Genomic DNA, 217,500 nt, shown 5'->3' with positions numbered 1-217,500 from the left:
CGTGTTCACTCGGAGCAAGGCGACTTATTTCACATCCCGCATTCTCTTAACTCAATGTTATTATCACTGATTACATTACCATTCACAAGACGATTTAACGTCTCATAACTATTATACAAATTAGAGGTCACTCCATTAAGATCTGAGGCCGATGAGCGAGGATTAACACACGGGTATGTCCCCTGGACACACACCCTGGCCGTGCACCTGCCACCCGGTCGAACATTATTCACTAATTTTACCACCCCTTTACAGTGGTCCCGTAAATCACGTTCCCTCACTCTTCACTAGGGACAGTCACGACACTTCCTATTATGAATTGAGGCCTATATTGATCCTTAGGCCCCCGTGAACACCAGTTTCCTCATTCCCGGTTTCCTCAGCCTCCTCACCACCTTCAAAACAATCCGCCTCTCCCTATGGCCCGCGTCCACCTCTCTCCCCGCACATCCGCGCATGCGCAAAGGGAACTCTTGGTTCTACTCTATTTTCAAATACATTTTTGACCCATATAGACACATTAAACACCTATTAGGCACTATAGTTTCGGAAAATCAAAAATTTTCCACACTGCGGCCGGGCGGAGGTCGTTGCTAGACGACTTGCATAATGTGGAGTAGAATTTTCCCATCTTCACTGGCCACCTGGCTTGGGAACTCCAACATTGATATTTACATAATCACCCATTAATTCTTTCCACCTGTTAACTCCTCAGGTAGGGCTCCATCCAAAGCACACTCAAGCCTCCATGCTTCTGGTATTAACAATTTCCCTCTTATTGTAAGGTACGACACTAAGTCTATGCTCTTGGGGCTAATTTGTTGGACATACTGGAATTATGAGACTTTACAATAACAAGTCTCTCTCAGTATCCCAAGTCAGCCCCAGCACATTACTGCATATAGACACCAACTCCATGGCCATCCATATTTATTGAACCCTCAAAATGGACTAATTAGTGTTCCATTCTCTCAGGGGCATAAGCCTATGCTCCCTGGATTAATTTATTGGGCATACTGGAATTATGAGACTTTAACAATAACAAGTCTCTCTCAGTATCCCAAGTCAGCCCCAGTACATTACTGCATATAGGCACTTCAACTCCATGGCCATCCATATTTATTGATCCCTCAAAATGGACTAATTACTGTTCCATTCTCTCAGGGGCATAAGCCTATGCTCCCTGGATTAAGTTATTGGGCATACTGGAATTTTGAGACTTTAACAATAACGAGTCTCTCTCAGTATCCCAAGTCAGTCCCAGCACCTTACTGCATTATTTCATTAACCCCTTCACATATCCTCATTAGTTCCTCTTCAGTTGACGTCACACCCGGAAATTGTCCACATAAGATTATTTACCCAATTACTTCGCTCAGTGGACCACCTGTGCACTTAAGGTGTGCATTTATCGTCGCCTGAAGTAAGAACAATTCATTATTTAACTGTTTATTAATTATATCATTATAAGCAGTCAACAATTTTGGTGTCTTGCTCAGTTCACAGAGCTGGGCCCTTTAACTGTCCATACGCCATCCTATAATTAGTAGGTATTTCTGGACGGTCGAGCTTCCACGGAAGTCGCACCCAGTAATGTCCAGATTCACATTTAACATCTTTCAGGTATTGTTCCTGAGTAAAGGAATCATTTGGACTTTCCTCATTTATATTAATCACTATGCTGTCCAGCTCCCACAAATTAGACTGGTTCAACATCATTCTCGATAGAAGAATACTTGTACTGGGTTGACCTTTTATGAGTAAGACACCATGACTGTATTCACTACATCCTCTAGTCATTATTACTAGGCGGTAGTTTGCCATATATTACATGGCCCTTACCAGTGTTGAGGAGAGTGACGCCGCATGGTTTTGGATTTATGCCCTTTATCCTGAATTATTACATCCAGTACCGGCAAGGCTACCTCAGCTAGGCCATCATTATTGCCATTAGCTGCAACCTTTACATCAGTCACTGTAGTGTCAGGGTTATTAACATTATCATTATTGTCACCATTATTATAAGAATCACATACAACCCTGCACATAACTGTATGGTGCCTTCCCTTGTTGCATTGATAGCAACTGTTCAATTTGGTATGACAATCCTTTACATTATGATTGTCTAGACATCTGATAAATCTGTCAAGTTCTTTCATTCTTTCCACTTTAATATCCCATGAATTATAGGCATTACAATTTTTAGTGAAATGAGTACCCTGGCAGAAGAGGCAGTCTCTCTTTTCCTTGCCTGACCTCTTATTAACTGGGTTACACTTACTGAGGTACTTATTCCTCTTACCTTGATGTGAGGAACCACTATTACTGATTCCTGACTTGATATGTGCCTATTTAACTCTTAACTATGATTATTACCACTGGGATTATTTTTCCGTTTTGCGACTTGACAGATACTTCAGAGTCATTATGTGTTATATCCTTAGAACTGTTTGGCTGACTGGTCTGCAATTGAACAATTAATTCCTGCCGACCTAGTCTGATTTCCTCCAGACCGTACTATGGAGGTTTTGGCAAACCCACCCTTTGCATTAATAGGTTGACCAACTGCCTGGCTTACACCCTTTAATTTATTCAAAACCTCACTTTTACAAGGCAGTTTTTCTTCCAATTCGTAATGTTGATTAATTAAAACATTCATTTCCATTCCATCTGCACAATTCTCTAGCAGATCTCTTTCACAGTCTTTAAACCACAATTTGTACCAATCAAATCTACTCTCTAAAGCATCTAAATATAACTTTAATTCATTAGGGTTCACGGTTCTTTGATTCACTAAATCAAATGCCTTCGTCACATGGCTTTTAATAGCCTGTAATGATGCTTTCATTACTCTAAAATTCACGGACTTGTCAGCCACATTAACTCCATTAGATCCAGTCATGGTTAGAGAATTATTAATCACTGATTATACAACTTAAGTAGGCGCCTTACAAGAGTAATTCTTGCACTTTACTCTTGTATAAATCCTAGCCACACATGTGCTAGCAATTAATTGGGCTAATTATCATCCATCACACGATCGATTAAACTTGTGCACCCTACACCCACTTCCTTCAATCAGTCACTTAATTATTAAGTAATTAATTCAATTAATTTTTTCACTGATTGCATCCGGTTCGAAGGACCAGCGGGCAGATATGGAAAATTTTCTAGGGTGCTTATCTGTATGTACTTCAACATTATATACATACAAGTAATCTCATTGGGAGACAACCATATTGTTTACCGTAGTCACCCCATGTAGACATGTGAGAAAACTTAACCACCTCTGGTCACTACAGGTGGTCCCTTCGACCTCACAATCTTATCCATATCTATCCGAGACCAGTATGGATTGGATAGCACCCACAAGTACGGTGCTACTAATTAATTGTGGACTGTATATATTATATTAGTTTAGCTGAATGAAGGGGGGGTAGGATACACATGGATACATCCATCAAGGAAAACATTTGTACATAATCCCACCACTTACCAGATGTTCTTTGGTGGTCACTTGATGTAGCTGGATCACTCATAACCTATCCAATTACAACATAACATAACTGGCCAGCATAAGTTTGTTATAACTAGAAGGGTTACTTAACTGTGGGTGATTGATACTCCTTATTTCCTCCATTCACCATCTCATCTCGATGTCCTGCTACACCGACACGGTTCTCATTCCGGCAGGACGAGGTTTCCGTCGATTTGTCCCGGTTTAGAAGTCGTGACTCAATGAGCTTCACTTTCCTCGTCTCGGGAACAACAAGGTCTAACGTGTTCACTCGGAGCAAGGCGACTTATTTCACATCCCGCATTCTCTTAACTCAATGTTATTATCACTGATTACATTACCATTCACAAGACGATTTAACGTCTCATAACTATTATACAAATTAGAGGTCACTCCATTAAGATCTGAGGCCGATGAGCGAGGATTAACACACGGGTATGTCCCCTGGACACACACCCTGGCCGTGCACCTGCCACCCGGTCGAACATTATTCACTAATTTTACCACCCCTTTACAGTGGTCCCGTAAATCATGTTCCCTCACTCTTCACTAGGGACAGTCACGACACTTCCTATTATGAATTGAGGCCTATATTGATCCTTAGGCCCCCGTGAACGCCAGTTTCCTCATTCCCGGTTTCCTCAGCCTCCTCACCACCTTCAAAACAATCCGCCTCTCCCTATGGCCCGCGTCCACCTGTCTCCCCGCACATCCGCGCATGCGCAAAGGGAACTCTTGGTTCTACTCTATTTTCAAATACATTTTTGACCCATATAGACACATTAAACACCTATTAGGCACTATAGTTTCGGAAAATCAAAAATTTTCCACATATATATATGTATGTAAATATTTATATATACATATATATACATATACATACATATATATATATATATATATATATATATATATATATATATATATATATATATATATATATATATATATATATATATATATATATATATATATATATATGTCGTGCCGAATATGTAAAACTGGTCAATTAGCAAGAACTCATTTAAAATTAAGTCCTTTCTAAAATTTTATCTTATGTGCACTCTGAAGGAGGGGTGTTAATGTTGCAGTTTAAAAACTGTAGTGTAAAGCACCCTTCTGGCAAGACAGTGATGGAGTGAATGATGGTGAAAGTTTTTCTTTTTCGGGCCACCCTGCCTTGGTGGGAATCGGCCGGTGTGATAATAAAAAAAAAAATAATAATAATGTTTAAAGATATATTTTTTTCATTAATGTTGATGTAAAAATTTATAATTTTGCTCCAAAAGGAACTTAGAAAACTTACCTAACCTTATTATAAGAAGAACAATTTATTTTAGCCTAACCCAACTAAATATATTTTAGATTTGTTTACAATAATTTAATGCTAAACAAACACAGTTAAATATAATTTTTTCGTTAGGTTCAAAATGATTTTGGCGAAACTATTTCATACACAAATTTTCACTTGTCCTATATGGCAAGATGAGCGTTGCTATTTAAGGCAAGATCGCAAGTTCTGCCTATTCGGCACGACATATACATATATGTATATATATATATATATATATGTATATATATATATACATATATATATATGTATATATATGTATATATATATATATATATATACATGTATATATATGTATATATATATATATGTATGTATATATATATATATACATATATATATATATGTATATATATGTATATATATATATACATGTATATATATATATATATATACATATATATATATATATATATATATATATATATTTGGGTATGCCCAAATGAGGAAAATCTGTGGACTAAAATCACAAGGGTATTAAAAGAGGACAACATCAAAGCTGCTTTCATAGAAAACCTGGAAGCTTTCTACAACAGATGGGAACATAAAAAGTCTGGGCTGAATGGTACTGCCCTTGATACTGGCCATGTAGTCACAAACTGTAAGGCTGGAGGTGATGTCCTGGGAGACAGTAATAGTAAAGCTGGAGGTGCTGTCCTGGGAGACAGTAATGGTGAAGCTGGAGGTGCTGTCCTGGGAGACAGAAATGGTGAAGCTGGAGATACTGTCCTGGGAGACAGTAATGGTGAAGCTGGAGATTTTGTCCAGGTAGTCGGGAATTATACGCAGGAAGGAATACATATAAATGACCTCATAGGGGACAGGAGCCATAGTAGGGAAACAAGTGTAGTCAAAGATAAGATAAAACCAATATTGCAAACTAGAAATACCGCAGGAAATAGCAAACAAGAGGACTCCAATAGCAATAGTGAGGATAAATTACCAAAAACAACTGGTGGGAGCTCCATTGTTGGTGCTATGGAGGATAGAAGTAAGACAGGGAAACATGCACCAACAGGGAATACAGTCACAGAAACCCAAGGCAAGCGGAAACCAAGCCTGTGCACATACTATGCACTTGGTATCTGCTGGCATGGGAAATCTGGAAAAACAGATGGGACATGCAACTATGACCACCCTAGAAAATGCCATGCCCATATGACAACAGGAAAATGCAAACTCCCTTCCTGTAAGCTTTTTCACCCTGAAATGTGTACCTCTTCAGTACAGGAAAGACTGTGCTATAACTTAAATTGCCAGGCATACCATCTAAAGGGGACAAAAAGATACAAAACATCCAGGCCATGGGAAAACCTGGGTAGCCACAGCCACTCAAGAGGGAGAGGTTTTTTAGTGCCAGGAAGGAAAAAAAACTGGCAGGAAATGGCAGAAATCGTACACCAAATCCAGTCATTCCTGGAGTGGAACCACAGTCGATGGCCTCCACACCAAACCAACAGATACAGATACTAATGCCGGAAAAAAAATCCCCCCCCAGTACCAACAATACCACCAGTCCGATAACATTCTTCTTTGCAAATATACAGGGTCTAAAGCCAGCAACAAACAACAAAATACCTTTCATCCGTGGACTGCTTTCAGAGGCAAAGGCAATGTTCGCGGCTTTCACTGAGACCCACATAAAGGATCACTTGGACAACGAAATATGGATCCCAGGTTACAACCTATACAGATGTGACAGAGTGAACAGGCAAAAGGGGGGGGTTGGCCTGTACATTGCAGAGTCACTTGTTTGCACAGAACTGCTTAATGCCTCAAATGACGTAGTGGAAGTTTTAGCAGTAAAGGTCGAGAACCAAAACCTAGTCATTGTGGTAGTCTACAAGCCTCCGGATGCAACATCCCAGCAATTCCAGGAACAGCTGTTAAAAATTGACCACTGTCTGGAAAATCTTCCAGCTCCTGCACCCAACATCTTGCTCCTGGGGGATTTCAACTTAAGGCACCTAAAATGGAGGAATATAGCAAATAATATTGTTGCAGTAATAACACCAGGAGGCAGCTCTGATGAAAACTCACACTCACACGAGCTTTTAAATCTCTGCACAAAATTCAATTTAAACCAGCAAATAATAGAGCCTACTAGACTGGAGAATACACTAGACCTCATCTTCACTAACAATGATGATCTGATAAGAAATGTCATCATATCAAAAACAATATACTCAGATCACAACATAATTGAGGTTCAGACATGTATGCGTGGAGCCCCAGACCGACAAAATGAGACTAGTCACGAGGGAGCATTCACCAAATTCAACTTCAATAACAAAAACATAAAGTGGGACCAAGTAAACCAAGTCCTAACCGATATAAGCTGGGAAGATATACTAAGCAACACAGACCCAAACTTATGCCTAGAACAGATTAACTCGGTGGCACTCGATGTATGCACAAGGCTTATTCCTCTAAGAAAAAGGAGGAGTAGATGTAAAATAGAAAGAGACAGGCACTCCCTTTATAGGCGACGGAAAAGAATAACAGAGCGGCTAAAAGAGGTCAATATATCTGAAATGCGCAGGGAGACACTGGTCAGAGAAATAGCAAGCATCGAACTTAAGCTAAAAGAATCCTTTAGGAGTCAGGAATCGCGGGAAGAACTAAAAGCTATAAATGAAATCGAAAGAAACCCAAAGTATTTCTTCTCCTATGCCAAATCAAAATCAAGAACAACGTCCAGTATTGGGCCTCTACTTAAACAAGATGGGTCCTACACAGATGACAGCAAGGAAATGAGTGAGCTACTCAAGTCCCAATATGACTCAGTTTTTAGCAAGCCGCTAACCAGACTGAGAGTCGAAGATCAAAATGAATTTTTTATGAGAGAGCCACAAAATTTGATTAACACAAGCCTATCCGATGTTATCCTGACGCCAAATGACTTCGAACAGGCGATAAATGACATGCCCATGCACTCTGCCCCAGGGCCAGACTCATGGAACTCTGTGTTCATCAAGAACTGCAAGAAGCCCCTATCACGAGCCTTTTCCATCCTATGGAGAGGGAGCATGGACACGGGGGTCGTCCCTCAGTTACTAAAAACAACAGACATAGCCCCACTCCACAAAGGGGGCAGTAAAGCAACAGCAAAGAACTACAGACCAATAGCACTAACATCCCATATCATAAAAATCTTTGAAAGGGTCCTAAGAAGCAAGATCACCACCCATCTAGAAACCCATCAGTTACACAACCCAGGGCAACATGGGTTTAGAACAGGTCGCTCCTGTCTGTCTCAACTACTGGATCACTACGACAAGGTCCTAAATGCACTAGAAGACAAAAAGAATGCAGATGTAATATATACAGACTTTGCAAAAGCCTTCGACAAGTGTGACCATGGCGTAATAGCGCACAAAATGCGCGCTAAAGGAATAACAGGAAAAGTCGGTCGATGGATCTATAATTTCCTCACTAACAGAACACAGAGAGTAGTCGTCAACAGAGTAAAGTCCGAGGCAGCTACGGTGAAAAGCTCTGTTCCACAAGGCACAGTACTAGCTCCCATCTTGTTCCTCATCCTCATATCCGACATAGACAAGGATGTCAGCCACAGCACCGTGTCTTCCTTTGCGGATGACACCCGAATCTGCATGACAGTGTCTTCCATTGCAGACACTGCAAGGCTCCAGGCGGACATCAACCAAATCTTTCAGTGGGCTGCAGAAAACAATATGAAGTTCAACGATGAGAAATTTCAATTACTCAGATATGGTAAACATGAGGAAATTAAATCTTCATCAGAGTACAAAACAAATTCTGGCCACAAAATAGAGCGAAACACCAACGTCAAAGACCTGGGAGTGATTATGTCGGAGGATCTCACCTTCAAGGACCATAACATTGTATCAATCGCATCTGCTAGAAAAATGACAGGATGGATAATGAGAACCTTCAAAACTAGGGAGGCCAAGCCCATGATGACACTCTTCAGGTCACTTGTTCTATCTAGGCTGGAATATTGCTGCACTCTAACAGCACCTTTCAAGGCAGGTGAAATTGCCGACCTAGAAAATGCACAGAGAACTTTCACGGCACGCATAACGGAGATAAAACACCTCAATTACTGGGAGTGCTTGAGGTTTCTAAACCTGTATTCCCTGGAACGCAGGAGGGAGAGATACATGATTATATACACCTGGAAAATCCTAGAGGGACTAGTACCGAACTTGCACACGAAAATCACTCACTACGAAAGCAAAAGACTTGGCAGACGATGCACCATCCCCCCAATGAAAAGCAGGGGTGTCACTAGCACGTTAAGAGACCATACAATAAGTGTCAGGGGCCCGAGACTGTTCAACTGCCTCCCAGCACACATAAGGGGGATTACCAACAGACCCCTGGCAGTCTTCAAGCTGGCACTGGACAAGCACCTAAAGTCAGTTCCTGATCAGCCGGGCTGTGGCTCGTACGTTGGTTTGCGTGCAGCCAGCAGCAACAGCCTGGTTGATCAGGCGCTGATCCACCAGGAGGCATGGTCACAGACCGGGCCGCGGGGGCGTTGACCCCCGAAACTCTCTCCAGGTAAACTCCAGGTATATATATAAATATATAATATATATATATATATACATGTATATATACGCAAGATGAGCGTTGCTATTTAAGCCAAGATCGCAATTTCTGACTATTCGGCATGACATATAAATATATTTATATACGTATATATATATATATATATATATATATATATATATATATATATATATATATATATATATATATATATATATATATATATATATATATATATATATATATATATATATAAATATATAATGTATATATATATATATATATATATATATATATATATATATATATATATATATATATATATATATATATATATATTCTTCTTTCAACGTACCAGCCGTATTCCACTGAGGCGGGGTGGCCCAAAAGAAAAAACTGAAGTTTCTCCTTTTAAATTTAGTAATATATACAGGAGAAGCGGTTACTAGCCCCTTGCTCCCAGCATTTTAGTCGCCTCTTACGACACGCATGGCTTACAAGATAAGATAAGATAAGATTTCGTTCGGATTTTTAACCCCGGAGGGTTAGCCACCCAGGATAACCCAAGAAAGTCAGTGCGTCATCGAGGACTGTCTAACTTATTTCCATTGGGGTCCTTAATCTTGTCCCCCAGGATGCGACCCACACCAGTCGACTAACACCCAGGTACCTATTTGCTGCTAGGTGAACAGGACAACAGGTGTAAGGAAACGTGTCGAAATGTTTCCACCCGCCGGGAATCGAACCCGGGCCCTCCGTGTGTGAAGCGGGAGCTTTAGCCACCAGGCCACCGGGCCACCTGTTCCACTTCCCCATGGAGATAAGAGGAAATAAACAAGAACAAGAATTAGAAAGAAAATAGAAGAAAAGCCAGAGGGGTGTGTGTATATATATGCTTGTACATGTATGTGTAGTGTGACCTAAGTATAAGTAGAAGTAGCAAGACTTACCTGTAATCTTGCATATTTATGAGACAGACAAAAGACACCAGCAATCCTACCATCATGTAAAACAATTACAGGCTTTCGTTTTACACTCACTTGGCAGGACGGTAGTGCCTCCCTGGGCGGTTGCTGTCTACCAACCTACTACCTACATATATATATGTATATATATAATATATATATATATATATGTATATATATATATATATATATATATATATATATATTTATTTATTTTTATATATATATATATATATATATATATATATATATATATATATATATATATATATATATATATATATATATATATATATATACATATATATATACATACATATATATATATATATATATATATATATATATATATATATATATATATATATATATATATATATATATATATATATTGTATATACATCTATATATATGTATATATATATAGGGAAGTACCACCTCTATAGCTGGAATGGGGACCCTCATCCTCAGAGAAGACAATAAACGTACCTCAGAGAAAACTCAAGGTTCTCCCCGGAGCTGTTTGAATATTTTCTTCTCCTACCACCCCCTATATATTTTTTATTGTATGTGAACATTTATTATATTATATTATATATATATATATGTTATATATATTATATACATATATATTATATATTATATGTATATACATATATATTATATATATATATTATCAAGAATATGACTGTAAGTAGGTGCTTCTTGTATGGTAATGTCTTTTCCAAACCACCCAAGAGGTAGACATCAAGGCTCGTTTTTTTTATGTTATAATAACTAGTGGTTCTCCCCTGGTCAGGCCTAGTCCACTTTCTCCGCTCCTCTTCTTGATGTTATAATAATCAAGTACCAATGAAGGTATAAGGCATAAGGTATAAGTGGTTGGGCCACTTACCTTTTATATCCTACCTCACTCCCCCCTCCCACTCTTTTATATCCTACCTCACACCCCCCTCCCATCCTTTTGTATCCTATATCACTTCCCCCTCCCACCCTTTTCCAATATTTCCATCCTTCCCCATCCTTCTTCCTTACCCATCTTTCCAAGAACTCTGGTCATAAGAATCAAATCGACTGGACATCTGGTCCAGCAACTGGCTTCTCGAATTTAACCCTGCCAAATGCAAAGTCATGAAGATTGGGGAAGGGCACAGAAGACCACAAACAGAGTATAGGCTAGGTGGCCAAAGACTGCAAACCTCACTCAAGGAGAATGATCTTGGGGTGAGTATAACACCGAGCATGTTTCCGGAAGCACACATAAACCAGATAACTGCTGCAGCATATGGGCCCCTGGCAAACCTGAGAATAGTGTTCCGATACCTTAGTAAGGAATCGTTCAAGACACTGTACACCGTGTACATCAGGCCCATATTGGAGTATGCAGCACCTGTTTGGAACCCGCACTTGATCAAGCACGTCAAGAAATTAGAGAAAGTGCAAAGGTTTGTGACAAGGTTAGTTCCAGAGCTAAGGAGAATGTCATATGATGAAAGGTTAAGGGAAATCGGCCTGACGACACTGGAGGACAGGAGGGTCCGGGGAGAAATGATAAAGACATACAAAATACTGCGCAGAATAGACAAGGTGGACAAAGACAGGATGTTCCAGAGATGGGGCACAAAAACAAGAGGTCACAATTGGAAGTTGAAGACTCAGATGAGTCAAAGGGATGTTAGGAAGTATTTCTTCAGTCACAGAGTTGTCAGGCAGTGGAATAGCCTAGAAAGTGACGTAGTGGAGGTGGGAACCCCCTTTATTTATTTATTTATTTAGTAATTTGTAACATACATACAGAGGTACAAAAAATACAGGTAAGAGCAGCATGCCAAAGCCACTTATATGCATAGCATTACGGGCAGGCTTAAAATTAACTTAAGATTAAACTAAGCAATGATGTAATCAGTGATAAAACATTATTGTAAACAGATAACAATAAAGTACAAATGAGTATTACAAAGACAGGTCATATGGTTGTATGCATTGCTGTACATTCAGTAGAATGGAGTATTCTGTTAGTTTGTGTATTTAAAAAATAACAAAGTTAGATTGGGTCTTAGGTTTAACATTTATGTGATATAATTGTGAGAAACATTTAAGATATACAATTTATATGGTTTAGTTATCCAGTATTTGTTTGGTTTTGGGTGAGTAAGTGATCTTTGAGAAGAGACTTGAATTTATAGACAGGTAGTGTTTCTTTTATATTTACAGGTAATGAGTTCCAGATTTTAGGGTCTTTTATGTTTACCTGGAGTTTACCTGGAGAGAGTTCCGGGGGTCAACGCCCCCGCGGCCCGGTCTGTGACCAGGCCTCCTGGTGCATTGAGTTTTTGCATAGCGTGAGATGGACACGAGGAACATCAAAGAGTGATCTGTGTCTTGTGTTATGGTTACGTGTTCTGTTGAGGTTGGCAAGGAGATGTTTGAGGGGAGGGTTAATATCAGAGTTAAGTGTTCTATGTATGTAATAAGTGCAGTGATAAGTATGGATGTTTTGGATGGTGAGTAGATTAAGTGTTTTGAATGTTGGTGGAGTGTGCTGCCTGTAGTGGGAATTTGTTATCATTCTGAATGCAGCCTTTTGTTGGGTAATTAGTGGTCTGAGATGGTTAATTGTTGTTGAGCCCCATGCACAAATTCCATAGGTGAGATAGTGGTAAATAAGAGAGTGACATAGGGCCAGGAGTGCTGACTGTGGAACATACCTGGAGTTTACCTGGAGAGAGTTCCGGGGGTCAACGCCCCCGCGGCCCGGTCTGAGACCAGGCCTCCTGGTGGATCAGAGCCTGATCAACCAGGCTGTTGCTGCTGGCTGCACGCAAACCAACATACGAGCCACAGCCCGGCTGATCCGGAACTGACTTTAGGTGCTTGTCCAGTGCCAGCTTGAAGACTGCCAGGGGTCTGTTGGTAATCCCCCTTATGTGTGCTGGGAGGCAGTTGAACAGTCTCGGGCCCCTGACACTTATTGTATGGTCTCTTAACGTGCTAGTGACACCCCTGCTTTTCATTGGGGGGATGGTGCATCGTCTGCCAAGTCTTTTGCTTTCGTAGTGGGTGATTTTCGTGTGCAAGTTCGGTACTAGTCCCTCTAGGATTTTCCAGGTGTATATAATCATGTATCTCTCCCTCCTGCGTTCCAGGGAATACAGGTTTAGGAACCTCAAGCGCTCCCAATAATTGAGGTGTTTTATCTCCGTTATGCGCGCCGTGAAAGTTCTCTGTACATTTTCTAGGTCGGCAATTTCACCTGCCTTGAAAGGTGCTGTTAGTGTGCAGCAATATTCCAGCCTAGATAGAACAAGTGACCTGAAGAGTGTCATCATGGGCTTGGCCTCCCTAGTTTTGAAGGTTCTCATTATCCATCCTGTCATTTTTCTAGCAGATGCGATTGATACAATGTTATGGTCCTTGAAGGTGAGATCCTCCGACATGATCACTCCCAGGTCTTTGACGTTGGTGTTTCGCTCTATTTTGTGGCCAGAATTTGTTTTGTACTCTGATGAAGATTTAATTTCCTCATGTTTACCATATCTGAGTAATTGAAATTTCTCATCGTTGAACTTCATATTGTTTTCTGCAGCCCACTGAAAGATTTGGTTGATGTCTGCCTGGAGCTTTGCAGTGTCTGCAATGGAAGACACTGTCATGCAGATTCGGGTGTCATCTGCAAAGGAAGACACGGTGCTGTGGCTGACATCCTTGTCTATGTCGGATATAAGGATGAGGAACAAGATGGGAGCGAGTACTGTGCCTTGTGGAACAGAGCTTTTCACCGTAGCTGCCTCGGACTTTACTCTGTTGACGACTACTCTCTGTGTTCTGTTAGTGAGGAAATTATAGATCCATCGACCGACTTTTCCTGTTATTCCTTTAGCACGCATTTTGTGCGCTATTACGCCATGGTCACACTTGTCGAAGGCTTTTGCAAAGTCTGTATATATTACATCTGCATTCTTTTTGTCTTCTAGTGCATTTAGGACCTTGTCGTAGTGGTCCAATAGTTGAGACAGACAGGAGCGACCTGTTCTAAACCCATGTTGCCCTGGGTTGTGTAACTGATGGGTTTCTAGATGGGTGGTGATCTTGCTTCTTAGGACCCTTTCAAAGATTTTTATGATATGGGATGTTAGTGCTATTGGTCTGTAGTTCTTTGCTGTTGCTTTACTGCCCCCTTTGTGGAGTGGGGCTATGTCTGTTGTTTTTAGTAACTGTGGGACGACCCCCGTGTCCATGCTCCCTCTCCATAGGATGGAAAAGGCTCGTGATAGGGGCTTCTTGCAGTTCTTGATGAACACAGAGTTCCATGAGTCTGGCCCTGGGGCAGAGTGCATGGGCATGTCATTTATCGCCTGTTCGAAGTCATTTGGCGTCAGGATAACATCGGATAGGCTTGTGTTAATCAAATTTTGTGGCTCTCTCATAAAAAATTCATTTTGATCTTCGACTCTCAGTCTGGTTAGCGGCTTGCTAAAAACTGAGTCATATTGGGACTTGAGTAGCTCACTCATTTCCTTGTTGTCATCTGTGTAGGACCCATCTTGTTTAAGCAGGGGCCCAATACTGGACGTTGTTCTCGATTTTGATTTGGCATAGGAGAAGAAATACTTTGGGTTTCTTTCGATTTCATTTATGGCTTTTAGTTCTTCCCGCGATTCCTGACTCCTAAAGGATTCTTTTAGCTTAAGTTCGATGCTTGCTATTTCTCTGACCAGTGTCTCCCTACGCATTTCAGATATATTGACCTCTTTTAGCCGCTCTGTTATTCTTTTCCGTCGCCTGTAAAGGGAGCGCCTGTCTCTTTCTGTTTTACATCTACTCCTCCTTTTTCTTAGAGGAATAAGCCTTGTGCATACATCGAGTGCTACCGAGTTAATCTGTTCTAGGCATAAGTTGGGGTCTGTGTTGCTTAGTATATCTTCCCAGCTTATATCGGTTAGGACTTGGTTTACTTGGTCCCACTTTATGTTTTTGTTATTGAAGTTGAATTTGGTGAATGCTCCCTCGTGACTAATCTCATTATGTCGGTCTGGGGCTCCGCGCATACATGACTGAACCTCAATTATGTTGTGATCTGAGTATATTGTTTTTGATATGGTGATATTTCTTATCAGATCATCATTGTTAGTGAAGATGAGGTCTAGTGTATTCTCCAGTCTAGTAGGCTCTATTATTTGCTGGTTTAAATTGAATTTTGTGCAGAGATTTAAAAGCTCGCGTGAGTGTGAGTTTTCATCAGAGCTGCCTCCTGGTGTTATTACTGCAACAATATTATTTGCTATATTCCTCCATTTTAGGTGCCTTAAGTTGAAATCCCCCAGGAGCAAGATGTTGGGTGCAGGAGCTGGAAGGTTTTCCAGACAGTGGTCAATTTTTAACAGCTGTTCCTGGAATTGCTGGGATGTTGCATCCGGAGGCTTGTAGACTATCACAATGACTAGGTTTTGGTTCTCGACCTTTACTGCTAAAACTTCCACTACATCATTTGAGGCATTTAGCAGTTCTGTGCAAACAAGTGACTCTGCAATGTACAGGCCAACCCCCCCCTTTTGCCTGTTCACTCTGTCACATCTGTATAGGTTGTAACCTGGGATCCATATTTCGTTGTCCAAGTGATCCTTTATGTGGGTCTCAGTGAAAGCCGCGAACATTGCCTTTGCCTCTGCAAGCAGTCCACGGATGAAAGGTATTTTGTTGTTTGTTGCTGGCTTTAGACCCTGTATATTTGCAAAGAAGAATGTTATCGGACTGGTGGTATTGTTGGTACTGGGGGGGGATTTTTTTTCCGGCATTAGTATCTGTATCTGTTGGTTTGGAGTGGAGGCCATCGACTGTGGTTCCACTCCAGGAATGACTGGATTTGGTGTACGATTTCTGCCATTTCCTGCCAGTTTTTTTTCCTTCCTGGCACTAAAAAACCTCTCCCTCTTGAGTGGCTGTGGCTACCCAGGTTTTCCCATGGCCTGGATGTTTTGTATCTTTTTGTCCCCTTTAGATGGTATGCCTGGCAATTTAAGTTATAGCACAGTCTTTCCTGTACTGAAGAGGTACACAGTTCAGGGTGAAAAAGCTTACAGGAAGGGAGTTTGCATTTTCCTGTTGTCATATGGGCATGGCATTTCCTAGGGTGGTCATAGTTGCACGTCCCATCTGTTTTTCCAGATTTCCCATGCCAGCAGATACCGAGTGCATAGTATGTGCACAGGCTTGGTTTCCGTTTGCCTTGGGTTTCTGTGACTGTATTCCCTGTTGGTGCATGTTTCCCTGTCTTACTTCTATCCTCCCTAGCACCAACAATGGAGCTCCCACCATTTGTTTTTGGTAATATATCCTCACTATTGCTAGTGGAGTCCTCTTGTTTGCTATTTCCTGCGGTATTTCTAGTTTGCAATATTGGTTTTATCTTATCTTTGACTACACTTGTTTCCCTACTATGGCTCCTGTCCCCTATGCGGTCATTCATATGTATTCCTTCCTGCGTATAATTCCCGACTACCTGGACAAAATCTCCAGCTTCACCATTACTGTCTCCCAGGACAGCATCTCCAGCTTCCCCATTACTGTCTCCCAGGACAGCATCTCCAGCTTCACCATTACTGTCTCCCAGGACAGCACCTCCAGCTTCACCATTACTGTCTCCCAGGACAGCACCTCCAGCTTCCCCATTACTGTCTCCCAGGACAGCACTATCAGCCCCCCATTTACTGACTACCAGGACATCATCTCCAGCCTTACAGTTTCTGACTACATGGCCAGTATCAAGGGAAGTACCATTCAGCCCGGACTTTTTATGTTCCCATCTGTTGTAGAAAGCTTCCAGGTTTTCTATGAAAGCAGCTTTGATGTTGACCTCTTTTAATACCCTTGTGATTTTAGTCCACAGATTTATCTCATTTGGGCATACCCAAAAACACTTCCCTGTTTTAATACTGCTTGTAGCTAGTTCTTGGATATCTGCACAAGGGGCGTGACACCAATTTCCACAGAAATGACAATTTATGCATGTGGAAGCCCGTTTGTTTGACTGACCACAGACTACACACAGCTTCATAATGATTTGAATGGTTTATTTACTGCAATTCTACTAGCAACCTCTTGAATATTCTATTAATAACCTGCTAGGTGGTGCTCAACGAAACCGTTTGAAACCAGTCCAGGGTTCGGACCAGTCAAGGGTTCGGACCAGTCAAGGGTTCGGACCAGTCAAGGGTTCGGACCAGTCAAGGGTTCGGACCAGTCTATCTGATCTGATCAGTGGGTCACTTATTTAAACCATACTGGTCGGTGATTTGAGCTAACACATGAAGGATCTACTGGAAATTATCTACCCGAGTAATATGTGATTTGATTGATACAAAAGTATAACTTGCGTGTTGAAGAGCCGGTGACTGCTGGCAGCTCCTACAATGACGAACGGTCGAGCCTCCACCTTTGTTTATCAATCGCTGTATCTAGCTTCTCTATTTTTTTTTTTTCCGTCTCCACCACAATAAATGCTATATTATCACTATAGTTGACTGGTGCAAATTTTGGAGGAAGGGCGCTTTTTCTGTAGTAATAATTGCTTCTCGTTGTGTATATTGCGACCGCTGGTAACTACAGGTTATATGAAATTCACAGTAACGTCTGGTATTTCAAGAAAAAGAAACTAATGAAAGTCACTCCACTTCACTAAGTACCATTATAATACTGGTTAGTTGCTACTACAACACTGTATTCTGCTATTCACTGGTATCACTAGATTATATGCGAGTACACTAGCAGGCCAGGAAGATTATTAAAAACAGCTGACCTGTGGTAAGTTTCTGGCGACTTCTGGCACCTTCCTCTATAGGCTTATCACTTCATTTACAAATTCACCTGTTTTCAAATGACACTTTAGCCTTTATCATCAATATACTAGGGAGCCACTGTAGTATACACTATACACTATGTATACTCAATGCTTTCAGGGAGACTTTCTTTCCTCTGACACAAAGTTCAATATTATTATTTTTCCACACGGGACAGGCCTATGATTCCCCTCTGGCAGTAAACTCTGCTAGGAAGTGCACACTAATTCTCCTTTTTTTACTCAGTATATAATGTTTTCCGCCCAAGATAGTAACGTATCTTCGACAGTATGCCTACGGTCTTGGAAATTTTCTTAGAAATTTGTTGTATATGTGTATGAAATTTGAGTCTATTATCAAGGTGGATTCCTAAGAATTTTCCCTCTGTTAGCTTTGTGATAGGTGATCCGTTTATTATTATGTTAAGAGGGACATCTGTAGCTCTGTTACCAAACTGAATGAAGTAGGTTTTGTCAATGTTTAGTGTAAGTTTGTTAGTCCTCATCCAGGCTGATATTTTCTGTAATTCGGTATTTACAGTATTGGCTAGCATGACTGGGCTCGGGTGAGAGAAGACGTATGTAGTGTCATCTGCAAGTAGTGTGGGTTTGAGTAATTGCGAAGCATTTGGTAGGTCATTTATGTATAGGAGAAAGAGAAGAGGGCCAAGGACGCTTCCCTGTGGGACACCAACTGTAATTGGTTGTGTGGAAGTTTGCCCAGTTTGTGTACACATATTGGCTTCTGTTGCTGAGGTATGACTTGAGGTAGTTGAGGGAGTGCCCTCTTATACCATAGTGTGACAATTTTATGTGGAGCAAGTCATGGTCAACTGTATCAGAAGCTTTTCGTAAGTCAATGAAGATCCCCAGTGGGACTTCTTTTTTCTCTATTGCAGTGTATATATGTTCTAGCATGTGTATAATAGCATCATTTGTATTTTTATTAGGCCTGAAACCAAATTGGCAGGGGTTGAGTATGTTTTGAGAGATGAGATAGGAGTAGATTCGTTTATGAATTAATTTTTCGAAGATTTTTGAGAGAGGGTGTAAGTTGGATATTGGCCTATAGTTATTCAATTCGGTTTGGTCTCCTCCTTTATGGATCGGGGTGACCCTTGCTATTTTGAGAACTGTAGGGAAGGTAGAGGATTCAATGGATTTGTTAAAGAGTGTTGAAATGATTGGTGATAGCACTTTTGACACTTTTTTGTATATAAAGGGTGGTAAGGTATTTAAATATTCTGTCTTGTTTTTTAGTGTGTTGATAATAAGGGAGACTTCATATGGGTTAGTCGGAGCTAGGAACAGTGTGTTCGGGTAGTTGCCAGTGAGGTAGTCATTTGGTGGGGTATCTGTGCTTGGGATTTTATTGGCAAGGTTTTTTCCTATAGTGGAGAAGAAATCATTGAGTCTGTTTGCTGTTTCTGTTGGTGGGAGTTGGGGTTCATCTGCTTTTGCTAATTTAATTTCGCTATTTCGTGATATCTTTTTTGTTCCTAGAATTTATGATAGGGTTTTCCAGGTCTTTTTTATGTCACCTCGTAAGCTGGATAATCTGTTGTCATAATACAATTTTTTTGCCTTTCTTATCAGGCTTGTTAGGATTGACGAGTAACGTCTTGTTTGGTCTCTGGTTATGTGACCCATTCTGTACTGTTTTTCATATAGGTGTTTTGTATTTATGGATTTGAGAATGCTGGGTGTTAGCCAGGGACTGTTCAGTCTCTTAGCTGTCATCTGTTTAGTTTTTTTTAGGGCAGTGCTTGTTATACAGGTATTGGGTCTTTTTTAGAAAATTATTAATACATTCGTCAATGTCTGTATAGGTTTCTAGCTCAGTGTCCCAGTCAATGTTTGTAACTGCTGTTGTGAAGTTATTAATGGCTGCCTCATTGTGAAGTCTGAAGGTGACTTTTGTAGTGTCTTGGGGTTGTTATGAGGAAAGTAGGGTAGTGGTCTGTGGTATTATCTGTAATTATGCCTGATTTTAAAGGGGATATGGTGTTGGTCCAGATGTGGTCAAGTAGGGAAACACTAGTCTCTGTAACTCTTGTAGGTTTTGTTACTGTTGGTAGCAACATGCAGTTACTCATTGTGTTTGTGAATTCAGTAACGTGTGGGTCCTGGTCTTGCAGGAGATTTATATTGAAGTCACCTGAGAGTAGTAAGTGATCTTTGTTCATGCGTGCATCAGTTATCATACTTCCTAGGTTTTGACTAAATTGGTTAATGTTTGACTGTGGTACTCTGTAGATGTTTATCAATGTGAGAGATTTTTGTAGGTACTTGGATTTGAATTTAGCTATTATATATTCCCCATGTTCATCCCTTGTGCAAGTAGTAGTGATACATTCTAGTTGGTCTGAGTAGTATATAGCTGTGCCACCCCCTTGTTGGTCTGGCCTACAGTTGTGTATGGCTGTGTAACCAGGAATGACATAGACATCAGTAGTATCAGGCTTTAGCCAGGTTTCAGTTAGTGTAATGATGGACATATTGGCATGCAAGGAATTTAATAATGCTATGAGGTCATCGTAATGCTTGCTTAAGGATCTGATATTGTAGTTAAAGAGAGTTATGTTGTTGTTGGCTCTGAGGAGTGCCTTTGATTGTTCTGCTGTGTAGTAATTACAGTAACTGTTTGATTCATTTAAGTCATTAAATAAGAGGTTGGTATCAGGATCAATGCTTGTAATCATAAGATTTGTAGTGTATCTATGGTTAGATTTAAGTAAGTAAGTAAGTAAGTAAGTTTATTCAGGTATACACAAATACAGTTACATAGAATTATCATACATAGCAGCATATGTGTAGAGAACCTAGGATAACCCAAAAAAAGTCAGAGTGACTTATTTCCATTGGGGTCCTTTTACCTTATTATTATTATTATATAAAGGTTATAATATTTTCTTATTATTCTACAATGAAGATAACATCTTATTATCATACTAAAAAGACTATCTACTACACGAGGGTCATTAAGACTATCTACAATACGAGGGTCATTACTAGGAATAAGGTAAAATTTACACGTATGTTAGCTAAAAAATAGAAAATCATTCCCCTCCCTTTCTGTAGCTACATTCATCAGACACCTTTTGGCACTCTTCTTGAACTGGTTCATGCTATGACTGGCTTTGACATGTGCGGGTAGTCTGTTCCATTTCTTTATTGCTGTACAATAAAAGGTGTTTGACTCCTGGCCAATGACTGTGGGTACTACAAAGTTGTGCTCTCTCCCCCTAGTACTACGATTGCTTTGGTTCCCAACCTTGACAAAATTGACAGCAAGATATTCTGGACACTGTTTGTGAGCAATTTTATGAACATGATTTAGCTTCAGTTGTTTTACTCTGTCTTCAACATTCAGCATATCCAACTGCTGTAATTCATCCTGGCCTACATGTTCTCTTGGTCCCAGCCCCAGGATGAATCTTACGATTTTGTTCTGGGTGATTTGCAGTCTATCTTTCAGTTTTTTTTTTGTCAAGGCAGAGTACCATGAAGAGCAAGCGTAATCCATATGGCATTATATAAGGGCTAGACATAGGGTCCTGCGAGCCTCAGTAGGTAGACACTGTGCTTGTCTATACAGGAACTTCAGTCTGGCATTCGCTTTCTTTACTACACTGTTCCCTATCAATTCTCCTGACATGCATGGGTCAAAGGGGATTCCCAGATATTTTACTGATGAAACCAAAGTGATGGGCTCCCCATTACACTGAACATTAAAATTATTTACCCTTCTCAGTTTATGTTTCGTGCCAAAGAGAATGGCTTCAGTTTTCCCTAGGTGTAATGATAGTTTGTTGTCTACTAACCATTTGCTGCAGGACTCCAGTTCCAGTGTTAAAACATTAGCAATATCTTGTGGGTCTTTACCTGTCACTAACAGAGCACTGTCATCTGCATACAGTAGGAGTTTGCACTTGACACTGATAGGTATGTCATTGACATAACATAAGAATAATAAGGGACCCAGAATACTACCTTGGGGAACTCCACATGTTATCGGCAGGGGTTCTGATTCCGTTTTGTTGATTTTGACTATTTGTCTCCTGTTGCTAAGGTAGGACTTAAACCAGTCTACAGAACCTATACCGATAGCTTGAAGTTTCTTACATAATATATTGTGGTTGACAGTATCGAAGGCCTTTTGCAGGTCTAAGGTTACCATACCTATGAGGTTCCCCTTTGATATTTCAGTTCTCAGGTAATCCATCAGATTAATAAGGGAGGTGTCGGTTGAGTAGGATCTTCTACCCCCCTAATGCCTGCCATTTTCACTCTTCGCTCTTTTACTCATATAAAATAATATTTATTTCTCTTTTCCAGTCCCTAGTACACTTAGTATCTGCTTTAACAATGACCACTGAATTACTAGTAAAATTTCCTCTTCAAAACCCTCTTCACTGCTCACTTTTCCCTTAACTTCACAAACCCCTTATAGTTCACCCCTTATTACACACTCCCCTTCCCACCTCACTTCACAGTCTGGCTTCACCAATTAACTTCTAACTCCTTTCCATTCAGGTAGACCAGAAAGGTTTGGTTTTATCCTTCCAAATCCCCCTCAATTCCATTTATCGGGGGTTGTGTCGTGTTGTTGACTCCTGACCTGTTCTGCTGACTCAGCCATTTTTAAAACACTGAGGGGAATAACGCCACCTACAACCTGACTTTCCTTGAGTTTATAGATATATTTGGCTTTTTCTGCTATGATTCTCTCACTGTACACTAGTCAGCTGAATATAGGTCAGCTACTAAAACATTAACCTTGACTATTTAACTATTCACTTCTTTCCCACGACTGGCACTGAGGGATAACCGTCCTATACCTTGGAGTTTTGTACTGTTGATTTGACGATGTTTCCTGTGTTTCCCTCTCGTTAGCACTGGTACAGGTGATATGATGGTGGTACAGATATGATGCTACTGTCAACAGATGAACGTGAGTAAAGATGAGAATTTCACTTCGCTAGTTGTACGTCTGGCAGTAGCTGCTGTTTGGATGCCGGTCAGCCATGTTTAAAGGCTCAATTCTTTCCCTCGTTTGGCACTGAAGAAAAAAATCCTACAGACCTGTCATTTCCTTGGAGATTTAGTTGATCAGGTTTTCTGCCATGTTGTCTTCCCGTTGAACACTGGTGCAGTTGATATGGAGGTCAGTTATTTCATTGTAGTGGAAAACGTCTCATGTCTGGTTCACGTCTGACGGCAGGTCTGGTACTTGAATGCCGGTCCCTCTTTTGTCATATTTAGTCCATTTCGTTGTCGTCACCGTCAGTTTTTATGTCACTATAGGTTCCCTGCATGTTGTTGCAGCAGTACTTGCAAATTTGTCCATCACTGGAGTTCGGATAGGCCCAGGGGACGGCAAGATATAGGAGCAGCCTTGTACTTACTTACTTACCAGGTGCTAAAAGATAGCACCTGAGTTATTTAACAAATGTAATAAAAAATGAACTAAGGTAGTTTATTAAAGCTAAAATAAAGGAAACAATATAAAAGGGATTAAAATAATTTGTGGTGAACAAATAAAATGATGATCAAATAACGGAGCTTGGGAATATGATAGTAGGTAGTACTTTTAAGGTAATTCTTTTAAGTTAGAGCTAGGGAAAACAATATAATGAGTTTTGGAATATAATGGCAAAATAGGGAACTTATTACAATTTAGCACCTGATAATAGCACCTTGATAATTTTAACAATTGTGAATATATGAGCTAGGACTAAATTAAGGGACTAAAATTAAGTAATGGTAAACAAAGTTAAATGGACAGATTGTCACTATGAAATAATATTGGTTTTGGAGTAAGATCTGATTTGTAATATTAAATAAGTTGAGTAGTTTATTGCACAATAAAAAGTAAAAAAAAAATATGAGGTAGTTGTTACTAGCTAGCTGAAGATAGTTTTTGGGACTTTCAAAAAAGTAATTGGAATATACACTAATTGCATACACAATAAAAGGTGACTAAAACAAGTAGTGGTAAACAAAATAAATGGACAGGTAAGAACGATGAATAATGTTAATTTGGAGTAAGATTTGACTTGTAACACAAAATTATGAGCAATTAATAGCAATAAGAAAGAAGTATATTGGAGGTAGTTGGCATTAGCTAGTGATGAAAAATAAAATAATTATAATTCATGATATAATAGTAACATACACTATATGCACCACACGTATATATGTATTAAGGGCACCTATCTAATCTGTTATAGAAATGTCAGCTTTTCTAAGGAAGGTAGAGAAATCATGTTCGTTTGAGATGTTATATTGTTGTCCTGTTGATGTTTTCATCTCGCGTGAAACACTGATGTATTTTGTTTTCCTGTTTAAGTTTTCTCAGCCTGAACAGGAGGTTTTGACGTTTTCTTGTTAGACACTCATTTATGTACACTCCATTTTTCATTATGATTGTAATTAGTATTTTATTACATGTAAACCACACAGTAACCAAAATCTGTAAACCCCGCATTCTAATCCTTATAGAGAATAAACTTGATTGATTGATTGAGTGACGAGGTTTGATAAAGCTCATGGAGCAGGGAGAGAGAGGACCCAGTAGCAACCAGTGAAGAGGCGGGGCCAGGAGCTAAGAATCGACCCCTGCAACCACAAATAGGTGAGTACACACACACACACACACACACACACACACACACACACACACACACACACACACACACACACACACACACACACACACACACTGTGCTGTTCTTGGTATACGTGAACGACATAACGGAAGGGATAGACTCAGAAGTGTCCTTGTTTGCAGACGATGTGAAGTTAATGAGAAGAATCGAATCGGACGAGGATCAGGCAGGACTACAAAGAGATCTGGACAGGCTACAAGCCTGGTCCAGCAACTGGCTCCTAGAATTTAACCCTGCCAAATGCAAAGTCATGAAGATTGGGGAAGGGCAAAGAAGACCGCAGACACAATATAGTTTAGATGGCCAAAGACTGCAAACCTCACTAAAGGAAAAAGATCTGGGGGTGAGTATAACACCGAGCATATCTCCTGAGGCGCACATCAATCAGATAACTGCTGCAGCATACGGGCGCCTGGCAAACCTACGGATAGCGTTCCGATACCTCAGTAAGGATTCGTTTAAGACTCTGTACACCATCTACGTCAGGCCCATACTGGAGTATGCAGCACCAGTTTGGAATCCACACCTAGTCAAGCACGTCAAGAAATTAGAGAAAGTGCAAAGGTTTGCAACAAGACTAGTCCCAGAGCTACGGGGATTGTCCTATGAAGAAAGGTTGAGGGAAATCGGCCTGACGACACTGGAGGCCAGGAGGGTCAGGGGAGACATGATAACGACATATAAAATACTGCGCGGAATAGACGAGGTGGACAAAGACGGGATGTTCCAGAGATGGGACACAGACACAAGAGGTCACAATTGGAAGTTGAAGACTCAGATGAATCAAAGGGATGTTAGGAAGTATTTCTTCAGTCATAGAGTAGTCAGGCCATGGAATAGCCTAGAAAGTGATGTGGTGGAGGCAGGAACCATACATAGTTTTAAGGCGAGGTATGATAGAGCTCATGGGGCAGGGAGAGAGAGGACCTAGTAGCAATCAGCGAAGAGGCGGGGCCAGGAGCTGTGACTCGACCCCTGCAACCACAAATAGGTGAGTACAAATAGGTGAGTACACACACACACACACACACCCTGTATCAACTGTAAACTTTTCTTTTTAGAAATAATAATAATATTATTAATAATAATAATAATAATAATAATAATAATATATTATTATTATTATTATTATTATTATTATTATTATTATTATTATTATTATTATTATTATTATTATTTAATAAAAGTAATAATAATAATAATAATAATAATAATAATAATAATAATAATAATAATAATAATAATAATAATAATAATAATAATAATAATAATAATAATGATAATAATAATAATAATAATAATAATAATAATAATAATAATAATAATAATATTAGTAATAAAAATTGGCGATATCTTAGGGACGTAGCCCCCAGTAGATGTAGTCTCGTATCCCGCCACATAAACAAAAGGTTTCGTCTGCTCTACGTGTGAGTGTGTTGTTCTCTGTTATTATTGTGTTTCTGTCAGGTGTGAGACACAGGCAGGCGAGAACAACACGTGAAGGATGTGCTGAACCCTCCAGGGATATCCAAGATACCATTATCACTCGTGAAAGAAGCGAGAGGAGGAAGCTGCCGCCGCTGCTGCTAGAAATATATCTGAGAGGAAGCATCACTAAACCAGAGTGACGAAACTTTAACTCGTGCAGTCAGTGGGAGGAGAAAAAATTTCCAGGTAAACCGCACGTATCCTGAAGAAGAGTGACAACACCATAATTTATGTACTCAGTGGAAGGGGAAGAAATTTCTCAGTAATCTGCACGCATCCTGAAGACGACGACGAATATCTCTTCTAGACGGACAAAAGTTTTCCCATGTTAAAAAGGCATCTAGAGGCCGATTATTAACCCAAGGTTTGTCTCTTGTCAATAAATGGATGTTATGAGAGTGTAAGGGGAGTCAGGGGCGTCACTTTTTATTTGGAGTTTTCGAGCGAGTTGTTATTTAGGCTTCTTGTATAATTTTGTAGAACGTAACCTAGGATAACCCATTAGATTCAACCAGTGTGACATATTTCTATTCCATAATTCAGTTTTGACCCCTAAAACCTTCTCCAGCTATACTCTAGATATAATGTTAGGGTCACACCTCTTAAGATAATTGTTCAGTTCCTGGGCTGGGTAAGACATGAGCTGGTCGCTTCATGGGCTGGTCATTTCAAGGAAAAAACAAATAGTTTTAAAAGGCTATTGATCCAATAAATTGGAGCTGTCCTCCTCCTCTTGGTTAAAATCCAAAATCCAAATGGAGACCTTAGTAGTATCATCTACATGAGGTTTATCGAGTATTTGTTAAAGCCTCTTTTTATTTTAACCACCATTCTCCAACTAGCCTCTTCCTTGGAACAAACCTCATTATCTCCTACTCCCCAGATGCTGTATGACCCTTATGGGATTAATACTGCCTTATGAATATAATAATAATACTGATATTGCAATTGCTTTATTATTATTATTATTATTATTGTGGGTAGACTTCAGGCTGTGTGTATTTATAGAGGGGACACAGATATATCAGATTGGTTTTAGTTGTAGCTACAGTGAGAGTAAAAGGTAGATTGGATACAAGGAGAACAGAATCAGCAAGTAAGAGAGGTGAAAGTTTATAAACTAAAGGAGGAGGCAGTTAGGGTATGATACAAACAGCTTTTGGAGGAAAGATGGGCAAGTGAGAGTATAGGCATTGAGGTTGAAGAGGGAGGAAAACAGAGTGATTGGTGGAATGATGAGTTAGAGAGTAGTATGAGAGAAAAGTTAGCATATGAGTGGATTTTGCAAACTAGAAGTGATGCAAGGAGGGAGGAGTATAAGGAGAGAAAAAGAGAGGTTAAGAAAGTGGTGAAGAAATGTGAAACGAGAGAAAAGGAGAAAGTGGGTGAGATGTTATTAACAGATTTTATTGAAAATAAGAAAAAGTTTTGGAGTGAGATTAATAAGTTGAGGAAGCCTAGGGAATGAATGGATTTGATAGTTAAAAATATGAGAGGAGAGTTATTAAATGGAGAGTTAGAGGTATTGGAAAGATGGAGGGAATGTTTTGAGGAATTGTTAAATGTTGATGAACATAGGGAAACTGTGATTTTGTGTATAGGGCAAGGAGGAATAACATTTTGTAGGAGTGAGGAAGAGCCAGTTGTGAGTGTGGGGGAAGTGCATGGGGCAGTGGGTAGAATGAAAGGGGGTAAGACAGCAGGGATTGATGGGATAGATAGAAATGTTAAAGCGGGTGGAGATATAATTTTGGAGTGGTTGGTGTTTTTATTCAATAAATGTATGGAAGAGGGTGAGGTACCTAGGTATTGGCAGAGGGCATGTATAGTTCCTTTGTATAAAGGCAAAGGGGACAAAAGAGAGTGCAAAAATTATAGGGGAATAAGTCTGTTGAGTATGCCTGGTAAAGTGTATGGTAGAGTTATTATTGAAAGAATTAATAATAATAATTTTTATTTTGACATGATACATGGTTGCACAAAGGAATATAATAGTTGAGTGTTCATGCCAAAAGCCCCTTTATATGTAGAGCATTTCAGGCAAAATTAAAATTAACTTAAGATTAATTAGGCAATATCAGTTTGTCAGGTCATTAGATGGGTTACAATGAGTACAAAAGAGTTGAGTATTCTGTTAGGTAATGCTGTATGGCTTTAACCCTTTGACTGTTTCGGTCGTATATATGCGTCTTACACACCACTGTTTCTGACTATTTATATGTGTAAATTCTAGCGGCTTCAAATCAAGCGGGAGAAAGCTGGTAGGCCCACATGTGAGAGAATGGGTCTGTGTGGTCAGTGTGCACCACATAAAAAAATCCTGCAGCACGCAGTGCATAATGAGAAAAAAAACTGAACGTTTTTTTTGGATTAAAACTCCAAATTTGAGGTGTGTTTTCATTTAGTATTTATCATTGTATTCTCATTTTCATGGTCTCAGGTGATAAAATGGAAGACATATTACAGAAATAGAGATGATTTTGATTACTTTCGCGATGAAAATGACCTTGAAATTGAGCTCAAAGTAGCGGAAATGTTCGATTTTTACCAATGTTCACGAGTAAGCAAATCACACCACACGTGTAATACACGTCAACTGGGGAGTCTAATATTCTTTCACTAGTGCACTGATATTATTTATACCATTTTTACAATAATGCAGTAGTCTGCATAACAGTAAAATTTGTATTTTTTTGTATGAAAAAATCAAAATAGAAAGCAATAGTAATATAAGAGGGGCCTAGAGACGTGACTAATGAACAGAGGATATGTTATTTTAGTGCCAAGAATGTCTACATAGTTTATTCTGGACCCTATTTTGAAATTGGCATCTTTTTTAATTTGCATGAAATTGGCCAAATTGCCAATTTCTGACCACTTTATTGGGTAGTTCAAATCGGTAAATGGGCGTTTTTTTTGTACTCAACTGATAGAAAAAAATGGAGTTCTAAAGAAATAGCTATGAGTTTGGTCAACTGGAACAACTGAATTGGCCAAAAACAGGGCTCAAAGTCTGCAAAATCGCCAATGCGAATACATTGCCGAGACCGCTAACTTCACAGGAGCGTAATTCCGTGAGTTTTTGACCAAATTTTGTACTTTTGGTGTCATTACCATCGGGAAAATATTCCCCATCATTTCATAAGATTTTTTTTTCAAAAAATTTATCGACATAGAATGACAGTTTCAGAAAGGGGCTTGCAACAGTCAAAGGGTTAATAAGCTTAGTAGAGCAGTTAAGGTTTTGATAGAGTTTATGAAAAGTACAGTATTACAATTTAGAACAAGTTAAAACAATTTACAATATTACAGTATTACAATTTAGTACATTTTAAAAGAATGAGATTGAAACACTTACAAGTCCAGGTAAACTCCAGGTAAGTTGGAAGAATTAGTAAATGGTTGAGCAGTCATTAGCAATATACAGTAATGAAACTGAAGCAATTTTAAATTCGAAGTAAATTATCAAATAGTTGAGCAGTCTTAAATTATTTAGAAGTTTTTTGAGTAGCTTAAGAGTAAGATGAAGAGTAGGATAGCAGATGTACATGGAGGCTTTAGGAAAGGTGTGTAGACCAAGTGTTTACAGTGAAACATATAAGTGAACAGTATTTAGATAAGGGTAAAGAGGTTTTTGTGGCATTTATGGATTTGGAAAAGGCATGTGACAGGGTGGATAGGGGAGCAACGTAGTAGATGATGATAAATTAGACACATGTGCAACACTTGGGTATCTTTAACGAGGAAATGTTTCGCTACACAGTGGCTTCATCAGTCCACACAAAGGAGAACTGTGAAAAACAGGAATAGTTTGAGGTAGTCATTCCCTCAGCCTTGAGTCGATGTGGTCAGTCCATCAATCTTGAAAAGAATACAGCATATACGTGCTGTATTCTTTTCAAGAATACAGCACGTATATGCTGTATTCTTGAAGTAGCTTATATACTGTAGGCAGGAGAGGTGCAGCAGTCTTGTCGGTTCTCTGAACCATTCATCTACATTCCTGTCTGACACAGCAATATCTTGGGATCTTAATGCAGGGAATTCTTTACTTGCCCAACCCTTGGGCATGACCTGCTTCCACATTGGACAAATGTGATACCACTTATGACTGCTGCACTTCTCCTGCCTAAAGTATATAAGCTACTTCTTCGCACATATGCTGTATTCTTTTCAAGATTGATGGACTGGCCACAGCGACTCAAGGCTGAGGGACTGATTACCTCAAATTCCTCCTGTTCTTCACCGTTCTCCTTTGTATGGACTGATGAAGCCACTGAGTGGCAAAACGTTTCCTCATTAAAAATACCTAAGTGTTGCACATGTGTCTAATTTATCAACTTGTTGCTTCTCTGAACCATTCATCTACATTCATGGTAGATGTTGCAAATGTATGGAATAGGAGGTAGGTTATTGAAAGCAGTGAAGACCTTTTATGAGGATAGTGAGGCTCAAGTTAGAGGATGTAGGAGAGAGAGATTACAGTGGACCCCTCGACTAACGATATTATTTCATTTCAGACGTCTGTTCGGGTGCCGTTACCGACCGAATTTGTTCCCATAAGGAATATTGTGAAATAGATTAGTCCGTGTCAGACCCCCAAAAATTCACGTACAAAAGCACTTACAAAAATGCACTTACATAACTGGTCGAGTTAGGAGCTGCTCGTTAGTTGAGGGTCCACTGTATTTCCAGTAAAAGTAGGCCTCAGACAAGGGTATGTGATGTCACCATGGTTGTTCAATATATTTATAGATGGGGTTATAAGAGAAATGAATGCTCGACTGTTTGCAAGAGGTGTGGGGTTAAAAGATAAAGAATCAAACACAAAGTGGGAGTTGTCGGATAATAAAAAAATTTACGTAACGAAAGATTGGATATCAATTTGGAGGGAAGTAGTATGGAGGAAGTGAATATATTCAGATATTTGGGAGTAGACTTGTTGGCAGATGGGTCTATGAAATGTGAGGTAAATCATAGAGGAGTATGTGTAGACAAAGAGGGGAATGTATGAGAGTACAGTGGTACCCCGAGTTTCGAACTTATTTCATTCCAGAATGCTGTTCGAGTGCCAATACTCAACGAATTTGTTCCCAAAAATACACTTACGAACGTACTTACACAAATACACTTACATAATTGTTCGAGCTGGGAGCAGTTCAAAACTTGGGGTACCACTGTATAGTTATCCCAATGCTGTTATAAGAGTGTGAAGCATGGGTGGTGAATGTTGCAACATGAATGCTGGAGGCAGTGGAGATGTTGTGTCTTAGGGCAATATGCTGTGTGAATATATTGCAGAGAATCTGTAGTGTGGAGATTAGGAGGAGGTATGGGGTTACTAAAAGTATTATTCAGAGGGCTGAGGAAGAGTTGTTGAGGTAGTTTGGACACTTAGAGAGGAATGGAATGAAATAGAATGATTTGGAGAGCATATAAATCTGTAGCGGAAGGAAGGTGGGGTATGGTTGGAGAGAGGGGATGAGGAGGCTTTGTGTGCAAGGGGCTTGAACTGGCAGCAAGCGTGAGTGAGAATGTTAGATAGGAAAGAGTGGAGACTAATGGTTTTTATGACTTGATGTACTGTTGGAGTGTGAGTAAAGTAACATTTTTGAAGGGGTTCAGCAAAACCAGTTAGCTGGACTGAGTCCTTGAGGTGGGAAGTACAGTGTCTGTGTTCTGAAGGAGGAAAGTTGATATGTGCAGTTTTTTTTTTTTTTTTTTTTTGCTGTAGTGTAGGCATGCCTCTGGCAAGACAGTGATGGAGCAAATGATTGGTGAAAATATTTCTCCTTTTTTCAGGTCACCCTGCCTTGGTGGGATATGGCCAATGTGTTAATAAAAAATATTATTAATTATTATTATTATTATTATTATTATTACAGTGAACTCTTTAATTAATAGGGGGAGGGGGTGTTCGTTATTGCTGATTGTTGATTGTTTCCAAATTATGAGATTTATTTTTCATGATGGTAGGTGGGTGTGAAAGGGTGAGTGTGAAGGTGGATGTAGAGGGGTGACTGTGGGTGGGTGGGTGAGTGTGAAAGAAGGTGAAAGTTCAGCAGGAAAAGTGTGAGTGTGGGCAGTTACAGGAGATTGTGTGTGAAAGCATGAATGAGTGTCTTCATAGTGGGTATAAGAGGGTAGGTGGATAGGATGGGATGAGAGAGAGTGGATACATGCTATTCATTTATAATTAACCCCTTCACTGTCAGAAGCCTGAAATTAAAAGTGCTGACAGTGTAAGGACTTGAAAAAAAAAATATAAATTTAATGGGAAACTTATGGAATTATGCAGGGTCACAGTTTATACATCGGTGATTTTGCCCAATATGAGCCCTATTTTAAGTCAATTTCATTGCTCATTTCAATAAATTTTTAGCTATTTTGCAAGTATGCCTTCCATTCTATCATCTGAGTGCAAGAAGTCACTCATTCAACTATCAGAACTACCCTGTAAAGTGCACAGAAGTTAATAATTTGGCCAATTTTACACAAATTTAAAAAAAGTAAAATTTAACAGAATCCATAAACACTGTAAACATTCCATCCACCAAAGCAACATTTCCTCTGTTCATTAACCCTTTCAGGGTCCAGAGGCCAAATTTCAAAGTGCACACCAGTGTCCAAGAATTTTCAAAAGATAATTTTGTTATTTTTTCTTATGAAATGGTAGAGAATCTTTTCCTGAAGGTAATAAAACAAAAAGTACGAAATTTGATGGAAAATTGATGAAATTATGCTCTCGCGAATTTTGATTTGTCAGCGATATTTACACATCAGCGATGTTGCCGAATTTGACTCCCATTTTAGGCCAATTACCTTACTCCAGTCGACCAAATTCTTAGCTATTTCACTAGTATTACTTCTATTCTATCGACTGAGCACAAGAAATCGCCAACTCAACTGCTTCAACTACAAAATAAAGTGATTGGTAATTTGGCCAATTTAGTGCAAAGTTCAAAATATTCCAATTTCAAAACAGGGTCCAGAATAAACAATGCAGGCATTCCTAGCACTAAACTAGCATTTCCTCTGTTCATTAGTTATGTTTTCAGGCTTTACAAATTAATTCCATTTTGATTTTTAATTCACATAATGATTTTTATTCAATTAAAAAAATAGAAGATTTACTGTAATGAAATATTGTAATAATTGTATAAATAATGTCAGCACATTTGTGAACGTATAATAGACCCACCAGCTGGTGTGTATTAGACGTGTGAGGTCATTTGTTTACTCTTGAACATCGGTAAAAATTTAACATTTCCACTACTTTGAGCTCAGTTTCAAGCCATTTTCAGTACTAAAACCAATCAAACTCATCTCTAATTCTGTAATATATCTTCCATTCTATCAAATGAGACCAAGAAATTGCAAATAGTACAACTATAAATACATACAAAAAAACACTGCAAAGTTGCTGTTTTATTCGAAAATTACGGTCTCAGTTTTTTTTTCTCTCATTATGCACTGTGTGCTGCAGGATTTGTTTTATGTGGTGCACACATACCACATAGATGTATTCTCTCATATCTAGGCCCAAATTTACCACTCACAGCTTATCAGAGTGAGCTTAGCTCATGGCGTAGATCTACGGTTTGGACCCTCAACGTAAAGCCATAGATCTATGGCACGGACCCTGAAAGGGTTAATCATGTTCCCAGGTATCTCCAGTATTACATTTGCCATCTGTTTTCAGTTCATCACAGAAAAAAACAAAGTTTTACCTTATTTCTCAGATTAATAAAATATAACCAGGAATGGAGGAGGGCGGGACTAGCAGGACCTTATACAGGAAGGCCCCACTTATACGGCTGGTTAGGTTCCAGGCTACCGCCGTAAAGTGGAACACCCTTTTTTTCCACTTACAAATGCATACAAACATTAGATAACAAGTTTACACTAACATATATTAAGTTAGCAATAGAACCAGGCATCAAAAAACAATAAAAAGTACAATACACACATAGTGCACTCATTACTTACCTTAAAATATTTATAGTCTTAATCTAGGGTGAGACAAGTAGTATTTTTTGTAAGAAATCAAGTGTGGTATGTATGGTAGTCAGCCAGGCTACCATACCAGGCCACCCCACCCACACATACAATTCTATGATATTTAAGCATCCCAGAGCGATAAAATGTATATACAGTTCACTCATTACTTACCTTAAAATATAGGGTGAGATGAGTAGTATTTATTGTAAAAAATCAAGTGTGGTATGTATGGTAGTCAGCCGGGCCACCATACCAGGCCAACCCACCCACACATATATTCCATGATATTTAAGCATCCCAGAGCGATAAAATGTATATACAGTTCACTCATTACTTACCTTAAAATATTTGTAGTCTTAATGTAGGGTCAGGAGTAAGTAAATGAGATAAAACGAATAAATGAGAGAGAAAGAATGAGTGCATGAGAGAGGACAGGCGCAGAGTTATGTAAACAAACCAGGCGAAGGTAAGTTTTGTAAACGAAGTGTACACGTCTGGTTTGTGTACAAGTTACATTGTGTACAGGTTGTCTCTACATTGATACGGTAGAATAAATAAAGAAGAACACTCCCATTCTCATGTAACATCATTTTAAGAAGAAATGATGCTCTGAGTGAAGGCAATGGAAATAAGTCACTCTGTCTGACTTTTTTGGGTTATCCTAGGTTCTCTACACATATGTTGTTATGTATAATAATCTATGTAACTGTATTTGTGTATACCTGAATAAACTTACTTACATACATACGAAAGGAATAATTTTCTACAGTTACCCCCAGTAACACATTTTCTCTTATGTTAGATTAGAGAAAATGTTATTCTTGGCATCACTTGTACAAGTTATCTGGCTACGACATCTCATATTTATGTTTATTTATTCTATTGTAGGGTGTATTTATCATCTTTTTATGTTATGTATCGTGTTTATTATATAATTTTGAAAAAATATCATGGATGGATTAATGAAAATGTGTATATTAACGTAATATACAACATTTAATAAGACTCGGTGATTATTATTATTATTATTAGCATTTCTAATATGGCGTCACTTGTGCAAGTCGTCTGCTACCACATCTCATATTTATGTTTATTTATTCTATTGTGGGGTGTATTTATCATCTTTTTATGTTATGTATCGTGTTTATTATATAATTTTGAAAAAATATCATAGATGGATTAATGAAAATGTGTATTTAACGTAATATACGACATTTAAATGAGACGATGATTATTATTATCATTACTAATATGACGTCTGGAGACATAAGACACTCTTACTGATTTTAATGTGTACCTGCATGCCAGCACAGTATGTAAGTTTATTTAAGTACAGGTATACATAAGTATAATTATCAGAGTATATATAAAATATGAAATAACTTTTAAAAACATTTGAAATTTTGGAGTTTCCAGACAAAATGGAGAGACTTAGTGCTTACTGAGCTCACGAAGAATGTAAACAAACAAGGTGGGGCACGGTGACCGTATTAGAAAGTCAGGTGGGGGGAGCCGTATAGCGAGTTTTGGTCATAATTTGAAATGACCGTATTAGCGGAACGCCGTAAAGTGAAACGCCGTAAAGCAGGGCCTTCCTGTACATCCTGAGGAAAATTGTCAAAAATAGGAAATGTTTGCTACCTTGAGCCCAATTTCAGGCTACGGGCAGGCCCCACTGATGCAGCAGGTTTCAAATGATTTTGAAAGCCTGATATGTTTATGCTATCATATATTAAGTGAGCAATATAGCTAGGCCTTATTGGTGAAACATTGTAAAGTGGGGCCCTCATGTACTTCCAGTCCTGAAACCAATCAAAATAAAATCTTTAAAACCATCCTAAAAAATACCTCAAAATCACTATTTTAATGTTCAACCTGTCAGACACTGCAACACAAGGGTATCTTGGTACAGACCTACAATCAACTTTTACAACCCCTACTAGTGAGAACGGCTGGATTTGAGAGGGACCTGACCTCCCAACATCTGAGTTCTTACCTCTCCTAGTGACCTACGTCTCACCTGTTGGCGCTATAAATAGGCTCCATCCTGTCACTTCATCTCCATATTGTTTCATTCTATGGAACAATGCTCTCCAGACTGAGGGACTGACCACCTCAAAACTTTAAGGGTGATGGACTGATTACATCGTCTTCAAGTATCTTCTGCTATCAACTTTTCTGTACTCGACTGAAGAAGCCTACTGTGTAGGCGAAACGTTTCAAAATAAAGATACCTAACTGTTGCATATGTGTCTTACCTAACATCACTATTTTATACCAGACGCAGAGTCAGAGGTTTACTTTTCCCATCATGCACTGCACAAATCCATTCTCTCATGTCTTGGCCAGAATTTACTATTCACAGCATATTTAAGAGAGCTGTGCTTAAAACATGGATCTACATGAATGACACTAATATCAGTAATGTAGATCTACATAAGAGACAGTGAAGGGGTTAATATATCACTGAGTTCGCTAATCAGATGTACAGTGGTACCTCGGGATATGAACTTAATTTGTTCCAGAAGGCTGTTCGAGTGCCGATACTGAACTAATTTGTTCAAATTCAAATTTATTTATTTATTTGCAAGTAGTACTTTGAGATTATGTATTTACAATAATGGGTTGCAATGCAAAGAGAGCCTCTGTTATGCCTAGGGATTATGGGCCAACTTAATTTATTGACTTACTGACTACTTAACACTAAAGAAATTTATCATAGTTGTACAGTAGTTCTATTAATTGTAAGTGGATCTAATTTATATAACTCAAAGGATATATTCATATACATGTATTCAAAAAAGCTTTTGGTGAAACATGATTCAATTATATTCCTGTCGACAATGGACAATAGGTTCAAAAGTAAATATTGAAATTATATTATGGGAATATTGAGTATTGAGCATTTAGTCTAGGGTGATTAAGTGGTTTTTGAGAAGAGTCTTAAATTGATTTTCAGACCGGGTTACTTTAGTATTTTCTTGTAATGAATTCCAAATTTTGGGGCCCTTTATGTGCATAGAGTTTTTACACAGTGTGACATGAACACGGGGTACATCAAAAAGAGATCTGTGCCTTGTGTTATGGTCGTGTGTCCTGTTAGGGTTGGTGAGGAGAAGTTTGAGTGGAGGGTTTATGTTTGAGGCTACTATCAAGGTGGAGTCCTAGGAATTTTCCCTCTGTGAGTCTTGTGATGGGTGATCTGTTTAGCATTATGTTAAGTGGAACATTTGCGTCTTTGTTTCCAAACTGAATTAAATAGGTTTTAGCAGTATTCAGGGTAAGTTTATCAGTCATCATCCAGGCAGATATTTTCTGCAATTCAGCATTGGCAGTGTTTGGGTTTGGGTGGGAGAAGATGTATGTAGTGTCATCTGCAAATAATATGGGTTTGAGTAGCTGTGATGCATTCAGTAGGCCATTGATGTAGATGAGAAAGAGGAGTGATCAAAGGACACTTCCCTGTGGAATTCCTACTGTGATTGGTTGGGTGGAAGAGTTTGCACCATTTGTGTACACATATTGACTTCTGTTACTAAGGTATGACTTTAGGTAGTTGAGGGAGTGGCCTCTTATACCATAGTGTGTTAATTTAGTGTACAGCAGTTCATGGTCGACTGTATCAAAAGCTTTACGTAAATCAATGAAAATTCCCAGTGGGACTTCTTTCTTTTTGAGAGCGGTATATATTAGTTCTAGCATGTATATGATAGCATCATTTGTGCTTTTATTATTCCTGAATCCAAACTTACAGGGGTTTAGTATGTTGTGTGAGATGAGGTAGGAATAGATCCATCTATGAATTAATTTTTCAAAGATTTTAGAGAGCAGTGGTAAGTTAGATATTGGTCTATAGTTATTCAAGTCAGCTTGGTCACCTCCTTTGTGGATTGGAGTGACCCTCGCTATTTTGAGGATTGTGGGGAAGGTAGATGAGTCGGTGGAATTGTTAAAGAGTGTTGCAGTAATTGGTGACAATACTTGAGAAGCTTTTTTGCACATAAAAATTAGGTAGTAGGTTGGTAGACAGCAACCACCCAGGGAAGTACTACCGTCCTGCCAGATGACTGTGAAACAAAAACCTGTAACTGTTTTGCATGATGGTAGGATTGCTGGTTTCTTTTTCTGTCTCATAAACACGCTAAGATAACAGGGATATCTTGCTACTCCTACTTACACTTTGGTCACACTTCACAGACACGCACATGCATATATATATATACATACATCTAGGTTTTTCTCCTTTTTCTAAATAGCTCTTGTTCTTTTTTATTTCTTCTATTGTCCATGGGGAAGTGGAAAAGAATCTTTCCTCCGTAAGCCATGCGTGTCGTATGAGGCGACTAAAATGCCGGGAGCAATGGGCTAGTAACCCCTTCTCCTGTATACAATTACTAAAAAAGAGAAGAAGAAAAACTTTATAAAACTGGGTTGCTTAAATGTGCGTGGATGTAGTGCGGATGACAAGAAACAGATGATTGCTGATGTTATGAATGAAAAGAAGTTGGATGTCCTGGCCCTAAGCGAAACAAAGCTGAAGGGGGTAGGAGAGTTTCAGTGGGGGGAAATAAATGGGATTAAATCTGGAGTATCTGAGAGAGTTAGAGCAAAGGAAGGGGTAGCAGTAATGTTAAATGATCAGTTATGGAAGGAGAAAAGAGAATATGAATGTGTAAATTCAAGAATTATGTGGATTAAAGTAAAGGTTGGATGCGAGAAGTGGGTCATAATAAGCGTGTATGCACCTGGAGAAGAGAGGAATGCAGAGGAGAGAGAGAGATTTTGGGAGATGTTAAGTGAATGTATAGGAGCCTTTGAACCAAGTGAGAGAGTAATTGTGGTAGGGGACTTGAATGCTAAAGTAGGAGAAACTTTTAGAGAGGGTGTGGTAGGTAAGTTTGGGGTGCCAGGTGTAAATGATAATGGGAGCCCTTTGATTGAACTTTGTATAGAAAGGGGTTTAGTTATAGGTAATACATATTTTAAAAAAAAGAGGATAAATAAGTATACACGATATGATGTAGGGCGAAATGACAGTAGTTTGTTGGATTATGTATTGGTAGATAAAAGACTGTTGAGTAGACTTCAGGATGTACATGTTTATAGAGGGGCCACAGATATATCAGATCACTTTCTAGTTGTAGCTACACTGAGAGTAAAAGGTAGATGGGATACAAGGAGAATAGAAGCATCAGGGAAGAGAGAGGTGAAGGTTTATAAACTAAAAGAGGAGGCAGTTAGGGTAAGATATAAACAGCTATTGGAGGATAGATGGGCTAATGAGAGCATAGGCAATGGGGTCGAAGAGGTATGGGGTAGGTTTAAAAATGTAGTGTTAGAGTGTTCAGCAGAAGTTTGTGGTTACAGGAAAGTGGGTGCAGGAGGGAAGAGGAGCGATTGGTGGAATGATGATGTAAAGAGAGTAGTAAGGGAGAAAAAGTTAGCATATGAGAAGTTTTTACAAAGTAGAAGTGATGCAAGGAGGGAAGAGTATATGGAGAAAAAGAGAGAAGTTAAGAGAGTGGTGAAGCAATGTAAAAAGAGAGCAAATGAGAGAGTGGGTGAGATGTTATCAACAAATTTTGTTGAAAATAAGAAAAAGTTTTGGAGTGAGATTAACAAGTTAAGAAAGCCTAGAGAACAAATGGATTTGTCAGTTAAAAATAGGAGAGGAGAGTTATTAAATGGAGAGTTAGAGGTATTGGGAAGATGGAGGGAATATTTTGAGGAATTGTTAAATGTTGATGAAGATAGGGAAGCTGTGATTTCGTGTATAGGGCAAGGAGGAATAACATCTTGTAGGAGTGAGGAAGAGCCAGTTGTGAGTGTGGGGGAAGTTCGTGAGGCAGTAGGTAAAATGAAAGGGGGTAAGGCAGCCGGGATTGATGGGATAAAGATAGAAATGTTAAAAGCAGGTGGGGATATAGTTTTGGAGTGGTTGGTGCAATTATTTAATAAATGTATGGAAGAGGGTAAGGTACCTAGGGATTGGCAGAGAGCATGCATAGTTCCTTTGTATAAAGGCAAAGGGGATAAAAGAGAGTGCAAAAATTATAGGGGGATAAGTCTGTTGAGTGTACCTGGTAAAGTGTATGGTAGAGTTATAATTGAAAGAATTAAGAGTAAGACGGAGAATAGGATAGCAGATGAACAAGGAGGCTTTAGGAAAGGTAGGGGGTGTGTGGACCAGGTGTTTACAGTGAAACATATAAGTGAACAGTATTTAGATAAGGCTAAAGAGGTCTTTGTGGCATTTATGGATTTGGAAAAGGCGTATGACAGGGTGGATAGGGGGGCAATGTGGCAGATGTTGCAAGTGTATGGTGTAGGAGGTAGGTTACTGAAAGCAGTGAAGAGTTTTTACGAGGATAGTGAGGCTCAAGTTAGAGTATGTAGGAAAGAGGGAAATTTTTTCCCAGTAAAAGTAGGCCTTAGACAAGGATGTGTGATGTCACCGTGGTTGTTTAATGTATTTATAGATGGGGTTGTAAGAGAAGTAAATGCGAGGGTCTTGGCAAGAGGCGTGGAGTTAAAAGATAAAGAATCACACACAAAGTGGGAGTTGTCACAGCTGCTCTTTGCTGATGACACTGTGCTCTTGGGAGATTCTGAAGAGAAGTTGCAGAGATTGGTGGATGAATTTGGTAGGGTGTGCAAAAGAAGAAAATTAAAGGTGAATACAGGAAAGAGTAAGGTTATGAGGATAACAAAAAGATTAGGTGATGAAAGATTGAATATCAGATTGGAGGGAGAGAGTATGGAGGAGGTGAACGTATTCAGATATTTGGGAGTGGACGTGTCAGCGGATGGGTCTATGAAAGATGAGGTGAATCATAGAATTGATGAGGGAAAAAGAGTGAGTGGTGCACTTAGGAGTCTGTGGAGACAACTTTGTCCTTGGAGGCAAAGAGGGGAATGTATGAGAGTATAGTTTTACCAACGCTCTTATATGGGTGTGAAGCGTGGGTGATGAATGTTGCAGCGAGGAGAAGGCTGGAGGCAGTGGAGATGTCATGTCTGAGGGCAATGTGTGGTGTGAATATAATGCAGAGAATTCGTAGTTTGGAAGTTAGGAGGAGGTGCGGGATTACCAAAACTGTTGTCCAGAGGGCTGAGGAAGGGTTGTTGAGGTGGTTCGGACATGTAGAGAGAATGGAGCGAAACAGAATGACTTCAAGAGTGTATCAGTCTGTAGTGGAAGGAAGGCGGGGTAGGGGTCGGCCTAGGAAGGGTTGGAGGGAGGGGGTAAAGGAGGTTTTGTGTGCGAGGGGCTTGGACTTCCAGCAGGCATGCGTGAGCGTGTTTGATAGGAGTGAATGGAGACAAATGGTTTTTAATACTTGACGTGCTGTTGGAGTGTGAGCAAAGTAACATTTATGAAGGGATTCAGGGAAACCGGCAGGCCGGACTTGAGTCCTGGAGATGGGAAGTACAGTGCCTGCACTCTGAAGGAGGGGTGTTAATGTTGCAGTTTAAAAACTGTAGTGTAAAGCACCCTTCTGGCAAGACAGTGATGGAGTGAATGATGGTGAAAGTTTTTCTTTTTCGGGCCACCCTGCCTTGGTGGGAATCGGCCGGTGTGATAATAAAAAAATATAAAAAATTAGCAAGTTGTTTATGTCTCCTGCCTTGTTTTTAAGGGTGTTGATGATGAACAAGACTTCTGTTGGGTTGGTTGGAGCTAGGAATAGTGTATTCGGGTAGGTGCTCATGAGTTAGTCTGATGGATGGGTGTTTGAGTTTGGGATTTTGCTCTCTAGGTTCTTTCCTATGGCAGAGAAGAAAACATTGAGTCTGTTCGCTGTTTCAGTTGGTGGGAGTAGGGGTTCGTCTGATTTTATTAATTTGATTGTTTTGTTTTTGGATAATTTTTTAGTTCCAAGAATTTCAGATAGAGTTTTCCAGGTCTTTTTCATATCACCTTTGATATTATGTAATCTATTTTCATAGTACAATTTTTTAGATCTTCTTATCAGGCTTGTAAGAGCTGATGAGTAATGTTTAGACTGGTCTCTAGTTATTTGACCCATTCTGTACTGCTTTTCATATTGGTGCTTTGTGTTTAGGGGGGATCGGAGCGTCGGCGCGCGGAGCAAAAAAAAAAAAATAAAAAAAGTCCGAAAATTGAGTTATTGTTACCAAAAAATAGCTGAACTTTCTGGCAACACTCTGGTATAATTATTATCTTGTACGATGTTTCTAAAAGGAATTACAGTCATTTATAACAGGCATGGTGACAGCGCCTTGCATCGCATTGCATAAGAAGCGCTGACGCAGCATTGTTTATATTTTTTCCCCCCGTGTTATTTTTATCGTTTTCTTATATCTTTATGTCTAATATAATACAAATTCACCGTCTGAGATCATGGCAGAGTGGGCGGAGATAATATGGTCAAGTAACCAGTCAGGTACCCTGGGTATAGTACCCAAATTGGCCGACACCTCCAGCCAACAAAATATTCCATACCCACGCTAATATCAATTATAAGGCTTATTTATCTATCACAATTGATCTATTATGACATAATGCAATATAATAATAGCATATAAACATAAAAAGCACACCTTAAAAAGTAATATATAGCATAATATGATGCCCGAGAGGAACAAATTTCTATCGATATATTCCCTGAAGGTGAAGGAAGGGTCCGTTCTCTCATAAGTGATGAGAGAAAACGGAGTTACAATGGTTAACTGTAATAAACACTCGTAGGTCACGGAAAAAGTGTAAAATAAAGCAAATTTTTCGGGGAAAAAAAATATTTCCCGCGCACCTGGGGTGCTGCGCGCTTCGGCCTATATGTCAAAAGTAAGTTATTTACCTATTTAGGGGCAATCCATCTTTATTTATGAATGAATTGACTTGATTTTCACAACAAACATAGAAGAATGATTGCTTTACAAGGTAAAGTGTACCTTTCTGAACTATTCCAAATATTTTTAGATTTATGTGGGCAACAAGACCGAACTCTTCCAACATGTCAAAAAAGTTATGAAACTTTATTTTTTTTTAGCATGAATATAAGGTTTATTTTAGAATTGGTACATGTACGTTGATGGAATTAGAGGTGTTCTATCAGCAGCAAGTGTCAAAACCACTTTTCCAAGTACCGCTGAGTACAGCTCCGCTGCCAAATGCAATTTCTCATAAATTTTGCATATTTTATTTCCTTTTTGGCCGATATATGCTTGAAACTTCAGCACAGGATTCTCGATATAAGCTTCTAATAGTACACCAAAAATGAACGCAATCGGTTGAAAATTAAGAAATCGATATGTTTCAACTCACACCTCCCTTATGGCTTTAAGGATACTGGGTGTTAGCCAGGGACTATTAAGTCTCTTAGCTGTGATCTGTTTAGTTTTTTATGGCAGTGTTTGCTATAGAGGTAATGGGCTTTTTTTTTTTTAGAAAATTATTTATACATTCATTCATATCTGTATATGTTTTGAGCTCATACCAGTCAATGTTATTCATAGCTGCTATAAAGTTGTTAACAGCTGTCTCGTTATGTAGTTTGAAGGTAACTTTAGTCATGTCTTGGGGCAATTTACCTAGATTGGTTATGAGAAAGGTTGAATAGTGGTCTGTGGTGTTGTCTGTGATTATGCCTAATTTTAACCCTTTCAGGGTTGGTGCCGTACTAGTACGTATAAATTCTAGCGCCTTCAAATCTAGCAAGAGAAAGCTGGTAGGCCTACATATGAAAGAATGGGTCTATATGGTCAGTGTGCACAGTAGAAAAAAAATCCTGCAGCACACAGTGCATAATGAGAGGAAAAAAAAAAACTCCGACTGTGTTTTTGCTTTAAAACAGCGACTTTGCAGTGTATTTTTGTATGCTATTTATGGTTGTATTCTAGTTTTCCTGGTCTCATTTTATAGAATGGAAGACATGTTACAGAAATTGAGAAGATATTGATTGGTTTTACAATGAAAAATACCTAGAAATTGAGCTCAAAGTAGCAAACATGTTTGATTTTTGCCAAAGTTCAAAAGTAAACAAATCATACCACACGTCCAATACATGTCAACTGGTGAGTCTAATATTCTTTCACAAGTGCGCTGATATTATTTATACCATTTCTACACTAATGCAGTAGTCTGCATAACAGTAAATCTTCTAGTTTTTGTGAGAATAAAAATTCAAAGTGGAAAGCAAAAGAAATGTAAGGGAGGCCTGGGGACGTGACTAATGAACAGAAAAATGTTACTTTAGTGCCAGAAATGTCTGTCTTGTTTATTCTGGACCCTATTTGGAAACTGGCATCTTTTGAAATTTGTGTGAAATTGGAAAAAAATTGCCAATTTCTGACCACTTTATTGGATACTTGAAATCGGTAAATGGGTGATTTCTTGTACTCATTTGATAGAAAAAATGGACTTCTAGCAAAATCGTTATGATTTTTGTCGACTGGTACATTGGAATTGGCCGAAAATAGGGCTCAAAGTGGCCGAAACCACCGATTCGTAAACGTCATTGAGACTGCTAACTTCGCGAGAGCATAATTCCGTAAGTTTTCCATCAAATTTTATACTTTTGGTGTCATTATGATCGGGAAAAGATTCTCTATCATTTCATAAGATTCTTTTTTTTTCCAACCCTGAGAACAAGTTTAGGAGAGGGCCTGTCAACCCTGAAAGGGTTCAAAGGGATATGGTGTTAATCCAGATGTGGTCTATTAGAGATACTAGTCTCAGAGATTCTTGTAGGTTTAGATATTGTTGGTAGCAACAGGCAGTTGCTCATAGTGTTTGTGAATTTGGTTACTGGTGGGTCCTGGTCATGTAGTAGATTTATGTTGAAATCTCCTGTTAACAGCAGGTGGTCTTTGTTCATATGCGCATCAGTTATCATGTTTCCTAATTTTTCACTAAGGTGGTAAATATTTAGCTATGGTACTCTGTAGATGTTTATTTACTAGCACGTTAAGAGACAACACAATAAGTGTCAGGGGCCCAAGACTGTTCAACTGCCTCCAAGCATACATAAGGGGGATTACCAATAGACTCCTGTCTGTCTTCAAGCAGGCACTGGACAAGCACCTAAAGTCTGTACCTGACCAGCCGGGCTGTGGCTCGTGCATTGGATTGCGTGCAGCCAGCAGTAACAGCCTGGTTGATCAGGCCCTGATCCACCATGAGGCCTGGTCACAGACTGGGCCATGGGGGCGTTGACCCCTGGAACTCTTTCCAGGTAAACTCCAGGTAAACTGTGAGGGGTTTTTGCAGGTCTTTTGATTTAAATTTGGCTATGATATATTCACCGTGCTCATCCCTTGTGCAAGATTTTTTGATACAGTCGAGTTAATTTGAGTAGTATATAGCTGTTCCACCCCTTGCTGGTCTGTCCTACAGTTGTGTATGGCCATGTAACCAGGAATGGCATAGACATCTGTGATATCAGGCTTTAGCCAGGTTTCTGTGAGTGTGGTGATTGACAAACTGGAATGAAGGGAATTGAGTAATGCTGTGAGGTCATCATAATGTTTGGTCAAGGATCTGACATTGTAATTAAAGATAGTTATGTTATTGTTTGCTCTGAGTAATGTCTTTGCTTGGTCTGCTGTATAATAATTACAGTTGCTGTTTGATTTGTGTAATTCGTTTAGTAAAAAGTTTACATCAAGATCAATGCCTGTAGCGTTAAAAATGAGAGTGACTCTACAACTAGATTATTGAGTAAAATATTGTAAGATTTATAGTGAATCTATAACTAGACTTAGGAATAAGACTATGTAAATATTCTAAAACTAAAACTAGAATATGTAAATATTCTAGAACTAAAACAGAATAAAAGAGCTAGGGATTATTATAGTAAAACAATGAAATTATACACTTTAGCATCTGAATTAGGCCTTAGTTATTTTAAGAAATGTGAATATATGAACTATATAAAGCTAAAATAAAGGAGCTGGTGAATATAATAATAAATGAAAGAAAGTAAAGTACAGTAGCACCTGAGTTAGCACCTTAATTATTTTAACAAATGTGACTATGAACAAGAGGGAAAAAATAAGGAACGTAAATTAGATTAATCCGTTTCAGACCCCAAAAATGCACTTACAAAAGCACTTACATAAGTGTACTTACATAATTGTTCGAGTTTTGAGCTGTTCGTATCCCGAGGTACCACTGTAGTATTAGCTATGCAACTTTAAAATATTCATTTGTCAGGTTATTATATGACATAAAAATATTTCCAGAATGGTAGTGTTTTTGGTTACTAATACTGTATTTATTTTCTCTGTTAATGTATTTGCCAGTTAATTCCTCATCAGTTTAAGGACACAAGTGAAGCTTTGATGTTGCTCACACCTGTACAGTATTACTATTAGGGCTTAATGCTCTTGGTGCAAATTTTATAAGAGGTGTCTTGCATATAATGGTCACCAATGTGCTCACCAGGTGTGACTTTACTTTCTGGAGAAGACACTTTTCAGTAATAAATTTGAAATGCACTCCGGATGTTGTGTGTGTGTATGTGTATACATTGTCAATGAAACATGGGTCAGTGAGGGGGTGATTACCTATGTGATTATCTTTTTATGGCTACTTAAGCAGAGCTAAGCTTGTATTTAACCCTTAAACTGTCCAAACAGATCTACGTTCACATGCGTCGTGCTCCAAAAGTAGATCTATGTTTTTTAACACATTTTCAAATACATGTATAACAAAAAAAAAAATGTAGATCAAAGTTTTTTACAAGTTTTCAAATGTAAAAAAAGAAAAAGAAGCTCTACGTTTTTTTACATACTTTCAAATGTTGAAAAAACGTAGATCTACGTTTGGACAGTTTAAGGGTTAAAGCAGGAATGTTGACAGTAGTATCAGTAGCTTCCAAAACACTATTGTGGCACGTACTGCTTCTTTAAATTTAGAAGCTTACAAAATTCTTAAATTTTGTGGAGGTAAAACTAATGGAGAAGCATATTTGAAAAAAAAAAAATTATGGATCTGTAGTGTATATTTCACTATTGCACAGTTGTTCCATGCATATGATCTAGCCCCAGATGTAACAAAAATGGTGGAATGATTACTTGCCTGTATGCTTATCAACTACACACTCAGTTATCCTGACTGTAGATTATCTATATTTCATCAAAATCAGTATATAAGAATGATGCAGAAGTCAGTATTCTACACATCATTGATGTGACAAGTGGTGTCCCATGTTTTATGCTGTTCATATATTCTTGGTCAATGGCAGGTGTTCTAAGCTCAATTAGGTACAAAACATTTATTTCCACATAAAAATCTTCAGTATGTTTTACTAACCATACCAAATGCATTTGGTGAATATACTGTATATTGCATATACGAAATTGCTGATAGAACCTGTGAATCTGTATAGAACTATATGCTGTATTGTATAGATTTATTACTCTGAGGTTATTCAAAAAATTTGAATAATGTCCATTTTGTAAACATTACTATTAATTATTATTTGTCAGGGTGGTGGAGTGAGACGGCATGTTTGACCCCATTCTGGTGGTGGTCTGTTGTGCTGGTGTTGGGTTGACGCTCTCATATTTTACACTTGGAAATTCGCGGATGCCTCAACACAATCAAGAAGAGGATGAGTCAGGTTTGGCTGTGATTTTGTTTGTTTCCTTCTTATTTGCTGTACTATATTCTAATAGTTTTTTTTTTTTTTTTTTTTTTTTTTTTTTTTTTTTTTTTTTTTTTTTTTTTTTTTTTTTTTTTTTTAAAGAATTCATAATTTATCAGAATTGCTTTATATCAATGTGTTTCTAATCCTCATAGCAGACATAGATAAAGACACCCATCAGAATTTTGTATCATTTGCAAATTACACTAAAATATGCATGAATGTCAGTTTGGTAGAAGACACTGTTAAATTACAGGAAGCTTTAAGAAGTGTTTTCCAGCGGGCAGTGTGGAGAATAACATGATGTTCAGTGGTGATAAGTTCCAACTGCTTATCTCTTATGGAAAGAATGAAGTATTCATAGGGAATACTGTATACAAAACTCAAGAGGATCGTCAAATAGAATGAAAGGAACACATGAAAGACTTGGGAATAATTATGTCAACTGACCTTTCTTTCAAAGAACACAATAAGACAAATGTCATGGAAGCCAGAAGGATGATGGGGTGGGCAATGAGAACCTTCGAAACAAGGGAAATGATGACATTAGTGACACTTTTTGAATTGCTAGTGCTCCCTCATTTGGAATATTACTCAAGAGTTGATGGCCCTGCTCAAGGCAGGAGAAATATCAGAGCTGGAACAAATACAAATACTTTTTACAGCCTGCATAAAGCCAGTAAAGCATTTAAATTACTGGAAACGCCTTAAAGTCTTAAATATGTACTCACTGGAGCGGAAGAGAGAGAGAGATACATGATAATGTATCCCTGGAAAGTACTCGAAAGCCTGGTCCCAAATCTGCACACTGCCATAACAACATACTGGAGTGAGAGGTATGGGAAGAAGTGCAAAATAAACCAAGTGAAAAGCAGGGGTGTGGTGGGCACAATAACATTGTATCAACATCAGTGGGTCCAGATTATTCAACATCTTACCAAAAGATATCGGAAACACTGCTGGAACAGGTGTAGAAGTCTTCAAGAGGAAATTAGACAAGAATCTTCACCAGGTGCCAGATCAACCAGGCTGTGATGGAAATGTGTGGCAGTGGGCCTCCAGCAGCAACAGCCTGGTCGACCAGGCTGGCATCAGATGAGCCTGGCCCATGGCTGGGCTCTGGTAGTAGAAAGACTCTCGAGCCTTGTCAAAGGTATATAGACTCCAGTACTGTACCAGTATATACCACTTTTTTTTATTTAAAAGTGAATTTCAGTTGAGTTAAATTGTTCAGGATTAAGAAATCTTTTTTACCTATTCTTTCATGCCTTTTTATGACTATTTTTAATTATCAAGTGTCCTCCTTTCCTCCTGTCAGCCAGTGTTTGCATGTCCAGTGGTGTGGCCTTTCCTTATAGCTCATATTTTTTTTAACTCTAGTAGCCATTCTTTAGCTCTTCTTTAGACCTTTTCTAACTTTTTTTTATATAGGTGTAGGCACTATTTCTTCCCTCTTCATTTTCCCCCCTGAAATGACACCACTATACACCTGCTGTATATTACAATTTTAGTCTGACATATGTTGTATACAGGTCTCCCTCAACATTCGCGAGGGTTAGGGGATCAAGACGCTCGTGAATGTTGAAAAATTGCAAATGTTTGGTGCCCCAATATATTGTAGGGAAATATAATAAAATACTGCTTCCTTAACCTATTGAACCTTGAACAATCATAAAACACATGAAAACATCGTAAAATACATACATGTATTGGAGGAAAAGTGTTGTCATGGATTGAGTCAATGGGATTAAATCCGAGTGGGGATCTGTAACAAATGGCATTCCACAGGGATCAGTCTTAGGCCCATTGTTGTTTCTAATATACATGTATATCAATGACTTTGATGAGGGAATTACAGTGGACCCCCGGTATTCGATGGCAATGGTATTCGATAAATCCGGTATTCGATGCATTATATCGCAAAAAATTTTCCTTGGTATTCAATTGAAAACCCGGTATTCGATACGATTTGTGCGAGACGTGTCCACGTATGGCCTGAACTGCCCCGTGTGTGCCAGTGTTTACAAGCCAGCCGGTGTGCGCACATCTAAGGATACATTCGGTACATTCCATATTATCCATATTATCACTGTGTTTGGTGCTTGTTTCTGCAAAATAAGTCACCATGGGCCCCAAGAAAGCTTCTAGTGCCAACCCTTCAAGAAAAAAGTCGCTAATGACTTATGAAATGAAGAAAGAGATAATTGCAAAGTACGAAAGTGGAGTGCGTGTGTCGGAGCTGGTTAGGTTGTATAATAAACCCCAATTAACCATCTCTACTATAGTGACCAGGAAACGGCAATCAAGGAAGCTGTTCTTGCAAAAGGTGCAACTGTGATTACGAAACAGCGACCGCAAGTGTTAGAAAATGTTGAGAGATTGTTATTGGTGCAGATAAATGAAAAACAGATAGCAGGAGATAGCATCTCTCAAGCGATCATTTGTGAAAAGGCTAGGCAGTTGCATGACGATTTGGTAAAGAAATTCCCTGCAACTAGTGGTGATGTGAGTGAATTTAAGGCCAGCAAAGGTTGGTTTGAAAGATTTAAGAATCGTAGTGGCATACATAGTGTGATTAGGCATGGTGAGGCTGCCAGTTCGGACCAAAAAGCAGCTAAAAAATATGTGAAGGAACTCAAGGAGTACATAGACAGTGAAGGACTGAAACCTGAACAAGTGTTTAATTGCGACGAAACAGGCCTGTTTTGGAAGAAAATGCCAAGCAGGACCTACATTACTCAGGAGGAAAAGGCACTCCCAGGACATAAGCCTATGAAAGACAGGCTTACTCTTCTCATGTGTGCCAATGCTAGTGGTGATTGCGAAGTGAAGCCTTTATTGGTGTATCACTCTGAAACTCCCAGAGTGTTCAGGAAAAACAATGTCCTCAAGGCTAATTTGTATGTGCTGTGGAGGGTAAACAGTAAGGCATGGGTCACTAGGGACTTTTTCTATGACTGGTTACACCAAGCATTTGCCCCCAATGTGAAAAATTACCTAACTGAAAAGAAATTAGACCTTAAGTGCCTCCTGGTATTAGACAATGCCCCTGGTCATCCTACAGACTTGGCAGAGCGACTTTCTGGGGACATGAGCTTCATTAAGGTCAAGTTTTTACCTCCTAATACCACTCCTCTCCTGCAGCCCATGGACCAGCAGGTCATTTCCAGCTTCAAGAAACTGTACACAAAAGCTATGTTTCAAAAGTGCTTTATAGTGACCACAGAAACTCAACTGACTCTAAAAGAGTTTTGGAAGGATCACTTTAATATCCTCAATTGTATGAACCTTATAGGTACGGCTTGGGAGGGAGTGACTAAGAGGACCTTGAACTCTGCTTGGAAAAAACTGTGGTCAGAATGTGTAGACAAAAGGGATTTTGAAGGATTTGAGGCTAACCCTGAGAATCCTATGCCAGTTGAGGAAATCCATTGTGGCATTGGGGAAGTCCTTGGGGTTGGAGGTTAGTGGGGAGGATGTGGAAGAGTTGGTGGAGGAGGACAGTGAAGAACTAACCACTGATGAGCTGATAGATCATCTTCAACAGCAAGAGGCCACACTTGAGGAAACTGCTTCGGAGGAGGGGATAGAGAAATTGAAGAAGTTGCCTACTTCAAAGATTAAGGAAATGTGTGCAATGTGGCTTAAAGTGCAAACCTTTTTTGATGATAATCACCCTCACACAGCTATTGCAAGCCGTGCTGGTGACTATTACACTAACAATGTTGTGAAACACTTTAGGAATGTCATAAAGGAATGGGAGGTACAGGCCACTGTGGACAGATATGTTGTGCGACAGAAATCCAGTGACTCTGAAGCTGGTCCTAGTGGCATTAAAAGAAGAAGGGAAGTAACCCTGGAAAAGGACTTGCTACCTCAAGTCCTAATGGAAGGGGATTCCCCTTCTAAACACTAACACCTCTCCCCTCCTCCCATCCCATCAATCATCACCAGATCTTCATTAAAGGCAAGTGTCAATTGTTTTATTGTTATTGTAATTATTCTATTGCATTAAACTTGATATTTCATGTAGTAAAATTTTTTTTTCATACTTTTGGGTGTCTTGCACGGATTAATTTGATTTCCATTATTTCTTATGAGAAAAATTGATTCGGTTTTCGATATTATCGGTATTCGATGAGCTCTCAGGAACGGATTAATATCGAATACCGGGGGTCCACTGTACTAGTGATATGAGCAAATTCGCCGATGACACAAAGTTAGGTAGGATAATTGATTCAAACATAGATGTCACGGAACTCTAGGAGAATTTAGACAAACTCAGTTCATAAGAACATAAGAAAGGAGGAACATTGCAATAGGCCTTTTGGCCCATACTAGGCAGGTCCTTCACAAATCCAACCCACTAACAGAATAAATGCTACCCAAGCAATAAGCTTTGATAATTCTATTTACTCGGATGCAAGTCCTACTCAAATCTATCCCCTCGCACTCGTGTATTTATCCAACCTAAATTTGAAACTACACAAGATTTTAGCTTCGATAACCCCACAAGGCAGACCATTCCACTCATCAACTACCTTACTACCAAACTAGTACTTTCCTATATCCTTTCGAAATCTAAACTTGTCTAATTTGAATCCATTATTGCGGGTTCTCCCTCGGAGGGATATCCTCAAAACCTTATTTATATCCCCTTTGTTAATACCCATCTTCCACTTATACACTTCTATCATGCCTCCCCTCATTCTTCATCTTACAAGTGAATGTAGTTTAAGAGTCTTCAATCTTTCTTCATATGGAAGATTTCTAATGTTATGTATTAATTTAGTCATTTATGCTGAATGTTTTCTAACGAATTTATATCCATTCTGTAATAGGGAGACCAGAATTGAGCTGCATAATCTAGGTGGGGCCTTACTAATGATGTATAAAGCTGTAAAATAACTGCTGGACTTCTGCTGCTTACACTTCTAGATACAAATCCCAGTAATCTCTTTGCTTTATTAAGTACACTTAGGCATTGCTGTCTTGGTTTAAGGTTGCTGCTTATGATAACCCCCAAATCCTTTTCACATTCTGTATGGTGAAGTTCAATGTTATTAATCTGATAGGTGCTAGGGTTATGAACATTTCCAAACTTTAGAACTTTACATTTATCTACATTAAACTGCATCTGCCACTTTTCTGACCACAAATTGAGTTTGTCTAAATCCTCCTGAAGTTCCGAGACATCAACGTTTGAATTGATTATCCTACCTATTTTCGTGTCATCAGCGAATTTGCTTATATTACTACATAAGACTCTCGGCCAACGGCGGCATCGAATAATGCCAAAATAGACTAACGACGCTCTTTGGCGTCAAAAAATTGGCTCTACCAACAGCGAAAAACTCGTCTAAAGGCTTTTCTCTCAAATGTGTCCCTGCAGCCTGAGTGCAGCCTGAGCAGGCCCAGCCACTCCAAGACTCCAAGTACAGCTAGTGTGACATTGTTTACAAGCCGTTTCGGTTGATTCCACGTGTACCTGTGATATATTTTGTATTATTCCAGTGTTTTTAGTGCTTGTAACTGCTAAATAAGCCACCATGGGCCCCAAGAAAGCTTCTAGTGGCAAGCCTGTGGTAAAAAGGGTGAGAATTACAATGGAAATGAAGAAAGAGATCATTGAAAAATATGAAAGTGGAGTGCGTATGTCCGAGTTAGAAAGGGTATACATATAACAAACCCCATTCAACCATCACCACTATCTTGGCGAACAGAAAAGCAATCAAGGAAGCTGTTGTTGCAAAAGGTGCAAGTATGTTTTCAAAACGGAGATCGCAGACAATCGAAGAGGTGGAGAGACTGTTGTTCGTGTGTATAAATGAAAAACAATTATCAAGAGATAGTGTGTCTCAGTCAATAATATGTGAAAAGGCAAGGCAGTTGCATGATGATCTCGTTAAGAAAATGCATGCAAATTGTGATGATATTGATGAATGTAAGGCCAGCAAAGGCTGGTTTGAGAAATTTAAGAATCGTAGTGGCATACACAGTGTGATAAGGCATGGTGAGGCTGCCAGTTCAGACAAAGAAAGTGGCTGAAAAATATGTGCAGGACTTTAACCCCTTGACTGTCGCAACACCAAATCCAGAGGAGTCTCCTGGTGTCGCAAAATTTCCCTCCCCCCATCCCCCCCAAAAAAAGATTTTTTCTTATGAAATGATAGAGAATCTTTTCTCGATTGTAATGATACCAAAAGGACGAAATTTGATGGAAAACTGATGGAATTATGCCCTCGTGAAGTTAACGACCTCGGCAATATTTACGAATCGGCGATTTCGCCTACTTTGAGCAACCCTACTTTCGGCTAATTCCATCGTTCCAGTCGACCAAACTCGTAGCTATTTCTTTAGAATTCCATTTTTTCTATCGATTGAGTACAAGAAACTGCCCATTTACCGATTTCAACTACCCAATAACGTGGTCAGAAATTTGCAATTTGCCCAGTTTCACAAAAATTACAAAAATATGACAGTTTCAAAATAGGGTCCAGAATGAACAATGCAAATATTCCTAGCTCTAAAATAACATTTTCTATGTTTATCAGTCACGTCTCCAGGCCCCTCTGATATTACTCTTGCTCTCTATTCTGAATTTTTATTCAAACAAAAAATAAAAGATTTACTGTTATGCAGACTGCTGCAATATTGTAATAATTGTATAAATAATGTCAACTCATTCATGACTGCATATTAGAATGGCTACTTGGACATTTATTGGAAAATGACATCATTTGTTTACTTTTGAACATCGGCAAAAATCAAACATTTCCCCTACTTTGAGCTCCATTTCAAGGTTCTTTTCATAGTAAAAACCAATCAAAATCACCTCTATTTCTATGTTTTGCTCCATTATTGTTCAAATTTCATTGTACAATCTCTTAGTAATTAAATAATCAACTACCTCATTTTGTGATTTTACTAGTAAGCATAAGTCACCTTATGTAATTTTCTTATTTACTATTGTTTGCTTAAACATTAGCTGAATTGATACTTTCTCTGTCCATATTACTACCTCATATTTTTTTTAAATACTATTAATTGATATTACTTACTAAAATTAATAATTATCATTTTTACTATAATTTCAATTTACTCTTAACATTTTTGACATTTAATAACCATTACTTGTCTAATTACCTTTACCTGTTTTATTACCACATTTACTATCTTAGAGTACTCTTAATTACCTTGTACTGCCATATAACCTCTAGTATAACTACCAGTGCAATATTGAATGAAATAAACATTACTTTTTCACTTTTTTTGTAATCGTTATTACTTACTAAAATTTTATTAAACACCATATTTACTACCAGTCAATTTTACTTTTGTACATTAAACATTATTTTATACTTCCCATAACATTTTGTTGCCAAATTTTCAAGTTTGTATATTCAACTCCAACCTTTATATTATCCTTTGTACCTGTGTACCTGTCTACCATCTTACTATCATATTATAACCAAGACATTACCATTGTTATTTTTTACTATTATTCTTTTGGTACTTTAATTGTGAATTATATTTTGTCAATTTAAATCTAGTTATACTCCTGATCTTGTCAACAACCTATACCAGACTCTAGTGCAATTGCAAGTACCATTTCAATTTGTATTTTTATATTATAAGTTTATATTATAATTCCTACTCTAAGATTGTTTTCATATCTTAGTGACTATATTGTGTGTGCAATTAGTGTATATTTCAATTACAGGAGGGCCCCGCTTTACGGCGTTTCACTTTATGGCATTCCGCTAATACGGTCATTTCAAATTATGACCAAAACTCGCTATACGGCTCCCCCCACCTGACTTTCTAATACGGTCACCGTGCCCCACCCTGTTTGTTTACATTCTCCGTGAGCTCAATAAGCACTAAATCTCTCCATTTTGTCTGGAAACTCCAAAATTTCAAATGTTTTTAAAAGTTATTTCATATTTTATATATACTCTGATAATTATACTTATGTATACCTGTACCTAAATAAACTTACATACTGTGCTGGCATGCAGGTACACATTAAAATCGGTAAGTGTCTTATGTCTCCAGACGTCATATTAGTAATGATAATAATAATCATCGAGTCATTTAAATGTCGTATATTACGTTAATATACACATTTTCATTAATCCATCTATGATATTTTTTTCAAAATTATATAATAAACACGATGCATAACATATAAATAAGATAAATACACCCCACAGTAGAATAAATAAACATAAATGTGAGATGTGGTAGCAGACGACTTGCACAAGTGACGCCATATTAGAAATGATGATAATAATAACAATACTCACCGAGTCTCATTAACCCTTTCAGGGTCCGTCCCGTAGATCTACGGCTTTTCGGTGAGTGTCCAAACCGTAGATCTATGCCAAAATTCTAGCGCCGTCAAATTTAGCGCGAAAGCGCTCATAGGCCTACATGTGAGACAATGGGTCTGCGCCATAAACAAACAATCTAGGCGCCTGCATAGCATTGTGGGAACGCCGGCTCAGTCACCCTTGTTCACCATGCCTCGTCGCAAGTCAGCTCTCACTCCCCGGAAAATTGGGACTCTCCTCTTCCTGTCTGATAGTTCTGACACTGATGGAAGTGCAAATGAAGACGAATTCTACGGCTTTGATAAGTTAGTGACTGAAAATAATGACCAGGATATCGATAATAGTGCAGAAAACCCCGACGATCCTCGACCTTCTACCTCTGGTGTGGGCACTCGTGACTCATGGTCGGGTGTTCCTAAACGTAAGAGAAAACTAATATTTTCGCGTGGCCAGGCCTCTGACTTCAGTAATGACGATGATTCTGACGTGGATTGTGATTTTATTGCGCTCGACGATCATTCGAGTAGTGATAGTGAGGAATCATATTCACCAGTGAAGTGTCGGTATGTTCGCCGCTGCATGCGCTCGGGTAGTGTACCCTATGCTGTGCCCAGGGGACGGAGTACATCCCGGAGTACATCCCGTGGCCCTACACCCGTTTTAGGTAGTGATTGTGAGGATGATGTGGCTACACTTGGCATGGATGGGCCACAGGCATCAGTGGATGGTGTTAGTGGTGCTGGTGGTGGTAGTGGCACCGCCATGCATGACTCACCGTGCCACGCGGGGACCTACGCTGCTGACTCGTCAGTTCAAGGACAAAGCGGAGCGTCAGCCACCAGCCCGCCACAACCACAACCACCCGTACAACCAGCCTATGATGTCCAGTATCCACCACAAAACTGTATGTGGGATTGGCAGCAAAATCCCAATTTTGTTCCCAAGCCTCACCACTTCGATGACTCTCAAAGTGGAATTCTACCTACCTGTCCCCTTGGAACCATGGCCAATGAACTGGAATTCTTTGAATTATTCTTTGACCAGCCATTGATGGAAATTATTGCCAGGGAAAGTAATAAGTATTTTCAGTACACCATGACAAATACGATCTTATCACCACAGTCAAGACTACACAGGTGGAAAGAGACGACTGTTGCAGAAATGTATTTGCTTTTTGCAACAATAATGCTTATGCCTCACGTCTATAAGCATAATATAAAAGCATACTGGTCCACAGATCGGCTAATTTCTACCCCATCCTTCAGTGAAATAATACCAGTGAACAGGTTTATCTTACTGTTACGTATGTTGCACTTCTCTGACAAAACCAGGCCTGACAGAAGTGACAGGTTATACAAGATTAGAAATGTTTTCATGTATCTCAAACAAAAGTTCAGGATATACTTTTATCCATTCAAGAATCTTGTAATTGACGAGTCTTTGATTTTGTTCAAAGGTAGACTGTCATTCAAGCAGTATATACCAAGCAAGAGGAACTGCTTTGGTATAAAATTGTTTGTACTCTGTGATTGTGACAGTGGCCTGGTATTGGATATTGTTGTATACACGGGTAGTAAAACATTGAAAGATACCAAGATGTTATTGGGTATCTCAGGTGACGTAGTGAGAAACATGATGGCACCTTATCTTGGTAAGGGCCATACATTATATACCGATAACTGGTACACAAGCCCATTACTCAGTGATTTCATGCGAGTGAACAAGACAGATGTGTGTGGCATAGTGCGTTCTAATCGTAAACATATGCCCAGGCTCAATGCAGGTGTTCGTGGTGATGACGTGCAGGTGTTTACTACCAATGACATCATGGCATTACGGTGGCATGACAAACGAGATGTCACATTGTTGACAACCATTCACCGTAATGAAATGCAAGACAGTGGCAAAGTTGATCGAGTGACTAATGAACGTATTTGAAAACCAGTGTCAGTGATTGATTATACACAAAACATGCGCTTGGTTGACAAGTGTGACATGCAGATTGGTTTTGTTGACTGTGTTCGTAAGAGTTACAAGTGGTACATGAAACTTTTCTTCCATCTCATGGACATTTCAATGCTGAATGCATATAATATGTACCAAATAAAGACTGGTAACAGACCACCGTATGGTGAATTTTGTTTGTCTGTTGTCAGACAACTCATAATGAAGTACCAGGTAACAACACCTGCAATATAACATGGTCCTCGAATTCATCACGATATACCCAAGCGTTTGAGGAGAGAAGGTGATCATTTCATAATACAGCTTCCTTCAACTCAAAAGAAATTTGCTCAGAAGAGATACTTGTCTGTGCACAAACAAAACGACGGCAAAGACACTCGGTTTATGTGTGAGGAATGTAAGGTGCCTCTGTGCATGGTGCCTTGTTTCAAGGAGTTCCACAAGCTCCAGCAGTTCTAAAACCATGTCCAGTGATTGTAAATATGTAAATATATGATAGAACATTAGTATTATACAATATTTGTGCATGTTTATTGTAATAAACAACAGTGGTAAACAATAATATGATAATAAATTTAGTGCGGTTATTGTGTTCAATACAGTGAGTTTATATATATCAATTATATACAGTATTGGTCTCTCAGGCCCCAAATGTTAGTAGGAATAGAAAAAAATTGGAAAAGAAAAGAAAAAACAACTAAAACAACAAAATAATATAATACGCGTATGTGGAATTCGTCGATGTTGCCACCACCACATCATTTTCTATAAACTTCTTGGCACTGTATCTCGGTAAGTACTGATCAGATTCTAATTTTTTTTGTTTTATTACCTTCACAAAAATATGCTCTTTAATTCTGTAAGAAAAAATAATTTTTTTTTTTTTCAAAATTTCTTGGACACTGGTGCGTGACTTCAGATTTTGGCCTTGGACCCTGAAAGGGTTAAATGTCGTATATTACGTTAATATACACATTTTCATTAATCCATCCATGATATTTTTTTCAAAATTATATAATAAACATGATACATAACATAAAAAGATGATAAATACACCCCACAATAGAATAAACATAAATATAAGATGTGGGAGCCAGATAACTTGTACAAGTGACGGCAAGAATAACATTTTCTCTAATCTAACATAAGAGAAAATGTGTTACTGGGGGTAACTGTAGAAAATTATTCCTTTCGTATGTATGTAAGTAAGTTTATTCAGGTATACACAAATACAGTTACATAGATTATCATACATAACAACATATGTGTAGAGAACCTAGGATAACCCAAAAAAGTCAGTGTGAGTTATTTCCATTGCCTTCACTCAGAGCTTCATTTCTTCTCAAAATGATGTTACATGAGAATGGGAGTGTTCTTCTTTATTAATTCTACTGTATCAATGTAGAGACAACCTGTACACAATGTAACTTGTACACAAACCAGACGTGTACACTTCGTTTGTTTACAAAACTTACGTTCGCCTGGTTTGTTTACATAACTCTGCGCCTGTCCTCTCTCATGTACTCATTCTTTCTCTCTCTCATTTATTCGTTTTATCTCATTTACTTTCTCCTGACCCTACATTAAGACTACAAATATTTTAAGGTAAGTAATGAGTGAACTGTATATACATTTATATTATTGTTCAAGGCCCTTAACTATCTTTTGCTAACTAGTACCAACTACCTCATATATATTTTTTTTTTTTTTTTTTTTTTTTTTTTCTTTTTTTTTTTTGCTACCTTAACTTGTATATTTTATCTTGTCAATTTAAATCTAGTTATACTCTAATTCTTGTAAACAACTTATATATCACCTTAGTGCAATTACAATTGAGAGTCTTGTGCCTTTTTTATATTATTAGATTAAACTCAGTTGTACTATAGTCAGTACCAAATTCATTATATTAGACCATAGTGCAATTACTAGTGAGAGACTGGTGCTATTTTTAATTTGTATTTTTATATTATTAGATTAAATCTAGTTGTACTATAGCTCATTCTAGCTCAAAACATAGACTCCACAAAAGTCATTATATTAGACCTTAGTGCAATTACAAGTGAGAGTCTTGTTCTATTTTAAATTTGTGTTTTTATATTACTAGTTTATACCTAGTTTTACTTTAGTTCATTCCAGCACAACACATAGACAACATCAACTTCATTATGTGTAGTAGTGACTATACTCTATATGACCAAAATACTCTAGCTATATACTTATCCAAGTTTCCCACCACTACAGATATCAGTACTAGAACTCAAACACATAACTCAGGATATAAATAACCATAATTTAAACCTAGAAGATGATTGATCACGTTGACCCTGATCTAAACCTCCATAATCTGACACCCAATCAAAACCTATTGGAAAGTAACTGCCTTTATTACACAGCATCACAAGCCACCACTATCCTAAACAATGCTAAAAGCCTATCAGTACTTAACTACAACATCAGGTCCTTAAGCAAACACTATGATGACCTCCTGGCACTCCTTGAATCACTAAAGACACCCTTCTCCTGCATTATTCTTACTGAGACCTGGCTTAAGCAGGACACAATAGATATCTACCCTCTGCCAAGATACACAGCAATTCACAACTGCAGACCAAACCAAGTTGGGGGTGGTATTGCAATCTATTACTCTAACCAATTATCTTGTATTAGCACCACTTGCTTTAGTGATGAATATGGGGAATACATTTTTGCTGATTTTACTGTAAAAAACCTTAAGACACCTATAACAATCGATACCATTTACCGGATACCTCACACAAACATCCCAAATTTCAGTGAGAAATTAAAGTCACTAATAACAAACAGACAAATGAATAAGCACCACCTTCTCTTAGCTGGAGACTTCAACATCAACCTTGGCTTACTAGATGATCAGCCTGTAACTGATTTCATCAACAATATGAACAACACACTTCTCATACCAACAATAACTAAACCAACCAGGCTCACTGAGACAAGTGCAACCATAATAGACCACATATGGACCAATATACTAGCCCCCCTTAAATCAGGGATAATCACAGATAGCACTACAGACCACTACCCTACCTTCCTCCTGACAAACATTAATAAACCACCACTTGAATACAACAAAGTCTCATTTAGACTCCATGACGAGGCCTCAATAAGGAAGTTCACAACTGACCTAGAGATTGTTGACTGGCCTACAGAATTCTCCAAGGCCAATGGTATTGATGACTGGACAGACATTTTTCTTAACAAATTACTTAGACTATACAACAAACATTGTCCTATAAAAATGAAACAGATCACAAACAAACGGCTTGGTTGCCCATGGCTAACCAGCACCATTCTGAAATCCATTGACAAGAAACACCAATATGAAAAGCAATATAGACAGGGCTTAATACACAAAGATATTCTTAAACACTATTCATCAGTTCTCACCAAAGTAATAAAGAAAGCCAAACAACTATACTACTCCAGTAGATTCACAGACACTGGAGGAGATATAAAAAAGACCTGGAAAACACTCTCTCAGATTCTAGGGACCCACAAACTGAAAAAAACCAAGAATATTGTCCTAACTAAACCTAATGAAACACCACTACATCCCACTGACACAGCTAACAAGATAAACGACTTCTTCTCAACCATAGGATCTAATCTCGCCAATAAAATCCCACATACTAATGCCCATGCCGGGGACTACCTAGATGGGAATTTCCCAAATTCCTTCTATCTTGCATCAACTGAGCCCTCGGAAGTCACCGAGATTATAAAGTCACTTAAAAACAACTCAGGGAATCTGTCTAATGTCCCACCATTACTGTACAAGCGAGCGGCCCATATCCTTTCGCATGCTATTTCATTACTTTTCAACAAGTCACTAGAAACTAGCACCTTCCCGAAACTACTCAAGATGGCAAGGGTTACATCAATACATAAAGGTGGTGACCCTACAGACTTAAACAACTATAGGCCAATATCAAACTTACCATTGCTATCCAAAATCTTTGAGAAACTCGTGCACAGGAGACTATATTCATTTATAAGAGCACAAAACATACTCAACCCCTGCCAATTTGGATTTAGGAAAAATAAAAGCACTAATGATGCAATCATAAAAATGCTAGATCTGCTTTACACAGCATTGGAAAATAAGGAATATCCACTAGGAATTTTTATTGACCTAAGAAAAGCTTTTGACACAGTAGACCACGACATCCTACTCCACAAACTTGACCATTACGGTATAAGAGGCCATGCGCATGCTTATTTCAAATCTTTCCTTACTAATAGGTATCAGTATGTTACCATTAAAGACACAGCATCAACAACACGGCCACTTGATACTGGAGTTCCGCAGGGAAGTGTCCTTGGTCCCCTGCTCTTCCTCATATACATCAATGATCTTCCAAATGTATCCCAACACCTGAAACCCATTCTCTTTGCTGACGACACGACTTATGTCATCTGTCACCCTAGTCTTGCCACCCTCAACACCATTGTTAATGAGGAGCTGATCAAAATATCGACTTGGATGACAGCCAATAAACTTACGCTTAACACTGACAAAACCTACTATATTATGTTTGGTAGCAGAGCAGGAGATGCGCAAATTAACATTAAGATCGACAACACTCTAATTACCAGACATAATGAGGGCAAATTCCTAGGCCTATACCTTGACAACAACCTGAATTTCAGCACCCATATCCAACACATAACCAAAAAAGTATCCAAAACAGTTGGGATCCTCTCCAAGATACGATACTATGTGCCGCAAAATGCCCTTCTCACACTATACCACTCACTTATTTATCCATACCTCACCTATGCTATTTGTGCTTGGGGATTAAGTGCAGCAACACACCTAAAGACAATAATAACCCAACAAAAAGCTGCAGTAAGAATAATCACTAAATCCCATCCCTGGCAACACACCCCCCCACTCTTCATAGATCTAAACTTACTCCCTGTTCAGTACATCCACACTTACTACTGTGCAATCTACATCTACAGGACCTTAAACTCCAATATCAACCTTGACCTAAAACGCTTTCTTGATAGTTGTGACAGAATCCACAGGCATAACACCAGACACAAACATCTCTATGACATTCCCCATGTCTGACTAAACCTTTACAAAAATTCAATGTATGTCAAAGGCCCTAAAATCTGGAACACCCTACCTGAGAACTCTAGAACTGCAGACACATTCATCACCTTCAAAACTACTATTAGAAAACATCTTATCTCCCTGATAAACCCCATCAACTAACTACACGAATACCACCTGGTGGTTCACACTTACACTCACTCACCCATTTGACCTTAAACAGAAATATTAATCTCAATCTTAAAATAATGAATCCTATGATACTCCAATACTGAAACTATGTACTGTGCCAAAACAAAAGCATTCACATTGCTAAACTCACAAACTAGTATTTAGTCACTTAGCCATAATACCAACTTACCTCATAATTTGTAATATTTTAAAATAATGAATTAAATTAAGTCTGCCCGAAATACCTAGCCATGCTAGGCGTTCTAGTGGTACACTCTGTAATCATTATTTAACTACATGTAAACCACACAACGAAATTCTGTAAATTCAACATTGTAATCTTTATAGAGAATAAACTGAATTTGAATTTGAATTTGAAGACTTTGAACTCTGCTTGGAGGACACTGTGGCCACAATGTGTACAAGAGAGGGATTTTGAAGGGTTTGGGGGCTAACCCTGAGGAGCCTATGACAATTGTGGAATCTATTTTGTCATTGGGGAAGTCTAAGGGGTTGGAGGTTTGTAGCGAGGATGTGGAAGAGTTGGTGCAGAACAACGATGAAGAACTAACCACTGCAGAGCTGCAAGAGCTTGAGGTGCAACAGCAACAGATCACAGCTCAGGAATGTGCTTCAGAGCAGGAGGAAGAGAGACGAAGGAAGTTGCCTTCATCAAGGATTAAGGAAATGTGTACAATGTTTACAAAGGTGCAAGCATTTATGGGTGAAATTTATCCTGTCACAGCTGTTGCAAGCCATATTGGCAAGATGTAAAATGACACTTTTGTGTCCCATTTTAGGGAAATCCTAAGGGCACGTGAGAAATAGAGCTCTCTGGACAGATATTTTGTGCAACAGGGGTCCAGTGACTCTCAAGCTGGTCCTAGTGGCATTAAAAAACCAAGAAGGGAGGTAACCCCACCGAAGGACTTGGTACCTGAAGTCTTTATGGAAGGGGATTCCCCTTCCAAACAGTAGAACACCTGAATCTTTCCCTGCTGCTGGCACATCACTCATCAACAACTCCACAATAAAGGTAAGTGGCATTTAACCCTTTCAGGGTTTCCGACGTACTAGTACAGCTTACACACCTGGGTTATTGATGTACGAGAACGCCTAAATTCTAGTGCCTTCAAATGTAGTGAGAGAAAGCTGGTAGACCTACATATGAAAGAATGGGTCTGTGTGGTCAGTGTGTACAGTATAAAAAAAAATCCTGCAGCACACAGTGCATTAGAGAAAAAAACTCCGACCGTGTTTTTGGTTTAAAACAGCGACTTTGCAGTGTATTTTTGTATGGTATTTATGGTTGTATTCTAGTTTTCCTGGTCTCATTTTATAGAATGGAAGACATATTACAGAAATTGAGATGATTTTGATTGGTTTTATAATGAAAAGTACCTTGAAATTGAGCTCACAGTAGCAGAAATGTTCGATTTTTACCAAATTTCAAAAGTAAACAAAACATACCAAGCGTCCAATACACGTCAACTGGTGAGTCTAATATTCTTTCACAAGTGTACTTATATTATTTATACCATTTTTACACCATTTCTACACTAATGCAATAGTCTACATAACAGTAAATCTTCTATTTTTTATGAGAATAAAAATTCAAAGTGGAAAGCAAAAGAGATGTAACAGGGGCCTAGGGACATGACTAATGAACAGAGAAAATGCTATTTTAGTACCAGGAATGTCTGTCTTGTTTATTCTGGACCCTAATTGGAAATTGGCATCTTCTGAAATTGTGTGAAATTGGCAAAATTGCCAATTTCTAACCACTTTATTGGATACCTGAAATCAGTAAATGGGTGGTTTCTTGTACTCATTCGATAGAAAAAAACGGAGTTCTAGCGAAATAGATATGATTTTTGTCGACTAGTACACTGAAATTGGCCGAAAATAGGGCTCAAAGTTGGCAAAATTGCCGACGTGTAAACATCGTTGAGACCACTAACTTTGCGAGAACATAATTCCATAAGTTTTCCATCAAATTTCATTTCATAAGAAAATAATTTTTTTTTCCGAAAAATTTTCGACCATGAGAACGAGTTTAGGAGAGGGCCTCTCAACCCTGAAAGGGTTAATTATTCTTTATTTTGCATGTACCATTCATTTCTGCATAGGGAAATGTATATTTCTTGTAAAAAAAATTTATTTTGTTTAATACTTTTGGGTGTCTGGAACGGATTAATTCTGTTTCCATTATTTCTTATGGGGAAAATTAATTCAACTAACGGCTAATTCAACTAAAGGCCAGCTCTCTGAAATGGATTAAAGCCATTGGTCGAGGGTGGCAGATGTAGATAAACGCAAGGTTCTGAAGCTCAGGAGTATCCATAACCCTAGCACTTATTTATTTATTAATTTGAACATGATACAGAGAAGTACAAGGAATACAATTTTTAAAGTGCAGCATGCCAAAGCCCCTTGTATGCAGAGCATTATGGGCAGGTTATAATATAAATAACGTATAACTTAGCTATACAAGTTGTGAAGAGGACTTGGGGTTATGGTAAGCAGCAATCTTAAACCAAGACAGCAGTGCCTAAGCGTACATAATAAGGTGAACAGATTACTGGGATTTACATCAAGAAGTGTCAGCAACAGAAATCCAGTGGTTATACTACAGCTTAATACATCATTAGTAAGGCCTCGCCTAGATTACGCAGCTCATTTCTGGTCTCCATTTTACAGAATGGATATAAATTTGTTAGAAAACATTCAGTCAAGAATGACAAAGTTAATACATAGCATTAGAAATCTTCGTTATGAAGAAAAATTAAAGACCCTTAAATTGCATTCACTTGTAAGACAAAGAATGAGAGGAAACATGATCGAAGTGTACAAGTTGAAGATGGGTATTAACAAGGGGGATATAAGTAAGGTCTTGAGGATATCTCTCCAAGAGAGAACCCGCAATAATGATATTTCTCCAAGAGAGAACCCGCAATAATGGATTCAAATTAGACAAGTTTATACTTAGAAAGGATATAGGAAAGTATTGGTTTGGAAATAGGTTAGTTGATGAGTGGAACAGTCTGCCTAGTAGGGTTATTGAGGCTAAAACCTTGGGTAGTTTAAAATTTAGGTTGGATAAATACACGGGGAATTGGAACAGAATTCTTCCTCCGTAAGCCATACGTGTCATAAGAGGCGACTAAAATGCCGGGAGCAAGGGGCTAGTAACCCCTTCTCCTGTATATATTACTAAATTTAAAAGGAGAAACTTTCGTTTTTCCTTTTGGGCCACCCCACCTCAGTGGGATACAGTTGGTACATTGAAAGAAAGAAAGAAATACATGGGTGAGAGGGGTTGGATTTGAGTGGGACTTGCACATGAGTAAATAGAATTCTCAAAAGCTTATTTCTTGGGTAGCACTGAAAATTGGGTTGGGCAAATATTTTGTTAGTGGGATGGACTGTGAAGGACCTGCCTAGTACTGGCCATCAGGCCTGCTGCAGTGTTCCTCCTTTCTTATGTTCTTATGTTCTTCCCTATTTTTTTTATTATTAACCCTTTCAGGGTTTCGGACATACTAGTACGGCTTATGCACCAGTGTCCATGACGTACTAGTACGCATAAATTCTAGCGCCTTCAAATCTAGTGAGAGAAAGCTGGTAGGCCTACATATGAAAGAATGGGTCTATGTGGTCAGTGTGCGCAGTATAAAAAAAAGTTCTGCAGCACAGTGTGTAATGAGAAAAAAAAACTTTGTGTTTTTGGATTAAAACAGAGGCTTTGCACTATATTTTCGTATGGTATTTATTGTTGTACTCTAGTTTTCCTGGTCTTATTGTATAGAATGGAAGACATATTACAGAAATTGAGATGATTTTGACTGGTTTTACAATGAAAAGTACCTTGAAATTGAGCTCAAAGTAGCAGAAATGTTCGATTTTTGTCAAAGTTCAAAAGTAAACAAATCATGCTAAGCGTCTAATACACGTCAATTGGTGAGTCTGATATTCTTTCACAAGTGTGCTGATATTATTTATACCATTTCTACACTAATGCAGTAGTCTGCATAACAGTAAATCTTATTTTTTTGTGAGAAAAATTCAAAGTGGAAACCAAAAAAAATGTAAGAGGGGCCTGGGGACGTGACTAATGAACAGAGGAAATGTCATTTTAGTGCCAAGAATGTCTTTCTTGTTTATTCTGGACCCAATTTGGAAATTGGCATCTTTTGAAATTTGTGTGAAATTGGCAAAATTGCTAAATTCTTACCACTGTATTGGATAGTTGAAATCGGTAAATTGGTGATTTCTTGTACTCATTCGATAGAAAAAATGGAGTTCTAGCAAAATAGTTATGATTTTTGTCGACTAGTACAATGGAATTCGCCAAAAATAGGGCTCAAAGTGGGCAAAATCGCTGATGCGTAAACATTGTCGAGACCGCTAACTTCGCGAGAGCATAATTTCCGTAAGTTTTCCATCAAATTTCATATTTTTGGTGTCTTTATGATCGGGAAAAGATTCTCTATCTTTTCATAAGAAAAAAGTATTTTTTTTTTTTTTAAATTTGGGGGACCCTGAGAACAAGTCTCTGAGAGGGCCTGTGGACCCTGAAAGGGTTAACACATCAGCCGATTCCCACCAAGATGGGTGGCCCGAAGAAGACAAACTTTCATAATCATTCACTCCATCACTGTCTTGCCAGAGGGGTGCTTCACACTACAGTTTATAAAACTGCAACATTAACACCCCTCCTTCAGAGTGCAGACACTGTACTTCCCATCTCCAGGACTCAAGTTCGGCCTGCCGGTTTCCCTAAATCCCTTCATAAATGTTACTTTGCTCACACTCCAACAGCACGTCAAGTATTAAAAACCATTTGTCTCCACTCCTATCAAAAACGCTCACGCATGCTTGCTGGAAGTCCAAGCCCCTCGCACACAAAACCTTTACCCCTTCCCTCCAACCTTTCCTAGGCCGACCCCTACCCTGCCTTCCTTCCACTACAGATTTATACACTCTCGAAGATAATCGTTTCGTTCCATTCTCTCTACATGTCCGAACCACCTCAACAGCCCTTCCCTATACTTATTTGAAATGTATTTAACAATTTTCCAGTGTATCATATGCATTTCTCAAAATTTTGATTACATCAAATTCCCATGAAAGTGTTTTACTAATAACGCCTCTTAGGTCCCTCTTTATGTCTGATACTTTAAATAGCTTGTCACAGATTCTGTATTTTTCATGTGTCCTGATTTTGCTTTGTCCCATTTTTATAACTTGGCTATTTTTTTTTTTTTCAATGCACCAGCCATATCTTACCGAGATAGGGTGACCTAAAAAGAAAAGCGAAAGTTTTTCTTTTTAAATTCAGCACAGTGGACCCTCGCCTAACGATATTAATCCATTCCTGAGAGCTCAACGTTAGGCGAAATTATCGTTAGCCGAATTAATTTTCCCCTAAGAAATAATGGAAATCAAGTTAATCCGTTCCTGACACCCCAAAGTATGAAAAAAAAAAATTTTTACCACATGAAATATTAATTTTAATACACACAAACTGAAGAAGACATGCACAGTTACATGACACTTACCTTTATTGAAGATCTGGTGATGATTGATGGGGTGGGAGGAGGGGAGAGTGTTGATGGTGTTAGTGTTTAGAAGGGGAATCCCCTTCCATTAGGACTTGAGGTGGCAAGTCCTTTTCTGGGGTTACTTCCCTTCTTCTTTTAATGCCACTAGGACCAGCTTGAGAGTCACTGGACCTCTGTCGCACAACATATCTGCCCATAGAGGCCTGTACCTCCCATTCCTTTATGACTTTCCTAAAGTGTTTCACAACATTGTCAGTGTAATAGTCACCAGCACGGCTTGCAATAGCTGTGTGAGGGTGATTTTCATCAAAAAAGGTTTGCACTTTAAGCCACATTGCACATATTTCCTTAATCTTTGAAGTAGGCAACTTCCTCAATTTCTCTATCCCCCTCCTCTGGAGCAGTTTCCTCAGGTGTGGCCTCTTGCTGTTGAAGATGATCTAGCAGCTCATCAGTGGTTAGTTTGTCATTGTCCTCCTCCACCAACTCTTCCACATCCTCCCCACTAACCTCCAACCCCAAAGACTTCCCCAATGCCACAATGGATGCCTCAACTGGCATAGGATTCCCAGGGTTAGCCTCAAACCCTTCAAAATCCCTTTTGTCTACACATTTTGGCCACAGTTTCTTCCAAGCAGAGTTCAAGGTCCTCTTAGTCACCTCCTCCCAAGCCTTACCTATAAGGTTTACACAATTGAGGATGCTAAAGTGATCTCTCCAAAACTCTCTTAGAGTCAATTGAATTTCTGAGGTCATTACAAAGCACCTTTCAAACAGAGCTTTTGTGTAGAGTTTTTTGAAGTTTGCAGTGACCTGCTGGTCCATGGACTTCAGGAGAGGAGTGGTATTGCCACGTCTGAAGGATGACCAGGAGCATTGTCTAATACCAGGAGGCACTTAAGGTCCAATTTCTTTTCAATTAGGTAATTTTCACATTGAGGGCAAATGAATGGTGTAACCAGTCATAGAAAATGTCCCTAGTGACCCATGCCTTACTGTTTGCCCTCCACAACACACAAATTAGCCTTGAGGACATTGTTTTTCCTGAACACTCTGGGAGTTTCAGAGTGATACACCAATAAAGGCTTCACTTTGCAATCACCACTAGCATTGGCACACATGAGAAGAGTAAGCCTGTCTTTCATAGGCTTATGTCCTGGGAGTGCCTTTTCCTCCTGAGTAATGTAGGTCCTGCTTGGCATTTTCTTCTAAAACAGGCCTGTTTTGTCACAATTAAACACTTGTTCAGGTTTCAGTCCTTCACTGTCTATGTACTCCTTGAATTTCTGCACATATTTTTCAGCCGCTTTGTGGTCCGAACTGGCAGCCTCGCCATGTCTTATCACACTATGTATGCCACTACGATTCTCAAATCTCTCAAACCAACCTTTGCTGGCCTTAAATTCACTCACATCACCACTAGTTGCAGGCATTTTTCTAATTGTCATGCAACTTCCTAGCCTTTTCACATATGATCGCTTGAGAGATACTATCTCCTGCTATCTGTTTTTCGTTTATCCACACCAATAACACTCTCTCAACATCTTCTATCACATGCGATCTCAGTTTTGAGAACATAGTTGCACCTTTGGCAAGAACAGCTTCATTGATTGCCGTTTTCTTGGCCACAATAGTAGCGATGGTTGATTGGGATTTTGTGTACAACCTGGCCAGCTCGGAGACACGCACTCCACTTTCATACTTGGCAATGATCTCTTTCTTCATATCCATAGTAATTCTCACCCTTTTTCCTGTAGGGTTGGCACTAGAAGCTTTCTTGGGGCCCAATGTGACTTATTTTGCAGGTGCAATCACTAAAAAGGCTGTGATAATATGAAGTGTTCCGATTGTATGCTTGGAAGCGACCGCGGTGGCTGGCTTGTAAACACTGGCACCCACGGAACAAGTGAGGCGGGCTTAGGCCGCGCGTGGACACGTTTTGAACGAATTGCATTGAGCGAGTTTTTTAGCGCTAGCCGTGGCAAAATTTTTGCGTTAAAATGTATCGCTAGGCGGATTTAACGTTATGCGATGCCATCGTTAGGCGAGGGTCCACTGTAATTCATACAGAAGTTACTAGCCCCTTGCTCTTGGCATTTTAGTCACCTCTTACGACATGCGTGGCTTAGAGAAGAATTCATTTCCACTTCCCCAGGGAGGTAAGAGGAAATAGAGAAGAACAAGAACTATTAACCCTTTCATTGTTAATGCCGTATATATACCTCTTATGAGCCAGTGTTGGTGACATGTTAATATGCCAAAATTCTAATGGCTTCAAATCTAGCTGGAGAAAGCTGGTAGGCCTATATATGAGAGAATGGGTCTGTGTCATCAGTGTGTGCAGTATAAAAAAAATCAGAGTACCCACATTGCATTGTGGGAATGCCATTTCAGTAGCCCTTATTTATCATGCCTCACGATAAGAAATATCTCTCTCTCCTGCAAATTGGGATGCTTTCTGTTCCCAAGTGATAGTTCTAACACAGATGGAAGTGTCAGTGAAGATGAATTTCATGGTTTTGAGGAGTTTGTGACCGAAAGCAATGCCCAGGATACCAGAAGGAAGGAAGGAGGAAAGGAAAGGAAAGGAAAGAAAGAAAGAAAGACAGAAAGAAAGGTAGGAAGGGAGGAAGAGATGAGAGGAAGGAAGGAAGAAATAAGGAAGGGAAGGAAGGAAGGAAGGACAACCCAGATGACCATCAACCTAGGATAACCCAAAGAAGTCAGACAGTGTGACTTATTTCCATGTGGGTGGTGGGGAAGACAGCATGGTTGGTGGGGAAGATGATGTGGGTAATGAGTGGTGGTGTCGGTTGTGTAATGCATCATTGTGACACCAGCCACGCTGCTGACTCAGCACATTTATTTATTTATTTATTTAATGTCTTTGCAAACAGTACATTGAGATTGTGTATATACAATAGTGGGTTGCAATGCAAAGAGAGCCTCTATTATGCCTTGGCATTATGGGCCAACTTAACATTATTGGCTTACATTCTACTTAATACTAAGGAGTATTATATCATAGTTGTACAGTAGGAAAGTAATTATTTCATAGTTGTACAGTAGAATATTAATTATAAATGAATCAAAATTTGTATAATACAAAGATATACGTATTTATATTCTAAAATGCTTTTGTGTAAAACATTGATTCAATTATATTCCTGTCAACAATGGATAAACGGTTCAATGTGATTGTTTCAGTTATGATGTGGAAGTACATAGGTGAGTAAATGTATACTGAGTATTTAGCATTTAGTCTAGGGTGATTAAGTGGCTTTTGAGAAGAGTCTTAAATTGATTTTCAGACTGGGTTACTTTAATATCTTCTGGTAATTAATTCCATATTTTGGGGCCCTTTATGTGCATAGAGTTTTTACACAGTGTGATATGGACATGAGGTATATCAAAAAGAGATCTGTGTCTTGTGTTGTGGTCATGTGTCTTGTTTAGGTTGGTGAGGAAAAGTTTGAGTGGGGGGTTTATATTTGCGTGTATTGTTCTGTGTATGTAGTATGAAGAAGTATAGATGTTCTTAATGGTAAGCAGATTCAGACTTTTAAAAATTGGTGGAGTATGCTGGTGGGAGTGGGAATTTGTTATCAATCTTACTGCTGCCTTTTGCTGGGTTATTAGGGGTTTTAGGTGGTTGGATGTTGATCCCCATGCACAAATTCCATATGTAAGATTAGGGTATATGAGCGAATGGTACAGTTCCAGGCGAGCTGATTGTGGAACGTAGTACCTTATCTTTGATAGTATGCCTACAGTCTTGGAGATTTTCTTGGTGATTTGTTGTATGTGTGTCCAGAACTTAAGGATACTGTCAAGGTGGATACCTAGGAATTTTCCCTCTGTGAGTCTTGTGACTGATGATCCATTTAGTGTAATGTTAATTGGATCATTTGCAGCTTTGCTTCCAAACTGAATGAAATAGGTTTTATCAGTGTTCAGTGTAAGTTTGTTAGTCATCATCCAGGCAGATATTTTCTGTAATTCAGCATTGACTGTGTTTGCTAGTATGACTGCGTTTGGGTGGGAAAATACATATGTAGTGTCATCTGCAAATAATATGGGTTTGAGTAGCTGTGATGCATTTGGTAGATCATTGATGTAGATGAGAAAGAGGAGTGGTCCTAGGACGCTTCCTTGTGGGACTCCTACTGTGATTGGTTGGGTGGAGGAGTTTGCATCATTTGCATACACATATTGAGTTCTGTTACTAAGGTATGACAAAGGCCATCCACACACAACAAAAAGCTTCCGCTAGCTGTAGCAGTTCTAGGAGTGTGTCCAGTGACTATATATGTGTATATATATTATAGAACAGTAGTAATAAACAACTTTGTTTTATTGTTGGTTTGTGTAAACAGGTTTTGTCAACAATATAATGATGATAATGTTTGTGGGGTTATTGTGTAGCATACAAATGCAAATACAGTAGGGCCTCACTTATACGGCAGGTTAGGTTCCAGGCTGCTGCCATAAAGCGGAAATTGCCGTAAAGTAGAACACCCTTTTTTTCCCTTATAAATGCATACAAATACTAGATAACAAGTTTATTTATTATTATTATCACACTGGCCGATTCCCACCAAGGCAGGGTGGCCCGAAAAAGAAAAACTTTCACCATCATTCACTCCATCACTGTCTTGCCAGAAGGGTGCTTTACACTACAGTTTTTAAACTGCAACATTAACACCCCTCCTTCAGAGTGCAGGCACTGTACTTCCCATCTCCAGGACTCAAGTCCGGCCTGCCGGTTTCCCTGAACCCCTTCATAAATGTTACTTTGCTCACACTCCAACAGCACGTCAAGTATTAAAAACCATTCGTCTCCATTCACTCCTATCAAACACACTCACGCACGCCTGCTGGAAGTCCAAGCCCCTCGCACACAAAACCTCCTTTACCCCCTCCCTCCAACCTTTCCTAGGCCGACCCCTACCCCGCCTTCCTTCCACTACAGACTGATACACTCTTGAAGTCATTCTGTTTCACTCCATTCTCTCTACATGTCCGAATCACCTCAACAACCCTTCCTCAGCCCTCTGGACAACAGTTTTGGTAATCCCGCACCTCCTCCTAACTTCCAAACTACGAATTCTCTGCATTATATTCACACCACACATTGCCCTCAGACATGACATCTCTACTGCCTCCAGCCTTCTCCTCGCTGCAACATTCATCACCCATGCTTCACACCCATATAAGAGTGTTGGTAAAACTATACTCTCATACATTCCCCTCTTTGCCTCCAAGGACAAAGTTCTTTGTCTCCATAGACTCCTAAGTGCAACACTCACCCTTTTCCCCTCATCAATTCTATGATTCACCTCATCCTTCATAGACCCATCCGCTGACACGTCCACTCCCAAATATCTGAATACATTCACCTCCTCCATACTCTCTCCCTCCAATCTGATATCCAATCTTTCATCACCTAATATTTTTGTTATCCTCATAACCTTACTCTTTCCTGTATTCACTTTTAATTTTCTTCTTTTGCACACCCTTCCAAATTCATCCACCAATCTCTGCAACTTCTCTTCAGAATCTCCCAAGAGCACAGTGTCATCAGCAAAGAGCAACTGTGACAACTCCCACTTTATGTGTGATTCTTATCTTTTAACTCCACGCCTCTTGTCAAGACCCTCGCATTTACTTCTCTTACAACCCCATCTATAAATATATTAAACAACCATGGTGACATCACACATCCTTGTCTAAGGCCTACTTTTACTGGGAAATAATTTCCCTCTTTCCTTCATACTGTAACTTGAGCCTCACTATCCTCGTAAAAACTCTTCACTGCGCTCAGTAACCTACCTCCTACACCATACACCTGCAACATCTGCCACATTGCCCACCTATCCACCCTGTCATACGCCTTTTCCAAATCCATAAATGCCACAAAGACCTCTTTAACCTTATCTAAATACTGTTCACTTATATGTTTCACTGTAAACACCTGGTCCACACACCCCCTACCTTTCCTAAAGCCTCCTTGTTCATCTGCTATCCTATTCTCCGTCTTACTCTTAATTCTTTGAATAATAACTCTACCATGCACTTTACCAGGTATACTCAACAGACTTATCCCCCTATAATTTTTGCACTCTCTTTTGTCCCCTTTGCCTTTATGCAAAGGAACTATGCATGCTCTCTGCCAATTCCTAGGTACCTTACCCTCTTCCATACATTTATTAAATAATTGCACCAACCACTCCAAAACTATCCCCACCTGCTTTTAACATTTCTATCTTTGTCCCATCAATCCCGGCTGCCTTACCCCCTTTCATTTTACCTACTGCCTTACGAACTTCCCCCACACTCACGACTGGCTCTTCCTCACTCCTACAAGATGTTATTCCTCCTTGCCCTATACACGAAATCACAGCTTCCCTATCTTCATCAACATTTAACAATTCCTCAAAATATTCCCTCCATCTTCCCAATACCTCTAACTCTCCATTTAATAACTCTCCTCTCCTATTTTTAACTGACAAATCCATTGTTCTCTAGGCTTCCTTAACTTGTTAATCTCACTCCAAAACTTTTTCTTATTTTCAACAAAATTTGTTGATAACATCTCACCCACTCTCTCATTTGCTCTCTTTTTACATTGCTTCACCACTCTCTTAACCTCTCTCTTTTTCTCCATATACTCTTCCCTCCTTGCATCACTTCTACTTTGTAAAAACTTCTCATATGCTAACTTTTTCTCCCTTACTACTCTCTTTACATCATCATTCCACCAATCGCTCCTCTTCCCTCCTGCACCCACTTTCCTGTAACCACAAACTTCTGCTGAACACTCTAACACTACATTTTTAAACCTACCCCATACCTCTTTGACCCCATTGCGTATGCTCTCATTAGCCCATCTATCCTCCAATAGCTGGAAGTTAGGAGGAGGTGCGGGATTACCAAAACTGTTGTCCAGAGGGCTGAGGAAGGGTTGTTGAGGTGGTTCGGACATGTGGAGAGAATGGAGCGAAACAGAATAACTTCAAGAGTGTATCAGTCTGTAGTGGAAGGAAGGCGGGGTAGGGGTCGGCCTAGGAAAGGTTGGAGGGAGGGGGTAAAGGAGGTTTTGTGTGCGAGGGGCTTGGACTTCCAGCAGGCATGCGTGAGCGTGTTTGATAGGAGTGAATGGAGACAAATGGTTTTTAATACTTGACGTGCTGTTGGAGTGTGAGCAAAGTAACATTTATGAAGGGGTTCAGGGAAACCGGCAGGCCGGACTTGAGTCCTGGAGATGGGAAGTACAGTGTCTGCACTCTGAAGGAGGGGTGTTAATGTTACAGTTTAAAAACTGTAGTGTAAAGCACCCTTCTGGCAAGACAGTGATGGAGTGAATGATGGTGAAAGTTTTTCTTTTTCGGGCCACCCTGCCTTGGTGGGAATCGGCCAGTGTGATAATAAAATAAAAAAATCTTTCCCTAACTGCCTCCTCTTATAGTTTATAAACCTTCACCTCTCTCTTCCCTGATGCTTCTGTTCTCCTTGTATCCCATCTACCTTTTACTCTCAGTGTAGCTACAACTAGAAAGTGATCTGATATATCTGTGGCCCCTCTATAAACATGTACATCCTGAAGTGTACTCAACAGTCTTTTATCTACCAATACATAATCCAACAAACTACTGTCATTTCACCCTACATCATATCTTGTATACTTATTTATCCTCTTTTTCTTAAAATATGTATTACCTATAACTAAACCCCTTTCTATACAAAGTTCAATCAAAGGGCTTCCATTATCATTTACACCTGGCACCCCAAACTTACCTACCACACCCTCTCTAAAAGTTTCTCCTACTTTAGCATTCAGGTCCCCTACCACAATTACTCTCTCACTTGGTTCAAAGGCTCCTATACATTCACTTAACATCTCCCAAAATCTCTCTCTCTCCTCTGCATTCCTCTCTTCTCCAGGTGCATACACACTTATTATGACCCACTTCTCGCATCCAACCTTTACTTTAATCCACATAATTCTTGCATTTACACATTCATATTCTCTTTTCTCCTTCCATAACTGATCATTCAACATTACTGCTACCCCTTCCTTTGCTCTAACTCTCTCAGATACTCCAGATTTAATCCCATTTATTTCCCCCCACTGAAACTCCCCTACCCCCTTCAGCTTTGTTTCGCTTAGGGCCAGGACATCCAACTTCTTTTCATTCATAACATCAGCAATCATCTGTTTCTTGTCATCTGCACTACATCCATGCACATTCAAGCATCCCAGTTTTATAAAGTTTTTCTTCTTCTCTTTTTTAGTAAATGTCTACAGGAGAAGGGGTTACTAGCCCATTGCTCCCGGCATTTTAGTCGCCTCATACTACATGCATGGCTTACGGAGGAAAGATTCTTTTCCACTTCCCCATGGACAATAGAAGAAATAAAGAAGAACAAGAGCTATGTAGAAAAAGGAGAAAAACCTAGATGTATGTATATATATATATATGCATGTGCATGTCTGTGAAGTGTGACCAAAGTGTAAGTTGGAGTAGCAAGATATCCCTGTTATCTAGCGTGTTTATGAGACAGAAAAAGACACCAGCAATCCTACCATCATGCAAAACAGTTACAGGTTTCTGTTTCACAGTCATCTGGCAGGACGGTAGTACTTCCCTGGGTGGTTGCTGTCTACCAACCTACTACCTATAACAAGGCTCAGAGTTATGTAAACAAACCAGGTGAACGTAAGTTTTGTAAACAAAGTGTACACGTCTGGTTTGTGTACAAGTTGTCTCTACATTGATATGGTAGAATAAATAAAGAAGAACACTCCCATTCTCATGTAACACCATTTTTAGAAGAAATGATGCTCTGAGTGAAGGCAATGGAAATAAGTCACTCTGACTTTATGGGTTATCCTAGGTTCTCTGCACATATGCTATTATGTATGATAATCTATGTAACTGTATTTGTGTATACCTGAATAAACTTACATACAGTAATACATTTTCTCTTATGTTAGATTAGAGAAAATGTTATTCTTGCCATCACTTGTACAAGCTATCTGACTACCACATCTCATATTTATGTTTATTTATTCTATTGTGGGGTGTATTTATCATCTTTATATGTTATGTATCGTGTTTATTATATAATTTTGAAAAAAATATCATGGATGGATTAGTGAAAATGTGTATATTAATGTAATATACGACATTTAATGAGACTCGGTGATTACTATTATTATCATTTCTAATATGGCATCACTTGTGCAAGTCGTCTGGCTACCACATCTCATATTTGTTTATTCATTCTACTCTGGGGTGTTTTATCATATTTATATGTTATGCATCGTGTTTATTATATAATTTTGAAAAGATATTATAGGTGGATTAATGAAAATGTGTATATTAACGTAATATACGACATTTAAATGAGACTCGGTGATTATTATTATCATTACTAATATGACATCTCGAGACATAAGACACCGATTTTAATGTGTACCTGTACACCAGCACAGTATGTAAGTTTATTTAGGTACAGGTATACATAAGTATAATTATCAGAGTATATATAAATTCTGAAATAACTTTTAAAAACACTTGAAATTTTGGAGTTTCCAGGCATAATGGAGAGACTTAGTGCTTAAGGATCTCATGGAGAATGTAAACAAAGCGGGTTGGGTGAGGTGACCGTATTAGAAAATCAGGTGGGGGGAGCCATATAGCGAGTTTTGGTCATAAGTTGAAATGACTGTATTAGCAGAACGCCGTAAAGTGAAACGCCATAAAGTGGGGCCCTACTGTATTTATTTCCTTGTAAACCTTACAATGTGTGGTTTACACGTTATAAGATTTTAATTACAAAGATGGCCACTATCGTGCCTAGGCACTTCGGGCAGACTAATACTAATTCTTACGCTATTTTGATATAGGTCATATTTGAGCAGTACATTTGAACATATTATTAGGCACTTAGAAGATGGTGCAACACAACATTATACCAGAAATATCTCCAGGAAGCACCCTGGCTCAGCAGGCACATACCAATGAACTAATGAGGGTTTGTGAAAAGTACTCATTGACCCAACAGATAACTGATTCCACCAGGAGTGAAAATACCCTGGATTTGATATTCACAAACAATGAGGAACTAATCAGAGACATAATAGTTGCAAAGACGATATACTCTGATCACAACATCATAGAAGTTCAAATGAGTATTAACTCAGGGCTAGGGAACTGCACCACTAATGTTAGAGACGGGATGTTCAGTAAGTTTAATCTTAACCATAGAACTGTGTACTAGCTATTCCGCTGCCACCAATGTGAAACAAGACTTGGTTGGTGATGCTGCAAGCGGGGTTCAATGATAAACGTCTTCAGAGGCTTCTTACTTTATTTGCAAAGTCGTGGTGGGTACACAGGCTTGTGTGTTTGTGCCCATGGCCCGGGAGGGCCATGCCTACAAGGGAGAGAGGGGGTAGACTTGTTGTCTGAGTCTGGGCCGCTGAGTGAGTGAGAGCGAGTGGGACCAGCATCCCACTGACCTGGGCAGGCCTAGAGAGGGCAGCACCTGAGTGCTGCGAAATATGAACTAAGCTGGCAGACAGCCTAGGCTGTCTGTGCAGATAGTACAGGCTGTCTACATTTGCTCGGCCACCTACCTCACATTGTCCCGATGCAACAATACTGGTGGTAAAAAAATCTCGGTCTCTCTCTCACAGGAACAGGGTACAAAACCCAGAATAAAAATGTATATATACATATGGATATGGAAAAAAAAAACTTCCTACAGGGAGGGAAGAAAAAAACAGGTAGGGTGTGCTAAACATCGTGGCCATAGGCAGTGAGCGTCGATGGGCATCACTGCACGCCTTCCTGCGTCTGTACAGATACTGCAACACAGGAGACATCGCTGCAGCTGAGCTGTGACGTAACAGCGTACGGTCTCCTCTGGAACGGTGAAGCAGTCATTGTAGGAGTCACTGCAGGTTTCACTCAACCTGGGGCACGGCATGCTGGTGCCCTTGAGTGAGGCGTCATCAAAACTCGGCAACTGGGCAGGACTTCTGGCAAGCGACTCAGGAGGACACTTCTCGACTGGTACTGTCGCTGGGCTGTCACTGCCGGCGAGCGTGGAGTAAGTCGTGGAGCGAGTCGTGGCAGAGACGACTGGGTGAAACATCTGGGAGTCGTAACATCATACACCAAACTGCAGTGAGTGAGCTAGCAGTCAAAGTGACATCATCTTTGTGCAGGAGCTCACTGAAGCTATGACACGAGGCTGACACAATGTCTGCCGACAGGGCTAACTGCGACTTGACGAGTGTTATTCTCTCGGCAGTTGGAGTTATAGCAGAGGTTAGTCTAAACGTCCCCAGACTTGTTTCTCTACATATAACTGCACTCCGAAGGTCTGGAGGTGAAGTGAAACAAATCTCGATGGGAATCGTAGCAGGTACGATTCTGCAGAACATCTATGAGCGACGAGCATAAGAGCTTTCTGTACAAGGGGCTCATACGCTCAGGGCTGACTAATATCAGCTGTCAAACGCGCTGGTCACACCGGGTGACAATAACACAGTGGTGCTACTCAGTGGTCTGGGCTCAAGACCACACTGGACAAACAGAAAACTTTACTCACACCTGCAGTACATGCTGTACAACATGGCTTAACTAACAAATGATGCTTTTCTGTGCACAAAATTGACACTAAGCCATACACTAACATGTGAGAACACTGAGAAGAATTAATTTACACACGACATATATCTTCTCTCAATCTTCTCAACAGTACTGACATAATTACTGAAACACTCGATGTGACATCAAGTGATGTCAGGCGTGACGGCGCAAGGTGACGTCAGCACCACTGTGACAGCAGACGTCTCGAGGCGACATCAGCAGACATCTCGAGGTGACGTCAGGCAGACATCACGACGTCATGAAGTTGGGCAGCAGCAAACCACAGCATGTGGCCTGGGACGTCTGGCTCGGTAACTCACGTGGCTCGTAGATCCATGTGGCTTCGTCCACACCCCACATGGCGTTGGGATCCACGTGGCATCGTGATCTATGTGGCATGCTGATCCACGTAGCTTCAAGTGGCCTCGGGCACTCGGATAAACAGCTCTGGCAATGAATTCATACAGGAAACAGCAGAAAACACAGCAGAGGGAGTGGGTACATGGTGATGGAATGTGGTGGTAGGCGGGTGAGGTGTGAGTGAGGCAGGACCCCGGCCAATTCCTCCTCCTCTTCCACAAACACGGAGACACGCACACTGGACGCAGAAATCACCACAAAACTCACCTCTGGCTTGCTGAAATAGCTGTGCTGAGCTGAACAACAATAGCAGAACATAAAAGTGATGCTGAACACGTGACTTGCGAAACAGCATGGGACGCTGTAGCGTGGGGTCACTTACAATTCTCGAAGAAATTCGGCAAATTTTGGCTAGATCCTACTTGTACCTGTGTCTGGATGCTGAAACATGCAGACACAACATCAGGATAACTCGTTGAGAGACGGATGTTTCTAGTGTAGGGTGATGAAGTGAACACAACTTCATTCTATTTCCTTCCTCTCTCCAGGCAAACACAACTGCTGCAACCACCGCTTACACCATTTATAACCAGTTTATTTGGTGGCTCTTGCAGAGCGGGGTTCAATGATAAAGGCTTTGGAGGCTTCTTACTTTATTTGCAAAGTTGTGGTGAGTACACAGGCTTGTGTGTTTGTGCCCATGGCCTGGGAGGGCCATGCCCACAAGGGAGAGAGGGAGTAGACTTGTTGTCTGACTGGGCCGCTGAGTGAGTGAGAGCGAGTGGGACCAGCGTCACACTGACCTGGGCAGGCCTAGAGAGGGCAGCACCTGAGTGCCGCAAAATATGAACTAAGCTGGCAGACAGCCTAGGCTGTCAGTGCAGACAGTACAGGCTGTCTACAGAACTGACTGGGAAAAAATAAATCAAGAGGTATCAGACATATCCTGGGAAGCAGGGACATACAGGATATTGCAAGAAACCCAAAATATTTCTATTCCTATGCAAAATCCAAGCTAAGAACTACCTGTCGAATTGGACCACTGCTGAGAGGAGACTCATATACTGACAATGAACAGGAAGTGAGTGAAATCATAAAAGAACAGTATGAGTTGGTGTTCAGCAACCCACTAAATGACAGCAAGGTAGAAAATGCAGAAATAGTTTTCAATCTAGAAGAAGGCCGTGCAGACCAACTAACTGACAGTACAAATCCCATAGATTTCAAAAAAGAAATGGACAACATGCCCACTCACTCAGCACCTGGACCAGATTCATGGAATGCTCTATTTATAAAGAAGTGTAAAGTACCATTAGCACGAGCACTCAGCATTCTTTGGAGAAAGAGCATAGATCTTTGCATAAGGGAGGTAGTAGAGCACTAGCTAAAAATTACAGACCAGTATCCCTAACTTCTCACATCATAAAAATCTTTGAAAGAGTGATGAGACAGCAGATTACAAATTACATGGACCATCACAACCAGCATAACCCAAACCAGCATGGTTTTAGAGCAGGATGATCATGTCTGTCACAGGTGCTGAACCATTATGACAGAATTACGGAGGCATTGGAAGTTGACCAAAACGCAGATGTGATTTACACAGATTTTGCAAAGACGTTTGAGAAATGTGATCATGGAGTGATAGCACACAAAATGAGGTCCATGGGCATTATGAGGAAGGTAAGCAGATAGATTTTCGGGTTCCTAACACAGAACACAAAACATAGTGAACAGGGAAAGATCCAGCATCAGCAAGCTCAAAAGCTCAGTGCCTCAAGGCACTGTCCTGGCACCTCTGCTGTTCCTCATCCTCATAGCAGACATAGATAAAAACACCTGGCACACTTTTGTATCATCATTTGCAGATGAGACTAAAATAAGCATGAAAGTCACTACAGTAGAGGACACTGAAAAAGTACAGGAAGACATAGGTAGGGTTTTCCAGTGGGCAGTGGAGAACATGATGTTCAGTGGTGTTAAGTTCCATCTGCTTAGGTATGGAAAGAATGAAGAACTCAAAAGGAACATTATATACAAAACTCAAGAGGGTTACCAAATAGAACGAAAGGAACACATAAAAGACTTGGGAATAATTATGTCAGCTCACCTTTCTTTTAACCCTTTCAGGGTCCAGAGGCCAAATCTCAGAGTGACAGCCAGGATCCAAGAACTTTCAAAAATATTTTTTGTTATTTTTTCTTTTGAAATGGTAGAGAATCTTTTTCTGAAGGTAATAAAACAAAAAATACAAAATACAGTGGACCCCCGCATAGCGACTTTAATCCGTGCAAGAGGGCTGATTGTTATGCGAAATGTTAGGTATGCGAATGAATTTTCCCCATAAGAAATAATGGAAATCAAATTAATCCGTGCAAGACACCCAAAAGTATGAAAAAAAAAATTTTACCACATGAAATATACATTTTCCTACACACAAAGAGAAGGATACATGCACAATAGTAGAGTAGTACATGCACAATATATATTGTGCATGTACTACTCTACTAAATGAAGAATAAATGACACTTACCTTTATTGAAGATGCAGCAATGACTGATGAGACACTGTGTCCTGGGAGTGCCTTTTCCTCCTGAGTACTGTAGGTCCTGTTTGGCATTTTCTTCCAGAACAGGCCTTATCACACTGTGTATGCCACTACGATTCTTAAATCTCTCAAACCAACCTTTGCTGGCTTTAAATTCACCAATATGAGCACTAGTTCCAGGCATTTTTCCCTGTTCACCTGGGTGTTAGTCGATTGGTGTGGGTTGCATCCTGGGAGACAAGATTAAGGACCCCAATGGAAATAAGTTAGACAGTCTTCGATGACACTGACTTTTTTGGGTTATCCTGGGTGGAAAATCCTCTGGGGTTAATTGTTTCTTGGTATTCTCAATAAGCCACACCAACAACGGTGCTACAGCAGCAGCAGCAGCTGACGGTGGTACAGCAGCAACAGACGATGCTACAGCAGCAACAGACGATGCTACAGCAGCAGCAGACGATGCTACAGCAGCAACAGACGATGCTACAGCAGCAGCAGACGATGCTACAGCAGCAGCAGACGATGCTACAGCAGCAGCAGACAATGCTACAGCAGCAGCAGACAATGCTACAGCAGCAGCAGACGATGCTACAGCAGCAGCAGACGATGCTACAGCAGCAGCAGATGATGCTACAGCAGCAGCAGACAGTACTACAGCAGCAGCAGCAGCTGACGGTGGTACAACAGCAGCAGCAGCTGACAGTGCAGCAGCAGCTGACGGTGTGACAGCAGCAGCAGCAGCTGTACCACCAATAGTAGCGATGGTTGATTGGGGTTTATTATACAACCTGGCCAGCTCGGAGACACGCACTCCACTTTCATACTTATCAATGATCTTTTTCTTCATCTCTTTAGTAATTCTCACCCTTATTGCTGTAGGGTTGGCACTAGAAGCTTTCTTGGGGTCCATGGTCACTTATTTTCCAGAAAAAATCACCAAAAACACTGTAATAATACGAAATGTTCCGATTGTATGCTTGGATGTTACCGCGGAGGCTGGCTGGTAAACAATGCCACCGGCGGAACATGTGAGCGTGGCTCAGGCCGCACATTGGACGCGTCTCGGACGAAGAGCAGTGAGCGGGTTTTTGGGCGGTATGCGAGGCAAAATTTTTGCGAAAAAAGCGAGCTGTATGCGGATTGTACGGTATGCGATGCGTACGGTATGCGGGGGTCCACTGTATTATATTATTATCTATTACATAAAGCAAAAGGACACAAGTGCAACTAATGTGACATTTTATTGTGGCAATGTTTCGCTCTCCAGGAGCTTTATCAAGCCATTACAAACAATACATGGACACAGAGGGTATATAAAGGCTTTATATACCCTCTGTGTCCATGTATTGTTTGTAATGGCTTGATAAAGCTCCTAGAGAGCGAAACCTTGCCACAATAAAATGTCACATTAGTTGCACTTGTGTCCTTTTACTTTACATATTGTCGGTAATTCTACCAACTTTATTACAACCATATTATCTATTATATTATCACACTGGCCGATTCCCACCAAGGCAGGGTGGCCCGAAAAAGAAAAACTTTCACCATCATTCACTCCATCACTGTCTTGCCAGAAGGGTGCTTTACACTAGAGTTTTTAAACTGCAACATTAACACCCCTCCTTCAGAGTGCAGGCACTGTACTTCCCATCTCCAGGACTCAAGTCCGGCCTGCCGGTTTCCCTGAATCCCTTCATAAATGTTACTTTGCTCACACTCCAACAGAACGTCAAGTATTAAAAACCATTTGTCTCCATTCACTCCTATCAAACACGCTCACGCATGCCTGCTGGAAGTCCAAGCCCCTCGCACACAAAACCTCCTTTACCCCCTCCCTCCAACCTTTCCTAGGCCGACCCCTACCCTGCCTTCCTTCCACTACAGACTGATACACTCTTGAAGTCATTCTGTTTCGCTCCATTCTCTCTACATGTCCGAACCACCTCAACAACCCTTCCTCAGCCCTCTGGACAAAAGTTTTGGTAATCCCGCACCTCCTCCTAACTTCCAAACTACGAATTCTCTGCATTATATTCACACCACACATTGCCCTCAGACATGACATCTCCACTGCCTCCAGCCTTCTCGCTGTAACATTCATCACCCATGCTTCACACCCATATAAGAGCGTTAGTAAAACTATTCTTTCATACATTCCCCTCTTTGCCTCCAACGACAAAGTTCTTTGTCTCCACAGACTCCTAAGTCCACCGCTCACCCTTTTCCCCTCATCAGTTCTATGATTCACCTCATCCTTTATAGACCCATCCGCTGACACGTCCACTCCCAAATATCTGAATACATTCACCTCCTCCATACTCTCTCCCTCCAATCTGATATCCAATCTTTCATCACCCAATCTTTTTGTTATCCTCATAACCTTACTCTTTCCTGTATTCACTTTTAATTTTCTTCTTTTGCATATCCTACCAAATTCATCCACCAACCTCTGCAACTTCTCTTCAGAATCTCCCAAGAGCACAGTGTCATCAGCAAAGAGCAACTGTGACAACTCCCACTTTATGTGTGATTCTTTATCTTTTAACTCCACGCCTCTTGCCAAGACCCTTGCATTTACTTCTCTTACAACCCCATCTATAAATATATTAACCCTTTGACTGTCGAAGGGCCCAATCCTGAAGTTGCTCCTGGTGTCGCAAAATATTCGAAAAAAAAAAAATTATTTTTTCTTATGAAATGATAGAGAATCTTTTCCCGATTGTAAAGACACCAAAAAAACGAAATTTGATGGAAAACTGACGGAATTACGCTCTCGCGAAGTTAGCGACTTCGGCGATATTTAACCCTTTGACTGTTTCAGGCCCCTCTCTGAAACTGTCATTCTATGTCGCTCAATTTTTGAAAAAAAAAAATTATTTTTTCTTATGAAATGATAGAGAATCTTTTCCCGATGGTAATGACACCAAAAGTTCGAAATTTGGTCGAAAACTCGTGGAATTATGCTCCCGCGAAGTTAGCGGTCTCGACGACATATGCGTATCGGCGATTTCGCCGACTTTGAGCCCAATTTTCAGCCAATTCCATTGTTCCAGTTGACCAAACTCATAGCTATTTCTTTAGAACTCCATTTTATCTATCAGCTGAGTACAAGAAACCTCCCATTTACTAATTTGGACTACCCAATATGGTGGTCAGAAATTGGCAATTTGGCCAATTTCACGCAAAATAAAAAAGATGCCAATTTCAAAATAGGGTCCAGAATAAACAAGGTAGACATTCGTGGCACTAAAATAACATATGCTCTGTTCATTAGTCACATCTCTAGGCCCCTCTTATATTATTATTGCTTTCTATTTTGATTTTTTATTCATACAAAAAAATACAAAATTTACTGTTATGCAGAGGACTGCATTATTGTAAAAATGGTATAAATAATATCAGTGCACTAGTGAAAGAATATTAGACTCCCCAGTTGACGTGTATTGGACGTGTGGTGTGATTTATGTACTCTTGAACATTGGTAAAAATCGAACATTTCCGCTACTTTGAGCTCAGTTTCAAGGTCGTTTTCATCGTAAAAGTAATGAAAATCATCTCTATTTCTGTAATATGTTTTCCATTTTATCACCTAAGACTATGAAAACGCGAATACAACGATAAATACTATACGAAAATACACCTCAAAGTCGGCGTTTTATTCCAAAAAAACGATCGGAGTTTTTTTTTTCTCATTACGCAATGTGTGCTGCAGGATTTTTTTTATGTGGTGCACACTGACCACACAGACCCATTCTCTCACATGTGGGCCTACCAGCTTTCTCCCACTTGATTTGAAGCCGCTAGAATTATTGAGTATATATACGTCAGAAACATTGGCTCGTAAGACGTATTTATACGTCGAAAACAGTCAAAGGGTTAAAAATCGGCAATTTCGCCCACTTTGAGCCCTATTTTCGGCTAATTCCGTTATTCCAGTCAACCAAACTCATAACTATTTCTTCAGAACTCTATTTTTTCTATCGATTGAGCACAAGAAACTGCCCATTTACCGATTTCAACTACCCAATAACATGGTCAGAAATTTGCAATTTGGCCAATTTCACGAAAATTAAAAAATACGACAATTTCAAAATAAGGTCCAGAATGAACAATGCAGACATTCCTGGCTCTAAAATAAGATTTTCTTTGTTCATCAGTCATGTCTCCAGGTCCCTGTGATATTACTCTTGCTTTTTATTTTGAAATTTTATTCAAACAAAAAATAGAAGATTTACTGTTATGCAGACTACTGCAATACTGTAATAATTGTAAAAATTACATCAACCCATTCATGACTGCGTATTAGAATGGCTATTTGGACATTTATTGGACAATGACATCATTTGTTTACTTTTGAACATCGGCAAAAATCAAACATTTCCTGTACTTTGTGCTCCATTTCCAGGTTCTTTTTATAGTAAAATTAATCAAAATCACCTCCATTTCTATAATATAGTTTCCATTCTATCAAATGAGACCATGAAAACGAGAATACAACCACAAATACTATACGAAAATAGACCACAAAGTCGGCATTTTAATTAAAAAAAACGGTCGGAGTTTTTTTTTTCTCATTATGCACTGCGTGCTCCAGGATTTTTTTTATGTGGTGCACACTGACCACACAGACCCATTCTCTCACATGTGGGCCTACTAGCTTTCTCCTGCCTGATTTGAAGCCGCTAGAATTTATGAGTATATATACGTCAAACACGGTACCTCACAAACGTATATATACGGCCGCGACAATCAAAGGGTTAAACAACCACGGTGACATCACACATCCTTGTCTAAGGCCTACTTTTGCTGGGAAATAATTTCCCTCTTTCCTACATACTCTAACTTGAGCCTCACTATCCTCGTAAAAACTCTTCACTGCTTTCAGTAACCTACCTCCTACACCATACACCTGCAACATCTGCCACATTGCCCCCCTATCCACCCTGTCATATGCCTTTTCCAAATCCATAAATGCCACAAAGACCTCTTTAGCCTTATGTAAATACTGTTCACTTTTATGTTTCACTGTAAACACCTGGTCCACTCACCCCCTACCTTTCCTAAAGCCTCCTTGTTCATCTGCTATCCTATTTTCCGTCTTACTCTTAATTCTTTCAATAATAACTCTACCATACACTTTACCAGGTATACTCAACAGACTTATCCCCCTATAATTTTTGCACTCTCTTTTGTCCCCTTTGCCTTTATACAAAGGAACTATGTATGTTCTCTGCCAATCCCTAGGTACCTTACCCTCTTCCATACATTTATTAAATAATTGCACCAACCACTCCAAAACTATATCCCCACCTGCTTTTAACATTTCTATCTTTATCCCATCAATCCCGGCTGCCTTACCCCCTTTCATTTTACCTACTGCCTCACGAACTTCCCCCACACTCACAACTGGCTCTTCCTCACTCCTACAAGATGTTATTCCTCCTCGCCCTATACACGAAATCACAGCTTCTCTATCTTCATCAACATTTAACAATTCCTCAAAATATTCCCTCCATCTTCCCAATACCTCTAACTCTCCATTTAATAACTCTCCTCTCCTATTTTTAACTGACAAATCCATTTGTTCTCTAGGCTTCCTTAACTTGTTAATCTCATTCCAAAACTTTTTCTTATTTTCAACAAAATTTGTTGATAACATCTCACCCACTCTCTCATTTGCTCTCTTTTTACATTGCTTCACCACTCTCTTAACCTCTCTCTTTTTCTCCATATACTCTTCCCTCCTTGCATCACTTCTACTTTGTAAAAACTTCTCATATGCTAACTTTTTCTCCCTTACTACTCTCTTCACATCATCATTCCACCAATCACTCCTCTTCCCTCCTGCACCCACTTTCCTGTAACCACAAACTTCTGCTGAACACTCTAACACTACATTTTTAAACCTACCCTATACCTCTTCGAAGGACCCCATTGCCTATGCTCTTATTAGCCCATCTATCCTCCAAAAGCTGTTTATATCTTACCCTAACTGCCTCCTCTTTTAGTTTATAAACCTTCACCTCTCTCTTCCCTGATGCTTCTATTCTCCTTGTATCCCATCTACCTTTTACTTTCGTGAATTTTGATGCATCCGCAATATTTATGCATCGGCGATTTTTGCCGACCTTGTCTCCCATTTTAGGCCAATTACTTTATTCCAGTCAACGAAATTCTTTGCTATTTCATTAGTATTACTTATATTTTATCGACTGAGCACAAGAAATCGCTCAGTCAACTGTTTCAACTACCCAATAAAGTGATCAGAAATTGGTAATTTAGCCATTTTAACACAAAGTTCAAAATATTCCAATTTCAAAATAGGGTCCAGAATAAACAATGCAGGCATTCCTGGCACTAAGCTAAAATTACCTCTGTTCATTAGTTATGTTTTCAGGCTTTACAAATGATTTCCATTTTGATTTTTTATTCACATAAAGAATTTTTATTTACTCCAAAAAATGGAAGATTTACTATTATGCAATATTGTAATAAGTGTATAAATAATATCACCACATTCCTGAATGTATATTAGACCCACCAGCTGACGCATATTGGACATGTGACATCATTTGTTTACTCTTGAACATCGGCAGAAACTGAACATTTCCGCTACTTCGAGCTCGGTTTCAAGCCATTTTCAGTACTAAAACCAATTAGTACTAAAACCATTTCTGTAATATATCTTCCATTCTATCAAATGAGACCAAGAAATCGCAGACACAACTATAAAAAATATACAAAAACACTGCAAACTTGCTGTTTTAATCCAAAATTATGGTCACAGTTTTTTCTCTCATTATGCACTGCATGCTGCAGGATTTGTTTCATGTGGTGCACACTTACTGCATAGATGTATTCTTTCATATCTAGGCCCAAATTTACTGCTCACAGTTTATCTGAGTGAGCTGAGCTCATGGCGTAGATCTACGGTTTGGACCCTGGCTTCGAAGCCGTAGATCTATGGGATGGACCCTGAAAGGGTTGAAGACCATAACATGACTAAGATCATGACAGCCAGGAAGATGATGGGGTGAGTATGTATTGAGTAATTTCAAAACAAAGGAAATAATGCTAATGGTGACACTCTTCAAATCACTAGTGCTCCCTCACTTAGAATATTGCTCAGTGCTGACGGCCCTGTTCAAAACAGGAGAAATATCGGAGCTGGAACAATTATAGAAATTGTTTATGGCTCACATTGAGCCAGTAAAGCACCTAAACTACTGGGAATGCCTTCAAGTCTTGAACATGTACTCACTGGAGCAGAGGAGAGAGAGATACATGATAATATATACCTGGAAAGTACTAGAGGGCCTGGTCCCAAATCTGCACACTTCCATAACTACATACTGGAGTGAGAGATATGGGAGGAAGTGTAAAATAAACCCAGTGAGGAGCAGGGGTGCAGTGGGGACAATAAGGGAACACTGTATCGACATCCGGGGTTCCAGACTATTCAACATCTTACCAGAAAATATCAGAAACACGGCTGGAACAAGTGTAGAAGCCTTCAAGAGGAAACTGGACAAGTATCTTCACCAGGTGCCAGATCAACCAGGCTATGATGGATATGTGGGGCAGCAGGTCTCCAACAGCAACAGCCTGGTTAACCAGGCAAGCACCAGACGAGCCTGGCCCATGGCCGGGCTCAGAGTGTAGAGATTCTCTCGAAACTCTTAGTGGATGCCTCAATGCTCCACTCCACCCATCCAGTGAAGGCTCTGCTCCATATGGTTCAAATAATTGGGTACCACTCTACATTACAATTAAATATTTAATTTGTGAAAAGAAAAGGAGTTTTTAATTTTAATTGGGGATTGCTTGCATTTTCTGAAAATGCTCGTGAAACATAATTATGCTTAATGAACTGATATATTTCACAGAAAAAAGTTGTCTATGTGCAAAGTCAAGCAGAAGGCGAGTGCTAGTAGTGACAGCTCATCCTGATGACGAGGTCATGTTCTTTGGTCCCACCATTCTGCACTTCACACAACAGGAAGGAGCACTGGTGTACCTTCTCTGTCTTTCTACTGGTTAGTTCTTTGCAAAACATGACAACTTCACTTGCCTGTTTTTCAGCTCGTAGACAAGAAGTTTCTTCTGTTGAAAATAATCATAAATAAAGCAGTTTTTGTAGGGCACAGATTATCCTTTAAACAAAATTTTACAACTTTGACCATGTATGTACTCTGGTCTTTGTTGTCGAGTCCTGTAGAAGACTTTATGTAATTTTGCAAATGTATTGATATACTATCTAGCAACCACTTATGTTTAATGAAGCTAAGAAAGTGGGCATCACTCAGCCTGGTCAAATGTTAGTTATAAAAATGTGCAGTAATGCTTGCATTTGCAAGATTTACCAGTTGCATTATATGTTAAATGGGATAAATGTCTTAAGGGTATATAATTTATTACCTGGGAAAGGGTTAATAAAGAGTCTAGAGGTACAGGAGTGGTAGTGGTGGTAGGAACAAAAGTAGAATTACATTTGCAGTGCAGATATGACCCTGTCTTCGTACAAGACAAGGTTATATTAGTGCATCATTAGTTAGATCAAATTATAGGATCAATTTTCGCTTTTACATTATTTTGTGCTTTGTAAAAGAATAAACATGTATTTCTCAATGTTTATCTGGTTACAGGTATACCAAAACTTCACACATCTGTGAATATGAATTGTGTAAAGGCACAATGTGGACGTGAATCTGATAGTTTAGCCTGACATTGCATCAAGATCATGAGAGTATTTAAGTGTATTGAAAGCAAGCATTTTCAGTTAATTCATCGGTTGTTAAAGCTTATACTGTTTCTGCAAATAAATTTTTACTTGTTACAATAACCAGTCTTGCTCACGATTTAGGATAAACATTAATTTACATGCCCTTCTTGCTTGGCAATCTTTTTAATTGCCTATATCACTGTAGGTGCATATATTTTTCTGTTACGTATCCAATATAGTTTTTTAAATTTAATTTTTTTTATTTATTACATTGCTTGTGTATTGCTAATTCCTTTCCAAGACTCCATTCCTACCTTATTTATTGTAGTTTTAAATTAATATTTGACAAGGTTATGAAAGGCTTTTAATTTTATCAGGCAACTACTATGGGCAAGGAAGAATCCGGTGCAAGGAATTATGGACAAGTTGCAATATACTTGGTGTGTCTAGAGAAAACATTATTGTTTATCGCTGTGATGACCTGCCAGATGACCCAGATATAATGTGGCCTACAGTGAAGACAGCCAATCTCATCAACCAGTACCTCCATGCTCTTGACATTGATATGGTAATTAGTGATCTTTATATTGTATATTCTTCTTCTTTCAACAAACTGGCCATATCCCACCGAGGCAGGGTGGCCCAAAAAGAAAAATGAAAGTTTCTTTTTTAACTTCAGTAATATACAGGTCTCCCTCAACATTCACGTTTTCAACTTTCATGGGCTTCACACATTCGCGAATTCCCAACCGCCAAATTCCCAGCCACCAAATTCCCAGCCACCAAATCATATTTAAGTTTCCCGCCACCTGCGAGTCCCTACTACCCTCCCTCCGACCCCCGCAACTGGCAGCTAGCCCTCCCACCACTCAGTGTGGTGAGTGTTTTGTTTGTTCATTATTTGCTAATAAACTACAGTATAAATAATGTAAACCCATTCATGACTGCATATTGGAATGGCTATTCGGACAGGTATTAGACGGTGACATCATGTGTTTACTCTTGAACACTGCAAAGAATTAAACATTTCTGCTACAGCTAATAATAACAATAGTAATAATAATAATAATAATAATGTTAAATGTTGATGAAGATAGGGAAGCTGTGATTTCGTGTATAGGACAAGGAGGAATAACATCTTGTAGGAGTGACGAAGAGCCAGTTGTGAGTGTGGGGGAAGTTCGTGAGGCAGTAGGTAAAATGAAAGGGGGTAAGGCAGCCGGGATTGATGGGATAAAGATAGAAATGTTAAAAGCAGGTGGGGATATAGTTTTGGAGTGGTTGGTGCAATTATTTAATAAATGTATGGAAGAGGGTAAGGTACCTAGGGATTGGCAGAGAGCATGCATAGTTCCTTTGTATAAAGGCAAAGGGGATAAAAGAGAGTGCAAAAATTATAGGGGGATAAGTCTGTTGAGTATACCTGGTAAAGTGTATGGTAGAGTTATTATTGAAAGAATTAAGAGTAAGACGGAAAATAGGATAGCAGATGAACAAGGAGGCTTTAGGAAAGGTAGGGGGTGTGTGGACCAGGTGTTTACAGTGAAACATATAAGTGAACAGTATTTAGATAAGGCTAAAGAGGTCTTTGTGGCATTTATGGATTTGGAAAAGGCGTATGACAGGGTGGATAGGGGGGCAATGTGGCAGATGTTGCAGGTGTATGGTGTAGGAGGTAGGTTACTGAAAGCAGTGAAGAGTTTTTACGAGGATAGTGAGGCTCAAGTTAGAGTATGTAGGAAAGAGGGAAATTATTTCCCAGTAAAGTAGGCCTTAGACAAGGATGTGTGATGTCACCGTGGTTGTTTAATATATTTATAGATGGGGTTGTAAGAGAAGTAAATGCGAGGGTCTTGGCAAGAGGCGTGGAGTTAAAAGATAAAGAATCACACATAAAGTGGGAGTTGTCACAGTTGCTCTTTGCTGATGACACTGTGCTCTTGGGAGATTCTGAAGAGAAGTTGCAGAGATTGGTGGATGAATTTGGTAGGGTGTGCAAAAGAAGAAAATTGAAAGTGAATACAGGAAAGAGTAAGGTTATGAGGATAAAAATATTAGGTGATGAAAGATTGGATATCAGATTGGAGGGAGAGAGTATGGAGGAGGTGAATGTATTCAGATATTTGGGAGTGGACGTGTCAGCGGATGGGTCTATGAAAGATGAGGTGAATCATAGAATTGATGAGGGGAAAAGGGTGAGTGGTGCACTTAGGAGTCTGTGGAGACAAAGAACTTTGTCCTTGGAGGCAAAGAGGGGAATGTATGAGAGTATAGTTTTACCAATGCTCTTATATGGGTGTGAAGCATGGGTGATGAATGTTGCAGCGAGGAGAAGGCTGGAGGCAGTGGAGATGTCATGTCTGAGGGCAATGTGTGGTGTGAATATAATGCAGAGAATTCGTAGTTTGGAAGTTAGGAGGAGGTGCGGGATTACCAAAACTGTTGTCCAGAGGGCTGAGGAAGGGTTGTTGAGGTGGTTCGGACATGTGGAGAGAATGGAGCGAAACTGAATAACTTCAAGAGTGTATCAGTCTGTAGTGGAAGGAAGGCGGGGTAGGGATCGGCCTAGGAAAGGTTGGAGGGAGGGGGTAAAGGAGGTTTTGTGTGCGAGGGGCTTGGACTTCCAGCAGGCATGTGTGAGCGTGTTTGATAGGAGTGAATGGAGACAAATGGTTTTTAATACTTGACGTGCTGTTGGAGTGTGAGCAAAGTAACATTTATGAAGGGGTTCAGGGAAACCGGCAGGCCGGACTTGAGTCCTGGAGATGGGAAGTACAGTGCCTGCACTCTGAAGGAGGGGTGTTAATGTTGCAGTTTAAAAACTGTAGTGTAAAGCACCCTTCTGGCAACAGTGATGGAGTGAATGATGGTGAAAGTTTTTCTTTTTCGGGCCACCCTGCCTTGGTGGGAATCGGCCAGTGTGATAATAATAATAATAATAATAATAATAATAATAATAATAATATATATATATATATATATATATATATATATATATATATATATATATATATATATATATATATATATATATATATATATATATACACACACACACACACACACCAGCCCGGAGCTAGGACTCGACACCTGCAACCACAAATAGGTGAGTACAAATAGGAGAGTACACACACACACACACACACACACACACACACACACACACACACACACACACACACACACACACACACACACACACACACACACACACACACACACACACACACACACACACACACAGGAACTGAAGGGGACAGGCCAGACTATAAAAGGGGGGACTACACAGGTATGAGAAACTTCCTGCAGGAGGTTCAGTGGGACAGAGAAATGGTAGGAAAATCAGTAAACGAGATGATGGAATATGTGGCAACAAAGTGCAAGGAGGCAGAGGAAAGTTTTGTTCCCAAGGGAAACAGAAATAATAGGAAGACCAAAATGAGTCCTTGGTTTACCCGAAGGTGTAGGGAGGCAAAAACTAAGTGCAACAGAGAATGGAAAAGGTACAGGAGGCATAGGACCCAGGAAAACAAGGAGATTAGTAGAAGAGCCAGAAACGAGTATGCACAGATAAGGAGGGAGGCCCAGCGACAGTATGAAAACGACGTAGCATCGAAAGTCAAATCTGACCCGAAACTGCTGTATAGCCACATTAGGAGGAAGACAACAGTCAAGGACCAGGTGATAAGGCTGAGGAAAGAAGGTGGAGAACTCACAAGAAACAATCAAGAGGTATGTGAGGAGCTCAACACGAGATTTAAGGAAGTATTTACAGTAGAGACAGGAAGGACTCTGGGGGGACAGACCAGATGGGGACACCAGCAAGGAATACACCAACAAGTGTTGGACGACATACATACAGATGAGGAGGAGGTGAAGAAACTGCTAAGGGACATCGATACCTCAAAGGCAATGGGACCGGACAACATCTCCCCATGGGTCCTTAGAGAGGGAGCAGATATGTTGTGCGTGCCACTTACCACAATCTTCAACACATCCCTGGAAACTGGGCAACTACCTGAGGTATGGAAGACGGCAAATGTAGTTCCCATTTTTAAAAAAGGAGACAGAAAAGAGGCACTAAACTATAGACCTGTGTCATTGACGTGTATAGTATGGAAAATTATGGAGAAGATTATCAGGAGGAGAGTGGTGGAGCACCTGGAACGGAACAGGAGTATAAATGCCAACCAGCACGGATTCACGGAAGGCAAATCCTGTGTCACAAACCTTCTGGCGTTTTATGATAAAATAACAGAAGTAAGACACGAGAGAGAGGGGTGGGTTGATTGCATCTTCTTGGACTGCAAGAAGGCCTTTGACACAGTTCCTCACAAGAGATTAGTGCAGAAGCTAGAGCATCAGGCGCATATAACAGGAAGGGCACTGCAATGGATCAGAGAATACCTGACAGGGAGGCAACAACGAGTCATGGTACGTAATGATGTATCACAGTGGGCACCTGTGACGAGCGGGGTCCCACAGGGGTCGGTCCTAGGACCAGTGTTATTTTTGGTATATGTGAACGACATGACGGAAGGGTTAGACTCAGAAGTGTCCCTGTTTGCAGATGATGTGAAGTTAATGAGGAGAATTAAATCTGATGAGGACCAGGCAGGACTTCAAAGAGACCTGGACAGACTGGACACCTGGTCCAGCAAATGGCTTCTCGAATTTAATCCTGCCAAATGCAAAGTCATGAAGATAGGGGAAGGGCACAGAAGACCACAGACAGAGTATAGGCTAGGTGGCCAAAGACTGCAAACCTCACTCAAGGAGAAAGATCTTGGGGTGACTATAACACCGAGCATGTCTCCGGAAGCACACATCAATCAGATAACTGCTGCAGCATATGGGTGCCTGGCAAACCTGAGAACAGCATTCCGATACCTTAGTAAGGAATCATTCAAGACACTGTACACCGTGTATGTCAGGCCCATACTGGAGTATGCAGCACCTGTTTGGAACCCGCACTTGATAAAGCACGTCAAGAAACTAGAGAAAGTACAAAGGTTTGCGACAAGGTTAGTTCCAGAGCTAAGGGGAATGTCCTATGAAGAAAGATTAAGGGAAATCGGCCTGATGACACTGGAGGACAGGAGGGTCAGGGGAGACATGATAACGACATATAAAATACTGCGTGGAATAGACAAGGTGGACAAAGACAGGATGTTCCAGGGAGGGGACACAGAAACAAGAGGCCACAATTGGAAGTTGAAGACACAAATGAGTCAGAGAGATAGTAGGAAGTATTTCTTCAGTCATAGAGTTGTAAGGCAGTGGAATAGCCTAGAAAATGACGTAGTGGAGGCAGGAACCATACACAGTTTTAAGACGAGGTTTGATAAAGCTCATGGAGCGGGGAGAAAGAGGGCCTAGTAGCAACCGGTGAAGAGGCGGGGCCAGGAGCTAGGACTCGACCCCTGCAACCACAAATAGGTGAGTACAAATAGGTGAGTATGTACACACACACACACACACACACACACACACACACACACACACACACACACACACACACACACACACACACACACACACACACACACACACACACACACACACACACACACACACACACACACACACACACACACACACACACACACACACACACACACACACACACACACACACACACACACACACACACACACACACACACACACACACACACACACACACACACACACACACACACACACACACACACACACACACACACACACACACACACACACACACACACACACACACACACACACACACACACACACACACACACACACACAGTGGACCCCCGGTTTGCGATATTAATCCGTTCCTGAGAGCTCATCGTAAATCAAAATTATCGAAAAGCGAATCAATTTTCCCCATAAGAAATAAAGGAAATCAAATTAATCCATGTAAGACACCCAAAAGTATGAAAAAAAAAATTTACCACAAGAAAAAATGCACGCAAAGAAGAAGACATGCACAGTTTGTACTACTCTACTAACAATAGAATACATGACACTTATTTTTTTTTACCTTTAACCCTTAAACGGTCCAAACAGATCGACGTTCAAATTCGTAAGTGCTACAAAAGTAGATCTACTTCTTTTTACATATTTTCAAATACTATAACAAAAAAAATGTAGACAAAAGTTTTTTTACACGTTTTCAAATGTAAAACAAAAAAGAAGATCTTCATTTTTTTACATACTTTCAGATGTTGAAAAAACGTATATATACGTTTTGACCGTTTAAGGGTTAATGAAGATCTGGTGATGATTGATGGGATGGGAGGAGGGGAGAGTGTTGAACTTATTGTTTACAAGGGGAATCCCCATTAGGACTTGAGGTAGCAAGTCCTTTTCTGGGGTTACTTCCCTTCTTCTTTTAATGCCACTAGGACCAGCTTGAGAGTCACTGGACCTCTGTCGCACAACAAATCTGTCCATAGAGATCTGTACCTCCTGTTTCTTTACGATTTGTTTAAAATGGGCCACAACATTGTCATTGTAATAGTCACCAGCACGACTTGCAATAGCTGTGTTAGGGTGATTTTCATCCATAAAGGTTTACGGTTCAACCCACTTTGCACACATTTCCTTAATTTTTGAAGTAGGCACAATGGATTCCACAACTGGCATAGGCTTCTCAGGGTTAGCCCCAAACCCTTCAAAATCTTTCTTAATTTCCATACTAATTCTCACCCTTTTTACCACAGGGTTGGCACTAGAAGCTTTCTTACGGCCCATGGTGACTTATTTTGCAGAAACAAGCACCAAAAACACTGTGATAATACGCAATGTACCGAATGTTTCCTTAGATGCGAGCACACTGGCTGGCTTGTAAACACTGGCAGGCACGGGGCAGTTCAGGCCACACGTGGACACGTCTCGGACGAATTGCGTATACCGGGTTTTTTAACGGGAACCGAGGCAAAATTTTTGCGCTAAAATGTATCGAATACCGGATTTATCGGATACCGATGCCATCGCAAACCAGGGGTCCACTGTTGGAATAGTTTTAAAAATGCAGTATTAGAATGTGGGGCAGAAGTTTGTGGTTATAGGAGGGTGGGGGCAGGAGGAAAGAGGAGTGACTGGTGGAATGATGAAGTAAAGGGTGTGATAAAAGAGAAAAAGGTAGCTTATGAGAGGTTTTTACAAAGCAGAAGTGTTATAAGAAGAGCAGAGTATATGGAGAGTAAAAGAAAGGTGAAGAGAGTGGTGAGAGAGTGCAAAAGGAGAGCAGATGAAAGAGTGGGAGAGGCACTGTCAAGAAATTTTTATGAAAATAAGAAAAAATTTTGGAGTGAGTTAAACAAGTTAAGAAAGCCTAGGGAAAGTATGGATTTGTCAGTTAAAAACAGAGTAGGGGAATTAGTAGATGGGGAAAGGGAGGTATTAGGTAGATGGCGAGAATATTTTGAGGAACTTTTAAATGTTGAGGAAGAAAGGGAGGTGGTAATTTCATGCACTGGCCAGGGAGGTATACCATCTTTTAGGAGTGAAGAAGAGCAGAATGTAAGTGTGGTGGAGGTACGTGAGGCATTACGTAGAATGAAAGGGGGTAAAGCAGCTGGAACTGATGGGATCATGACAGAAATGTTAAAAGCAGGGGGGGATATAGTGTTGGAGTGGTTGGTACTTTTGTTTAATAAATGTATGAAAGAGGGGAAGGTACCTAGGGATTGGCGGAGAGCATGTATAATCCCTTTATATAAAGGGAAAGGGGACAAAAGAGATTGTAAAAATTATAGAGGAATAAGTTTACTGAGTATACCAGGAAAAGTATACGGTAGGGTTATAATTGAAAGAATTAGAGGTAAGACAGAATGTAGGATTGCGGATGAGCAAGGAGGCTTCAGAGTGGGTAGGGGATGTGTAGATCAAGTGTTTACATTGAAGCATATATGTGAACAGTATTTAGATAAAGGTAGGGAAGTTTTTATTGCATTTATGGATTTAGAAAAGGCATATGATAGAGTGGATAGAGGAGCAATGTGGCAGATGTTGCAAGTATATGGAATAGGTGGTAAGTTACTAAATGCTGTAAAGAGTTTTTATGAGGATAGTGAGGCTCAGGTTAGGGTGTGTAGAAGAGAGGGAAAATACTTCCCGGTAAAAGTAGGTCTTAGACAGGGATGTGTAATGTCACCATGGTTGTTTAATATATTTATAGATGGGGTTGTAAAAGAAGTAAATGCTAGGGTGTTCGGGAGAGGGGTGGGGTTAAATTATGGGGAATCAAATTCAAAATGGGAATTGACACAGTTACTTTTTGCTGATGATACTGTGCTTATGGGAGATTCTAAAGAAAAATTGCAAAGGTTAGTGGATGAGTTTGAGAATGTGTGTAAAGGTAGAAAGTTGAAAGTGAACATAGAAAAGAGTAAGGTGATGAGGGTATCAAATGATTTAGATAAAGAAAAATTGGATATCAAATTGGGGAGGAGGAGTATGGAAGAAGTGAATGTTTTCAGATACTTGGGAGTTGACGTGTCGGCGGATGGATTTATGAAGGATTAGGTTAATCATAGAATTGATGAGGGAAAAAAGGTGAGTGGTGCGTTGAGGTATATGTGGAGTCAAAAAATGTTATCTATGGAGGCAAAGAAGGGAATGTATGAAAGTATAGTAGTACCAACACTCTTATATGGATGTGAAGCTTGGGTGGTAAATGCAGCAGCGAGGAGACAGTTGGAGGCAGTGGAGATGTCCTGTCTAAGGGCAATGTGTGGTGTAAATATTATGCAGAAAATTCGGAGTGTGGAAATTAGGAGAAGGTGTGGAGTTAATAAAAGCATTAGTCGTAGGGCAGAAGAGGGGTTGTTGAGGTGGTTTGGTCATTTAGAGAGAATGGATCAAAGTAGAATGACATGGAAAGCATATAAATCTATAGGGGAAGGAAAGAGGGGTAGGGGTCGTCCTCGAAAGGGTTGGAAAGAGGGGATAAAGGAGGTTTTGTGGGTGAGGGGCTTGGACTTCCAGCAAGCGTGCATGAGCGTGTTAGATAGGAGTGAATGGAGACGAATGATACTTGGGACCTGACGATCTGTTGGAGTGTGAGCAGGGTAATATTTAGTGAAGGGATTCAGGGAAACCGGTTATTTTCATATAGTTGGACTTGAGTCCTGGAAATGGGAAGTACAATGCCTGCACTTTAAAGGAGGGGTTTGGGATATTGGCAGTTTGGAGGGATATGTTGTGTATCTCTATACGTATATGCTTCTAAACTGTTATATTCTGAGCACCTCTGCAAAAGCAGTGATAATGTGTGAGTGTGGTGAAAGTGTTGAATGATGATGAAAGTATTTTCTTTTTGGGGATTTTCTTTCTTTTTTTTGGGTCACCCTGCCTCGGTGGGAGACGACCGACTTGTTGAAAAAAAAAAAATATATATATATATATATATATATATATATATATATATTATATTATATATATATATTATATATATTATATGTATAATATATATATTATATATATTATATATATTATATATATATATATATTATATATATTATATATATATATATTATATATATTATATATATATATTATATATATATTATATATATATATATATTTATATATATATATATATATATATATATATATATTTTCAACAAGTCGGCCGTTTCCCACCGAGGCAGGGTGACCCAAAAAAAAAAAAAAAAGAAAATCCCCAAAAAGAAAATACTTTCATCATCATTCAACACTTTCACCACACTCGCACATTATCACTGTTTTTGCAGAGGTGCTCAGAATACAACAGTCCAGAAGCATACACATATAAAGACACACAACATATCCCTCCAAACTGCCAATATCCCAAACCCCTCCTTTAAAGTGCAGGCATTGTACTTCCCATTTCCAGGACTCAAGTCCGACTATATGAAAATAACCGGTTTCCCTGAATCCCTTCACTAAATATTACCCTGCTCACACTCCAACAGATCGTCAGGTCCCAAGTACCATTCGTCTCCATTCACTCCTATCTAACCCACTCACGCACGCTTGCTGGAAGTCCAAGCCCCTCGCCCACAAAACCTCCTTTACCCCCTCTCTCCAACCCTTTCGAGGACGACCCCTACCCCGCCTTCCTTCCCCTATAGATTTATATGCTTTCCATGTCATTCTACTTTGATCCATTCTCTCTAAATGACCAAACCACCTCAACAACCCCTCTTCTGCCCTCTGACTAATACTTTTATTAACTCCACACCTTCTCCTAATTTCCAAACTCCGAATTTTCTGCATAATATTTACACCACACATTGCCCTTAAACAGGACATCTCCACTGCCTCCAAACGTCTCCTCGCTGCTGCATTTACCACCCAAGCTTCACACCCATATAAAAGTGTTGGCACTACTATACTTTCATACATTCCCTTCTTTGCCTCCATAGATAACGTTTTTTGACTCCACATATACCTCAACGCACCACTCACCTTTTTTCCCTCATCAATTCTATGATTAACCTCATCCTTCATAAATCCATCCGCCGACACGTCAACTCCCAAGTATCTGAAAACATTCACTTCTTCCATACTCCTCCTCCCCAATTTGATATCCAATTTTTCTTTATCTAAATCATTTGACACCCTCATCACCTTACTCTTTTCTATGTTCACTTTCAACTTTCTACCTTTACACACATTCCCAAACTCATCCACTAACCTTTGCAATTTTTCTTTAGAATCTCCCATAAGCACAGTATCATCAGCAAAAAGTAACTGTGTCAATTCCCATTTTGAATTTGATTCCCCATAATTTAATCCCACCCCTCTCCCGAACACCCTAGCATTTACTTCCTTTACAACCCCATCTATAAATATATTAAACAACCATGGTGACATTACACATCCCTGTCTAAGACCTACTTTTACCAGGAAGTATTCTCCCTCTCTTCTACACACCCTAACCTGAGCCAAACTATCCTCATAAAAGCTCTTTACAGCATTTAATAACTTACCACCTATTCCATAAACTTGCAACATCTGCCACATTGCTCCTCTATCCACTCTATCATATGCCTTTTCTAAATCCATAAATGCAATAAAAACTTCCCTACCTTTATCTAAATACTGTTCACATATATGCTTCAATGTAAACACTTGATCTACACATCCCCTACCCACTCTGAAGCCTCCTTGCTCATCCGCAATTCTACATTCTGTCTTACGTCTAATTCTTTCAATTATAACTCTACTGTATACTTTTCCTGGTATACTCAGTAAACTTATTCCTCTATAATTTTTACAATCTCTTTTGTCCCCTTTCCCTTTATATAAAGGGACTATACATGCTCTCCGCCAATCCCTAGGTACCTTCCCCTCTTTCATACATTTATTAAACAAAAGTACCAACCACTCCAACACTATATCATCCCCTGCTTTTAACATTTCTGTCATGATCCCATCAGTTCCAGCTGCTTTACCCCCTTTCATTTTACGTAATGCCTCACGTACCTCCCCCACACTTACATTCTGCTCTTCTTCACTCCTAAAAGATGGTATACCTCCCTGACCAGTGCATGAAATTACTGCCTCTGTTTCTTCCTTAACATTTAAAAGCTCCTCAAAATATTCTTGCCATCTACCTAATACCTCCATCTCCCCATCTACTAACTCCCCTACTCTGTTTTTAACTGACAAATCCATATTTTTCCTTGGCTTTCTTAACTTGTTTAACTCACTCCAAAATTTTTTCTTATTTTCATTAAAATTTCTTGACAGTGCCTCTCCCACTCTATCATCTGCTCTCCTTTTGCACTCTCTCACCACTCTCTTTACCTTTCTTTTACTCTCCATATATTCTGCTCTTCTTATAACACTTCTGCTTTGTAAAAACCTCTCATAAGCTACCTTTTTCTCTTTTATCACACCCTTTACTTCATCATTCCACCAATCACTCCTCTTTCCTCCTGCACCCACCCTCCTATAACCACAAACTTCTGCCCCACATTCTAATACTGCATTTTTAAAACTATTCCAACCCTCTTCAACCCCCCCACTACTCATCTTTGCACTAGCCCACCTTTCTGCCAATAGTCGCTTATATCTCGCCCGAACTTCCTCCTCCCTTAGTTTATACACTTTCACCTCCCTCTTACTTGTTGTTGCCACCTTCCTCTTTTCCCATCTACCTCTTACTCTAACTGTAGCTACAACTAAATAATGATCCGATATATCAGTTGCCCCTCTATAAACATGTACATCCTGGAGCCTACCCATCAACCTTTTATCCACCAATACATAATCTAATAAACTACTTTCATTACGTGCTACATCATACCTTGTATATTTATTTATCCTCTTTTTCATAAAATATGTATTACTTATTACCAAATTTCTTTCTACACATAGCTCAATTAAAGGCTCCCCATTTACGTTTACCCCTGTCACCCCAAATTTACCTACTACTCCCTCCATAACATTTTTACCCACTTTAGCATTGAAATCCCCAACCACCATTACTCTCACACTTGATTCAAAACTCCCCACGCATTCACTCAACATTTCCCAAAATCTCTCTCTCTCCTCTACACTTCTCTCTTCTCCAGGTGCATACACGCTTATTATAACCCACTTTTCACATCCAATCTTTATTTTACTCCACATAATCCTTGAATTAATACATTTGTAGTCCCTCTTTTCCTGCCATAGCTTATCCTTCAACATTATTGCTACTCCTTCTTTAGCTCTAAATCTATTTGAAACCCCTGACCTAATCCCATTTATTCCTCTCCACTGAAACTCTCCCACCCCCTTCAGCTTTGTTTCACTTAAAGCCAGGACATCCAGCTTCTTCTCATTCATAACATCCACAATCATCTCTTTCTTATCATCTGCACAACATCCATGCACATTCGGACTTCCCACTTTGACAATTTTCTTCTTCTTATTCTTTTTAGTAATCTTTACAGGAAAAGGGGTTACTAGCCCATTGTTCCTGGCATTTTAGTTGACTTTTACAACACGCATGGCTTACGGAGGAAAGATTCTTATTCCACTTCCCCATGGATATAAAAGGAAAATTAATAAGACCAAGAACTATTAAGATAAAATCAAAGAAAACTCAGATGAGTGTGTATAAATAAATGTGTATATGTATGTGTAGTGTGACCTAAGTGTAAGTAGAAGTAGCAAGACATGCCTGTAATCTTGCATATTTATGAGACAGACAAAAGAGATCAGCAATCCTACCATCATGTAAAACAATCACAGGCTTTCGTTTTACACTCACTTGGCAGGACAGTAGTACCTCCCTGGGTGGTTGCTGTCTACCAACCTACTACCTATAACATATATATATACTTATTTTTTTTTTTTTTTATTATCACACCGGCCGATTCCCACCAAGGCAGGGTGGCCCGAAAAAGAAAAACTTTCACCATCATTCACTCCATCACTGTCTTGCCAGAAGGGTGCTTTACACTACAGTTTTTAAACTGCAACATTAACACCCCTCCTTCAGAGTGCAGGCACTGTACTTCCCATCTCCAGGACTCAAGTCCGGCCTGCCGGTTTCCCTGAATCCCTTCATAAATGTTACTTTGCTCACACTCCAACAGCACGTCAAGTATTAAAAACCATTTGTCTCCATTCACTCCTATCAAACACGCTCACGCATGCCTGCTGGAAGTCCAAGCCCCTCGCACACAAAACCTCCTTTACCCCCTCCCTCCAACCCTTCCTAGGCCGACCCCTACCCCGCCTTCCTTCCACTACAGACTGATACACTCTTGAAGTCATTCTGTTTCGCTCCATTCTCTCTACATGTCCGAACCACCTCAACAACCCTTCCTCAGCCCTCTGGACAACAGTTTTGGTAATCCCGCACCTCCTCCTAACTTCCAAACTACGAATTCTCTGCATTATATTCACACCACACATTGCCCTCAGACATGACATCTCCACTGCCTCCAGCCTTCTCCTCGCTGCAACATTTATCACCCACGCTTCACACCCATATAAGAGCGTTGGTAAAACTATACTCTCATACATTCCCCTCTTTGCCTCCAAGGACAAAGTTCTTTGTCTCCACAGACTCCTAAGTGCACCACTCACTCTTTTTCCCTCATCAATTCTATGATTCACCTCATCTTTCATAGACCCATCCGCTGACACGTCCACTCCCAAATATCTGAATACGTTCACCTCCTCCATACTCTCTCCCTCCAATCTGATATTCAATCTTTCATCACCTAATCTTTTTGTTATCCTCATAACCTTACTCTTTCCTGTATTCACCTTTAATTTTCTTCTTTTGCACACCCTACCAAATTCATCCACCAATCTCTGCAACTTCTCTTCAGAATCTCCCAAGAGCACAGTGTCATCAGCAAAGAGCAGCTGTGACAACTCCCACTTTGTGTGTGATTCTTTATCTTTTAACTCCACGCCTCTTGCCAAGACCCTCGCATTTACTTCTCTTACAACCCCATCTATAAATATATTAAACAACCACGGTGACATCACACATCCTTGTCTAAGGTAGTAGGTTGGTAGACAGCAACCACCCAGGGAGGTACTACCGTCCTGCCAAGTGAGTGTAAAACGAAAGCCTGTAATTGTTTTACACGATGGTAGGATTGCTGGTGTCCTTTTTTCTGTCTCATAAACATGCAAGATTTCAGGTACGTCTTGCTACTTCTACTTACACTTAGGTCACACTACACATACATGTACAAGCATATATATATACACACACACACACCTCTGGGTTTTCTGCTATTTTCTTTCTAGTTCTTGTTCTTGCTTATTTCCTCTTACCTCCATGGGGAAGTGGAACAGAATTCTTCCTCCGTAAGCCATGCGTGTTGTACGAGGCGACTAAAATGCCGGGAGCAAGGGGCTAGTAACCCCTTCTCCTGTATAAATTACTAAACTTAAAAAAGAGAAACTTTTGTTTTTCTTTTTGGGCCACCCTGCCTCGGTGGGATACGGCCGGTTTGTTGAAAGAAGAAAGAAGAATATATGTATATATGTTTCAACATACCAGCCGTATCCCACTGAGGCAGGGTGGCCCAAAAATAAAAACAAAAGTTTCTCTTTTCAAAGTTAGTAATTTATATAGGAGAAGGGGTTACTAGCCCCTTGCTCCCAGCATTTTAGTCGCTTCTTACAACATGCATGGTTTACGGAGGAAGAATTCTGTTGCACTTCCCCATGGAGATAAGAGGAAATAAACAAGAAGAAGAACTAGGAAGAAAAATAGCAGAAAACCCAGAGGGGTGTGTATATACAGTAGGGCCCCACTTATACGGAAGGTTAGGTTCCAGGCTGTTGCTGGAAAGCAGACATCGCCGGAAGGCAGAACGCCATTTTTTTCCATTTATAAATGCATATAAATGCCAGACAACAAGTTTACACTAAATTATATTAAGTTAGTAATAGAACCAGGCATTAAAAACACGCAAAGTAAAATACATTCACAGTAAATTCATTACTTTTCTTAAAGTACAGTGGACCCCCGCATAGCGAACTTAATCCGTGCAAGAGGGCTGGCTGTTATGCGAAATGTTCGCTATGCGAATGAATTTTCCCCATAAGAAATAATGGAAATAAAATTAATCCGTGCAAGACACCCAAAAGTATGAAAAAAAATTTTTTTTACCACAAAAAAATGTTAATTTTAGTACACACAAACTGAAAAAGGCATGCACAATTACATGACACTTACTTTTATTGAAGATCTGGTGATGATTGATGGGATGGGAGGAGGGGAGAGAGAGTGTTAGTGTTTAGAAGGGGAATCCCCTTCCATTAGGACTTGAGGTAGCAAGTCCTTTTCTGGGGTTACTTCCCTTCTTCTTTTAATGCCACTAGGACCAGCTTCAGAGTCACTGGACTTCTTTCGCACAACATATCTGTCCATAGTGGCCTGTACCTCTCGTTCCTTTATGATTTGTCTAAAGTGGTTCACAACAGTGTCATTGTAACAGTCACCAGCACGGCTTGCAATAGCTGTGTGAGGGTGATTTTCATCAAAAAAGGTTTGCACTTCAAGCCATTTTGCACACATTTCCTTAATCTTTGAAGTAGGCAATTCCTTCAATTTCTCTCTCCCCTCCTTTGAACCAGTTTCCCCAGGTCTGGCCTCTTGCTCTTGAAGTTGATCTATCAGCTCATCAGTGGTTAGTTCTTCATTGTCCTCCTCCACCAACTCTTCCACATCCTCCCCACTAACCTCCAACCCCAAGGACTTCCCCAATTCCACAATTGATTCCTCAACTGGTATACTACTCCTCTCAGGGTTAGCCTCAAACCCTTCAAAATCCCTTTTGTCTACACATTCTGGCCACAGTTTCTTCCAAGCAGAGTTCAAGGTTCTCTTAGTCACTCCCTCCCAAGCCTTACCTATAAGGTTTACACAATTGAGGATATTAAAGTGATCCTTCCAAAACTCTTTTAGAGTCAATCGAGTGTCTGTGGTCACTTCAAAGCACTTTTGAAACAGAGCTTTTGTGTACAGTTTCTTGAAGTTGGAAATGACCTGCTGGTCCATGGGCTGCAGGAGAGGAGTGGTATTAGGAGGCAAAAACTTCACCTTAATGAAGCTCATGTCCCCATAAAGTCGCTCTGCCACGTCTGTAGGATGACCAGGGGCATTGTCTAACACCAGGAGGCACTTAAGGTCTAATTTCTTTTCAGTTAGGTAATCTTTCACATTGGGGGCAAATGCATGGTGTAACCAGTTATAGAAAAATTCCCTAGTGACCCATGCCTTACTGTTTGCCCTCCACAGCACACACAAATTATCCTTGAGGACATTCTTTTGCCTGAACGCTCTGGGAGTTTCAGAGTGATACACTAATAAAGGCTTAACTTTGCAATCACCACTAGCATTGGCACACATCAACAAAGTAAGCCTGTCTTTCATAGGCTTATGTCCTGGGAGTGCCTTTTCCTCCTGAGTAATGTAGGTCCTGCTTGGCATTTTCTTCCAGAACAGGCCTGTTTCATCACAATTAAACACTTGTTCAGGTTCCAGTCCTTCAGTTTCTATGTACTCCTTGAATTCATGCACATATTTTTCAGCCGCTTTGTGGTCCGAACTGGCAGCCTCACCATGCCGTATCACACTATGGATGCCACTACGCTTCTTAAATCTCTCAAACCAACCTTTGCTGGCCTTAAATTCACTCACATCATCACTAGTTGCAGGCATTTTTTTAATTAAATCGTCATGCAACTTCCTAGCCTTTTCACATATGATCGCTTGAGAGACGCTATCTCCTGCTAGCTGTTTTTCATTTATCCACACCAATAAGAGTCTCTCAACATCTTCCATCACTTGCGATCTTTGTTTCGAAAACATAGTTAAACCTTTGGCAACAACAGCTTCCTTGATTGCCGTTTTCTTGCCCACAATAGAAGAGAGGGTTGATTTTGGTTTCTTGTACAACCTGACCAGGTCGGTGATACGTACTCCACTTTCATACTTATCAATGATCTCTTTCTTCATTTCAATGGGTATTCTTACCCTTTGAGGTGTACGGTTGGCACTAGAAGCTTTCTTGGGGCCCATGGTCACTTATTTTCCAGAAACAGCACCGAAAACACTGTAATAATACGAAATATTCCGAGTGTATGCTTGAATGTTACCGCGGAGGCTGGCTGGTAAACAATGGCACGGGCGGCACATGTGAGGCTGGCTGAGGGCGCACATTGGACGCGTCTCGGACGAAGGCCGCTGAGCGGGTTTTTGTCCACTATGCGGGGCAAAATTTTAGCGAACAAAGCGTCCGCTATGCGGATTGTCCGCTATGCAAGGCGTCCGCTATGCGGGGGTCCACTGTATTTGTAATCTTATTGTAGGGAGAGAGGTGAGTAGTACTTATTTGTAGGAAGTCAGGTGCAGGTAGCCCAGGTGCAGGTAGCCCTGGCTCCCTGTCTCATACTTAATATACGATATTTAAAACATCCCAGAGAGGTAAAATACACATACAGTACACTCATTATTTACCTTAAAATATGTGTAGTCTTAATTTAGGAAGAGAGGTGAGAAGTATTTATTTGTAGGAAGTCAGTGTAGGTACCCGGTAGGTGTAGCCCACCTGGGCTACACCTACCGGCTACCTACACTGTGGCCCAGAGCCATATTATTGACATCGACATGCCTTGTTCACTGAATTTAATCATTTCTAACAACTACGTTTCGATGCCATCATAAATGAAAGTAATGAATAATTCATGCCGAAAATTGTAAACAAAAGCGGAGTGAGGGAGTGGCTGGGCCAAACGCAGATTCATACACATTTTCTCTGATGGCTGAGCAGAGAAAACGTAATGTTGTCCCTCCACCTGGCTACCACACAGCTCCGCAAGTATTATTATCAGAGCACACATAAAATATGCAATAAATGCCAGACAACAAGTTTACACTAACTTATATTAAGTTAGCAGTAGAAATAGGCATTAAAAACACAATAAAAGGTAAGATACACACAGAGTACACTGTGTGTATCTTATTAAATAAAAGGGTGTTTATTGAATAAAATCAGAATGGCACACCATCATCCTCTAACTTGGCAGAGCTAACCACTGAAGAGATGCGACACCAACTGGAACAGCAACAGACCACAGCTGAGGAAATTGCTTCAGAGGAGGAGGAAGAGAGAGGGGAGAATGTACCTTCTTCAGTGATGAAGGATATGTGTGCAAAGTGGAGTGAGTTGCAAAGTTTTATGGAGAAATATCACCCTAACAAAGCTGTTGCAAGCCATGTCTGCAACATGTTCAATGACAATGCCTTGTCCCATTTTAGGCAAATCTTAAAGAGGCACCAGAAACAGGCCTCTGAACAGATTTTTTGTGCGACATGGGTACAGTGACTTTCAAGCTGGTCCTAATGCCAGTAAAAGACAAAGAAGGGAAGTAACCCCAGATAGGGCCTTGATACCTGAAGTCCTTATGGAAGGGGATTCCCCTTCCAAACAATAACCTCTCCTCCTCCCTCTCACCTCCTTGCCTTCTTCCATACACCAACAAGAGTCTTTAACAAAGGTAAAAGTGATGTTAAATGTTCATTTATCTATTTCATTAGTCATTTATATTTATTTCTCATTGTTTTCTGTATATAAAACTATAGTTATGCTCTATAAAATGTATTTTTTGTTAATATTTTTGGGTGTCTGGAATGGATTATTTGGATTTACATTATTTCGTATGGGAAATATTGCTTCAGTTTTCGTACGATTCAGTTTTTGTCAGACTTTTTAGAACGAATTAATCATGAAAACCGAGGTTCCACTGTACATATAATACTTAGCTTGAAATACGGTGTCATTCGACTTTCTCTTATGGAACTGTTGTACTAAAACAGCAGTAACAGCAGAAAAGCAGTAAAAGTGCTAAACATAATGAACAACGACTCAATTGACAGCTAGCGAAAATGTAGAACACCAAAAAATGGGAGCTGTATATGCGGGGTCCTCCTGTACTGCGAAATTTTTTATCACAGAGTGGTAGATTAATGGAACGACTAACAAGAAGATATAATAAATGTTGAAACTATTGGAAATTTCCAAAAATTATATGATAATAAGTTATGGAAGACAGAACATTACAAGCATAACTCTGTAAATAATTACACTAGGTGAGGGACATTAGGAATACAACAAACATTTGAAAAACAATTGGTTTGGGGTGCAGTACTTATCAGAGCATCCATGGTACATTTGAACTAACCAGCTTAACACTCGAGCTTACAAATCTAAAGAGTGAGTCAGTTGATTGAGAGAAAGTGAGTCATTGCATTGCCTTGTATAAAAAACTGCATGCTTATCCCAATAAGAAGCTTACTTGAGTCAACCCTTTTCTCTGGGGCAGTCAAACTCCCTTTGCTTGCCTTCATCACACTGGCCATGCCATATGGGTTCTTAGTCTAAACTCAAGTGATCTGACCTGATCATGCATCTTTTGCTAGCTGCCTTGGGAGCATCCAGGTGGCCAATTGGAATGATTCAAAAGCAAGTATCCTTGTGTATCCTCGGCACATGACACGTACCGTAGATTGAAAACAAACCATGCGGTGTTGTTCAAAACAGGCTCATGTGGTAAGGCTTTTTTTATAACAGTCACTGAAACCAGTTCAGAGAAATATTTAATGAGATAATTTGAAAACATCAAGGGTTCCTATGATATCTCCTGGTCTTTGATCGAGGAAATGGTCGCTAGTGAATTGAGAAGGAAAGCTTGGATTCAGCAGATATGGTCATTAAAGAAGACTGAGCTAGTCATTGCTGCAGGAAGGCTCCTAAGATATTTTTTTGTCTTTAACTGAAATTCCACTAAATGAATGCTCATTAAGCAAGGGATGAGTGGTGGTGTTTTTAAATTGAGGAAATATGTACGTATTTACTATAGTCATCACTGGTGTTTACGATAACCTTAAGTCATACACTTCATTAGTCACATTTCCAGGCCCCTCTTATATTACACTTGCTTTCCATTCTGAACCTTTATTCACACAAAAAATAGAAGATTTGCTGTTATGCATTATTTATGCAATTATTGTAATAATTTTATAAATAATGTCAACCCATTCGTGACTGCGTATTAGACCAGCCAGTTGGGCACATACTGGACATGTGACATGATTTATTTACCCTTGAACATCGGAAAAAATCAAACATTTCCAGTAATTCGAACTCAGTTTTAAGGTACAGTGGACCCTCGACTTAGGATATTAATCTATTCCAGAGAGCTCATCATTAGATGAAATTATCATAAGTTGAATTAATTTTTCCCATAAGAAATAATGGAAATCCAATTAATCCATTCCAGACACCCAAGAGTATGAAAAAAAAAATTTTACCACATGAAATATACATTTTGCTACACACAAAAAGAAGGATACATGCACAATATACTGTACTAAATGAAGAATAAATGACACTTATTTTTATTGAAGATGTAGTGATGAGTGATGGGACACTGTTTTTCTTGAACACTCTGGGATTTTCAGAGTGATATATGAGTAAAGGCTTCACTTTGCAATCCCCACTAGCATTACAAGAAAACATGAGAGTTAGCCTGTCTTTCATAGGGTTGTGTCCTGGGAGTGCCTTTTCCTCATGAGTAATGTAGGTCCTGTTTGGCATTTTCTTCCAGAACAGGCCTGTTTCGTCACAGTTAAACACTTGTTGGGCTTGGAATTTTTCAGCTTCACCATGCCTTATCACACTGTGTATGCCACTACAATTCTTAAATCTCTCAAACCAACCTTTGCTGGCTTTAAATTCAGCTTTAAATCCAGGCATTTTTTCCTGTTCACCTGAGTGTTAGTCAACTGGTGTGGGTCGCATCCTGGGAACAAGATTAAGGACCACAATGGAAATAAGTTAGACGTCCTCGATGACGCACTGACTTTGTTGGGTTATCCTGTGTGGCTAACCCTCTGGGGTTAATTGTTTCTCGTTAAGCCACACCAACAGCAGTCTCTCCACATTTTCAAGTAGTACAGCTGACGGTGGTGCAGCAGCAGCTGACCATGGTACAGCAGCAGCAGCAGCAGCAGCAGCAGCAGCTGACCGTGGTACAGCAGCAGCAGCAGCAGCAGCAGCAGCTGACCATGGTACAGCAGCAGCAGCAGCTGACCATGGTACAGCAGCAGCTGATGGTGGTGCAGCAGCAGCTGGCAGTGGTACAGCAGCAGTTGGCAGTGGTACAGCAGCAGCAGCAGCTGACCATGGTACTATAGTATTTCAATAGTATTTCTCACCCTTTTTACCACAGGGTTGGCACTAGAAGCTTTTGTTGGGCCCATGGTGGCTTATTTAGCAGTTACAAGCACTAAAAACAATGGAATAATACAAAATTTATCGAATGTATGCGTGCAACCATCCGCCCTGGCTTGTAAACAATGGCACTAGTTGAGCTGAGGCGCTCTGGCCAGACAGACCGCATTTGGGACATATGATGTAAGTCAAGTTTTTCTTCATAGGTCGGGTAAAATTTTTTACGCTGAAACACTTCGTAAGTAGATTTTATTGTAAGATGAGGCCTTCATAAGTTGGGGCTTCACTTTACTTTCCATCTTGAAACCAATATCAAAATCACCTCTAATTCTGTAAAATATTTTCCATTCTATCAAATGAGGCCCAAAAAAAACGAGAATACAACTATAAAAACCATACGAAAACGCACCACAAAGTCGTTGTTTTACACCAAAATCACAGTCGCAATTTTTTGTAATTATACACTGCGCGGTGCAAGGATTTTTTTTATATATGTACTGCACACTTACCACACAGACATATTCTCTCATATCTAGGTCCAAATTTACCTGTCACAGTTTATCTGAAAGAGCTGAGCTCATGGCATCATACTACGGGACTGACAATGGCTCCAAAGCAGTGTTACCGTGGGACCGACAATAAAAGGGTTAATAAAGTTAATAAATTTGACTTACAAGAAAGTTCATCACTGCTGCTTTCCAAGTGAAGAGCTGAAATTTACAACTCAACACCTTCACTTACACATAGCCTAAACCACTTCATCAGAATTTGATCTAGTTCTGAACTTTTTCCTTCTTTCATTTGTAGATGAATGGTTCAGAGAACCGACATGTTGATAAATTAGACACATGTGCAACTCTTGGGTATCTTTATTGAGGAAACGTTTCGCCACACAGTGGCTTCATCAGTCCATACAAAGGAGAATCTTGAAGAACAGGAGGAGAATGAGGGAATTCTTCGCTTGCCTAATTCTTGGGCACGACCTACTTCCACATTGAACAAATGTGACACCACCTATGACTGCTGCACCTCTCCTACCAACAGTTTATAAGCTCCTTCTCCACACGTATGCCATATTCTATTCAAGATTGATGGACTGACCACATCGACTCAAGGTTGAGGGACTGATTACCTCATTCTCCTCCTGTTCTTCAAGATTCTCCTTTGTATGGACTCATGAAGACGTTTCCTCAATAAAGATACTCAAGAGTTGCACATGTGTCTAATTTACCTTCTTTCATTGTTTGCCTTTTACACATCTATGAGAATCACTATTAGCAAAGAAACCATGTAATTTTTCTTTCTGTTTTTTTGTCATAAACCATACAAGAGCCAGTACTATGTAATTCACAATATAATTCACACAAGCTTCTCACAGACACACACCTATCCAGTATTTTCAGAAGTTCAACCTTATGATTTATGGATAATGTACTGTGCTTGTGCTTTACACAACGAGAAGCATTTCCTTTATTCACTGGAACCATGGCTGGGGTTAAAAGTGAGCAGGTTATAACACTAAATGGAAAAAAACAAACTGGAATGGCTTGACTGTGTTTGCAAGTAGTGCCTCCAAACTGTAGCGGCAGGTTAGTGCAGTGACCTGGGAAATTTGAAATTACACTAGTCGAAATTAGTGCCGGAATAATGATGGAACCGGATTAGTGATTGCCGGATCATTGATGGCTGACCTGAAGTAGTTATAATAATCTAACAATGGAAAGAAAGCTTATTGACTAGTCATATAGTAGCAAAAGTGTACATAGTCTCATGTGTTGTGGAGGGCAACTAAAAAGTTAAGTGAGTGCCTGGTTTTTTTCCCTCTTCATGAATTAAACAAACACCACAGAGATGTTACAAAAATTTTACACTGCAAGCTTTTATTTTTTATAAATTCTATTATGCTGTTATTTTTAATCACTGCCCTTGCTTCCCTGTTTGTCATTTTCAGGTGGTGACTTTTGATATGGGGGGAGTCAGTGGCCACATCAACCACTCGGCACTATTTTCTGCTGTTCAACACTTGGTAGAGGAGGAATTTTTACCAGAAAGTGAGCTCTCATTATTTTCAGTGGTTTCCAAATTATTCATGCAATGTGCAACTTATCATAGTATTACAATTATATTAAAAATATTATTATTTGCCATATCATAAACAACAGTGTTTTCATTCACACTTCTGGAAATTTAAGATATTTATAAAATTTTCTTGTTTACACCCTGCAGCATGTGAGGCATTCTCTCTTGACTCGGTAAATATTCTGCGAAAATACTCTTCTCTTCTTGATGTTCCACTCAGCTATGCACTTTCTTCATGTGCCTTCACTGTAGACCGTAAAAGACATTCTATTTTACAGGTAAGAGTTTTTTTCCCTGATATGATAGAGGATTCCCCATATTTATTACCTGATTTACTAATTAATTTGATTATCTCCCAGCAATGTCACTGAGGTATTCAGGGAAAGTCACTGCTACAAGTTTGCTAGACACCACACATGAAGACAATAATATAGGGAATGCTGTCTGTGATACCTTATGGATACCAATGTCTCCTAATCTGAAGTGTAGCTTGGTTCCACCACCCATCTTCTAGAATAAGGTTGAGTACTTCTTTGACTCTAGGTATAGGTTGGTAGACAGAAACCGCCCAGGGAGGTACTACGTCCTGCCAAGTGAGTGTAAAACGAAAGACTGTAATTGTTTTACATGAAGTAAAAGTAGCAAGACATACCTGAAATCTTGCATGTTTATGAGACAGAAAAATGGACACCACCAATCCTACCATAAGTAGGATTGCTGGTGTCCATTTTTCTGTCTCATAAACATGCAAGATTTCAGGTATGTCTTGCTACTTCTACTTACACTTAGGTCCCACTACACATACATGTACAAGCACATATATACACACCCCTCTGGGTTTTCTTCTATTTTCTTTCTAGTTCTTATTCTTGTTTATTTCCTCTTATCTCCATGGGGAAGTGGAACAGAATTCTTCCTCCGTAAGCCATGCGTGTTGTAAGAGGCGACTAAAATGCCGGGAGCAAGGGGCTAGTAACCTCTTCTCCTGTATATATTACTAAATGTAAAAGGAGAAACTTTCGTTTTTCCTTTTGGGCCACCCCGCCTCGGTGGGATACGGCCGGTGTGTTGAAAGAAGAAAGAATATATATATATATATATATATATATATATATATATATATATATATATATATATATATATATATATATATATATATATATATATATATATATATATATTTATTTATTTATTTATTTATTTATTTATTTATATTTTTATTTATATTTTTCAACAAGTCGGCCATCTCCCACCGAGGCAGGGTGACCCAAAAAAAAGAAAGAAAATCCCCAAAAAGAAAATACTTTCATCATCATTCAACACTTTCACCACACTCACACATTATCACTGCTTTTGCAGAGGTGCTCAGAATACAACAGTTTAGAAGCATATACGTATAAAGATACACAACATATCCCTCCAAACTACCAATATCCCAAACCCCTCCTTTAAAGTGCAGGCATTGTACTTCCCATTTCCAGGACTCAAGTCCGACTATATGAAAATAACCGGTTTCCCTGAATCCCTTCACTAAATATTACCCTGCTCACACTCCAACAGATCGTCAGGTCCCAAGTATCATTCGTCTCCATTCACTCCTATCTAACACGCTCATGCAGGCTTGCTGGAAGTCCAAGCCCCTTGCCCACAAAACCTCCTTTACCCCCTCTTTCCCCCCTCTTTCCAACCCTTTCGAGGATGACCCCTACCCCTCCTTCCTTTCCCTATTGATTTATATGCTTTCCATGTCATTCTACTTTGATCCATTCTCTCTAAATGACCAAACCGCCTCAACAACCCCTCTTCTGCCCTCTGATTAAAGCTTTTATTAACTCCACACCTTCTCCTAATTTCCACACTCCGAATTTTCTGCATAATATTTACACCACACATTACCCTTAGACAGGACATCTCCACTGCCTCCAACCGTCTCCTCGCTGCTGCATTTACCACCCAAGCTTCACATCCATATAAGAGTGTTGGTACTACTATACTTTCATACATTCCCTTCTTTGCCTCCATAGATAACGTTCTTTGACTCCACATATACCTCAACGCACCACTCACCTTTTTTCCCTCATCAATTCTATGATTAACCTAATCCTTCATAAATCCATCTGCCGACACGTCAACTCCCAAGTATCTGAAAACATTCACTTCTTCCATACTCCTCCTCCCCAATTTGATATCCAATTTTTCTTTATCTAAATCATTTGATACCCTCATCACCTTACTCTTTTCTATGTTCACTTTCAACTTTCTACCTTTACACACATTCTCAAACTCATCCACTAACCTTTGCAATTTTTCTTTAGAATCTCCCATAAGCACAGTATCATCAGCAAAAAGTAACTGTGTTGGTTCCCATTTTGAATTTGATTCCCCATAATTTAATCTCACCCCTCTCCCGAACACCCTAGCATTTATTTCTTTTACAACCCCATCTATAAATATATTAAACAACCATGGTGACATTACACATCCCTGTCTAAGACCTACTTTTACCGGGAAGTATTCTCCCTCTCTTCTACATACCCTAACCTGAGCCTCACTATCCTCATAAAAGCTCTTTACAGCATTTAGTAACTTACCACCTATTCCATATACTTGCAACATCTGCCACATTGCTCCTCTATCCACTCTATCATATGCCTTTTCTAAATCCATAAATGCAATAAAAACTTCCCTACCTTTATCTAAATACTGTTCACATATATGCTTCAATGTAAACACTTGATCTACACATCCCCTACCCACTCTGAAGCCTCCCTGCTCATCCGCAATCCTACATTCTGTCTTACCTCTAATTCTTTCAATTATAACCCTACCGTATACTTTTCCTGGTATACTCAGTAAACTTATTCCTCTATAATTTTTACAATCTCTTTTGTCCCCTTTCCCTTTATATAAAGGGACTATACATGCTCTCCGCCAATCCCTAGGTACCTTCCCCTCTTTCATACATTTATTAAACAAAAGTACCAACCACTCCAACACTATATCCCCCCTGCTTTTAACATTTCTGTCATGATCCCATCAGTTCCAGCTGCTTTACCCACTTTCATTCTACGTAATGCCTCACGTACCTCCCCCACACTTACATTCTGTTCTTCTTCACTCCTAAAAGATGGTATACCTCCCTGGCCAGTGCATGAAATTACCGCCTCCCTTTCTTCCTCAACATTTAGAAGTTCCTCAAAATATTCTCGCCATCTACCTAATACCTCCATCTCCCCATCTACTAACTCCCCTACTCTGTTTTTAACTGACAAATCCATACTTTCCCTAGGCTTTCTTAACTTGTTTAACTCGCTCCAAAATTTTTTCTTATTTTCATTAAAATTTCTTGACAGTGCCTCTCCCACTCTTTCATCTGCTCTCCTTTTGCACTCTCTCACCACTCTCTTCACCTTTCTTTTACTTTCCATATTTAGAGAGAATGGATCAAAGTAGAATGACATGGAAAGCATATAAATCTATAGGGGAAGGAAGGCGGGGTAGGGGTCGTCCTCGAAAGGGTTGGAGAGAGGGGGTAAAGGAGGTTTTGTGGGTAAGGGGCTTGGACTTCCAGCAAGCGTGCGTGAGCGTGTTAGATAGGAGTGAATGGAGACGAATGGTACTTGGGACCTGACGATCTGTTGGAGTGTGAGCAGGGTAATATTTAGTGAAGGGATTCAGGGAAACCGGTTATTTTCATATAGTCGGACTTGAGTCCTGGAAATGGGAAGTACAATGCCTGCACTTTAAAGGAGGGGTCTGGGATATTGGCAGTTTGGAGGGATATGTTGTGTATCTTTATATGTGTATGCTTCTAGACTGTTGTATTCTGAGCACCTCTGCAAAAACAGTGATAATGTGCGAGTGTGGTGAAAGTGTTGAATGATGATGAAAGTATTTTCTTTTTGGGGATTTTCTTTCTTTTTTGGGTCACCCTGCCTCGGTGGGAGACGGCCGACTTGTTAAAAAAAAAAAAAAAAAAAATACTTTGCTCTTCTTATAACACTTCTGCTTTGTAAAAACCTCTCATAAGCTACCTTTTTCTCTTTTATTACACCCTTTACTTCATCATTCCACCAATCACTCCTCTTTCCTCCTGCCCCCACCCTCCTATAACCACAAACTTCTGCCCCACATTCTAATACTGCATTTTTAAAACTATTCCAACCCTCTTCAACCCCCCCACTACTCATCTTTGCACTAGCCCACCTTTCTGCCAATAGTCGCTTATATCTCGCCCGAACTTCCTCCTCCCTTAGTTTATACACTTTCACCTCCCTCTTACTTGTTGTTGCCACCTTCCTCTTTTCCCATCTACCTCTTACTCTAACTGTAGCTACAACTAAATAATGATCCGATATATCAGTTGCCCCTCTATAAACATGTACATCCTGGAGCCTACCCATCAACCTTTTATCCTCCAATACATAGTCTAACAAACTACAGTGGACCCCCGCATAACGATGGCATCGCATAGCGATTTTTCCGCATAACGATTACTTTTATCGCAAAATTTTTGCCCCGCATACCGATTAAAAACCCGCATACCGATTTTCGTCCGAGACGCGTCCATTGTGCCCTCAGCCAGCCTCACATGTGCCGCTCCGTCCCATTGTTTACCAGCCAGCCTCCGCGGTAACATCCAAGCATACACTCGGAATATTTCGTATTATTACAGTATTTTCGGTGCTGTTTCTGGAAAATAAGTGACCATGGGCCCCAAGAAAGCTTCTAGTGCCAACCCTACACCTCAAAGGGTAAGAATTACTATAGAGATGAAGAAAGAGATAATTGATAAGTATGAAAGTGGAGTGCGTATAGCCGACCTAGTCAAGCTGTACAAGAAACCCCAATCAACCATCGCTACTATTGTGGGCACCAGAAAGACAATCAAGGAAGCTGTTCTTGCCAAAGGTTCAACTGTGTTTTCGAAACAAAGATCGCAATTGATGGAAGATGTTGAGAGACTCTTATTGGTGTGGATAAATGAAAAACAGATAGCAGGAGATAGCGTCTCTCAAGCGATCATATGTGAAAAGGCTAGGAAGTTGCATGACGATTTAATTAAAAAAATGCCTGCAACTAGTGATGATGTGAGTGAATTTAAGGCCAGCAAAGGTTGGTTTGAGAGATTTAAGAAGCGTAGTGGCATCCATAGTGTGATAAGGCATGGTGAGGCTGCCAGTTCGGACCACAAAGCGGCTGAAAAATATGTGCAGGAATTCAAGGAGTACATAGAAACTGAAGGACTGAAACCTGAACAAGTGTTTAATTGTGATGAAACAGGCCTGTTCTGGAAGAAAATGCCAAGCAGGACCTACATTACTCAGGAGGAAAAGGCACTCCCAGGACATAAGCCTATGAAAGACAGGCTTACTTTGTTGATGTGTGCCAATGCTACTGGTGATTGCAAAGTGAAGCCTTTATTAGTGTATCACTCTGAAACTCCCAGAGCGTTCAGGCAAAAGAATGTCCTCAAGGATAATTTGTGTGTGCTGTGGAGGGCAAACAGTAAGGCATGGGTCACTAGGGAATTTTTCTATAACTGGTTACACCATGCATTTGCCCCCAATGTGAAAAATTACCTAACTGAAAAGAAATTAGAACTTAAGTGCCTCCTGGTGTTAGACAATGCCCCTGGTCATCCTACAGACGTGTCAGAGCGACTTTATGGGGACATGAGCTTCATTAAGGTGAAGTTTTTGCCTCCTAATACCACTCCTCTCCTGCAGCCCATGGACCAGCAGGTTATTTCCAACTTCAAGAAACTGTACACAAAAGCTCTGTTTGAAAGGTGCTTTGTAATGACCTCAGAAACTCAACTGACTCTAAGAGAGTTTTGGAGAGATCACTTTAATATCCTCAATTGTGTAAACCTTATAGGTAAGGCTTGGGAGGAAGTGACAAAGAGGACCTTGAACTCTGCTTGGAAGAAACTGTGGCCAGAATGTGTAGACAAAAGGGATTTTGAAGGGTTTGAGGCTAACCCTGAGAATCCTGTGCCAGTTGAGGAATCCATTGTGGCATTGGGAAAGTCCTTGGGGTTGGAGGTTAGTGGGGAGGATGTGGAAGAGTTGGTGGAGGAGGACAATGAAGAACTAACCACTGATGAGCTGCTAGATCAACTTCAACAGCAAGAGGCCACACCTGAGGAAATTGCTTCGGAGGAGGGGAGAGAGAAATTGAAGAAGTTGCCTACTTCAAAGATTAAGGAAATCTGTGCAAAGTGGCTTGAAGTGCAAACCTTCATGGATGAAAATCACCCTCACACAGCTATTGCAAGCCGTGCTGGTGATTATTACACTGACAATGTTGTGAAACACTTTAGGCAAGTCATAAAGGAACGAGAGGTACAGGCCACTATGGACAGACATCTTGTGCGAAAGAAGTCCAGTGACTCTGAAGCTGGCCCTAGTGGCATTAAAAGAAGAAGGGAAGTAACCCCAGAAAAGGACTTACTACCTCAAGTCCTAATGGAAGGGGATTCCCCTTCTAAACACTAACACACTCTCTCCCCTCCTCCCATCCCATCAATCATCACCAGATCTTCAATAAAAGTAAGTGTCATTTAATTGTGCATGCCTTTTTCAGTTTGTGTGTATTAAAATTAACATTTCATGTGGTAAAAAAAATTTTTTTTCATACTTTTGGGCGTCTTGCACGGATTAATTTTATTTCCATTATTTCTTATGGGGAAAATTGATTCGCATAACGATTATTTCGCATAACGATGAGCCCTCTTGCACGGATTAAAATCGTTAACCGGGGGTCCACTGTACTTTCATTACGTGCTACATCATACCTTGTATATTTATTTATCCTCTTTTTCATAAAATATGTATTACTTATTACCAAATTTCTTTCTACACATAGCTCAATTAAAGGCTCCTCATTTACATTTACCCCTAGCACCCCAAATTTACCTACTACTCCCTCCATAACATTTTTACCCACTTTAGCATTGAAATCCCCAACCACCATTACTCTCACACTTGATTCAAAACTCCCCATATGTATATATATATTTATATATATTTATATATATATATTATATATATTATATATATATATATATATATATATTATATATTTATATATGGAAATGGGAAGTACAATGCCTGCACTTTAAAGGAGGGGTTTGGGATATTGGCAGTTTGGAGGAATATGTTGTGTATCTCTATACGTATATGCTTCTAAACTGTTGTATTCTGAGCACCTCTGCAAAAGCAGTGATAATGTGTGAGTGTGGTGAAAGTGTTGAATGATGATGAAAGTATTTTCTTTTTGGGGATTTTCTTTCTTTTTTTTGGGTCACCCTGCCTCGGTGGGAGACGGCCGACTTGTTTAAAAAAAAAAAAAAAAAAAAATTATATATATATTTATATATATATTTATATATATATTTATATATTCTTTCTTTCTTTCAACACACCGGCCGTATCCCACCGAGGCGGGGTGGCCCAAAAGGAAAAACGGAAGTTTCTCCTTTTACATTTAGTAATATATACAGGAGAAGGGGTTACTAGCTCCTTGCTCCCGGCATTTTAGTCGCCTCTTACAACACGCATGGCTTACGGAGGAAGAATTCTGTTCCACTTCCCCATGGAGGTAAGAGGAAATAAACAAGAACAAGAACTAGAAAGAAAATAGAAGAAAACCCAAAGGGGTGTGTATATATATGCTTGTACATGTATGTGTAGTGTGACCTAAGTGTAAGTAGAAGTAGCAAGACATACCTGAAATCTTGCATGTGTATGAGACAGATAAAAAAAAGACACCAGCAATCTTACCATCGTGTAAAACAATTACAGGCTTCAGTTTTACATTCACTTGGCAGGACGGTAGTACCTCCCTGGGCGGTTGCTGTCTACCAACCTACTACCTAGAATATTTATATATATATTTATATATATATATATTTTTTTTTTTATTTTTTTTTTTATTATCACACCGGCCGATTCCCACCAAGGCAGGGTGGCCCGAAAAAGAAAAACTTTCACCATCATTCACTCCATCACTGTCTTGCCAGAAGGGTGCTTTACACTACAGTTTTTAAACTGTATATATATATATATATATATATATATATATATATATATATATATATATATATATATATATATATATATATATATATATATATATATATATATATATATACATATATATATATATATACATATATATATATATATATATTCTTCTTCTTTCAACGTACCAGCCGTATCCCACTGAGGTGGGGTGGCCCAAAAGAAAAAACTGAAGTTTCTCCTTTTAAATTTAGTAATATACAGGAGAAGGGGTTACTAGCCCCTTGCTCCCGGCATTTTAGTCGCCTCTTACGACACACATGGCTTACAGAGGAAGAATTCTGTTCCACTTCCCCATGGAGATAAGAGGAAATAAACAAGAACAAGAATTAGAAAGAAAATAGAAGAAAACCCAGAGGGGTGTGTATATATATGCTTGTACATGTGAAGTGTGACCTAAGTGTAAGCAGAAGTAGCAAGACGTACCTGAAATCTTGCATGTTTATGAGACAGAAAAAAGGACACCAGCAATCCTACCATCATGTAAAACAATTACAGGCTTTTGTTTTACACTCACTTGGCAGGACGGTAGTACCTCCCTGGGCGGTTGCTGTCAACCAACCTACTACCTAGATATATATATATATATATATATATATATATATATATATATATATATATATATATATATATATATATATATATATATATATATATATATATATATATATATATATATATATATATATATATATATATATATATATATATATATATATATATATATATATATATATATATATATATATATATATATATATATATATATATATATATATATATATATATATTGGTTCAGCAGGGCCCATACCCACATTGTTCATAGTGTACATGGGAAACAAATAAAGTTATGTGTAGTGTAAGACAGTGTGAACAATATATAGTGTGCAAGTCCATGTGTATTGTACTCCCCGGGATAACCCCACTCAACCTGCGCCTCCCCCACCTAATTCCCAAGGGAAGTTTTCCCCTTCCCCTCCCGGCCCCTCAAACTCCACCAGGCCACCACGGTCAAGTTCACTACCTCCCACGCACCATACCCACCCAGCATGTCATATTCCACTCCTATTGTCTAGTCTAGCAGATGGATGCCAACCAGGAGGAAGCAAGCAGCCAGGGAAATGGCACGGCTGGCAATACTAGGAGAGGCAAGTGTCGGTCATGCTTACAGCTTCGTTGTCTCAACTCTAATGGTTTCCTCCGCAAACACGGTAGTTGCCCTGGTTCAGGATGTCCTCCTGTGGAAAGTGATGATCCAGAGCCACCTCAGGCACCTGAACCCACTCCAACAGATTTTATCTCATCAGACAATCTCTCGGAAGCAATCAAAGCAACAGGTACGAGGACACTCACACATATTCCCAAAGCAGCCCGTCCACACGCAGCTGGGAAACTTACAGACCTCCTGAAAAAAGTAAACGATGGTTCCACTATCTTAAATGCTCCACCAACCATCAAGGCATGGCACAACCTGCTACTTTTTGGCAATGTCTGCTTAGCTGTGCCGGAAAGAAGGGGAAAGAGGCTAGCCTCAATGATAATTAAATCCTTAAGAGATTTTCCTAGAGTTGATAACCTCATTCACCTTCCCCGTCAACACAAAAAAGGGAGAGGCAGAACCCCCACTCACTCTACTGACAGTGAAAAAGTCAGAGTCCAGGTGAGCAAGAAAATTGAAGAGGGCAACACAGTGGGGGCAATCAGAATTATTACCAGTGAAGATACAGTTGCTCCCAGGGATGCTGACACGGCTGAAGCACTTAGAGGAAAGCACCCTGCCAGGGAAACCAGTGGCACCAACAGTTCCAACACCTCTGTCCCCACTATGGAACCATTGATTGTGGAAGACTCAGACATTTACAAAGCAATAATGTCGTTCCCATCTGGCTCTGCTGGGGGTTACACTGGAATAAGGCCACAGCATTTAAAGGAAATGGTTAATCCAGTTATTGGGGAAATTGCAGAGACACTGCTTTCAGAGATCACAAGGTTCGTCAACAATTCCTTGGCTGGTCTGATTCCTGATGAAATTAGACCTTTCTTTTTTGGTGCAACACTTTGTGCACTTAAAAAGAAGGATGGAGGAATTCGGCCAATTGCAGTAGGCAACACGTTACGCCGCCTCGTATCCAAAGCTGCTGTCCGAAGTATTCGTGCACAGGCAGCCTTGATGCTTCAACCAAACCAGCTTGGCTTTGGGGTCTCTCAAGGAAGTGAAGCAGCGGTTCATGCAACAAGGGCATATATCAACAACCTGCCTGAGGACAATGCAGTGGTAAAATTAGATTTCAAGAATGCGTTCAATCTCCTGAAAAGAGACGTGGTATTAGCAGCAGTACAAGAACATTTCCCTGGTCTCTTCCCTTTTGTTTCAGCTGGTTATAGCAAGGAATCAATGCTTCTCTTTGGAGAGCATGAAATCACATCATCGGAGGGTGTCCAACAAGGAGATCCTCTTGCACCATTTCTCTTCTGTATTGCAGTTAGGGAAATCACAGTCAGACTGACCAGCGAGCTAAACATCTGGTTCCTAGATGATGGCACACTAGCAGGTACAAAGGAGTCCCTCCTACATGACCTTACACAGGTAATGACACGGGGACAGGAAATGGGTCTCATCCTGAATCCATCCAAATGTGAAATCATCTCAGTCAGTCAACAAGTGATAAATGCAGTGAGATCAAAACTACCAGGAGCAGCAGTCATTGCCCCCACAAATGGTGTCTTGCTAGGAGCACCTCTGGGAAGCAATGCCATTGACACAATTCTCAGGAAGAAATTGGAAGAGTTAAGGAGAATGGAACAACGAATAGGCAATCTGGACACCCACGATGCCTTGTACCTTCTCACAAAGTGCTTGAGTCTGCCCAGGTTGACATATTTCCTAAGATGTGCACCTTCATATGATAACCCTATACTGCACGAATATGACAGTATTCTGAGGCAGATTTTTACGAAAGTACTTAACCTTACTCTAGAAGACGGGCAGTGGAACCAAGCTACACTTCCAGTCAGACTAGGAGGCATTGGTGTCCGCAAGTCATCACAGATTGCGTTACCTGCTTTTCTGTCCTCGTGTATTGCATCCAGAGAGCTTGTAGCAGCGATTCTCCCTGAACATCTTAGGGACAAGATTGGAGCCCAGGACCAAAAATTCATTGACGGAGCAATGATCTGGGATAATCTAACGGGCTCAGAAACCAGACCTGCTCCCCCCAACAACTACAAACAATCGCACTGGGATGGTCCAATAGTGGAAAATATAGCCTCAACGATGCTTCAGAGTGTGTCAGGGAAGGATAGAGCCCGCCTCCTGGCAGTGAGAGCCCCTCATGCTGGGGACTTTCTGTTGGCTGTTCCCAACTCCAGCCTTGGCACACGCCTCGACCCACAGACCATCCGCATCGGTGTTGCCCTTCGACTTGCCGCCCCTATTCTCGCCGAACACAGGTGTATTTGTGGCAGTGAAGCAGCAGACCGATTCGGGTACCATGGTCTTGTGTGCCGTAAATCCGAGGGAAAGATTGCAAGACATGAGGAGGTTAATAACATTATCAAGAGGAGCCTCACAACAGCTGGATGCCCAGCAGTAAGGGAGCCACCCCAACTATGCAGATCTGATGGCAGCCAGAAGCGTCCAGATGGTATCACCCTTCAAGCCTGGACAGATGGGAAGCAGGTGGTGTGGGACTATACATGTGCATCTACCTTGGCTGATACCTATCTCCAATACACCAGGGAGGAAGGAGGGGCAGCTGCCAGCTTTAGGGAGTCCCAAAAGTCTAGAAAATATGGAGAACTTGCCCATCATTATATGTTTGTTCCCATAGGCTCAGAGACCCTTGGCTCATGGGGAAAGAGTGCATCTAATTTCCTTAAGGAGTTGGGAAAAAGACTCATCAGGGTAACTAGGGATCCCAGGGCAGCTAGTTTTCTGTTCCAGCGGCTCAGTGCGGCTGTTCAAAGGGGTAATGCATGCTGCATTTTGGGCACACGCCCCAGCTCTGAGGAGCTGGATGAGATTTTCGCCTTATAATCGGTGATACACACGTAACAACATGTACCGTATATGCCACCTTTATATCAACAATGTATCTCTCAAATCTTCTGTGCCATATTATGTAATAAAATATTCCTATTGGTAAAAAAAAAAAAAAATAGTTCAAAAGATGGGGTGGTAGGGGAAGTGGAATATTCAAATGGCTTCAGGAAGAAATCCAAATATTCTTCCTTGAAGCCTTTTTATCCACTTCTCCGAGGCTATGGGTCCCACAATTTACACCAGAGGTGGACCCCATCTATATATATATATATATATATATATATATATATATATATATATATATATATATATATATATATATATATATATATATATATATATATATATATATATATATATATATATATATATATATATATATATATATATATATATATATATATATATATATATATATATATATATATATATATATATATATATATATATATATATATATATATATATATATTTATTTATTTATTTATATATATGTAGTAGGTTGGTAGACAGCAACCACCCAGGGAAGTACTACCGTCCTGCCAGATGACTGTGAAACAGAAACCTGTAACTGTTTTGCATGATGGTAGGATTGCTGGTTTCTTTTTCTGTCTCATAAACACGCTACATAACAGGGATATCTTGCTACTCCTACTTACACTTTGGTCACACTTCACAGACACGCACCTGCATATATATATATACATACATCTAGGTTTTTCCCCTTTTTCTAAATAGCTCTTGTTCTTCTTTATTTCTTCTATTGTCCATGGGGAAGTGGAAAAGAATCTTTCCTCCGTAAGCCATGCGTGTTGTATGAGGCGACTAAAATGCCGGGAGCAATGGGCTAGTAACCCCTTCTCCTGTAGACATTTACTAAAAAAGAGAAGAAGAAAAACTTTATAAAACTGGGATGCTTAAATGTGCGTGGATGTAGTGCGGATGACAAGAAACAGATGATTGCTGATGTTATGAATGAAAAGAAGTTGGATGTCCTGGCCCTAAGCGAAACAAACCTGAAGGGGGTAGGAAAGTTTCAGTGGGGGGAAATAAATGGGATTAAATCTGGAGTATCTGAGAGAGTTAGAGCAAAGGAAGGGGTAGCAGTAATGTTAAATGATCAGTTATGGAAGGAGAAAAGAGAATATGAATGTGTAAATTCAAGAATTATGTGGATTAAAGTAAAGGTTGGATGCGAGAAGTGGGTCATAATAAGTGTGTATGCACCTGGAGAAGAGAGGAAATGACAGTAGTTTGTTGGATTATGTATTGGTAGATAAAAGACTGTTGAGTAGACTTCAGGATGTACATGTTTATAGAGGGGCCACAGATATATCAGATCACTTTCTAGTTGTAGCTACACTGAGAGTAAAAGGTAGATGGGATACAAGGAGAATAGAAGCATCAGGGAAGAGAGAGGTGAAGGTTTATAAACTAAAAGAGGAGGCAGTTAGGGTAAGATATAAACAGCTATTGGAGGATAGATGGGCTAATGAGAGCATAGGCAATGGGATCGAAGAGGTATGGGGTAGGTTTAAAAATGTAGTGTTAGAGTGTTCAGCAGAAGTTTGTGGTTACAGGAAAGTGGGTGCGGGAGGGAAGAGGAGCGATTGGTGGAATGATGATGTAAAGAGAGTAGTAAGGGAGAAAAAGTTAGCATATGAGAAGTTTTTACAAAATAGAAGTGATGCAAGGAGGGAAGAGTATATGGAGAAAAAGAGAGAGGTTAAGAGAGTGGTGAAGCAATGTAAAAAGAGAGCAAATGAGAGAGTGGGTGAGATGTTATCAACAAATTTTGTTGAAAATAAGAAAAAGTTTTGGAGTGAGATTAACAAGTTAAGAAAGCCAAGCCTAGAGAACAAATGGATTTGTCAGTTAAAAATAGGAGAGGAGAGTTACTAAATGGAGAGTTAGAGGTATTGGGAAGATGGAGGGAATATTTTGAGGAATTGTTAAATGTTGATGAAGATAGGGAAGCTGTGATTTCGTGTATAGGGCAAGGAGGAATAACATCTTGTAGGAGTGAGGAAGAGCCAGTTGTGAGTGTGGGGGAAGTTCGTGAGGCAGTAGGTAAAATGAAAGGGGGTAAGGCAGCCGGGATTGATGGGATAAAGATAGAAATGTTAAAAGCAGGTGGGGATATAGTTTTGGAGTGGTTGGTGCAATTATTAAATAAATGTATGGAAGAGGGTAAGGTACCTAGGGATTGGCAGAGAGCATGCATAGTTCATTTGTATAAAGGCAAAGGGGATAAAAGAGAGTGCAAAAATTATAGGGGGATAAGTCTGCTGAGTATACCTCGTAAAGTGTATGGTAGAGTTATTATTGAAAGAATTAAGAGTAAGACGGAGAATAGTATAGCAGATGAACAAGGAGGCTTTAGGAAAGGTAGGGGGTGTGTGGACCAGGTGTTTACAGTGAAACATATAAGTGAACAGTATTTAGATAAGGCTAGAGAGGTCTTTGTGGCATTTATGGATTTGGAAAAGGCGTATGACAGGGTGGATAGGGGGGCAATGTGGCAGATGTTGCAAGTGTTTGGTGTAGGAGGTAGGTTACTAAAAGCAGTGAAGAGTTTTTACGAGGATAGTGAGGCTCAAGTTAGAGTATGTAGGAAAGAGGGAAATTATTTTCCAGTAAAAGTAGGCCTTAGACAAGGATGTGTGATGTCACCGTGGTTGTTTAATATATTTATAGATGGGGTTGTAAGAGAAGTAAATGCGAGGGTCTTGGCAAGAGGCGTGGAGTTAAAAGATAAAGAATCACACACAAAGTGGGAGTTGTCACAGCTGCTCTTTGCTGATGACACTGTGCTCTTGGGAGATTCTGAAGAGAAGTTGCAGAGATTGGTGGATGAATTTGGGAGGGTGTGCAAAAGAAGAAAATTAAAGGTGAATACAGGAAAGAGTAAGGTTATGAGGATAACAAAAAGATTAGGTGATGAAAGATTGAATATCAGATTGGAGGGAGAGAGTATGGAGGAGGTGAATGTATTCAGATATTTGGGAGTGGACGTGTCAGCGGATGGGTCTATGAAAGATGAGGTGAATCATAGAATTGATGAGGGGAAAAGAGTGAGTGGTGCACTTAGGAGTCTGTGGAGACAAAGAACTTTGTCCTTGGAGGCAAAGAGGGGAATGTATGAGAGTATAGTTTTACCAACGCTCTTATATGGGTGTGAAGCATGGGTGATGAATGTTGCAGCGAGGAGAAGGCTGGAGGCAGTGGAGATGTCATGTCTGAGGGCAATGTGTGGTGTGAATACAATGCAGAGAATTCGTAGTTTGGAAGTTAGGAGGAGGTGCGGGATTACCAAAACTGTTGTCCAGAGGGCTGAGGAAGGGTTGTTGAGGTGGTTCGGACATGTAGAGAGAATGGAGCGAAACAGAATGACTTCAAGAGTGTATCAGTCTGTAGTGGAAGGAAGGCGGGGTAGGGGTTGGCCTAGGAAAGGTTGGAGAGAGGGGGTAAAGGAGGTTTTGTGTGCGAGGGGCTTGGACTTCCAGCAGGTATGCGTGAGCGTGTTTGATAGGAGTGAATGGAGACAAATGGTTTTTAATACTTGACGTGCTGTTGGAGTGTGAGCAAAGTAACATTTATGAAGGGGTTCAGGGAAACCGGCAGGCCGGACTTGAGTCCTGGAGATGGGAAGTACAGTGCCTGCACTCTGAAGGAGGAGTGTTAATGTTGCAGTTTAAAAACTGAAGTGTAAAGCACCCTTCTGGCAAGACAGTGATGGAGTGAATGATGGTGAAAGTTTTTCTTTTTCGGGCCACCCTGCCTTGGTGGGAATCGGCCAGTGTGATAATATATATATATATATATATATATATATATATATATATATATATATATATATATATATATATATATATATATATAGATATATATATATATATATATATATATATATATATATATATCCTCCATGGGGAAGTGGAACAGAATTCTTCCTCCGTAAGCCATGCGTGTTGTAAGAGGCGACTAAAATGCCGGGAGCAAGGTGCTAGTAACCCCTTCTCCTGTATATATTACTAAATTTAAAAAGAGAAACTTTAGTTTTTTCTTTTGGGCCACCCCGCCTCGGTGGGATACGGCTGGTATGTTGAAAGAAACAAGAAATAATATATATATATATATATATATATATATATATATATATATATATATATATATATATATATATATATATATATATATATATATATATATGTATATATACATATATATACAGTGGACCCCCGGTTAACGATATTTTTTCACTCCAGAAGTATGTTCAGGTGCCAGTACTGACCGAATTTGTTCCCATAAGAAATATTGTGAAGTAGATAGTCCATTTCAGACCCCCAAACATACACGTACAAACGCACTTACATAAATACACTTACATAATTGGTCGCATTCGGAGGTAATCATTATGCGGGGGTCCACTGTATATACATATATATATTTATTTTATTTTATTATCACACCGGCCGATTCCCACCAAGGCAGGGTGGCCCGAAAAAGAAAAACTTTCACCATCATTCACTCCATCACTGTCTTGCCAGAAGGGTGCTTTACACTACAGTTTTTAAACTGCAACATTAACACCCCTCCTTCAGAGTGCAGGCACTGTACTTCCCATCTCCAGGACTCAAGTCCGGCCTGCCGGTTTCCCTGAATCCCTTCATAAATGTTACTTTGCTCACACTCCAACAGCACGTCAAGTATTAAAAACCATTTGTCTCCATTCACTCCTATCAAACACGCTCACGCATGCCTGCTGGAAGTCCAAGCCCCTCGCACACAAAACCTCCTTTACCCCCTCCCTCCAACCCTTCCTAGGCCGACCCCTACCCCGCCTTCCTTCCACTACAGACTGATACACTCTTGAAGTCATTCTGTTTCGCTCCATTCTCTCTACATGTCCGAACCACCTCAACAACCCTTCCTCAGCCCTCTGGACAACAGTTTTGGTAATCCCGCACCTCCTCCTAACTTCCAAACTACGAATTCTCTGCATTATATTCACACCACACATTGCCCTCAGACATGACATCTCCACTGCCTCCAGCCTTCTCCTCGCTGCAACATTCATCACCCACACTTCACACCCATATAAGAGCGTTGGTAAAACTATACTCTCATACATTCCCCTCTTTGCCTCCAAGGACAAAGTTCTTTGTCTCCACAGACTCCTAAGTGCACCACTCACTCTTTTTCCCTCATCAATTCTATGATTCACCTCATCTTTCATAGACCCATCCGCTGACACGTCCACTCCCAAATATCTGAATACGTTCACCTCCTCCATACTCTCTCCCTCCAATCTGATATTCAATCTTTCATCACCTAATCTTTTTGTTATCCTCATAACCTTACTCTTTACTGTATTCACCTTTAATTTTCTTCTTTTGCACACCCTACCAAATTCATCCACCAATCTCTGCAACTTCTCTTCAGAATCTCCCAAGAGCACAGTGTCATCAGCAAAGAGCAGCTGTGACAACTCCCACTTTGTGTGTGATTCTTTATCTTTTAACTCCACGCCTCTTGCCAAGACCCTCGCATTTACTTCTCTTACAACCCCATCTATAAATATATTAAACAACCACGGTGACATCACACATCCTTGTCTAAGGCCTACTTTTACTGGGAAAAAATTTCCCTCTTTCCTACATACTCTAACTTGAGCCTCACTATCCTCGTAAAAACTCTTCACTGCTTTCAGTAACCTACCTCCTACACCATACACTTGCAACATCTGCCACATTGCCCCACTATCCACCCTGTCATATGCCTTTTCCAAATCCATAAATGCCACAAAGACCTCTTTAGCCTTATCTAAATACTGTTCACTTATATGTTTCACTGTAAACACCTGGTCCACACACCCCCTACCTTTCCTAAAGCCTCCTTGTTCATCTGCTATCCTATTCTCCGTCTTACTCTTAATTCTTTCAATTATAACTCTACCATACACTTTACCAGGTACACTCAACAGACTTATCCCCCTATAATTTTTGCACTCTCTTTTATCCCCTTTGCCTTTATACAAAGGAACTATGCATGCTCTCTGCCAATCCCTAGGTACCTTACCCTCTTCCATACATTTATTAAATAATTGCACCAACCACTCCAAAACTATATCCCCACCTGCTTTTAACATTTCTATCTTTATCCCATCAATCCCGGCTGCCTTACCCCCTTTCATTTTACCTACTGCCTCACGAACTTCCCCCACACTCACAACTGGCTCTTCCTCACTCCTACAAGATGTTATTCCTCCTTGCCCTATACACGAAATCACAGCTTCCCTATCTTCATCAACATTTAACAATTCCTCAAAATATTCCTTCCATCTTCCCAATACCTCTAACTCTCCATTTAATAACTCTCCTCTCCTATTTTTAACTGACAAATCCATTTGTTCTCTAGGCTTTCTTAACTTGTTAATCTCACTCCAAAACTTTTTCTTATTTTCAACAAAATTTGTTGATAACATCTCACCCACTCTCTCATTTGCTCTCTTTTTACATTGCTTCACCACTCTCTTAACTTCTCTCTTTTTCTCCATATACTCTTCCCTCCTTGCATCACTTCTACTTTGTAAAAACTTCTCATATGCTAACTTTTTCTCCCTTACTACTCTCTTTACATCATCATTCCACCAATCGCTCCTCTTCCCTCCTGCACCCACTTTCCTGTAACCACAAACTTCTGCTGAACACTCTAACACTACATTTTTAAACCTACCCCATACCTCTTCGACCCCATTGCCTATGCAATATATATATATATATATATATATATATATATATATATATATATATATATATATATATATATATATATATATATATATATATATATATATATATATATATATATATATATATATATATATATATATATATATATATTATATATATATATATATATATATATATATATATATATATATATATATATATATATGTATATATATATATATATATATATATATATATATATATATATATATATATACAGTGGACCCCCGCATAACGATTTTAATCCGTGCAAGAGGGGTAATTGTTATGCGAAATAATCGGTATGCGAATGAATTTTCCCCATAAGAAATAATGGAAATCAAATTAATCCGTGCAAGACACCCAAAAGTATGAAAAAAAAAATTTTACCACATGAAATATACATTTTCCCACACACAAAGAGAAGGATACATGCACAATAGTAGAGTAGTACATGCACAGTATATATTGTGCATGTACTAGTCTACTAAATGAAGAATAAATGACACTTACCTTTATTGAAGATGCAGCAATGACTGATGAGACACTGTGTCCTGGGAGTGCCTTTTCCTCCTGAGTACTGTAGGTCCTGTTTGGCATTTTCTTCCAGAACAGGCCTTATCACACTGTGTATGCCACTACGATTCTTAAATCTCTCAAACCAACCTTTGCTGGCTTTAAATTCACCAATATGAGCACTAGTTCCAGGCATTTTTCCCTGTTCACCTGGGTGTTAGTCGACTTGTGTGGGTTGCGTCCTGGGAGACAAGATTAAGGACCCCAATGGAAATAAGTTAGACAGTCTTCGATGACACTGACTTTTTTGGGTTATCCTGGGTGGCAAATCCTCTGGGGTTAATTGTTTCTTGGTATTCTCAATAAGCCACACCAACAACGGTGCTACAGCAGCAGCAGCAGCAGCTGACGGTGGTACAGCAGCAACAGACGATGCTACAGCAGCAGCAGACGATGCTACAGCAGCAGCAGCAGCTGACGGTGGTACAGCAGCAACAGATGATGCTACAGCAGCAGCAGACGATGCTACAGCAGCAACAGACGATGCTACAGCAGCAGCAGACAATGCTACAGCAGCAGCAGACGATGCTACAGCAGCAGCAGCAGCTGACGGTGGTACAGCAGCAACAGACGATGCTACAGCAGCAACAGACGATGTTACAGCAGCAGCAGACGATGCTACAGCAGCAGCAGCAGCTGACAGTGCAGCAGCAGCAGCAGCTGTACCACCAATAGTAGCGATGGTTGATTGGGGTTTATTATACAACCTGGCCAGCTCGGAGACACGCACTCTACTTTCATACTTATCAATGATCTTTTTCTTCATCTCTATTGTAATTCTCACCCTTATTGCTGTAGGGTTGGCACTAGAAGCTTTCTTGGGGCCCATGGTCACTTATTTTCCAGAAAAAGCACCGAAAACACTGTAATAATACGAAATATTCCGATTGTATGCTTGGATGTTACCGCGGAGGCTGGCTGGTAAACAATGCCACCGGCGGAACATGTGAGCGTGGCTCAGGCCGCACATTAGACGCGTCTCGGACGAAAATCGGTGAGCGGGTTTTTAAGCGGTATGTGAGGCAAAATTTTTGCGATTAAAACAAGCGGTATGCGGAATAATCGCTATGTGATGCCATCGTTATGCGGGGGTCCACTGTATATATATATATATATATATATATATATATATATATATATATATATATATATATATATATGTATATTTATATATATATATATATATACACGTATATATATATACATGTATATATATATGCATGCATGCATGCTTGTACATGTATGTGTAGTGTGACCTAAGTGTAAGTAGAAGTAGCAAGACATACCTGAAATCTTGCATGTTTATGAGACAGAAAAATGGACACCAGCAATCCTACTGATGGTAGGATTACTGGTGTCCATTTTTCTGTCTCATAAACATGCAAGATTTCAGGTATGTCTTGCTACTAATACTTCATGTAAAACAATTACAGTCTTTCCTCTTATCTTTTTCCTCTTATCTCCATGGGGAAGTGGAACAGAATTCTTCCTCCGTAAGCCATGCGTGTTATAAGAGGTGACTAAAATGCCGAGAGCAAGGGGCTAGTAACCCCTTCTCCCGTATAAATTACTAAATTTAAAAAGAGAAACTTTCATTTTTCTTTTTGGGCCACCCTGCCTTGGTGGGATATGGCCGGTTTGTTGAAAAAAAAAAAACTTCTATGACTATTAACATCAAGAGACTGTTGTATTTATTTAATCTTGGGTTATCATGTGAGAGTTCATATCTTAGAAAATTTGTTAGCATGGGCTGACTCAAGCACTTTGTGAGAATACAAGACATCATGGTTTTCTTGGTTTCCTGTTGACTGTTCCATCCTTCTCAGAGCTTCTGGTTTATCCTCAAGAATTGTGTCACTTGCATTAGTTCCTGGAGGGGCTCCAAGCAAGGGCCTGTCAGTGGGGGCAGTGGTGGTATGGATGTCACTGTATTGATATCTTACTGGTTAGTTGAGATGATTTTTTGCAACCAAGCAAACTAAGCACAAATTCCATGGCCTGTCCATGTGTCATCCCAGTGTCAAGATCTGCCAGTATGCTATCTTCCAGAAATCATATGTTCAGTTTGTTGGTCAATCTGATAGTGATATCCTTAACTGCAATGCAAAGGAGAAATATGACAAGAGGGTTTCTTTGCTGAAAACCCCTCTTTTGAAGTGATTTTCATGTTCCCCAAACAGAAGCATTGACTCCTTGCTGTATCCAGTTGCAGCAGAAGAGAAGAGACGAGAAATATATTAAAACAGATGTTAATACAGTAGACTCTTAGATAATGTAACCTCTGATAGTGCTAATTCAGCAACACACAATTGAAAAACCTTCACTATGCACAGTACTTCAGTTTGTGCTTACATTTCCCTTATGTACCCATAGTAAATGCTGATGAGCTCATGGTCTGTGCATGGTAGGAAATTTCTCCACATCAGCGAGCAAAGACATGTTTATGGAGGAGTTGCATCACTCCTTGTTATCAGTCCATCCACACAGCCTCAGCTGCTTACTGGAAGTGTGCTATGACTGACTCAACTGATCAATTTTGGAAATTATCTTCATCCCATCTCACGTCGGAATATTAACCCTTTGACTGTCACGGTCATATATATATACGTCTTATGAGGTACCGTGTTTGACGTATATATACTCATAAATTCTAGCGGCTTCAAATCAAGCAGGAGAAAGCTGGTAGGCCCACATGTGAGATAATGGGTGTGTGTGGTCAGTGTGCACCACATAAAAAAAATCCTGGAGCACGCAGTGCATAATGAGAAAAAAAAACTCCAACCGTTTTCTGGGATTAAAATGCCGACTTTGTGGTCTATTTTCGTGTAGTATTTATGGTTGCATTCTCGTTTTCTTGTCTCATTTGATAGAATGGAAGACATATTATAGATATAGAGGCGATTTTGATTGATTTTACTATAAAAAGAACCTGGAAATGGAGCTCAAAGTAGGGGAAATGTTTGATTTTTGCCAATGTTTAAAAGTAAACAAATGATGTCATTGTCCAATAAATGTCCAACTAGCCATTCTAATATGCAGTCATGAATGGGTTAATGTTATTTATACAATTATTACAGTATTGCAGTAGTCTGCATAACAGTAAATCTTCTATTTTTTGTTTGAATAAAAATTCAAAATAGAAAGCAAGAGTAATATCAGAGGGGCCTGGAGATGTGACTGATGAACGAAGAAAATGTTATTTTAGAGCCAGGAATGTCTGCATTGTTCATTCTGGACCTTATTTTGAAATTGTCATATTTTTTAATTTTCATGAAATTGGCCAAATTGCAAATATCTGACCACGTTATTGGGTAGTTGAAATCGGTAAATGGGCAGTTTCTTAGACTCAATCGATAGAAAAAACGGAGTTCTAAAGAAATAGCTATGAGTTTGGTCGACTGGAACAACAGAATTAGCTGAAAATAGGGCTCAAAGTGGGCGAAATCGCCGATTTGTATATATCGCCGAGGTCGCTAACTTCGCGAGTGCGTAATTCCATCAGTTTTCCATCAAATTTCATTTTTTTTTGGTGTCATTACAATCAGGAATAGATTCTCTATCATTTCATAAGAAAAAATAATTTTTTTTTTTTTAAATTTTGCGACACCAGGAGACACCTCAGGATTGGGGGTTGCGACAGTCAAAGGGTTAATGCAGCTTGCTTAATAGAACAAAAAGCTTATTAGCAAATCAACTAGAAGCTGAGTTGAATTGAGTACTGAAACTGGCTACCTTCAACCTATACAGTCTCTCCTCACTTAGCAATGTACTCGTTTACCGACAATTCAGACTTAAGACGGGCTCTCTGACCAGTATGCTTACCTAAATAATGTATGTTAGAGTTGATTTCCTCTATTCTGTTTATTACAATATACAGTAAACTACTGTATAAATACAGTGGAACCTTGACCAGCGATATTAATCCGTTCCTGAGAGCTCATCGTTAATCGAAATTGTCGTTAGTCGAGTTAATTTTCCCCATAAGAAATACAATGGAAATCAAATTAATCCATGCAAGACACCCAAAAGTATTGAAAAAAAAAAAATTTTACCACATGAAATATTAATTTTAATACACACAAACTGAAGAAGACATGCACATTTACATGATACTTACCTTTATTGAAGATCTGGTGATGATTGATGGGATGGGAGGAGGGGAGAGTATTGATGGTCTTAGTGTTTAGAAGGGGAATCCCCTTCCATTAGGACTTGAGGTGGCAAGTCCTTTTTCGGGGTTACTTCCCTTCTTCTTTTAATGCCACTAGGACCAGCTTGAGAGTCACTGGACCTCTGTCGCACAACATATCTGTCCATACAGGCCTCTATACCTCCCGTTCCTTTATGACATTCCTAAAGTGTTTCACAACATTGTCAGTGTCACAATTAAACACTTGTTCAGGTTTCAGTTCTTCACTGTCTATGTACTCCTTGAATTCCTACACATTTTTCAGCTGCTTTTTGGTCCAAACTGGCAGCCTCATCATGCCTTATCACACTATGTATGCCACTACGATTCTTAAATCTCTCAAACTAACCTTTGCTGACCTTAAATTCACTCACTAGTTGCTGGCATTTTTCTAATTAAATCCTCATGCAACTTCCTAGCCTTTTCACATATGATCGCTTGAGATGCTGTCTCCTGCTATCTGTTTTTCGTTTATCCACACCAATAACAGTCTCTCAACATCTTCTATCACTTGCGATCTCAGTTTCGAAAACATAGTTGCACCTTTGGCAAGAACAGCTTCCTTGATTGCCGTTTTCTTGGCCACAATAGTAGCGATGGTTGATTGGGGTTTTGTGTACAACCTGGCCAGCTCGGAGACACGCACTCCACTTTCATACTTAGCAATGATCTCTTTCTTCATATCCATAGTAATTCTCACCCTTTTTGCTGTAGGGTTGGCACTAGAAGCTTTCTTGGGGCCCATGGTGACTTATTTTGCAGGTGCAATCACTAAAAAGGCTGTGATAATATGAAATGTTCTGATTGTATGCTTGGAAGCAACTGCGGTGGCTGGCTGGCTTGTAAACACTGGCCAGAAGTGGACGTGTCTCAGACGGAACGAATAGTGTTGGTCGAGTTTTTTAGCGCTAGTCGAGGCAAAATTTTTGCGTTAAAATGTATCGCTGGTCGGATTTATCGTTAATCGATGCCATCATTGGTCGAGGGTCCACTGTATTTAAAAATATACCAGAAATGTTATAAATGGTGCAAAAGTGACATTAAAACACTATCAAAGATGGTTGACACAAACCCACTACCATTATAGGATGCTCCTCACTTAGTGACGAATTCGTTTATCAACGTGGCCTTAGGAATGGAACTCCGTCGTTACATGAGGAGAGGCTGTACTCTGTATTTGACTGAAAAAGCCTACTGTGTAGGCAAAACGTTTCAAAAACAAAGATACCCATCTGTTACAGGTGTCTTGTCACTCTGTAGTGTTAACACCTACCCCACCACCTAATGCCATCTCACCATCAATTGCCTCATGGATTTGTCCCATACAATTAAGTACTCTCTTTCCTCTCTCCTGTGTTATTCCATTTCCAATCTTGTCATCGCCCTGTCTGATGTCTAGATATTAATCATGGCATTAAAAAAAAGGAATTCCAGTGTTGCTAAAGATGCCAGGTAAAAGTTTAAGTGTGAAACTATACCTAGTGAAGAAAATTGATGTAATAAGGCACAATCAAAGGTGATACACATATAATGGAGAGAGAATCAACAATTCATTCAGTTCAAAATATATAATGAGAAGATAAGTTGAGGTGAAGCTAAGATGGAAGTATTGGGTAGATAGTGGGAATATTTTGAGGAACTTTAAGTATTGATGAAGAAAGGAAGGCAGTAATTTCATGCACTGGCCAGGGAGGTATAACATCTTTTAGGAGTGAAGAAAAGCAGGATGTAAGTGTGGGGGAGGTGTGTGAAGCATTATTTTTTTATTTTTTTTTTTTTATTATATCACTGGCCGATTCCCACCAAGGCAGGGTGGCCCGAAAAAGAAAAACTTTCACCATCATTCACTCCATCACTGTCTTGCCAGAAGGGTGCTTTACACTACAGTTTTTAAACTGCAACATTAACACCCCTCCTTCAGAGTGCAGGCACTCTGTGAAGCATTACATAAAATGAAAGGGGGTAAAACAGTTGGAACTGATGGGATCATGACAGAAATGTTAAAAGCATTAGATATATTGTTAGAGTGATTGGTATTTTTGTTTAATGTATGAAAGAGGAGAAGGTGCCTAGAGATTATCAGAGAGCATGTATAATTTCTTTATATAAAGGGGAGGAGGACAAAAGAGATTGTAAAAATTATAGGGGAATAAGTTTACTGAGTATACCAGGTAAAGTGTATGGTAGGGCTATTATTGAAAGAATTAGAGGTAAGACAGAGAGCAGGATTGCAGATGAGCAAGGAGGTTTTAGAATGGGTAGGGGATGTGTAGATCAGGTGTTTAACCCTTAAACTGTCCATACATTGATCTACGTTTTATTTTTCCTGCTTTCAAATTTGCCACAATTGGCCTGAGATGCCTGGTCAGTATAGAATGGGTCTTAACACTCGGTGTGCGCAATATTAAAAAAATCTGGGACCACTTAGTACCTTGTGGGAGCACCAGTTCAATTGAGTGCCAGCTAGTGCATGTAGTGTGGCAAACATCAGGGATTCACTGATGCAATGTCATATTAACACTCCCCTTTTAAGAGGAAAGTGATGTTGACCCAGAGTTTAGTGGCTTTGGGATGGATGTGGCCACAAGTGGTCGGGGAAATATCAAAAACCGTGATAATAACCCATGTGCAACATTTGTGCAACATCCTTTCATTTCTGATACCACTGGTAGTGTCATCCTGTCAGAATGTCCTATAACCTATGCCCTAAGAAAAGAGAGATGATTCTGGAACATGTGTAATACGTGTTTGGCAGGCTGTGTGGCTGGCTGGCCGGGTGGCTGGCTGGCTCTGTGGCTGATTGACTTAAGCTGTCTCTATCTCTGTCTGTCTGTGTCTGTATCTGTCTCTGCCTGTCTCTGTATCTGTCTACCTATCTCTGTCTCTACCTCACAGGTATACATAAATAGTTATTATACATATTGTAAATTATCTAGGATAACTCAAAAAATCCAAAGTGCTATACTGTGCTTGTATATATAAGGCATAATAAGCATGACTGGCAAGTAATGTGCAGTTCACTTGTTCAGGAATCAGATGTGACTCTGCATCGTTTGTAATACCTGTTAGTTCATGAGTGGCTCTGAGACAGAAAGAGAGACAAGCATACAGAGAGACAGAAAGATAGACACACAGGCAGAGAGAAAGACAGATAAGCAGAGACAGAGATAAAGAGACAGAGCTAGGCAGACAAATGTAGAGACAGATAGACAAACTGATAGACAGGCAAACAGATAGAGATGTTTATATGTAACAGTGAAAACAAGCAAAGCCAAGGCAGTGCACTATCATCAAGTGTCACTCACTGCTGCACTGTCAGCAATGGAGTGACACTCATCTTACACAGTGCTGCTTCAAGGAGTTTCATATATACTCCAGCATGTCTTAAACATTGCTGGGTCCTATAAATACTATGTATATATTTCTAGACAATAGTAGGTGACCAAGACAGGTGAAAATGTTCATCTGTCAGTGTGTTTGTGACTGAGTACTATTTGAGGACCTAATATTAGTGTCAGAACAAACATTGACTATGAAATCACAAGAACTACAATTTGTAATTATGAGAACAAAAAAATTGTATAATAAAAAAAAAAACGAGAAAAGAGAAGGTATATCAGCAGCACTTCTGCAAGCAGCAGGACTCCTCCATGTTACCATCAGGTGAGCATCTAACGCCAACTTTGCGGTCTTATATCTAGGTAAGTACTGATCCTAAAAAAAAATTTTTTGGTCTTACTACACACAGAAAATTGCCCTCTTTAATTTAAAGATTTTTTTTTTTTTTTTTTAAGAATTTTTGGAGCACTGGCAATGAAAATGTAGATCTATGTTTGGGCAGTTTAAGGGTTAAATTGAAGCATATATGTGGACAGTATTTACATAAAGGTAGGGAAATTTTCATTGCATTTATGGATTTAGAAAAGGCATATGATAGAGTGGATAGGGGAGTAATGTGGCAGATGTTGCAAGTATATGGAATAGGTGGTAAGTTACTAAATGTTGTAAAGAGTTTTTATGAGGATAGTGAGGCTCAGGTTAGGGTGTGTAGGAGAGAGGGAGATTACTTCCCGGTAAAAGTAGGTCTTAGACAGGGATGTGTAATATTACATTTCTGCTGCTTTGAGCTCCATTTCAAGATCCTTTTCATAGGAAAACCAATTAAAATTACTTTTATTTCTATAATATGTTTCCCATTCTATCAAATGAGACCAAGAAAGCAAGAATACAACCATAAATACTATATGAAAATACACTTCAAAGTTGGTGTTTTAATCCAAAAACACGGTCGGCATTTTTTTCTCCCAGTATGCACTGCGTGCTGCAGGATTTTTTTTTATACTGCACACACTGACCACACAGACCCATTCTCTCGCATGTGGGCCTACCAGCTTTCTCCTGCTTGATTTGAAGTCGCTAGAATTTGAGTACACCTACCATCCGACTTACGACCTGCTCGACATACGACCACTCAATTTACGACAACGTTTTTTTATGCCAAATTTCTGGGAAATAAACAACTGTAAGTGTTGTACACAGTGTTTATCCTAAACCTTACAGTATAAAATATAGTACTAACAGCTTAAAAAGTAAAGGAAAAAATTAAATACCAAAATAAAACAATAAAACAAAATCATTACAAAAGTGTGATGTTGATATTCAGTAGTAAGGTTCGACTTACGTCCATTTTGACTTACGACCGGTTGGTCGGAACCAAGCTTGGTCATAAGTCGGATAGTACCTGTATATATACATGTACGTCAAACACATTGGCTCGTAAGATGTATATATACAACCAAAACAGTCAAAGGGTTAATACACCAAAATTCTAGCAGCTTCAGATCAAGCGGGAAAAAGCTGGTAGGCCCACATGTGAGAGAATGGGTCTGTGTGGTCAGTGTGCACCACATAAAAAAAATCCTGTGCATAATGAGAAAAAAAAACTGACCATGTTTTTGGATTAAAACACCGACTTTGAGGTGTATTTTTGTTTAGTATTTATGGTGGTATTCTTGTTTTCTTGGTCTTGTTTGATAGAATGGAAGACATATTACAGAAATAGAGATGATTATGATTGGTTTCATGATGAAAAGGACCTTGAAATTGAGCTCAAAGTAGCAGAAATGTTCGATTTTTGCCAATGTTCAAGAGTAAAAAAATGACGTCACTCTCCAATAAGTGTCCAACTAGCCATTCTGATATGCAGTCATAAATGGGTTGACATTATTTATACAATTATTACAATAATGCAGTTGTCTACATAACAGTAGATCTTTTATTTTTTGTGTGAATAAAAATTCAAAATAGAAAACAAGAGTAATGTAAGAGGGGCCTGGAGACGTGACTAATGAACGGAAAAAATGTTATTTTAGTGCCAGGAATGTCTGCGTTGTTTATTGTGGACACTATTTTTAAATTGGCATCTTTTTTAATTTGCATGAAATTGGCCAAGTTGCCAATTTCTGACCACTTTATTAGGTAATTGAAATCAGTAAATGGGCAGATCCTTGTACTCATTTGATAAAACAAATGGAGTTCTAAAGCAATAGCTATGAGTTTGGTCGACTGGAACAATGGAATTGTCCGAAAATAGGGCTCAAAGTGGGCGAAATCGCCGATGCGTATTTATTGCCGAGACCACTAAATTCACGAGGGCGTAATTCTGTGAGTTTTCCATCAGATTTCGTCGTTACTATCGGGAAGAGATTCTATATCATTTCATGAGAAAAATAATTGTTTTCGAATACAGTGGACCCCCGCCTTACGAACACATCGCGTTATGTTAAATCCGCCATACAAAGCATTTGAATGCAAAAATTTTGCCTCGCCTTACATGATTCGTACTGGATGTGTCCCACATGTGGCCTCAGTGCCAGTGTTTACAAGCCAGCCAGTGTGGTCGCATCTACGCATACATTTGGTACATTTCACATTATCCCAGTGTTATTAGTGCTTGTATCTGCAAAATAAGTCACCAAGGACCCCAAGAAAGCTTCTAGTGCCATCCCTGTGGTAAAAAGGGCAAGAATTAGTATGGAATTGAAAAAAGAGATTAAGGAAATGTGTGCAAAGTGGGTTGAACTGCAAACCTTTACGGATGAAAATCACCCAGACACACCTACTGCAGGCCGTGTTGGCAACCTGTACAATGACAATGTTATGGCCCATTTTAGGAAAGTCTTAAAGGAACGGGAGGTACAGAGCTCTATGGACAGATTTGTTGTGCGACAAAGGTCCAGTGACTTTCAAGCTGGTCCTAGTGGCATTAAAAGAAGAAGGGAAGTAACCCCGGAAAAGGACTTGCTACCTCAAGTCCTAATGGAAGGGGATTCTCCTTCTAAACAATAACTTCCACACTCTCCCTTCCTCCCATCCCATCAATCATCACCAGATCTTCAATAAAGGTAAGTGTCACGTATTCTATTCTTAGTAGAGTAGTAATTGTGCATGTCTTCTTCAGTTTGTGTGTATTAAAATTAATATTTCATGTGGTAAAATTTTTTTTTTCATACTTTGGGGTGTCTTGCACGTATTAATTTGATTTCTATTATTTCTTATGGGGAAAATTAATTCGGCTAACGATAATTTCGGCTTACGATGAGCTCTCAGGAATGGATTAATATTGTAAGGCGGGGGTCCACTGTATTTTGCAACACGGTGAGACATTTCGGGATTTGGGTTCTCGACAGTCAAAGAGTTAATTTCCTTCATTTACGTACCCTACCAAACTCATCCACCAACCTCTGCAACTTCTCTTCAGAATCTCCCACTTTGTGTTTGATTCTTTATATTTTAACCCCACATCTTTTGCCAACACTCGAGCATTCACTTCTCTTACAACTCCATCTATAAATATACTCAATAACCATGGTGGCATCACACATCCTTGTCTAAGGCCTACTTTTACTGGGAATTAATCTCCTTCTCTCCTATGTACTCTAACCTGAGCCTCACTATCCTTGTAAAAACTCTTCACTGCTTTCAGTAACCTACCTCCTATTCCATGCATTTGCAACATCTGCCACATTGGCCCCCCCTATCCACCCTATCATACGCCTTTTCCAAATCAATAAATGCAACAAAAACCTCTTTACCCTTATCTAAATACTGTTCACCTATATGTTTCACTGCAAACACTTGATCTACACACCCCCTATCCTTCCTAAAGCCTCCTTGTTCATCTTCTATCCTTCTCTCTGTCTTACTCTTAATTCTTTCAATAATAACTATACCATACACTTTACCAGGTATACTCAACAGACTTCATCTTCTTTCAACAAACTATCCATATTCCACCAAGGCAAGGTGGCGCAAAAGGAAAAATGAAAGCTTCTCCTATTAAATTTAGTATTATATACAGAGGGGGTTACTAGCCTCTTGCTCTCAGCATTTTAGTCTCTTCTTATGACTTGCATGGCTCATGGAGGAAGAATTCTATTCCACATCCCCATGGAAATAAGAGGAAATAAACTTGAAGAGGAACTAGTAAGGAAATAAAAGAAAGCCCAGTGGGCATATGTATATAAATATGCTTGTTTATGCATATGCAGTGTGACCTAAGTGTAAGTAGAAGTAGCAAGACGTACCTGAAATCTTGCATGTTTATGAGACAGAAAAAAGATACTAGCAATCCTACTATCATGTAAAACAATTACAGTGGACCCCCACTTAACGATCACCTCCCATTGCGACCAATTATGTAAGTGTATTTATGTAAGTGCGTTTGTACGTGTATGTTTGGGGGTCTGAAATGGACTAATCTACTTCACAATATTACTTATGGGAACAAATTCGGTCAGTACTGGCACCTGAACATACTTCTGTAATGAAAAAATATCGTTAACCGGGGGTCCACTGTACAGGTTTCCATTTCACACTCACTTGGCAGGATGGTAGTGCCTCCCTGGGTGGTTGCTGTCTACCAACTACTACCTAGGACTCAACAGACTTCTTCTTTCTTCTTTCAACGTACCAGCCGTATCCCACTAAGGCGGGGTGGCCCAAAAGGAAAAACGAAAGTTTCTCCTTTTAAATTTAGTAATATATACAGGAGAAGGAGTTACTAGCCCCTTTCTCCTGACATTTTAGTCGCCTCTTACTTCACGCATGGCTTACGTAGGAAGAATTCTGTTCCACTTCCCCATGGAGATAAGAGGAAATAAACAAGAACAAGAAATAGAAAGAAAATGGAAGAAAACCCAGAGGGGTGTGTATATATATGCTTGTACACGTATGTGTAGTATGACCTAAATGTAAGTATAAGTAACAAGACGTACCTGCAATCTTGCATGTTTATGAGACAGAAAAAAGACACTAGCAATCCTACTATCATGTAAAACAATTACAGGTTTCCATTTCACACTCACTTGGCAGGATGGTAGTACCTCCTTGGGTGGTTGCTGTCTACCAACTACTACCTAGGACTCGACAGACTTATTCCCCTATAATTTTTACACACTCATTTTGTCTCCTTTGCCTTTATATAAAGGAACTATTCATGCTCTCTGCCAATCCCTAGGTATCTTACCCTCTTCCATACATTTATTAAATAAAATCATTAACCACTCCAAAACTATATCCCCACCTGCTTTTAACATTTCTATCTATCTCGTCAATCCCAGCTGCTGTACCCCCTTTCATTCTACCCACTTCTTCACACACTTCCCCCACACTCACGACTGGTTCTTCCTCACTCCTACAAGATGTTATTCCTCCTTACCCTATACACAAAAATCACAGCTTCCTTATCTTCATCAACATTTAGGAATTCTTCAAAATATTCCCTCCATCTTCCTGATACCTCTAACTCTCCATTTAATAACTCTCCTCTTCTATTTTTAATTGTCAAATCCATTCATTCCCTAGGCTTTCTCAACTTATTAATCTCACTCCAAAACTTTTTCTTATTTTCAACAAAATTTGTTGATAACATCTCACCCACTCTCCCATTTGCTCTCTTTTTACATTGCTTCACCACTTTCTTAACCTCCCTTTTTCTCTCCATCTCCCCCTTCCTCCTTGCATCACTTCTACTTTGTAAAAACCTCTCATATGCTAACTTTTTCTCTGTTATTTCTCTCTTTACATCATCATTCCAGCAATCACTCTTCTTCTCTCCCGCACCCACTTTCCTGTAACCACATTCTTAAACTTACCCCATACATCATCTACCCCATTGCCTGTACTCTCACTAGCCCATCTATCCTCCAATAGTTGTTTATATCTTACCCTAACTGCCTCTTCTTTTAGTTTATAAACCTTCACCTTTCTCATACTTGCTGCTTCCATTTTCCTTCTATCCCATCTACCTTTTACTCTCATTGCAGCTACAACTAAAAAGTGATCTGATATATCTGTGGTCCCCTCTATAAATATGTACATCCTGAAGTCTACCCAACAGTCTTTTATCTACCAATACGTAGTCCAACAAACTGTCATTATGGCCTATATCATATCTTGTATACTTATTTATCCTCTTATAACCAAACCCTTTTCCATACAAAGTTCAGTCAAAGGCTACCCATTATCATTTACAAGTGACACTCCAAACTTACCTACCACACCCTCTCAAAATGTTTCTCCTACTTTAGCTTTTAGGTCCCCTGCCACAATTACTCTCATTTGGTTCAAAACTGACTGACATGAATATTGTACCATAAACACATTGGAAAGTGGTTTATGTGAGCTTTATATTAGTTTTGTGCTGAAATGAATCCCAACTATAAAATTAGGCTATTGGTTTAAAAAATCAAAATTGTAAATGTAGGTGTTCCAATTATAATGAGAGTTTGTATTAAAGGCAAGATAAAAGCATCAGTTTTTCAAGGGAATTTTTAGAGAAATCATTGATTAGATTATAATGGTGAACATAGTGGTTAACAAAATCACCTTTGGAAAACAGTCACTGTATATCTCAATTAGGAGTCTACTGGGCACTATTAATGAACTTAAGCATGTTTATGGAAAAACCATCACTCATTAACTTTTCTTTTTTTCAGAGTGCAATGAGAGCCCATAGGAGCCAGTATGTATGGTATAGAAAGTTATACATGTATTTCTCTCGCTATGTCCTCATCAATACTCTCTCCAGAATTACCCCATAGTCAGTCTTAAAGTTCTTTTGTTTTAATGGTGCCAGTGATACAAAATGTATAGTGAGAATAGTTAAAGTAATTTTATAAATAAAATCTAGATAGTACTTAAATTTTTAATATATATCTTTTTGTACGTGGAGTAAGACTTTGTTACTAATGAATTTGAGATTACAACATTCTGCCTCGCTCTCTTGCCATTAGTACTGTTACTTTTTGCATCCAGTGGTGAATGACCAGAAAAATAATTGAATCAATGGCCATTTTCCACAAAGAAAAAAAAAGACTTATTCCTTTCAGATCCTTTAGTATAGATTATTTCTGTTAGTTTTGATTGCCAGGAAGTGAGAGCCATAATGAAGTTTACCAGATTTCTTCTGTCACATTTCAGGTTTTTGAATTAAAGTAGACTTGTGCTTTTTTCAAGCAAGATTCAACAAATGATTTATATACAAGATGTAGAAGCTTAGGGTCATTAATGTAAGGATTGGTGATATGGGTGATAATATAAGGACCATATATAGGAGTTAAACATTCATGTATTTAAGCTGTTCAGGGAGTCTTGGTCACATTCAGAAGTTTTTTGCAAACTAGAATTTAAAAGCAATACTATGCAGTGCATGACAGCTACATTGAAAACTATTGAACAAAAATCACCATTTTATTGAAAGGGCTGTCCAAATTTTTTTCATCAGTGTCTGATTGGGAAATTGAGAGCTGCCAGTTGCCATTGTTTTTAATAAACACCATTCTGAAGAGTATATGCTGTACAGTATTGTATTATATATTCTTATTTACATAATGTACACTACTAATTGATGAATGAGACACTTGCATAACACTTGGGTATCTTTATTGTGCATACTGAGGAAGTTGTAACCTCAAACTCCTCATCTTCCACTGTTCTTCTATGTATTGGACTGATAAAGCCGCTGGCTGGTGAAATGGTTCGACAAAAATACTCAAGTGTTGCACAAGCGTCTCAGTCATCAACCCCTTGATTTTCTAAACCATTTATTTAATAATATGCTACTACATTATATAATACTGTAATATATTTAATGCTTGCCAAAATGTTGTTCAGACAAATACAAGTCATGACTTTTTTGGGAAATGTTTTATGTCGAGGACTAAGCGATGAATTACACATGGCTTGATGGCCAGCCTCTGTATGAATTTTATAATGTGAAAATTAACCATTCTGCAGTAGTTTCATATGCAGTCAGACCATTAAATTTGCTGAATTTGATTGCCCAATATTTCTACTGAAAAGTCTCCTGCAAAAAATTTAGATTCTCGTGTTTTATGTGGCACCTATGTTTTGAGGAAAAGATGAGCTATGAAACACAAAAGAAACCCAAATTTTAAACAGAATTTATTATGCAGATAAAAATAGAACAGTACAGTATTTGTAAATTCACAGGACCTTTAGGAGTATAACCATCTTTTCAAATTTAAATTAATTTAAAAATTCAGAATTTTATTTTAAACATACACGTACATAAATATATTTTGAAATACATGCCTTAACCGATTCAAGGTTGGTGCCATAGTACTACAGCTTTGAACTCTGGATTGGAACCTTAGAACTGTATGATGAGTTCGGTTCACTCATATAAACTGTGAGTGGTAATTTTTTTCCCTAGATATGAGAGAATGGGTCTATGCAGTAAGTGTGCACCATATAAAAATCTTGCCCCACGTAGTGCATAATGGGAAAAAACTATGACCATATTTTTGGTTTAAAAAAAAACATTGCTGTGTATTTTCGTATGGTTTTTATGGTTGTATTCTCGGTTTCTTGGTCGCATTTGATAGAACAAAACTTATTGTAATGCAATACAATAAGTTCCATTCCATAAACATTCATTCCGATAATATCCTTATGTATGTTATAATGTTCAATTGTTGTGTACTTTGACATTATATAGAATCAGTCCCAAGCCGTACGCCTGTAGGGATGTCATATATTAGCGTCGCCGAGCTCTCAGTAGTATCAGTTACCAGTAATGTCAGTAGTAATGACTCACCCAACCGTTACTGATTCAATGCCTCCTGCGTGAATCACTGACTGTTATGTCACTGACCATGACTGCTGAATAAGTATGATTTGAATGCTGCTCGCCCTCCGAGGCACTCAGCAAGGCAGTTCAAGTAGAGACGTTAGGGCAGACAGCGGGTCAGGCGTGGGCGCTCCCCATATACAGTGGACCCCCGGTATTCGATATTAATCCGTTCCTGAGAGCTCATCGAATACCGAAAATATCGAAAAGCGAATCAATTTTCCCCATAAGAAATAATGGAAATCAAATTAATTCGTGCAAGACACCCAAAAGTATGAAAAAAACAATTTTTACCACATGAAATATTAATTTTAATACACACAAACTGAAGAAGACATGCAAAGTTACATGACACTTACCTTTATTGAAGATCTGGTGATGATTGATGGGATGGGAGGAGGGGAGAGTGTGGATGGTGTTAGTGTTTAGAAGGGGAATCCCCTTCCATTAGGACTTGAGGTAGCAAGTCCTTTTCCGGGGTTACTTCCCTTCTTCTTTTAATGCCACTAGGACCAGCTTGAGAGTCACTGGACCTCTGTCGCACAACAAATCTGTCCATAGAGCTCTGTACCTCCCGTTCCTTTACGATTTGTCTAAAATGGGCCACAACATTGTCATTGTAATAGTCACCAGCACAGCTTGCAATAGCTGTGTTAGGGTGATTTTCATCCATAAAGGTTTGCACTTCAATCCACTGTGCACACATTTCCTTAATTTTTGAAGTAGGCGCAATGGATTCCACAACTGGCATAGGCTTCTCAGGGTTAGCCCCAAACCCTTCAAAATCTTTCTTAATTTCCATACTAATTCTCACCCTTTTTACCACAGGGTTGGCACTAGAAGCTTTCTTGGGGCCCATGGTGACTTATTTTGCAGAAACAAGCGCCAAAAACAGTGATAATATGGATAATGTGGAATGTACAGAATGTATCCTTAGATGCGCGCACACTGGCTGGCTTGTAAACACTGGCACATAAGGGGCAGTTCAGGCCACACGTGGACACGTCTCGTACGAATCGTATCGAATACCGGGTTTTCAATCGGATACCGAGGCAAAATTTTTGCGTTAAAATGCATCGAATACCGGATTTATCGAATACCGGATTTATCGAATACCGATGCCATCGAATACCGGGAGTCCACTGTATTCCATCCAATATACGTACTAGAACATCCAACATGAGTGTTTATTACCCAATCCAGGTTTCAAACCCCACATGACATTAGGGTCAAGGAATTTGTATATATACATGTATATAAAAAAACTTATGAAAAGATAGATAATCTTTTTATGAAGGCAACAAGACCAAAAGTATGGAATTTGTTGGTAAACTTACGGAATTATGCTCTCCCAAAGTTAGAGGTCTCGGCAATATTTACACATCGACAATTTCACCCATTTTGAGTCCTATTTTAGGCCAATTCCATTGTTCCAATAAACCAAACTCATAGCTATTTTGCTAGTATTCCTTCCATTCTACTGATTGAGTATAAAAAAAACTGCCCATTTACTTATTTCAACTACCCAATAAAGTGATCAGAAATTGGTAATTTGGCCAATTTTATACAAAATTAAAAAATTGCCAGTTTATAAATCTTTCTTTCTTTCAACACACCGGCCGTATCCCACCAAGGCAGGGTGGCCCAAAAAGAAAAACGAAAGTTTCTCTTTTAAATTTAGTAATTTATACGGGAGAAGGGGTTACTAGCCCCTTGCTCTCGGCATTTTAGTCGCCTCTTACAACACACACATGGCTTACGGAGGAAGAATTCTGTTCCACTTCCCCATGGAGATAAGAGGAAATAAACAAGAACAAGAACTAGAAAGAAAATAGAAGAATACCCAGAGGGGTGTGTATATATATGCTTGTACATGTATGTGTAGTATGACCTAAGTGCAAGTAGAAGTAGCAAGACATACCTGAAATCTTGCATGTTTATGAGACAGACGAAAGACACCAGCAATCCTACCATCGTGTAAAACAATTACAGGTTTTCGTTGTACACTCACTTGGCAGGACGGTAGTACCTCCCTGGGCGGTTGCTGTTTACCAACCTACCACCTAGGAGTTTATAAATAGGGTCCAGAATAAACAATGTAGACTTTCCTGGCACTAAAAAACATTTCCTCTGTTCATCATTTATGTCACCAAGCCTCTCCTATATTATGCTTGCTTTCAATTTTTAATTCTTATTCAGACAAAAAATAGAAGATTTACTGTTATGCAGACTACTCAATAATTGTATAAATAATGTCAATGCATTCCTGAATGCATGTTAGACTAACCAGTTGGACGTATATTGGATGAGTGACTTAACTTTTGTACTCTGGAATATCAGCAAAAATCAAACATTTCTGCTACTCTGAGCTCAATTTCAGGCTACATTTTAAACGATGTGCCCATCAGCGTCAAGTGCAAACTCCTACTGTATGCGGATAACAGTGCTCTGTTAGTGTCAGGTAAAGTCCCACAATATATAGCTAATGTAATAATACTGGAACTGGAGTCCTGCAGCAAATGGTTAGTAAACAATAAACTGTCGTTACACCTCGGGAAAACGGAAGCCATACTCTTTGGCACGAAGCATAAACTCTGAGAAGGGTATATAATTTTAATGTCCGGTGTAATGGGGAACCCATCACTTCAGTTTCCTCAGTAAAATATCTGGGAATCCCCTTTGACCCATGCATGTCAGGAGAATTGATAGGGAGCAGTGTAGTAAAGAAAGTGAATGCCTAACTAAAGTTCCTCTACAGACATGCACAGTGTCTACCTACTGAGACACAGTGTCTACCTACTGAGACACAGTGTCTACCTACTGAGACACAGTGTCTACCTACTGAGACTGTGCCTACTGACACAGTGTCTACCTACTGAGACAGTGTCTACCTACTGAGACAGTGTCTACCTACTGAGGCACAGTGTCTACCTACTGAGGCTTACAGGACCCTATGTCTAGCCAGTATACAATGTCATATGGACTACTCTTGCTCTTCACAGTACTCTGCCTTGACAAAAAAACGAAAGAAAAACTACAAATCACCCAGAACAAAATGGTAAGATTCATCCTGGACCTGGGTCCAAGAGAGTATGTAGGCCTGGGTCCAAGAGAACATGTAGGCCAGGATGAATTACAACATTTGGATATGCTGAATGTTGAAGACAGTAAAACAACTGAAGTTAAATCAAGTTTACAAAATTGCTCACAAACAGTATCCAGAATATCTTGCTACCAGTTTTGTCAAGGCTGAGAACCAAAGCAATCATAGTACTAAGGGGAGAGAGCACAACTTTGTAAAACCCACAGTCAGTGGCCAGGCTTCAAACACCTTTTATTGTACAGCAATAAAGAGATGGAGCAGACTGCCTGCACATGTCAAGGCCAGTCATAGCATGAACCAGTTCAAGAAGAGAGCCAAAAGGTGCCTAATGAATGTAAATATAAATAACTCATTTTACCTTATTCCTAGTATATCTCCTTTATAGTATAATAATAAGATATTATCTCATTTATAGTATAATAATAAGGTATTAAAAGGACCCCAATGGAAATCAGTCACTTTGTCTAACTTCCAGAATAGGAGATATATCTCCTAAGATGGTATTGTCTGATTGAGGGGGAGGGGTATGGAGGACTATAACAATGCTGCTCAGATGCTGCTGCGTTGACAAGTCACGTTTACATGTAGTCAGCCAACAGCATGCCTGACTGACTGTTGGAGAAATGGCCACAACAGACAGGAACAAAGATATGCGCCGTTGAAAAGGCATTGATTACCAACTACCAACAACATACAATTTTTTTTTAGCAGACTCAAAGTTAGCAGAACTTTATTTAGCGGAAGCTAATTGGTCCGCTAACGGTTTCCGAAGTTAGCGGAAATGCTAATCCGTTAAACAAAAAGTTAGTCCCACTAATTAGCGGTTAGCAGAACTGTGCCCACCACTGCATGCTAGGTATTGTTATTATATTGTTTTCTCTCATTAAGTTTAGCCTAACAGATCTTTCAACAAACCGGCCATATCCCACCAAGGCAGGGTGGCTGAAAAGGAAAAACAAAGTCTCTCTCTTTTTAATTTAGTACGTAATGTATACAGGAGAAGGGGTTACTAGCTCCTTGCTCCCTGCATGTTAGTTGCCTCTTACAACATGCATGGCTGATGGAGGAAGAATTCTTTTTCACTTCCCCATGGAGATAAGAGGAAATAAGCAAGAACTAGTAAGAAAGAAGAAAACCCACAGGGGTGTGTGTATACCCGGATTTTGTCCGCACTGGATATCGTACGATTTTGGATTTTGACCACTTTTTCCGGCAAAATTTTGCTCTGGATTTCATACCTCGTCCTGGAAATCGTCAGTATGAGACATGTCCGTGAGTGCGACTGCAAAATAAGCCACCATGGGCCAAAAGAAAGTTCCTAGTACCAGCCCTTTGGTAAAGAAGGTGAGAAACACAATGGAATTCAAGAAAGAGATTGTAGAAAAGTACTAAAGTGGCATACATGTGGCCAAGCTTGCCAGGATGTATGGCAAGTCCAAATCAACAATCAGTTCCATCCTGGCAAGAAAGTAGAAATCAAGGAAGCTGATGTTGTGAAAGGGGTGATTAACCCTTAAACGGTCCAAACGTATATATACGTTCACGCGCGTAGCGCCCCAAACGTATATATACGTTTCCTTTGTCATTCATTCAACATTGCCACAATAAGCCTGAGTCACCTAGACATGAGAGAATGGGTGTGTGCACTCACTGTGTTCCATATTAAAATAATTGGGGATGCCTGGGTACCATATGCTCTTTTTTCCTTTTAAAAGAAAAGATTTCTTTTTTCCTCAAAAAATTTGGGGCGCTATGCAAGTGAACATATATACACATTTGTGCAAAGTGGAACGAGGTGCAAACTTTTGTGGAAAAATATCACCCTGACCAAGCTGATACAAGCTGTATCTGCAACATGTTCAGTGGCAGTACCTTGTCCCATTTTAGGCAAATCTTAAACAGACACCAGAAACAGAGCTCTCTGGACAGATTTTTAGTGTGACAGGGGTTCAGTGTCAGTAAAAGACAAAGGGAAGTAACCCTGGATAGGGCATTGATACCTGAAGTCCTTATGGAGGAGGGTTCCCCTTCCAAACAATAACCTCTGCTGCTCCTCCCTCTTCCCTCCTTGCCGTCCATACCCCAACAAGTCTTCAATAAAGGTAAGTGTGATGTTAAATGTTCATTTATCCATTATTAGTCATTTTTATTTCTTATTGTTTTCTGTATATAAAACTATAGTTATTCTTTAAAAAAATGTATTTTTTGTTAAGATTTTTGGATGTCTGGAACGGATTAATTTTTTTTTTTTTTTTTTTTTATCACACTGGCCGATTCCCACCAAGGCAGGGTGGCCCGAAAAAGAAAAACTTTCACCATCATTCACTCCATCACTGTCTTGCCAGAAGGGTGCTTTACACTACAGTTTTTAAACTGCAACATTAACACCCCTCCTTCAGAGTGCAGGCACTGTACTTCCCATCTCCAGGACTCAAGTCCGGCCTGCCGGTTTCCCTGAACCCCTTCATAAATGTTACTTTGCTCACACTCCAACAGCACGTCAAGTATTAAAAACCATTTGTCTCCATTCACTCCTATCAAACACGCTCACGCATGCCTGCTGGAAGTCCAAGCCCCTCGCACACAAAACCTCCTTTACCCCCTCCCTCCAACCTTTCCTAGGCCGACCCCTACCCCGCCTTCCTTCCACTACAGACTGATACACTCTTGAAGTTATTCTGTTTCGCTCCATTCTCTCCACATGTCCGAACCACCTCAACAACCCTTCCTCAGCCCTCTGGACAACAGTTTTGGTAATCCCACACCTCCTCCTAACTTCCAAACTACGAATTCTCTGCATTATATTCACACCACACATTGCTCTCAGACATGACATCTCCACTGCCTCCAGCTTTCTCCTCGCTGCAACATTCATCACCCATGCTTCACACCCATATAAGAGCGTTGGTAAAACTATACTCTCATACATTCCCCTCTTTGCCTCCAAGGACAAAGTTCTTTGTCTCCACAGACTCCTAAGTGCACCACTCACCCTTTTGCCCTCATCAATCCTATGATTCACCTCATCTTTCATAGACCCATCCGCTGACACGTCCACTAACAAATATCTGAATACATTCACCTCCTCCATACTCTCTCCCTCCAATCTGATATCCAATCTTTCATCACCTAATCTTTTTGTTATCCTCATAACCTTACTCTTTCCTGTATTCACTTTCAATTTTCTTCTTTTGCACACCCTACCAAATTCATCCACCAATCTCTGCAACTTCTCTTCAGAATCTCCCAAGAGCACAGTGTCATCAGCAAAGAGCAACTGTGACAACTCCCACTTTATGTGTGATTCTTTATCTTTTAACTCCATGCCTCTTGCCAAGACCCTCACATTTACTTCTCTTACAACCCCATCTATAAATATATTAAACAGCCACGGTGACATCACATATCCTTGTCTAAGGCCTACTTTTACTGGGAAATAATTTCCCTCTTTCCTACATACTCTAACTTGAGCCTCACTCTCCTCGTAAAAACTCTTCACTGTTTTCAGTAACCTACCTCCTACACCATACACCTGCAACATCTGCCACATTGCCCCCCTATCCACCCTGTCATACGCCTTTTCCAAATCCATAAATGCCACAAAGACCTCTTTAGCCTTATCTAAATACTGTTCACTTATGTTTCACTGTAAACACCTGGTCCACACACCCCCTACCTTTCCTAAAGCCTCCTTGTTCATCTGCTATCCTATTCTCCGTCTTACTCTTAATTCTTTCAATAATAACTCTACCATACACTTTGCCAGGTATACTCAACAGACTTATCCCCCTATAATTTTTGCACTCTCTTTTATCCCCTTTGCCTTTATACAAAGGAACTATGCATGTTCTCTGCCAATCCCTAGGTACCTTACCCTCTTCCATACATTTATTAAATAATTGCACCAACCACTCCAAAACTATATCCCCACCTGCTTTTAACATTTCTATCTTTATCTCATCAATCCCGGCTGCCTTACCCCCTTTCATTTTACCTACTGCCTCACGAACTTCCCCCACACTCACAACTGGCTCTTCCTCACTCCTACAAGATGTTGTTCCTCCTTGCCCTATACACGAAATCACAGCTTCTCTATCTTCATCAACATTTAACAATTCCTCAAAATATTCCCTCCATCTTCCCAATACCTCTAACTCTCCATTTAATAACTCTCCTCTCCTATTTTTAACTGACAAATTCATTTGTTCTCTAGGCTTCCTTAACTTGTTAATCTCACTCCAAAACTTTTTCTTATTTTCAACAAAATTTGTTGATAGCATCTCACCCACTCTCTCATTTGCTCTCTTTTTACATTGCTTCACCACTTTCTTAACCTCTCTCTTTTTCTCCATATACTCTTTCCTCCTTGCATCACTTCTACTTTGTAAAAACTTCTCATATGCTAACTTTTTCTCCCTTACTACTCTCTTCACATCATCATTCCACCAATCACTCCTCTTCCCTCCTGCACCCACTTTCCTGTAACACAAACTTCTGCTGAACACTCTAACACTACATTTTTAAACCTACCCCATACCTCTTCGACCCCATTGCCTATGCTCTCATTAGCCCATCTATCCTCCAATAGCTGTTTATATCTTACCCTAACTGCCTCCTCTTTCAGTTTATAAACCTTCACCTCTCTCTTCCCTGATGCTTCTATTCTCCTTGTATCCCATCTACCTTTTACTCTCAGTGTAGCTACAACTAGAAAGTGATCTGATATATCTGTGGCCCCTCTATAAACATGTACATCCTGAAGTCTACTCAACAGTCTTTTATCTACCAATACATAATCCAACAAACTACTGTCATTTTGCCCTACATCATATCTTGTATATTATTTATCCTCTTTTTCTTAAAATATGTATTACCTATAACTAAACCCCTTTCTATACAAAGTTCAATCAAAGGGCTCCCATTATCATTTACACCTGGCACCCCAAACTTACCTACCACACCCTCTCTAAAAGTTTCTCCTACTTTAGCATTCAGGTCCCCTACCAGAATTACTCTCTCACTTGGTTCAAAGGCTCCTATACATTCACTTAATATCTCCCAAAATCTCTCTCTCTCCTCTGCATTCCTCTCTTCTCCAGGTGCATACACGCTTATTATGACCCACTTCTCGCATCCAACCTTTACTTTAATCCACATAATTCTTGAATTTACACATTCATATTCTCTTTTCTCCTTCCATAACTGATCATTCAACATTACTACTACCCCTTCCTTTGCTCTAACTCTCTCAGATACTCCAGATTTAATCCCATTTATTTCCCCCCACCGAAACTCCCCTACCCCCTTCAGCTTTGTTTCGCTTAGGGCCAGGACATCCAACTTCTTTTTATTCATAACATCAGCAATCATCTGTTTCTTGTCATCCACACTACATCCACGCACATTTAAGCAACCCAGTTTTATAAAGTTTTTCTTCTTCTCTTTTTTAGTAAATGTCTACAGAAGAAGGGGTTACTAGCCCATTGCTCCCGGCATTTTAGTCGCCTCATACGACACGCATGGCTTACGAAGGAAAGATTCTTTTCCACTTCCCCATGGACAATAGAAGAAATAAAGAGGAACAAGAGCTATTTAGAAAAAGGAGAAAAACCTAGATGTATGTATATATATATGCATGTGCGTGTCTGTGAAGTGTGACCAAAGTGTACGTAGGAGTAGCAAGATATCCCTATTATCTAGCATGTTTATGAGACAGAAAAAGAAACCAGCAATCCTATCATCATGCAAAACAGTTACAGGTTTCTGTTTCACAGTCATCTGGCAGGACGGTAGTACTTCCCTGGGTGGTTGCTGTCTACCAACCTACTACCTATTAATTGTATTTACATTATTTCTTATGGGATATATTGCTTCGTTTTCGTCTGTTTCCGATTTAGACCATCCTTCTGGAATGGATTAAGGGCAAAATCCAGGGCACCATTGTATATGCTTGTACATACATGTGTACTGTGACCTAAGTGTAAGTAGAAGTAGCAAGATGTTACAGGCTTCTGTTTTACACTCACTTGGCTGGATAGCATTATCTCCCAGGGTGGTTGCTTAGCCCAATTGATATGTATAGGAAAAGATGAAAATAAATAAATAAAAAAGCAATCTCTGGTTTAGCTGATGTTGGGTGTAAGTCATTGTTAAAGTAGAAGGTACATTGATACTACTGACAGTATGGATGAAAGGACACAAGTGCATATACTTAGGATACCTTTTATTCAATGGGTTTTGGTTCTCTGACCTTGATCACTTCAAAATGATGCAAGTGAATGGGACAGCACAGTATACGTAAGGCATTGCATACAACAAGTGAAGAAGTGACAAATTTAAACAATGGTTAAGAACACAGTTAAAGTTATGCTATATATTCTGACTCATATCTCTGTGTTAGATGAAAAAACAAAACTTACTGAAAATAAAAAAAAAAAAACTTACTCCACTGAAATTCAAAATTTTAATTATATAAAATAGGCAAATTTATTAGTTGGCTTTCTTATAAAGCTTTTCTATATACAGTGGTACCTCAGGATACGAAATTATTTCGTTCCAGAAGGCTGCTCAAGTGCTGATACCAAACGAATTTATTCCCATAAGGAATAATGTAAATTAGAGTAATCCGTTTCAGACCCCACAAAATAAACTTACAAAAGCACTTACAAAAATACACTTATATAATTGTTCGAGTTGGGAGCTGTTCACATCCCGAGATATCATAGTAGTGTGATTTTTGTGGAATTTAAATTGAAAAAGTTCTTCCAGAATTGAATAGTTTGTAGTTTAAAGGTTTCTCCATGTTTCTCCATCGGATTTCCCCCCCAAAAATCACATTATATTGAGGACCTTTACTTTATAAGAAAACTGACAGTTGCCTAGTACTATGGTACTGCAACTTAAGATAAAATATTCATTGTAGATTTGGACAGCATAAGTTTTATTTATTATCTCCCCAAAAGTTTTCCTGTATTAATTAATGGCAAAAAAGTGAAATTACACAGACACGTAAACATCAGATGAAAAGAAAGTTGTTCATAATGTTTTTAGACTGTATCAATATTGCTGGTTTCTTTTTCTGTCTCATAAACACGCTAAGATAACAGGGATATCTTGCTACTCCTACTTACACTTTGGTCACACTTCATAGACACGCACATGCATATATATATATACATACATCTAGGTTTTTCTCCTTTTTCTAAATAGCTCTTGTTCTTTTTATTTCTTCTATTGTCCATGGGGAAGTGGAAAAGAATCTTTCCTCCGTAAGCCATGCGTGTCGTATGAGGCGACTAAAATGCCGGGAGCAATGGGCTAGTAACCCCTTCTCCTGTATACAATTACTAAAAAAGAGAAGAAGAAAAACTTTATAAAACTGGGTTGCTTAAATGTGCGTGGATGTAGTGCGGATGACAAGAAACAGATGATTGCTGATGTTATGAATGAGAAGAAGTTGGATGTCCTGGCCCTAAGCGAAACAAAGCTGAAGGGGGTAGGAGAGTTTCAGTGGGGGGAAATAAATGGGATTAAATCTGGAGTATCTGAGAGAGTTAGAGCAAAGGAAGGGGTAGCAGTAATGTTAAATGATCAGTTATGGAAGGAGAAAAGAGAATATGAATGTGTAAATTCAAGAATTATGTGGATTAAAGTAAAGGTTGGATGCGAGAAGTGGGTCATAATAAGCGTGTATGCACCTGGAGAAGAGAGGAATGCAGAGGAGAGAGAGAGATTTTGGGAGATGTTAAGTGAATGTATAGGAGCCTTTGAACCAAGTGAGAGAGTAATTGTGGTAGGGGACTTGAATGCTAAAGTAGGAGAAACTTTTAGAGAGGGTGTGGTAGGTAAGTTTGGGGTGCCAGGTGTAAATGATAATGGGAGCTCTTTGATTGAACTTTGTATAGAAAGGGGTTTAGTTATAGGTAATACATATTTTAAGAAAAAGAGGATAAATAAGTATACACGATATGATGTAGGGCGAAATGACAGTAGTTTGTTGGATTATGTATTGGTAGATAAAAGACTGTTGAGTAGACTTCAGGATGTACATGTTTATAGAGGGGCCACAGATATATCAGATCACTTTCTAGTTGTAGCTACACTGAGAGTAAAAGGTAGATGGGATACAAGGAGAATAGAAGCATCAGGGAAGAGAGAGGTAAAGGTTTATAAACTAAAAGAGGAGGCAGTTAGGGTAAGATATAAACAGCTATTGGAGGATAGATGGGCTAATGAGAGCATAGGCAATGGGGTCGAAGAGGTATGGGGTAGGTTTAAAAATGTAGTGTTAGAGTGTTCAGCAGAAGTTTGTGGTTACAGGAAAGTGGGTGCAGGAGGGAAGAGGAGCGATTGGTGGAATGATGATGTAAAGAGAGTAGTAAGGGAGAAAAAGTTAGCATATGAGAAGTTTTTACAAAGTAGAAGTGATGCAAGGAGGGAAGAGTATATGGAGAAAAAGAGAGAAGTTAAGAGAGTGGTGAAGCAATGTAAAAAGAGAGCAAATGAGAGAGTGGGTGAGATGTTATCAACAAATTTTGTTGAAAATAAGAAAAAGTTTTGGAGTGAGATTAACAAGTTAAGAAAGCCTAGAGAACAAATGGATTTGTCAGTTAAAAATAGGAGAGGAGAGTTATTAAATGGAGAGTTAGAGGTATTGGGAAGATGGAAGGAATATTTTGAGGAATTGTTAAATGTTGATGAAGATAGGGAAGCTGTGATTTCGTGTATAGGGCAAGGAGGAATAACATCTTGTAGGAGTGAGGAAGAGCCAGTTGTGAGTGTGGGGGAAGTTCGTGAGGCAGTAGGTAAAATGAAAGGGGGTAAGGCAGCCGGGATTGATGGGATAAAGATAGAAATGTTAAAAGCAGGTGGGGATATAGTTTTGGAGTGGTTGGTGCAATTATTTAATAAATGTATGGAAGAGGGTAAGGTACCTAGGGATTGGCAGAGAGCATGCATAGTTCCTTTGTATAAAGGCAAAGGGGATAAAAGAGAGTGCAAAAATTATAGGGGGATAAGTCTGTTGAGTGTACCTGGTAAAGTGTATGGTAGAGTTATAATTGAAAGAATTAAGAGTAAGACGGAGAATAGGATAGCAGATGAACAAGGAGGCTTTAGGAAAGGTAGGGGGTGTGTGGACCAGGTGTTTACAGTGAAACATATAAGTGAACAGTATTTAGATAAGGCTAAAGAGGTCTTTGTGGCATTTATGGATTTGGAAAAGGCGTATGACAGGGTGGATAGGGGGGCAATGTGGCAGATGTTGCAAGTGTATGGTGTAGGAGGTAGGTTACTGAAAGCAGTGAAGAGTTTTTACGAGGATAGTGAGGCTCAAGTTAGAGTATGTAGGAAAGAGGGAAATTTTTTCCCAGTAAAAGTAGGCCTTAGACAAGGATGTGTGATGTCACCGTGGTTGTTTAATATATTTATAGATGGGGTTGTAAGAGAAGTAAATGCGAGGGTCTTGGCAAGAGGCGTGGAGTTAAAAGATAAAGAATCACACACAAAGTGGGAGTTGTCACAGCTGCTCTTTGCTGATGACACTGTGCTCTTGGGAGATTCTGAAGAGAAGTTGCAGAGATTGGTGGATGAATTTGGTAGGGTGTGCAAAAGAAGAAAATTAAAGGTGAATACAGGAAAGAGTAAGGTTATGAGGATAACAAAAAGATTAGGTGATGAAAGATTGAATATCAGATTGGAGGGAGAGAGTATGGAGGAGGTGAACGTATTCAGATATTTGGGAGTGGACGTGTCAGCGGATGGGTCTATGAAAGATGAGGTGAATCATAGAATTGATGAGGGAAAAAGAGTGAGTGGTGCACTTAGGAGTCTGTGGAGACAAAGAACTTTGTCCTTGGAGGCAAAGAGGGGAATGTATGAGAGTATAGTTTTACCAACGCTCTTATATGGGTGTGAAGCGTGGGTGATGAATGTTGCAGCGAGGAGAAGGCTGGAGGCAGTGGAGATGTCATGTCTGAGGGCAATGTGTGGTGTGAATATAATGCAGAGAATTCGTAGTTTGGAAGTTAGGAGGAGGTGCGGGATTACCAAAACTGTTGTCCAGAGGGCTGAGGAAGGGTTGTTGAGGTGGTTCGGACATGTAGAGAGAATGGAGCGAAACAGAATGACTTCAAGAGTGTATCAGTCTGTAGTGGAAGGAAGGCGGGGTAGGGGTCGGCCTAGGAAGGGTTGGAGGGAGGGGGTAAAGGAGGTTTTGTGTGCGAGGGGCTTGGACTTCCAGCAGGCATGCGTGAGCGTGTTTGATAGGAGTGAATGGAGACAAATGGTTTTTTTAATACTTGACGTGCTGTTGGAGTGTGAGCAAAGTAACATTTATGAAGGGATTCAGGGAAACCGGCAGGCCGGACTTGAGTCCTGGAGATGGGAAGTACAGTGCCTGCACTCTGAAGGATGGGTGTTAATGTTGCAGTTTAAAAACTGTAGTGTAAAGCACCCTTCTGGCAAGACAGTGATGGAGTGAATGATGGTGAAAGTTTTTCTTTTTCGGGCCACCCTGCCTTGGTGGGAATCGGCCGGTGTGATAATAAAAAAAAATAATATCAATATTGTAACTAAAGCTATGGTATTCAAATGCAATACAGTGGACCCTCGTTTATTGGCCGTAATTCATTCCAGAAGGTCGGCCAAAAACCGAAATGGCCGAAAACCGAAATAATATTTCCCATAAGAATTAATAGAAATGCAATTAATCCGTTCCAGACAAAAATATTCACAAAAAAATATTTTTTTTTAACAATTATATAAATATTACATACCTTTATTGAAGGCTAATGCTGGCTTCTGGAAGATAGGGAGAAGGAAAGAGGGAGGAGTTAGTGTTTGGAAGGGAAACCCCCTCCATAAAGACTTCGGGTAGCAAAGCCTTCTTTGGGGTTACTTCCTTTCTTTGTCTTTTAATGCCACTAGGACCAGCTTGAGAGTCACTGGACCCCTGTCTTACAAAATACCTGTCCAGAGTGCTCTGTTTCTGGTGTCTCTTAAGATTTCTCTGAAGTGGGACAGGGTTTTTCACTAAACATGTTGCAGATATGGCTTGTTTCAGCTTTGTCAGGGTGGTACTTCTCGACAAAACTTTGCACATCATTCCACGTTGCACAAATGTACTTAATCAATGAAGAATGCACCTTCTTCACTCCCTTTTCCTCCTCCTCTGAAGCAAGTGCCTCAGCTGCGGTCTGTTGCTGTTTGAGTTGAAGCTCTTGCAGCTCTTCAGTGGTTAGCTCTTCCCTGTGGTCCTCCACCAACTCTTCCACATCCTCGCCAATCATCTCCAACCCCAGGGACTGTCCCAGTGCCACAAAAGAGTCCACAGGGTCAGGGTCAGCCTCAAACCCTTCAAAATCCCTCTCTTGGGCACAATCTGGCCACAGTTTTCTCCAAGCAGAGTTCAAAGTCCTGGAAGTCACTCCCTCCCAAGACTTACTTATAAGGCTTATGCAATGGAGGATAGTGAAGTGATTCCTCCAGAACTCTCTTAAGGTCAACTGAGTGTCTGAGGTCACTTCAAAGCATTTTTGAAACACTGCTTTTGTGTAGAGTTTTTTGAAGTTAGAAATGACCTGCTGGTCCATGCGCTGGAGGAGAGGAGTGGTGTTAGCAGGCAAGAACTTTACTTTTATAAAATTGAAGTACCTAAACATTTGGTCTTGCAAGTCTGGAGGATGTGCAGGAGCATTGTCCAGCAACAGGAGGCACTTGAGTGGCAATTTCTTTTCCAGGAGGTATTTTTTCACACTTGGGCCAGACACATCATTAACCCACTCTTTGAAAATTTGCCTTGTGACCCATACCTTATGATGAGCTTTCCACATCACACACAATCTATTCTTCATGACATTGTTTTTCTTGAACGCTCTAGGATTTTCTGAGTGATACACGAGTAAAGACTTCACTTTGAAATCCCCACTAGCATTACCACACAACAAAAGAGTAAGCCTGTCTTTCATAGGCAGTACCTTTTCCTCCTGGGTAATGTAGGTCTTGTTTGTATTTTCTTCCAAAACAGGCCTGTTTTGTCACAATTGAACACATGTTGGGGTTCGAATTCTTCAGCCTGGAATTTGTGAACATGCTTTTCAGCTGCACATTTGTCAGAACTTGCAGCCTCACCATGCCTTACAGCACTGTGTATGCCACTATGCTTCTTAAATCTATCAAACCATCCTTTGCTGGCCATAAATTAAAAAACTGCAGCACTTGCTCCAGGCATTTACTTTGCAAGATCCTCATGCAACTGCCTTGCCTTCTCACAAATAATCGACTCCCCAACACTGTCTCCCACTAATTCTTTTTCCTTAACCCTTTGACTGTTTTCGACGTATAAATACGTCTTACGAGCCAATGTTTCTGACGTATATATACTCAATAATTCTAGCGGCTTCAAATCAAGTGGGAGAAAGCTGGTAGGTCCACATGTGAGAGAATGGGTCTGTGTGGTCAGTGTGCACCACATAAAAAAATCCTGCAGCACACATTGCGTAATGAGAAAAAAAAAACTGATCGTTTTTTTGGAATAAAACGCCGACTTTGAGGTGTATTTTCGTATAGTATTTATCGTTGTATTCGCGTTTTCATGGTCTTAGGTGATAAAATGGAAAACATATTACAGAAATAGAGATGATTTTCATTACTTTTACGATGAAAACGACCTTGAAACTGAGCTCAAAGTAGCGGAAATGTTCGATTTTTACCAATGTTCAAGAGTACATAAATCACACCACACGTCCAATACACGTCAACTGGGGAGTCTAATATTCTTTCACTAGTGCACTGATATTATTTATACCATTTTTACAATAATGCAGTCGTCTGCATAACAGTAAATTTTGTATTTTTTTGTATGAATAAAAAATCAAAATAGAAAGCAATAATAATATAAGAGGGGCCTAGAGATGTGACTAATGAACAGAGCATATGTTATTTTAGTGCCACGAATGTCTACCTTGTTTATTCTGGACCCTATTTTGAAATTGGCATCTTTTTTATTTTGCGTGAAATTGGCCAAATTGCCAATTTCTGACCACCATATTGGGTAGTCCAAATTAGTAAATGGGAGCTTTCTTGTACTCAGCTGATAGATAAAATGGAGTTCTAATGAAATAGCTATGAGTTTGGTCAACTGGAACAATGGAATTGGCTGAAAATTGGGCTCAAAGTCGGCGAAATCGCCGATACGCATATGTCGCCGAGACCGCTAACTTCGCGGGAGCATAATTCCACGAGTTTTCGACCAAATTTCGAACTTTTGGTGTCATTACCATCGGGAAAAGATTCTCTATCATTTCATAAGAAAAAATAATTTTTTTTTTTTTTCAAAAATTGAGCGACATAGAATGACAGTTTCAGAGAGGGGCCTGAAACAGTCAAAGGGTTAATCCACAATAATAATAACTTTTCCATTTCTTCCATTATTGGTGGCCTTTGTTTAGTTAGAAAAGTTATTCCTTTTGCAGCATTAGCATCCTTGATTTGTTTTTTCTTTGCCAGGGTGGATGTAATTGTTGATTTATTCTTGCTGTACATCCTGGCAAGTTCCAGCACCCTCATACCACTCTCAAAATTTTCTATCACTTCACGCTTAAATTCCATGGTGTTTCTCACTTTCTTTACCACAGGAACTTTCTTTGGAGCCATGGTTACTTATTTCATAGTTGTACTACAAAAATAACACAAACTACAATGGGAAATAAGCAAAATGTTTGGATGTATGAGCAGAAGCTTCCTCAGCCACCGAAAGACAAAGCCAAACTGACGCACAAGCAGCCCCAGCCGGCGGACTGACATGTCCCAAACGGCCGATCACCAAATTAATGGCCGATAACCGGGTGCTAAAAAAACTGGCTGATCACCAAGTTGGCTGATAACAGAAGCGGCCGATAACCGGAGTTCCACAGTATAGATAAAGGAATTTAGATAAAGACATCATTAGGTTTATTAATAAATTTCACAGTAGTTTCCTCCTATTAATAGAGTAAAAGAAAAATTCTCTCACACACAACTACACCCCCAAGTTTCAGGTGTACTTAACCCTTTCAGGGTCCGTCCCGTAGATCTACGGCTTTACGGTGAGTGTCCAAACCGTAGATCTACGCCATGAGCTCAGCTCACTCTGATAAACTGTGAGTGGTACATTTGGGCCTAGATATGAGAGAATACATCTATGTGGTATGTGTGCACCACATAAAACAGATCTTGCAGCACACTGTGTATAATGAGAGAAAAAAACTGAAATCATGATTTTTCGATTAAAACACCAACTTTGCAGTGTTTTTTCGTATGTTTTTTATAGTTGTATTTGCGATTTCTTGGTCTCATTTGATAGAATGGAAGACATATTACAGAAATAGAGATGATTTTGATTGGTTTTAGCACTGGAAATGGCTTGAAACTGAGCTCAAAGTAGCGGAAATGTTAAATTTTTGCCGATATTCAAGAGTAAACAAACGACCTCACACATCTAATACACGTCAGCTGGTGGGTCTAATATACATTCACAAATATGGTGATGATATTTATACAATTATTACAGTATTGCATAACAGTAAATCTTCTATTTTTTGGTGTGAATAAAAATTCATTATGTGAATAAAAAATCAAAATGGAATTTATTTGTAAAGCCTCAAAACATAACTAATGAACAGAGGAAATGTTAGTTTAGTGCCAGGAATGCCTACATTGTTTATTCTGGACCCTATTTTGAAATTGGAATATTTTGAACTTTGTGTTAAATTGGCCAAATTAACAATTTCCGATCACTTTATTTTGTAGTTGAAACAGTTGACTTGGCGATTTCTTGTGCTCAATCGATAGAATAGAAGTAATACTAGTGAAATAGCTAAGAAATACTAGTGAAATAGCTAAGAATTTGGTTGATTGGAATAATGTAATTGGCCTAAAATGGGAGTCAAAGTCGGCAAAATCGCCGATTCGTAAATATCGCTGACACATAAAAATTCGCGAGAGCATAATTTCGTCAATTTTCCACCAAATTTCGTACTTTTTGTTTTATTACCTTCACAAAAAGATTCTCTACGATTTCATAAGAAAAAATAACAAATTTTTTTTTTTTAAATTCTTGGACACTGGTGCGTGACTCCAGATTTGGGCCTTGGACCCTGAAAGGGTTAATTAAGGTTAATGAGGCATTAATATTATAGAAAAGTTGAACTTATTCTTATTTCTTTATTAATAATGATTATTAGGATAAATGAGTGTAACCACTACCCTGAACTTCAGTCCACTGTAACTCCATGGTGATGGTATTCAAAATATTAAGAAAAATCATGTATCTTGCTTGTGATTGGCTGAGTTGTGGGGATCGGCCAAAGCAATGCAGTGTACTGATAGTCTGGCCACAGCCATTTGGTATATTTTTTTCTGTTCAGCAGGGCCAGGCATGGGGGAATTTTAAGATATGAAACTCAAGTTACCATACTTTGTTATAGGGCTCTGAGTTTAACTTAAAGATGCAGAACACAATACAGTAGAACCTCAAAAATCGAACGTATCACATATCGAACGTTTCAAAAATAGGACCATTTTTTCGGACAAACTGTGTCCCTATTATCGAACGCGCCCCTATTTTCGGACTGCCGGGTACGGGACCTGTCTGCCGCCCGCTCTGTCCATGTCCCCACGCAGACGCCGTGAGCAGTCTAGCTTTGTTTATGTTTGAGTGAACACTAACCTGCACTCTCATTCACACATTTTACGATTATTTCGTTGTGTTTAGTGCTTGTGGGACTGTGAAATAAGCTGCCATGGGCCCAAAGAAACTTGCTAGTGGTACCCCTGTGGTAAAGAAAGTGAGAAACACCATAGATGTGAAGAAGGAAATACATGTAATACAGAAGTATGAGAGTGGTGTGAGACTTGTTGAGCTTGCCAGGATATATGGGAAAAACAAGTCGACCATCGGTTCTATCCTGTCAAAGAAAGAACAAATCAAGGAAGCTGATGTTGCGAAAGGTGTTAATATAGGGAGTGGATGAGGTGCCTTCTTCAAAGATTAAGATTTGTGCCAAGTGGAATGATGTCCAAATGTTTGTGCAGAAGTACCACCCTGAGCAAGCTGAAACAAGCCATCTTTGCAACAAGTTCAGTGACAGAACCATGTCCCATTTTAGGGAAATGTTAAAGAGGCGCCAGAAACAGAGGACTGTGGACAGTTATTTTGTGAGACAGGGGTCCAGTGACTCTCAAGCTGGTCCTAGTGGCATTAAAAGACAGAGAAGGGAAGTAACCCCAGAGAGGGCTTCACCTGAAGTCCTCATGGAGGGGGGATTCTCCTTCCAAACACTAACCTCAGCTCCCTCTCTCCTCCTCCCTATCTTCCAGATGCCATCACCAATCTTCAATAAAGATAAGTAAAAATATTATTTTATATGTATTACTATACATAATTAAAAACTATAGTATTTGTTGTATGTAAAACTGTAATTAATCTCTATAAAATGTATTTTTTGTGTGAATATTTTTGGGTTTCTGGAACGTATTAATTGTATTTCCATTATTTCTTATGGGAAATATTGCTTCCAATTTCAGACTTTTCGAATTTAGAACTAGCTCCTGGAACGGATTAAGTTCAATTTTTGAGGTTCCACTGTATTTAAGTTCATATTCCCACAGACAAAATATTAAGGAACTGATTTGTTCACTAATCTGCATTTTGCCTGTGGTTATGCTTATTTTTTTTGTGCCATGCAGTGCTTCATATAGTGGAGAATGCAAACTAGAGGTGTTGGTCAGGTAAAGGTGTGAGGTCACCTAGTTGCAGTGTCTTGTGTCATCTGAGAAGTGGCATGTACCAGTATTCAAGAATTGCTGGGATGAGTGAACCCTTGATTTGATGGGCTAATGGGGAGGAGGAGTTGTATGTTATTGCCGATTGTCCATTGTTTCCCAGTTATGAATTGAATTATGAATAATTTTATGATCCTTGATTCTGATGGAGGTCACCGATACATAATGTGGTCATGTCATCTATGCAAATATTATTTTTAGAGAGAGCCTGTGTGGTGCTGTTGGCCACTTCTCCTCCATGTAAAATAAAGAATTTGTGTTTCTTAGTAGTGGCATTGTTGGTAGAGTTCAGTATAGTCATAGCTCTGCACCTGCAAACTTTTATAAAGTAGAGAGAGATGTGTAAGCATGTGAAGGCATGTATTTCTTCTGGGAATCTGGGACTGGAGACACAGGTAGCTTCTAAGGAAACCCAGTAATCATACCTTTATTGGTACAAGGGTCATAGTGTGAGTAGAAACAAGTAAGGTCATCCTTACTTGTGGGTTTACTGTAGATTCTGAAAGAATTGTCTTAATTGGATGACCTACATGGGAAAAGAATCCATATTGAGGCTGTGTATCTATGTTTATCTAGACTAAGGACTGTCATGTATTATCTAAGTGTTTGAGGAAGGATAGTACAGAAGAATGTTCTCCTCACCTTTCACTCCCTCCGGCCATTGCCAGTATGAAAACTGGGGAAGAGATGCATCATGCCATATTGAAAAAAAATTGTATGGAATTTACAGGAGATGAAAGTGAATGGAAGTAATTTATTGCAACCACCTGTACTTAATTAGTACTGTGCAGCACCTACCACTGCTGTTACTGTCACAACCATCAACAGTGGACCCCCAGATATCGGCTGGTGTGGAAATCGGTCAATTCAGAAATCGAGCACTTTTTTTTGGCAAAATTTCCTCCTGGATTTCGGCCATCCTCTCAGAAATCTATAGTATGAGATATGTCCACCCACCGGCGATGCGCTTCCTCACGCGTATCACACTCAGTCTGCACGTCTCTCTCGTTGGGTTAGGAATACTCCGTATGTAGTGTACTCCGCATGTAGTGTAAGTTCACAGTGAAGTTCTTGTACACCAAAGCAATGTTTCAAAGGTGCTTTGAAGTGACCTTGAACACTGAATTGACCCTAAGAGAGTTCTGGAGGAATCACTTCAATATCCTTCATTGCATAAGCTTTATAGATAAGGCTTGACAGAGAGTGGCTTCCAGGACTTTGAACTCTGGAGAAAATTGTGGCCAGAATGTGTCCTCGACAAGGATTTTGAAGGGTTTGAGGCTGACTCTGATGGCCCTATGCCTATTGTGGAATCTATTGTGTCTTTGGGGAAGTCCATGGGGTTGGATGTGAGTGGCCAGGATGTGGAAGAGTTGGTGGAGGATCACAGGGAAGAGCTAACCACTGAAGAGCTGCAACACCTTAAACAGGAACAGCAACAGACCACAGCTGAGGAAATTGATTCAAAGGAGGAGGAGGAAGAGAGAGGAGAGAAGGTGACTTCTTCAGTGATTAAGGACATTTGTGCAAAGTGGAACGAGGTGCAAACTTTTGTGGAAAATATCACTCTGACCAAGCTGATACAAGCCATATCTGCAACATGTTCAGTGACAATACCCTGTCCCATTTTAGGCAAATCTTTAAGAGACACCAGAAACAGAGCTCTCTGGATGGATTTTTAGTGTGATGTGTCCAGTACCAGTAAAAGACAAAGAAAGGAAGTAACCCTGGATAGGGCTTTGATACCTGAAGTCCTTATGGAGGGAGATTTCCCTTCCAAGCAATAGCCTCTGTTCCTCCTCCCTCTCCCCTCCTTGCTGTCCATACCCCAACAAGAGTCTTTTTCACAGTGGCTGGCAGGAAAGTGCTGATTCATATGACAGTGACCAACATTACACTAATATGAAATGTAAACATGTAACACCACCAGTTTCTCTGCCAACACCAACTGCCCTTGCAACACCACATGTGGTGTCACCAGTTACCTTGCTAACACCACATGTGGCACTACCAGCAGACCTGACACCACCAGTTGCCTTGCCAACACCACATGCAACAACATCAGCTACCCTACCAGCATCTCATGTGAAACCACCACCAGCTGTCATTCCAACACCACAAGTGACAAAAGTGGCTTCAATACGCAGTGGCTTCCTTACCATCACCACATGTGGAACCACCAGCTGTCCTGACTACCAGTACCCCTGACACTACTAGCTGTCCTGATACCACTAGCTGTCCTGACACCACCAGCAGCCCTGACACTACCAGCTGTCCTGATCACCAGTACCCCTGACACCATGAACTGCTCTGCCTGCACCAGCTCCAACATTGCCAGTAGACCTACTGCAGTGCAACTCTTCTCTCTTGTTCTTCAGTATATTGATTACAGTCTATAGATTTCATCTCTTCAGAAGTATTATTTTAAAACCTCTACTTATACTTGAGTTTCTACAAGAATGCCAAAAGATGACACAGATGTGGAGTTCTTAACGCTTTCAGGGTTTCCGACATACTAGTACGGCTTACGCACCAGGGTTATTGACGTACTAGAATGCCTAAATTCTAGCGCCTTCAAGTCTAGTGAGAGAAAGCTGGTAGGCCTACATATGAAAGAATGGGTTTATGTGGTCAGTGTGCACAGTATAAAAAAATCCTGCAGCACACAGTGCATAATGAGAAAAAAAACTCCGTGTTTTTGGTTTAAAACAGTGACTTTGCAGTGTATTTTCGTATGGTATTTATGGTTGTATTCTAGTTTTCCTGGTCTCATTTTATAGAATGGAAGACATATTATAGAAATTGAGATGATTTTGATTAGTTTCATAATGAAAAGTACCTTGAAATTGAGCTCAAAGTAGCAGAAATGTTCGATTTTTGCCAAATTTCAAAAGTAAACGGATCATGCCAAGTGTCCAAAACATGTCAACTGGTGAGTCTAATATTCTTTCACAAGTGCACTGATATTATTTATACCATTTCTACACTAATGCAGTAGTCTGCATAACAGTAAATCTTCTATATTTTGTGAGAATAAAAATTCAAAGTGGAAAGCAAAAGAGATGTAAGAAGGACCTGGGGACATGACTAATGAACAGAGAAAATGTTATTTTAGTGCCAGAAAATGTTATTTCAGTGTCTTGCTTATTCTGGACCCTATTTGGAAATTGGCGTCTTCTGAAATTTGTGTGAAATTGGCAAAATTGCCAATTTCTGACCACTTTATTGGATAGTTGAAATCAGTAAATGGGTGGTTTCTTGTACTCATTCGATAGAAAAAAATGGAGTTCTAGCGAAATAGATATGACTTTTGTCGACTAGTACACTGAAATTGGCCCAAAACAGGGCTCAAAGTGGGCGAAATCGCTGATGCATCAACATCGTCGAGACCGCTAACTTCACAAGAGCATAATTCTGTAAGTTTTCCATAAAATTTCATACTTTTGGTGTCATTATGATCGGGAAGAGATTCTCTATCATTTCATAAGAAAAAATAATTTTTTTTTTTTTTAACTTTTCGACCCTGTGAACGAGTTTAGGAGAGGGCCTCTCGACCCTGAAAGGGTTAATGCTTGTGATTCAAGCACAAGATGAATAAACAAAAGAATGAATGAGGATTTGAACCATAGTCCTGACAGGTAGCAGGACCAATGTTGTATCACTGTACAGTTTGAATCCTCATCCACTCTTCTGTCTATTCATTGATTATTATTCATTATGACTTATCTTGAGTTGTTAGCACAAGATTTTGATGTGAAATTAAAGCTAATAGTTATAATACAAATTACTAGATAAATCAGTAAAAATAAAACTGTAATTGACAAGTTAGAAAATATTCACTGGTAATTTTTGAAAGTAAGCCATCACTTAGACTGACTACTAGGGAGGAGCAGGTGGCTGGTAATGGCAGTTGTATTAGATAGAGACAAGATTGTTTTGTTGTGATCATAAGAATAATGAACACTTTTGTAAACAGTGGACTTAGTTGTTTCTGAATCAGCTGACCCAACTGAATTTGTCCTATTTTTTCATAGTTCATTATATCGAGGGTTTACTGTACAATAAAATACTAGTTTTAGGGAGATATATGAAGTAAGTGTGATTTGGGCTAATTAAGCACAGAACACTTCATTTTTGTTTGACTTTACTACATTACAATTCTTTAAAAAATTCATCTCGTAATTTGTTCTAATTTTTTTTTTTGTCCTTTTATTTGCATTAAGAACTTAAAGCTTTGACTGTTCATTCATTGAACACCTGCTGTGTGTAGTAACTGTCCCCAATATTATACTACATTAAAATATAATTTGTCAATACACAAATAACCCGCAGTGGCATAGGCTTGCCACTATGCAAGCCTATGCACAGTGCCATGGACATTCACTACTTTTCTTATCATGCTTCCTCTGTCAAGAAAAGCGTTCTTATTTCCCTCTTTCTCAGTGCTCTCCACATTTGTAATTCTCAGTTCCTTGAATCAGAAATTTCCACTCTTCATAATTCATTTTCCCTTCTTGGCTACCCTTCCCATTTCATACACTCTGCCTTCTCACGTGCTAAATGGACTTTCTTCTCTCTCAAACTTTCTACTCCTGGGAACTCTCCTGTCCTCTGCCTTCCCTATATTTCCAGTCTTTCTAATCTCAACAACTCTCTCTGTTCCTTAGACATCAAACTTACTTTTTGCCAGACTAATACCAATCTAGTTCATACCTATCCTCCCTCTATAGATGCTCATGGTGTCTACTCTATTTCTTGTTCCTCTTGTCCTCTTCAGTACTTTGGAGAAACTGGTTGTTTTCTTTCTGACAGACTCAAGGAGCACAAAAGTAGTGTTAGGCTTGCCGACGCCAACAATGCTCTTTTCTGTCATGTCAGAGATCACAGGCATCCTATTGACCAGTCTTCTGCTAAAACTGTCTATCCTACTTCTAACTTTCACAGCCGCCATCAGGTTGAATCCTCCCTTATACACAACTTTCCTTGTATGAATCTTAGTTCTGGCTTTGTCTCTGTAGATGCCTTCTATTCCCATTACATTGTAAAATGCACCAAACTTCAGAACACCCATGACTTAACCTGATTCCTTTTCCCCTTCTCTCTCTTTCCCTTTCCTCCTCCTTTGGGTTTGCTTTCTTCTGCCTTGGGTGTTTGGTCCATTATTATTTTTTCCCCTCCTCTGTTCTTGTTCTTACTCTTTGTGGGCCCCTAGCTCCCTTGCAGTGCTCCTCTTTCTTAATCTTTGACTGACTCTACTACTATTACTACTACCTCTACCATTACCTCTCTTCTTCCTTTCCTATTTCCTCTCTTGTCCCATCCCTGTCTGCTGGCCTATATATACTCCCTCCTCTCCTTTTTGTTAGTGTGACTTCGTAAATGGTCCAGGTTAAACCAAAACGTTGGCGTAAGCACCTATCTCCTATGTGTGGGTTAATTGTGTATTGTTCCACTCATGGTATTGTGCCTTTTTGTTATTTATAATTTGTCAAATGTTTACATGGTGATGAATGGTGAACACAAGATTTGCCACAAATGTCATTTCTTTGTAATTGCTACCAAGCTAAAGAGTTTGGATGGAGAGCAAGTATAGTGATTCTGACAGAATGTTGATAAAGACATTTATGCACATTCAGGATATTTATTGAGGAAATGTTTTTTTTTTTCAGTGCCAGGACTGAAGAAACCATTTCCTAAGTAAATGTCTTAAACTGTTTATAAGTGAATTTATTCACAGAGTTATGGTAAATATTCTATTTTACAGTAGATCATACTCACCAAATATTGGTCAACAAGAGGCATTCTATGACTTTCTCTGGGAAATGTTTTGTGCGTTGAGCAAGAGGAAATGCAAGAAGGGGTGGCAGGCATGAATAATGTAAGAAGCAGTTGCAAGTGTGAATGGTGCAAGAAGCAGTGGCAGACTTGAGTGGTGCTAGGAATAGAAATTCTTACCTACCTCATTAAATGTGAAAAGAAAACTCCAGTGGAACACTGAGAGTTTGGCTTGATCAGGGCTAGAGGCAGATTTTTCAAGGAGATTCACACAACAAAATATTTTAGTACAAATCAAATAAAAGGTGGTGTCCACTATTTCCTGTTGTCCTTATCCCTTTGTAAAGTACTCTATATGTACAAGTGTAAATCATGCATCAGGTAATGTAAAGAGGCAAAATAGTATGAGTTTTATGACTTGAAACTCCTTCAAAACTATGATAGACTCTTTTGTAGGTTCTCTGCAGTATCAAATAAACCCTTTAACATTTGTTTCATTACATACTCTGGTAATTATATGTTTTACAATGCAGCAACATATACACATGGTTTATGGCTATTTTTTTTTATTTACACATCAGCCATTTCCCACTGAGGCAGGGTGACTTGAAAAAGAAGAAAAATACTCATCCTCACTCATGCATCACTGTCTTGCCAGAGGCATGCCTACACTACAGTTCATAAACTGTAACATATCTCTACCCTCTTTCAGGGCACAGGCACTGTACTTCCCACCTACAGGACTCAAGCCCGGCTAACTGGTTTCCCTGAATCCCTTTATAAATGTTACCTTGCTCACACTTCAACTGCATGTCAAGTCATAAAAACCATTTGCCTCCACTCGCTCCTATCTAACATGGCCACACATGCTTGTTGGAAGTCTAAGCCTCACACACACAAAACCTTTTACCCCCTTCCTCCAACCTTTCCTTGAACGATCCCTACCTCACCTTCCTTCCACTACAGATTTATGCGCTCTCTGAGCCATTCTGTTTGCTTCTGTCCTCTCTAAATGTCCAAACCACCTTAGCAACACTTCCTTAGCCCTCTGGATAGTACTTTTAGAAACCTCACACTGCCTCCTAATCTCCAACTATGAATTCTCTGCTTAATATTCACACCACACATTGCTCTCAGACATGACATCTCCACTTGCAACATCTCCTTGTTGCAGCATTCACCACCCATGCTTTGCACCCATATAAGAGCATTGGTACCACTACACTTTCATACATTCTCCTCTTTGCATCCATGGATAATGTTCTTTGTCCCTACAGAGTCCTCAGTGCACCACTCACCTTTTTCACCCCTCATCAGTTCTATAGTTCACCTTGTCTTTCATAGACCCATCTGCTGACAAGCCCACATACACTTCATACTCCCTCCCTCCAATCTGATATCCAATCTTTCATTACCTAAATTTTTTATTATCCTCATCACCTTGCTTTTTCTCTTGTTCGCTTTTAATTTCCCTCGTTTACATACCCTCCCAAACTTGTCCACCAACCTCTGCAACTTCTCTTCAGAATCTCCCAAAAGCACAGTGTCATCAGCAAAAAGCAACTGTGACAACTCCCACTTGGTGTTAGATTCTTTATCTTTTAATCTCACACAGCTTACCAATACCTGAGCATTCCCTTTTCTTACAACCCCATCTGTAAATATATTAAACAGCCATAGTGACATCATGCATCCCTAAGGTCTACTTTTACTGGGAAATAATCTTCCTCTCTCCTACATACTCTAATGAGGGCCTTACTATCCTCATAAAAAACTCCTAACTGATTTCAGTAACCTTCTACATATTCCATACACTTGCCACATTGTTTTCCTATCCCCTATCATATGCCTTTTCCAAATCCATAAATGCAACAGAAACCTATTAATCCTTATCTAAATACAGTGGACCCCGCTTAACGATCACCTCCCAATGCGACCAATTATGTAAGTGTATTTATGTAAGTGCGTTTGTACATATATGTTTGGGGGTCTGAAATGGACTAATCTACTTCACAATATTCCTTATGGGAACAAATTCAGTCAGTACTGGCACCTGAACATACTTCTGGAATGAAAAAATATCGTTAACCGGGGGTCCACTGTACTGTTCACTTATGTTTCACTGTAAAAACTTCCTAAAGCCTCCTTGTTCATCTGTGATCCTGCTCACTATCTTACTCTTAATTCTTTCAATGATAACTCTACCATACACCTTACCAGGTATACTCAACACTTATAATTATGGCTATACATATTGTCATAATTTTTTTTTTCAACATACCAGCCATATCCCACCAAGGCAGGGTGGCCCAAAAAGAAAAACAAAAGTTTCTCTTTTTAAATTTAGTAATTTATACAGGAGAAGGGGTTACTAGGCCCTTGCTCCCGGCATTTTAGTCGCCTCTTACAACACGCATGGCTTACGGAGGAAGAATTCTGTTCCACTTCCCCATGGAGATAAGAGGAAATAAACAAGAACAAGAACTAGAAAGAAAATAGAAGAAAACCCAGAATGGTATGTGTATTTATATGCTTGTACATGTATGTGTAGTGTGACCTAAGTGTAAGTTGAGGTAGCAAGACGTACCTGAAATCTTGCATGTTTAAGGGACAGAAAAAAGACACCAGCAATCCTACCATCATGTAAAACAATTACAGGATTCCGTTTTACATTCGCTTGGCAGGACGGTAGTACCTCCCTGGGCGGTTGCTGTCTACCAACCTACTACCTACAATTGCCATAATTATACTTCACAATTTCTGTTACATGTAGGAAATACAATTAAAAATACCTCTAAATGATGCCATTTGCATTCTTATCAGTGCTAAATACATAAATAACAGTAAGGAACTGCTGCAATCATAGATTTAGGAAATGCATATGTGTAATAGGGTGGATAGGGGAGCAATGTGGTAAATGTTGCAAATGTATGGAATAGTTACAGTAGCAGTGCCTAGCTGAGGCAAGGAGGGACTGAAACTTCCCGTAATCTTCCCCACCTTCTCAAAGCCACAATAAATAAAAATAATAATTTAGCTTCACAAGAAGTTTCCTAACTGCTCCATTTAAACCAGATTGCTATCCTTAAGCCCCTCCTATTTAGAAATTCTAGAGCCACCTCTGAATAGGTAAAAGCAATATAAGAATTTTTATGTGGAATGCGAGACTCAAGTTAGCATATGCTGGAGAAAAGCGGACTATTTTCCAGTAAAAGAAAAGTCCTAGACAGGAATATGTGATGTATTTATAGATAAGGGTTGTAAAATCAAATCAAATCAAATTTATTCTCTATAAGGATTACAATGCTGAGTTTACAGAATTTGGATATTGTGTGGTTTACATGTTAAAATACTAATTACAGAGGGGGCCACTAGAACACCTAGCATGGCTAGGCATTACGGGCAGACTTACATTAATTCTTAACTTTAAAATATTACAAATTATGTGGTAAGTTGGTATTATGGCTAAGTGACTAAATACTAGTTTGTGAGTTTAGCAATGTGAACGCTTTTGTTTTCGCACAATACATAGTTTCAGTATTGGAGTATCACAGGCCAACTTATGACTAGTTAGGATTCATTATTTTAAGATTAAGATTGATATTTCTGTGTTTATGGTCAAGTGGGTGAGTGAGTGTAAGTGTGAACCACCAGGTGGTATTCATGTAATTAGTTGATGGGGTGTATCAGAGAGATTAGATGTTTTCTAATGGTAGTTTTGAAGGTGATGAATGTGTCTGCAGTTCTAGAGTATTCAGGGAGGGTGTTCCAGATTTTAGGGCCTTTGACATACATTGAATTTTTGTAAAGGTTAGTCAGACATGGGGAATGTCATAGAGATGTTTGTGTCTGGTGTTATGCCTGTGGGTTCTGTCACAACTATCAAGAAAGCACTTTAAGTCAAGGTTAATATTAGAATTTAAGGTCCTGTAGATGTAAATTGCACAGTAGTAAGTGTGGATGTACTGAACAGGGAGTAAGTTTAGATCTATGAAGAGTGGGGGGGTGTGTTGCCAGGGATGGGATTTAGTGATTATTCTTACTGCAGCTATTTGTTGGGTTATTATTGGCTTTAGGTGAGTTGCTGCAGTTGATCCCCAAGCACAAATAGCATAGGTGAGGTATGGATAAATAAGCAAGTGGTATAGTGTGAGAAGGGCATTTTGCAGCACGTAGTATCGTATCTTGGAGAGAATCCCAACTGTTTTGGATACTTTTTTGGTTATGTGTTTTATATGGGTGCTGAAATTCAGGTTGTTGTCGAGGTATAGGCCTTGGAATTTGCCCTCATTATGTCTGGCAATTAGAGTGTTGTCGATCTTAATGTTAATTTGCGCAACTCCTGCTCTGCTACCAAACATAATATAGTAGGTTTTGTCAATGTTAAGCGTAAGTTTATTGGCTGTCATCCAAGTCGATATTTTGAGCAGCTCCTCGTTAACAATGGTGTTGAGGGTGGCAAGATTAGGGTGAGAGATGACATAAGTCGTGTCGTCAGCAAAGAGAATGTGGTTCAGGTGTTGGGATACGTTTGGAAGATCATTGATGTATATGAGGAAGAGCAGGGGACCAAGGACACTTCCCTGCGGAACTCCAGTATCAAGTGGCCGTGTTGATGATGCTGTGTCTTTAATGGTGACAAACTGATACCTATTAGTAAGGTAGGATTTGAAATATGCAAGCGCATGGCCTCTTATACCATAATGGTCAAGTTTGTGGAGTAGGATGTGGTGGTCTACTGTTTCAAAAGCTTTTCTTAGGTCAATAAAAATTCCTAGCGGATATTCCTTATTTTCCAATGCTGTGTAAAGCAGATCTAGCAGATGCTAGGATGAAAACTAAGAATTTCCACAGATTCTCTCTGCTCATGCCACCATTCTTTGGGAGATTCTAAAGAGATGCATCAGAGGTTAGTGGATAAACTTTGGAGTGTATGTAAAAGAAGGAAATTAAAAATGAACATAGAAAAGGGCAAGGAGAATAACAAAAAATCCAGGCAATGAAAGACTGGATATCTGATTGGGCTGGAGGGAGAATGGGAGTAAGTGAATGTGTTGCAGATGAGTCTATGAAAGATGAGGTGAATTATAATACAGATAAGGGGGAGGGGGGTAAGGGTGGTGGTATGTTGAGGCATCTGTGGAAAGAAAGAATATTATCTATAAGGAATGTACTGGAGCAGTGGTTCCCAAGCTTCTGTTGCTCTTGTACTTCTTGACTGTATTATCAGCTGAGTACCACATCGTTCAGACGTGAGAAATAACTTTCTGTAAATAATATCTGAGATAAAGTCATACAGATAGAACAAAATACTGTGGAACCTCGACTTACGAGTTTAATCCATTCCATGACCTAGCTCGTAACTCAGTTTGCTCGCATATCAAATCAATTTTCCTCATTTAAATTAAATGAACTGCCATTAATCCGTTCTAGTGGAATTCCTGCTCTTGGGAGGCAGGACAAAATACTTCAATATGATGCTAATATCAACTCTACAGCTTATTTATCTATCACAATTCATCTAATATGACATAATAAACAATATAATTTACATAGAAACACGATATATACTCTAGAATGAATAAAATAAGCCAAAATATGGCAAGTTGTCACGGCGGCAGCGACCATTCCCTCTCCCGCTCTGACTGTGTCTTCCACAATGAGGAACACACGTGCACTGCTCACTAGTGGCAGCATTCTGAAGTGCCTCCTCATTATTATTACATATGTATTATTATTATTATAATTATTATTTAGGGAACTGAAGTTTGCTTATTAATATTATTATGATTACATTATTATTATTATTATTATTATTATTATTATTAATTTAGGGAACTGGAGCAGAGATCCAATTCCCTAGATCAAGAGCCCCTCACCAGCATGAGGGGCTCTTGATCTAGGGAATTGGATCTGTGCTCCAGTTTCCTAAATTAATAATAATAATAATAATTATAATAATAATGAGGAGGAGGAGCTTTAGAACACCACTAGTTGGTGCAGTGAACTGTTTACCTCACTGTGGAAGCATTTCTCTCGTGCTTTGCTTACACTTTTTTACAGTCATTTGGCCAATTTTTTTTTTTCTAACCATGGGTCCTAAGAAAGTGCAAAGGACAGTGCTGAGAAGAAAAAGAGAATGGTTTCCTTGGAATTAAAGCATGAAATCATAGATAAACAAGCAAGGTGTGCAGGTTGTGGGTTGAGGGGGAAGTGGGGAAGCTCGCTCATAACTCAGAGCAAATAATCAACCAAGCGACAGCTCATATCTCGAAAAACTCGTGTGTTGGGACACTCATAAGTCGAGGTTCCACTGCATTACTAAATCTTAGGGGTATAGAACTTCATTGTACAAGAGTACAGTTCTTTTAGGAAAAAGATATGCTTGTGGACTGAAAGCTTTGTTTATTCATGATCCTAATTGGTTTAGCACCTGGTAATGATTATAATATAATTTACTTATTCATACATAATTTGTTATCACAGACATATGCAATGCAAAAATAAAGATACTTGCACAAAGGATTATTATTACATTTCACTAAAAATCTTCTCTTAGTAAAGGAACCTAATGACAATGTTTGTCTGTTTTATGGGTTTTTAATAGGTTTGATTAAATTATTAGGACACTGTAAATTGTGACCAAGCATTTCTGGTTATATTTTATTAGCCAAGAAATAGAGTAAATCTTCTGTTTTTGTGTGATAAAGAATTCAAAATAGAAGGCAAGTGTAATATAGGAGAGGCCCAGAGATGTGATCAACGAACAGAGGAAATAGTTTGTGCTAGGAATGTCTACATTGCTTATTTTAGCCACTACAGTGGACCCACGACATTCGATGGCATCGACACTTGATAAATCCGACATTCGATGCATTTTAACGCAAAAATTTCGCCTCAACATTCGATGGCAAACCCGACATTTGATACGATTCGTACGAGACGTGTCCACATGTGGCTTGAACTGCACTGTGTGTGCCAGTGTTTACAAGCAAGCCAGCCGGTGTGCGCACATCTAAGGATACATTCTGTACATTCCATATTATCCATATTATCACTGTTTTTGGTGCTTGTTTCTGCAAAATAAGTAACCATGGGCCCCAAGAAAGCTTCTAGTGCCAACCCTTCGAGAAAAAAGGTGCTAATGACTATTGAAATGAAGAAAGAGATAATTGCAAAGTACGAAAGTGGAGTGCGTGTGTCGGAGTGCATGATGATTTGGTAAAGAAATTTCCTGCAACTAGTGGTGATGTGAATGAATTTAAGGCCAGCAAAGGTTGGTTTGAAAGATTTAAGAATTGCAGTGGCATACACAGTGTGGTAAGGCATGGTGAGGCTGCCAGTTCAAGTCCTAATGGAAGGGGATTCCCCTTCTAAACACTAACACCATCCACACTCTCCCCTCCTCTCATCCCATCAATCATCACCAGATCTATTGTTGTTGTTGTTATTGTAATTATTCTATTACATTAAACTTAATATTTCATGTGGTAAATTTTTTTTTTTCATATTTTTGCGTGTCTTGCACGGATTAATTTGATTTCCATTATTTCTTATGGGGAAAATTAATTCGACTTTCGATATTTTCGACATTCGATAGCTCTCAGGGACGGATTAGTATCGAATGTCGAGGGTCCACTGTATTTTTAAATTGGTATTTTTAAAATTTTGTATAAAACAGGCAAATTTAACAACTTTTGTGCATTTTATAAGGTAGTTGAATGGGCAGTTTTTTGTGCTCATTTGGCAGAATGGGAGGCATACTAGTAAAATAGCTAAGAGAATTTGGTTGAATGGAGCAAAGAAATTGCCATCAAATATAACTCGAAGTGAAATTGCAGATGCGTATTTGTGCCGAGATGGCTAACTTTGTGTCTGCATAATTCCATGAGTTTCTCCATCAAATTTCATACATTTGGTGGTGGTTTAACATATTTATAGATGGGGTTGTAAAAAGTGAATGCTAGGGTATTGGAGGAGAGGGGTGGGATTAAAATATGTAGAATCAAATACGAAATGGGAATTGGCACAGTTACTTTTTGTTAATGATACTGTGCTTTTGGGAGATTCTGAAGAGATGTTGCAAAGGTTAATGGACGAGTTCGTGAGGGTGCGTAAAGGAAGTTGAAAGTGAACATAGATAAAAGAGAGTTAAGTAATAAACTGGGTATCAAATTGGAGGGAGTATGGAGGAAGTTAATGTGTTCAGATATTTGGGAGTAGACATGTCAGTGGATGGATATATGAAAGACAGGGTAAACCATAGAATTGATGAAGGGGAAAAGGGTGGGTGGTGCATTGAGGCATCTGTGGAGACAGAACATTCTCCATGGAAGCAATTGACTGTATAAGTGTATAGTAGTACCAACACACTTATAGGGATGTGAAGCATGAGTTATAAATGTTGCTGCTTAGAGGAGGTTGGAGCCATTGGAGATGTCGTGTATTTATTTATTCATTATTAATTTGGATATGTGGCAATGTGTGGTGTAAATATTTTAAAGAGAATTCACATTTAAAGATTAGGAGGAGGTGTGTGGTTAAGTTATTATCCAGAGGGCTGAGGAGGGGTTGCTAAAGCAGTTTGGTCATTTAGAGAGGCTGGAGTAAAATAGGATGACCTGGAGGGTGTATAAATCTGTAGTGGAGGGAAGGCAGGTTAGGGATCATCCTAGGAAAGGATGGAGGGAGTAATAGAGGCTTTGTTTGCAAGGGGCTTGGACATACAGCAGTCATGTGTGAGCATGTTAGATAGGATTGAGTAGAGACAAATGGTTTTTGGGGCCTGACAAGCTGTTTGGAGTGTGAGCAAAATATTGTGTGAAGGGATTCAGGGTAACCAGTTAGCTGGACTTGAGTCCTGGAGGTGAGAAGTACAGTGACTGCATTCTGAAGGAAGGGTTTGGGAAATTTGCTGTTTGGAGGGACATCTGAACTGTCATATGTGTGTGTGTCTGACAAGACAGTGATAGTGTGAATAATGGCAAAAGTGTTTCTTTTTTAGATCACCCTGCCTTGGTGGGAGATGGCCAGTGTGTTAAAAAAAATTACAGCAATAAACCTTGTGTATATGTTAATAATAATAATAATCTTTATTTCTATAAGTACATGTACAGGGTATACAGGCTTAGCTGACATCAGTGACATACTACTCCATAGAAAGCCTCTCGTTATGTAGAGCATATCGGGCAAAGTAGGTAAATTTTGTCCCCAGGATGTGAGCCACACCAGTTGACTAACACCCCAGGTACCTATTTTACTGATAGGTGAACTGGGACAGCAGGTGTCTTAGGAAACACATCTTAATGTTTCCATCTGTACTGGGGATTGAACCATGGACCTCAGTGTGTGAGCTGAGTGTGCTAGCAATCACTGCGGGACACCTTGTTGGTGCATGGTAAGGCACATAATTACTAGAAGTATGATTCAACTAGTATATGAAGATGCTGAGAATCCATGTAAAATTCTTTCATATTTTCAAGGAATTTTAATGCTGATATTTTGCTTCTTAGCTTTATATGTTACATGATTTGCATGATAGTGCCTAAAAAGGAATATACGTACGTATTACTACAGTAAGGTGATAGAATAGGCGTTAGAGATGAGATAATTACCCTCAACTGCCACCCAACTTCTGCTCATCACTACTTTCTGCTAACTAAAATTTCATCACATTTCCCTACAAAGTCATGACTTTCAGTATGCTAACCTAATATATACTGAGTTACCATACACGTATTGATAACTATTTGGCTAGTGTTAACAACTTTTGTAATAAAGTATATTTGTAATTTAGTGCTGAATATTTTTTCTTGAAACTTTTCTTGGATTGCACACTGATTGAAACATGTCTAGTTATGTAACCAACCTCTACTATTATAGCTGAATTCATTATTCTTGTAAATAGTTCATTACTGCTGTAACTTGCTGATAAGTTGTTGCTCTCAGAAGTCTGGAGTGATGTCAGTAAAATGTGAAGCAGGACTGATGAAGAGACTTGCCAGCAGAAAGTTGTTAAGTTGGCGATAGCTTCGACAAGGAGAGAGATTCTTGGAAAGTTTTCACTGGGCAGGGAAGAGAATCAAGGTAAATCCATAACTGTAAATCACCGTTGATGCAGTATGTAAGTTGTGAATTTTTATGTACAGTAGACTGTTGGATAACACACAATCTATGAACATGTTTTTGCTATAACGTGGTTGCAGATCGGCATTTTTGGGGGGAACGCTGTAAACAATCAGTTTTCATGAAGTATATGTAGGAGAGAAAATGGGGCACATGCCATGTTCTTTCCCCTCCGTCTCACAGTAAGCCTCAGGGCAAGTCCATTGTCTTACGTAGTGGGTGGGAGTGTGTGGGTAAGGACAGGGTACTCAGTGAAAAAGGATGAGTGAGGTTCTAAGCAAAGGTGTGAGTTGCCCATAGGTGCATGCTGTTGCTGCTATCCTGTGTTCCCTTCACCCACTGTATGTTCTATATGGCACTGGAGTGTATGGTCAGATAGCACTGGTGTGGGGGTGGGTAGAGGCAGGTGGGTGAGAATATGCAGGTGAGGGCAAGTGCATAATGAGAGGTGGGTTCAAGTGTGGAGTGGGTGGGTGAGTGAGAGCCATGAAAGCATGGTAAGGAGGTGGGGGAAAAAGCATGGAGGGAGAGTATGGGTGAAGGTGGGAGCCTGATGTTGGGAAGGCATCAGTCCACAGCCATCCTCCCCTCCACCATATGGGCAGGAGGTTGAGGGCATGTGAGTGAGGGGATGGGTGAAGGTGGGAGAGGGCTAGAACATATGGGCAGTGGTGTAAAACATGGGTGCTAATGGTGGGTGAGATGCCTAGTATGGGCCAGTAGGCCTGCTGCACTGTTCATCCATTCTCACTGACTCCTACCTCCACTAATCCCTACCCTCACACAACACCCCTGACCTTCACACACACCAACCCTTGCACATCCCTGCCCACAGTGCTGCATGACCCATATGGGTTTAGTGCTTAAAATTATTATATTGTTTCATTTACTTGGGCAGCAGGTTCTCATGGCTTGATAAATATGGTAATCAAGTCTCACTTCCATTTACATAGTGTGTTCCTTGGAATTATTTGTTGAAAGAAGAAGTTGGAATTAGCTATTATTGTTAATCAGATACAGAGATGAAAAGAACAACAAAATCATTAATCATTCTTGGATCCACAGAGTTGTTAAAAACAGCATCCCTTCAAAGGAGGTGCCTCGATGCCAGTGAGGGGGCTCTTGATCCAAGGAACTGGACTTTTCCTTCCCTTCCCTGGATTGAACCTGAATACTTCCCATTGCCTAGGTGCTGTATGACCCATACATGTTCAGCACTTTTCCCTGATTAAGAAAAAAGGTAACATGGGAAACAGTATCCTGATATTGAGAGTTCTGTGAAAGGATCTGGCACAATACCATAGTCATCTGTAGATGGTTTCAGTCTTGTCTTACATTAGTAGGATAATAATGTGAACAACTCATTGATAAGTTAATACATTACAAATCATATACAGTATAGAGTTGGTTTAGAAAGACACGTAAGCAAACACTATGACATATTTATTAGAAAACGTTTCGGTCCTGGGACCTTGATCACTTCTAACATACAGAGGTAGGAAGGCATTATATATATAGGCGGAGAGTGAGGTGTGACGCACGTGACCTGAGGAATGTCATAAGAACATAAGAATGGAGGAACACTGTAGAAGGCCTACTGGCCCATGCGAGGCAGGTCCTTATCAAAACAACCTCTGCCTATGATGAAGAGGTAGACGTTGAAATCATGTGACTCCTGTGTTGTTGGGTTGGTGGTGCTTAAGTATCATGTATGCCAATGTTTTTGAAATTTTGTAGTTTCCAGTGTTGCGTTCTATAGTGTCGGTGACGGCGATTAGTGAGGCTTCTAGGCACCGTCGGCGTCTGAGGTCTGGTTCGGTGAGAACGAGTTGTGCCTCATTCCAGTTCATCAAATGTCCCGTGGAGTCTCTGTGGAGGACACAGGCGTACCTTACATCGTCTCTGTTAGAGGCATTTCGATGCTCATTCAAGCGGACTGCAAGATCTCTGCCTGTCTCGCCTACATATTTCTTGGGACAGAACCCACAGGGTTGTGTTATGTAAGTGTATTCTTCTTCTACATAACACAAGCCTTTACACGTCTTCAGTTCCCATCTTTCTTCATCCGAGATTGCAGACTTAAGGCACAAGCTTTTCTCAACAAACCGCCCATGGAACAGCCCCCTAAGCAGTTCATAGTACTCCCATGTGGTGATGTTGCCACGAATACTCGCCGGGCACTTGCTATGAGTAACATCAACGTTTCCACCATAAACACATCATCTATCAAAGACTTCACTACGAAACGCAGCCCCACACCTCTAACTTCTACAGCAGGCGTCTACACTATCCCCTGTGGGTTCTGTCCCAAGAAATATGTAGGCGAGACTCCACGGGACATTTGATGAACTGGAATGAGGCACAACTCGTTCTCACCGAACCAGACCTCAGACGCCGACGGTGCCTAGAAGCCTCACTAATCGCCATCACCGACACTATAGAACGCAACACTGGAAACTACAAAATTTCAAAAACATTGGCATACATGATACTTAAGCACCACCAACCCAACAACACAGGAGTCACATGATTTCAACGTCTACCTCTTCATCATAGGCAGAGGTTGTTTTGATAAGGACCTGCCTCGCATGGGCCAGTAGGCCTTCTACAGTGTTCCTCCATTCTTATGTTCTTATGACATTCCTCAGGTCACGTGCGTCACACCTCACTCTCCGCCTATATATATAATGCCTTTCTACCTCTGTATGTTAGAAGTGATCAAGGTCCCAGGACCGAAACGTTTTCTAATAAATATGTCAGTGTTTGCTTACGTGTCTTTCTAAACCAACTTGTCGGTATTTATTACCAAGGTTTATACCACAGTATAGAGTAGAGACTCCTTTATCCAAAATTCCAAAATCAAAGTTTTTTGAGTGTTAATGTGACACGCCATAAATGGATCATTCGGTCTGTTGTCAGCATCAGTTACTTAATAATTACCACATATTTTGTGCTCTCTTGTGTGAAGATATTTTTGAAAATGTGAAAAAGGCCTATGGGTAATAGTAAAAAAAAAAAAAAAAAAGGAGAAAGCATTTATGTTTATCTATATTACAGAAAGTCAGGTTGTTGGAAAAACTTGAGAGCGATGTAAGTGTGAAGCATCTAACTGAGAAGTTTGGCGTTGGAACAACCATTATCTATGACCTAAAGAAACATTATTATCATTATAATCAAAAAGAAGTGCTAAACCACTTGGGCTATACAGCGCTGACCTAAAGAAACAAGACCAAGCTGTTGAATCTATGTTGAAAGTGATGTACAGAAGTTAAAAAATAGAAAAGCATTGCAAAGAGGGAAAAATGAAGATCTCGGTCGTGTATTGATGAGTGGATTCATCAATGTCAGAGTGAGCATATGCTGCTTAACAGAATGCTGATCATGAAGAACTGGTTAGATAAGTACACTTTCTTGCACGAAACAAACATAAAACAAGCGTTACTATTCTTTTCACAGCATGATGTCCAGCAGCCTCTCCCTGGAAATCCCTTTGGAGTGCCGTCCCAGTTTCCACAGTGGCTGTTGGTTAATAAGTTTGTTATACAATTGGCCCCAAAGGAGCATATATCTCAGCATTTCAGTATCATCTGAAATGTGTAGTGATACTTGGGTTTTGGTGAATCACCCGCATGTCACGGGATCTACTGGTAATTCCAGTCAAATCTCACCTCCACCTATTAGCTACAGCTAACATAATTAGAAGTGGGTATGGCTGGACTTAACTGGGTATTGTAACGACCCAATTTCCCCTAGTTTGTGGTAGGGGAAGTATATCCCGGTATAGTTGTCTTGAGTAGGCTGATACAGATGCATAGTTATTTCCTCACTCGTCAATAGGGAGTCACTTTGGTCACTCTTTATGCGATAGGGTGATATCTTGTCCCTTTGTTCATAACAATTGAATGCATACCGCAACACAAACTTTTACACTTTATAGGGATAGTACAGCGGATTATACACTCGTGTTTTTTTTTTTAATACTGGTTTTCCTAGTGGAGATTGACAGTATTTCAGAGTTTACCACACAGAGTCGTTATTTTCTTTGTTATCAGAGGGAGATTTGTGACTGTGTTCACACTCTGGTATCTGAATTCAGCCTATCTTGTTGCCCTGCCCAGATCGCCCACCAGTTCACATCCGCACAAAGAACTGCTGAGTTCAGCTTTATATCTCTTTCTTGCTACACATTGTAACAAGGAATATCTTAAGAAGGTTGTTTCCTTGTTGTTTAGCCGTATACTAGAAGTCATAATATCCCAACTTGTAGGACACGTGGGGCGCAGGTTTCCTCTTAATTTTCCAGCTAAGGAGAGGAAGGCATGCCTCGTGACACTGGTACATATACATGTTCCTCAAAGAGCTATTTGTGAGGAAGGAAGAGTCCACTAGCCACTTCCAGGAGGGCCTATGTCTCTCAGAGGGCTGAGGGATACCCCTTTTACTGGAGAATTTTCTCCACACTGATTATGAAACAAGCAAGAATCTATCGTGATGAAATGAATGTTGAAAGTAACTGTGAACATTCAGCAGGCTGGTTACAAAAATTTAAGAAAAGACACAGCATTAAATATAGCCTCTCCTCACTTTACAATGGAGTTTTGTTCCTAAGACCACATTGGTAAATGAATTTGTCACTAAGTGAGGAGCATACTATAATGGTAGTGGATTTGTGTCAACCATCTTTGATATTGTTTTAATGTCACCTTTGCACCATTTATAACATTTCTGGTATATTTTTAAATGTTTATAAAGTAGTGTACTTTATATTGTAATAAACAGAATAGAGGAAATCAGCTCTAATATACATTTTTTAGGTATGCATACTGGTCAGAGAACCCGTCGTAAGTCCGAGTTGTCGGTAAATGTGTACGTCACTAAGTAAGCAGAGACTGTATTTAACCTAAATGGTCAACTGCTTGTAATGAACAAAGATATATTTCCCTCTGTTCTTCTTACATCATCACTTAGTATTTCAAGTTGAAGTATTGTCTGTCTTTATGTACTGAATGGTTCTTCAGTTTTTTTGTACTTGGCAGTATTTTTGTCTTTCAATATTACTCAGTTTAGCTGCAATTGAACATTTACAGGACACTATCACTCGTGTGAGTCACATTCAGTATGTGAACTGGACCTGAGTGGACGTGTTCTCTTTCTACTCACTGTCTTGATAAAGATAGAGGTGTGCAACTGGATGTGTGTGTGGCTAGGACTGCATATTGAATTGTGATGGTTTTTTCATGCATTTTAAAAACATTTTATGTTTTTAAGTTTATTGATTTTACTATTTAATAAAAGTACATTTGTACTGTAACATGACCAAAACAAACCTACAGTGTGCAAATGGCTGCTTTTGTGTATTACTACTGTATACATACCGCAATTTTACCTTTGCTTTTTATATGTAATAATGTTCCTTTAATATCAGGATCGTTTGAGGTAAGTAAAAATATTACTGGGTGGTTTGATGGTAAACAGGCGAATTAGCCTACTGATACTACCTGTAGTCCATCTGACTTCATCGCCTGGTTTACCTTAGCCTACTGGTGGTAAGTCCCAACAAATTTTTATGATTATGATTATTCATCATTTATGCAAAATAGTTTACATGATTCATTATTGATCATATACAGGAGCTTAGATTGCTGTCTAGTATGGAAACACTTCTCTAGGCTTAGGTTGAGGCCTATAAGCAATGTAACCATTGGCCTCCTAGACTAGAAAATTTACCCAGACTTATTTTGGGAAAAAATAATGTCTTCAGTGCCGTAAAATACAGTATCTTCTTTTTGTAAGGAGTTATTTTTTTTTTTTTTGGTACAGTACTGTGTTTAGACTTGGGGTCCCATCCCCAAGCTGTCCCATTTTATAAATGCAAATATTCCAAAATCCAAAACATTTCCAGTCCTAAGGATTTTGGATAAAGGATTCTGAACTGCAATAGTACTTCATATGACTGATGCAATAGGTCAGTATTATTAATCGAACACATTAGGTTGTTTACATCACAGAATTAAATCTATGGATTAGAGGTCTTGCAACAAGCCTCCAAACCTCCACTACCCCCTGCAGTGAATGACCAAGACAGGTTAATTTATGTAAATTTGTTTAATTGGTAAATTAAGCTTTCCATATTCAGTTAGCACATATAATTTTATGAGCTTGTACTGCTAGAATGAAGCTAGTGATGCTGTTGCCTTTTTATAACTGAACATACCTGTTAATACCCCTCTTGTTGGCTGCATGACATCACAATGTATTTTGAGTTTATTTTGTGCAGGCATGCAATCACTAGATTAATATGACCTCTTGTTAGTTTTTTTATATTTATGCATTTTCTGTTATTCTCAATTCTCAAAGCTGCTTCAGTAAAATTTAATTTTCCAGCTATTTTTTTTTCAATTTGACACTTGAGATGAATTCTTAGCAACTCCAAAAAAAATCATTTGCAAACCACATTCCTATTTTCAAGAGCAGTCTTTTGAAAATCACATTTCCATGTTATTATTTCAACTTGTGCCCCTAAATTCTAAATAAATTTCTTAACCCTTTCAGTGTTGAGACCCCCTGCTCTCAAATTTGCTCATGGGGTTGAAGAATTTAAAAAAAAAAAATTATTTTATCTTATGAAATGATAGAGAATCTTTTTCTGAAGGTAATGAAACCAAAAATATGAAATTTGACGAAAACTTACAGAATTACGATCTCGCAAAATTAGCAATCTGTGATATTTATGCATTGGCGATTTGCCCACTTTGTGTTCTATTTTTGGTCAATTCCATTGTTCCAGTCTACCAAGCTCAGCTATTTCACTAGTATTCCTTCCATTCTACTGAGTACAAGAAACCACCCATTTACCTATTTCAACTACTCAATAAAGTAATCAGAAATTGGTGATTTGGCCAATTTCATACAAGATTCAATTATTGCCAGTTTGAAAATATGGTCCAGAATAAATAATGTAGACATTCCTGGCACTAAATAAGCATTTTCTCTGTTCCTTAGCTACATCTCCAGGCCCCTCTTATATTACACTTGCTTTTCATTTTTAATTTTTATTTACACAAAAAATAGAAGATTTACTGTTATGCAGACTACTGCATTATTGTATAAATAATGTCGGTGCATTCCTAAATGTGCATTAGACTGGCCAGTTGGAGTCATCACACTGTGTAAAAACTATGCACATAAAGGGCCCCAAAATATGGAATTCATTACCAGAAGATACTAAAGTAACCCGGTCTGAAAATCAATTTAAGACTCTTCTCAAAAGTCACTTAATCACCCTAGACTAAATGCTCAATACTCAGTACTCACATACTCGATATATATTCCCATATCATAATTTCAACAATTACTTTCGAACCTTTTATCCATTGTCGACAGGAATACAATTGAATCATCGTTTCACAAAAAGCATTTTTGAATATATGAATATTATATACATTAGATTCACTTATAATTAATAATCTACTGTACAACTATGATATAATTCTTAGTGTTAAGTAGTCAGTAAGCCAATAATGTTAAGTTGGCCCATAATGCCTAGGCATAATAGAGGCTCTCTTTGCATTGCAACCCACTATTGTAAATACATAATCTCAATGTACTATTTGCAAAGACATAAATAAATAAATCACTCAGCACCACCACACCCTCCATCACTCCATTTAAGGCCTTTTCATCACCCTGTCTCCTCTCTGGTAATTAACAATACAGTATATATACAATACAATTTTTATTTGTGCAGTATAGTGTAGCTTACATGTAATAAAACATGGTAGGTGCAAAAGAGCCACTGGTATGCAGTGCATTTTGGGCAAACAAGACTATTAAGTAGGATTTATTGTGCAGTTAACTACAGTCATATGTACAGTAAGAAAGGTTATAACTAATGAATAAATGGTAAAATTTCAGAAGGAATAATAGTAATGCTGGAGATGCTAAAAAGAGAGAGGCATGAAAGTCTAAGTGCTTTTTAAAGAAAACTAAGAAAACTGTATGGTTAAATTATAACAGTCCCTGATATTGTATTAACTATGCACATTTTCTATTGAAGCAATGAATTGTAACTGCATCAGACACATGCTTCCCTCAAACATTACTCAAGTAAGTTTTTTATTAAGTGCCCTCTCATAATTTTGTCCAAATTAAGAGAGGTGCTGGACAATCCATTGCTAGAAAATCAGTGTTATACCTGTAGAGGAATGGGAAATTTTTCATGCTTGATCAATTGAATGGAAGGCATAGTAGCAAAATCAGGAATTGAGTTAATGTGAGCAATGGAATTGGCCTAAAAGAGCCACAGAATGGGAGAAATTGCTCCACCTTTACACTTGTGTAATTTTGTATATTTTCCATCAAATTTCACATTTTTGGTGTCATATAAGAAAAATTCTCTTACAATTGTATAAAATAAAATAAAGGGTGAAAGTTGAAAGTGAACATGGATAAGAGTATCAAATGATTTAGATAAAGAAAAATTGGTGTCACATTGGGAGGGAGTGAGTATGGAAGAAGTGAATGTTTTCAAATATTTAGGAGTTGACTTGTCAGTGGATGGGTTCACGAAGGATGAGGTTAACCACGGAATTGATGAAGGAAAAAAAGGCGAGTGGTGCACTGAGGTATCTGTGGAGACAAAGAAGGGAATGTACGAGAGTTTAGTGGTAGCAACACTCTTATATGGGTGTGAAGCACGGGTTGTAACTGGAAAGGTCCTATCTAAGGGCAATGTGCAGTGTAAATATTATGCAGAGAATTCGTAGTGTGGAAATTAGGTGGTGTGGAGTTACTAAAAGTATTAGGAGGGCTGAAGAGGTGGTTTGGTCATTTAGAGAGAATGGAACAAAGTAGAATGACTTGGAGAGCATATAAATCTGTAGGGGAAGGAAGGTGGGGTAGGGGGTCATCCTTGAAAAGGATGGAGGGGGTAAAGGAGGTTTTGTGGGCAAGGGGTTGGACTTCCAGCAAGTAGGCATGAGCATGGTAGATAGTGAATGGAGACAAATGGTTTTTGGGACCTGACGAGCTGTTGGAGTGTAAGCAGGGTAATATTTTTGTGAAGGGATTCAGGGAAACTGGTCTTGAGTCCTGGAAATGGGAAGTACAATGCCTGCACTTTAAAGGAGGGATGTATACGCTGTCATATCTGAGCACCTCTGCAAAGACAGTGAAAGTGTTGATTGATGAAAGTTTTTTTTTTTTTCAGGGGTCACCCTGCCTCGGTAGGAAACCGCCAACGTTAAAAAAAAAAAAAAAAATCACAACACTGTCCACACTTTAATTTTGGGGTTGTGACAGTGAAAGGGTTAACAAAAGTCAGTCAAACAAATCTTTCTGAAAAATTTCACTTATGCATGAAAACATTCCTTTATAAAATAATATGGTTGCAACTTTATTATACATAAAACAATTTTGATAGAATTTAATACAGATAAGTTAGGAGAGATTAATCAAAATTCTGCCAAAGTTAGTTACCTCTGATGCTGTATAACCCTTGTGGTTTAGTGCTTCTTTTTGATTAATAATTTACCTTTGAGTTTTCCTACTCTTACAGCCATATCCCAGGCTAGGCTGTTGCTGCCCACAGTTGAATTAATTTGACACTTGGGGAAGGAACATGTGTAGTTTTCTCTAAGATTTCTACACTTGTTCCAGCAGTTTCTGATATCTTCTGGCAATATATTTAAAAGTCTCAGACCATATATACTGATACAATATTCTCTTATTGTGCCCACAGTACCCCTGTCTTTTGCTGGGTTTGTTTACTCTACACAATCTTCCCATATCTTAGTAATATTTAAAATCAATGAACTACAACAGCTTTTTAATCTTGCCACTGATTTTTGCACTTATAGCAGAAATGAGTACTACGTTACAGGCCAAGTTGGAAGGTTCTGGCTATAAAGCACAACACACGAGGCAGTGTGACAAAAAAAAATTACGTGCCAAATTCAAATGGAGTAAAATGCAGGCACGGGGGGAGATCAGGGCTATGAAGCTCAAGTGTTTATACTCTGTTAAAGGGTTCTGATAATAACTTCCATTAAAGAACTGTTCATTCACTAAAACGGATTTTGGCTTTATTGGCGCTTATTCTTTCCTGATATACAATGACTTGTATATTCACAGTATAAAAAAGGTTAAATTACCTGATTTTTTTTTTCATATTCAACTGTCTTGTCTTACCTTTAAATAAAATATGTATACAAGTGGACCCTCAAATTTCATAACCCCTTTTCTGAATGTAAAACTATAGTTATTCTCCATAAAATGTATTTTTTGTTAATATTTTTGGGTGTCTGGAATGGATTAATTGGATTTACATTTTTTATTATGGGAAATATAAACAAAAAATACATTTTATAGAGGATAACTATAGTTTTACACACATAAAAGGGATTATGAAATTCTAGGGTCCACTGCATATAAATTCTTTGACAGCACTGCACGACCCTCATTATGGGTTTAGCACTTACATGTAGTTGTGATTGTAATAATAAATTCATTGAGCTCCTGACACTAGGCTAGAATACTGTCATTACATTTCTTCTGTTTGAACATCTCGATTTTGGTAGTAGTGTCTTGCAAATGTCTCGCCAACCAGGAGTGGGAACACAAATGATGCTTCACCATATACCTGTAAAAAGACTTCCATCAATCACTAGATATGTTTAAGTCGCTTCATGACCTTAGTAAGGTAACCCGTACTCCACGAGTCCAGCCTTCGTACGATACAAGTTTTTAATATAGTTAAATATCAGGCTTGGAAGCATTCAAGTGTCAATGGGGGGGAGTGTCTTCATCCAAAGAAACGAGCCTGCCCTCCCCTTCTCTGGATCAAACCTAATTGCCTCTCATTTCCTAAGTACTGTATGACCCCTCCAAGTTTATCCCTTCCCCTAAGTACTAAAGTCACTTGAAAGTTCTACTCTCTAGTTATCAACATTGAAGGTTTGTAGCTAAATGGATGAGGCATTTAAAGATTATTGCTGGAAAACTAATATTTCTGTTTTCCAAATTTCTTCAATAAAATAAGCCAACTGGCACCTATAGACTACAAAATTATTCTTAAGCTTTTTCTAAGTAGGATATGCCAGAATTTAAAGTGTGAAGCTGGCTAGAAGAGGCATTGTCCAATTACTGCATGAAAACTAATTTGTTTTGATAAAGTGGCATATTAAAACCTGTAGAAAAATATTCCATTTTAAAAATAATGTTGGGAAACTGGCATCTACACATACCAAAAACATTCTCACCCTCACAAAATAGGATACAGAATTGTTAAAAGTTTGAAGCCAATCAAAAGAAGCTTTCTAAAGTTAAGGCACAGACAACAAATCAAGATTAGCTGTATAAAATCAAGAAAAGGGCACGTGCCCATCCTAACAGTTCCATGAATCTTTCCCCTAGTTTTTGTTCACCAGCATTGAAAATCTGAAGCTTATTAGATGAGATAAACTCACGTTATAAACAAAAACTTTAGAGGAAAACAAGAATGCTGTACATAAGTATATAACTAGCTCTACAATAAAGCTAAATGAAAACACATTTAACCCTTTGACTGTTTCGGCCGTATATATACAGTGGACCCCCGCATACCGTTGGCCTTACATAACGTTAAATCCACATACCGATACATTTTATAGCTAAGATTTTGCCTCGCATACCGCTAAAAAACCCGCTCAACGCTGTTCGTCCGAGACACGTCTATGTGAGGCATGAGCCAGCCTCACATGTTCCGCCGGTGGCATTGTTTACAAGCCAGCCTCCGCAGTAACATCCAAGCATACAATCGTAACATTTCGTATTATTACAGTGTTTTTGGTGATTTTATCTGCAAAATAAGTGACCATGGGCCCCAAGAAAGCTTCTAGTGCCAACCCTGTGGTAAAAAGGGTGAGAAATATTATCGAAATACAGTGGACCCCCGCATACCGCACGCATCGCATACCGTACAATCCGCATACCGCTCGCTTTTTTCGCAAAAATTTTGCCTCGCATACCGCCCAAAAACCCACTCACCGCCCTTCGTCCGAGACACGTCCAATGTGCGGCCTGAGCCACGCTCACATGTTCCGCCGGTGGCATTGTTTACCAGCCAGCCTCCGCGGCAACATCCAAGCATACAATCGGAACATTTCGTATTATTACAGTGTTTTTGGTGATTTTTTCTGGAAAATAAGTGACCATGGGCCCCAAGAAAGCTTCTAGTGCCAACCCTACAGCAATAAGGGTGAGAATTACTATAGAGATGAAGAAAAAGATCACTGATAAGTATGAAAGTGGAGTGCGTGTCTCCGAGCTGGCCAGGTTGTATAATAAACCCCAATCAACCATCGCTACTATTGGTGGTACAGCTGCTGCTGTACCACCGTCAGCTGCTGCTGCACTGTCAGCTACTGCTGCACTGTCAGCTGCTGCTGCACTGTCAGCTGCTGCTGCTGTAGCATCATCTGCTGCTGCTGTAGCATCGTCTGCTGCTGCTGTAGCATCGTCTGCTGCTGCTGTAGCACCGTCAGCTGCTGCTGCTGCTGTAGCACCGTTGTTGGTGTGGCTTATTGAGAATACCAAGAAACAATTAACCCCAGAGGATTTGCCACCCAGGATAACCCAAAAAAGTCAGTGTCATCGAAGACTGTGTAACTTATTTCCATTGGGGTCCTTAATCTTGTCTCCCAGGATGCAACCCACACCAGTCGACTAACACCCAGGTGAACAGGGAAAAATGCCTGGAACTAGTGCTCATATTGGTGAATTTAAAGCCAGCAAAGGTTGGTTTGAGAGATTTAAGAATCGTAGTGGCATACACAGTGTGATAAGGCCTGTTCTGGAAGAAAATGCCAAACAGGACCTACAGTACTCAGGAGGAAAAGGCACTCCCAGGACACAGTGTCTCATCAGTCATTGCTGCATCTTCAATAAAGGTAAGTGTCATTTATTCTTCATTTAGTAGAGTAGTACATGCACAATATATATTGTGCATGTACTACTCTACTATTGTGCATATATCCTTCTCTTTGTGTGTAGGAAAATGTATATTTCATGTGGTAAAAATTTTTTTTTCATACTTTTGGGTGTCTTGCACGGATTAATTTGATTTCCATTATTACTTATGGGGAAAATTCATTCGCATACCGAACATTTTGCATAACAATCAGCCCTCTTGCATGGATTAAAGTCGCTATGCGGGGGTCCACTGTACTGTAGTACCATGGTCAACTGCTGATGCTGCTGCTGCTGTAGCACTGTCAGCTGCTGCTGTTGTAGTACCGTCTGCTGCTGCTGCTGCTGTAGTACCGTCTGCTGCTGCTGCTGTTGTAGTACCGTCTGCTGCTGCTGTAGCACTGTCAGCTGCTGCTGCTGCAGCACTGTCAGCTGCTGCTGCTGTAGCACTGTCAGCTGCTGCTGCTGCTGTACCACCATCAGCTGCTGCTGCTGCTGCTGTAGTACCGTCTGCTGCTGCTGTAGCACCGTTGTTGGTGTGGCTTATTGAGAATACCAAGAAACAATTAACCCCAGAGGGTTAGCCACCCAGGATAACCCAAAAAAGTGTGTCATCGAAGATGGTCTAACTTATTTCCATTGGGGTCCTTAATCTTGTCTCCCAGGATGCAACCCACACCAGTCGACTAACACCCAGGTGAACAGGGAAAAACGCCTGGAACTAGTGCTCATATTGGTGAATTTAAAGCCAGCAGAGGTTGGTTTGAGAGATTTAAGAATCGCTGTTGCTGGATCAGTCAGCTGTTGCTGGATCAGTCAGCTGCTGCTGCACCACGGTCAGCTGCTGTTGCACCATCAGCTGTTTCTGAACATGACTCGTCCCGAACCTGTCCGTCCAGCCTGAGCGCCTGCCTTGCCGTCATTGTTTACAAGTCAGGGTGGCCGGTTGCATGCATACATTCGATACATTTTGTATTATTCCATTATTTATAGTGCTTGTAACTGCTAAATAAGCCACCATGGGCCCAAAGAAAGCTTCTAGTGCCTACCCTGTGGTAAAAAGGGTGATAAATACTATCGTACCACGGTCAGCTGATAAATTGGACCAGTCAGCTGTTGCTGCACCACAGCTGCTGCTGCACCATGGTCAGCTGCACTACAGCTATTGTTGTTGCTGCACCACCATCAGCTGTATTACTCGAAGATGTAGAGAGAGTGTTGTTGGTGTGGCTTAACGTGAAACAATTACCGAGAAACAATTAACCCCGGAGGGTTAGCCACCCAGGATAACCCAAGAAAGTCGGTGCATCATCGAGGACTAACTTATTTCCATTGGGGTCCTTAACCCTTTGACTGTCACGGCCGTATATATACGTCTTACGTCCTGGTGTCGCAAAATTTCAAAAAAAAAAAATAATATTTTTTCTTATGAATCGATAGAGAATCTTTTCCCGATTGTAATGACACCAAAAAAAAACGAAATTTGATGGAAAACTGACGGAATTATGCTCTCGCGAAGTTAGCGACCTCGGCGCCGTTTATAGATCGGCGATTTCGCCCGCTTTGAGCCCTATTTTTGGCTAATTCCATTGTTCCAGTCGCCCAAACTCATAGCTATTTCTTTAGAACTCCATTTTTTCTATCGATTGAGTACAAGAAACTGCCCATTTACCGATTTCAACTACCTAATAATGTGGTCAGAAATTTGCAATTTGGCCAATTTCACGAAAACTAAAAAATATGACAATTTCAAAATAAGGTCCAGAATGAACAATGCAGACATTCCTGGCTCTAAAATAACATTTTCTTTGCTCATCAGTCGTGTTTCCAGGCCCCTCTGATATTACTCTTGCTTTCTATTTTGAATTTTTATTCAAACAAAAAATTGAAGACTTACTATTATGCAGACTACTGCAATACTGTAATAATTGTATAAATAACATCAACCCATTCATGACTGCATATTAGAATGGCTAGTTGGACATTTACTGGAAAATGGCATCATTTGCTTACTTTTGAACATTGGCAAAAATCAAACATTTCCCCTACTTTGAGCTCCATTTCTAGGTTCTTTTTATAGTAAAATCAATCAAAATCATCTCTATTTCTATAATATGTCTTCCATTCTATCAAATGAGACCAACAAAACGAGAATACAACCATAAATACTATACGAAAATAGACCACAAAGTCGGCATTTTAATTAAAAAAAACGGTCGGAGTTTTTTTTTCTCATGCACTGCGTGCTCCAGGATTTTTTTTATATGGTGCACACTGACCACACAGACCCATTCTCTCACATGTAGGCCTACCAGCTTTCTCCTGCTTGATTTGAAGCCGCTAGAATTTATGAGTATATATACGTCAAACACGGTACCTCGTAAGACGTATATATACGGCCGCGACAGTCAAAGGGTTAATCTTGTCTCCCAGGATGCAACCCACACCAGTCGACTAACACCCAGATGAACAGGGAAAAATGCCTGGAACTAGTGCTCATATTGGTGAATTTAAAGCCAGCAAAGGTTGGTTTGAGAGATTTAAGAATCGTAGTGACATACACAGTGTGATAAGGCCTGTTCTGGAAGAAAATGCCAAACAAGACCTACAGTACTCAGGAGGAAAAGGCACTCCCAGGACACAGTGTCTCATCAGTCATTGCTGCATCTTCAATAAAGGTGTCATTTATTCTTCATTTAGTAGAGTAGTACATGCACAATATATACTGTGCATGTACTACTCTACTATTGTGCATGTATCCTTCTCTTTGTGTGTAGGAAAATGTATATTTCATGTGGTAATTTTTTTTTTTTCATACTTTTGGGTGTCTTGCACGGATTAATTTGATTTCCATTATTTCTTATGGGGAAAATTAATTCGCATAACGATAATTTCGCATAACAATGAGCTCTCATGAACGGATTAATATCGTTATGCGGGGGTCCACTGTATATATATGTCTTACGAGTCAGTGTTTCGGATGTATATAGAGTGGACCCCCGCATACCGATTTTAATCCATGCAAGAGGGCTCATTGGTATGCGAAATAATCGGTATGCGAATGAATTTTCCCCATAAGAAATAATGGAAATCAAATTAATCCGTGCAAGACACCCAAAAGTATGAAAAAAAAAAATTTTTACCACATGAAATGTTAATTTTAATACACACAAACTGAAAAAGGCATGCACACTTACATGACACTTACTTTTATTGAAGATCTGGTGATGATTGATGGGATGGGAGGAGGGGAGAGAGAGTGTTAGTGTTTAGAAGGGGAATCCCCTTCCATTAAGACTTGAGGTGTCGAGTCCTTTTCTGGGGTTACTTCCCTTCTTCTTTTAATGCCACTAGGACCAGCTTCAGAGTCACTGGACTTCTGTCGCACAACATATCTGTCCATAGTGGCCTGTACCTCTCGTTCCTTTATGACTTCCCTAAAGTGTTTCACAACATTGTCAGTGTACAGGTTGCCAACACGGCTTGCAATAGCTGTGTGAGGGTGATTTTCATCCATGAAGGTTTGCACTTCAAGCCACTTTGCACAGATTTCCTTAATCTTTGTAGTAGGCAACTTCTTCAATTTCTCTCTCCCCTCCTCTGAACCAGTTTCCTCAGGTCTGGCCTCTTGCTGTTGAAGTTGATCTATCAGCTCATCAGTGGTTAGTTCTTCATTGTCCTCCTCCACCAACTCTTCCACATCCTCCCCACTAACCTCCAACCCCAAGGACTTTCCCAATGCCACAATGGATTCCTCAACTGGCATAATCCTCTCAGGGTTAGCCTCAAACCCTTCAAAATCCCTTTTGTCTACACATTCTGGCCACAGTTTCTTCCAAGCAGAGTTCAAGGTCTTCTTAGTCACTCCCTCCCAAGCCTTACCTATAAGGTTTACACAATTGAGGATATTAAAGTGCTCTCTCCAAAACTCTCTTAGAGTCAGTTGAGTTTCTGAGGTCACTACAAAGCACCTTTCAAACAGAGCTTTTGTGTACAGTTTTTTGAAGTTTGCAATAACCTGCTGGTCCATGGGCTGCAGGAGAGGAGTGGTATTAGGAGGCAAAAACTTCACCTTAATGAATTTCATGTCCCCATAAAGTCGCTCTGCCACGTCTGTAGGATGACCAGGGGCATTGTCTAACACCAGGAGGCACTTAAGTTCTAATTTCTTTTCAGTTAGGTAATCTTTCACATTGGGGGCAAATGCATGGTGTAACCAGTCATAGAAAAAGTCCCTAGTGACCCATACCTTACTGTTTGCCCTCCACAGCACACACAAATTCTCCTTGAGGACATTCTTTTGCCTGAACAGTCTGGGAGTTTCAGAGTGATACACTAATAAAGGCTTAACTTTGCAATCACCAGTAGCATTGGAACACATCAACAAAGTAAGCCTGTCTTTCATAGGCTTATGTCCTGGAAGTGCCTTTTCCTCCTGAGTAATGTAGGTCCTGCTTGGCATTTTCTTCCAAAACAGGCCTGTTTCATCACAATTAAACACTTGTTCAGGTTTCAGTCCTTCAGCCTCTATGTACTCCTTGAATTCATGCACATATTTTTCAGCCGCTTTGTGGTCCGAACTGGCAGCCTCACCATGCCTTATCACACTATGTATGCCACTACGCTTCTTAAATCTCTCAAACCAACCTTTGCTGGCCTTAAATTCACTCACATCATCACTAGTTGCAGGCATTTTTTTAAATAAATCCTCATGCAACTTCCTAGCCTTTTCGCTTATGATCGCTTGAGAGACGCTATCTCCTGCTAGCTGTTTTTCATTTATCCACACCAATAAGAGTCTCTCAACATCTTCCATCACTTGCGATCTTTGTTTCGAAAACACAGTTAAACCTTTGGCAAGAACAGCTTCCTTGATTGCCTTTCTGGTGCCCACAATAGTAGCGATGGTTGATTGGGGTTTCTTGTACAACCTGGCCAGGTCGGCGATACGCACTCCACTTTCATACTTATCAATGATCTCTTTCTTCATCTCTATTGGAATTCTCACCCTTATTGCTGTAGGGTTGGCACTAGAAGCTTTCTTGGGGCCCATGGTCACTTATTTTCCAGAAAAAGCACCGAAAACACTGTAATAATACGAAATATTCCGATTGTATGCTTGGATGTTACCGCGGAGGCTGGCTGGTAAACAATGCCACCGGCGGCACATGTGAGGCTGGCTGAGGGCGCACATTGGACACGTCTCGGACGAACAGCGGTGAGCGGGTTTTTAAGCGGTATGCGAGGCAAAATTTTTGCGATTAAAGCAAGCGGTATGCGGATTAATCGTTATGTGATGCCAACGGTATGCGGGGGTCCACTGTATACTCGATAATTCTAGTGGCTTCAAATCAAGCAAGAGAAAGCTGGTAGGCCCACATGTGAGACAATGGGTCTGTGTGGACTTCATAAAAAAAATCCTGCAGCACGCAGTGAATAATGAGAAAAAAAAACTCCGGCTGTGTTTTTGGATTAAAATGCCAACTTTGAGGTGTATTTTCATATAGTATTTATGGTCATATTCTTGTTTGCATGGTCTCATTTGATAGAATAGTGGCGATTTTGATTAGTTTCATTATGAAAACGACCTAGAAATTGAACTCAAAATGTTCAATTTTTACCAATGTTCAAGAGTAAACAAATCACACCACACGTCCAATAAACTTCAACTGGGGAGTCTAATATTCTTCCACTAGTGCACTGATATTATTTATACCATTTTTACAATAATGCAGTAGTCTGCATAACAGTAAATCTTCTATTTTTTGTGCGAATAAAAAATCAAAATAGAAAGCAAGAGTAATATAAGAGGGGCCTGGAGACATGACTAATGAACAGAGGATATGTTATTTTAGCGCAAAGAATGTCTGCATTGTTTATTCTGGACCCTATTTTGAAATTGGCATATTTTTTAATTTGCATAAAATTGGCCAAATTGCCAATTTCTGACCACTTTACTGGGTAGTTAAAATCGGTAAATGGGCAGTTTCTTGTACTCAAGTTATAGAAAAAAATGGAGTTCTAAAGAAATTGTTATGAGTTTGGTCGACTGGAACAACGGAATTGGCCGAAAATAGGGCTCAAAGTCGGTGAAATTGCCGATGTCATTAACCTCAGGGGAGCGTAATTCCATAAGTTTTCTATCAAATTTCATAATTTTGGTGTCATTAGCACCGGGAAAAGTTTCTCTATCATTTCACAAGAAAAAATAATTTTTTTTTTTTTCAAATATTTTGTGATATAGAATGACAGATTCAGAATGGGGCTTGTGACAGTTAAAGGATTAACCCTTTGACTGTTTCCGACGTATAAATACGTCTTACGAGCCAATGTTTCTGACGTATTTATACGCATAAATTCTAGCAGCTTCAAATCAAGCAGGAGAAAGCTGGTAGGCCCACATGTGAGAGAATGGGTCTCCATGGTCAGTGTGCACCATATAAAAAAAATCGGGGAGCCAGTGGTGCATTGTGGGAATGCCATTTCAGTTGTCCTTTTTCAGCATGTCTAGCGGTAAGAAATATGTGATTCCCCAGCAAATCTGGGACTCTTCTCTTCCCAAGTGATGCTCTAACACAGATGGAAGTGTCAGTGAAGATCAATTTCATGATTTGGAGGAGTTTGAGACCAAAAGCAATGGAGGAGGAGGAGGGGGAGGAGGGGAGGAAGAGGAGGAGGAGGAGGAGGAGGGAAGGAAGAGGAGGAGGAGGAGGAGAAGAGGAGGAGGAGGAGAAGAGGAGGAGGAGGAGGAGGAGGAAGAAGATGTAATAATATTGTTCCCTTGAAGCAAGAAAAAAAAAAGTCCACCCCATGACAGTGACAAGATAAGGGGAGATAACATCTGATAAGAGCTGACTTTGATGAGCGTAAAGGAGGGTAATATTACATGACCATCGCCCTCCCTTTGTTTTTGCTGGTACACAAACATTTGTCTGTCTGTCTATTTGTCTGTCAAGCTCCCTGTCTGTCCATCTAGCTCTCTGTCTCAGAGAGAGCCACAAGACTGTGTCATCACGTTTACTCACATCTTCAAGCAGAGTATAGCACTTTGTCTGGATTTCTTGGGTTATCCTAGGTAATTTACACTATGTATACTTGTATTTATGTGTACCTGTGAGACAGAGATAGGCAGACAGATAGAAAGAGAGACAGATTGAAAGATATAGAATGAGGGAGAAAGATAATTAGATAGAATGGAGGAGGGGAAGCAGCATCCGACCCCATTGTTTTGACAGGCGGTAAGGGTAGTGACTAATGAGACAATATGTCACTTTGACAGCTGCCGACTTCTGACTCAAAACAATTATAAGCCACACACTCCCACACAAGACAAGGAGGAGGAGGAGGAGGAGGAGGAGGAGGAGGAGGATGAGGAGGAGGATGATGATGAGGATGATGATGAGGATGATGATGATGATGATGAGGATGATGATGATGAGGATGATGATGATGATGATGATGATGATGATGAGGAGGAGGAGGAGGAGGATGATGATGATGAGGAGGAGGAGGATGATGAGGAGGAGGAGGATGATGAGGAGGAGGAGGAGGATGAGGAGGAGGAGGATGATGAGGAGGAGGAGGATGATGAGGAGGAGGAGGATGAGGATGATGATGATGATGATGATGATTTTGTTTGTTTTTGTAAACAAGTTTTGTAAACAATATATTGATAATTATGTTTGTGTGCTTATTGTGTTGTATACAACGAGTGTATATATATACATTGCACCTTACTTTGGTCTCATAGGCCACATAAGTTATGTGAAAAAATAAAATAGTGATAAAAACAAAAAACCTTCAATTACAAGTAAACTAAAGTTTACCGGGTGAGCGGCAGTCGCCGCTGTTGCCATACGCGGCTCATTTTCTGCAAACTTCACGGCTCTATATCTCGGTAAGTACCGATGGCAAAAAATTTTTTTTGGGACTAAAACACTCAGAAAAATAATCTTAACATTTTCATAAGAAAAAATAATTTATTTTTTTTTTTTTTTGAATATTTGGCGACATAGAATGACAGTTTCAGAGAGGGGCCTGAAACAGTCAAAGGGTTAAGGACCTACTATACTTGTGAAAATAAAATAAAAAAATGCCACAACTTCCTGAGTTTTCAATATTTCTCAGTTATAATCCATATTAAATTCTCTACAATCAGATAAGAATAAAAAGTCTGATTATATTAAGAATTTTCATACCTTCTATGAGCTACCACACAAGGACAGCAGAATGGGTGAAGTAAAATTTTGAACTAGAACCTACACATTTTTGGGGAGTGAGTTTGTGATACATGCTAAAATAGCCAATCCTTCCAAGGTATGGCAAGCATACTCTGTTTTTTTCCACAAATGTACGTATATTAACAATGTGCTAAACATACTATAAGTATATCAAAGGGTTTAACCAGTAGGGGTAAATATAAATTAACATTGCACACTAAACATATCACAAGCATATGAATTTGTATATAGCTGAAACTAACAAGCAAACTGATTGTATTTTCTCTGATGGGCAAAGGCTATTAACATTCCCCTTGATATTCTATTACTCTGATAGGTATACATGTTTGTATTACATAAACTGTAAGATGTGTATATTTTTGTTCATTTTTTTTTTTTTTGCAACACATTGGTTGTCTCCCACTGAGGCAGGGTGACCCAAAAAAGAAAGAACCACTTTCACCATCATTCACACAATCACTGACTTTGCAGAGGTGCCCAGCTACAACAGTTTAGATGTCACTCCAAACACCCACTATCTCTCAGACTCCTACTTTAAAGTGTAGGCATTGTACTTCCCACCTCCAGGATTCAAGTCCGGCTAACCGGTTTCCCTTCACAAAATATTACCCTACTCACACTCCAACAGCTCGTCAGGTCCCAGAAACCATTCACTCCTGTCTAACATGCTCGCATATGCTTGCTGCATGTCCAAGCCCCTTGCACCCAAAACCACTTTTACCCCCTCTCTCCATCCTTTCCTATGGCAATCCCTACCCTCCTCCCCTCCACTATACACCTCCAAGTCATCCTATTTTGCTCCATCCTATCTAAATGACCAAACCACCTCAACAAACCCCTCTTCAGTCCTTTGACTAATCCTTTTAGTAACTCCACACCACCTAATTTCCACACTACAAATTCTTTGCATAATATTTACACCATATGTTGTCCTTAGATATTACATCTCCATTGCCTCCAGCCTCCTCTTTGCTGCAGCATTTACAACCCATGCTTCACACCCATATAAGAGTGTTGGTACCACCATACTCTCATACATTCCCTTCTTTGCTTCCATGGAAAATTAAAAGTCTGGCAGGTTAAGGGCTGGACAATATAAGTGGGTTATTATAATTGTAAAGACCTGCCTTGGCATACAAACTATACCAGAAAGGCATTTAGCCTGCATCGATGGTTTATAAGATTCTGCAAAATTGATGCCTTGCTTCATCACATAAAAATGAAGCCTTCAGTTGGTGTCCAGTTCAAAATCCTTATCATGATAAAGCATGCTTATCAGTACTAGCATCACTTTGTTTTTCCATACTTAGAGTCAAGGGTTTACAAAAAAAATTTGGTCAGAAAAAATGTGAATGTGGCATCTCAACCTTCCAATGGCTATCATCCTTTGATTTCTCACTGCTTCTGGGAAGTGAATCCACAGTCTGTGCTCCTTCTATATGTAGGTTTTGCTGGTCCAGAGTTTAATGCTATCTGACTGTCAAGTCTACTATTCAGTGCTACACGGTTAAAGTGCTAAGTAAATATCACAACTACTACTACTTCGTCTGTTCTTCTCCACTGCATTTGCTGGATCCTGTTCACCACCTGGTGTTCTGGCTGCACACTTGCATTACAGAGTGCATGTGTTTATTCTGGTGAGTTCTTCCTGGATGAACGTAAGCAACTGAGCTTGTGCTACCTTTTCCATGTTCAATGCACTCTTTAGAATGTAGTATGCTACTGTGTTTTGTGGCAGAGAAAAGGGCTACCTTCCTATACTGTTTAAGGCCTAATATCTACTTAGTTGGGTTATGTATAAACACGAAAAGATAAAAATGGGTCACAGAAAATATAATGTTCAATAAGGACAAATTCCAGCTACTCTGTTAAGGAATTAAAAGCTAGAATGGAGTATAAGACAACTTCTCACCACACAATAGAATGAAAAACTAATGTGAAGGACTTAGGAATGATAATATCAGAGGATTTCACGTTCAAGCATCACAAGTGTCATTATCACATCTGTGAGGAAAACGATAGGATGGATAATTAGAACCGTTCAAATAAGAAATGCCAAGCCATTGAAGATTCTCTAAGTCACTTGTTCTATCTAAACTGGAATACTGTTATACACTAATAGCCCCTTTCAAGGCAGGTGAAGCTGTACATTTGGAGAATGTATAGAAGACCTCACTGTGCAGATAAGCTCGGTAAAGCACCTCGATTATTGGGAAGGTTCGAAATCCCTTAACTTGGGCTCCCTGGAGTGCAGGTGAGAAAGGTCACCTTGCCTCAGTGGGAGACAGTCGAAGTGTTAAAAAAAATACAATGGAACCTCTACTTACAAGTTTAATCCATTCCACGACCTTGCTCACATCTGGATTTGCTCGTTTGCAGAGTCAATTTTCCTCATTTAAATTAATTTAAATGGAATTACAGTGGTACCCTGAGTTTCGAACTTAATTCATTCCAGAAGGCTGTTAGAGTGCCGATACTGAATGAATTTGTTCCCATAAGGAATAATGTAAATTAGATTAGTCCGTTTCAGACCCCCCAAAAATACACTTACAAACGCACTTACAAAAATACACTTACATAATTGTTCGAATTGGGAGCAGTTCGAAACTAGGGGTACCACTGTAATTCGTTCCAGTGGAATTCCAGGCACGAGAAAATACTTCAATAATTTCCCTAATATCAACTCAACAGCTTATTTATCTATCACAATTCATGTAATATGACATAATAAACAATATTAATAACAAAGAAACATGATATGAATAAAATACATGTCATTACGTATGTGGCTAGTGGTGATGATGGTGGCCATTGTTGTTGTTGTTGGGGTTTATAGGGCCACCACAGTGGCCATTTCTGCTCCTGACTACATGTGTAGAGAACCTAGGATAACCCAAAAAACTCAGACACAGTGACTTACAAGTACTACACACTTAATGCTACACTGCTACTGCTGCATCATGTTGTCTGCCACTGCTACCTCATGATGTCTGCCACTATTGCTTCATGATGTCTGCCACTGCTGCTTCATGTTGTCTGCCACTGCTACTTCATGTTGTCTGCCACTGCTGTTTCATGATGTCTGCCACTGCTACCTCATGATGTCTGCTCCCACTTTTGCTAGTGTGCTGAAGAGCTTTCCAATATGTGAATGTTGAGGGGCAGTGCCAATCAGACAGGTACTGGGCAGTGACGTCATTTGTTTACTCTTGAACACTGACAAAGAATCGAAAATTTCTGCTACTTTGAGCTCAATTTCAAGGTACTTTTCATTGTGAAACCAATAAAAATCATATCTATTTTTGTAGTATATCTTCCATTCTATCAAATGACACCAAAAAAAGAGAATACAACCATAAAAACCATACAAAAATATACCGCTAAGGGGAGGCTAATGGCTGAGAAGTGAACTCCGTTATTTATGGTCCGATTTCTTTCATTTTTGGTGTACATACGTTAAGAAGCATCTTTCCATCATACATTGCCCAAGTTTCAATAAAATAGTCCAACAAGCAACTGAGATCCAATTCCCTAGATCAAGAGCAAGAGCCCCTCACCAGTGTCAAGGAACCTCCCTTGAGGCCCGCTAGCATCTGGAAATTTTGCTCGTATCTGGAAGCAAAATATCGACAGAGCGACTGCTCATAACTGGAAAAACTCGCACGTGGATGCCCTCATAAGTAGATTCCACTGTATTTTAAACTTTTTCCATCAGCTGTAGTATGGTGCTTTTTGTATTTAAACTTTGTTAATATTGCACACTGCACTTACTTTGACAGGAGTGGCATCCATCTTAATCTTGCCCCAAGACACAGCTTCATCAGGTCGAGCACCACTGTCGCTACCGTCCCACTCACTGGCTGTGTTTAAGAACACCGAGAAGTTGGCTCCATTTCTCTGTACAAAAATAAAATAAATATAATACTGTATATCCTAGGTAGTAGGTTGGTAGACAGCAACCGCTCAGGGACATACTACTGTACTGCCAATTAAGTGTGAAATGGAAGCCTGTAATTGTTTTACATGATGGTAGGATTGCTGGTGTCTTTTTTCTGCCTCATAAACATGCAAGATTTCAGGTATATCTTGCTACTTCTACTAACACTTATATCACACTACACATACATAGACAAGCATATATATACACACACACCCCTCTGGGTTTTCTATTTCCTTACTAGTTCTTGTTCTTGTTTATTTCCTCTTATCTCCATGGGGAAGTGGAACAGAATTCTTCCTACATGAGCCATGTGTATTGTAAGAGGCAACTTAAATGCCGGGAGCAAGGAACTAGTAGCCCCTTCTCCTGTATACATTACTAAAGTTAAAAGGAGAAACTTTTTTCTTTTGGGCCACCCTGCCTCGGTGGGATACAGCCAATTTGTTGAAAGAAGAATACTGTATGTATATATATGTATATGTATGTATATGTATATATATATATATATATATATATATATATATATATATATATATATATATATATATATATATATATATATATATATATATATATAGATTTTTTTTTTTTTCAACAACTCGGTCGTCTCCCACCGAGGCAGGGTGACCCAAAAAAGAAAGAAAATCCCCAAAAAGAAAATACTTTCATCATCATTCAACACTTTCACCACACTCACACATTATCACTGCTTTTGCAGAGGTGCTCAGAATACAACAGTTTAGAAGCATATACGTATAAAGATACACAACATATCCCTCCAAACTGCCAATATCCCAAACCACTCCTTTAAAGTGCAGGCATTGTACTTCCCATTTCCAGGACTCAAGTCCGACTATATGAAAATAACCGGTTTCCCTGAATCCCTTCACTAAATATTACCCTGCTCACACTCCAACAGATCGTCAGGTCCCAAGTATCATTCGTCTCCATTCACTCCTATCTAACACGCTCATGCACGCTTGCTGGAAGTCCAAGCCCCTCGCCCACAAAACCTCCTTTACCCCCTCTTTCCAACCCTTTCGAGGACGACCTCTACCCCTCTTTCCTTCCCCTATAGAGTTATATGCTTTCCATGTCATTCTACTTTGATCCATTCTCTCTAAATGACCAAACCACCTCAACAACCCCTCTTCTGCCCTCTGACTAATGCTTTTATTAACTCCACACCTTCTCCTAATTTCCCCACTCCGAATTTTCTGCATAATATTTACACCACACATTGCCCTTAGACAGGACATCTCCACTGCCTCCAACCGTCTCCTCGCTGCTGCATTTACCACCCAAGCTTCACATCCATATAAGAGTGTTGGTACTACTATACTTTCATACATTCCCTTCTTTGCCTCCATAGATAACGTTTTTTGACTCCACATATACCTCAATGCACCACTCACCTTTTTTCCCTCATCAATTCTATGATTAACCTCATCCTTCATAAATCCATCCGCCGACACGTCAACTCCCAAGTATCTGAAAACATTCACTTCTTCCATACTCCTCCTCCCCAATTTGATATCCAATTTTTCTTTATCTAAATCATTTGATACCCTCATCACCTTACTCTTTTCTATGTTCACTTTCAACTTTCTACCTTTACACACATTCTCAAACTCATCCACTAACCTTTGCAATTTTTCTTTAGAATCTCCCATAAGCACAGTATCATCAGCAAAAAGTAACTGTGTCAATTCCCATTTTGAATTTGATTCCCCATAATTTAATCCCACCCCTCTCCCGAACACCCTAGCATTTACTTCTTTTACAACCCCATCTATAAATATATTAAACAACCATGGTGACATTACACATCCCTGTCTAAGACCTACTTTTACCGGGAAGTATTCTCCCTCTCTTCTACACACCCTAACCTGAGCCTCACTATCCTCATAAAAGCTCTTTACAGCATTTAGTAACTTACCACCTATTCCATAAACTTGCAACATCTGCCACATTGCTCCTCTATCCACTCTATCATATGCCTTTTCTAAATCCATAAATGCAATAAAAACTTCCCTACCTTTATCTAAATACTGTTCACATATATGCTTCAATGTAAACACTTGATCTACACATCCCCTACCCACTCTGAAGCCTCCTTGCTCATCCGCAATTCTACATTCTGTCTTACCTCTAATTCTTTCAATTATAACCCTACCATATACTTTTCCTGGTATACTCAGTAAACTTATTCCTCTATAATTTTTACAATCTCTTTTGTCCCCTTTCCCTTTATATAAAGGGACTATACATGCTCTCCGCCAATCCCTAGGTACCTTCCCCTCTTTCATACATTTATTAAACAAAAGTACCAACCACTCCAACACTATATCCCCCCTGCTTTTAACATTTCTGTCATGATCCCATCAGTTCCAGCTGCTTTACCCCCTTTCATTCTACGTAATGTCTCACGTACCTCCACCACACTTACATTCTGCTCTTCTTCACTCCTAAAAGATGGTATACCTCCCTGGCCAGTGCATGAAATTACCGCCTCCCTTTCTTCCTCAACATTTAAAAGTTCCTCAAAATATTCTCGCCATCTACCTAATACCTCCCTCTCCCCATCTACTAACTCCCCTACTCTGTTTTTAACGGACAAATCCATACTTTCCCTAGGCTTTCTTAACTTGTTTAACTCACTCCAAAATTTTTTCTTATTTTCATTAAAATTTCTTGACAGTGCCTCTCCCACTCTTTCATCTGCTCTCCTTTTGCACTCTCTCACCACTCTCTTCACCTTTCTTTTACTCTCCATATACTCTGCTCTTCTTATAACACTTCTGCTTTGTAAAAACCTCTCGTAAGCTACCTTTTTCTCTTTTATCACACCCTTTACTTCATCATTCCACCAATCACTCCTCTTTCCTCCTGCCCCCACCCTCCTATAACCACAAACTTCTGCCCCACATTCTAATACTGCATTTTTAAAACTATTCCAACCCTCTTCAACCCCCCCACTACTCATCTTTGCACTAGCCCACCTTTCTGCCAATAGTCGCTTATATCTCCCCCGAACTTCCTCCTCCCTTAGTTTATACACTTTCACCTCCCTCTTACTTGTTGCCACCTTCCTCTTTTCCCATCTACCTCTTACTCTAACTGTAGCTACAACTAAATAATGATCTGATATATCAGTTGCCCCTCTATAAACATGTACATCCTGGAGCCTACCCATCAACCTTTTATCCACCAATACATAATCTAACAAACTACTTTCATTACATGCTACATCATACCTTGTATATTTATCCTCTTTTTCATAAAATATGTATTACTTATTACCAAATTTCTTTCTACACATAACTCAATTAAAGGCTCCCCATTTACATTTACCTCTGGCACCCCAAATTTACCTACTACTCCCTCCATAACATTTTTACCCACTTTAGCATTGAAATCCCCAACCACCATTACTCTCACACTTGATTCAAAACTCCCCACGCATTCACTCAACATTTCCCAGAATCTCTCTCTCTCCTCTACACTTCTCTCTTCTCCAGGTGCATACACGCTTACTATAAACCACTTTTCACATCCAATCTTTATTTTACTCCACATAATCCTTGAACTTATGCATTTGTAGTCCCTCTTTTCCTGCCATAGCTTATCCTTCAACATTATTGCTACTCCTTCTTTAGCTCTAACTCTATTTGAAACCCCTGACCTAATCCCATTTATTCCTCTCCATTGAAACTCTCCCACCCCCTTCGGCTTTGTTTCACTTAAAGCCAGGACATCCAGTTTCTTCTCATTCATAACATCCACAATCATCTCTTTCTTATCATTTGCACAACATCCACGCACATTCAGACTTCCCACTTTGACAATTTTCTTCTTATTCCCCTATAATTTTTACAATCTTTTTTGTCCCCCTTCCCTTTATATAAAGGAACTATACACACTCTGTGCCAATCCCTAGGTACCTTCCCCTCTTTCATACATTTACGAAACAAAAATACCAACCACTCCAACACTATATGTCCCCCCTGCTTTTAACACTTTTGTCATGATTCCATCAGTTCCAGCTGCTTTATCCCCCCTTTCATTCTATGTAATGCCTCATGCACCTCCCTCACATTTACATCTTGCTCTTCTTCATTCGTAGAAGATGGTATACCTCCCTGGCCAGTGCATGAAATTACTGCCTCCCTTTCTTCATCGACATTTAAAAGTTCCTCATAATATTCCTGCCATCTACCCAATACCTCCAGCTCCCCATCTACTAACTCCCCTACTCTGTTTTTAATTGACAAATCCATTCATTCCCTAGGCTTTCTTAACTTGTTTATCTCACTTCAATTTTTTTTTCTTACTCTCAGCAAAATTTACTGACAGTGCCTATCCCACCCAATCATTTGCTTTCCTTTTGTACTCTCTCACCACTCTCTTCACCTTTCTTTTACTCTCCATATACTCTGCCCTTCTTATGTCACTTCTGCTGTGTAAAAACCTCTCATATGCTAACTTTTTCTCTTT

General features: G+C 39.5%; 2 protein-coding genes across 10 annotated transcripts in view; one reads left to right on the top strand and one right to left on the bottom strand.

The window, feature by feature from the left end:
- The first annotated feature begins 26,241 nt into the window (after positions 1–26,241).
- On the top strand, positions 26,242–156,905 carry PIG-L (phosphatidylinositol glycan anchor biosynthesis class L). Of its 2 annotated transcripts, none has more exons than XM_070090030.1 (7): positions 26,242–26,304; positions 47,822–47,955; positions 91,577–91,726; positions 92,790–92,980; positions 116,106–116,205; positions 116,381–116,511; positions 149,899–156,905. In XM_070090030.1, the coding sequence occupies exons 2-7, from the start codon at positions 47,841–47,843 to the stop codon at positions 150,001–150,003; spliced, it is 792 nt and encodes a 263-aa protein (XP_069946131.1). In that variant the 5' UTR covers positions 26,242–26,304; positions 47,822–47,840; the 3' UTR covers positions 150,004–156,905. The 2 variants fall into 2 exon arrangements, with proteins under 2 accessions (XP_069946131.1, XP_053638019.1); XM_053782044.2 differs by having other exon boundaries at positions 26,276–26,729.
- A 33,996-nt stretch (positions 156,906–190,901) lies between these two features.
- The window catches only part of Dhps (Deoxyhypusine synthase), a 94,458-nt gene continuing 67,859 nt past the window's right edge, over positions 190,902–217,500 (bottom strand). For all 8 annotated transcript variants that reach the window (XM_070090031.1, XM_053782042.2, XM_053782035.2 and 5 more), the window contains exons 8-9: positions 212,835–212,960; positions 190,902–198,517 (exon numbers count right to left, since the gene is read on the bottom strand). In XM_070090031.1, the coding sequence (XP_069946132.1) occupies positions 198,419–198,517; positions 212,835–212,960 (225 nt within the window). In that variant the 3' untranslated portion in view covers positions 190,902–198,418. The remainder of the gene's footprint in view (positions 198,518–212,834; positions 212,961–217,500) is intronic.

The sequence above is a fragment of the Cherax quadricarinatus genome, chromosome 30 (genome assembly GCF_038502225.1).
Source record: "Cherax quadricarinatus isolate ZL_2023a chromosome 30, ASM3850222v1, whole genome shotgun sequence".
Classification (NCBI taxonomy): Eukaryota; Metazoa; Arthropoda; class Malacostraca; order Decapoda; family Parastacidae; genus Cherax; species Cherax quadricarinatus.
The sequence above is the reverse complement of the archived record's forward strand: the minus strand, read 5'-3'. Positions and strand labels throughout refer to the sequence as shown.

Coding starts and splice junctions, on each gene's coding strand:
- PIG-L (XM_070090030.1), top strand. CDS start 47,841: ATGTTTGACCCCATTCTGGTGGTGGTCTGTTGTGCTGGTGTTGGGTTG. Junction 92,981..116,105: donor ATGCTCTTGACATTGATATG/GTAATTAGTGAT, acceptor TGTCATTTTCAG/GTGGTGACTTTTGATATGGG. Junction 116,512..149,898: donor AAAGACATTCTATTTTACAG/GTAAGAGTTTTT, acceptor TCTTTTTTTCAG/AGTGCAATGAGAGCCCATAG.